This window comes from Syngnathus leptorhynchus, chromosome 15 (assembly GCF_054491065.1).
Source record: "Syngnathus leptorhynchus isolate UIUO chromosome 15, UIUO_Slep, whole genome shotgun sequence".
Classification (NCBI taxonomy): domain Eukaryota; kingdom Metazoa; phylum Chordata; class Actinopteri; order Syngnathiformes; family Syngnathidae; genus Syngnathus; species Syngnathus leptorhynchus.
The window spans coordinates 1587813-1831987 of NC_141209.1; the positions used below are offsets into that span (position 1 = coordinate 1587813).

A 244175-nucleotide genomic window follows, 5' to 3' on the forward strand; every position below is an offset into this window, starting at 1 on the left:
AGTTCAGGTACAGTATGTAAACTTTTCCAAGAAAGCAGAGACCACTGAAAGTATGTGAGCAGGTGCAATGGTGTGCATGAGTGTTTTGTTTGGCAATTGGGAGGGGGCAAAAGTAGTAGGGAAAAAAAAAAGAGACTGGCTGCGTGGGCTACTCTATGCATATTTAATATGTGAGTGGGCAGTGATGTTTCAGAGATTCTACAGAGGGAGAATGAGCGAGAACATCAGTCGAAATGCTTCTGGAGGAAGTCCCTATCTATAATATTGACACTTTTGCTTACGGTGTTACTGCTGCATGCATTTGAGAGCTTGGCTTTCTCTGGAAATGGTCTAACTTGGCAGTTTGAGTATAGGGAGACAGCGGCTCTCATATACAACACCACCACGTTTCACTCTGCAGCAGCCACCAGCTCCAGCATCAGCATCAGCATCAGCATCAGCACGCACCGTCATTATCAGGTGCAGGTCGAGGATTTTTTTTTTTTTTTTTAGGAGCTCCGCTGGTACACGGAGGAAAGAAGACATTCGGAAGTCATGCTTGTTGTAGTGCAGGGCTGGCGGTGTTGAATGAAGAAGCTTTTCCCTCCCTCCCGTCCAGACAGACGAGCTTGTCACTCGGAGGAACATGCCAGCCGGGCGGCTAATGCAGCCTCCCTGGCTGGAGGAGTAAATGGGACCGCGCGTCGTCCGAGCGAGAAAGATGGAGCGTTTTTTTCTGCTGCTTCTCAGCTCTTTGGGTGTCTCGCGGGGTTCGGCGGGTAAGTCGGAACATATGCTCATGTGCAATTGGAAAAACAACATTTTTGTGCCCGAGTGCCCTTTGACTGTGTGACGGAAGGCTTGGTGGCATGGCACGGCATGGCATGGCACGGCATCTACGTGTGCATGGGTTACGGCGCGAATGTGAACATCACTGTGCATTGCCTTTGGAACCTGTGGAGAGCGTTTGTGTGACATTTTGGGGACAACAACACGCGTGGATTTACCTCCATTGCAATGACTATCTGCCTGTAAAAACTGCGCGTGCATGTGCGCGTGTCTGTATCCAAGAGCCGTCAAATATTTCAATGTGTTCTTTAGCTGCATATTCTGCAATATTCGACACTGCTCAACTTGATATTGACCCGGTTCTGGAACATGTATTTTCACTTTCACCCCACATTGCAAAGATAGAGCGTCCTGTACTTCATTCTGAGATGGACCCCCCCCACTCCACAAAAAAAAAAGTAAAAAAAGAGTCCATGTAGCATTGATCAATTCTGGCTTTTGCACAGTGTTGCCTCATAGTCCAAAAAGGATTCGCCTCTAAAGGCCATCCAAGCACTTGGTAAAGGCATCCAATTCATCAGTATATTGCAAATGCCGTTGCACAGATAATCATTTTGAGTTTAAATTGACACTGTCAAAAGGGAATCAATCCCAACATTCCTGAAAAAAAAAAAAGAAAATCTCTTTAGGCTGTAGTTTGCAGGATTCAAAATTGCTGGGAGTGGTTTCCAGTACTCTGGTATTGAATCTCCTCATATTGTTGGGGTCATTCAGTGCATGCTGACAAATCCTTCGGGGGTTCGGTACTTCCACCTGAAAATAATCCAAACAACCAATGAAATGACATCACATCTCCAAATAGGTGAACTGGAGAACTGGCTCTCGACATTGATGAATCACATCCATTTGTTTGCTGCTTGATCAATGAAGTGATTTTTCCCGTGTTGCCTCTATACTAACCCGTATAGTAGTCCCAGGGTAACCACAAATGCTCTTCTAGTTTGGGTTACATTTGAATACTTATCCTCTGAAATTTCAATTGACCTCTTTTCAAATCGTTTGAATTTGCTCATACGTCATTCATTGTTTGGTCCTCCAATCGGAATCATATTTGAAATGATGCGGCTTTATTCTGGATTCTTTAAATAGCCGGGAAAGAGGTAAAGAGGAACACTAGAAACTTCCAGACACATTGATGCCCATGTCAAGTCTGAGTGTTAGCCTGGCAAGAGTGAGAGTGTAATATTTACACCGTCTTGACGTCTTTACTGCAACTGTGTTTATAGTGACTCATAAACAGCTGGTTGAACCCGAGGAAAGGAACGCTAATGTTTGAATTTAAAATGTAAATCGACTGCCTAACACATTCATCTCAATAGCTCCATAAATCCTCGTGAGCAATTTTCCTTGGGCTGCTCCAAAGAAAAAAGGAAAAAAAAAAAAAATCAATTAGTCATTCAACAAATTGTTGCTAAAGACTAAACAACTCAAGGCTTTCCCTCTTTGTTTTTGTAATGCTTTTAATTAGAATGGAGTCTTTTAAGAAGGGAGACAATATGTTTTTATGCTGCGGGTAGAAACATTTTGGGGGGGGGCTCGGCGTCAGTTTTCCTGCATGGTAGTTTTAACTTGCGTTTTTAGCTGGAGCTGATTTCCAATCAATCCAATAGTTTTGGTTTCTGTGCAACGCCGGTCCAAATCTTCCTGTTGGCAAGCGCGGCTTTATATGACAGTGTGTAGTCAGAGCCTTAATTAGATTCATATTGATTGATGTCCATGTTAATGTGGCCACTTATTCCTTTCTATAATCTGTGCAACCGCCCACTTCATAAACCTGTCAGCATGTAACTGGCATGAGACGAGACCCATTGTTAGCCTGGTGAGAAGAAAAAAACGGATGAGAGGAAAAGCAAAAGATTAAGATTGGAGTAATAGACCAATGAAAAGACATTGGATATCCAAAACAAATCTTTGACTTGGTCTTACAGTTTGCATTACGAAAGACATATCTAAATTATTGATGACATCTTTTTGATGCTTACACACCTCCACCGCAGGTATGTGCGTACATGTGCACACGCATGCACTCACAAGGACGAGTCCACGTGGCAAGGTCTGGAAAAGACGATCGCCCGGCCATAAAAACCTGATGGCTCTATCATGGCACATTAAATATAGATGAGGTGAGCGGCCTTCTGCACTGAATGTGTGTTAACCCTCAAGAGCCCACAAGCCTCTCGCATTCAATAACATGTTAGCGGGGAAGGAGGGAGGGAGGGGGTAGAAAGCAGCCTCATGCTGTCATAGGACAACATTTGCAATCATCAACTTGGGCTAATTTATTGCTTGTAATTTCCCTGCGGCTTATATAACATAGAGTTGATTCCCCCCCCCACACACACAATGTTTTTGTCCTGTTTTCATATTTCCACTCACTGGTCATTAAATCCTCTGCAGTACAGTTCGAAATAGGAAACTTCCAGTTTAACTTAAACCTTTTAATTTGAATTGTTGGAAGTATATATTTTTTTTTTTCAAGACGCCTGAACCCACAATCTCTAAACTAAGAAAACACGTGAACCAGTTCTATGGTCGGGCGGTGGAGGAGCAGTTTGCCTAACAATTCTGAGATTCCAGCTTCCATTTCCTGTGTGGCGTTGTCATGTTCTCCCCTTGTGTGATTTTCTCCGGCACATTCCGGTTCCAAGCTTTCCAATGCCCCTATTGAGGATAAGGTGATGAGAATGTAGCCTACATTATCAGGAGACTTCAATGTTTGCTTGATAGTGTTGTGTGGATCCATTTTTATGTTTGCACATTCAGGCCACTTCTTGTAGCTCTTTCTCTCATTTTGTTCTGCAGTCTATGTGATTTATTTGAATCATTTAAGCATCCTTTTAAAAAAAAAATATATATATATATATATAATATTATTTTTATTTTTTTTATTTTTTTACTTTACTGTCGTGCTAGTATCATCCCAGCATGACACGTGTAACCCGGCAGTTATTTTAACAACTGGAAATGATAAGACAGTTAACCATGTGACAATGACAATTTTGTATCATTTCAGGTCACAGTTGGTAAAGTTCTTTCGATCTGTTGCTCTTTGTCAACCGAGCAGATGGCAATGTGCTTAACTCCGCATTTATGCGTACGCATATTTTGATACGCTTGTGAACCGGTGTAGTGGACTGTAATGCTGAGTTGAAATGGACTTTCAGAAGTTAGCCATACACTGATGCACATCAGGAAATGTAAACACAAGAGGCTTTTGTCCGCCTCCAAATATACTTGGAACAACATGAGGCACTTTTCCTCGTAGGCTTACTCATCAGCATCCCGGGGAGCAACACACCACAGCATGACTTTGAGTAATGTTTTTCCAAGGGTAGTGGAGCTGTAACAATCAGCAATAGCTTCTCTTGGGGGGCTGATAGAAGCGCCCCGCAAGCATTTACGAGCCCCTCGCTCTCTCGACCGCTGAGTGGTTATTAAAACAAAATCAACTTTCTACCCCTGAGGGGCATCAAGTCAACTCTGAACTCTAATCAGTGGGGGCAACAGCACTCATCACATTTGCTTGATACATTTCTGTCTTTGCCGACGAAAGATCCCGATGCACAGCACGTAGTCAAGAATGGCTTTCAGGAAAAGACCTCAGTGATTATGGCTTGTTTGAGAAATGAACAAACGTGATGGAAATGCCACAATTATGTTTCAAATGGAATTTGATTTAATCCTCACACACACACACACACTATTGACGTCATAGGTCCATTTGGTATATCTGCTGAATGTATTGTGAGAAATGCTTCAAAGCTATTTGAATTGTACTTCTATGCCTTCATTCTATGGCTGATTTATGTCATCCAAGTGTGCAATTCATGTTTAACCATCCAAGTGAGGTACAGGAAGGCACTGAAGCAGAACCGGAATGGAAAGGACAGAAGAAGCAATCATCTTAATGCCTTTTGAAAAGAACCCAGTTAAAGACGCTTCATCAATCCAAAGACTGAACAATTCATCGCAGCTATGCCCTAGCACTTATTATTTCTCCAAATTAGAAAATCCGCTATTCATCTGCCTCATTATTTTGTATTTGAAATGCAACAATATTTATATGTGTCAAAGTGACAGCCAAGAAAAATCATTCAAGCAAAACAAAGCCTGCTAAAGACTCAACTTGAAGGAATAAATCCGTATCATCGCCTCTCGTGCGGTAGAAGATTTTCATGAAATAATCATAAGCTGTATTGATGTTCCCAAGGTGTGTTTGGAAAGCCTTTCTTTTTTTTTTTTGCTATTTCACACAAATGCTGTCTATTGCCATCACTTCTCTAATTGTCCCCTTTGACGCCGCTCAGCGTGAAATAGACAGCTCGCTGCCAACACGAACAAACATACTCACCAGGATATCCAACGTCACACCCATACGTATCTCACGGCCATGCAGCCATTGGCGCTCAGGGAGACTTAGAGCTGAGTGTCGTGTGGATATTTAAAGCCCATGGTCACTGGCGACACTCAACATAAGTGGATAAAAAGATGAAAGCATGAAGTGCAAGCGTGCAAGGGTGCATTTCTTTTTTGCTACCAAAACTACAAACATGTTGGCCTCTACAATAAATCTGGGAGAAATACAACATGCACATTTTCATCACTAAGAAGAAGCAGACAAATTATAACATTTGGCGTTCCCAACTCCAAATTAAACAGGTGAAGTGAATTCATGACGAACATTTGCTTGACAGTACGGAAATTCCATTCCAACTTTATGAGCAACTGTGTGTTTGTTTTATAACCAGGCATTATGTGCTACATGAAACATTTCAACTATACTAGAAGGGAATCCTTGCTGGAGCATAAAATGATTCATGTATACATAGCGAGTGATCATTGCTGACAAATTGCTGGTTTGCATTCAATAATTCCATTCAATAATGCACCACCCAAGTGAAGGATAAAATGCCTTCTCAGCAATAATGGCCATGAAATTGTGTTATTGCTCAGATGACATTTTTTTGTTTTTACCTGAAAAAAGATTTCAAACAGCTATTGTCGTCGTAAAACTTTGAGTTGAGACGTTGCAACATACAGCATTGTTATTAAGGCTTCCAGCGACAATATTCTTTGGTTTTTGGGATGAGGGACCAGCGGGTAGAGAATAAAAAAAAAGAATCAGCCGGCAGCACTACTAAATCTACAGAGTTGGCCTTTAATATTACATAAGGTCCCTGTTGGAGTCGCAGAGTCCCTGAGAGGAACCAAAGGTTAACTCGCTCTGTGTGTTTTGAGATGAGAGCACGATGAAAGAGCTGAATAATGACTTTGATTTAGCACTTTGTAAGGCCCTGTCCATCTCTGGGATTTCAGGGGCGATGACATATAAACAGGATGGCAAAAGTATCTTTAAAAATCTTTTCTCAAACGTGTTGCTGGCAAGTGTGTGTGACTAAACAAGCTCGCTCCAGCAAGCCACCCACCCGCCCGCCCATTAATTAAGGTCATTTGTTAACCTGGACTGCACTACTATATTTCATCTCTGCACTGAGCCGGCTGATGATGTTTATAAGCTAATAAAGACGGCTGAGTGACGGCTTCTCCTTGTTCCTCTTCATCTTACTCAGACCTTGAGTCCAAATATCCATCAATCCTGAAGTCATTGATAAGTGTGCTGCAATGTGGGGGTGTTATTTGGAGTCTCTTGCTGGAATTTTGTTCAAATGGATGGTTGTTTCAAAAAATGTGGCTGCTTCTGAAATATTATTGGCCGCAGCTTCCCCCCCCCCCCCAAAAAAAAAAAGTCGAGCTCCACCAGTGGGTAGAGGAAATTTAAAATCAACTCATATTAACATCTGCATTAAAAGCTTGACTTGCCCTCTCTCAAATTATTTTTTACAATGTCAAACATAAAAGGTGTAATGGTTAGCATTGTCACAATTTATGTTTGGGTGCTTCTAGCGTGAATTCCTAAATTGCCTTCATACACAAAGTAAAGCCAAGGTTAATGGGAACGCCGTTGTCTTATTAAATGATGCTATGACGACATGGAACAAACAGACCATGAATTTTGTTGTCACAGATGCCAGACACTTTATAGCACATGCATGAGTAGAATGAAAAAAATAACCTTCAATCATTTATGGATATATATATTTATGTACTATATATTTTTTTTCTTTCTTTTCTTACCCTTGAGAAGTTTTAAAGAAAGCCTTTTTTTTTTTTTTTTTTGCAGATACCTTATCCCCCCCTGTCAATGTTACCATCAAAGCAGTGAAAGCTAACTCTGCTCTGGTGACATGGGACATCCCCGAAGGAGACCCTGTCATTGGCTTTGCCATCACACAGCAGGTGATTGACGCCCACATACTACAGTACATTATCGAAATACACACCAGGTTGCGTTTCATCCCGGTTTGTATAGAAATGGCCTATTCTTGCTTCTTCACGGGAACAAGTAATGGGTTCATGAATGGGTTGATTTGACTAACAGACTGGTAGCATGATTGATTTTGCATCTGTATGTCTTCATCCAAGTGAGACTTTTGTGTTTTGTTTTTTGGGCCGACAGAAGAAAGACGTGCGTATGCTCCGATTCATCCAGGAAGTCAACACCACCACACGTTCCTGTGCATTATGGGACTTAGAGGAAGAGACAGACTACATTGTGCACGTCCAGTCCATCAGCACGTTGGGGACGAGCCCGCAGAGCGAACCTTTACGCTTCCGAACACCCAAGGAGGCCGACACTCAGGCTTCTAAGAATAAAGGTAAAGCGGCACGGATAACACCAATCAATACAAAACGCTCGCACGGCTTTTTGTTTTGTTTGTTCTCGAGCCGGTAAGATGCAGACAAAAGTCGGCCTCTTGATAATATCTTGAGTGATTTTGTCGAAACGCCGATAAAAATCAATATGCACACAAAGCGTGAAATGAAATTTCAAAACAGCACAGCCAAAGGGGAATGCATGAATTGTGTATTGACGTGCTTCTGCGGGCCACCTCGCTTGCTGGCAGGCCACCTTGCTGGCTTGCTTGCATCCAGCACCACTGCACAGTAAACCAAAATGGGAGGAGGGAGGGCATTTATCAGTTGCGGAGCAGAGGAAGCCAAAGCTGCAAGGGACGGTAAATCAATGCGCTCTTGGCTGAAGCCTTATCTATAGAATTCCTCCTCATCCTCATCTGCTGTGTGACACTCTGCAGGACTCCTCCCTGAAATTGGAAGCAGAAACTTGTTTGGCAGGGGCATCGATAGGGTGGAATACAAATGGAGGGGCATCATGGCTGAAGATTGAACATAGTTCCACTCTTGAGGCATTAACTCTGGAAGTCTTGTTTGGGGCTTGTTGTTGCAAGGGAAACACATTTTTAAAAATCAATAGCTGGACAGGGTTTTTTTTTTTTTTTCCCCTCTCGACCAAGCTTCATTTATTGTACTGCCTTACTCTCATTTATTGGACATGAATGACTTTTCGCCAACAAATAAACCAGACTTGTGTGATACCTCGACACCAATGCTAAATATTGTATCCAGACTATAACGATGTTATTGTACCTTTAAAATAAGATCACAAACCCTCTTAAATATTGATTAGCTCTAATGAGAAAGAAGCCTTGGATCCATGTGCTAATTTATTGTAGCATTCATAGTATTCTTGGAAATCAATTTTGATTTCATTTCTTTTGGACTTCTTTCTACTGTGGTTGATCACTAGCCATCCATTTTGGACCTTTGAAAGTGTTACATCTGACCAGTTGGACCAACAGAGCCTGGGTATTTTTGCGCTGATTAGTTGATGCCAATCGATCCTCACAATTTCTGAAAGCCACCGGAGCATGGGCTGCCTTACCGTTTGCCACGCTGGGGTCTCAAAATGTCACCTAGTGCATTTCATAAAAGACACCAAGGGAGCGCGCTGAACTTTATATCAAGCTTGTGACTTTGCTCAGTAATGGTAGAAAAGTGGAGGATTTGTGCTCAAGGGGAAACGGATTCAGAAAATAAGAATAACAACAGAGTCCTTGGCATGTAGTAGAATAGCATGTGACAAGTATTTTGCCTTCTAACTTCTCACAGACGAAGTGACAATGGAGGAAGTGGGCCAGACCAACCAGTTGAGGGCGGGGGAGCTCATCATCATTGTCGTGGTGCTTATCATGTGGGCAGGTGAGGATCGCGTAGAAAACCAAAGAATTGTTCACATTCCCTCAGCAATTGTGTGTGAATGTTGAAAGGTAAAAAAAAAAAAAAAGCTGAAACTAATTTCACGTCTTTGTGATGTTGCATTATCGCAATTTATTTATTTTTTTTCTAAATTATGATGCAGCCCAACCAAGCTGCACATTTTGAAAGGACCTGAAATAGGAACATATCAGGTTTGCTCTATTTTGACGTTGTTGTTCTTTGCAGGCGTGATCGCTCTCTTCTGTCGCCAGTATGACATCATCAAAGACAATGAGCCCAACAACAACAAGGACAAAGCCAAAAACTCCTCAGAGTGCAGCACTCCTGAACACCCGACGGGGGGTCTGTTGCGCAGTAAGGTATAACCCACCCGCCCCCCTCCTCCCCCGAGCTGCCTCCCCCCTCCCCCTTCGACAGCGACGGGCAGGTGAATGGTGCCGCCCGCTACAAAGATCTTTTCCACTCGACATTCATATGAGGTGTTTCTCAATGTCAAACCATTTGCCGCAAAAGTCTTTGACGTCCATAAACGTCAGTGGCACTCAACGAGCTAATGAAGACAACGTCACAGTGCGAGGTAGAAAAAAAAAGACAGATCTGTGTCCGAGCCTCTCAAAAGACATGATCAAAGTCATTCCTTTGTCGATTTATCCCGCTGCTCTTCTGTAAAGCTTCAATGGGCAGACAAATTTGCGCTCATCATCTCGACAAGAGAGGGAGAGAAGTAACAGTGCCAGATGTTCTCCATTTATTGACAATCTGTCTCACCGTAAGGACTTTTCGAGGTAACCCCTTCGAGTTCTATGGAAGAAGACCATTTTGTATCATGCAGGCATGAAACTGGTGCGTTAGTTCATCGAAATTTCAATAGTATATTCGAGAAGAGAGGAAATCGAGCATCTTCTGAAGGACCGACCGCTGAAATTGTATACTTGACCCACAGTGTCATCTGAACATCAGCTTCGGGCTAAATTGAAATCTGACTTCAATATGGCTCCATTTGTGCATGTCAAGTCGCAAACAGGCTCAAAGGTCATTTGGAGAAAAGCCTGAATCGAGCCAGCCAACCAAGCAGCCCTTCATAATAAACGCAGCACAGAGGCATCCTCACGCTCATTGTTTTATTTCGGAGAAGCCTCCAGGATCTTCAGTCCCCTATCTTCTCTCCTCCCACAGTTCTCCAAGAACAACAATCGGATGCCATCTGTCAACATCATTGAAGTGTGAGTGCGCATACTACAGACTCTGGCAAATCTGCTCGTCAGAACGCATCGCTTCCGTTTCCAAAGCTGGCTGGATTTAGGAACAACTCGGCCGGGCTGACAAGAGATCCCGCCGTGGAGTCACTGCGGGGAGACTTGAGCCGATCTGCCGTGCTTAACAAGCACCGTATGCTGGGAGAGGCACAGATTAGGGCCGAATGGTCCTGGCGGCGGACAGACAGACAGACAGACAGACAGAATGCTGACCAAGGAACCCCAAGGACCAACGTCGATAAGCAGAGCCTTTTCTTCTCTGTCTGGAAATGGGTCGCCATGCAGTATGTGGGTACTTCCCATTGTGTCTATATATTCCTTTGTGCTGTGATTTAATCCCATCCCATAGTTTGGTTACACAACGTACTGCCAGTACTGGTACATCTTCATGGAGGAAGGAGAAGAAGTGCGGGGAATAAACGTCTGGCGAGCTTGTTTCCCCCCTCAGGGAATCCAGACTGCAACTGTCTGAGTTTGGAGGAGTTTCTCAAAAGCCAGCTGCGACCACGCCATAGCAGCTCGCCGAGGATGGCTCACCGCTGAAGTCACACATTTAATAGATTGTGATTCTTTACATTCCACATCCTGAATCAGCTGTCTTTATTTATCTCCAAGGGTGGTGGATACCTGCATTCTGGGTAAAAAAAAAAAAGACAATTAAAAAAAGACTTGACCCAGTGTGCCTCATCTGAAAAATGAATTTTAAAAGAGTCTACACAGGGAAGTGGCCTTTGTAGAGACACAAGAGGAGATTCCTTAAGCAATAACAACTCAAAGCCCCGACACATGACGGGCAAGGACTTTGTGAGGTCACGTTCTGTAGAAAAAAAACCCCACAAATGTAACCTCTGGGCATGCAATGTTGAGACAAATGCACATTGTGATAAATACTCATGAGTACAACGAGCCTCTGATGTTTGGTTTCTTGTAATGGCATTGGGATGAACAGATGTCAACAAGGCATAAGGGCTTCTCATGAGTAGATTCAAATCAAAATGGCTCTTTATCCATATGTACTAATAAGTTGGATGGAAAGTAGAATTGCAGTGTTTAGCTGTGTCTCATTGTGCTTCTTTCGTTTCCGTTTTAAAGGTTAAGTTAATATGATCGTCCGTGGCAGCCTCTTTGCATTGGTTGTCTAAAAAAAAAAAAATAATCATTTAGACAACTTCTGCGTGTGGCAAAGGTCCTGTTTGACAATTACACTCAAAAAGTCAAGTCATAGTTTGCAAAATGCTATTTAAAGTTCCTCTCTTATTGTTAAGAAGCTGAATTTTTCTGAAAAAAAATTCAAATGTAAGGAAAAAGATTTGTTGGACCATAAAGCTCATTTCAGCTCACAAGTGCTTCATGATTATTGAGAATATCATTTCATTTATCAATGAAATGGCTTGTCGGCTATCTTACATAAATAGCATATTTCTGTCATTATACTCTTTTGTCAAATGTGTGCGTGTGTGTCTGTGTGTGCGTACAGTAGCTAGAAAATTACACTTGCAAGATGGGACTGAGTCATGCTTAAATATTTAATGTGTAAATACATTTAATATTACTGGAGCCTGGAATGAGTTATGAATTCTGTGTAAAAGTCTTGAAAGCCACAATTATATGAGCAAATGATATAAAGCAACAATTCAGGTCATTATTAACAGTGTAAATAGTATGGATTAAAAAACAAAAAATGGAATGGACCCTCTTTTATAATTCATGGCACCAGATCACCGGCAGCTCCCTTTTTTATGCAATTCATCAAATCTGTCCGATTACTTACAAATGCTACATTTGCTCCTTTTGTTGCCATGGAGCCAAGAGGGGGACTAAGACTTTTGCAGAGTTCTATTGGTGATTTTTTTTTTGTGTGTGTGTGTGTGTGTGTGTGTGTGATTTACTCTTCATGTCTAACTAATGATAATGGTTTGATAGCACTTATCTACTGTATGTGTTGATATGATCTATTTTGTCATTTAGCTGTTTGCTAAGAGTGAAAGAAGTCGCTTGACGCTACTTTGTGTTTACAGACAAAAACAACTGCACGTAACAATAGCAATGGTTTGGGATTCTTTATTTATTTTTTTTAAGCGTATACCCTATTTTTTTCATGTTGGAAAGAATAATAATTGACACCATTTCATTACAACACTAGTACAGTAGTTGCAGGTTTTTGCACTAACATAGTCACTCAACTAACCTATAAAGTCCATGCTATATTCAAGTCGACTCGTTCTCTTTATTGGCTGAATCAATGTTTCCCTATTCCAATTCATAGCGTCTATTTATACAAGCAGTGGCCATTTTGTAGATCAAAAGTGATTACTGTTATGTTTTTTTTTTTAATTTCCTCTCTTACCTATTAAATATTCTTACAGTAACATCAAAAGTTGATTGTGTACATTTTAAACTCAGTAGAATTGATTTGGATGAGACTGAAACCTCAAGGCAGATTTGGAATAATAATAATTAAAAAAAAGGTTAAGGTTTTCAAAGTAAAAGCATGTAGTGTGTGGTTTTCTTTTGCAAGAACTGACAGACAGAAAATATTCCCAAGATGACAAAATGTTGAGTTGAAATCAATATTTATTTGTACCGTCTAGCTAAAAATATTGTAGCATATAAATGGCATTGTGTTGAGAAATATTCATAAAATCACTTTACAAAAAAAAATCTAATAAGAACAAGGAGGTCAAGATTTGGGAGAGTTCAGCTAACATGGATGGATTGTCTTTGGCTTGAACACTTTGCATACCCATTGATCAATATCAATATTTTCCTAAACCACAATCAATGATGGTGTTGACTCAACAATCTATTTAAAGCCCCGTGATGAAAGAAAGAAAGAAAGAAAGAAAGAAAGAAAGAAAGAAAGAAAGAAAGAAAGCTCTTCTTGCACCTTGCTTTGGATTCAGCCAGTCAAACATGCTTCTTGTTTGTTTTGTGTCTGGAAACAAAAGTCACCATTGAGACAAATCAGCCTGTTTCACTTGTGAACAAAGAAGGCAAACAATGCTTTATTCATCTTAACATATTCCATTTATTGTAGTTATTGCTTAATGAGGGCTAGCACGGTTTCATGAACTAATATGCACAAAGTTACACAACTTCAATGATGAAGTCTGCTTACTTGTGTTTGCGTCAAATAAAGTATCCAATATTTTCTCCAAATGACTGACTGTTTAATACCTAACAATGTCTACTTTCAGTCTTTCTTTTCATGAGGCGTAGGGGAGAAAAGGTGCATGAAGCCAAGAAGATTGCTTGAATAATACATTTGAAACGTATTTCACCAGACCAGACCTGTCAGACTGCTCAGAGCAGCCGTCTGATAAATAAGAAAAAATGCTCCACAAGTTCTGGTCTGACAATTTTCATTTCTTGTGTGTGACCACTAGAGGGCCCCAGACTACCGGATAACAATCCATGCTCCATATAATTGCTTTTTTATTTTTATTTTTTTTCTTCCCATGCAATTGCTTATATTTATTCAGAGATTGAGGTGGACCGTGGACATGAGTAGAGGTGCGCATAAGAACTTTGATGAGAAGTGGTCGTCGTTTTATTTGGACTTATTCAGCACATGTGTCCCGCTGCATGCAAAGTATTTTGTCTCCTGCACAATGTGCATCCGCCGTTTGTGACTTTGAATCGTGTAAGTTGAACTTAACTCTTCTGTGCTTGCAAATACTTTGCTATCTAATAGAAACGACATTAGCATAGAGCTAAAGTGGTGCCATCTAGTCGAGTTTGATTTTTCAATGAACACCCGATTGACCATGTTCTTGATGCTCTCATGCAGGAGCCAAAAGTGGTCAAAAATACTTGTTCTTCCTTAATAGTCACTTTTAAGGAGACCCGCCCAATAATAAATAAATGGGCAGGATTTTTCAAAAACAAACATGAATTGAATCACCAATGAGAGCAAGTCTTAGTGCAGTGTCTGTTCAAAGCGAGCGTTCAAATCGGTGCATACTGCAAGGAAAAATTCAAAAACTCACTTTACAGCATTAAAGCTGAATCGATTGTACATCCTGAAAAGAATGCATGATAGGTAAGGACATCAACATACATTTCATGTCACGCTGCATCAATAAGTCAAAAATACAAACTGTATTTACAAGGTTGGTCGATTGTCTGGGTGGATTCTGGAAATGTATTTATTTTTTTTCATTCAACAGGCTTGGATAAAAACATGTCGAGCAAGAGCACCGCTTTCAAGCACCTTCAACCTCTGTCCAAATATGGAAAGGCAGTATTTTCTGAGAGATGTCCGAACACGTTGGCTCATCTTCAAGTCCAGCCTCTCAACGGCAAAGGGTGGACAGTGCACCGTTCTGCTCAGGATAGATGGCGTCTCCCTAAAGATGCTGATCCCAATGGAACAGATGCAAACGTGGATGACGGTTATTCGTCCATGTGCCTTACTCCATCGCTCCGGTCCCCACCGGCCTCCGGTTCAATTCGAAATTTCAACGTGGAGGTTCTAGAATCATCTGCGTGTGGAAAGGAGGAACGTGGTCCAGGTAGCAAAGAAGAGCTTGCAATACCCAGTACCAGTAAAGTCTGGAAAGATTGGAAGCAAAAGAAAAGGATGTATGTCCGCTTGGTTCACAAACATGTCAGTGAGGCTTCTAATGAGGCTCAAGGTAATGTCGGGGCCTCTTTGGAGTCGCAATGTGTTACTTTTGCAAGTTTTCATCCCGCCCATGTCTTCTCTAAAGATGCCGTCGGTGAAATGCAAGGTCTTATGGCTCGAGTGGGTTACGGGTCTTCGGAAAGACCGTGGCAACATCCCTCTGACCTCACAAGCAGGTACGGTTGTTATTCAAAGAGCGCGTAGAATTTATTGGTGACAATTGCATTGGCCTTCAGGAACTACAAGGTACGCTTAAGGAAAGGCGGAAGGAAAATATCCCTCGCTGAATGGCAGAGCAACAACTCGGGGATGCAGAGGCGATTTGAAAATGTCTTGTGATGTTTGAGCACTTTGGTTTGCGGTGTTTTTCGACTAAATGCACGTTGTGTTTAAATGTTGAAATGAGCGGAGTAAAGAAGCAACAAGAGCATTTTAATGTTTGCTGTTTTACCCTTGCTTAAACTTTATGTAATGCGTGTTTTTGTACTTACTGTGACAAATGTTGCACTTGGAATTGTGATTTTGTTTTGCACATTTTAGTGACATCTTTTTATATTGTTTAAATGTTGACTACGTAATAAAATGCAATTGAAATTGATTATTTTTTATTGTATAAAAAACATTGAATATTACAAGTGTACATAAGCAAACATACTTTATTGAGACTTAATGTAAATCTGTTAAGTTAAAGTCGTACATGAAACAAAAAGGTACAAAAATAACACTGAAGCGTGAACCCCAAAGATAAACCAATGCACCACCCATTGAATACATTCCCTCTAATCCTTTTTTTAAATTCTTTATGGTGCTGTTTAAAGGTAAGGTGGCTTTTTGGGGTTTGCAAACTGAAGGACAAAATAATAAAGCCAACAAGAATTGTCATTAGATAAATATATATGTTTTGTCATAAATCCTTGTAAATATGTAGACTTCAGTTTTCCACCTACATGTTTGTGTGATTGATTCTTAGGGTCAATTTAAGCAGCTTCCGAAAAGTGTTTGTTTATAATGTGGAGAAGAAAAGTACTGTATCCAAGGTATGAGTGAGCAGAAATAAGTTTGACTTTGAATTTCCTTACATCAAAGATGTGCTTTTAAACATGGAAACATGCACAGTGCAAAAATAGATTTTGCATTTTGGAAAAAAAAAATAGGATTGTCATTTGTTATTCTCATTACACACATACGCACAAACATTCCTCCTTTTCCTTAAAGCTCACATCGTACACAGGTAGTAAATTGAGTTTTGCCCAAAAATGAGTGTCTATTGGTGACGTTGAGTGAAACCGAAACATCTCCATCCGTAACAGTAACAATGACAGCACGCTTAGATATTGCAAACTCCTTTCTTAACAAAAAACAAAACAAAACATAGAAGCACAATACATAGCATGAATGGAGATGCAAGAGTGTTACATGAAAAGACTGCAGGTTGTTGTAGAAAAGAAAAGAAACTGCTTTCAGAATGTTATATTGCTTTGGCCTGTTGAGTGCAAAGCTTGCTCGTGTCAACTTCTGGTTGAGTAGATGCAGAAGCACCTGAGAGCTGCCAGTCTGAACATCAGAGGGGAAGGAAGCCCCTGCCAATCCATCTGGCCGGAGGCTTTTTCCCATTACAACCCCGGCGAGTCTATTTGTGCTGGGAAGTCTGCGTCTTCCTGGTCCCATTTGCCCGGGGACAGGCACTCGTCAGTGGTCAAATCCTGAGGGTTTACCCCAATGTCCAGGACCTGGGGGTTAGTGCGAGACTCAGCGAGTCTGGGAGGACACAAAAAGGACGAGATTACAATTGCATACTGAGAATGCAACGGAGGGATGTAAAGATGAACTATAGGCACATTCAAATACAAAATGGAAGAAAAAAAAAAAAAAAAAACGTGTCCACAATAAGTTAATGGCTAAAGCGTGATTCCTTAGCAGGCAGATGAGAAACAACGTACGATGAACTCTATTTTTGTCTGGCTGCACGACTTCTGAGCAGTGCGAATGGTTGATGGCATGTTGGAATGAATCTAATAACGTGCTATGAAGAAGGGCGATGAGGTGGATTCCACTCCATCCAGTAAATGACATTTTTACCTGAGCAGGACTCAAAGCTATCCAGACTGCGGCTGGAAAAGGGGGGGCAAATATCACAAGTCAGCGGTAATACTGCAAATAGCAAAAAATCGCCAATAGTATGGCCAAATAATGGCGAAAATTGTTCACTGGGTTGGATGGAAATCGCTCACAACAGCCAAAATTTTGGGCCAATCAGATCGGTGTCAGTAAGTACAGCTTTTTTATTTCATGCACTTTTACGCCCTCTAGCGGAGAAGGTGGGTAACTAAATGTTTTTCATCAACCCTAAAGCTGCAATGGAATGAATCAAATGTTAGCACATGGACGTCATCTCACTAACTCCAGTGCGATTTTTTCAACTTTCAAAAAAAGCAACTTTTGAATCACTAACATGAACCAAGTAGGCCCGAAAGCAGCCTTCAATTATGGAATAGCTCTATAATGCTGATGCCCGGAGCCTTCTCATTAAACAGAGAGTGGAGATTTATGACGTTGAGGGTGTACGTAATTACAGTGTGGAGGAAAAAAAAGAATCATCTGATAACAGAGCACAAATTGCCTCCGCTACTTGTTGGGATGAAGTGTAACACATCCCACCTTCGTGCATGCAGACTAAAATAGTCAATCAATCACACTCCCATTACTTTATAGATGGCCGCTGGAGCCATTCCAATCAATCATAAACAACAGCAGAGAAATACGAGACTGTTGGGAAAACGGCCATTTTGCCCTGCTTGATTCGACTGACCATCCCAATTTTTTGCACAAAGGCATCATGGCAGCATAAAGGGGGAAAAAAATATATGGAATATGTAGAAACTCAGAATTCATGTTTTGCTCGGGCAAAAACAAACGAACAAAAAAATATTATTGATCGGAAGAGGGCATTTGACCTTTAGTGCAAATCCATTTCAAACATAACAAAATGCGGTAATAGAAATGACCACTAGGTGGAAGTAGAACAACAACAACCAAAAACTAACTGCAAACCGGGAGTCACAATTCAAATAGTGGTTTTAAAGTCTTCAGTTTGCTTGTAGAATTTAATTAATTCACAGAATCTTTCAAAAAATATATATTTATAATAAAATAACCATTCAAATTTATTAGAATATCTAATTGCATTTGTGGTGGTTTCAAAAGAAGGAATGGAGTTGCTAAAACCGTCTACAATTCTCTCCTAACAAACTATGAACAAAAATGATAATAAATACATAAACGGAACACCTTCAGGGTATATTTTGCTTTCATTGATTTAAAAAAAAAAAAAGAAAAGTTAGTTTACCTTGAAAATGCCTCATCCAGACCATCCTCAAGCTCCTAACAGACACAGGGAAGTCATTATGTATTTCTTTATCAAGTCCAGAACATTGGTGTGTCTTACCCATACTGTGTTGTTGTTCTCAGTTGCGTGATTATGCACTGTAAAGGAATTCAAATCCGTTTGCATTGTTCCTGAGTGGACCAAGGTTACATTGGCCCCTTCTGCCAAATCTAGGAGCTTGGTTGTGGCCACCTCTGCAAAACACAAAAAGGACAATTTGACAGAATTCACAAGTGTATTCTTTTTTTTTTTTTATATATATATATATACAGCTGCATTCTGTTGCGCTTATGAAAAATCCTGTTGATGCTTCAGTCATTAAGGTTCACTTCTTCTTATTAAGTGTCTCATTGGGCTTGGCATCTGCGCATTATGTAAAAAGCGGCGTGTCAATAATAATTGTCGAGCCTAATACTTGAGCACTCTTGGAACTGACGACGTCTACCGAGAACACTTACATAAGCCATCGTACCATTGCCGCAATCTGAAAGTCACAACATACGAACGAGGTGAAGGTGACCTTCCAAAGTATTGACGGAAAGATCCCCTTTTGAAGGTATTATTGATGATTGGATCTGTAATTTGGTAAAGTGGGTGGCTGTTATTAAGTTGCCAGGAGCAGATCCTATTTCGTGGCACCAGTCTCACCGACTCGGTGACCTGCTGCGTGCGTGCACGATCAGGCAGAATGAAGGGGGGGGGGGGACATAAATATAACCTTGTAATGGTTCCAATGCTGAGCTGTCCTCAATCTGTGCCAGACAAGCAGAGAGGCATGTTCAAATGATCCCGATTGTATTTATGAGAATTGATTCTACAACAAAACTGTGTCAGGCACATCACCGAATGCCTCTTTTCCCCTTCAAGAAAAAAAAAAAAAAATTCCTATGGGCTTACATTTGCCCCCAGTCTTCCCAAATAAAGTGTCGGAACAGATTGCAGCGATCCCATTCTAGCTCGGGGCCATTTGGCTGGAAGGCCGACTACAAAGCCCGTGTCAGATGCTCCTGGACTCGCATCAAGCCGACCCCTCCCTTATCCAATGGATCAGAGAAAACGGGAGCAGTTCATATTTGATGTAAGCGATGTGACAGGAAACGCACGCACACACACACAGGCACGTTCGCCAATGGGTTTGCAGCCACAGGGCATGCCTTATCTCAGTTACAAAAAAAACAACAACACAGCTAATGATGCCTTGAGAAACGCCAAGCTCATTGAGAGGTCAATAACTTCCTCTTCACGAGGCATGAAGAGTAGAATCTTCGGCGTGAACGAGGTCAACGTCCGTTACTCCAGTGCTTTGTAAACAAACTGTACAATTCAGAATCAACGAACATCACCCATGTTCATTCACCAAAGGAGAAACAAAGACCCAAGCTGTCATGTCAACTCTGGGCCACAATGAAAGGCAACATTTGTGATTTTTGTTCCAGATGGCATGATGTTAGGTGACATGACTGACCTCCTCCTCCTCCTCCTCCTCCTCCTCCTCCTCCTCCTCCTCCTCCTCCTCCTCCTCCTCCTCCTTTCAGGCTGGTCGAGCTGTCGGACTGGGCGCCGTTGACTCCTTGGCTGTCTGAACCCGACTTGACTTGCTTCTCCTTTTCTGCGTAGGTCCAAAGAGACAGAGTGCAATTATAGAAAAGGCCAGTGGTTCTACCACACAGGAAAACTGGAACAATGGGCTGATTGTCCTTGCAAAAAAAAAAAAAAAGAAAATCGAATGTTCCACCAGTCATACATACAATAATATTCATTCATCTTCCAAAGCGCTTATGTTTGAACAAATAAGCAGGAGCAATTGGCTGATAAGATTAGCCTAATTAAGTTAACCCGCTTGAATGACGAGGCAGTGGAGTGCAAAAAATAATCACATCCAGTTCATTCAATAGCGATTGCGGCCTTTCGACGTAACAGGCAGGAAGGGCACCGAGAGACACGTCGAGAATAACAACCAATCGACTAATCGTGATCCCGACGTCATCATAATTTCTCTTCCCATTTAATTACAAATATGTACACCGTGCAAACAAAGAGCGGCGCTGCGAGTGGAGTAGTTGAGGCTTTCAAAGCAAATATGGCCGGCTTGTCAGTGTGGCCTAAGCCCGGCAAGCTTAGTGATAACATGTACCACCGCCAGTTGTGCTTTGTTGACCGCAAATTAGGCAGAAGTGGTGGCGCTGCAACAAATCTTACACCTTCATGGTGACGTGTATGTATTCAATTAATGACAATAATGTTCTGCTGAGCTATGTGGAAAAAAAAACAAGAAGCCGCGCGCTCCTTACGCAGCAATTTTGATTGTGTTCAGGGTGCCTGCGCACGCACTCCCTTTATGAAATAAATATTGTGCAATGCCACAAATCTCCTGCTCGGCTATGTTCTATACAGAAAAGAAATGGCACCTTTGCCGGATTGCGCAATATCAATAAGAAATAACGACGCTCGATAAGTTCGAGGAAAAAGCAAAGGAAAAAAAAAAATAAAAACCACTAGCGGGCGGCAGGGAGAGATGAGAGGCATTTCCACTCATCCGTCACACACTGCTCTTGTCGTGGAGGAAACCATGCATACCTTCTCTGGCAGCTTGCCAGAATTCAAATGCCACTCGGAAAGCCTGTGCCACTGTTAGGGTTACTGCTTGCGCCTGTTGGAGGGAGGGAGGGAGGGAGGGAGGGAGGAAACGCAATGAATAAAGGAAGACAAACGACAGATAAATGTACAGAGCTCCAAATCGGAGACGCGGCAAGTCTCGATGTAGCATTTTGGTGAGAACTAAATTAGTGAGGGGAAGGAAGCGGGTTGGGCTCACTTGTGTGGGAATCTCCAGGGAAGGAAGGAATGATGACAAGCTATCCTCCCCCCTTCATGTTCACCCCCCCAATTGTGATTGAATGTTTTTGCACGTTGTCAAAGAAACAAGGTCGGTTGCTATCTGGTTTTTTTTTTTTCTTCTTCTTCTTCAACAAATGTCTTAATTGCTTACCACTTTTCTTTTGGTGCAAAGGAAGGCGTGACACTCGAGTGCCTCGTTGTGTTGGCTCTGGACGATGTAGGCGAACACTTTGTCGTGCATCTTATCTGCCGTACAATAGGATATTCTGAAATTGGAGCAAAATGAAAAGATCTTTATTCCAGTGTTTGTTTTCCTCCCGGGCTGTCGGAGGAACTCGGTGTACATTTGTAAATTGATCCCAAAGTCATCGCGGTGAATCTAAAGATATGCAAATTTGAAATCAATAAGAGGTAAAAAGAAAAAAAAAAATGGCAGCAGGAATCGCAGCGAGCCGGCGTGAGATTTACTGGCAAGTGTTTGCAATGAGGGCGCTGGGAAATTGGGTGTCTAAGAGTCCGATCCATTTATTTTATTGATCACCCAACTTCCTGGAGAATATTAAAGCAGTAAAACTCGGACGGCAAGGTGGATGCACACTGCTTTATGTTTTCACATCCCGTTGAGGAGATTGCTTCATGTACTTCCTTGATTCTCCTTTTTCGAGTGAAACGTTGAAAAAAAGGACCACCGGAGCACGGAGCAGATTTAATAGAGATGGCGTAAAGCTGTGGCATTAACGTCCTGTCAGAAAAATGAAGGCTTTGCTGTCAATTACAAATAGTCTATTCCTGAATACAAATATTGAAATGGTGTCACTTGAACCACGCAGTGTAAATAAATCCAGCCGCACCAGCTTGATGGATATTAATGGTCACTTTTGACTTGTAAAAACTGAGCTATATAGCCTATCGCTGGTGCCTTTCTGATTCTCATTCAAGAAAATAATAATAATAATGATGACAAATAATAATAAATCATCTTTGTGAAGGGAAAATTCCTGATCTAGATCTCCTCACGCTGACTCATTGAAATGGAATTTGCGAAGTCATTTGGGCATGCCTGTTTAGCCGGAGGTCAACTAAAGTCATGCAGGCTGAGGCAGGCAAAAGGTTTCAATTATTAGAATGTCTGCGTCACTCGGGTGTGACGCATGTCAGTCGGTCACACCTGCGTGAAAGCTCAGACATGCAGTGGCTGAGTTGCTTCCTGGCCAGAGCCAGGTATCGCACACACACCTCTTTAGAAACCCAAAAAAACAATCCAGTGACGGCGGACTTCAGGAATGTGATGAATACTTTTGTTTTCAATCTAAGGATGAAGTCAAGCTAGGACAGTAAGGATTCAATAAGCGGGTTCGCCTAGTTGAATCATTAACATGACAGAAGCCGGAGAACTGACCTGTAAATGGAAATGTTTTCTATGAGTTGGTTGGAGGCACTGTCGTAAAGGATGATTCCACGAGGGGAGACTTTTAGTGTGACTTTCTGGAGTTTTTTTCCACTGGCTTTGGCCTGAAGGACAAAACAAAATGTATTTTGTACATTTTTCAGATGCTGTCAGACCAAACAAAGTAGGCGCCAGCATTAGCACTCAACCACAGTAAGAAACATTACCCACAAATAGAGAGAACTCATTCCCAGAAATGGCCAGCCAACTAAAATGACTCCAGACTCTTAACAAATTGCTGCAAAAGACTAGTTATGGCTAAATGCAGCCAGATTAGGTTAGGTTCGACGTAACCGCATTTTGATCCCGAATATCCCCTTCAATGATGTCGCAATAGTGGTAGTTTCGCAGCAATCCTTCTTCCTCTTCTTCATACATCATTGTCTCCCGGCACTAACTAAATTATCCCCTGAGTTGCCAGATCCAATAACATTAAGCCTTTTCTATCACGATGAGGCCAACTGAATGTCTATTTTCATATCAGTGTCAGTCAAGGAAGTCCTGACAAGCAGCCATCTGGATGAGAATTCAAAAAATGGCTCATGTTGATGAATGTTTGAGGTGTGTGTGTGTGTGTGTGTGTGTGTGGGTATCTCACAGTGGCCACTATCCTCTTGACAGCAGCCGCAGACAGCTCTTCTCCTTTAGGCTGCTCAACCATTGTGACTCCCAGGTACTTGAGCTGGAACACCATGCCCTCCAAAAGGGTCTCCCTCGTGTCGGTCCAGTTCTCCGGAAGCTCTGGAAATGGAAAAACAGACAAGGGGACACCACCTCATGTCAATTCAGCAATTATTCCCATTTTTTTTGTATTTCTTCATGGAAATCCAAACAAATGGATCATATCATTGGATTGTCAAAGTATTTTGAATTTAACGAAGGGAATGTTTAGCACGTGTTGCACAAATGAAAAGGTTCCGGACGTGCGTCGTAACACAGACATTAAGGATAAACATGAATTGATTGAATCAGACGCAGCTTGAACGATAATTGGCTATACATCACCAAACTGCTTCGATTGTGTAAGATGAGTTGCATTAAATACGCTGGCTGTCTGCCGTTTGGATTTTCTCTTCACACAATATGATCATGGCCATATCTTAACAGTGACAATCCATGCAGAAAATTGCTTTCAGATTAATTAAAAAAAAAAAAAAAAAAAAAGGTGACACCCCCTCTCTCTTTATAAAATCATCCAATTCCACTCCTTAAACATCTTCAATGAATAAAAGTCCTAATTTGGCCCCAAAAATCATAGCTGTGGTATTTTAGATATTATTTACATAAAGAAGCTGCTCAGTTTTACATATCCAAACTTATATTTAAAAAAAAAAAAAAATCTCCAACTTCTAAAAGCTGCATTTCACTTTGACATAAGAGTCTGAGGACTCCAGTGATCCCCGCATGAAGGAATAGATCAAACCTATTGACATAAAAGAAATGTTGACGACAACAAGATCCCATCTCGGAGGTATCTTAAAGCGTGATCAAACGGCTTTTTATAAAGCACGACATCCTGGAACTAAAAGGCTGGATTCTAATTTTAGATGTGTGCCGCTACTAATATTGGTCCCATTTGCATTCATGCAAACTTCAAAGGCTGGAGCTGTGCTGGGCTGGTCAGTGATGCTGCCTTGAAATAAGCCAACAAACACGTGATGAGGGGGGGGTGGGGTCGGTCATGTTTGCTCAGTGGATTGTGTTTAGGGACTAGACTTGGAAAAACACCAAGCTTTGCTCTAGCAATCATGTTAGGACACCGACCGAGCGGTTAAGATGGCAAATCAGGCCGGGTGGTCTTGTACTGGCTCGGGCGGGCTCTTTGCGGTTCTGCCAAAGGCTTGATCCTCTTTTACGAGTGGGCAGCGGCTCCAAATGGCCTCATACACGGCAAAAAAATATTGTCATCTGCAGAAGGTGCAAGAAGAAAATCCAATTCTCACTATTATTATGCTATCTTGACACCATTTGATGTGAAATTCAAGTTCCTTTTGACAATTGCAACACTGGGTGAGTCATCCTTCCGTTAAATAAGAGGTTCCACACTTATTTGTCAGACGACAACTCACTCACTGTGAAAATAATTCAACTGAACATTGTTTTTTTTTGTTTTTTTACTTCTTCTGATTTAGATTCCCCAGATACCATGAAATGATCTTTTTTTCTGCTATGAAAGTTAAACAAAGTAACCACATAGAGGAAAAAAAAAATTCGTATTAGGGCTGAAATGAGCCCTCGAGTTTGGAATTTTAAGACCTTGATGAGGGGAAAGAAAATTAACATTTCGACAGAGCGAGGCCGTTTTGGTGAGGAGAGAGGTGTGCAAAGTAAATGAAGTAGTCAGACATAAATGAAGAAAAGAAAATATAGAAAAGAAAAAAATCACTTGTGTAAATCGTGGAACATTTCTGGTCGTCTGACTACTTATTGAATCCGTGGAGCTTTCAAGCGAGCGGCTTACAGTGGCAAGTCAATTGCTCGCCAGGTAAGCCATCCCACGTCACGCTACTGACACTGTCAACTCAACATCATTGCAAGCCTGAATAAGAAGATGAGAAGAGATGTGAGCTACAATTTATTGATTACATTTTTAATCCAAAGCAAGTTAGGGAGGGAATTGGAGGCATGATTTGTGATGGACCAGGGACAACCAACATCATATTTCTCTCTTTTCATTGAAGCAAACTGTGCTGAGATGGCATCATCCTATCTCAGTCCAACAAAGCAAAAAGATATTCCAGCATTATTCCATTCAAATTAGGACAAGTGATTAATTTAGAAACCTCCGACTCACACAAAGAAACACACCCGGAGGCATAAACAGAAAAGTTTTTAATTGTGCCGCATTGTTGGCCATTATACATTCACATGCAAACAAGCGATCATTCAGGTGGAGGTCAGAGACGATGAGTATGTCATTGTTATTAGTTAAGGTGGATTTTTGAGTGTTTAGTCTGTCAACTGAGAGGTGAAAATAAATGAGGACTCAAAACGAGCCGTTTTAAGATTTAGTTGTGAAGCTTAGCAAAGCCAGCCGATATCGGTTAAGCCATCCTCCCACCCCCACTTCCATTTAAAGCATCACAGCAATAAACGCAACCACTTTAATGGCTACACTTGTGTTTAACTTGGCACATTGAAGCTGAACAAATAAATGGGTGATCTATGGATTTGTTTAAAGCATGCCGGGTTTTTTTTTTTTTTTTTTGGGGGGGAATTCACCAGCCAGCATATTGTTGCGAAAAGGGGGCTAAAAAAAACCACTGCCCATATGGCTGGACACATGGCCGAAGGAGCTTTCATTAATTATTTCCTTCTTGCCGTTCACTTTCTGATCCATGACTTCATTTTCATTGGACCGCCAACAAGTCGATAAATGCAGTCAAAATAATGGTGGTGGGGATTAAACTGATCTAGCCGCTTCAGTTGTCTTCTGGGAACGGCAAAGGAGATTTGAAGCCCATATGTGGTGCTCTAACTTGGATGTAGATGCCAGTCATGCCACCTTCGGAGCATCCATCACTCTCATCATTGAAACAAAGCATTGATTGCACTGTGTGACAGCTCCATGCCAGCATCGCCCCCACACCATGAGGAGGTGGGAGGTCATGATGAGGACACTGGAGGCAGTAATCCTGCAAAACATCATGTATGCTGACCCTAAAATGTGGTCATCTCAAAAAGGGCTAATGATAGTTAGGGCTGTTAGGACTGAATAAGACTTTCAATTCACACACACTCATTTTTGTTTTGCATAGTGCATCGCTTAGCAACAGTGGGTTGCTAGGAATGGTTTGTGCAGCTTTGCCAGAAAATACGACCACTAATTCAAGCCTGTACACCTCTGTTGTAAATCTCAGACGTGACGTGGCACACAACACCACCGGGTGGGTTTTCTTTCACACAATACCGCCGGACTGGATAAATATGATGCGATACTTGACCAGTGAGACATGAGGGATGGTCAGTGTCATTTTACACGCGCTACTTTCTCCGAGTGTCCATTAAGGAGATGCGGAGCGCTGCTGTCAAGAGTCCAAGTCAAGTTGAGAGCGTTGACTCTACACGCTTCCGACTTAAATTGGCAACTTGAGTTTGATTCTATACCGGGACCGCCACGTTGACTTTTAAGTTGCCCCCAACAAGTGTGAATGGTGGGTGACATTTAAGGTACGCGCCGGTAGAAGCTTCATCTGCTGCTAGCTTAGTGTAGCCAAATTAGCACAAGCTGGCTTCTTCTTTTACTGCACAGGATAAAAGACATCGTACTCACTTTTATGCCTGCCGCCTCCCCATGACTGTTTGGCGATGCTGGGGCTTCGTATGATCGCCCTTCCAGCGGATTTCAAAGCGTCCATGTTGCGGTGTAAAAGTGGGGCAAACCCCCCCGTCAAGCCGTGCACTGTGTCGAAACACCCTGCCTGTTTGCCCTCGTGAACTTTTCTCATGTGTTTTCGTCCTTTTTCCGCACGACAGTGGATCAACACGCTCTGCCCCCTGGGCGGTGTTACATATGCAAATTGACCTGATAAGATGCGTGACGCTCGGTTGTAGAAAAACGTGAGTAGAGCGCTTGGAGTGCTGACGCTCGCGTTCCGGAGGGGCGGTGCTTCCTAAGCAAAGAAACTCACCAAGTAAAAAACTGCTTCAAACAATTGAACTAACTATATATTGTTTCCACACTTAATTATAGGATAGTTTATATAATTATATATTAGTTTTTTGGCACAACGGCGACCTCATTATTTATGAGTTATTTTGGTGGTTATTCTGGTTCATTAAAACGACGCCTACGCTGTAATCACAATCGTGGATCAACTAAAGGTGCATTCAATTGCCCTCACAAAGTAGGACATCTCGAAATTACATAGAAAAAGATCATTTAATGCACCAAACCGCAACGACTTGTATTTGAGCAGAGCGCACATTGCAGAAGGTATTAGAAATATTTTAGAATTTATCTGATGCACCAAAATCAGCACAGTTGGGTGTTTTTTGTTGTTATTTTTTTTAGACTAGAGGGCCCGCTCCTCACATCATGACGTCATATAGTGAAGACTCACTCAGAATTTGCTGCATATCATTCCATATTGCATTTAAAGTATTTGAGCATTTAAAGTATTTGAGCATTTGGTACAAGTAAAATGTTGGCTGACAAATAACAGAAACCTAGTGAAGTATTTGCACTTAGTAACTCCCAACCACTGACATCAGAGAAGGAATCACTGTGGAGGGTGGAAAAAAAATCCAGCAAGACAGGATTTCTGAGAGGCTGACAAGCTCAGAGACAAAAGAGACACGCGCTAATAGTCCCCAGGGATGTATAGCCTACTATTGCATAACATCTCACAATCTATTCTCAAGCTCTGGTGACAGTGACTACTGGTGAAACACAACAATGGCTCCTTTTAGCACAAACGATATCAAAGACGGAATTGTTAAATGATAGGAAGTGTTCAGCTTTTGAAAGTGTCGCATTAACAACAAAGATCATATCAATAAATGTCAAATGCAAAATGTGAAAAAGGATTTTTTTTTTTTAGGTCAACGGGAATGGGCCCTTTCTACAAGCTTGCCTGGTTGCTTTTGGTCTGGTGGGTTAGGCTACTGCCACAAAATATTCTACCTTTTATGTTGTCACAGTTTGAAAAGATGATAAATGTGCTCATATATAGCCATTAATTCTCAATTCCCAAAAGCTTTTAGAGTTAGAGGAAAGATGATACACTGTAAAAGAGAATCCTATTTAAAATGATAAATATTTGCACCCCCTGCCCAGGATTTGCAAATCATTGTATTGTGTTTTTATTCATGATTTACACAATGTCGTAACCTCATTGGAGTTGAAGTTTGCAATGCATTGCTGACTTGATTTGGATGAATCGCCACAAATGAATGCAGAGTCTGCGGCAGTACATCATGCTCGTTTCATTTCAGATCCATCCACGGTGGTTGTTTGGAGCAAAAAAAGATGAGTTATGTTTTAATGCACCAATATTTATCAAATTTGACTGTAGCTGTTATGTATTTTTTTAGATGCATCCTCTTTTGTTCCAACACTTGACAGTTTTATCAGGAGCACTTGGCACGTCATTGTGCTGTGCAAGGCTTCTTTTATGTTTTGGCTTTGTATTGCCTTAATACTTCCAAGAGCATCCCATGAGTGATCAATCATAAAAGTGTCTATTATTTTATTGTATATATGTGTAAAAGATTTGCACTGGCGCTTTTCAATCTTATAGCAATGTTGGAAAGGTTTTCAAATCAACTTTTTTCACGGGAGTTACAACAGCAAGAAGAAAATAGGAAAACCTTGTTGTATATTGTGCCACCGTGTGGTTGTAACATTGTACTGCACCATACGAAGGCTCATACCCACACATTTTAAGTAAAGGGAAAAGAATTGGAGACTTTTAAGTAAAGGTAAAAAATTGGAGACCATCAATCTGCAAGAAAAAAACCCAAAAACATTTATTCCTTGTAAACCTCACAGAGCGAGAGCGCAGCCAAGGTCAGACCTCTGGATGGGGGAGAGCAGTGACTGGGCATAGAAAACAAAAAAACACTTCTATACTTTCGACAATCAGTTGACCAACAACTGTCTAGACTTTTTTTTTTTTTTCACAACACTTTTTTTTTTTTTTTCAAGAGCCAATGACAGCAATCAAGCCCCCCCACCCCCAAAATCTCCTCCATATACTGAAAAGGGAAAACCACATACACAACAATGATGGTGAAACCTTCTCAGCCATTTGCTCGCTGCAGTGAAAACAGAATGTGGAGTTAAGAAAACGGCTTTGAAAACCCAGTTGCAAATACTGTTAACATTCATGAGAAGAAATCCGATGTCGGAGTCCCTTTGCTGGCAACTACACGTCTATTCCAAACAAGTCACCACTCCTGCTACCTGTAATAACAAATAATCAATACGATTTTTGACAAATGAGTCAGCCGATGTATTTGCAATACATTCTTGAATGCACGACGACAGAAATTCAATTTGCATTCATGGCACGTAAACTGGAGCGGGAGGATTATTTAAACAGTTACTCATAAGTGCAATATTAAGATTTGGCATTTCAAATCTCTCGGTCACTGCGTGGTCCATATTCCGTCTTTCCCTTTCAAATGTGTTTTCTAGAGTGCAAAAAGTTGAGAATGATAAAGCGGACTGCTGCCGTTAATGAGCAGATCAGCTTTGTGACCAGGCCAAAACACTGAGTGGGGATTTTGGTTTCCTTTTCAATTGATAGAAACAACAGTCTGCCTTCAAGCGTTCACAACTTGGTCCAGAAAATTAATCAAATTCATCTAGAAGACAGACAACATTTGTGCCAGTTTGCAGCCTGGGATCAATATTTCGTTCTTGCCAGTTTATAAAATCTAATGATGTGCTCAAATCCTGTAATTCCATTTGAAACTCAAGGTCGGTATGGTGAGAAATGTTGAAATACAAAGAAATGTTGCAAATTTATTCTGGACCCTTGATTTCAAGTGCTTTTCTCAACATTTGAATTCGATTTGGTTTTAAATTAGGAGGAGGTGCTATTTTATTTGAGTCTGTTTACATAGCGCTTTCCCACACTTCCATCTTGAGTCAAACAAAAAGACTGGCACATCTTAAAAACATATTCCACCGACCCCCATAACAGCATAGCTCCATTGCTAACTGTTTGTGGATTAAAATAATAAATATGGATCTGTGCTAACGTTGCACTACAATTCCTCTGATCTTTCTCGCAACGTTGAGATGAAAAGAAATCTGTGGGAATATATTTTGGGGAGAATTCTGTGTCATACTCCGAAATAGAGGTGCAATTATGAATTGAAACAAGACGTACTTTTTACTCTGGAGAAAATGAACAATTTTGCCTATATTCCGACATGTTATGGACAAAACCAGTAACGGAAAAATAAACCTCTGCACTGTCAATCTGAAATGATGTCCTAATGGTTAATAAATGGATCTAAGTTAAAATGATTATTTGTCCAATTCATTTCATCGACAAAATAATCAATAGGATAATCGATTATTAAAATAATCGTTAGTTGTAGCCTTACTCCCAAATTGTAAATAATTCCCTAGGGGCCAAATTGCAGTTTTGTCATGGCCAAGAGTTGTACTAGAGAACGGAAAGCAACATCCTTGAGATGTACCCGAGATACATCTCTGAAACACTGATGGGGGGAAAAGAAAAAAAAGACTTCCTAGTTGATGTGGTGTCTGCTTTAGTTTTTTTGTTTTACCTACACGCAACGCAATATAACATCCTTCTGACCTGGCGAGGAGGGGGGGGGGGGGGGGACCCAAGAAAAACATTCTCAGCTGCAGACATGCCGAGCAGATTGAAAAGATGCTGGCCGGGGGAAACAAAACCAAAAAAAAAAAAAAAAAAAAAAAAGGAAAAATGGAGGGCGAGATAGAACGAAGCGGTCACTTTTTGAGCGGCTGGTAAACTGAGGCATTGGGGTCCAAGCCAGAGGGGCTAGTGTCCATAAACTTGGAGGAGTAGTGGGGGGCCACAGGGGTCATGCTGCTGGTGTCGGTCGTGTAGGAGATGCTGGGCATGACGGCCATCACTTCGGCTATCTTTTGCTTCAAATCTTTTATTTCTTGATCTTTCTGGAGTATCTGACCTGAAGACAGACATTGATAATCAACAGTTACGCAAACAGTTAACAAAGTGCCTTGACATGACGTTCTTGTGAAGCCAGCATTTATTAGCCTGTAAACTGTACTGAATCGATTGTGATGCTAAGTCATGCTAACTACTACTAGCACCGTCCAAAGCACAGACCTTGCACGATTTCTTGCTGTCTCTTGGCATCTCCCAATGCAGAGAAGAGGTCCAGTTTGATCCTGGTCTCCGCACTAAGGCTGTTCTCCAAGTGTTGGGTCTTGTCCTGCATGGCTGACAGCGCCGACATCAGCACTTCTGTGTCTTTTTCATTCTCCTTGTATTTATGAAGCTCCTGAAAGGTCAGAGACACGGTTCAGGTGAAGGGCGACATCATTCACTGCCGGTTTGTGGACGGCACAATTTAAGGTTGTCCAGAGTGTGTGTTTTAATGAAAATGAACCAAATATATTACCTGGACCTTCAAGTCAAGCTCTCGGATTTGGTCTTCCTTAAGCTTGTTGTCCAGGGTTAGTTTTTTGCACTCTGATTCTAATTCTGTGATCCGCCGTCGCAGTGTGTCTGTGCATTCTCCTCTGAAAAGCAGGAAGACATCATTTGACACCAACAGAATGATAGCGAACAGGTACTTTTTTTCTCCAACATGGGCTTCCGGGGAAGAACATTTCGGATGGTGAGCTTACCTGGAAGCAGCAGCTAGAGCTACTGCCCTGGCTGCCGTAGCCTCTTCGAGCTTTTTGCGCTTCTTTTCATCTGCGAGTTGTTTCTCCGCTGTGGTGCGAGCTTCCTGTTCAACTTTGAGCTTCTTCTCCAGTTGACCTACAGCCTGCTTGTCCTTTTGCTTTGCCTGGACAGCATTATGGAGCCTACAATTGCGCACACACACACACAGCCAAATAAATATGTGGCTCGAGTAGCAAGTATAGCATTTGATGGCATGCATTCTGGTCACGACCCTAGACCCAAAGCCTGACCTCATTGGGACCTTCTCAACGACTAAAGACACTCACTTGTTCTGCAGCAGCTCGTTCTCTTGACGGAGTTGACCCAACTCGGTACGTACTGAGCGCTCAGCACTGCCAAGTGAGCCAATCTGGCTGCGCAGGTCTTGTTCCATCTGCCGGCTTGCCTGCAGGTCTGCCTTCAACTTCTTAACGTCCTGCTCCAATCTGTCCCACATGAGAGCATAAGCAGACTTGCAAGCAACAGCAGTACACACCCTGTATCCATAATATTCTTTTTTTTGGATTGAGCAACTTAGAATAAGCTAGCTACTTTAAAAGGTTTGCAAACATAACCGAGCTGAGTTTGGTCCACAGCTGTCGCATGGCAACTCAAAGTATCAGCTCCCTTTTCTAGCGGATTAAGGTCTGGTGACTGGCGAGGCCATTCCGTGACCTTAATGTTTCTTTGTTTTTTTTGGTCTGTCATATAAGCAAAGCAAGCCACGACCCATTTTCTCATTTGTCATAATCAGCATTTTTCTATTCAGAGAATCCAGTTGATGCCTAAGTGCTCAACTGCAGTCTAATCTTACTCCATTACATTTTCTAAATCAATTCAGATTTGCAAAAGTCTGACCCAAACATGTGCCTACTTGTGCAGAGGAAACCATATTAGTGCTGTATCCTTCTCACCAAGCTTCTTAAAGATGATTTATTGTGCCACGTGCAGGATTCAAAAATGAAAGGAAAAAAAACTAAAACAAATAATATAGTGATTGTTTATAAATAGTGGTGGCCATGCACTTTAATGTGGCATCTTGTGGTAGTTTTTTCCACTTCAAAAAATACAAATGCTCATCTTTTGATGCTTGGGCCATAAATCTTAGGCTTTATTGCATCGTTTAGCCACTTCTTTTAGATATTTTTTTTTTGTTAGGGTTCAGTTCTATACCTCGTGTGTGTGCTTACCTAACAAGTGCCTCCGGCTTGCTCAACTGATTGTTGGGAATACAGTTGTCTGTAGGATCCCTGCTGGAGCCACTTGAGCTCCCCTTGCCCACTGATACCTTGTGCTTCTTCTCGTTCTTCCCAGTGGAAGACGAGGACGGCGTCGAGGAGGGCACGCTGCCGTTGGTGGCGCTGTGGCCACGGGGAGATGAGTTGAGCGTCGTGGCGTTGCTGTTTTTGTAGTTTTTGGAGCAGGAGGAGGAAGAGGATGAGCAGGAGGAATTATTGTCCTCTTTGAGCAGCAAGTTTTCTGTGCTGCCCAGTTCAGTGGTCAGTCTTTTGCTGTTCACATGGTTCTCCATATATTCCATCTCTTGGAGTTTAGAGTCCACTGATGATGGCAGGATGTTGTTGCTGCTGCTGCTGCTGTGCTGCTGCTTTTTAGCCTCCCCGCCACCTTTTCCCTCTTTTCCCTTTTCTCGATACTCCAACTCTGGTAGAGACGCTGAGGTCTTTTTATTGGCAGGGGTGCCGTTCTGTGTCACTGGAGGCGTGTCCACTTCAGCTATTCCTTTCGATGCTGCTGGAAGAATAACTTTGTTCATGACACATATGATATAATAACAGAGTGAGGTTTATTCGAGGTTGATTATCAAACTAATCACTCATTATTTCGATAATGAATGAATCATTTCGAGAACTTGTTTGATTTAAAAGTCCATAGCCTTGTAATTTCAGCATCTCCTAAAAATATGCTCGGCTTGCCATACTTTTCTTTGCCGCCGTTAGTTGAAGAGATCTGTTTTGGACACTGCATACAGAATGCAAAAAAGATCTAGTATGCACGATTGAGTCTTACCTTCTTCTGCTTCTCGTTCTTGCCTTTGAAGCATCTGTTGCTCTGGAGGCAGAGCCTGCTGAAGGAGCTGCATGTAAAACTCATTTTCCTTCTGCACCTCTTTCTGTTTCCGCAGGCGCATCTTATAGCTTACATAGCTCTTAAAGCCAAAGCCCAGCGTCACCACTGGATAGCCAATGCTACAAAAGGAATACAAAAATACAACTTTATGGTAACTATTTGGCAAAAAATACAAAATAAAGACACAGCAGTGGCTCACCAGTGTGCAGCAAATGGGCGACACAAGTCTACATGGAAGTTCTTCAGGTCTTTGAATCTGATGGCTGCCTCTATGTAGACGAAGAGTATCCATAGTGACACGGTGGGGAGACAGACTCCTCTCTCTGAGGATGACATTTTTTTAATAGCCATTATCTTGACATGTCAAATTTTTTTTGGGGGGGGGGGGACAAAAACAGGAGTGGGTGTTACCTGTGTGCCAGACATACTGCACCCACACATAAGTACTGGCAGCAAAGAACAGCCATTGCACCGGGATGAAGAGGAGGCAAATGAAGTCCGAAGTAAGCGCCACAAACACAAAGAATACAGAGAACGCCTGTTGAGGAGAGTGACGGCAGTTACCATACATTTCGTTATGGTTCTCTTTCGAAAATTGTTTTGAATAGCACATTTACAAAGGTTTCATAAACAGCCACTCACCAGCCCCTGGTATCGAAAAGAGTCGTACACACTCCGGAGGAAGAGCCAGAACGGCCAGAGGTACTCAAACCTGAACTCCAAAACAAAGTCAGCGAGTAGAACCAATGCCCACACCACCAGGAACTTCAGGTACAGGAAAGTGCTGCAAAGATGGAGATATTTCAGAATCCAAAGATATACTTCTGAAATAGTTGTCAATAATAACTGATATTCACCTATGTAAAGAGAGTGACCATGTTAATGATTCCTCACATGATCAACAATGATTAAACATGGTAGGATCAGATAACTGTCAATGTAAAACATTTCACTTCTATAGATCTCTGCAAGTGTTTACATTTTGAAACGTTCACAACTACATTTCTAGGAAATAAAAATGTTCCATGACTGTTGCACTATTTTTAGAACAGAGGTTCCTCGTGGTCCTGCGGGCAATAGGATCACTGGTCTAAAGCCAATTGTACCAGTTGTAGTTGGAAAGTGTACGAGATAAATGGCCATAAATTCAAATGCTTTATGATTCTGTTTCCGAAATTTGTGTGTAACCCTGTGAAAGTGATTTTAAGAAGTACTTTCTCAATATTTCAAAGCCCTGAAACGTGTGTAACTATTGCCCTTTAGCATTTGGCTCACTTCATTTAGAGAAAGTCCAAAAAGGTTGGTCCTGTCAGGTGTGGCTGTGGAGACCAAGTAGTAGTCAATTTCCACGTTGTTTTGCCACAACAATCGAGCACAATCGCGACATACTTAAACCTTTCACTTTATGTTGTCTTATTTTGCCAATAAGACCCGCGTAGTTAGTTGTACACAAACCTTCGAGTGGCCATTGAAAATACGTTAGCAAAGCTGATGAATTATCCATGGCCGACAGATGTCAACTGGTCTGAGCTGACAGTACAAATTGTCAGTTGTCGATTAAGGCTTATTCATAAAGTCAACTGCAGTTAGTATTAAACTATTAATGTGACTGTGCAAGACGGCTTTGTTATGTTATTCAAAACAGGCTTGCTGTGTGGCCTCGCGCTACATGCTAGATGCTATTTACAGCTAGCTATCAATAGCAGCTAGTTAGCTGTGTTGACGGGCTAGCTAGCAGCATTTGTATCAATATAAACATTGGGTAGCGTGCATATTCTGAAGCTATCAAAGCCGTTGTCATTTTTCACGAGTGGTCCCATTTGATGTGCTGAGGACAACACATCTGTCAGCCTCCATACACGTTACCTGCCGTATATGCCTTCGGTGATTCGATTCCGTTTTACCGGCCGTCGGAGTTTGCTGCAGTCCGCATTGCGCCGCTTCATCCTCCTCCACTTGGCTTTGGCCTTCGAGCAACCACCGTAATCTTATCCAGTTTTCTAGTGTATACGGGCAACGGGGGGGAAAAAATGAAGTGCTGTCGAATGTGTCGCTGTAATTATTTTCCCGACTGGCAACAAAGAAATAAATAAAGGAGTCTATTCGGGAACCTCCTCTTTTGCTCTTAGCGCAGGCTCACTGTGTCCTGGCCGCGCTGTATTTGACGTGTATCTGGTTGTGAATATCCAATCAATCTATTCACCGAGGCCTCTGTCGTTGACGGATACCGAGACGAGCCATTTATGTTGCGAGGCGACCTCTCGATCACTTCCCCTCTGCCATGACAAGAGAGCAGTGGCGTGTGAAATGTCTCCTCGGCCAACCAATCACGTTGTTTGTGGACAAATGAGGTATTGCTCATTGGCCAATCACATGCACGCGGAGGCGGGGGTTGTTAAGACCTTTCTTTCCCTATCATTTGGAACGTTTTATAACAATACATATTGAAGATTTGCACATTTTTCTTCATATCAATTGACAACATATTTAAGCTTTGCATATTGAGTTCCACATTTCTGTTTCGATTGTGCGTGCGTGTGTATACAAATGCATTATTTTAAAATTGTGATTACATTATTTACAATTGGGTGTTAATGTTGCTTGACTATGATTTTGTGTGTTTTTTTTTTTTTTAATCAGTCTGTGGGACACTATAACATTAAAGTTAAAAAATGTTCATATAAAATTGACACAACTTGACATGTATTATTGAGTAAAATATCTGGATACTTATTCAGGTTCTTCATCCAATATGTATGAATTCTGTCAGATTGCAATTTCAGAAGTAGGCTTTTACTTTCTGTCTTTGCTCTTGCAGTAGATGATAAAAAGCTGCACCGAGGGCTGTGTCCCTGTTTCATATCAGAAGAGTGAAGCATGCGTCTGTCGTTGCAAAGTCATCTATTATGGCTCCGAAGTACGCCCCGAGTTTGCGCTCTCGTTTGGCTCCTTTTTTGCTTTTCTTACAGATAGGCTTTATTGCTGTGTATTACTTCTACGTTGAGGTTGAAAACAATGGGAATGGGATTATATTCGGAAAGTTCTATCCAGGTGAGTAACACTTTATAAAATACACCATATACCGGTTAACAAATGGGAATGTAAAAGATTTTCTTTGTTTTTTTTGCAGTGTTCCAGGATTTAAATGTGATGGTCTTTTTAGGTTTTGGCTTCTTGAGTACATTTTTAGTACGCTATGGCTTCAGTGGTTCAGGTTTCAACCTTCTTATAGCTGTCATTGCCATCCAATGGGCACTCATACTCAATGGCTTTGAGTCCTGGTATTACAGAGGGAAGATTTGGATCGACTTGAGTAGGTACTGTATCACATTTCAAGTTGCTTGAAGTCATTAGAAACGTCACGTAACGGGTATATTTTAACATGTAGCTTGGTAGTCGCTGAGCTAAGCACAGCCTCGGTTCTCATCTCAATTGGGGCTGTGCAAGGAAAAACAAATCCTGTCCATCTAACTATCATGGCCCTGATGGAGGTATTTGGCTTTGTCCTGAATGAGAGGCTTTTGCAGACTTTGCTACCGGTAAGAAAGTTTTTGTTTCAAAGACTTGATGTTGACAATTTGAAAAAACAAAACAGCATACCGTAGTATATCATAGGTGAATCCTCCAAATAATTCAGAGCATGGTTGTTTATATCGTAGGTACAACATTTCAACTGCATCCTGGTGCTTCACATCTTTGGAGCTTTCTTTGGTCTTGTGCTGACGTGGATTCTCTATCGGAAAGAATCAGAACAGGGATTCGAAAAGGAGAAATTTGACTGCAAAACAGGATTATTCTCCATGTTAGGTGTGCGGTTGTCTTGTTTAGTTAGCATAGCCAGAATTAACACAAGACCTGTCAGAGGTTATCATCACAACTTTAAGTCTTACCATTCTGGTTCAATAGGTACTTTGTTTCTCTGGATGTTCTGGCCCAGTTTTAACTCCATCCTCATGGACCGTAATTTTCCCGAGAGGAAGTTGGGGACTGTGTGCAGCACCTACCTGGCCCTGGCTGTCAGTGCTGTAGGATCTTTTGCAGTGTCTACGCTCTCCAGCCCAAAGGGAAAAATCAACCCAGTAGGTTGAAGAGATTGTTTGGAGCGATTAGCTTCAGAAGCATCAAACTTATGTGGTCACTCTATTATTAGACCCATTTTCAGTCATGCATACTTGCGGGCGGTGTTGCTGTCGGGGTTTCCATGCCAGTGATCCGTTACCCGTGGGAGGCCATGACAATTGGGCTGGCCGCGGCTGCTTTGTCGACCGTTGGATTCCGATACCTCAAGGTACTGATCAATACATTTATGGTTTTTTTAAAAATCTATATCATACCTCCCTCGTCTTTCCAACCAGAAGCACATGCTGTTTGCCTTCGGGTGCCATGACACTTGTCGTGTTCTGAGCATACATGGACTCCCGGGCCTTCTGGGATGGCTGATCCACCTCCTCCTGCAGATTCAACAGAGTGACGATCGTACAATGTAAGACTGTTTTGTCAGAGGGGCAGATTTTCATACTCACCACTGTGCAACTGAATGGTCTTTCAAATTACAGAGCGATCCGGTTTGCTGTATTTCACATTTGTGTTCTACTCATCACCATAGCTGTAAGCCTGACCATGGGGATCATAACAGGTACAATTAAATATGAGGACAGGTAATTTTGCAGGACTGCAAAGCATGGTCATCGATCCACAATGGGAATATTCAAACAAGAAATATAAAGTAGTATCACTTAATAAATGTGTCTCTCTCTGGATACATTCAAAGGAGTACTACTAAAGTGGGACATCTGGAGACCACCCCAAGATAAAAAATGTTTTGATGATCAGACTTTCTGGAAGGTAAGAGAACAAATTTAAAAAAAAACAAAAAAGCAATATTCTCAAGAAAACTCTCATGAAAAATATTTCGCATATATGTTATAACCTCAAAAACAAAATTATGTTTTGCAGTTTGAGCATCTTGCAATTCGCAAGTAATCTGAGGAGTCTGACCCAGGAAGTGTACACAAGATTGACAAATATAAAAAAAATAAAAAATAAACAATGCAAAAGAGATTTCCTGCTCAGGATGATTCTGTTTAATTTTGCTATGGTAGCCCCTTGTACAAACGTAAGAAATGGACGCACATATTAAGTAAATCTACCAGACAGTTGTGAAAAATGTTGACCTCAATTTAGAGCCGCAAGACAAAAATCAGTTTACAATAAACCAGCATGACAAGATTCAGAGATCACTTTGTTATTTCACAAAGATGATATCTCACATGGCGAGTTTTGTCAGAATGGATATCATGGTCATTCCCTCAGTTATTTTACATATCACAAAATGTGTTCTTATCACTGCTGATGGGTTACTGTGAAAAAATAAATGACGGGAGAGCGTAAGCATACCCACACGGGGCTTAATTGGACCTTATACACAAAAGTAATAACATACCATCTTCGACACACATTTTAAAATGTTCCACAGTTCAAGACAGTCAATCTGCGGATGAGTCTATGATTTGTGCTTGGTTATGATTTAGCCTTTTAAAACAGCAACACAAATATAAATTAAAAAAAAACAAAAGTCAATCCTGAACGCTACAAAGGCTACATACAAAGTGATGAGTAGTAACCACTGAAGCATACTGTCTCAAAAATAATAAAGTAAGCAGTGTATAACAATGACAGACAGACACACTTGGAGTCGGTTATTGCCACAGATCCTCTGTACGTCCAAACTTGAACACCAGGGACCTAAAAAAAAAAAAAAAAGGAAGGAAGAGCTTGAAGTCAGTTATTTTGCAAAATACACAACAAAGTCACTTTGGCCTATTGACTCACGCAAAGAAAATGAATGCGTTCTGGAAAAAAACGGCAATTCCAGGGTAGACGATAGGATTCTCTGAGGAGAGCAAGAGAAAGATAAAAAAAAACATCAGAATTATTTCAATCACATTGACCAAATTGATCTTGTGTGTGGTTTTATTTTGCTTTGTTTTTGTCTTTTTTTAATGCGACACTGCAAACTACTAAAAGTTGCAAAACAGTTACTTACGAGGCACTACAAAACCTCCAAACAGGATCCACATAGATGCAATGAGGGATCCAAAAGACAGCATGAAGCCAATAAAGAGCCACACGCGAGAGCCTGCAAAGACAGATAAGAAAGGCTGGGTTTGTGCTTGACTGTCGTGAAAACTATCATCAAACCAATTCATGAGTACACTGAAGCATGTCATTTAGCTATGATGAAACAGCTCTACATACCTGTCTGCCCCATGCAGCCTTCACTGTAGCTGTCACCCCTGACTTGGCCATTTGACACAGCATTTATCCTACACGAAAAAACATCCATGATCCGATTTCAAAATATAAGCCTAATTAGAAAGCCAATCTTACATCAGAAAAGCCACTGTAGCAATGACTCCACATGTGTGATAAGAATGAGAAAACTCCTCATCAGCTGGATACTTGACTGCTGCATCAATGATGATCCACCAACCTGTGAAGAACTGCAATGGCACATGATCAAAACAAACATCATGAAAGGTGAGGGGAAGTACGAGCGTACAAAAATTCCATGTTAAACTAGCAGCATCGAAATGAATCGACTATTTGATTGGTTAGTCTACAGTCATGTGGACATTAATAAACATATGGACAGGATGCATAAAAAATGTGAAATACCAGAACACCAGCAGCTATAGATGCGACAGTGTTTCTTTTTTCACCCCAGTCCACATTGCAGTCGCAATCTCCGCACCGAACACCGTCCAGGAATCCCGACATGACTCTGGAGAAGGAAGCACTTCACGTCAACAAGTCACTCAATAATAAGCAAACATGTTGTACAAAACCCACGCCTAGGTTAACCGTGTACAAATCACGGGCTTACGTGAAATAAAATAAATAAATAAATAAATAAATAAAAGCGACGTTCGTTTGTAACTGCTGTATGATGATGATGCTGCTCAACTCCGGCTGGAAATAAGGACTAACTACGTGATTCGAAATTGTAAAGGAGAAATTGACCACTCTTGAACACACAAATCATAACAAATGACCAAAACATAAACTAATAGTCGGTTAGAGAATGTAAATAAACAGTATGATGTCGTAGCATTCTTTTGTTCGTCGCTTTGATACTAGCAAACATTTCCTCTAAGGTGCCTTCTCATCAAGACGTCGCTAAAAACGATCAGAAAACCTCCACGACAGCAACAATTCTACGGGGAAAAATATAAACCCGTGATAGTAAGACACACTAAAATGGTTTTTTATTGAGTAAGTACCTCTTATTGTCGATATTTGATGTGTGGACCCTTTGGATCAGGCCGACTTTGCTTCCGAGAGCTCGGTCATGCGCATGCGCAGTTCGCCCACACCGTCGAGAACACTAAGCAGCTATTGATATTGGTGCCTTCAAGGAGTGTGGGACAGAATGGAATTTGTTGCTTTGAAGCAAAAGGTTATATTTTACAATAGTTTCATTTTCTATCAACTTAAATATTATTATGACTAAGATACTATAATATTTCAGTGATCAATAAAACTAATACAACCTCAACCCTTTTAAACTGTAACCACAAAAGTGATGATTAGTTATTGTCATTACTGATTGATTAGTAGTGTGCCAGTATCCTCTCATTAAAATAATATATACTTTAGTTTGAGCGGTGGCGAGACTATATGACCCAAAAATTATTTATGTACGCTCTGATATAATCTGTTCCTTTTGGTGGATATATTTGCCAGCTTTGTGTCTGAGAAGTCATGTGAGTCACGAGAACTTCAGACAACAATCTTTATTTTTCAAGGTATTAATCAACCTTGGAATAAATTTACAGCAATGAGAATGTCAGACATAATTAAAAAAAAATGCATATTGATTATGACATGTAATTTCAGCAACAGTTGCTGAAACTATTGCTGAATGTAAGGATTATATGTGTCAAAATATGCCATTGTTACATTTAGTCACACTGGAAATGATGACAGCAATCTTTGTTTTGGACAATGATGTTAAAAAACTCCAAGCAACTGCAAGGCTACGGATATGGACAGACCGATGACTCCGAGGTATCCGATGTAGCCATAGGCACCGTACATTCTCTTAGCAGGATCTGTAATGAAACACATTCATTGACATTTGATCTATAATCATTTTGTATCTTGTAGAATATACAGGCGGCCAATGTTGAACTATGTCATGAAATTAAGATTTTATGAAACAATGGATTTTGGGTGTGTGTTTGTTATACGTAACCCTAAAACAAATAAAGGCTTGATTTCACTTTGTGTGTGGTGAATTACTATAACTTTTTAACAGTTTTTTTTTTTTAAATAAATGGACTTTTCCTCCTTATTCGAAAATGTGGACACACCAATTGTCCCGGTGGGCCTCAGGAATAAACTTTTAAGCAACTGTCAAGTCTTACCTCCGGTATAATAGCCCCAGGCATAGGAAAGCCGACTGGTCACCCAAATAGCCCCCAACACTGACGCTGATAACTGAGGGTAGGGAAACAACGACAACAACAACAAAAGATTACAATCCAGAAAATGTGCTTCGTCATTGTGACAGTGCAATTGGCTTCATTACAATCAGTTCAGAGAGCAAAGATAAGACTTCTTTCTGCCCACCCCATAAGGCTAACTCTGGTTGAGCCCATTCTGATGAATATCTTGAAAATAAAGAAAAATAATACCCACCGGATAGACGAGGGCTGCAATGGTCTGGAAAACAAGCCACTGGGGGTACACCTCAAGAGTGTTCTGATGGGCTCTCTGGATACAATTGAACACTTGGTCCTTGTCACTGTACATTGTTGGATACTGTGCAAAAGGTGAGACATGATTATTTTAGGGGGAGAATAACAAGGGAATAAAAACAAACAAACAACAACGACCAACAAATACCAACAACCATTAAATATCTAGTCTGCTGAGTAAAATAAAAAACACTACCTTCACGCCATACTTCTTCCTGGCTCCTCCAACTTTAATAGCTAGATAAGCCAGCATAATCCAACTATAAAGATAAGTAAATATGACATATCCAAAATGGGAGGGTAAAACAGTCAGAATATCCATCTGTGAACAATTTTGAGGTCCAATTACGGCTTCGGAGTAGAGTTTGACAAGCAGGTATCGCGCTCGAGCAGATAGTTCAGTCGGTCCTATCAAATATCGCGAGATGTGCCATAACCTTTGGAGCGTCAGCAAACATAACGCCCACTGTTGGAAAGATCGCGAGGCAGCCATACACGATGCTTTATCGCGAGACTTCCATCGACTAAGATTAATGGCACATTTACTTTGCAATTTGTCGAAATCGATCCCAAATATCTTATTATATTCACTTTCCTCTCATTTTTGGTTGATTTACGCAACCATATCACACCATAAATTTAGCTCGGATGTTTTTGATTTGCAGTCATTTCAGCGTAAATGTCAGTGTTGGAATATTTATAAACTTGTGCATTCTTAAGTATAAGGGCTAAAAAACATTTAATGACGTGCTGTTTATTTTGAATGACAAGGCTTTTGAACGCTTTCGCCAGGAGGTGGCGTCACGTAGGGGAATCACGTGACTGGAAATTTCCAGAAGCACAGTAAAAACTCGTTGCTTCCACTAGGTGGAATCATTCGCTTCTCTTCAGCACGTCGACGAGACTGGCCTTCTGCATTTAACAGAAACGCTATTCAACCTCCGATTTCTTCAGTTTCTTTATCAAAATCAGAATCTTTACTTTATAAAAGGCGACTATACGCTACGTTGGTTATAGTCGTTGCGGGTTTCAACTCAAGCGCACAGTTTTAACTGGTAAGTTCCTCAAAAAAGGTTTTTTTTGTTACTCTGATTTGAATTTGTCGAGGTGGTAATGGCATATTGTTTATGAATTTTTATTTTAATAATCAAATGACTGCATTTAAGTAGCCAACGCCTGTCGAGGACAAGGTAACGCGCCATGTGCTACAGCTAATGCTAGCTTGCGTAAACTGGAATTTTCCAGAACGTTTGGATTACGCAACAACGCACAAGCAGATCGGGCAGGGAAACAACAAAGCAATAAATCGCGTACCTTTGATCGATCGAATACGATTTGTTTTAGTTAACATTCTCCAAGTTTTATCTCCAGATGATTTTTTTTTAACATATTTTTGGAAAACTGACTTCATTAGGGAGAATGGCTACGTCATGAATAACAACTACGTTCATTGCAAATCCAGGAAGTGTTTAAAAAAGGTTTAACTACTCTAGTGGGCTAAGAAGACATCTTAACTAATTGCAACAGTCAAAAACATTTAAATAGTCGTCTTTTCTCTTATTCCCAGTTAGAGGGCCAGTTAGTTTATGCAAAAATCCACATTCAAAACATCTGACATTCAGTATTATGTGCAATTTAGCATGGGAAATTATTGTTTTGCCCTTCAACACTTTATTTTATTCTCCCCAGCTTCTACAAGACAATGGCCAAGGGAGAAGACGCTCACCTTGCAATGGCTCAGGTTCATCAGAGTGACGGCTCTCGTGTGATTTTTAATCAGTGCAGCCCCTCATCCTACTACTCCAGAAATAGTTATGAAAGCAGCCCTTCCCCATCTTCTGGCAGTGACAGGGGACGTCACAGATCTTCATCATCCAGCAATAGTTCCTCTCGTTCCAGGTCCCGCTCTCATCCTCGCTGCCACAGACATTCTCACTGTCGTAGCCATCGAAGACACAGCCGAGGCCACCGCCACTCGGCACGCCGGTACAGGGCGCACTCCCGATCCTATAGCCGCTCACCTTCACTAGACAGGTATCACGGGCACCGTCGAAGGTCCAGTTCCAGATCTCGCTCCAGGTCTTCATTTGCTGATGGGAGATGCAGCAAGAGTCAGGCTCGTGTTAACAGGTTTCCCAAATCACAGTCCAGATCCTATAGGAGCCCATCAAGATCTTCTGAAAGTTCAATCAGCCTGAGCTTGGAAGGTAATGTGAACAAGCAATATGAGATAAATATATCTCTAACCATATTGTACACAATGACTGTAACTTGACTTATTTTTTCTCAGATAAAAGAGAACTTCTTAAAGCTGCAAAAACCAATGCCATGAAGCTGCTGGGAGTGGAGAAACTGGAGATTCCTGATAGCGTGAAACCGATCCTGTCAGATGAGCTGGAGGAGCCGCGAAGGTTGCTGCCAGAGTTTGAGCCAAGGGTGAGATCACACCCTGAAAAGATGGCACAGGTGGGTGTCGGCCCTGCTAAACGTACCGTACACACGACCATGATTAGATTGCTTCGAGAACTGTGAATAGTGTAAGTGATAAAGCCGTGTTACCACACCAGGTCAGTTCTCCCCTTGGAGTAGCAATAACATTTGAACCAGTACATAAAGATGGATGGAAACAAAGGTATTGGTCATCATGCCCGCAGTGTGAGTGTCGATGAGGTATCAAATCTCTGAAGAAAACGTATCGCATCAGACAGAATACAATTAAATCCCATATGAAATTTCTTTTCAAATGTAAGAGTAAATAATGAGTTCTAAAAGCTCTTAATGGGCTGTGCAAAGCTATAGTTATATCATCGTCATGATTTTGAATGAGCCACCTGATTCATTTTAGCATCAGCTACACTGACAATTAGAAACAAAAGCAACCATCCAGGTGACCCGCCCCCGTAAGGCAACACTTTTCTTTGAAAGACAATCCAATCCGTACAGGACTCCTTGTTTTGTGATGTATTTCCTGTCTTGTGTGTTGACCTTTTGGAACCTTGAGGGAATGCACATACTTTCTGTATTTATTCCTGTCTTCATAGATAACATGACAGTGGTCTTCACTCATCGGCACCTGGGAATAAAAGGCTGTCATGTGACTCGGGTGACGACAATAAGTTTGCGTGAAAGGTTGATGATTCTTGTCCCGCACACACTGCGTTATGGATTCATGTAATGGAAACACATAATTAATAAGAGGAGCCATACACTGCGTGCGTTCTACAAGGCAGTACTGTTGACATGACAAATGTATCTATGGTTTGCAGTTGAAATGGGTCATCATTATTTAGCAGAATCCATCCACCACGTGCTGATGGGGCGTGTGCGTTATAGTGACAATTCCTGTCAAGGGATCTAGAACCAGATGAAGAAGTCGTCTCCATATGCCAAAGATAAGTTGGTACATGAGGCGTCTGCTCAAGAGTTGCCTGTGACAACAGTGAGAGTAAATGTGCATGTGGTTTTCTGCCCTACAAGTGCTTATGACAGACAGTATTGTCAGAAGCTAGATTTGAGTCTAGACAGTCAAAAGCCAAAAGTTCAACACGTGTTCTGCTCGCGTCTCACTAGTTGTGCTATTTATTGTCTTTATAAAACAGAGCGACGAAGCAGAGGTCACCGTCGTCAGCCCAAAGATGGCCGCAAAACCAAAAACCATCACTTTCAGCATCAATGTAAGTTCAGAGTTGCGTCCTTTTGGATGAACGCATTTTCGAATTGAAAGCTTTACAAAGTTTTTTTTTTCTTTTCCCAGAATTGTGTGGCAAGGCCGAGCTTAATGGTGCCATCTGATGCTAAGGTAACAGCCACAGTGGACAGCTATGAAAGCACTAATCCCTATGGCCACTGGGTCCCAGTCATCTCCAGTCAGTCTGCCAGGCCACGCAAACAAGTGCGCAAGAAGTCACGATAGGCTAGACCACAACCGAGAGAGGAAGGACACTGCATGTACTGTAAATAAGTTGTACATATACGCCATCATTTTTCATCATGACATTTTCTTTCAGATTTTAATTGGAAGAGGTGACGAAATCATTCAGGTGGGATTATTTCATTCCCCTAGTCCTGTACTTATGTTCTTCAAATAAAGTATTTATTCATCAAAAGAAACGGTCCTTTTTTTCCCCAACTTGCTCTCCTGTCTTAAGTGACATCCTAGCGTCCACCTGTCTTAACTGCTGTGAGAACCAGGCAAGGCTCAAGGTTAGTGTGTTTGAGGTCAGAACTCTGTGCTGGCAAGTCAAGTTCATCCACACCAGGCTTGTCATTGAAGACAGCCTAGAAATGGAAGAAGTCCAGCACACTGCTAATCTGTCATCCTGATAAACTGACCGGAAGAACACAAGTGTTCATTGAGGTGAAGACAAAATAAAGTCACATGATCACATGAATTCTGAAAGAAAATAAGGCCTTCAAGTGGTTTACAGTTACGAGGTTCTTGTCTAATGGGATTAGGATGTTATGGGTCAGATTTAGCACGAGGGTTCGGTTATAGAAAAATTCACCAGTCATGGGGATTAGAAAATAAAATGAAAAGGTGCTCAGTATTTTTTAGGAATAAAAGAAAGTGGATAACTCAATAAACCCCAGTAGAGGGCACTGTGTGCTCATGAGTAACAAGTAAGAGGAGTTGGTGGGATGGGAATGGCCTGCCATTAATCTCGCCAGTCACAAGGCTCTTCTCATGCAGCTGCTTGGGGCATAGTTGGTCAGACAGATGGGGTGAATGATAATCAAGTGAATTACACTCTTGTTGTTCCTTACCACTGTGCACCTACATCAAACACATCCATCAGTGCGCCTTCGCCCACCGACAAACCCCCGAGGTCCGATGAGTCTTGACGATAGTTAATTCTCACGCTCAAAATGTCACTATCATAAGACCGCACGCACACACACACAACCAACTTGTGTTCTCTGAATGGTTTATTTAAAAAATAAGGGTGAGAATACTCCAAACGGTATTCTTAAAAGTGTACTGCACAAACAAACACCGCGTTTGAAGGGCGACTTACACAGCAGTGCCTCTCTCCAGGTTCTGCTTGATCTCTGCTGTGTATTTGCCGTAATAGCGTTCGGCCTTCTGGTTGAACTTGGCGTTCCTCTCGTTGATATAGTCGATGTCCGCGTCGTCGTTGTAGGCCCTTCGTCGGCTATACTTGGCACGCTTTTCGATCCTGCGCGACAGGAAAGGAAGGCAGCGTGTTAGTGGTCCATTTGACCCCGATCGCCTCCTTGCGTGCGGTGTTGAACTCGAAAACCTCATTTGTATAACGTGCCAATGTGTCTCTCTCCACACTATTTGTTGAATGTCAAACATTCTCACAGTCGGGCCTTGTTACTCATTTGGGGGCAGTCGGGTGGTTTTGCACGGTAGTGTGATCAAATCGAGCATCAAAACAAGTCTCAAAGTAATTCTGCGAAAGGATAATCTGGCATCGGTCTGCGGCAATTTGAAAAGGCTCGACTTGGGTATGTGGCTAACCAAAGTAAACAGCGGCTGACGGTATGGCTAAAATAACCAAAGGTTTTCCATTTACAGCCAAAGCGTTTTGCTGTTTTATCGATAACCGTGGGTTTAGCCCGTCTGCACGTATATGTACCAAATAAAGACATGATGTCCGAAAAAGGAAAACATCTTTGCCGCCCGCCGTTCGAACGTACTTGCAAATACGACATTTCTACTTCACAATGGCGGTTCCGCGCTTTTTGTTCGTATTAACATGATTTCAGGGATTTTAAAAACCTCCCCGTTCCTCCGGCCAGCATCAGAGCAATAACCGGACTAATCTTTTGACTTACTGTTTCTCGACATCTTCCACCATGCGGTCGATGCCCTTCTCCGAGGGAACGTGGGTGCCGTGGATCAAGCTATTGGATGTGGGGTGGAAGTCCTCACCGCTGCGGGGGTAAATGCAAAAAAATTAATTAGAAATACAGAGCCATGGCAAATCAGCAATTTAGCATACATGAACGGGCTTCTCTATACGGCCTTTGTGAGCTCCGTCGTTGGGCTGAAAGACGATAGCGCGGCCCGGGGCCAAATGTGTCGGTGCATCCTTCACGCTTGCGCGTGCGGCAACATTTAAAAGGCGAGACAACCCTGCAGGCACTTCTTTGACCTTCGTGTGCTTGCCAGAGATTCACAGTCGAAATTCTTTAGATTACAGTGGAGAGTTTGGATGAAACTATCCCCGGGGCAAAAGTGAGGTCCGGTCGTTTATGTATAAGATGTACTTTTGTGCACATGTGACGGGATGAACGCTGAGACGAATAAGCCGAGCAAAATCCTCGGGATTGATTATACTTGACTAGATATGGTTATAAAAGTAGAGAAGTGCTCGCATATCATTCTCCTGTGTCTTTTCATCAGAGAAACAACAACAACAAAAAAAGCAGAATGGCCAGAGGCAATTTCCAAGTACTAATACATCAATGTATAAATTGGACATTTACTCACCATTCCTCTCGTTGCTTCTCATAGTTTTGCATGTCTGGTTTGATCTGCTTGCTGAGCCTCTGATACTGCCTAAATTGGGCCTCAGCATAACCTGAGTTTGAACATTTGGGTTACGAAATGTCGACAGTGTCGATTTTTCTCATGGCTCAATAGTGTCTTTTGAATCACTGATCGAGGAAGAAAACCATTGCAAAGATTTTAAATCGATTTAGCCCCCCCCAACCTGCAAATCCCATGTCAGGATTCTTCTTCTTTTTCTTTCTCTCCCACCGCTCTGCATCATCAGCCGTGATGTCAAGAAGTTTCACTCGGTGGTAGTCTTCCCCTTTGGCTGCACATTCCTAAAAAAAAAAAAATAATACAGACCCCAATTGAATTACTAACAACGGGGGAAAAAAAAAAGACTTGTTTAGAAGATAGATACCTTCAGTGTGGGTTGTTATGATCACACAAAACAACACTGATGATTGTTTTACTTTGACAGAGCACTACAGCAAGATCGGTTGTGAACAGCCTCAAGTAAAATATAAAAATGTGCAGTTAAACCACATCTTGTTCATTTCATGTCTACTCTTGACACCACCACAATGGATTTCTGTCCATTTCCATTATCTATTGACCTGACTGAAGTTGCACTTTTTAGGATCATGTGTCATAATACCTTTTTCTTTTCATCTTTATTAATTTCCCATTCCAGTCTGGCTTTTTTAGCCTCCCAGTTAGAGGGGAGCTTCAGCCTCTTATCCTCCTCCACGACTTCCTGGTGATTGAGCTTGCGTGCTTCATTCTGTGGAGGAGGATGCAAAACATCTTTCAGGACACTATTGTGAGTAAGAAAATGCATGTTTCTTGTGAGGTCCCTAAGAAGTGGGAGATGACAAGTTATACCAGAGAGCCGTTTTTAAATGAGCACTAAGCATGACCAATTGAGACACAATGGACTTAAATGATGAATACGCTAACACTCCTACCCGTTTAAAATGTAACTCGCGGAACTTCCGTAGTCTGTCTTCTCTCTTTGAAGACGCGATTGTTTCCGTCAGCTCCCCCTCAGTGGGTGTACTCGTCTCCTGAAGTCACATTGACAGTTAATGAATCAAAAATTATATTAAATAGTCAGCGATTCAACAGTGGATCATTTAATAACTAACGTGTCTTGAAGATTTTAAAGTTAGCTCACAAGCCGTTAGCATAACAACATCGCCACAAAGCCGTATCATTACAACGATTACCAAGTACGGACATATATCTATATCTATATATATATATAATACACACATAATTGTTATAAACGTCCATCGGCAGCAGTATGAACACAGAAATTTCACGAAATTCCATGAAAACAAGGTGGAATACAAACCTTACTAGCGGACGCCATTACCGCACTGCACACCGGAAGTACCGAAGGTGGTGAAGCGGATATTGCGCAATATTTTTTTTCAAAATGAATGTATTAAATTATTATTTAAAACATTTGTATATATAGTCCAACATTAATGGACACAACAAGAACAACAGAGGTTTGTTGTTTTCAATTAAAAAAAATAAAGCAAGCTGTAACATCCCGTCTCACAGCCGTGCCTACGGGGCGGCCATGTTGGCAGGGGCAACGTTCCCATCCGAAGCAATGATTGGACATTGAAATCAACTGATTGTCATGTGGTTTACTTTTTATGTATATGCTAAAACGTGTGATATCAATGCAGTGCATTTGATACAAAAAAAGGAAAAAAAGAAAAAACTTTTCTCCTCTGAACTTATCTTATTGTATGGTATCTAAATGAGCTCAAAAACAAACAACCAAACAAGTTCAAGTCTTCCATTAAACTATCACGCAAGTTTTAGAAAGTAACATTTATACATGCATATATCGTGTAGTAGTTTGCTTACAGTTCAATTAAAAAAAACATCTTACATGTTTACAATTATGTTTTGTGCATTATTATAATGTAATCTGAGTTATCTGTGTGACTATAAAATTGAATTAGACAATTTACTGCTTGACTAATAAAAAAAACTGCACTGAGACAAACAACACACACTACAGTGAGGCGTGGGAGGTTAACCATGCAGCCACGTGCTCAATAAAAAGTCTGTTCAGAAAAAGGAAAATATATTCTCAATCATCCTACCAATGAAATGTGTTTTTGACCATAAAAAAAGCACAAGTATCAATTATATCCATGGGCCTTTAAATATGAGTCGCCGCTGACAAAAGTAAACACTTTCAAAAGCCATTTGATCATTTTTGAGTTGCCAAATGAATGCAATCCCTATTTGATTGCATTGCACTAATAGAGCCCTTTTGCAGGATGTAATTAAATTGGGTTTATAGTCTTAGATTAAAGTGTCCTGAAGATCAGAGGCATTGTTAATGGAGTGATGCATTTTCACTGGAAACCAGATGGGAGCACAACACAGCCATCTCTTGCTACAGTAATGGAGACGCTCTGTCTATTGCTGTGAAAAACACAAAGCAACTTGATGTACAAATGCCTCTCAAATGATTTCAAAAGTGACGCAAGTTACAGCCTCTTTGATTTTCTCTTTTTTTTTTCCCCACCTGGTAACGGTCAGAAGTTTATCAGAAGCATCCCGTTGTATTTGAGTCAGTTAGTTTTGCCGAGCGTGATTTAAATTTGAAATGGTTTGAGTGCCAGGCAATATGAGGAATCGTGCAATAATGTCATTGCCACTTAGTGTTCAGTGAACTTTAGCGCAGTACGATACGGATCTCACATGTGCGAGGCGAGCCCACCCAAAACTGCTGAACAGCCACTCTTCAATATTAACTTTAGCAGTCAAGCAAATCATGCCTCAAATAGAGTAACGTTATATCTGCAAATAAATTACACTTGGGGGACACATTCATGAATAGCAAACAGACTTTATGGTGCCTCACAAGCATCCATGTTCATCAAACTGGATGTAATATTAGTTTGAATCCTGGAAACATATTATTATATATGTTAATTTTGTTACTCTTCATAAAAAGTTTACCCAGGTTGCACATGGATGTGTGGGGGATTAGGCACTGCTTACTGCACAAGCAGCTGCTTCACATCTGGAAGTTAATATAAACATCATGGCCAATAAAATCATTCCATTTCCTTAATTACTATTCCTGTCATTTCCGCACTAAATGAAAAGTTATTAATTCCAGGCCAAAGCAAACATGCTTCTCCAAGATGAGGAGCTACTCCTGAAGCGTCGCCACGCTGACTACAGCCTCTTGTCACTGGAGTGGAACCAAAAGCTGGAGCAAGTGTGCATTTATGTGAATGTGTCAACGGGAGTGTGGGAGTCCGATGGGCCTGGCCCGGCCTGGCCTGGCCTGGCCTGGCCTGGCCTGGCCTGAGGCACAGCAGACATGAATGGAACATAAAGATGGCGTCTTGTTTTCCATCTCACCCCAATGTTCCCCACTAGTGCCAACGTGATCAAGACCAGGGACAACTTGAGTTGTTTCATCTTTTTCCTTGCCCCCCTCCATCTTCCAAACTGTGGTACGGATTTTTTTTTTTTCTACACTCACTGACAATCTTAGCTTGAGCTATGGTGCTCTTATTTCCAATGAAGAATTATCATTGCAATTTGGTATATGTATTTTTGATAACGTGTGGATAACAACACAAACAGCATAAAAAAAATCCACATTGAAATGGCAAACTGAGCGAGCAGTGATGTGGCAGTATGTCACAAAAAATGAGGCTTGAACTGGGGTTCATGAACTTTGGAAAAGTTTAGTCAGTGGACACTGGTAATTGTTCAAATTCTACCATGCAAAGTGAAAATAACTGCTTCCAGAAACGCTGCCAACTTGTCAGAGTCGGAGACAAAATGGAAAAGTATCTGACAAATCTTCAATTTTTTTGTTTGACTTCTTTTTACACTTGCATGACATGACGTTCATCATGTTAAAATGATACTCCATACATTCCTCTACAATTCATAAATGTATGATGGTGACAGTTGACCCTGGAACACTTGATCACAGTTTCATCTCTTTTTCTGATGTGGAAAAAAATCATTTGAACAATTTTGACCAGCATCCTGGAAAATATCTGCTCATACTCCTTCTTCATCCGAGGTTACACTGTATTGGACTTTTTATTGGCTGTCCACCAGCGGAGTAGTTCATTCTGATAATTGCGACACACAAGTGGACACGTGGAAATGAAAATTTACATGACACAACTATGATTAAAAAATACACAATAAACTACTGATAAAATGAATGAGTTTGAACAAATGATGCTTTTAGTTTTTTTTAGGAACTGCTAATTCCATTTTGCCATTTTTTTCTTCACACGTCTGAATGTTGAGGCTGGCTGTCTTTGACCAAAATGCTATAGCAGTATTTCTAACTTCATCTCTTCCATGGTCATCAACATATTTCCATCTGGAACGGTTCTTCACAGCACATTATCAGTCATCCCGGCAGTCCAAATGCATCCTATTGATGTTGCTGTACTACATTTCCAGAGGGCATAGTATATCTATCACGCAGCTATTTGGAAAAGGATGTCTATAATGCGCCTCACACCAAACGTATCTTTGTGTCAACACAAATGACCGTGTATGTGTGATCTCGGCTCACTAATAAACTCATTTATCCCGCAGGCAAATATTATACATCATGACATTCATAATTTGGGATGGATCTTGCTTCTTGAGCTATTCACTGGCCATAAGGAGCAGTCGTTTTGGAGTGCGTCAACTCCACCTATTACGCAGAAGAAGCACGTATAGGCACTCAAATACCGCACGTTTTGTAGCCAATGCTTTTGCTCCACCACACACACACAATTAAGCCTCCAATTAAAGGCCATTATGGTTTTTCCACTAGCAGCAACCACAGAGACACCGCTAGTACATTGTGGGCACATCCATGTCTCCAGAGTTGTCATCCAATGGAATGATCTACCAACTTTATGATCATAATTACTGATCATAACAAAAGTGCAACAACAATATAAACTCAAAGGACAGCAATAAAAAGTTTGATTCTAATCAGTGGGTGGCCAAGTGGGACTATGAGAGAGAGGAACACTTGAGCAACAACAATGATGATAATAATAATAATAATAATAATAATAATAATAATAACAATAATAATAATGATAATAATACTACTAATAATAATAACTTGTAAAGTGTCCGAGACTTGCAATTGATAATAGCCTGTTTCTGCATGTCAAACCCCAAATCAACCACAAGAGGGAAACATTTCACTGAAATTCTCTGACAAAACAAAACAAAACAAAACAAAACAATACAATACAATACAATACAATACAATAAAATACAATCCGATACAATACAAAAACGATACATTTTACAGTTGATCCTCACAATTCAAAAGCTTCTTATAGTGTTCACCAGCAGCCCAAACAATTGGCGCTTTCAGTTTATATGAAAAGCACAGAGCAGTTGGAAAACACAAAAAATAGAAAAAAGAAAAGAAAAAAGGGGAAAAAACACCTTTCTCCTCATGATACGCACAAGACTTCCCTTGAGCAGGGCCCAAAAATGTCATGGTAAACAATTTGCTTCAGAATTTCTCAATTGATCAAACAATGCCCAGTTGATGAAGGTTGGTAACGGAGAAAAACCCCAGGACAAATAGCCAGCCGTGTGAGACAACAGTCTCCTACAAATTGTCCCCTATTTGACTCCCTGGGAAGGAAAAAAAAAATTGGCTTCTAAAAATTGCTTGTAGATGCAAAAAGGACATTCCATTGATCTCCAACAAAGTTCTCATCTGATCTGATGTGAACCAACAAATTGTTTCATCCAGAAAATACAGACTTCTTTCATGTGGACTACAAGGTACTGACATTCCAACCTGAAATCTGATGATGAGGAGGCCAGCGCCAAATATCTTCAACAAGTGTCAACAACAACACCACTGGCAACCCTCTCAGTGATAAATGAGACGTTTCTTTGTGGTTAGTACGCTTTTCCTTCTGAGCTATTTAAGTATTCAAAAGATCTTTTATATCCTTGAAGAAAGACATTTTGTGAGGCACAACATTTATATTTAAACGTTTTCCAGGCGGAGAGACTTGAAATACTGGCAAAATATATTTCTTGACATCACTGAAAAAAAAGGTTTGACCAAGTTCTTTGAAAAAAGGCAACATACACATTTTAAATTTTGAAAGCAGGAATAATGACTTGTGGGCTAATGAACGACACTTTCCGCTCTCATGTGATTTAATCACACACTCTTGAGTCGAGTACTGCCCAAAGAAATTTCAGACAACTGGTCCATTTATAAATCTTAAAACATTAAAGTACCTGCATAGAAAAAAAAACAAAAACATGACATTAATATTACAAATGTAGACCAGAAAAAAAATAATAAGACCAACATGGGACACAATAAGCTTGAGTATATAGAAACCAGATAGGGGTCAAGCCTAAAAGTAATATACTGAGAGAATGTGTTTAACAGAGTCCATTAAAGCCAAAAAGCCTCTGAGGGAACACTCCACCTCCAGGTTAGCAGCTCGCTCTGAGTAATGGACCAGGGTGTTTTCAGACTCTCGTAGCCCCTCACGGGGCTTGCTATGATGAAGTTAGAAAGAATGAGCCATGCCGTGCCCATCTCCTGTTGTCATATCCCATTGCAACAGAGGAGCAAGGTGAAAGAGGAGGGAGGGATCTATTGAATTCAGATCACACCTCACAATAATATTGAATCTTCTATATAAACAAACGTTTGGGGATGATTCAGGACAATCGTTTGTTTCAAAACGCCAGCAATGAAAGGAAAGTGAAAGGAAAACAAAAACAGCTACAAAAAATAACACAACTATTTAATATAGTCAGAATATGTAGTCCAAATCTCAGATTCACGTGTTACACAGTCCCCACTACATTGTCTGGACCAGTACAGTCATTTAGGATTATCCAATCAACCACAATCTTGTTCTACAGTATATGACAAAATGTGTCACGTGGGAGAACACAATTAAGATTTATACTCTGCGCACTATAAATTCTCCATAAAACCTCCTGATAATCCAAATCCAAATTAGTGATTGCTCCATGACGGTCGGATTATATTTGTACCTGTTTGGCAACAAGCAGATGAAATAACATTCACCTTCATCATTCATCGTGCTCAGTGGTGAAGCCATTTTTGGATGCTTTTTCAAGTGTGAGGCCATCACTATTATAATGCCATCATAGCTGGCTGCCAAACCATAGCGAATGATGTCACTTCCCCTCATGGTCATGGTGGTTTTGGTTTTGGCCACTAGTGCAAGCGACATTGTGTGCCCTAGTAGGAATCTACGGAGCTTCCAACTTGGCAGCCGGCCATGATCTAGCGCCCCCCCCCCCCACAGCGAGATGCACATCCTTGCAGCTGTTTTGACTTAGTGGAGTACTTTTCACAAGGCCAATCTTAGCTTTTGTTCCTCTCTGATGACAATAATACAAAAAAGTACCACTCATGCCTTCCTGCAGACTTTTGGAGTCAAGCTGCAAGGTGGAAAAGGAGTCGTGTGTGGCTTCGAGAGGGGAAACAGGTGATGAGAGAAGACGGAGAGGAACAAATGGCACAATGCCCGGCTGGGGGGGGGGCGGTCAGAATATGAAGGCTGCAAAGTTATGCAAAATAATGCTATTTTGGGGTGGACAATTTGGCTTTTGTGCTTATTTTGATAGCATTAAGCCATTAAGAACATTCACATACTTTTGAGAATGTGAAATTGCGACTCCATGTGCACTGGCAAAGCACGTTTTATAAATGATACCGCCCTTTGTTCACTTTGACCAGACTCTGTAATTTGCCATTTCATTTGACAGATTGACTGTCCGAACTGGTTCTGCATGCAATTTTGGAGGTTGGGAATTTCTCATACGACACCAAGGCAGTGGTGTTGTGTCTGTGAAGATCCACTTTGTATTATTATTTTTCCAAAAATTATACAATTTGGAGTTCAACCCCCAAAATTCTGAAGAATTCTTTCTCAAACCCCGACAGTGACAACGTCACACAAGACATTGGTAAAACTCCTAAAAAAAGGATTTCATTTCGTTTTATTTCTCTTTGACTCTATTCTGATGCCACCTCACGAGCGTACCAGTCATGGCAAATAAAAAACCAGTGGAAAGCGTCTGGGTGCAAAATGAACCCAAAAAACAAAAAGAACAAAACTGACCGAGGAAACTTACAAACATGCTGAACGTGTTTATTTGATGATGCTGGCGTCAGTTTCAGTCTACATCGTGTTTCCATTTACGTACTTTACGATAGCAGTCCATTTCCTATTCATCCCATGAGGAAAAATTCAAAACATTATGGAAATGACAACAACATGGAAGTCAATCAGCATGTGTGGGTTTCTTTTCTGGACTGTAAATACGATGGTGGTTCAAGGCTTTAGCACTGTTTCACTTTCATTTCAAACATACTGCCTCAGACTGAAATCCAAGTAAAAATGACATTCTTGTGTGACAGAAATGTCAATATCTGTCTGTGATCAAAACCAGACATTTTTGAAAGCTGACTGTATTTCATGGCGAAAGCCTTGGGCTGGAATGTCATTTTTGTCTTACGTTGCTTGGTTGCTATTATGGAGTGCCCGCTCTGCTCGCCGGTCTCCCCTAATTTACAATCCGACCGAATGGCTGTATTGGCTCAGCTGTTCCTGTTCCGAAGTTCTGGGGGCCTTGCCAGTCATCGTGGTTACTATAAAAACTAATCATTTCAATTTCCTTGTATCTTATTTCATTCATTTACTTTAATCACAGTCTATGGGAGGCGCCAATGTTTCCCCATGAGTGGCGTCTGCTAAAGGGAGCAGAAATTTGGAACTGGGGCAAAGACACCCATAGTAGCGTATTTAATGATCTCGCTGGAGTCTCCAGTGATTATAGATCATCTCGGAGGATCTACGTGGCCTTTTGATCTCCCAATCTTGCAAATGAAGTCGAGCGGAGAGACGTTGACTAATCATCTGCGGTTTTGGAAAGCTTGGAGTATGGATGGGCTCTGCTAACTAATAGAGGGTGAAAAAGCCTTGATCTTCTTTCTCTTTCCTTGGTAGAAAGAAGAAAAAAAAAAAAAAGAAGGTAGATTGCAAAAGCTGGATGGCGACCAGTCTCGGGCGTATGCCGCCTCTCGCCCAAAGGCAGCTGAAATAAGCTCCAGAACCCTCATGACGATAAACCGTATGTAAAATTGATGGATGGATTTACAAATCCACTAATGGACCATGGATTCTTCAAAAAATGAAGAAAAAAAAAAAAAGTCCCAGAACTGCTTTGTGGCATTTTCAGACCAGACAAGAGTGATGTCCTTCGTCTGCTGCATTAATTAGCAGTCATTCAGACAGGAAACCAGAGCCAGGCCTCCAGTTCACTTTCATGTCACATCCCATTTGCAAGTAGAAAGCTCATTTTTCAATATTTACTCTATCGATTCCAGACTCACAATCATCATTACTGTGAATATGTATGAGGAGGGCCATCTATAGTTAGCCGCTCTGCTTTTTTTTTTTGTCACACCACAAGCCTTTAAGCAGTAACACGTTTAAACGTAACAATAACGAACCCCAGGGAGAGCATGCAGGGTGAAAGTGTTTGATGATCTGGCAGTGCCCCCGCCGCCGCCGTGGACAAAGCAAATAATCGTTCGACACGGAGCAACAGGTAGTTTCACTTAACCTCTGCTCAGGACCGAGCGCTGACGTAACTGGAAGCACATGGCTCGCACAGCATATTAGACAAGCCGGAGATGGATTATTCCTATTGCCTGACTCAACCGTCAAATACTGCTCGTTACGTTGACTACTTGCCAGAGAGAATGCAAAACAATGACACAATTATTCCAGAGTTGCTACGCCACCTGCCTGGCACAATTTGAAAAGAATCGGTGGAGTACTTACTCACTTAGTAGGCGACATCCCTGGAAAGGAAATTAATTGTTCTCCTTGTCACAGTCTCTCTGAAATTCCCATCAGCGTTATGAATTGTCCAGACAGCACAGAACATTTACAGTATGATTCATTTTAAAACAACCAGAATTTATTACTGTGTAGAATAATTGATCAATTGAATTTTTCCTTAATTTTATTTGCCCGGCCATTTGTTGCTATGTGGGGCTGAAACATTTGTGACCCAAACCCCAATGAAAACATCGGCGTACGCCAGTCCGAGACCGCCGAGCTGTCCGAAAGGAAAACAACACGCTGACAGTGAAGAGAAAGCTGGCAGAAGCAGATCAGAAAGTCAGAAAGAGACACTAACTACATTAGGCCACATTCATTTCCTAATTAAATCACTGCTTTCTTTTGAATATAAAATAAAGTGGAATCACAATTGGGTCAGTGAAATAATTTGACTTCCAAGTTCTAATTTCAAAACAAACATTTCCATGTCACATGAATTTATTTGTTCCATATCTAGACTGACACCAGTAAAAACCAAACCACACCAAAACGAATCACGACAAAATACAACACAACAAAGAAAAATCTATTCATTTAAAAACGTCATTCTACGGTAATGTTATCGCTTATTATTTTCCACTGCTTTTGTCGACACGCTCTTTGTGTTAGTTCTATGCTCATCATCTCAATTTTTTTTCTTTTTTTTTTTACTATCACAGGCCCAATTCCATAATGGAACACACACAAAACAGAAATATTGAATTGAACACCAAGACCACTCGTGTCCCTGATTCATTGCACACATTAGAAAGAAAAAAAATGGCCTCTGCACCTAATGCAAATTCACCACTAACTGAGCCCAGTGTAGTTAATTATGCAAGTAAGTGAAAGCACTAAGAAACTCAAAGAGAAAGGTGGTGCCTCTGTGTGTTCAATACCTGCATGTGGAAATGGAGGGACTGAGGGAGAGAGCTTGCATCTTGTGGTCTGCTGTTTACTGGATGTCTGTGGCCTGTGGCTTTGTCTCACTCTCATTAGTGCGTTTGGTGTCGGCGTGCCGACCGGCCCTACAGTAAATGCTCCTTATCGCTCGGCCACTCCTGTGGGCACGGCGGCCGCAAAAACCCATGACAGGATGTAGGATGGATGAGCTGGGCCGCATTCAAGTATCTGTGAGTAAACATAGAAGGATGTATGCAGAAAGGTCACGTCCATCTCACAGACACCGCCGGCCAGGTTAAGCGCCGCTCCAAACCGAGGGCCGCTATCGGATTCCTCCACGTGGTTCGACTTAGACTGCCAAAGCGGCAAACAGATGTTGTGAGGAAAAAGCATGGCTGGATGATGCAGTAGGCTGGATCAACCACATAATGGCAAACACCTCATCGCTACCAACTAGTGCCTTGTTGATTCTTTCCGGCACGGCTCCAGACCCGAGCAGATAAATCAAGTGACTGGAAAAAGGATCAATGCTTGATGCAGATCAAAATGAATAACAGGCTGGAATTATGATTAGAAGGCTTCTTTATGTGCCTGAGCAGCGGTAAAGTCTTCCTTCTGTCACACTGATAGTGGAGCGTATAGTTCTATTGATGAGGTTTGACAGGACCACCGTTCGTTCCCATATAGCTCAGGACACTTGATATGTGCGCCCCACCCTTTGAAAAAATCAAGAATAAAGAAAAATGCAGCGCTGTCTCTCTCTCTCTCTCTCTCTCTCTCTCTCGCTCGGTCCCGAGTCTGGAGTCTCTAACGCCCTAATTTCTCTTTCCAGTCATGGAATATGATAATTTTCTTATTTGCAAGAAATATCAATTGCTCAAGGCAGACACATAATCATTGGGGAGGAAAGGAGAAGCTACCTGTGTAATGTGTTTAACAGGCTAACCCATTTAGCCGCAGGCGCTGTTTGAAAATGAGAAAGTGCTGATGGTCAAAATCAATTTTCCCTGTGTCCAAATGACTCCCTGTCCGGCTTAGAATTTCACCTAAATGGCCAAACCTTAAAACACAGATACTAATTCTATCATATTAGAGCATGGGCATACGTATAGTTCAACTTATTGCTCATGCTATTTTGGCTGTATTTATTGACGTAGAAGTGAGATTCAAGAGCCGTGGAGCACTTTCAAATCATTGAAATAGAAAATAAATAAAAAAAAAATGCAACAATTAAAACAAATAAAGTAAATCCATAAAATTAACCAAAAAAAATTAAATAAATAAAACAAATCAAATATAAAATAAAATGAAAAAATGTGAATACTGGCATGAACAAAAATGATGGACACCGCATTAAGAGTACTTTGATAAAGGATGTAGACAAGAGCCAAAGCAGTGTGTGGCCATGTATGTATATATGTATTTTTTTAAATGAATGCTTCCCCAAAGCCTGATTTGTGTGATGTCACACCAGCTGATTCAATATTATCTCTCATGTGCTATCAAGTTTAAAACACTCCAAAACAGTTCTCCGCAGTCACTCTTACTTTGTGAGCTGGCTCCTTTTAGTCCAGACAGACCTACATTTTAGCCTCCTTTATAAACTGGAAAGCCTTACGTGTTTTCATTAAAGCATGTAATTATGGTCACTTCCAGGAAACTTTTTGAATGAGCGTTAATATATAAACAGCCATTCTGCAATGAGGTAAGCTGGAAACTGAAGGATGAATTTATTTGTCACTCAGTGAGATGCCCTTCAGCTGGTGGGTAAGACAGATATAATCTTATTTTCTTGATTAGACACAAATTGTATTATGCATGCGTGATATGAAATTCACGTTTCTCAATGTGCTGTGTGTGTTAGACGCAGTTTAGGATCTCTTCTGATTTCTTCTGGTACAAATAAACCGCACGGAGACGTTTAGTCATTCGAAATTTCTTCACGATTGTTGTTGTTTTTTTTAAAGTGGTGTCACAGAAACGACATTCCTAACAGATCATTCATCCAAATAATATTACAGTTCTACAAGAGGAAGACACAAAAGCAATCAGACACAGATGCGGAGCATATGGGAGGGAGCCTTGCAGGAGGTAGCATGATAATCTGGGCCCCTCTAATCAATCATCAATCATAAAGATGCTAAACTCTATGTAGAGTGAAACCTTTTTGTTAACATTGCGCAAGGTTGCTGATAAATATTTCACAAAGTTTTGCGTCGACTGGGTTTATTGCAACCATTTGAGCCGAAAGCCGCCCGGTATTCCCGATATTGACCCTAAGGTGCTGACGGGAGGAGGTGCGGAATAAAGTGACACTAATGGAACAGTGATGACAAAACAAGGCGAGCACGGGGACCACTTTCTTGCATTTTTAATTCTTAATGCCGTCGCCTCGGGTTTCAATCCGTCTTGTGCCGAGGAGGCCGCTTGGTCACACGGATTAGGATTTCTTTGTCAGGAAATGGTCACGTGATTTACTGTCGGCGGAGAGGCGCTACAGGTGTCATCGGCGGCGAGGGAAGGATAAGATGACCCAGAAGTCGTCTGGACGCTCCGGAATCTGCTCTATTGTGACTAGAGCGGGAGATCGGAGCGTCACCCTATACTTTGAAAAGACACTTTGATGGCTATTAAATATTAATGTGGGGAATCATAGCCCAAAAGCTGTATCCACATTACACGGGCCCATGCAAATTGCCTCAATCAGTGAGCCAAATGAAATAGGATCTGATCAGGTGTATCAATAAGACAACTGTTATCTTTAACGCTATTAATATAGACAACCAGGCACAAATTACAGCCAAGGATTTTCTTCCTTTTGTTTTGGGCTCATTCTTGTCTTTGTGTTATTTTTGCCAAATTCTTCAACTGTAAAAAGCTCACAAGAACAAATCTTAGTCGAGAGCAGACTTTTGCCAAGGATGAACTGTCAAAAAAAGGAGTTTTATTTATTTATTTGCGCATACACTTATTTGTTAGCAGTCTACCTCTCAATTCATAGAAAGCAGATGGATGGATGGATGGATGTATTGTGATTCAAATGATAAAAATGTATATATTAGTACCTTTTTAGATTCTTCTAGGCTAGTTTCAAAAAGTTTCTATTCATGACTATGTAGAAAAACATTATCTACAAAAAAAGTCCAAGATGTCTGCACACGACTGAAACATCACACTGGCTGTTCTCTCCCTTGTACATAAACCTTTGCGCATTGAAACCTTTTATCTGCCAATTCTCTTGGACATAATTATTCCTGGATAATTTCATTTCTCCCTCCTTTATTTTTTTTTCTTTGACTGTCTCTGTCAGCATTTCTGTGTGGGCCTAAACTCAGTCCGGCCCAAAATACACTCACTTCTATGGCTGCTCTGAATGGGCCGGGCCTGATAGACCGCAGATGCGCAGGGCTAAAAAAAATATGAAAGAGCCCCGCTAAAGCGCCCCCCTGTTCATTCATTAATCCTCGGGGGCCCCGTCATACGAGTGTGATGCAACGCTGAACTATCTCAAACAGTAGGTGCGGTAAAACATTGGCGGCTTCTTGAGAAAACCTCATTTCATCAGTGCCTGGGGCAAATGGAAAGCGGGTTGGTTGAGGGAAACCTGTGCCAATCCAAAAGTGCCTGGAGACAAAAACCTTTCCTGATCCAGATTGAAAATGCTGCGTGGTGGGTGGTTGTCACAGAGTAATTCATTAAGTCATAAATAAAAGTGGCTCATCAACACGAGCAGTCGACTGCCCTGCAGCTACGTTGGAGTGATGATCATCATCTTGTCAAACTTTACCACCCATCAGCTCCAGAAGCCTATCAGGGAAATTGAAACAAAAGATGGGTGAGAAAGTAGGTGTTTAATTGCAGCGGCATTGTTTAATAAGAACAAGTTATTTGTCTGCATTCCTCTCCTGCTGTTTCCCCGTTTCACCTCCTGCAGGTGTGTGAGGCCCACTGAAGCTTTTTGGGCGGCTGCTCAATGTGTGGGCACAGTTTCTTAGACATTCCATTCCTCTAACATGTCAACAGGCTGTACAGGCCTGGGCCAAATCACACCGTGTTTGTATGTGTGCGGGGGAAGTGTGCCTTTTCAAATATTCCACTTTCTTGACGATTAATATACAGCAATGCTCATATATATATATATGCATGCATGCATGTGTGTATACATGCAAGTTTGTGTCACTGTGTGTTTCCGTGTAAACACAGGCAAGCAAGCCTTCCTGTGGTGCATGAAGATATTCTGGTTGAGGTTATGAGGAGGGTGGTGGAGGGGTTGATATGCTGGGGATGAATGAGGCTTTTACTTGTGACACTTATAAATAGTCCCCATGCTGGCCATGGGGCAAGACTGCTCGTATCAGCCGCATGTTTTAGGTGCAATCTGGGCAACAGAAAGATTTTTAGGAAAGAGAAATGAGAAGGTTATGTTTCCCCATTGGCGACTCAGCTACTATTAGTATGTCAGAGCTATAAAAGCAATTTATTTTTGCGGATTCAATCTGGCCATTAAGCGATTTTTGTCAGAGGGAAATGGAAGGCCGTTTGCTGTTTATCAGACTGCGAGTCTTCCACTCGGTCTTATTAATGATAGCATTACAGTAATATAGGTGTTTACGATAGGTATGGGGCTTATTTAGAATTAATAAAACATTGGCTTTCCTATGTGTTCAACATAAGTGCTTTTGTTTGTTCTGTTTGGTCTCGTGTGAGCCCAGGACCATTAACTGGAGACCGACATTTTTACCAGCGGTTTGTGAAAGTGTTCCCTGAAATTGACTGGGAATGCACTGACTGATACACAGAGTCTCACTTGTCTTTTTTTTTTTTCTTCCTCAAAGCAGAGGACAAAGCAATTCCCCAAACATATGACTAGCAAACAAGACTTAATCACATTACCTTCACAATATTAAGCACGCTGATATGAAGCAAACTCATTTTGTCAGGTGCCATTATGACTGTCAGCGTCTTCTATATGCATACAACCAACTAATGAATAACTAGTTTTGAAAACATTGTGTCATTGTTTATATATCATGTCAAGGTATCCATCAAACATAGTTTTCCTCATGTCTCGTGTTACAAACACCCGATAGAATGCAGTTCTGTCCAAACAATAACCACAAACCGTGCTAAAGGAATGTTTATAATGTTGTGGTGAGTAAGCGCATTGTCAAATTCGAGCATATCAATTTTGAAACAATATACGTACACACTGCATCAATTGTACCCATAACCTAATAAATTACAGGCAAGGTAAAGTTGGTTGAACTCTTAATGAAAAAGGGAGCTTCTGTCTCTCTAGGGTTGGTGGAACTTTTACAGTTGACAAAATCAAAATAAAAAGTCAGTTGAAAGTGTGTTTTTGTGTTTAATTCGATAATGTTCCCCTTGGGTTTCCAGGAGCTCACAGATTGGGCTTCAAAAGCAGCTATTTAAAAGTCTTGACTTAACAGGACACTCCAAACAGTCAAACCGCTTCAAACGTCAGCCAAACAAGATCCACATTGTTGAGTCTTTGCTCAAAGTAGCCAGCGCCTGAGCACGGGGCCATAAACAACTCCTAATTGCTTTAATTATCATATAATTTAAAAAAGATGCTTTACGAGCTTGATACTTATACAGTATTTACCTAGAGTCAAATGGGGGAAAAAAATCAAAATCAAAATCAAAAGCTGTGAGGGACAGGAAATCAATTTCTTCTAAAGAAAAATGAAGCCTTGTGGGGGCGGGAAAAAATGTTGACCTGTGAGTGAAACTTAATGCAATGTCCAGAAAGACTTATAGGTGGTTACTTCTGTTTTTCCAACAGCGCCAACAGAAGACGAACAGAGGAAAACGGTCGAGTGTTTCTCAACAACAGTTTCCTTCCTGCTTGGAGATACGAGTGGTGGGACGGGATAAGAGAGGAGAACTGGTCCAAATTGACAGTTTAGGAACATTTGTCAGTCCCTGTTTTCAAATGGCCAGTGTCAGAGGTGAGTAAATAAACCATCCGCGTTCCCGTTGACCCCTCATCAATTTTCCGTCTCACGACTCTAACTTGTGAGTGTTGACACGTTGAAGCCAAAACGTGCTTCTTGCTCAGATTGCACATTGACGATGAATTGGAATGAACATTTGTGCAATTCAGATGGTTGAGTACACTCCGGGTTGATTTGTGGAAGCACTTTGGTGAGCTCCGAAATGTGCCTTTCATTTGCAGCTTGGACCACATCATCATTTTCACCACTCCTCATTAGAAAGTGGGAAGAAGAGGAAAGAAGGGACAGGGGGAAAGTAAGAAATAAAGATAAATGAGACGGAGGAAATAGAGAGAGACAAAGAGCGAGGATGAATGAGTGAGTGTTTTGGAATAGGCGAACCAAATGACATGAATTTGGGCCTGCTCTCTGAAGTGGGCCTCTCCAGTCAAATGAAACGCCCATGAATCCATCCAGTGATGGATGAAGCGTTGTTCTCGCTCAACCCTGACAGATTCTGGGAAAGCATTTCGCTCGGATCTGATTCTGAAAAAGAAGCGAGCGAAAAGCCCGTATGGCGACGACCAGAAGCGAATGACTTTTGCTCTGCGACCAAATCAAAAATCAACTTGAGTCTGTCATTGGTGTTTGCTGTTTTAGCTTTCTGACAAATTGACTTTACAAAGGCTGTATCTCCTTGTTCAAGGAACACACGTGGTACCATCTTCCTTCTGTGACCTCATCAGAGTCACGGTTTAGGTGATACGATCCAGATGGTGATGAACCGGTGGTAAGTCCCTCCTTAACCTGTTATCTACACCTCTCGTCTACGTTATATCCCCCCCCCCCAGTCCTTCATCATCAGATAAGGTCCATCAATGTAGGTATCGTTTTTAATTTTCAAAACAATTGCCAGAGAATAGTCATAGACGAAATCAATCATCTGTTCATGTCTGTGATTGATTTGCATGGTGTCAGTTGTCTCCCTCAAAGCTATAACCTATAGATTATCATTAGATATCTGATTGGTGGCTCACCCCTTTGACAGACCTTTGACCTCTAATTAACACGGCTTTAGATCCTCGCCTTCTTCTATGAGTTATTAATAGAAGTCTAATCTAAGCAGCAAGGTCGAATCTCTTCGGCCGCTCACACTCTGGTATACAAATACAAACAGGCTAAGATACTCATTGATCTATGAGCACGGTGTTCATTTCAAATTCCTGTTAGGATCCATCCACCTCATTGATTTCACCATCTCCTTTGATTAGGCACTTGAGGGGAGCATTCCAGTGTTCCGATTGCCTGATCTGGAAGACTTGCCCCAGAGGACCAGTGAGAAAAATTCAGATCTGGCCCAAAAGAAATGAGCCTTAAGAGAGACTCGATCACAAATCCCCAAGATTTGTGCCACTTCAGTATTTGAACCAGACACAATCAACACTGACTCTGAATCTGTTGAAGCAGGGCTTTAAATCAAGCAGCCACGGCATCAATGCATTTAAGCCTCCGACGACTCAAATCAAAGGATTTGCGGAGAGCGCAAAGCTACAGTGCGTGTACAGCGCAACCATTTCAGACCTGGAGTACAGACACAAAGCTTGTTTGGAACCACAACACAGATCAAATGCAACAACTGGAACGGCTAGGAGACCACAGACCCTGATTCCGTGGCGGCGATTCAGAAAAAAAAAAACTCCTGCCGGCCTGCGTCAACAAAGTGACGCATCTCTGTCCTCGTTCATTTGAGAGAGCGACAGAGAGAAAACAGACTTATGTCACACTTGGACCTCAGTGTTTAATGAAGGCCTTGCTCGGGCTTGTTCTGCTCCTGCTCCGTCTTCTCCTCTGGGGGATAAAGCAGCAGTTGAAGTAGTAGCCCACCCTTGGGGTTGAAAGCTTGTATTCTATCCAAGCCTTAAAGCTGTTTTCAGTCAAAACATTGTCAGCGTGCCCAAACATGTCAGAGGAAGTTATTTGTAACAAGAGGGATAGAGAACTATCCTTTAGATCCGTCGTCAAACTCTGGAGGGAATGGTGCGGCTCACTGGTCACACATCTCTCTCGGCCAATCAGAGCGAGGCAAGGAAAAATAAATGAAACGCAGTTACTGAATGAACACCACACACTGGTGGTTTCATCATCCTGTGGGACGCCGACACTCTTTCTGGTTTTCTCACGTACTGTTTTCTTTCCTTCCTTCCTTTTTCACCACACATATAAAGCATCATTTGAGTTGGACTTTTACAGCCAATTAATGGCGTTATATATCCAGATACTCATTTTTGTCGCGGGCTGCATAGTTTCTTTTCGGAGGGCCATTATGATTGATACATTAGACGCAGTATAGGCTACACACCAAACTGATGAAGGACTAGCTTTGATAGCAGAGTACTAAAAACTGTTCAAATACTTGAAAAAAGTCTTAGAAATTGCTAGCAATATCTGTAGTTTTTAAAAGTGAAGACAATTTGCAATTTTGGTATTGACATGTGAAGTCGGGCCACATAAAATGATGTGGCGGGCCGTATCTGGCCCCGGGGCCTTGGGTTTGACACCTATGTTGTTTGCAATGAAAATGACTGCTTTGCACCATTTATCTGAATCCTCACCAATGTGTAAAAGGTTCTTTGTGCACAATACCACGTCATCCCATAAAAGTTTTTTTCAAATTTTGTTATCACCTCAAGCATTCACTTACTGGCAAAAGTCCAACTAGCGCAGCGAGTGTTAAAAGGAACTTAAATAAAAGATCAGAGGCAAGAGGGCCGAAAACATTTCAAGTCATTCATCAAAGGTGGAACAGCTGCCACAAAACGGCAGGCGTGACAAAGGCTTGGCTGGAGAAGCATCACACAAAAATGACTCACGCTTTTCCAGATTTGTCAGTTCGGTTTGATTGCATCGCCTCCTCCCTCAGCAAGAATGTCGCAGCCTTTACAACACGCAAGGTCGAGGAGATTTATTGCTCGTGAGGAATTGATGAGCACCAACGGAGTCCATTTCAAAGCATGACACGAGAAATGTTGCCACTTTGACCGATCTCTAATTCTTTTTCTATGAACACATTTGTATCAGCAAGGACGAGAAAAAAAAATGAAATCATCAACGTGGGTTTGACTTGACGTTCACATGCGTCGTTGAGTTTTGCCAGGTAGAAAATATGAAACGTCTGATGTCGAACTGTAATTAAACTAATTTAACCCAGTTAAATGTGCTGGAGCCTGTGGTTGACGGAATATAAAGAGAAGAGTCACAGCCCCATCCACAACTCCAGACATATTTTTCAACGCAAGAGTTTTGACCTAGATGTGTATACACGCACGCACTGGCGCACACACACACACGCGCTCGGTGGGTAATAGCGGCTACATGGGTGTCAGAGGGGCGCCACTGTGGTCGGCCTGGGCTGTCTGGGAGCATAAAGTGGCCTTCTCATGGTTCCGTATTTGCCTGGGTGGTCTGCTGCAGCTACTGTAGATGTGTGTGTGTGTGTGTGTATACACAAGGATGGACAGACACTCATCCTGCCTGGGTGAGATGGGCGAGTGTGTGTGGCAGTGCCCACACATGGAGGGGCATCAGTATCGTTCTTTCAGATATTGGCAAAAATGAGACACTTTTGTCAGCTAATAGGATTTCATCAGCGTCGGTCGTATCGGAAAAAAAAGCACTCGCCGTCCTCTTTTCTGTCCGTCCTCGTATCTGTCTCGCTCTCTCGTCTATTTTGGTTTTCCCAAATATTTTCGAAAGAGCCAAGGAACTGCTTTTAAATGTCTGAAAGTAACGTTGTCAGCTGAAAAGAAGCATTCAGCGGGACCAATCAAAGCGGTTGACCATGTGAAATGCTCCTCTATTTAAGAAGGAAGGAAGGCCACCTCCTACCACAGATTAAAATACACCTACCTACCTACCTACCTACCTACCTACCTACCTACCTACCTACCTACCTACCTACCTACCTACCTACCTACCTACCTACCTACCTACCTACCTACCTACCTACCTACCTACCTACCTACCTACCTACCTACCTACCTACCTACTTTTAAGCCAGTAAGTACTTGTTACTTTAATCATCAGAGGTTGTGTTGAAAAGATTTAAACCATTACCTGGGTAAAGTGTTTCCAAGGACTTTTGGTTCCCGCAACAAAATTTGTGTTTAAAAATGACCTGTGTGTATATTGCATTTTTAATTTGTCATTCATCTTAGTTTAGTCTTGAATGGACAATTTCTTTTTTGGGATATTTGATGAGAAGGGCTGACAGAAATGTTAGCATAACAATAGTTTGACTGGGTTTGCTGTTAACTGTTAACTTAACCCAGTGAAGATTTTAATTGAGCCGTTTTCCTTCTTCCTTCAACACAACGTTATGAGGCACAACATGTATTATTGATTAGCCTATTTCCAAACGGCCTTATTGAGTGCTTGAGTCAGTGCTTTGGACAAAGAAGCAGAGCACCATCAGCCGCCATCACTCACTGATGATTGCTATTAACGCTGTGTTGATAGGCAAGCAAATTGAGCTACCAAAGATGTTCCCAAAAATCTAAGTAGAGGCATTTACACCTCCCTGCATCAATATTGTGCAATTTTGTTGTTTTAAAATGGTTATTAATTCACACTTACTCACTTCAGGTTTTAGATTTGAAAAGAACTTGGATTTTGAGACTGCGTATTAACAATATTAACAAATAATACATATAATAATAAATCAAATCAATATGGATAATTCGATATTTATGTTTGGCTTTGTGAGGTAATTGGAGGCACAAATCAAGGATGAATTTTTTTCTCGTTCCCGACAAATGCCTTCAGTGGTTGTGAGTTCACATTGCATTAATTAGGGTTGTACGGTTATTGAATAAAGGTTTGAAGTGGTAGCTTGGGATGCCAGAGCCACCCCAAACATACCACTTTTGGGGGAAGAGGGAGCGGCGTACAAGATGTGGAAGCCATGTGGGTTAACCTACGCTGAATACCACTTTGTCTGTCCACAGGCGGGCACAAACATACAAACACAAGCACACAAACCATTCTCTCCTCCAAAGCAATCATCATACCCATCCTGCCCACAGCTTGAGTCGTCAGGTCCAGAGAACATACTTAGTTGTGGTTTAAGGAGCACTTACATGCACTCAGCACTCCCTGCCCAAGAATATGCAGTTTGGGGCGGGGTCATCTTTTACGAACTTCCTGTGATCATCCATCAGTCTGCTGAAAAGAAAAGCTGTGCCCGGTGGCCGCAGCGTCCGACCTCAAGAAGAGTCTAATGCAAGCAGTGACACTGTCTAGTATTCATGGGTTTCATATTTCATGGCGGTGACATATATTTGTATTTGACATACACTTGTAAAATCACGGCAAAATAAAGATGCAGAAATTTCCAGTGAACTCCAAAGATTTGATTCCCATGGGTTGGGTTCCAAAGTGTTTTCTATGGTAGTCATTTGGCTTCGCAGGTTTAGGAAAGGCATGACTGAAGATGCCGTGTTAGGGCGGGGCTCTATTTTTGTCCGGATGACGCGTGGCAGCTTTTGGGTTTCAAGTCTTCATATTATCTTTGGGAGGGACCTGACCAGCCTAGGGAGCAAGTCATGTTACCAACTTTTAGTCCATAAAAAAAAATCAAAATCAGTGATGAAGGAAGTGTCCTGCATCTTCTATTTTTTGTCTTCTTGGAACTGCACTTAACTGAAAAGGCATTTAGCAAAGTCATCCTACACACACTTCCTGGTCAACAAACTTTGCTGTGCCCGCACTTTAATGACCCCCCCACCGGTAGGCATCGTTAACTTCTCGTTATGACAAATGAGGAGGTGTTGCACATTTGAAAGGTCACTCCGCTGCTCTTTCGGCGGCACGCCACTCGCTAAAACTCAAAACACATGTTCTCATCGTCTGTAACCCCGAAAGGTGTTAACTCTCAGAGTTCACAACCTCATTTAAAGTCGTCTGCGACCGGTCCAGCTGAGTCATGCGCAACAACGACTCTTGTTGGCTCGGGCCACTTTTTGCGAGAGGGACAGCTGTTTTTCTTGACTTCAGATAAACACAACCTCTGGGTGAAGGATGACATTGATACTATGCAACCATGCGTCAGATTAGGAGGTGGGGGCATGCACAGTTAATGTGAAGCGTGGACTCAAGTCACATGTTCTTTATTTTGGTATTTTGCCATCAGGGCTTTTCCCAGGATTTGTAAGATTTTTTTTTTTCTCAACGAGACCTGACTCTGACATCAAAATAGGTTTTATTGCAGAAATCGGCAAATTCCACGCACATCCATAAAAGCCAAATATTATGATAGCTACGTCTTCAAACGTGTTAATGGTTTTAACGGTAGCAAGAAAAACTGGGCAAGTATGTTTTTAGACTCTTCATATGCAAATGAACATCCTGGTCCGTTTGAGGTGTGCCACATGATTGCCTCCGATTGTGTAAAAAAAAAAAAGAGCAGCTAATTTCCTCGGTTGATGACGCCGTGGAAGATTCTGCGAATACCATATATTTGTTTGATCCACAATTGTATAAACGCCGTAGAAGCCTACACGCTTTCTCAAATTGGTCAAAACAAATCCCGTGATTAGTTTGGAGTTCACTTTTTCAACCATTTTTGATCACTTTCCGTGCCCCCGAAGCAGAAAATAAAAACATCCCATGCTTACACGGCGGCATGCTTACACATTAATCAACATTCCACAGACTGTGGTGGAAACTGAATTTGGGATTTGGAAAAAAAAAAAAAAAAAGCTTCTCTGTGTGCTTTTGTCAGCCAAGAAGGAATGCATGTAAAGCAGTGTACACCACTGGAGGGCACTGCTCTGTCTCAGTTTACACAGGGCGCTCTTTGTTGTTATTGCTTTTACTACACACACACACACACACACACACACACACACACACACACACACACACACACACACACACACGGGAAGCTTAGCAGGGGCAAAGTTAGGTCACCTTGTTTGTGTATCATATCATACATCAGGGGTTATGCAAGCATCAAACTTATTTGATAACCTGATGAGGTTACACAAAATTTGTACCAAGCGTAATAATGACTGAGTTGATTGCTTTTTTTTTTAATTGTCAGGTTTCTTTTGTTTGTATTGTTTTTTTCTGACTTTTTGTGCACACAATCACAACAATTAGTATCTAAGAATGTGTTGGTCTAATATAACTTTGTTGGACCTCATTCTTGAGACACACAATAAGATAGAAATGAGGTCAAAATGATTCATGCATATAGTGTGCGCAGCATCGATATAAGCAGTATTTACCTTAAAGAACGTGAATGGCAGCGTGAAATACTTGAATTTGCTAAGAGGAAAAAATAACAACATACAAATGCCACACAGCATGAAGCTTCCTCCTGCAACCATGTTTTTCTACTTCCCTTTTTCCCTTCCTTGGGCAATCTGAAGGAGGTTTGTCTACGTTGGAATGCTACTGGTTTTCACATAAAATAGTCTGGCATCAACACCTTGGCATATGGGCCTCCAAGCTAAAATCTGTCATATATTTGCTCTACACCCTTCCTAGAACACTATCTGTCTTTTTTTTTTTTTTTTAAACTGATGATGAGAAAGAATGAAAAGAATATCATAATAAGAAGAATATCATAAAAAAGAAGATATATCCCAAAAAAAAAGAAAATCATAAGAGGAATGCATGAGCAATTCCACAATTATAGCCTTGTTGACGTTCTCCATGACTGACAACCTTCAATCAAAGGATTTGACAAAGTGATGCTTCATGATGTGCAGTGCGGGAAGTGACGCCTGCAGAAGCTCGGGCTTTATTGGCGGTGGGCAGACATTCAAGTTTTTCTTTGACGCTCCTCCCTGCAAGCGGCTTTTATGGGCCTGTTTACTAGCATGAGCTTCCAGAGATCTTTATCCAGCGTGCCTTTGATTTGCCATCCCACATCCCATATGCAGCAGCATAGACACAGGCCTTTCAAGATGCACAAATAGAAATCTGGCAGTCATTTCACAGTCACTTTTTTGCCCCCCCCCCCCCCCCCCCAACCCCTTCATTTTACTCCTTTATACTTCTCGCTTGGTCTCAACATTCTCAGATATAATTACTGAAGCGCTTTGCAGATGTTCCTATTCACTTCTCCAAGATCTTTGTAGAAAATGTGATATTGTACCCGCAAAGGACTGCAAGTAGTCCAACTCAAAACAATTTCTGACAACTCAAAATGCCACCCCTGAATATTAAATATTAAGCACAAAATAAATCAACAACACAGAATAAACAAAACAATACCTGTTATGTCGTGGAGTTGGTAATATGCTTGCAATATCTCAAAGTTATTTTTCATTACATACGCTAAAAATCATGGAAATTGACGCACATGATTTGCTTTCACGGGCCACAAAATAATGATGTGATGGACCATATGGGCCCCCCGAGCCTTGGCTTTGACACCGGCGTTTTGGATAACACAATACGAGCTAGTGTGAGTGGGCATATTGAAATGAGAAAAATGTGGCCATTTTGGGGATGTGAGGGCAGGAGGTTGCGCGTGAGGAAGCCGAGCTTAGCGAGCCTCCATAACGGTTTCCGAGAGACAACTCTCTTAACTGAAAGTCCCAAGCCCTCAGTTGCGAAACCCCCATTGTGGTTTCCTTCCTCACCTCCTTGGCCCCTCGACACGAATGCCGACAGCCTCCCTTATAGCGTTGCCCTCTGAATCGCCTTCCCCCCATCCCTTCTTGATTTGAATCTTTTTTTTGTGGTTTAAAAGCGATGATGCTTATTCAGATCTGACTATGGCACTCGATTTTACTTCATGGGAGGAGATGCGGTTTCTTCAGTGAATGGAGCCATGAAGGTCTTCCAGTGTAACCATGATTAACTTTTGTGGTTAGGGTAGTGGAACACCCCCGAAGTTTTACTAGAGCTTCTCCTTGACGTTACCATGGGTGTTGATTTTCCGCACAAGCTGGTATCGTCACAAATGACTTCTAACGAGGTCAATTCTACCTCTTTTAAGTTCAAATCACCTCGCCTCACTTTTTACCACTTCATTCACTGATCAGTAGACTATCCGTCCCCCAAAGTGTTTTATTCAAGTTCCAATCACGTGAAACTTCAAAAATGTCGTAATTGGTCATAGCATAAAGAATGACGCAAAATATTCTTGCCATTGCCTACCATGACAGATTTCCTGTTTTATTTTCCAATATGCAGAAATAAATAAATGAACTGCAATAGTAAATGGAAGAAAACGGCAGACAAATGGAACACTTTAATAAGAGCTGAGACGTTGCCATGTCCAAATATAAGTCCAATTTACATGTACCACACAAAAGACTGCCAACGGTCGTGATCAAGACATTACATAAGACTTGTGTGGCGGTGGGCTAGGAGGTCTGGCTGGGATCCAGTGGCTTTCTGGGGCACTGGCTCCTCTCTGTACATTATCCAGGATATTAAAGGAAATGCAGGCTGCCACAGACTCCACTACTGTGGTTTGCCATCAGCTCAAGTAAATGTGTGTGTTCCAATGGCACGCTCTCTGACATTAGGAGTGTGTGTCTTTATACGTGCAGCGGGGAGTGAGGAGGTGACGACTTTGGACACCGTGTTCCCTACTGCGAACATCTGCTCGCCATAATCATTTTCATAAAACTCACTCATTTGTCGTCATAGCGCCGGAGGATGCGCTTCCATGTGTCCAAAGATTATTATCATTAGCGTGGCTTAAGTCTTCGCAATCTTTTCATTGCAAGAGACACAAAGATGATATATAGCAGAAAAGTTGATTCGAAGCGCACAGTGAGCGAAGAAAGAAGGAGAAGATTCTTCCTCTTGGAATTGGATCAAAAAAAACTTCCCACTTCATGATTTGTTTTACAACGAATACCACCCAGTGTGTGTGTGAGCAACTTAAATATGTGTATTTAATAGCTGAATATGCATGCGGGTGTCTGTGGGATTTTCACTTAATGTAGTTAAGCTGTGAAATACCCCAAAGTCTTTGGCCGGCTTCCATACACACTTTTTCCCCTCCCGCACTCAGCAAAACATTTATCAGAAGCGAACAGGGGCAGCACGCATGTCGTGAGCCTCTGTGGAGCCACAAACAAATCAAGCAAGACTCTCCATCAAATGAATCCCCCTCACTTGACTGGTGGTTACATAAAGGTTACGCTGGCTGTGCAAGAGCATATTTCAGTCGGAATGATTCAATACACCCGTACATGAGAATGGAAGATAAACCATCAAAATTCGGTGTAGGGGTAGGACTGTCAAACATTTCAAACATCTTCATCAATCATCTGTGAGGGCTTTTATTTGTGACTGGAAGGAAACCAGTTGGTATGGAAAGCTGAAAAAAAAAAAAGTGACTTTCCCGCTCCCCGTAGCACAAGGGGTCAGTTGCATAGGGAGTAGCCAACCTGCTTTGTTGGAGGTCAAAGTAAAACACGCAAACAGACGGAGCTTGAGAGTAAGCCTTCTGCTTTGTGGTGGAGACTACAGCTGGAGACACACTCTGTGGACTTGACCTTCACCTCTGGACCTGACCATGGCTTTGGAGCACAGGAAGAAGGCTGTAGGGTTAGGGTTCCATCTTTACACTGTCCCTTGTGGAAGACAAAGGGGCTTTTAGGGCCCTGACCAGGATGCAGTCAGTGTCACGGGGTGAGGACTTCTCTCCATCTCATCTCAGATACTGTCCAATTAGATGACTTCAAGGAGGAGTCCCCACTGATGTTTGATGGCTTTTTCCCAACTGTGTAACATATGCGATGGGAATACAAAATCTAAAACAAGGCTCAAAAGTATTTGAATATTTGACATGATCAATCCAATAATGACAAACCAAATCTGTGCAAAGGTCTGGTTTCTTAGGATGCCCACTAGACCCGAATATTTAAGGACACATTGGGATTGCTTTGACATCCCAGAGGCAGGTGAAGTAGACTTCTACATTTGATAACACTTATTGTGTTCAGTGTGACAGCAGCGATTGGAGTTTATCCCAGTTGAATTTGGGAGACGGCCTAGTCCTCCAACCGCTTGCCAGACAATCACAGAACAATTGCAAAGAGAGGAACTGATCCCGTGCCAGCTGTATGAAAGTAATCTGTATGACACCCATAGTGTCATCCAGTGTAGCATCACTCCGAACGCTAACCTCCATCACCTTATTGCATTTGCGCCCCTTGTTATTTCTCATCGTCACCTATTTGTTCCTTCTCTAGCGCCCGATATTGACATCATGAAGCCAGTATGGAGATTGAGAGGCATCTGACAACAAGGCAGCTGGTTCTTCTTTTGCTTTAATCGCTCCCAGAAAGCCAAGCAAAGTTTGATTTGTTTTTTTACAAACTGGCTCTTATTTTTTTACATCAGCAACACAAATCCCCCCTCCCGCCGCCCCCATCCACTTTTGATGAAATTTGCACCATATGCTTTTGAAGGGAAGTCAAGCCATTGGCGGGTGAGCTTGTCTTAAACTCTCCTTCTCCATGTGTATGGTTTGATCAGGCCCCAAACCTGATGGGGGCAAGCTCCCAAATCCTAGGACAGTATTATGTTCCCAAAATTGCCTGACTGGAGATAATGAAGGCCTATGATTTTTTTTTTTTTTTTTTTGCAGAACTGCTCACATCCAGAGAGACAGGGACTTGAACGAGGACGTGCTCGCTGGACCGTTACTACCAAATCAAGTTTCAGGAGTAGAACTGGGCAGATATGGGGCATCAAAGGAATGACATAATCACCTCCAGTTTGATGTCTGTCCTTCTACACTTTCCAATCCTCTAGCAGACGCAAGCAATAAGGTATAAAGTGAAGGCTTTAAAGAGTTTTATTTCACCTTGAATTACCACAAGCGTCGTGTCGTGTAATCCATATTGAAAGCCTTCTGGGAAGAGTTTGGGCAAACGAGGGGAAAGGAAAGGAAGGAGGAAAGACGGAACTGATTGCTAAAATGGATGCTATGTTACCACCGTATCTTTGTCCCGATGAAACCCTTCTCTCCTTCCGAAGCCGCGCCAATCAATGCCCTTATCAACTGTCTGATCACGCTGACTGGCCAAATTAGCTCCTGGCCATTCACAGAGTGATGCATCCTTTGTGTAATCAGGGAGAAATCAACATCAGAGAGAGAAGAGTGCGCTCTGGAAAAAATTGTGAATCGAATAGTTAAGTAGACAAATGGCCACCGATGAAGAACAGGATAAAACTTGGGCTACGCAACAAACTGATGAATAAATCAGACACAAAACGGTTCAAATATTTTGAAAAAGATGAATGGTTATAAAAATTGCTAGCAATGTCTGATGGCAAAATTGAACCAGCATTGACACTTGAAGTCGATGCACAATTTGCGAGCCACATAAAATGATGTGACGGGCCGTATCTGGCCCCCAGCCGTGAGTTTGACACCTATGCTTTAGAACGTTAATATTGTGATCCCTACCTTCTTCTTCTGCTCCTTTTCATCAGTGGCAAAAGAATCTGGTTCTGGTCTAAGCGATCATGGACATCTGTGTGGATTTAATGGCTGGAAAATAAAGGCTTATGTCTTTTCTTGAGCTTACAGTGGCAAGAATTTCTTGGCTGGAGTCCTTGACAAGGTATTAAGTGGTATTACTGGCCCCAAGAGACAATCCGGCCTTTAATTACTGTTTAGTAGTGGCAGCACCAGTAAGCTGTTCAAAATAATCAATTATAATATAACATTGGATGATTGTATTAAGAGGCCATTTCGTTGTGTTAAAACATGCCTGGATTTATTTATAAATAGTTAAATACTTAGATGACAATAGTCTACTTTTTATTCATGTGAAAGTGAGCAGATGGAGATCATTAAAGAAGAGCAAATGACATTTTGTTAGGGGATGAGTGTTTTGAGTAAGCTTGCATGCAGACACAAAGCATCTTTGACATGCTGCCGCACGCCTATCAGCCGGCCGTCACTATTGATTTATTAATGCTAGAGAATGCTGCTGCGCTAATTGAATTGAGATCCAGGAAGTCAGTTAATGTAGCTGACAGCGATACAGGAATTTAATCTCCCCGGTGCACAGAATTATGACTCTTTCCTATATGTGTGCTGTCAGAGGGATGGATAAAGGAGTAAATCAATCTGCTTGCACCAGACAGTTTCTGACAACCCGGTTCTGTTTCAAACGATAATAACAGTTCAAGCTCTTTAATTGGCTCATTTTTCTTTTTCTTCAGAAATATTCACTCGTAGATTCAGCATAGCAGAAAACACATCTGTAAAAAAAAGCAATGTGCTCATGTACTACACATTTGATATGGTGTAAAAAAAAAAAAATTAGAATAAAATTTGCTACATGACTATACAGTACAATTAAATTTCTAGTTATGAGCTCAGCCCAACTGGTATTCATCCATTCGTCACCCTCTACCGACATCAGCAATACTTCCACCTAAGACCACCATCAGTGGGACAACAAAAACTGTCCTAAAACATCAGAACCACATTTCCAACAAAAAAGAAAATCACTTATTAATGTATATATGTATTTACACAGCTGCGGTATAGCTGCAGTTTAAAAAGTAAAGCCGTCCGTCGCCAACACTTGCGAAGAGCAAAAACACACAGTCGCCAGGCTGGCTTTCAGCGCCAAACCACTACAGTGTGCTCACCGGCAACAGCACCCAGCCCAGCCCAGCCCAGCCCAGCCCAGCTCAGCCCGCCCAAGGTGTGTGGGCCTTCTATGGAATGACCACGAACGCTAGGTGTGGAGATGTACATGCAATTGACGCAGGTAGCGTTCTTATATTGCATGGATCATAAAAACAAAACCACAAGTACATTCAAAATAAACGTATTCACTATAGACGAGTGACCGAGGAAGTTTTGAAAAGAAAAACATTTTTTTTTTTTTTTTCCAATCTGTCTGTTTCTTTTCCCAGTGTTTAATGGATACATGAACTATACACAGTACTTATTTTAGCCCCTTTAATCATGAGCTTTTATCGCATGCTCTGCCAAGACCTTCCACTCGGTTACTGGTCACGGCTGCCAAGAGAAATGAATGAAAATGTGGAGAAACCAAATATTGTGGAACCCTGGCTCACAAGTCAAAACTCATCTTCCTCTTCCTTTTGCAAATCTAAGCTATAAAAGAAACACCTTTTAGAGAGCCTGGGTATTGTATTCACAGATTATGGAGGGGGGGGGGGGGACACTTTCATCGGTTTTGGTGGTGTAAGAATTTATGAGTTGAAGGTCACCTGGCAACTTCTTCAGCAGCGTAAGATCACAATCATAGACACAACAAATGGCTGTGTCAGCATTTTAAAAAGCCACTAAAAACCAGTGGCTTGAGAACAGAAACGGCATCATCATTCATCATTTTCCAGCAGGCCTGTAAGAGAGCAAACAGAACTATTTCAACAAAGCCTTGAAAAATGGTTTTCACTTTCGGATAAATGTGAAGACCAACATCGCTTGTGTTCAAAACATGCAGGAGCGGATCAACATCCAGGCCTTGTCCTTAATGGATGAACGTCTCTGGTCAAGTCAGATCCGCAGGCTGATGCATTAGGCTTTGCAACCACTCGAGAAGTACTTAATAGTTGGAAGATGTGGGACGGCGGGGGGGGGGGGGGGGGGGGAGTGGAAGGGCGTCCTGCCCACAACACCCTGCCCCGTGCCCCTTTCAAAACCACAGCTGACCAAAAGGGCACTAGCAAATGAAACCAAAGAAACCACCGGCCAGGCAAGAGCCTCAAACACCAAGGTGGAAAAAAAAAAAAAAAAAGGAGGCAGGCCTATCGACAGTTTGGTGGTCTGCGCTGATGGAGGTATTAAAGATATTAATTGCTTTTGACATGATTTTGTTAAGCCAAGCGGAAAGGCCTGCGGCTTCCAGTGGAATTTTGAATAGACCTGACTGGGCAGAAAGACTCCATCTCCATGCTGGAAGAGAAATGTCCAATGAGAAGACTCAGTTATCATGTGGTCCAACTGCTGACACCTCTCGGGTCTCAACTAAAACCGCCTTTTAATATATAGATCGATAAACTTTTAATCTTCTCATATTTCTACATCTGCACAACAAATGGATGGATTACTAGTTTTAAAATGAGAAATAATGTAGTCTTCAATTATTGTTCAAATTACTGTCAAAAAAAAGTTATAAGTATACATTTAGCAAGGATCATGATTTGGTTTCGTGGCCCATATAACATGACATGGCGGGCCAGATCTGCCCCCCGGGCCTCACGTTTGACACCATGACTTAAACAATTACACCAGAAACCCAAAATATTACAAAAGAGAAATTGCAGATATAATTACCTTAAAACAGAGACAGGGAAAAAAATAAAGCACGTTGGAAGAGGAGAATTCTTGGAAGACGAGATGCGGTGAGAGCAACTGGCCGAATAATTATAGGCAAAAGGATCGCAGTTGCACCTACGAACCAGTCGAGTGTCAAATGGAAAGCAGGTGCACGACAAAGACAGACTCGGCTCACCAAAACCTTTGAAATATAATCAAACAGGAACAAGACAATGAACAACTGGCCAAATGACACAGTTCTTATTCAGTTCAAGTTGTTGGGAAAGTTTCTGATAGGAGTTTCACCCACTGAAGTGCGTCATCTGGGCTGCAGCCTGCGCACAGGATGGCAAAGAAAAACAGCTTGACGCATGACTTTAGCCACACACACACACGCAGTAGTGAATCACCAGAAGATTGGACCTATACTTATGGTTTGCTCCCATCGTGACACCGCGCTGAAAATGGGAGTGGATGGTGAATCCCATGCATATGGATGTCCCCGCTGGATTACCATCTGCATCTCTACGGATCAAGGAGAAGCGCCCGGTAATCCTGGCCTCTCTCCAAACTCCCGCACGCCTCAATTAGGATCAATCCTTTCCTCCTCCCTCCCTCCCTCGCATCACTCAAGAAAACAGAAAGCGTTGGCATGTGGGGCTGCTGTTTTATTGCACATCTGTATGGGTGTGTGATGTGCCTGAGGGGAGATATTACTCTTCTTTCTTCATAAGAATGATCACATTTTGAAAAAGTGGCAAAATCATTTGCAGACTTTGTTTTTGTTTGGCAAGAAACAGAGGCACATGCCAGTGACAGGGAAGAGTTTGACATGTAAACAGATAGCAAGTGAAATGTGGGGAGCGTGTAAAAAGTCAAGGAGGGATCAGTGGGCTCTTTATGTTTGAGTGCGTCTGAAAGCCGAGGCAGATCTGGTAATCTTCAAGAAAAATGTCCTCAGGAAGAAAGGAGGGGGCGGGGGGGGGGCTAGGGGTGGATTCTTTGTTTTCTTTTGGGAGGGGGGGGGTCATGAGAGTGATTAACAGGTTTCCCCTGTCAGTTTGCCGATTCACGAATGTCTGATGTATTTTTCAGGAGAGGACATTGTATACCAACATATATTACAGGTAGCGCTATCTCAGACTAGCTCACATTTTTTGGCGCTGTTGGAGAAAGTTTTGAAGGCCCACACAGCATGCCGATGGTGTTAAAAAGAAGAAAAAAAAAATTCCTTCATTTGTTACAATAACAAATAATTCCGTTTATTTATGTATTGTTTTCAATGGATTCGGCCAGATAGTGATTCACACAATTTATGGATTTAATTGTTCGCTGGGTTTTGTAATTTTCAGATGACAACACCCTCCGCCCAAAATATGTTCTGACTCACAACGGTTTATATAATTCACCCCCAACGGTGGTGAGAATTCAAACAGCTTTTTCCTTCTCCAACAATGTCCTCTGCAGCAGACAGACCCAATAGACCTGCCAAAGTGAATTTACCTAGTTAAGTGAATTACAGGGTGATAAACGATACTTTGGCAGCAAGGCAGTAAACTGCTGAGAGAAGCTAAATACTAATGTGATTTGTCGAGGAGTTTATAAGCTGTAAGTGCTGCGATGAAATGACCGGCTCCATTGGAAGATATAAACACCAGGAGAAAGTCTTTGTTTTGCAGCCTCATTGAACCATCACAGGCCAGTGGTGACGGATGGAGGGAGGAACTGCTTAGCCAGTTTGCTTGTACACACAGACATGCCACACTGTTTGCTTAATTCTATGAGCAAGAATATCAAGCGTGCTGAGGTACGGACTTCTCATGAATAAATATTTTCTGGGTCGACCTCTTCATTTCCATATGGGAGGTCTCTTATATTGGAGAAAAAAAAGTACATACTAAAAATATCTCCCTGTGCATGAACTCCAAACCAGACCTACATGGATGGACACACAATCGTTTCAATGCGCGCACATGCGGGCTTACACACACGCCCTATCACTGTGGCTCCGCTGTGGAGGCTGAAGTGGCCTTTGTGGGCTGATCTGAATATCTGTGTCGACTCTGGCAGGGCCTCAGAGCGAGCGCCTGCTCCCGCCCGCCCGCCCGCCTTCCGCCTCGGCGTAGGGCACAAGGCTGCCAGCCGGCCTGCCGACCAACCTCGCTGAACCTCTGCCAAGCTCCTGACGCCATCCTGGGTGGTCCCGCTTCATGCGGCTCTGGCAGAGCTCGGCACCGTGGGCCCCCACCCACCCACCCACCCACCTACCCCAAGAGCTCCCGCAAACAACCTCACTGTGTTTCTTTCCCAATGTGGAGCCCCACTGAGAATCAGTCAATGTTGCAAGTGATATTTTTATCATAAGGGAGGATGTGGATGTGCTGTATATTTGAGGCTTTTGGCAAAGTGAAGAAGAATGTCTGCACACAGGGGCGTTTATATTTAGTCTGCATTTCAATTTGACTTCATACATTCAAAACTGAGTCAGGATTTTACCGACGGGAGGAAAAGATGTCCTCTCGTCTTGTTTATGTTAACCCCGGGTCAAAACTGCCACTTTTGGTATCGGTCTCTCTTTCAATTTAACAACCTGCAGAGAAAAGTCGGAATAATCCAAGGAATCATCTGCAAAGCTCGGCTTGGAATCTGCTTGTCAAATTACAGAAGAAAGATTTGAGATTTTCCTTCTGCAGATATCACATCACGCAAGCAACAAGTCAAGCAAGGCAGGGGAGGGCAGGGCAGGGCGCCACTCTTATTCTGTGTCTTTCCAGGCTTTGGAGTTGGGAGTCATGTTCCCGTGGAGCTCTGGAGGTAATTGTTCCAGGATCATACACACCATATGACAACCCCTCTGTTTCTCCCCGAGATTCATGGCTGCTGTGCATGATTGCGGACAATTAAAATCATTAGAGGTCGTTAGCGGGAGCCACTTACTGCTGAGCTCGCTGTGAAGCTTGGGTGGGATTGTGAAGAAAATGGAGTTAAGAGACAGGGGGGCTGGGCAGTCCTGTTGCAGGAGTTTGTGGAGATGGTTGGGGCGTCAAAAGGGAGATGAGCACCACTCTCCTGTAATTGAATTGCCAATGCAATGGCAGTAGCCGTCTACCCCGCCCAACAAACAAACAATCTACCGCTGATGTCATCAGGACAAAAGAAAAAAAAGAAAAAATCTTCAAAGAAAAGTGCCAATATGTGTAATCATGGGGCCTTAGGGGACCCTAATGGATTAGTCCACTAACACCCTGTCAACTGTGGGGCCCACAAAGTGACTAAGATTTTCAAATGACACAACCGCTGCGTTGGAAAAGTCCTAATTGCCCCTTTTAGACATCATCAACAGAGGACTTAATAATTCTCAAATGACTCATTTCAAGGCCGATGTTTGTGGCCGTTGATTAGAGAAAGCAACAATACAAGCGCTATATATACACAAGCCATCAACGGCACGTACTTTTCCGTACAAGAGCGACTGGCTTTTGGCACGCAGATGGCGCACAGATGTGATTGGAGTCGCTCATGTACACAACAAAATATTTCAGTCATTGGTTTAATGCGCCGAGTATTTTGTCCATTAATCAATTGGTAGGATTTAAAAAAAAAAGTCATTTTCAATAACAGGACACTGTTTCAAATCGACACAAATAACTCTAAATAAGTTCAATTAAGAGGACTTCCATTGGACAGAATCTTGCTCGATCATGCAGACGTTCCAAATGAGCTCTGGCGTGAGATTTTGAACTTGAATTAAGTTGAGATCATGTTCATAAACCGGACAGCTGCTGTAGTCAATGTGTAATGTGTGTGAATCACCGGCTCGTACGGCAATGAATAATAGATGCTGTTTATGAGTGTATGTTTTCCATCTGACCCCTGGGTCTGCAACGAAAACGACGGCGGGCCTCTTAAGGGGCTGCTGAAGGTGAATCGGGAGGGGACCGGACTGAGAGACAGATGCAGCTAGGCCTCAGAGGCGAAGCTTCGTTTGGCGCTTGGGGACAGCCATCAGTGACATGTTCGATCAGGACGTACAGTGTTATGCGCAAAATAAGTCAAATTATTGATACAAGAAGTGAAATATGGAATTCCATTATCAATAAAGACACTTTCAAGTTGAAGGCTATAAAAAAAGTCTTTACGCATGCTTACGATGCACTGACAAAATCTTTTTTAGAGATGCAGAAAGTCATGTGTGACTACACTAGGAAGGCCTCCTCACCACATTGAAGACGCGCCATTTACAGTTCCTGAAAAAGGCTACAGAAGTGTTATGCTTTAAATAAAACAAATTCACCACATTCACAAGGTCCAAAACCGGTCTCATTTGGGATGACATTTGAATTCACAAAGCACCCGTTGTGCAATATTTTCAAGGTATCCTCTTCTTGAATGAAGCCTGGAGGCCTTAAGTTATTGCTCGAAATTGGGACTTGAGGGAAAAAAAATCCACCAATTCTATACGACTAATTCTGATATTGAGATAAAAATATCAGTTATTCCAACTCGTGCTCTGTATAAATAACGAAAAGTTATTTCGCTCAGGCCTCAGGTAAAGGTCGGGCGGCCTCTTTTCAATTAGTAAAGGCAGCTCGGCTGCAGACCCCAAAGACTGGCGCAGCGTCACTAACGATAAAGAGGTCAGAGACGGCGCGCTTTACAAGAGTGGTTATGGTCTGTGGGTCTCGGTCGGATTTTCACATGTGGAGAAGTTTTGATTTAAGGATCAAGAGTAGAGGAGGAAACCGAGCGTTAGTCGCAGGTTAGATCACTCGAGCTGTAAACGTCAACGGAGCCGATCGGCCTACTGTAACGTTTGCTTTCATCTTTCAATTTGGACCATTGCTTTGTTGTGCATAGTTAATTCTAAGAAAGACCCGGCCGGGGATTTGCGTAGTACCACTAGATGGCATGGTGACTCTAAACCAACTTGGAAGTAAAAAGTACACCCTCATTTGTGACTCATCAGTTTCCAACACACATTTGATGACGTTTTGCTGAGTACTTTAAAAATACAAGAACATTTAAATCGTTCCAGAGCAAAATGCTATCAACTTTTGCACCATCATGTCATCGTGATTGTGATTTCCACAGTCAGCAAGTGTCAGGAAAAACAAAAAGATCTTGCTGTACTCGCACAAAGAATGACGGATGAAAAGAAAAAAATAGCCCCTTGTAACACGAGCGTGTTGTTTATCGGCGACAGTGTGTGTCATATGTGAGCATATCTGTGTGATCACAGTTGTAGCCTTCTAAATAATTCAGTGTCGCCCCCAGTGTGAACACAAAACGGAGGGGAGCCATTAAAGGAGCCAAGAGGAGGTCATTACGGACCTTCTCCTTTTGTAGCCGCCACTTCGCTTCCCCTGAGGCAACCTCGTCTCTGAAGCGTTGGGCTCCCGCTCCCACCCGTAGCAGCAAATGGGGTTGGTTGTGGGGGGGTCAGAGGTTAGCCAAGCAAAAGCGTGACCTACAGCACTAATGCACTTGTAACACTTTAAAACACTTAAGTGAGAGTTAAACAGAACACACACTCAAGGAGGACCACACAGAGGAATTCCTTTTTTTTTTTTTTTTTCATCCCCTCCTATTCACGTCAGTGGGTTTTTTTGGCATGCGAAATTCATGCAAAAGTGATCATGTTCCCTTTATTTTCTTAATTCCCCCCTCTTTCTTGAATTTTGCGGAGGCAGCACAATGCCCCGGCGGTTTGCACGTCGGCTTCAAGTGGAGAGCTCCTCGGTTTGAATTTCCACATTTTGTGTAATTCATTCCATGGCGTTCTACTTTTTGGAGTCATTTTCATTTTCATATTATGATAAGATCTGTTGTGTGTTCAGTCCACCTAGAGACCAGCGATTGATATCAGGTTATACCAACCTGATTGGCAAATTGGGCATCAACATGACATTCTACCACATCTGAACCTTCTAAAGGGGGTCAGGCGGGGGTCATTACCCCTACTTTTGCTCAGGTCAGAAGGTCAAGCAGCCACCAGAATGACAGCTGTCATCTCAGCGATGACCAGCTTCTCTCTTCCAACCAGGAAGTGGAGGTGTGTTTGCGCTGGAGGCTGTGGAGTGTGTGGTTAAGCCGGCTGGTCAGTGGTGGGCCTAGAGTGGTCTGGCTCCAGCCACCAAGGAGCTCTCAGGCAACAGTGGCAGCCCAGAGCACTGACTGATAGCGGGCATTATCATTTGTTAAGTGCCCCCTTCGCCTCTGGTCAGGAACACTTAACACTGCCTGTGGTCAGTAAATGCTACGCGACTGCCGGTAGCAAGGTAAAATATTCATTGTCGCGGAGTGGTGGTTTTCCTCGGCAGTAACCCTAAAAGCCTGGATTGGTTTTGGTTCTTTTAAACAGAGCCCTAAAACCAGGCTGTGCAAGAGTGGCCTTTTACTGGACAATATAATGGACCTCAATAGAATCTGCCTTCCTCACCACCAAATTAATAAGAGTTTTTTTTTTTTTTTAATGAGATGCACAGTGCTCTCCTTCATCCGTTTAAAATTGAGTAGCTAAACAAAAAACATTCTTCTTCATCGGCCACCACAACTGTCCTTCAAACAAAACAGACTTCTGGGACCGAAATCGGCTTTTCAGTGGACTAAAGAAAATCTGCAAGACAGTCAAGGAAAGATCTGATATTTTTAATGAATAAAATGCTAACGTCCGTAGATGATAAATGTGATCTATTTCGCAGAAGATTGACGGATAAAACGTTTCCCTGTATTTAGTGAATGAGGCCGATTGTGAGTTTTCTTTTTAAATGTCTTGTTTTAGCGACACATTTACAAGCTTAGGAAAATAAATGACTTGTCATCTGTTTGTGCACGTGGCCTTGTTTGGACACGGACATTTTAGACACTCAAATATTCAACAAAGATACACAATATTATGGGATATGCTGAAATTGTCTTGCTTGTGAAATGAAAAACCAAACGGTGACATTTTTTGCTGTGGTCATTGGACAGTTTTGGTGGGTCTCCTAAGACACGATGAAAAATGACTGAGTCATCTGTGCTCTGAATGCATTTTATAGATTCCGCTGTTGCCATTGACACTTTTGCATCTTTGTCAGCAGGGAACTTCCCAGAAGACCCCATGGTGGCCCCACGCAAGTTAAACCACATGGCATTTACAAGTGTGCCAAAGTGGAGTTTAAAAATCTCTGCTCTGTGCCGTGGATCTTAAATCACAAAGTAGTTCAACAGACCCTCGATTTTCTTTGCTTTTAATGGGGTCGACAGAGGAGCCCTCACCTGTGGTGAGTCTGGCATTTAGCAGCCTATAAACTTCTTTCCCATTTTTCATTCCCTTCGTAGCCAGTCGCACACACAAGCACGCATGTGCATGCGCACACACACACACACACGCATGCACACACACACGCATGCACACACAGCTGTTAACAGGTGCTTGTTTCCACATGATCTGTTTCCAGTTTTGTCTTTTGTCCCCAGATGGTGCTGCTCTGTCTGACCACAGAATCCAGTTAGAAGTGCAAGTGGTTTCATCCCGAGTCGCCTCAGACTGATTTCCTGGTGTGCAGTCGTTCCCACCCTATGAAGAAATTGGTATGCAAAATATATTTCTAAAAATATTGTGGCATTGGATCATTTCTCACAGCTCTCTTAATGATCCCCCCCCTGTTTGTGAATCATTTCTGGGGTTGTGGTGTTCTTGCTGAGAGGACCCGTGGGTGCTTGGTGACATGCTTGGTCAACCCAGGCACAGCTCAGAGTACTTCTGAGGCCGAGGCGTTGGCAGGTGCGGCTTTGAGATATGGATCCACTCCGCCGCATGCTGCAAGATGTGTTTGACTCTGTTAGATTGGCATAATAAAACCGTTTCTGCTGCAAGGTAAATACACCATAGAACTGATTAATAATACGAATAGGTTTTTTTTTCCGCAAACGCAAAAAGCAGTACAAATCAAGCGGCAAGACTAGAAAAGCATCGTTATATTTCGTCAAAGTGCTGCAAAATGTTTGGATGGAGGACAATGAATTCATTTTTTTTGATAGATTGTGACAATGTCACCGACAACTTTTGTCAATATACAGCAAATTGACTTTGGTTTATGACATATCACGTGGGGAAAAACATGCCTGCCATATCTTCTTGTGAAAAGGAGAACCTAAGAGTGAAATATGAAATTTGAAGTGTGTTGCAAGATGTTCTGTCTCAGACCATGAGTCTGACGTGCACATGCAACGAGCCACATGAATCGGCACTTCAGTTGCGATTATGTCAATAAAAGTGTGAGACCTTCATACAAGGTGAGAAAAAAATTAATTGAGGCCAATCTGGGTCATTCAGCAACAGTCCCAAGATAAGTATGCTTAAAAGCGGCATCAGAGTCATGTTAGGACAATGCCATTGTTGCATCACTTCATTAGGCAGGCATCAATGAACAAATGTGTTTGGATTTAAATTTCAGATGATGTATCTTTTTATTTCAATGTTAAATATGTAATCGACTTTGGTACAGAGGCCGAGTGCTTTTCACACCTCAGGAGTGACCTTTAGTAATAGCAACGGTGTCCCGACTAGCATCATTATGACGATTACATTCCCACGCCGGCCTTGCGCTGTCTGAGGCGAGCTTTTTCTCATGAAACTACGGCGATGGCCATCAAAAAACCAATAACTTCCTCAGACTCGGCTCACTTCCGCCTTCTGTGTGTGGAGACCTGCCGTTGCTATGGCGTTTGCGTGCGAGCAACTTAGACAGTCGTCTGGGGTTTCGCGCACACTCAACAGGAAGGCGCTTGTCGCACTTTTCAACCGTTTCTCACTTCTGCCTTCTTGATTTAAGAGAGGCGGGCGGGGGAGGCGCAAAGACAACACACATTGTGAAGATCTGTTCCCAAAAGAAAAGTCGTGACGTAAATACCAATGTCAGAAAGGTGAAGCTGAAGTTTCATACGTTATTGTACAAAGTATAATTGCAACAAAAGACATTGTGAATTTACATTATTGCTTTACATTAAGCAGGTGATATTTTAATGCTCTCTCCTATTTGGTCAGCCTCCAACCAAAACAATAAAAATAAAATAAAATTAACTAAATAAATAAATTAAATATTTATTCAAAAACCCTGACTGTGTTTTTAAATGAAAACTGAGAATTGTTATATTTATATAGCAGATTCTTGTCCAAGCAAGGAATTGTGGTGCGCTGCATTTTTTTTTTTTTTTTTTTTTTTTAACATTGCGTTCAAAAGACATGAATCACCTCACTCACTCTCACTGCTGGACAACTATATTTAAAAAAAAAAAAAAAAAAACTCTCATTGAATGAGCCTTTCAGTCCAAGAAATAAAGGTGCCCAGTGGGAAGCCATCTGTAAATGTAAGCCTACTGTAAATATCCCGAGCTTCTCAGTAGCTGTTGGGAAATGCATGTCATATCCGTGCACGATGACTTTTTTCTCTGTGTATAGAGTTGTCAAGCCACAGAGAGGTAAACTACTACGCTGTCTGCCGGCCGACTGAGCTGTGCCAAGTCAAGGCTCCTCCATGCCAACGTGTGTCTTATTTCTCTCTGCTGTAGCCAACATTTCGGTCTGCATGACGCTGTTAACAAACAAAGCTGAAATACAATCTAACACACACAGACACACACACACCTTTTCCGTTCAGGAACCCCAAGAGAACTTCTGGGGATTCAATTGGAGCCTTCAACAGTGTTCTACTGCACAGGTTTCAGATTTTGTCACGAGCTGTACTTCACCAGCAGTTTGGAAAGTAGTTTCAATTTTCTTAGATCAGCAGAAATTTGAAATATACTTTACATAGCAGAACAAGCATTGAATAATAATGTTAAGTAAAGTTACATGGGAGTCGTTTGTGTTCTTATCTGTGAACGGAGAGGACACCCTGTGAGGAAGGGATGCACCAACTAACGGGGAGGGCAGGAAAGGTAGGGCAGACCGGGGGTAGAGCTCCTGATGTGTGCTCAGATTAGATTGGCGACTTCAGTAGAAACCTTCAAACTGCGGGGTAACACTTATTTTTATTTAAGTTGCAGGCCTGTTTTACCGCCGCTTTTCCTCTTTGTCCCTTTCATTGTGCCTGCTCATCTTTAAAAACAAAAATCACGACTAGTCATTATAAAAACTTGTTAAATATGAAATTATTGTTTATTATTATATTTTGTTATTATTGATTTATTTTTATTATCATTTTCTACATACATATATATATATATTTTTCAATTTATAATGATGAGAAACTGAAGTACTCGGGTCATCCTATATTTGTGTAGGATTGCAGTGATGTTAGATTTCATTTCTATTCTTTCATACATAGTAACAAATATGTCGACAATCACGCTGATAGGTTTAAGGGTTCAGTGGGAAAGTGTGTGTGTGTGGGGGTGGGTTTGCTCAAACCACCTCTTTTACACGCAAATTACCAAGCAACTTTTTGTTGCGGTTACTTCTTTTGAATCTCAGGTTCCCAGTACCAAAGTGAGAAAGGTCAAAATCATGCACACGCTACTAGAAGTGCCGGTTTGCGTACGTCTTGTCTGTGACATAGGCAATACTTGGGTTTGTGAGTGGGTGGCCTCTCCCCATTTAGCAGAAGCTAACCAAAGATTCTTGTTCGTGAGCGGTAGTTAATCAACCACTGTGGGAAAGTATGTGGTAGCATGTTGTTTGTGAACGTAACATGACAAATATGTGCACAGAAAAAAATAATTCATTCTTTTTGGTTGATTTTTGGGGGTGTTTTGGAGACACAATCATGTGTGAATAATAAATCAGAGTTAGAAAATATTCAAGCGCACAAATAGCAAAGAGAAATAAGGAATAAAAAGAGACGGTTCCTTCTGGGTTGTCTGCACGGCAAGTAAGACCACAACCACAAAGCCCCAGCATGTCTGCATGCACCTGGCTACAGTCGCTCCGTCCCAGTCAGCGTGCATGAGCAACAGATGTACTTTCTCCACAGAATGGCATAATTGAATTTTTTTTGTAATGTCTCAATCACAAAAATGTCATATTTAAAACAGTTTTGCCATTTGTTAAACAAGGTCTCGAGTAGAGGCACCTGTGGCTAAAGACAAAATGTGGCAGCGTTTACTTTCTAGACCTGCATTTTACACACATTACACATTTCTAATGGATGTAAAAACAAATCAAGAAAAAAAAACTGTATAGGGTGTTGAAAGCCCATTGCCCATTGCATAAGAAACAATCTGCAACATTTGACACGTTGGTGTAAGTAAAAAAATATATATATATATTTCTTTTTTAGCAATAATCTGCAAAAATGTGAAAATAATTCGCTGGCCCTTGAATATTAATCCAAATGATTGAATGCAAATGACCACAAGCCAGTTCAAAAATGGCATTTCAGCTACAATTATGAAGCAAATCATAAATGTCTCAGAAGTTCCCGATATCTATCAGAGGGTCATTAAGGAAACAATAAAGCGAGTCGTTTAGTGCAGTATAATCTGGTTTTCATCCAGTGGATCTGGGATGCATTACAGGCTGGGGGAGGGAGAGACCGCCCTGCCCTGCCCTGCCCTGCCCTGCCCGCCCTGAGTCGCCTTCATTAGGAACAGCAAACGCTGCCGACCCCTTAGATGAGGCATGCAGTGGCACACACACACACACCACCATATGGAACGCAAGATGAACTGTGAGGCCGACAAGATGGCTGTGTGTTTTTGAGACAAAGCTGTCAAGAGAGCCCTGCGTCACCAACAACACCTCATAAAGCATCCTAATAGACATGGCGCGTATTTGTCAGACAAAGAGAAATGAACACGAGGCGGCACGAGGGGAGTGCTAAAAAAGAAAAGTGGAGGACTAGGCTGCTTGCGATCATGTTACTAAGAGACTCTACACGTTTTGTACATATGCCCGCCTTTACATTGTGACAGACGTACGCTTCGATATTTCCTGCCCCCTCCCCCTTTTCTTGCCAGGTACCGAAACATGAAAGCAGGTCACTGCTACACATGCAGAAAAAGGCACGCACGTGTAGGATGGCAGAGTTATGACGAGGTATGGTTTTAATGTTGGCCCCGTTTCCCAAATAGAACATTGGCAGGAGGAGCAACTAGCCATCATTCATTTTCTGTGTTGATTTGACCAAATCCAGTCCATGTTTCACCAATAGAACTCCAATAAAATAATATGTTGAAGTAGAAAGTATATAAATAATAATAAATAATGGATGTAAATAGGATGTTTGAGTGGTTCCATAAGTAATATAGTTAACTTGGGAAGAATAAACACGGTCTCATGCTCACAAAGTCGATGTTAACCGCTGTGCATCTGCAGTAGAGGAACATCCTGCCTGCCTCAGACAAGCAAGCTGGTCCGCCACAACCAAAAGCCACGTCTGAGCCACAGGAAGTACGTACCAGAACGCCGAGTATCGTGCGCATGCACAGGTACTGAAAGTGCACCTGCAACTCTGCAAACATCCACTGCAATTGCAAAAGTCCCATGTTCTTTCAGCAATCGGAAGGAAAAGAGGGAAATAAAGTCTCGCAGCATTTTTGCCGACTTTTTTCCGACGATACGCTGAGGTCACCGGGATCAGCCTGGTTTGTGGCATAACCATGGGCTGCTCTCTTCTCTTCTGGTTTGGTTTGTGTGGTGTGTGTGTGTGTGTGTGTGTGTGTGTGTGTGTGTGTGTGTGTGTGTGTGTGTGTGTGCTTCATGGGGGCATTTGGGGTGACATAGGTCTCGGCTTTATGGGTGCTTTTATGTGAAGCTGCCGCGCTTTACCCTCCGACTACTTTCTTGCAATGATGTGGTACCTCAAAGCAGTGTGAATTTACTACTTTGGTGAAAACAAGTGGTTCAGAAAACACACAAACACAGCCCTCACACAATATATGGAAGTACGGTGAAGTAGTCGTAAATATATTCGAAATATGAAAGAGTAAATAGAAATGAAAAAAAATCAAAAACAAATAAAAATATAGAAAATAATCTAAAATATAAATAGATATAAAATATTTACATATATATATTCATGCTTTGTATGTACCTTGGCAGATGAATGGTTGATAATGGATGGATGAGTGGATGGAAGGCAGGCAGGCAGGTAGAGTTTGCAAGCAAGGGTAGCAGGCCAAGTTAGCAGGCAAGGTTCCAAGGAAATCAACAATCCAGTGAAGGTAACTCTGTTTTCCCGAGTCCGGTATTGGGCTGAAATTTAAACTGTCAAGTCGTTTTCAAAGCAGCGTTCTAATGATTTCTTAATGGTTTCGAAAGGGCTTGTAAAGTGCTGTGTGACCACCAGGTCCTTCGAACAATTCTGCAGCAGGTGTGACTCATGAGGTTAAAGGTTATCATGTTAGGTACTTCAAAATAAGAGTCAAAATAAGTTGAAAGAATTACAAGTATCAATAGAAAATTGGATTTTCAGTTTTATTCTTGATTTTGTATGATTTGTATTTTTTTTTTAAAGAAGTTTTTAAAATATTTCATTATTTCAGTCAGTCCTAATAAATCCATACTATACCTCAATATGCCTGCTGAGAGTTGAGCACTGTGACCAAAAAAACATGTATTCTCTTTTGCGTTTCTCCAGGAAAACATGATCTCTTTCATAGCCATAAATTATTGAATTATTTTGTACTGCAACTCATTGCCAGTAGCAGGAAAAGTTCTGAACAGGGGGGGAAAAAAAATGGATATCCAGTATTTGCTTTGGCAGCGCTATAAAATAACAGGAAAAGCTTGAGTGAAGCAGTTGCTGTAAGCTTCTTTTACCTGCTGCAAATTGTCAGTTGCACGTGTGACAACTTTGTGCGAGTGGACTGGAGTTACTTTTCAGTGCAGTGCTTGTGTTCTCCTCACCGTTGTGCCAGCTGACAGCGAGCGGCCTGTGACAAAACGCAACAACCCCCGTCTTCCCCTCCTCTCCGTGTGGTTAGCACAGTCTCCATGTCTGCTGGAGCCAATAAATAAATAATGGGCCTGGTGATCACTTCCAACCGTGATACTGCATGCTAAAACCGCCGCATCTGGGAGTGCCTGGCTCGGAACAAAAAGCAGTAGGCGTGCGTGTACTGTACGTGTTCTGATGCAACGGTGGTAGAACTCAGACGCTGCACTTGTTGGAAATTTGCAATACTCCCCAGACGCTTGATTACGATTGATTATGTTAAATTATTCCTTCTGTAACAGCGTCCACCAAAACGGAATAGCAAATATAATCTCTGGGTGTGCAGCATTTCTAATCCGGTTTTTGCATTGAATCGTGTAAAATTGTGCATAATAATAATAATAATAATAATAATAATAACTGTCTGGTGATATCAATTAAAAGTAATTATTTATTTTCAAGTGGCAAGGCAACTAACTTAAGACAAATAATATTTTCTTTTTATGAGGAGCACCGACCTGAAATTTGCCATGATTCAAAGAAATCAGCAAATTTACCGGTGCACAAAATTTTCGAAGCAAAATGGCAACATTTAGGAGCAGTCTGGAGTAAGGGTATAATTGCCCAATTGCTTTGTCGGCGTTGGAACACTTTCATGGTGATTTAAATTATATGGAGGTGCTCTGAGGAGAAACACCCCTGCTTATGAGAATAGACTCCGGGTATTTCAATCAATGGAGGCAAAGGTCCAGTATGAGGTGCGACTAACATTTGAGCCATTGAACCTGTCGGTGCTCCCTAAAATGGGCTCCCAAGGCCTAAGCCTGAGGCGGGAAGGGCCACAGTGTTTGATTCAATGACGGCCACTCCATTATAAAAGGCTGCCGAAGTCCCACGCTGCATTCCACGTTTATGGGGAACATATGGGGAAGCCTGCAATTTTTAGACCACAAAATAAGCCCCTTTGCAGCTGGACGCACGACCGCACCGGGTCCTTTTTGAGTCGCGAGCCACACCCGAGAGGCGTAGGACCACTGACAGTGATTAAACCACCACAGTTTTCTCAGCAAAACAGGAGTTATATTGAGCTTAAATACAGGGGCTTGATAAACAAGGCTTGGGCAGAGGGAAAAAAAAAGAATTGAGTGCAAGACAGCCACAATGATCTTCAGACTATTTTCCCCCTCACAGTCATGGGCAGTGCAAAGCCATGAGATTTCATTTCAAAACATGAAGCAGATGTTTACCTAGACAAAGAAGAAAAACACACCAGACGGAGGGAGAGAAAAAGGCCTTGACTGGAGTGCTTTCTTCAACTTGGGGCCACATTACAAATGGTGCCAACTCATTCTTGCGCAAAGCTGCGGGATGGTCCCGCGTTCGTTCATTCAAGTGGAAAGCCATATTGGATATTTTCTTACCGCAACATTCTTTCAAATGTGATAAACAGCTGAAAGAATAACAAACAGAGTGTATTTTTACCTGCCGCTCGCACAATGCATGTGGCATACATTATTTTAAATGTGGCCTGTAAAAACCAACCATCCAATGACTGAGTTCCTGAGGTTCAACCTTTTCTAAACAAGCGCAGATGAGGCCACGTCTCGGACTCGTACCCTGACTGAACCGGATCTTAGGTGTAGAACGCATCGAGGCCTCTTGGTTATCAATTTGCGACATCCGAATTTTTGGGCCGGACTGGAGAAGGTCAGAAGGTCTGGCGAGCTTTCATTGGCCGAGCGCGACAGCAAAAGACGCTGAGCTGTAATCTGTCGCTCGGTTGGCAGGCCCGAGCCGAGGCCACGTCGGGATGCGAGAGAGGTGTCGGAAGAGGAAGTCTCGCTGTTTGTGAGGTTAAGTCGCGGGCCTACAGTGGCCGTGTGGACGCACTGATAAAAGCCCTCGGGGCCACAAGCGCGGCCTCAGGATTCGGCCACACTTGCCGACACGCCGTGTCATTTAGCCTGCGTTGCCGCCTAACTCCACGCCAACTGCTCATTTAAGGGGCAGTGCGGGCTACCGGGGAAAGCTCCCTGACACACACACACACACACACACACACTCGTTCAGAACATGGTACTGTATATACACATACAAACACACGCTGTGGTCCGTGCTGCAGTCGTGTCCGGCAATTAGCAAAACACACCGTGGGCTGGCATCTGTACACAAGTCAGTGTAAAAAACAAACCATGGGAAGTAAAGTGGGTCACATGAGTGACCAGACGGTGGTTTGGTTATGTTCTCCCATCGCCAGACGTGGTCATTGTGTCGCTGGGAGACACCAGACAGAGGAAGTGAGGATACCACACGTTTGCAAAGGCCAGTGATTTGTGCTTGCATTCACATTAACGGACACACACATGCACACACACGCTGCGCCATGGCTGATGTCACCAAGCTCACTTGATTGGCATCAGTGTATTCATGATACATCATTGTCAATCATATGAATAATATACTAGCTAATTTGGGGGATTGATAGCTGGCACACACGATTCATGTTATCATTTTGAAAGTTTTTAAATGCAATTTTATTGACCGCATATAATTGTGTCTAAATTTTGTATTTTCCAATTATAATAATACGTATGTGCACACATAGGAATGTAATGAAATAAGATAAAATTAATCAACCCCCCCCCCCCCCACCTATGATAATAATCAAATGAAGAAAATAAAAAAATAAAAAAAGACAACAACACAATGGTAAAAATAGATTGCTTGTGTGTAACAAGCCTTGCCTGCCTATTAAAGACTTTGCTTCGCCAGACTCATTGGACCTGGAAACTCGGCATTAACACGTGTGGTCATTTGAGACAAAGGAAAGCCACATCTGCCAACCCCAAGTAGATTCAAATGAAAATGGTGGCTTGTATAGTTGATAGATTAAATGGTTCTCAGAAGTGATTCGGAAGTGCCTGTGTTTGACTCAAAGGAAAACACCAATTAGAAACACAATTCAAAGAATATCGTGCAGTCGGCAACTTCCTCCTTGCTGATTGGAACCAAGTGAGGGTTTGTCAATCTGGTCCCGACCAATCAGCTTCGTCAATCGCGTTTGTCTTGCCCAAATGTTTCTCATTATCAGCTATTTGCATTTAAGTTTCCTGTTTGGTTTTTCCTAGTTTGCTCGGTCACGTTCACTCGAGGCTCGGTAAGGCAGCGTTCAGTACCCAATTGCTTGGCAGCAAGGCAAGTGTGCGGTCAAAAAGTAGTCCATTCCAAAGAGATGATCAAAGTTAAAGAAAGTCCAAATGAACCTGAGTGAGGCAAATGGACAGACTGGTAGATTTGATGAGATGGGAAGAAGCAGATCTCCAACAGTTGTTCAATTGCCATCAATTACCTGCGAATGAAATTTCCTGGTCAATGAGAATATCCACAAGAATCAATATTCAAGACTTGATATTTATAACTGCTGAATGATCAGTTCCATAAGACTTTAGAGCAGATCTGCAGGTCCTTGGGATTTCCGTACCTAGTTCCTGCAAGCACCATGTTTTTATTCGGAGTCTCAGCGCCATTGCATCTGTGTCTTCTAATTTGACAAGATTAGATTACGATACTATCAAGTGGTAAGTGAGGGTGGAGGTTTTTCAGGCCCCAAACCACCTCTTGTCACAAAAACCTATGTGACGTCAGTCAGACAAACGTCAAAGTCATACAAGAGCTAAATTGAGTCCATTTCCTTTCTCATTTGCTTTTGCCGCGCAGTTGACCTAAAACATTTTAACCTTGGCTCGACTTCTGATCATGGTGCTCTGTCGAAACCACAGCGGCGGAGTCCAACGCTTGGTTTGAAAAGAAAAAAAAAAAAAATAGAATGTTTCCAAAAACTTGATGAAAAGTGAGAGTGCAAGAATGATGGAAAGTACGAAGTGAAACATAAAAACCGTTACCAACCAAAAGATGATAGGAAAGGAAACGAGTGAGGGAAGGAGGGGAGGGAGAGGCCCCGTGACCTCACGTCACATGTGACACGGGCTCCACCACTCACAGAGAGGGAGAGTTTGTGCCTGTGTGTGGAGGATGGCGAGAAGGATGCAGATGCATTGTGGCTTTTAGCTTTTTACTAGCACTGACGCCTTTGTCAAGGTTCCAACGTCGGGCGAGACAAACGAGGAGCACGCTACCGGGCTACCTTGCTAACCTCAGACTCCGCAGCCTGTTGCGTCAGACGCAACCACAAACCGAAGCCCTCCCGCGCCTTGAGGTCACTTTGGAGGCCTCCGTCATCATCTCCAGCTCAGGTGAGGCCACCTGAACACTTTGGGTCAAATTGCTTCAGTTGCTGTTTCTTTTACTTTGTAACTTCACATCTCTGACCTCCATCTTCATCTTAACCGGTGCCGCTGCTGTGTGCTGGTTTGTGGCTTTTGAGATTCCTGCGGCGGTCACAAAAATCCTCGCTCGCAAACGGGCAAGTAGCCCAAAGACTGCTGTCCTCTCGGGCTCACCGCCGGCCGTTTCTTCCCAAAGGTCGGTGGAGGCCAAGTGTTCCTCTGTCATGGCATCCAACAGCATCTTTGACTCCTTCTCCAACTACAGCAGCAGTCTGCTCAGAGGTGAGTGTTGATCCGCCCCTGGTGTCTGTAAACCCCCTCCCCTAAAACCCCCTCCCCTGCAAGGATTGTTCTCTTCCTGCTCTGAATGTTCCATTTCTATTTTTCTTCTTTCTATGAATATATGCAACACGGTACTTTAAAGTCTCTGGATGGGTTGGCTGTATTTAGTTGCGGCAGCCGCAGATCTCCTCTTCTTCCTGGCTTCCTTGTGTTTTACTGTAGGCTTGATGGAGTAGCACCATTATGGTGTTCTCACCACAGACTCTCAGTGAGAATACAAGCTCCATGCGATTAGGCTTTTTACCGGACAGAGCAATACAATAAAAGAGAGAGTGAAAGAAAAAAAAAAAAAAACAATACCAAGCTGATTTACTTCCAGGAGGTACTTTTGGTCTGTGTGGTGAGGTGAGTGCACTAGCCTTAATGAATAAAGCATTTGTTGTCATGGTAATTCCAATCTCATAGCTTTTGACTGGGAGTAGAAAACTATTTTTTTTTTTTTTTTTTAGACAAAGTGATTGTAAGCTTTTTGAAAGCATCATCGAGTGGCTGGAGGCATCCCAATTAAGGCCTCGCTGCAGTGTTAATGACAGACAGCCAAAATGATACCAGGGTGTATTTTAAAATCTGTAGAGCTTCACAAGGTCTGTAAATCAGAAAACAATACATCTGCGGCTCACATGAGACCCATCTTGGTTGTCTCGGTGAAACCACAGTAACAATGGATTATGTTCCAATGTTCATTTAAGCTTCGACAAAATCTTGTATAAATTTCTCATGACAAGTTCCCTGCCTTTTTTTTCACTCTTTCTGAGTGACTCTTATTGTTTTCCACCCAACAATCTATCAGGATGTTCAAACTTTCAAAAAAATGTGCTCTGGTGGCGCCACTTTTTTGATTTACAGACGGCCCAAATGGGATATGAGACAGTTTGTACAGTGTATGCAAAACTCGAATCGCCATTTCAAATCATTAGTGTAAATTCAATATCCTTTTCCAATTTACAATGTCAGTCGTCTGAAAGTGAACCGTGTGAGAACAAAGGCCAAGAGTGATTAAATCGTCCAGCTCAATCTGAAACGATTTCAAATGAGGGCGCCCTCATGTAACGGGAATACTCTGGTGGTTTGCAGTGCAATTTGGCCAAAACCTTTTTTTTCCAGACTTAAATCGAACTGAAATTAAGAGGAACCCTTGACTTTAATAAGGTGCAACGTGCAGTTTATGGAAATAAAGCCGTCATCGTCCGATAAGGCATCAGGAGATGTATGGAACATTTCTCGGATTTAGACACGGGAAGCCTATTTCAACTAAAATGGTGGCCAACTCTTGCACATCTCGCAGAGCAAACATGATGGGCAACATCAGATGCGCTTTGCGTGAGAAGGTAAAGGACACCTCACCTCAGAAACCTCAAGCCTTTGCTAAAACTCGCGCATTAACCGGCACACATGCGACATATGACACATGCGCATCGAGGCGCTCACAAGCCAGACATTGCAGCTGTGGAATTTAACTCCTGATGTGCCGCGAGACAAAATGACCAATGCTATGAGAAGATGGAGAGATTTGCGCAAACGAGCCACTAATCTCATTGGGTCTTCCGATGATGCTGCTGCTGCAGCTTGTTGATCGTAACCACAATGAGGCTACACTTGTTATTGTGCAGCTTACACACCATTTGCACACACAACTCCATCCATTCGGTAAGAGTAGAGCAGAAATCCAAGCTCGATTCCCAACAAGTGTTTATAGCCGGGAAAAAAAGATCATGAAGGTCCCCAAAATAGAGGGCCTCGTAGCTTGGATATATTTGTATACAATAGACAGACAGTATGAATCCGTAGGACTTCCTTCTAACATGAAATATATATTTTAAAATATATATTTGCTGTTGCATTCAATAAAGCATCTTTTTTTTATTTGTAATTTGAAATGCAAATGTGGTTGATTTGGAGGTGTTTTCAGTTACAAGTAAAAAACCTGATCAAGTTTTTCTCAGGATTTCCCCTTCACTGTCATTTTTGCAAGATTTATTTCACATTTTGTTTATGCGGGAGTTCACTGTTTAGTATTACACTCATGAGAGCCCGCTCCCTTTGTAGCAGGAAAAAAAAGGCCTAGGTTTACTAGAGTGGGATTTGCTTTTATGCCTTTGTCTTATTGCACTGCATGTATGGAAGTCAGTACTTAAGAGTGAGAAATGCGTATTCTGGTTTTTTTGGGGGTTTTTTTGTTGAACCTGAGTAGACATATAGAGTGGAATAAAAGATGAGTTTAAATGCATGTCAATCACTGGCAGTGGATAAATTGCAAATCAAATAAAACACTGGCACTTTGAAACTGTACTAGCAGTTTTCCAAATGACAGAGCTGGCAAATGGCAAAAAACGTAATAACAATTTGATTGAGATTATTTCTTTGACATAAATAAATGGGCTTGATTGGAGCCTCTTGAAAGTCTTGCTGAGTGTGAGGCCCCCGCGAGATGCCAAGCTGAGCAAGCTGTAACTAGATATTAACAGTTTCAATATTTGAAAGTGAAAGCAAATAATAGAAAACTCATGTCAGCTACAGAGAAGTCCAATTCTGTCTCCAATTTAGCCGGGTATAATATCTATTTATAAAAACTCTGAAGGCATATTGGATTGAAGAAACATTCTGGACTTGATTATGTCTGTAAACGTTTTGGAGGTACTTATTTACTTTCTGGTCTGTCTCGCCGTTTTCACTGTCTGTCAACACAACTTTATGGGGAACACTTTTAGGGTTAGCTAGTAAGATGGCCTCGTGTAGCCAGTACAGAGGGGCGCTCTGATTATGTGGTTGACTAATGTTAAAGCCGGCCTGCCCACCTCCACCCTTCTACACTTTTGGCTCAAACCACCACGCCGAGCCTCGAGTGGGTCAAGGTTCGAGTCGTGTTAAGTGTAGTAGTAAATACAATTTTCTGGTGGTCTGCAAAATGTCTCCATGCCAATCTGATAAGATTTAATTTGTCTCTGTGTGAGAAGAATGTGCTTTTGTAAAGTTGAGTCATATTTTTATGACTCGGCATGCATTGCTGTTATTATTGTCGCTGTTATTAGTAGGATTTGCCATAAGTTATCAAGTGTAAAAAATATATGTCGTTAAAATCTTTATTAATTGGCCATTATGTTCATTGAATTGCTTTTACGTATATTTATTCTTTACATTAATAATAACAATAAAAACAGATTTGTACAGTACCTTTCAAGGAAGTCCGTTGCTTAATAAAGTGCTTTCGGCACTATGTTGGCGGAGGGAGTTGCAGCAGGACATTGTTTTGGAATGTGTCACTAACTGGAATAAATTCTGGTTAAAAAATGTATAGAGCCTAAATTTGACATGTATTACAAAATTCCCATGAGTGGATGTTGAAGAGAAATTTCAATGTATGTATAGCCATATTAACTAGCAGTTTAGTTCTTTACATATTCTAATTTATTATTATATGATAGGTGATATATTATCACAATACATTATTATTTTATTTCTACATTTGACCTGATCTGTTTTTAAACTCATCAGTTGTATCATTTGCCCCAAAGTAAACTGGAGCCGTTCAAAGACACTATGGAAGGGGTTCCCTGTCACAAGTGTCCCCTTCCTTGTCTACTCCAATGTCTGTCTAGCGGTGTGAGGTCATATATTGTATGTGCTCATCTCTTGGTCACATCAGTCACAAGCACCTTAACGCTATAGATCCTCATAAACAACAAATATTCTTCCACCCACATGTGAATTGAGCGCCTGGTTTCCTTTCCTCATGCTGAGCCAGGGAAACACATGTCAGCACGATGACTGTGACGTTCTTGCCCTGTCTGACCAAAGCGTAATGGCTAGTCGGGACAAACATATGGTCTGCTCATGTGTCAGCCCGTCGGCATTACCCACACAGTGCAAACAAAACATCTGAGGTGTTTGAAGGACTTCCCTCTTGATCTTACAAATGTGTGTCTTCAGTTTGGATATGAAATATTGTACTTAACTCACAGAAACATGACAGCGATCAGTGGACACTGCCAACCTGATGTCATATGTCTTGTCACCGTGGGACGGTTGGAAACAAAATTTCGATCTCTTTGTGTGTCTTGGCATGTGAAGAAATTGACAATAAAGCAGACTTTGACTTGAGAAAGAGGTTTTGTGTGACGGAGACTGACGGACTCTTTAATCAGCGTGATGACATAAGAGCGGGCCAGTGGTTCAGTCAGCGCAGAGTTTGATCAAGCTAATCACCAGGCAGCCAGACTCCACGCTACTGATTGGATTTACAAACGCGCCTTGTCATCGTCGTGTCATTAGCTTGTCGTTAGCTGTGGCCGCCTTGACGTGGAACAGCAGAGAGCGAGGCCTAAACACTGCAATCAGAGGATTAGTGAGTAGTCAATGTGGATGCCTCTGAGTCAAAGAGGGAAAGTCCTGCCCTCACCATGTTGGAGCTCCATGTGGCCTGGGTGCTAACGCTACACCGGGAACGCCACGGCTGATTAGCACCAGAGATGATGAGAGGAAACATTTAGTCACTTCGGACACACGGGTGGTTTACCGGAATCCAATGGAGTCGGCCGAGTCCACGGCTATTGCAGTTTTATAAGGAGGTCTTCCATTGGGTGGGTGCAGGCCTGGGAACCGAGCCCAGACTTGTAAGTTTAACTGGTGCATGCTGGGCTGTCGCTCTTTGTTCTCATGGCAGAAAAAAAAACTCTTTGACATGTGGAGATGGTTCATTTTCCTTATTAGATTTCATATAGAAGTCAATTGGAATAACTGACAATCATTATTTGCTGCCAAATCTTCATTTTGCGAAGCATGACAGTATCATGTGTTTAAGTCTGCTCTAGAGCTCTTCGACATGCAGGCTGAGAGACGCCACGCCACGCCACGCCTTTGTTTCCTTACAATTAAAAGCCCAGGAGGCCTGCCAAGTACTTTCCAAGAGTTGTCTTGGGTCTGTAGCGAAAAGTGGCACGGACGTTTGTCAGGAAACCAGCGCCGAGTTTGCTGCTGGAAGCTGGACGGATTCTGCGGTGAGTCAGATGGCGCTCGGGAAGCAGAAGTCCTCTGAAGAGGGAAATGAATGCAAATTCAACATTTGGGGCGCCCTTTGAAGTCCTTTTGGACTTCAATGAGTGTGACAGAACCTGGAATGACCGTGTAAGAGTCATGTAAAAAGTTGAAAGGGATAAACAGTGATGACGGTAAAATGCTGGAAATACGCTCGTAACAGTACACAATTGTGCCTTTCCAAAATATTATGACAGGTATTCAATTCATCGTAATTGTGGTTGAGGTTTACGAACTGCACAATGGAGACGTCTTGCTGGTTTGGCTAAACCGGAGAACTGAGCATTATCATCTTTTAAGTGACAGTCTTTTGTAGCTTCCAGATCAATCAAAGGAGCATTTAATCAGCTCTTGTGGATTTTAAGGAGGCAGGTGGACCTTCACATCACTTGGTGCCAGTCTCCAAAACATGATGCTTACTCTCAAAGTGGAGCAGTCAAATACTATCTCAAATGCCCAAAGGAAATGCAATACAAAGCTACGGACATTCTCTCCATTGACCAAATACCAAATCCCTTTTCATTCATCCATCTTCCTTTCACTTCTCACTCTCTCTTATCTTTACTTTTAAAGTTTTTCCTCCAGCAAAAAGAAGAGAGCCAAGCACAAAGGGGCATTGTCTGCTGGTCCAAATGTGGTTTGCAGACTCATTTTTAATGCCTTGGTGGTTGCAGGAAGCCAAGCATGCTTCCTAATATTTGGCTCACATGCGATTTCATTCGAGGAAAGACTGAGCTATGACAGCCTTGTCTTTGTGCCCCCCCCTTCCCTCCTTCCCCTTTCTAGTGGCATAACTACATTTGTGTGGAATCTCCAGTGTTATAGGAGAGAGTCGAGGCAGGCTTGGTTGCCAGTCAAATGTGTTTGGGTTGTCAGACTGAATGGCTTCCAGCACTGCGATCTGTCTCCTCTCCTCGTCAGTGAAAGCTGTTTGATCTGACAGAAAGACTCCATTAGAGACAGGAAAGTTCAACTGCTTGGAGGTTGGATGCCTACAGCAGCCCAGAGAGGAAAAGCTTTGCACACGCAGTCTGGTTGCAATCTTGGTGTCTATGACGGTGTGTCTATAAATGTCTCCGAGCATTACTGATCAGTAGGCTAGGTGCGTGTGTGTTGATAAAGGTTACCGTTTATTTCCATACTTTATGGACAAATTGCCAAGACACTCTTTGTAATTGATGAACTATGACATTTTTGGACGATTGCTTTTATGTGTGTTATTTAAGGCCCATTTGTCTTTCAGCGTGACTCGGGAGTTAGCTTACTCGTTCAAGCGTTGCTAGCTTGAGGGGTTATGACTCCGAATTTACTTCCATGGTGATGTAATGAGCAGTTGTCCCAAAACTTTGCGATAATACCTTTGTTATTTCCTGAGGTACCTTCATGTTTTGTGGTCAACCAGTATCATAGTCTCACCGCCACCACTGAACCCAACCGTCAATTCGGGTCAGCGACGCCCTAAAATTTAAAAACACGTGTCGATGGCTTGATGAATACATGTAATTGTTTAGCTTGACATTCTCGCTGCATGTATTCCATTTCATGTGGCTTCAACTTCCACTAATCATGACGAACTTTGACAAATATGACTCAGTCCTCCAAGGGGGGAAAAAAAATGAGTGATACTTGCGTAAGACGTGGCACGTTAAAAATAATCGCTTGTTGGCTTGCGTCATAGCTCGTTACTTTTATTTGGGGCTCAAAAAAAGTTCCATACTATCCTTTCATTAATGTAGATATGAAATTGTGTTCAAATGTGCAAAATAGTGAATTTTTAATCAGCACCACGAACCCTCTGATTGTAAAATAGCCCCTGGCATATAGTTGCTGTTTTCAAGCGATTAGGCAAGTGTGAAGGGCCATTTAAACATCCGTCCCCTGATCTTTGTGTGGGAGCTGGCACCAGTTAAACTGTCATTGGCAGAAGCTGTATTTTTTTTTTTACTGAAGGTAAACGCAACATGGCAGTACCGCAGGTGTCTGGTCGAGTACACCCACCAATCCCCCGGTTTGTCACAATAAAACAGTGACTTGTCTCTGTTAGTGTCTCTGGCTTGCGGCCATCCTGAGAAATGGACTCCAAAATTTTCATTGGACACATTCGGCAGAGTCAGAGTGAGTCAGGATCCTGTGTGGCGTGAGTGTGTTTATGTGTAGGGGGGGGGGTGCTGTCACTTTGGCAACGCAACTGCACATATTGCAGCGATTACCACAGCGGAAAAATGTTTTTCTGCAACATGCAATTACTACAGATTACAGATTGCCGTCCTTGCATCAGAAGCTCTCGCCAGCAAAGGAGAAACACTTTGTGTGTGTGCGTGTGTTTTGTCACACACAAATTCACAGACAGACAAAGAGACAAAGAAAGATGAGAAATGATTATAGCTTTCATGAAAAACCACAGAAGAAAAAAAAATGCGGGACTTGATGTATTTATGGTAGTCATTTGAATGTAAAAGTTATATGGACTCTCAGAGTGTAAATAAAGATCCCGTGGAGAAAAAAAAAAAGGTCCTTCACAAGATAAATGGGCTTATTTTCATTTCAAAACATTTCTTAACTCAAATAAATGTTGGACTTACTGTAATGTTTAGTTCTAGGTTACAAAACCAGTAGTGATAGCAAATAAAACAATATAGATGGAAAAGCAGTGGCCACACTAAGGTGGGGCCTTATTTACAAAACCCACCAGATCAAAAGTACTCCTATAATAGCACGGGGGTTCTTTTGGTGAGCTGCTACTTTTAGTGGCTTTCCAAAGAATAAACAGGCACAGGAACCACATCACACACTGCTAACTGTCATCATTGGGTGAGTGGAGTACCCGATGGATGATGTGAGGGTGGAGCCACCGTGACAACGGGCTTTATAGAGAAAGAATATATGAGAAGGGGCAAGCGGCCTTGGTCTATCATGAGGGCAGATCGTGGCTTTTTATTTGGAGGCTTAATTGTACATAAAACAACACCAAACTACACCTGCAGGCATTTGTGTTTACAACTAGTCAGCATTATTGTAAATATTTCCGAAACTTGTTCAATGCTTTTCTTTCAGAAATAGGATTTGGGAAAATTGGAGTCAGTATGCGAACAAAATCACATTTGACAAAACACAGCAATGATGTCATCGCTAAATGGCCATTTAGAAGTGAGGCACCATCCCTTGATCACTGTCTCCCGCAAGTACAATATATTAGTACCAGTGAGTGGTTTGTTTGTGTTACATATTTAATAATACCAATATGTCGTCATCATATCATTGTATTTATTTACTGGAAAAAAAACTATTTTGCTTTAGTTTTGAGTGTGTGAGTGTAACAGCATTGATCGCATTGTAATATATGCTGTAATATTGTAAAATTACAGAGTCGAGCAGTCACCCGATAACATGTTGGACATTTTGGCACATTTCAAAACGAAGCCCTTAAAAATCAATTTACATTGACGATTGAAATATAAACATAGGTGGAGTCGTCCCCCAACAGCCATTATTTTGCTCAATTGATTCAGGAGGCTTTAATAAGCCCTTGGCTCCACTCTGCACCTTTTATAGAACGTAAGCAGAGTATTAAAGATGCATGAGGCCGATGGGCTGGCTGTCTACTCCGGTGTTTTTGTCTCATCCCAAATCATCCTTGTCCAAAATGTAGAAAGTGGAAATGGCTTTGGTGAATTCCATCATCTAATCACAGACGCTCTTCTCCACTATATGGAGCAGAAGAAAAAAAAAAAGAAAATTCAATCCAATAGCACACAACGAGGTGAAACGAGTAAACAAGTTGAACGTTCCAGGGCCACCGCAGAATTCATCATTCATACAAAAAAATACCCAAAGCCCAGAAATGGTCCTCATTTAATCCAGAGGAATAAAACTCCATTTCATAGTTGTCCATTCACAGCGCTCGTATTTCCACCGAGCACAAATCTCGAGAAGAAATTTAAGCAGACACTTTTGGGAAGGAATGTATTCGGTGGGTTGAGGGCCAAAGCCTTCCCTGTAATTTGTGAATGTACAGAAATGTGTGATGGCCGCAGATTCTCTAAAGATAGAATCTTTGTCTTAGGTCATCGCCCAACCTCAAACTAGGTCTAATTGGCTCCACAGCCCCCTTTGCAAATGAATAGCTAGCCATCCAAAAGGCTTATGTCTCGCGGCTCTGAAAATAGCCCAAAAGTTGACCTAGGTTAATAGATTCTATCAAGCTAGAAAAAAAAAATGAATATGAAACTGGGAGAGGATTCACATAGCTGAGGTTTCGCCCATCTTCAAAGTGACTTTTAAGTGGTTCTGAGGCAGAGTGGGTGGCAGATAGATGCATGAACCCAAATCATTCCAGTCGCCTAGTCAAACCGTGTTCATCTTTGCATTACAAACTTTGGAAGAAAAAAAAAAAAAAAGTTTCACTCATGTTTAGCATTTCTGGACTTAGACAAAGACAGTTTTTTAAAGGAACATTCAATAGTCTGGTCAGACGTACAAGTGTAAAAAGAAGCTAACCTTACTTCAAATATTCTCCAACAAACATAACTTTGGTGGGCACTGATTTGTTTACTGTTCTGGTCACAGGAGTGTAAACGAAATGATTAACTCATCTTTTTTAAGACAATAAAACACTGCATGATGAAGCTGGACAAATGTATTGCGATACGCACGAGCACTCGCATGCACGGTGGGGGCCTATCGGAGGTGAGTTTGAGGTTTTGCATGTCCTCCAGCAGTTCTGTCTTGATTTCAAGCCTAAATCATTAAAAAGCGTTCAGGATCCGCGGCGAGCTCCGTTCATGCGGCTGAAACTGTAGAAAGTGAATGGTGAAATGCAGAGGTCCAAATGTGACAGGGCACATTAAGGCTGAGCATTGAACTGCTGTGCATGTGTGGTCACCGTTTTAAGAATGAACCACCTCAATGACAAAAATATATCACAAGTATTATCGATTGAAGTCTTATTATAAATAGAGGCTGTGTGGTCGTATCATGTTGGGGGGGGCGGGGGGTTATTGGCTCATCTGTAAGAGCTTGGGCTTCGCAAAGACGGGTTGGAGTCCTGCTGAGAACCAAACAATAGCAGCCATTGTTGAAGAGCCGCTACTTTGCAAGATGACTGCTTTCGAGGTGCAAGGCACTGAATCAACTTTCAGCTTCGTGTGTGTGTGTGTCCGCTTTTTGGTGTGCTGGGCAACAAAAATATACAGTCATGGGTCAATTGAATTTGGGGGTTCAAATTAATATGATAAATATATGAAATAACAGGGGTGATGTTGTGAGTGGGAAGACTTGGACATTTTTACTTTAATTTAAAGGAATCAATATTGTAAATTCAAACATTTAAGCAAGCATAATTCTGCTTTGATGAATTCTACACGGTGCTGCTTGAGTTCAAACAAGTTCAAATCTAATGTACGTGTCAAAGTGAGACTTCATTTGAAGGTTTCTTTATATTTTGATGTATTTGTCCGTGCATGGCTCTGACTATGGGTAAAATAGAGAAATTGAGGCCAATCCCTTGAAGACGACAATAGCACTGAAGTTATCAACTAGATTTAAAAAAAAAAAAGAAAAACCCGCAAGGTTCAAAATGTTAAAAATAATTAAAACGGTTTCATTTGTATTCTCTTAATTGAAGTGATTGCAAAAATGTGTGCTTAATTCCTTTTAGCACTGTTTTTATTCCTGTCACTCCATCCTATAACGCATTATATTTGTTAACTCCCAGATTCCGTTGCTAAATGATCCAATAAACGATTGTAATAAATAACAAAACGCAGATATAGCTCATTGCACGCCTGCTTCCATATCGTTAGGCGTGCACAAAATAATCACAAATAATCTCAATCTAAATTTTAACATATTTATGGCTCTATAATATGCTGTGATCGAACGAATATGTAGAGAATTCAAGATGATTTAATTCTGGAAGTGTCGGGGCTTTATTCTAATAGATTACACAAACATTTACAATATTTAGATTTTTCTAAACCAATCGACAAATGACAGTTACATTTATTTGGATGAGTGGTTATTAGGGTATGGTCTGATCTATTTTAAAGAAGAGATGAAAAGTGTCCTCTCCACGCAAACGCCGTTTGAAATTAAAGGCAAATACGCCAACTAGTGTGTGCAAGCAGAACCACACGTAGGTTGGCCGGCTGGGATCTCCAATAAAGCCATTCTGAGCCATTCAATATGTTTGCCCAATGTAATGCTTCAGATTCAATTATTTCAGTCTTTTTTATTATTATTTAAAAAAAAATATTTGCATTAAAAAGTGCAGACGAGAAGCATTGATGTTCTCAATGGGGAAAAAGAGACACATTTGCTTTCTTTCTTTTTTATGACTCATTGACAGTTCAGAAGCAAATATATCAAAGATGTTTTGCTTTTGCGTGTTAAAAATGTCATTTTTGTCAGCCTGTGAAATCATTTTTTATATGTTAAACTTAAGTCACAAATCATTTACGGATGCAGCCTAAGTGAATTTTAAACCTAATGCTTTTCATTTCATCAAAATAAAAAATAAAAAAGGCGCTCCGGTCATTTGGCGTGTATCCTACTTTTAAAAGGTAGAGACAGAAAAGAAAGAGATGGCTTAATAATTGAGTTTGAGGCGGCTTGAAGAAGTAGCAGCGGCGGCGGCGGAGACTGATTGGTCTGCTGAAAGCCCAACCCAGAAGATTCATTGGTGGAAAGCATCTCCACACTCCCGACCACTCAAAGACTAAAATGATTCGGGTAAAATAATCCGCAGCACTCTTGAGCTCTCCATTCAGCCTCGCGATCGTTTTCGCACGTCCTTAATCTTCTCCCCGGTGGATAACTTGGAGTGAAACATCTTTGCGGGCACGCGGCAGCCCCTTGATTGGGGTGTTTTTTTGGTTTTGGGTGGACGAGGACCCGGATAAAGTTTTACGCACGTTTTACGCGCGGGAGGACACTTATTCTACAGTTTCACTTTGGCTGTAGCTGTTTTATTGGAGCATTGCAAGATTTGAAGTGACTTTTCTCAACTTTTATTTGACATCTTTTGCTCTCATTGACACAAAAAAAACTCTATCAGCTGGACTCTTTCTTTTTTTTTTCCCCCCCAACCAACCAAGTCTGGATTTCTTCGTCCAAAACAGTTTTCATGAACTTGGTATTTACGCATTTCACGAGTGTCATAGGACTTTGTCAATGATTCACCACCATCTGATCTAGCGCTCAATCATCCCTTTTTCAAATCTGTGGTTGAGCGCTTTCCTCTGCGTCGGTTGCGCCGTCGCCTCCATCCGCCGCCGCCGCAGCAGTCAAGAAAGAAGCCAGCATCAGACTTTGAAAAGCTGTGCAAAGTTGTGCACCGACACCCCTCCCGTCAGCTTGACACTGACCCGAGCTGTTGTTGTGATGCATATTCCCGTAGAGCCGCCCACCACCAGACGGTTCACGCCGCCTTCCGTGTCCTTCACCTGTAGTAAACTCGCAGACGGCAACGGGGCCATGGCCACCCCTGGCCCGCTCAGGGCGAGAACCGACACCAGGAACGTGGTGGACGTCCTGGCGGACCACGCGGGCGAGCTGGTCCGCACCGACAGTCCCAACTTTCTCTGCTCAGTCCTGCCGTCTCACTGGAGGTGCAACAAGACTCTGCCCGTGGCTTTCAAGGCAAGATGCATGACGCAATTGAACAAATTCAAGTGTGACAAAATGTGCACATTTTTAAAGACAGAAAGAGACCAGCTGCTTCTGTTCAATTTTTTTTTTATATTAAAAAGCAGTATTGGGAAAATGAACACAAAACATGAAATGTCGCCTAAGAAAGAAACAAAATTGCCATACGTTCGCAATTCTAATAATAAAACAGCCTCATTGAAACACAATGAATTATAACAGATCTTTTGGGAGAATTTCCTATTTTGATACATATTAATGGGGAAAATATTTGCAAAGGGATGCGGTTTTTGTATGCATGATTTGAGGCTGCAAGCGGTGACGGCGCATGCACCCGCTTTTTTTCCTCTTTGCGCATCCAGGTTGTGGCCCTTGGCGATGTCCCTGACGGCACTCTGGTCACGGTCATGGCCGGGAACGACGAGAACTACTCGGCCGAGCTGAGGAACGCCTCCGCCGTGATGAAGAACCAAGTGGCCCGCTTTAACGACCTGCGCTTCGTTGGGAGGAGCGGACGAGGTGAGCACGCAAATGCAAAGAATTGGATTGACCAAATATATCAAATAGAAAAAGAAAACAGGGGAAAAAAAGTCGACTTTAATAAGTCAGCTATTTTTCCTTGATGATGCGTGTTGCTTTTTTTAAAGATTAAAAATTCCAAATATGGAATAATTTATTTAAGGTGTAGCGCGTTCCCGCAGTCGGTTTATCCTGCATGAGGGTGCGCACAGAGTTTCTGAATGCGTGGGGTGTCCATTTGGTGCTGTGCCGAGAGATGGATGAATTTGGTGCAAGTTAATTTTCGCAGGCCTCCTTTGTGTCATTGTCAATGCGAGAGCTTGCATTGCATTGTTCCTGAAACAAAAAAATAAATAAAAATAAATAAATAAATAGCACAATCCAGGGCAGTGACTAAATCTAATTTATATATCATGAGTTAGACAGACATTTTTTCTATAATAACATATCCAAGAATAAAATAGATTATATATATATATATATATATATATATATATATATATATATATATATATATATATATATATATATATATATATATATATATATATATATATATTAGATTAGATATATTTTTTCAATCTCTTTAGAAGTATTTCGAGCCTTTTTATTGTGTATTTTATTCTGAAGTTGACAACAATGAAAGCAGCCTATTGTCTTTAAATTATAAGGTAGCCCGCGCACACATCTGATTTAGGCAGTAAATTAACACCATGGTTTTCCCCCTTCCTCCCACACAGTCTCTTTTTAACACGAGATGTCTCTCTCATGTCTGCATGGGACGAGACCCCCCTCTTCACCCCTCCGCAGACTTGGATGCAGATGGGAGTAAGATCCCTCATTGTTGAACAATAAACCATCACTGTGAGCATTTTCAGGCAATCTGGAGCACATTCTCTCAATAATCCAAATCATATAACCACTGTCAGGCCCTCAACTGAGGTGGTCCACAAGTTCCCCCCCATTTATTATTTTTCAATCCCGAAGGCCACAGTGACACCAAAGCTGCCGACGTTTAGAGGTTGCATGAAACAATAAAGTGTTGAAAAACAATGCCTTGCTGTTTTGCAGGGAAAAGCTTCACTCTGACCATCACTGTTTTCACCGGACCGCCTCAAGTGGCCACTTATCACCGCGCCATCAAGGTCACTGTGGATGGGCCACGTGAACCACGCAGTGAGTACAAACACACACACACACACACACACACATTGCTGTGGTATTGTCACCAATAGGGAGAGCTACATACAATACAGTCAGTTGATTGGTCATCAGAGAATCAGCAAAAAAAGAGGCAGGCACAGACTAAAACTAGACCATAGCAGTCGAAAAAAAATGGATTTACACATTTTAGATTTTATCTGAATTTATGAACATCAAGAAATGCATTTATGTGTTTTTTTTTCTTTTTCTTATTTCATTCAGTTATTGTTTTCCCCACACAATTCTGATATCGTGCTAAGAGACCTCGTTCTCGTTCATCAAGTTCTTGACTTTTTGTATTCAGGGGAGGGTGAAGTTGCTCCATTGTTACTCAAAAGAGATTGCACAGATTTGCTCAATAATCCAACATGCAAATCACTCGAGTGGTTTTTGCGCAGGCCTTCATGGCACGAATGAGACCAAACAATAACGTCCTCTCCTTCTTAGATTCCTCATATTTGTTGGCTTCACTAAAGAGTTACATAACCTCCAAATGCTAATTTCTTTGCTGACTCTGCTATTGTCATCCTATAAACACACCCCATAATTGAGTTTTACGGTCTGCGGCATGTTGCGCTCATTTCTACCTACCGCTTGGTGGAAAGGTGACTTTTTCTTTACTTTCCGGTGCTCCACCAGTCACACACTCTAAGTAAATTGCTTGAGTCAGGCCCCCCCCCTCACCCCCAGGTTGTCTGCAGCTATGCGCACATGCAATGCGTGCCATTTTTCATGAGCTCAAGGTGGGATAGATAGGATGGCTTGGATTTCATAACCATTCCAACAGAGAGATCCAGTTTTTAATGGTTCTAGCGTGCGGGGTTTCCAAACGGCTAGATAGCTGAGGCTTGTGCTCATGTCTGTGATATTTGGGACAGCGGGGGGATTTAGTTCAGTCAAAACAGAGCACGGCAAGAGAGGTATCAAGTGCCACATGGGGGTAGAGGGGCGCATGGCAGAGGGGCACTCAACGACATGCCCCCCCCCCCCCCCCCCCGCAAGTTTGCACGCTATTTGCAGCAGCGAGAGAACAGATAATAATAAACCGAGTATATGCATTTGGATATTTTCAATCTGATTGTGTGTGTGTGTGTATCTGCAAGCATCTCCGCTTGAAATAACCGTGCACACGTCTCCCATCTGTCTGTCAAAATGTTACAGCTCGAGCTGAGGCGTCAGAGTGGCCGTGCTTCTTTTACACCGGCCCATTTCGAAAAGGTGACGGTGTTTAATATAGGGCAGGACCGATTTAGGTCCCTGCCAAAGCTGATGCATGCTAGCTCGCTCAGTGTAGTATAGTAAAAGATGTTTTGGTAGGATACAAGAGTTGTATTCAAACGTAAAGAAGATATTTACAAGTGTATATTACAACCATAAAAAATGAAAGCTGTCTGATGATAACAAAATGAGGAAAATGACCAAAATGGTTTTGAAATGCCATTTTAGAAGCAGAAAAGAAAAATACAAGTTCAATTAAGGGGTCTCTTATTATATACAAAAAAAGAAATACTTTGAAAGAATATACTGTAATATTAGTCGTGTCAGGCCAGCACATAACACAAACATTCCAAAAAATTTTAGGGCCGCAAACAAAAATCAGATTACTTTCTGACCGCAAGGCACCTCTTAACATCGTTTGTGCAACTTTTACATGCAAGGAAGGGAGAGAGGCGCTTTTGTCAACCCATAAAAATAATAGCAGTTTGACCCCCAGGGATAGTCGTGCGCTTCGGTGCTGCTTCCCTCCAACTTTTCCTGCGTTCACCCGTTAAGTCAATGCAATGTTACAATGTCATTTCACAATATAATATCTAATCTTAAGGAGAAAGCGAGTGCACAGTAATTTTCAACACGTTGTGACTTATGTGCCCCAAGTTAAATGTTCAGCCAAGTATTTTTGTCTCCCTCACTGCCGATTTCCTCATCACACATCCGGCATGCGTCACCCTCCCCTCGCTCAAACTATCTGTCGTATTATTATCAAACTTCTGCTGAGGCCACACTGGAAGAATAACTGTCGCAACTGAAAGCTCGTCCTCTTTTACTTCTCAGAAGTGCGTTTGACAAAAAAAAAAAAATGTTGGTTGTTGTTGCTATCAGTTCCTTTACACCATACCCCCCCCCTCCCCTCCCCCCTGCATGGTTCCTCTCACCAATGAATCCTCCAACTATATTTTTGGGTGCTCTTCTCAATGGCGTACTTATGCATGAGATCAGCCCTGCCTATGCACTTATGGGTTCGCTGGTGTTGTTTGTATTTCTGTATCTGGAGCGCTCGAGGCTGTCAGATGAATCAGAACCTTCATGAAGTCATTGAGTTTGATTTTGAAATGGCCCTCCGTATTTTCAGCGACTGACATCACTTTTTAAAATAACTACAAATGTGGACGCTCACAGGACACTTGATTCAATATTACATGGGAGGTTCATGTCACGTTCGGGTTTTGTTATTTTTGCGAGGCACAAACTGATTTTAGTTTATTGTTAAATTAATATATGACAGTTCAATTTAAGGAAGTTTCTTCCTTTAAAGCTGTTGAGTTGAACAGATAAAATATGTGAGGCATAGCATGCAATGACGCTGATATAATTCTGAATACACAGCAAGTCCGTCTTTCTACTCCTGGAGTTGTAGGTAGCCGCACACACCCAGTCAAATAAATACAGGCAACAAAACACCACTGAATGTGTGTTTGTGTGTGACTATTTGCATTTGGCACACATACTGTACAAAGTATGCAAATAGACACACAATGACATTTGCTTCTTTTTTCTATGATATTCCATAAAGTCAACAAAAGACTCGATGGTTGTTGTTGCCCCCGTGTGTGTCTAGGTGTGTGTATGTGTGCACCTGCCAGGTGCTTACATCGCTTTAAGTAAGTCGGCGCCCCTCCCGTGGGCCACGCCCCTGCTCCACAAATCACATGAAAGGTTCGGCATCGGTGCGAATTGCTCTCTCAAAGGCAACTTTGATGTTTGAAAATGGAGATGGGTGTCTTTGAAAGACAGGCCTGCGGGTGTATCAGTGCCAGGGGAGGGAGGGAGGGAGGGAGGGAGGGAGGGAGGGTTGGGAGGGAGAAAGGGAGGGCGTGTGCAGGGTGCTTTCCTGACTGCTAATGCTATGACTGGATGAGCTACTGTATGACCAGGAGACACACTACCGGCTTTGCTATGTCTAGGTAGCACAAAGATGAGAAACTAATTATTATTATTATTATTATTATTATTATTATTATTATTATTATTACTCATCCAGCAGTTGTCAACTCGCTTGCTAAAATCTGCACCAAAACGTAAAATTTGCATGTGTAGTAAATAATTTTGCAAACAAATGTTACAGTTTTTATTCAAAAATCATCCGTCTAATTTTTTTTAATTGGCCATAACGGCTCTCTGAGGGAAACCGTAACTACAAAGTGGGCCATGCTAAAAATAAAAAAGTTTGACACCCCTTACCTAAGCAGTTACCTCAACAGAGAACACTTATTTGTCTATTAGCAGCACATGGACGTTGCAACACAGAGTTTCTATTCCCAAAAAGAGGAAAAAAAGATCGTTAAAGAGTGTCTAATATGTGCTCTTTAAGCCAGCTGATGTCTGTGAAAGCCACAATAGCCTCAGGCTCAAGTGCTTTCTTTTTTTCCTCTCAGACTAAAATTTCCACCCTATATTTGCTGACGCCAGATAGAACACCCAGACACACTATGAATTACCAAATTATTTACAGAGGCCTCAAACAACACCATGAATTCATTCAGATCATGCGAGTAATGCCGCCAAGGAAGACGTTTGTTAGAGAATGACTGAGACATGCCGCCAACGCCGCCGCCGCCGCCGCTCGCCTCCCTCCGTCTCCCCTCGAGCCGCTCAATGTACCAGCCAAGCGTCTTTCCTGTTTACTTACCTACGAGGGGGAAGTAAAATGCTCGCTCTGTGCGTCCGCGCTCTTCCATATTTACTCGGACCCACACAGGAGGGACCCATTACAAGCTTTCAGGCATAATTCAATAAAAGTTCCGATCTGCATTTAGAAAAATAAATGGCCCGTGAGTGAGGGAATATTTTCTCCTCGGCTGCATTATGACAATAAACCGTTTGCCGAGGCATCGGGCACAGGGGTGAAGTGGAGTGTGTGGATGTGTGTGTGTACTGGCACCTGCTGCTTACTGGAAAGGACTTTTTGTATCACGACCATGTGGTTTGGGCCTTTATATCTTCAGGCTTTATTGGTTAGAAACAGTGAGCAAATAATAGGTGAAGCGGGCTCTTTTTTTTTGTCCTTCCAGAACTTCAGAAGATTGTAAACACAGAGAGGGGGAAGCCTTGCCATGTAAAAGCATACAGATGAAGACAGGCCCAACTCTAGCGCCAGTGTGAAAATGACACATTGTTTTTGCGAGTTTGCACAGTGGAAAAAAAATGCACCCGTTTTATATTTCACACTTGACTTTGACTCAAAAGTCATATGTGTTATGGGCCGGGAAGCCGTTTGACACGTCTACCGGCGATGTATGTGACAGCAACGGTAGCTCTTTTCCTTTCCCACAGCGTGGCGTGGTGAGGCCCCGCCTTCTCACCTAACACTTAGATGCACACAAGTTCCTATTTGAAGCGTTGCAATATCACCGGTTGCTTTCATAGAATGTGTCACGAGCAAGCAAAAAAAAAAAATCCTCTTCTATCCATCTTTAGTGTCACAAACATGCACGCACACAAAGTTGCGGCACAAAAGCAAGCTGATTGCTCCGAAGCATGCTACGGGCCCTATTGTGTGGCTGGGGAATCCGAGCGCATTTGGCACCCCTTTGCTTCTCTTGGCTTGCCTCGACTTGCCTCCCTGTAGGCCTGCCCTTGTGTGTGGCACGGCCTCCGACGCACACGCACACACATTTAGCAGACACACGCAATGAGCGTTATCATCTTATCAGAAAAGGAAGGCTGCTCTCTCTCTGCTCAAGCACTCTCATGTAGCAACTTCCGTTGACGGGAGGGGGATTTTTCACACTGCCGCTCGTCCCCCCCGAGACCAATGCTGCATCTGCCTGAGGGACCCGAGCGCTGTGGAGATAGCGATGAAAACAGACAGCAGAATGTTTGAGGAGATAAAAGTTGGCCTTGTTGCAAACATCCTGCACACACACCTTTAATTATGATAAATATGCCTGCTATTCTCTTTCAAAACGTTTTATGTAAATGAGGCTTCCAGTTGTGTAACGTCTGCGTGCGGCGAGCACGGGACTCATTTAGGCCCAGACGAGACAGCCACAATCGCCGACCGAGGGTAAAAACCACATCCTTCAGGGTCAGCCTCAAAACAAGAACTTGGATTCGCCCCGGTCGAGATACCTAAATGTGTGATTGGTGGCCGTGGGAGCATGGAGTTGCGGTGATCCACACTGAGCAAGTTCCAAAAAATAAATAAAAAGGGAAGTTGAAGAAAAAGAGGCGGAAAGACAGGCCGGGTAGCAACAGGAGGAAGAGAAAGACAGGTGTGCATGACTTTACTCAACAGATGTTGAAACCTTGTTGAAACGGAAGTTTGCTCACACGCTTCAACTGTTGCTCCATTTGAACAAACTATGGATCACGTTCCACAGCTGAGACTTTTTCAACGTATGGCACAGCGGCCGCTCGGACGTCTCGTGCAAATCACGTTGAACGTCTCCAAAATGGCCCCTCGCTGACTTTCCAGTGAGTCACACATAGTTTTCATTTCGATGTGTGATTCACTTCAATTGTAGCCTGTTATCCAGAGCCTATCAAGTCCATTTATATAGCAAATACAAATATTTACACTTCAGATATACTGGGTGCAAACTTGGCTTTGGGCCAAAGCACGTTTTGCCCTTTTGCTGTCCGGATAGGGTTTCACTTTGCCCCTGTAAAAGCAGCAAGTAAAAAGGAGCTTGTGTTTAATGCGGATAGGAACACGTTTCTCGATTCGGGATGAAGGAAGGAAGTTAGGTCATCGTAGTCGCTCGTTCGGCTGTCGTGCGACGAGCGGGCGCATTGAGCAAATATTGTCTCCGTGTTGGGCAGATACAGGCTTTTGTGGAGGGAAAGTTGGCCGCAACTCAATCAGGTTTGCTGTTAATACGTCGTGTGGTAACCCGCTCTGGTGAAAAAAACAACTTTTCGCAGCTCCACCACAAAATGCAGTACGGCCTAGAAATGAGAAAGGAAGTCGTTTTGCAGTGGAGATAAAACACACACCCATTCCTCCTCGGTACATTATTAATACCAGACATTTTATATCAAGCATTTTATTTGTTCTTCATAGGCTTCCATAATGCTTTCAGATGATTCCGAAAGGAGGCTAGTAAATGGACAGCGTCCATTTCTGCTTGGCCGCCGCTGTTTAGGCCTCATGTGTGCACTGGCCCCTGTCTCCCAGCTCTATCTTGTGGTTATGATATCATTGCAAGAAAAACAGGGCATTCTCTCCTAAGTGCACACTGACACATAAAATATTCATCCCACCACAAAAACCCCTCTGAAATGGGGCTGCAGTGAATCTCCTGCACCCCCGTACGGCCCTCGCAGAGTAGATGTCAAACGTTGGCGGTCGCTCCGGACCCGCTGCTACAACTGGGGTCAACAAGCCAAAGACACAGAATTAACCTGAACGTGGAGGTTAACTGGGAGATGTGGGTGGGGAGCATACAGCAGGGGCGTCAAAGTCATTTTTGTCGCGGGCCGCATCGTGGTCATAGTTTTCTTCGGAGGCCCGTATACGATTATTATATACAATACAGGTTTTCTATGTTTTTGTCTATTTTCTATAAGTGAAGACACTTTGGAATTTTAGTACTGACGCATGAAGTTGAAGCACGATTTCACGGGCCACATAAAATCATTCGACGGGACGTATCTGGCCCCCCGGGCCTTGGGTTTGACACCGATGTCATACATGATTGATCAGGCCAGTGAAATATCCGGTATCTTACAAATATTTATGAAATCTCATAAGATGACACCATGATTCAGAAGAAACTTGGAACTGATCAAGTCAGCTCATTTGGACAAGCAAACATTGGAGAAGGTGAGGAAGAGCGCTTAATGCTTCCTCCTGCTTGATTAGAGGTGTTAACAGCATCTGTGGCCCCAGTGTTAATGATCTCCTGGCGTCATTCTAATGAAGCCTCGGCTCTCTCTCCCCAAAATAGCCCTCTCACCCGACTATAACCTTCCTCTGGAAGTGTGTGTGCGTGCGTGCTTTGCGGCCAGCTTGAATGATCACTAAAGAGGCGCACTATTCCTCTTGCAGCCTTCGAAAAACGGCCCAATTATTATTTTTCCCCCCGCCCGACGAAGCAGTGATCGGCGGGACGTATACTTTCCCTGACCTGATCCTTTTGAGGTGGTGTAAATCTCTTAATAACTACACAAGGACACATATAGGGGGCTGGCTATATTTGGAGGCTTTCCTCCCCTGGCAGCCCCCAGACCAGACAGTAGCCTCAGTGTGGGTGACTGACTGTGTGTGTGTGTGTGTGTGTGTGTGTGTGTGTGTGTGTGTGTGTGTGTGTGTGTGTGTGTGTGTGTGTGTGTGTGTGTGTGTGTGTGTGTGTGTGTGTATGTGTGTGTGTGAGAGGGGGAAAGAGAAGGAGGGGGATCGGACTTTCATTCCTTCTCTCTATTGCAGTTTAAAACAGAATTGGACCGTACGTGAATAAAAGAAACTATCTGGATCAAACATGCACTCTACAAAATAAGCCAATTTGGATCAAAAAAGGTCTGAGGCTAATTTATTGATTTTATTTATTTATTAATACGTTTTTAAATATATATATAATATACCGTTTGCTAATTTAATTAACATTTTTTTCATTATTCATTACAAAACAAGCTTTTTTTTTTATGTGGGTTTTTTTTCACCCTCTCGACTGTGAGCCAGATGCACTAAGCATTATCTCACCATGTCTTCCTCATCTGAATTTCTTTGAATCATAATCCTTATCTCTTCATCATAGCAAAACTTTTTTGGGCAATATCATGCTTCCGTCTTTGCTGTTTGGGGAAGGCCCTTTTTTTGTGCCGCCGTGCACAAAGCAAGGCATCGGCTGGATGCTTTTGGTGTGGAACAACTTGATGGGGCTCACAATGTTCGTTTCGATAAATGAACCAAAAATAATGACAAACATTTCCAGGGGATCGGAAGCTGCTCTAGCTGCAAAGACAAGACCATCAGAGTGTGCGTTCCCGGGGTATGAATGGCACAGGCTGGCCTGGTGGGTGGAATAACATCCCAAAAAACAAACACAACTGCTGTGTCTGCTCAGACAGATGAGTCATTAGTGTGTCTTTCATTTTCTCACACACACACACACACACACACACACACACACACACACACACACACACACACGCACGCACGCACTCTTTGTTGGAGCTGATGTTGCAAAGATGCTCGGCATGTACTTCAGATATCAACACAACAGTGTTTGTGTGTCTTCTCGGAGGCTTGAGATTTCTATATTGTCGGGATGGATGGATGGATGCATGGATGGACGGAGGGGATGCGGTGGGCACAACCAAATGGACAGAGCGGTAAACGAGAGGAAACTTTACCCATGGGTCAGCCTCCAAGTGAAGATATATTGCCCATGGGTCAGGGGAGAGAAAGGACGGGCAAAATCCATATTGGTCCGTCTGCCTTGCCCCCTTTATATAGTGATAAAATATTCAAATCCAGCCATTACTTCACATTAGGGTAGTCTGCAGAGATGCCAATGAGAAAACCACAGAATGTATACATGCCGCTCGCTTCACACACACACAGTTTTGGCGCGTTACATTAAAATCTCTTCCTCCCATTAGAGGGAGTAAGCCTCATCCGGACTCGGACATTTAAGGTGTGTCCAGATAAATGTAAAGTGTGTGTGTGTGTGTGTGTGTGTGTGTGTGTGTGTGTGTGTGTGTGTGTGTGTGTGTGTGTGTGTGTGTGTGTGTGTGTGTGTGTGTAAGCGGACATGTGAGTGTCCACATAAAAGCCACGATGAGAGTTTTTCTTTTTTTTTTTTTTCATTGCTAACAATAAAAGACAAAGTGATGATGAAGGCCGCTAAATGTGAGCTCATGTTCTCATTAAAGACAAACTAGTGATGACAGCATTTCACTCCATCCGGGACTTTCCCGATGACTAAGTGCTGTGTCGGTCCAAACTGGATTTGTGTTTGTTCAATATTTCTTCGTCTGGCGATTCATGGAAAATAACATTTGTCATGGAATCATTTTTTTACCGGTGTTATCTGTGGATGACACGCTAGCAGGTGCAGTTTGGGTATGTCTGGCCCGTGCATTTCAAGGGCAATAATATTTTGCACTCGGAGGTTGAAAACAGGATTTTGTCGGCCCCTTGTATAATGTGACTGACTTTGAAATAAAGTGGGAAAGCGGTCCAAATCATTGCTAAGCTCATATTACTTGTTGATATAACAAGAGCCTTTTTTTGATTTTTTTTTTTTGTCTAAATGCGATCGGTAGAATAACATTTGATTACCGTTGCTTATTTTCAGGGCACAGAGTGAAGATGGAAGACTCTCAGAAGCAATTTTCAGACAGGCTTTCAGAGATCGAGCGCTACCAGCGAACCATGCGAATAGGTCCGGTGAACAATAATCCTCGGCCCCTTCCGCAGAGCCACCTCAGCACCACACCAGGTGAGCACACGTTCAGTCGCTCGGATCTTTTTATCAGCAAAAGGGAAGTCCGTGTCGGCTTTGTCTCCACACGTCCAAGGCCCCACAGCGTGCAGTTTTTTGCGGCCAGGTGCCGCCAGCCCCAAACTTGGCGTGGGTGTAGAACTTGGCCTCTGCACTCCACACACGACAGCCTCAGGAATGTAGCAGCTGCCCGCTACCTTGGCAATCACGTCACTCTCAGACTGGCTGAATACTGGAAGGGGGTGTCGTGGACTTGGACTCAGACTTAGGTGGTGTGATGTGTGCATACACTGTCAACCCGCTGCGTGGGTGAAGATGACTCTCTGTCATATGTCAGAAGACTTTTGAACAAGATTCCACGTCTGGACTCACGCAGACTAAACACACACACACACACACATGCCGTTTGCTGCCCTCCTCTTCCCGCCCACTCTTTAGTTCTCATGACGGCTAATGAATCTCATTACCTTGGTATCAGCATGTTGCTGCGTTGGGGGGGGGGGGGCTTGTTTGTGAGCTCGGGACCATGCGTGGGTGCAGGATTATCAGTGTGTATCGCAGCCATTCACCACTGTTTGGCCTTGGGCTCAGCTTACCCAGCACTGAGTCACCAGAATGGACCTAGACCGTAGGTTCTACGGGATCTAGCAGCTGACTAAGGATAACACAGGGACTTTTATACAGCTCCCACATGTCCCCGACTTATTGTTGATTGTAAATCAGATCCTTTTGCACAGCCTGTACTGTACAGAAAAGATGCAAACAGACAGCAACTTGTTATCGTGAAAATACGATTTGATACACTTCACACAAGCACCAGAGTATGACATTTAACCTAGGGACATAAAAAAATATATATATATATTTTATTGACACAGACCTGGAGGACTGACAGTAATAAAATAATTTAAACTGATGTTTAAATGTAACCTATGGGAAAAATACTTGCATTGTATTGCATAATGTTTTATGTATTTTTCTCTTAAATTCCATTTATGCATTTAGATTCAATGTTATACTTTGGCACTTACTTAATGTGTCCATTATTGCAATTTGTACAAGTGGATTTTTTTTTTTTTTTACAATGACAAGTTCCTGGCTGTAATAATATTAATAATAATAATAATTCCCTTTTCTACTGACTGATGAGTGAAAGAACTCCAAAATATGATCTGAAAACTCCCTCATGACGTGATAGAAAGTGCTCAAGGTCTGGTACACAGGAGCGACTGACACTTATTTTTGCCTCGCGCGTAATTAGTTGGGGAATTAGCGCATAAGTCTTGTTGAGAGGCTTGCGAGCGTCGCGATGTTGCAACTGACACATGAGCTGTATATACACTTTGAGCAGACAACTCGTTATCATCATTAGAGCCTGCTAGGGTGGGTAACGTCTTTGGCGTTGCCAATGGCTGCAGGCCATTTACGAGAGGCGTGTGTGATTAAGACGAAGAAAGGGATCGGCTGGAAAACCCACACGCCTTAATATGTGGTATTAATGCCATGAAGGCATACCAGAGGGCGAGTGCTGTAAAATAATAAATTCACAGACTCCGCGGCCTCCCACCTTGTCTACCAGCACTTTCACACTGCCTTTGTGGTAGTTTGCGGTAGTTAACAAATACCACCACCAGAACTCGCCCAAACTTCATTAAGATGATTTAAAATCATGGCAACAAAATGGCTTTTAATGTAAATAGGTGTTGGTGGACAATGCGTCTCCGGTGTGAAACTTCACACTTTGGCTGCGGCCACTGGCATGACGCTTCTCAAGTGGGTTTGGTCCAAATCAGCAACCTGTCTCGCGTTGTAAAAAGATGGGTTGAACGTGACAGAGGTCTTACGTGAAGGAACCGTGCACAGGCAGCAGTTTTACAAGTTCAAACATAAAGACGAATGTTTTCATCAAACCCACGAAATAAGGCGTTTACATATAAACAGACGAAACTGTTGTCATTAGCTGATGCAGTACTTTTAAACTTGCTCGCCTTAATGATTTTTGTCATGTGTGTATATCTCACACTGGATTCACGCACACACAAAATGCCCCACAGGCCCGCTGGAAGGAAAAAAAAAAAATAGACATACATACACAGTTTGATGTCAGTGATGCAAATTCTTCACAAGAGTCCCAGACAGACGGGGTAATTAAGAGATCATTACCTGTGCATGCAGTAACAGGATTCCTGCACTTTGGCAGACGTTGTTGCCCTCACTGCTTGTTTTTGTTCTTTTGTGGTTACAGGTAAGCCTGCTAGACATGTCGCTCATTCCCAGCAAACTACGATGGGAGCGTATTTGCGTGTGCGGTTTGAAATCCGGGGTTTGACTCGTGCAGTCAAGCAGATCTGACGCGCAAGAGATGGAAATTGTTATTCTAAATTGTCTGCGGGTGGCAATTTGCTGTCTCCCTGTGATAGGAAATATGTTAATCCTTGAGTAAATATGTGACTGTCACCTCGCCATTTGATGTATGCACTTGCGTCACATAATTGAGGTGAAGGTTTAAAAAGGTTTTGAAATCATAATGTGTCAAAGGCGAGGCCCGGGGGCCCAGATACGGCCCGTCACATCATTTTATGTGGCCCGCAAAGACAAATTGTGCATCGACTTCATGACACCCCTGACTTAAGCAGAAACAATAGTTATAAAATGTGATTTTCATCATATTGAAAATGATTCCAGTTTTGCCCCTCATGCTAAAACCACCCGCTTTTGGCACGGCCTCAAACGATCACTCAAGAGTTTTATAAACACGTTTTTACAAGAGGAAGCAAAGCTGAAGTAGAGTATCAGATACGTTCTGCCATCAAGTCACTTGATAAAATCAGCCACGGAACGAGACACAAATGATCAACCTCAATTTGTTTATGTACTCAACCTTGACGGCCCAAATTCTTTTGCACTCGCCCCATTAATGAGACTTGGGGCACATTCCCGGACTTCCTCCATCTGTTGCAGCTGTGCCTTCTTGTTCTGTAAGGCCGAGCTGGACTGGGTCGCAGGAAATCTTGTTTGATGGAGAAGCAGCCTAGTCCACAGTGACCACAGTGTTTACTCCACATAAACAAGTCGACTGGCCCCCCCAGCTTGGAGGTGGCGCTCTACTAGCATCACAGCCAAGAGCACGGGAGTAATTCCCACATCCAGAGTGACATGATCAGCCAATTAGGTGCATAAGCGAGACAGGAAATTTTCACCGTCAGCCATCTACGGCGTGGACTTAAAAGTGTGGCCGAAGATTGGTGCCAAACCTCAGCAGGAAGTCGGGCCCTTTGAGGCCAACGCAACCAAACTAGTCCTTAAAACACGACACTATTTATACAATATGTCAATGGCCGCCATGAGGTTTATTTGTTATGGTGCCTGTAAGCTTCTCTTGTGGTTAGCTTTTCTTTTTGACCCTGAAACCAATACTTTGAAATGAAAATATTTCAAGAAAAACAAGTTCGATGTGTATGAGAAAAAAAAAAAAAAAGAAAAAAAAGGAGAAGTGAAAGCTAGTTGTACTTCACCGGCCACTATTGTTTGTATAAGTTATAATTTCACATCAGGCTTAGGCCGAGTTTCTGCAATTATAGAAACTCCACGCGTGCCCATGAACAGTCTCTATTGAGTCTGGGGGGAGAGAGAGAGAGAGAGGAAGTGCGAGGGGGCCGCGGGTTGACAAGAACTCTAAAAGAACTTGCAAATTTTCAGCCCATGTGTTTGTTTTTGCTCACGTTCTAAGTGAGGGCTCAAAAGACATATCAAATGTCCAACGTAGCCCAGCCAAGGCCATGTTCCTCACGTCTCGAGCACGCTCTCTATTCTCTCTCTTCTGGTTGGCGTCTTTCGTTCTCGCTGGCTCACGCGCTCGCATTCTCTCGCTGTTGCGACGCCTAAGGCCTAAGTGAAACAGGAAACCGGCACAAGGACCCGCTTTGACTGTTTCTCAATGACACGCTTCATTTCGTCAAAAAGCGTTGCATCGCCCGAACCGAGTCATGAGGACGGACGGCCGCCATTTTGGCTCTTCCTGGCCATTGCACGTAAACTTCAAAAAGTGTTTATTTATGTCCTCAATACTACATAGGAGAAGCCGGCTATTAGCAATCGAGCCGCCTCGTTCCCATTCACAGCCCCCCAGCCTCGCCCCCCCACCCAGCTCCACCCAGGGGTGGGCCTTTTTTATTAACAGGGGTAATCTGTGCGTCTGGTATTGATGTTGTCTGCTGGCCAATCAAAATATTTGAAGGAAATGTTTATTTTCTTGAGCAAATCACACCAGCTGCTTGCAAGGCAGTCTGAATAAGGCCATTTATATGTAAGAATTTGCCATTGTGAGCCATAGTGCAGGACCTCTCGGGGACTGAGTGCTGATTTGGTCCTTTGCAGAGGAAGTGAAGGGGAAGCGTGGATCTTACACATGCCGAGCCCACTGCGGCTATAGGTGAACATCATTATGAACCATTTTCCTTTAGAGCATAGGTGTCAAACTCAAGGCTCGAGGGGGGGGGGGGGGCAGATACGGCCCACCCCATCATTCAAAGACAAATTGTGCATCGTTAAAATTGCAAATTGTCTTCATTGCACCAAATAGAAGTAGCCGTTTTTTATGACCATTCATATTGTAACAGATTTTACTGGTCTCTTGTTTTCAAAAGTTGTTATTCATCCGTCCAAGCGAACTTGAGTCAAGTGCATCATTTCAGACCAAACGCAAACAGAGCCTGTTTATGTCAGCCCTTTTGCGGTGTGGCCGCTGAGTGCGAAGTAGGGTCCCACGCGTTGGGCCAGCCGATCCTCCACCTGCTTCTTGACAGCTTTACTGGCTGCGTTGCTGTTCCTGCTGCCTTTCACAAGTCTCCACTGCCCCATCATTGTCTGGTCTGCAAGACCCCAAAATATCTGCCAAGCAGCCATCAGGCATGTTTTCTCCAAGGCTGCTTCTCACTGTGGTGAGAAAATCAGCCGTCACTGCCTACTGCTCAGTCAGCAGAGGCCAGCCTGTGACAGGAAGACACATCTTCACATGCCAAGACAGTTTGACGGGTCTGTCATGATTTTTTTCCAGGGGGGGGGCTAGATTTATTTATATTGCTCAGGTGCTGACTTCCTCACCCTGCACATTCACCACCTACACATCCTTCTGCATGCCAAAATAAACTTACTGTATGGCATGTAATGTTGGTGCAAATTGTGTTTTTCAGCAGCCCTGTGGCAAGATCAGATAGACACCCCTTCTCTGAAGACATGCAAGGTGGAGGAGGACCTCAGACCATGGCCAGGTAAGACCTTGCCAAGCCCTGAAATGGCTAAGACTTTTTTCCATTTTGCTCACAAGAAAGATGGCTTTTCCAGACTTCATGTGAATTGAAATAACGTCATGTATTTTGTCGGTTGTACATATAAGCACACGCTCGTGTGGTTCATTTGTTAGTCACGAGGTGAAAGCCAACTACTATATTTTCCCGACTATAAGCCGCTATCTGAACCCTGCGGCTTATAGTCCGATGCGGCTTCTCTATGGATTTTTCATGATGTTTATGAAAATGATGGAAATTAAATGTATAGGTTATATATGAAAATCCGGGATTTTTCCCCGAATTTTAGCTGATGTGGCTTATAGTCCAGAAATGACGGTAAATTGTGCGGTAAATAGTAGTAAGGTGACTTCAGGCTAGTTGTGGATAGGGAGAAACAGGTCTGTTTGCAGGGCCCAGGGGCAGCGCCTATCAAAGCAGAGATTTTAAAATAAATTTGTATTCTGTCTGACTGTTAAAATAGGCCAAGGAATAATGGTAAATTACAGTGGAGACAGTGGTTCCAAGGCGGGCACGACACAGGGTGTGCCATTCTGACAATTTTGGAGTCTGTTGCATTTTGCCCGTAGGCCTCTCAAACAGCCCGGAACATTCCTAGGACGCCACCACCCTGCTTAACTTTCTTCATCTTCATTTTTCCCTCCCACTCCTTTCTTTCATTTGTTTCTTGGCAATTTGGGTTGTCTCAGTTGTCAAACAGCCCTCTTATTCTCCCATTTGTCCCCGACCTACCACAAAGCAGCACGCCACACAACGTGCGCTGAGTCATCGATACGAGCGCACGCAAAGGCGACGATTACAATGATTTGTACGTTGACCCATTGACATTGATCTCCCTTTGATCCATTTCGAACTAACAAACATTGTCACCGATTGAAAATGACTTTATGCCTTTGCTTTTTTTTGGAAACCAGAAAAGCATAAGCAAGAATGTTTCCGCCTCCGTGAAACATGTAAAGTTGAAAATCATTTGCATTCAACGTGATTCATTGACCACGACTTGAATAAACAATTGGAGATGTCTCTCCTGTTGGTTACACTGTGCCATTCACACCCAGTTATCAACCTTCATTTTACAGCACATGCGTTTCTAGTTACCTAAACCAGTTATTCAAAGTGAACCTGTTCACTTCAGACGGAAGCTTGAGCAAACTTTAATATAACCTCAGTGTCATCGTAAGTCATTGAAAGTATGAGGAAAAAGATGATTCCCCGTTCAGCCCATTTTGTTTCCCTTTGCTAATTTGCCTGAGGCAACATTGCTTGTTTGCTGGCCATCACAGTTTGCATCCAGCTTATGTCAACATTTCACAGGTGAGCACCTGGATTTGCATCCCCCCTTTAATAATCACCTCCTGCGTGGACAAAGACAGTTGTGCCGAGACACCGCCCTTGTGTTAACAAGAACCCAAATCCCGTCCCCCTATAAGCAAATGAGTCAAAGCTCCAATCCGATCTGGGACTAGTGGTCTTTTTCAAGCAAAGCAAAAATGAGACGAAGGACTCCACCCCAGAATGAAATAAGTGTGTGGCGCTACGCTTCAGAGGGAGAGGAGCAACGGAACACTGTGTTCTTGTAAAAAAAAAAAACGTTCTGGTTCCCCGCTACTCGCTTTGTAGCCTGTGAACATCACAGACTTTAGACTGTGCCAAGTGAGCCCTCTGGGGTCCATCTCCTCTCCTGTCCTTGCAAACACATTTCAGATGAGCCTAATGGAGATCATGTGTGGTTTGGGGATGCAGAGGTTACAAGCAGCTACTACTAGTCTCGCTTTTTCCTCTGCCAACCATACACCACACTTACCACAGCCGCAACAGCCGAGCCTGTACTTAGGATGGATAGATGGGTGGGGGCAGGAAAGTATGCGGCGAGAGAAAACAGACAATCTTTTTGCTTCTCATTTACTCAACAGTTTATGTAACCCTTTCCTCTAGAGGGAGCTACTGTACCGCTGAGCGTTTTGGGTGGTAGCGAGCTCCGCTTGGCCTCCGGCCAAGAGCTTTGAGACTGCACAAGCCCATTAAGATGTTGTGATACGTGTCCAGTCGAGTTTCCCCTGAAAGAACACAGGAGTCAGATCCCCACCGCAGTTTAGCCAACACGTTTCCCCCAACTCCAATCAAGCGCGAGGTGGGCCGCAACGCCGCCACGGGCCGCCACGGGCCGCCGGGACCCCTCCCCTCTCTGCGGCGCTGCACCCTGAGACCTAAAAATAGCACAGACTCAAGAAGATGAAGAGAGACAGACAGAGAGAAAGAGACAGACAGAGTTCTTTCGGGAGTCCGGTAGGAATTAGTGCGCCGACTGGGCTTCGCCCGAATCCGCAGCAGCTGAAGGCTCCAATTTTCCTTGCGTGAAATTAGATATCAACTCCAGCGCCTGGTAGACTCTGGAAAAAGAAACAGCCCCCACACACACACACACACACACCGCCACCCCTCGACACCCCCAAAAAGAAGCCCAAAAAAAGCACACAGCAGGACCAGTGGAAAGTGCAAAGAAATATATATTTTTTTGAAGTTGAAAATGGACCCCAGTTCCCCAGACATAGGGAAAAGACATTTGAACAAGACTGTGGCACGCAAATTTGGCATTTTCCCCCCTCAGGGCTGTTGCATGCAACTGCTTGCTTCACTGATACAAGATCCCTTTTTTTTTTTTCTTCTGCCATCCAAAACCATATTTTACACTTGCAGTCATGTGGGGACGTCGGACACATAAAAGCGGCTAAACAAATGGACTCGGTCGAGCGTACGTGTGTTGTGTTTGTGTACGTGTGTGTAAGCAGCAGGTGTCAGTAGGTATGAGGAAGTTTCTATGATGAACGTCAACTGGATTGAGGGCGTTTACGGTTATGGCTTATGGCCATATTGCCTCCGTCCAAAATGTGTCACTGTTGGGCAGCATGACAAGGGAACTTACTCGACAAGTCAGGCAGAGCCACGTGCTTGCTTCTATAGAAGTTGAGATGATATCAGAAGGCCAAACAACGCCTTCAGATATGCTTCTTTGTCACATTGCAGTTTTGGAAATGTTCTGAGGGTTATGGCAGGACACCTCCTTTGACGATGAGACGCATTCATTGATATGATATTGCCAAGATGCTTTCTTTGTTCTGGGCTTTTTTTTTTTCTTCCCCTTTTGCCTTTATTGTCTTCACGTCTGCCTCTTGGGTACGATTTATGATGAGTTACACAACAAAGTTTTCTTGTTTATACAAAAGCGCCCATCGCGGGGCTGACAAAGGTTCTTTTCATTGTGCGGACAAAGATAGCATGCCTTGTGTTTTTAGAAGAGGGTTAGGTGGGTTGCTTAGCTTCCTTCATCTTTATGAGACTGTGGGAAGATGAAGACGATTGCCAAGAACACATCATTCATTCCGTTCCTGTATAAATTTTGCCCACACGAAATCTTTAGATAATAGTTAACTCGTTCACTGCCAATATCTATAACCGTCAATGGCACTGAACGAGTGAGAAAATGCTACGCAAACAGCTCCTTTTCTAAAGCCATGTCCATGTTTGTGCAAACAGGGACAACGGATCTCTTCCAGCAGAGGACCACATTCCCGTCTCCGCTGACCGACCCCCGCTTCTCAGACCCCCGAATTCATTACCCGGGGGCTTTCCCTTACTCCAGCAACACTTCCAGCACCGGCATCAGCGGCCTCAGCATGTCGGCTCCGTCTCGATACCACACCTACCTGCCTCCGCCTTACTCAAACAACCAGAGCCAGAACTTCCAATCCAACTCCTACTTGTACTACGGCACAGGATCTGGGTCCTACCAGTTCTCCATGGTGGCAAACGCCGGGGGCGAACGCTCCCCCACCCGTCTCCTCTCCTGCTCGGGGGCCTCGGGCCCCGGCGGAGCCAACAGCCTGATGAACCCGGGCCTGAACAACCAGAGCGACGGCGTGGAGGCCGACGGCAGCCACAGCAATTCCCCCACGGCCATGAGCGCCTCGGGCCGTCTGGATGAATCCGTCTGGAGGCCCTATTGACTTGAAGGGTAGAAAAGTGAAGATGAACAAAATCCTGAACACTGAGAAAAAAAAGCCCCCCCCCCCCCCAAAAAAAAGAAAAAGATACATGATGCATGTTTGTCTTTTATTTCCATAGCACTCGCTTATCAAGACTTTCTGCATTGGACCGCTGACGTATTTTGTAAACTCTGCGTGAATTTTTGCACTGTGCTAACATATGTACCCTTTAAGCCTATCAAAAGCCATATGAGCTGAGAGAAGCCATATAGTGGACAGACTCTTCAGGCTGAGTCAGCCCTCATGGGTGGAGGAGAGCAACCAGACTGAATGTTTGCCCCGCGAGTGACTCAGACATCCCTCCAAGGCTTGGCTGCACTGCTGTAGCAATCAGTCTTTCTAAGCTTCCATTTGGAACGATGCAAAACTCCCGGTTGCATCCTGAGCATCTTTGTATGCACAATTGCTCCTAATTTATTATCCAAATGGACACCTCGGTGATGCTGTATGCAGGTCGGCTCGGGCACAATGGACATCCTCTGCTGTGACGTCGTCATTGAATCAAGTTGGAGCAAAAATGATGGACAATGTTTGGAGGCATGTACAGAGGAGAGTTTGATTTTTTTGATTAGTTTTTTTTAGTCTGTGCAGGAATAAGCCTTTGCCTATTATTCAGGCATTTTTTTCCATGAAAGAAAAAAAGTCTGGTGTTTTGCAACTGGATGACACGGTTTACTTTTTGATATTTATTTGAGCCAAATTGTAAGGAAATGTGCGCGTATACCCCTCTTCCTTAAAGCATTTCTCTTCGTCGTTCCTCTTTTTATATCTATATATTTTTTACAGTATATGCATATCATGTTTTGTCGTTAACTATATACATTTGGAATTCGTGTAATATATTGCAACTAAATTATGAAAAAAAAAAAAGACGAAGCTTTAATGTTATTATTTCGTTTTCCAATGTAGCTTTGATGCACTAAAAATCTTTCTTTTTTTTCGACGAACCACGCCCAACAGACTTTGTTAGTGAGATGGATCGCTCAAGCCTTTTTATCCTTTCAATTTCCCAAATTAGAATTTTATCTTTCCTGCGCTTAATAAGCCATCTGCCTAATTTTTGCACTATTCCAATAATACCCCCCCCCCCCCATCCTATTCATTTTTGTGTGTGTATTTGTGTACATATTTGCTGGTGGCATACATGCACAGCTCCTAATGTAACTTCCATGTACATAGTGGCATCATAGCGAGCTAGCTAGAAGAGCTAGCTAGAGGGGTGGGGGGGTCACAGCGGTATCTTCTTACCGACACCAGCGGCAATTATGCCAAAGAAGAAAGCTGTTAACTGCTCACAAGCCTTTTGTTCCGAGTAATCTGTAAGAACTTTGAAGTTCTTCTCGCCCTCAATGTTGCTTTTGGACTAATTTACTGATCAGTGGTGCCAGAGGCTCTGGCACTATTTCATACGCCCACACAGGATCATCTTCTGTGTATCAGGTATCGAGCTAAAAGAAGCTCTTCCATAAAATGACTGTAGTGGGTCAAAAAATGAAGTAGTAAGACCTTGTTCCGCCACCAAGAGCGTCATTCGAAAAAGTTAGCCCATCTGACTTTGGGTACTTGCTGGAAATCATTCACGGCCTTATTCCTTTGACTCATTCCTGTCTCCTTGTGCTGAAGAGAAAAAGCACCTTCCCGACTCCCTTTTTTAATGTGGTTGAAGACTTTTATTGTAGAAAACAATCATGCAGCTACAGGAAACCAAAAAAAATGGGGGGGATGTGTGTAAAAAATAGTAAATGACGGCTAAATGTGTGGTAAGTCTTGTCATCTTTAATGTAAAACTAGGAAACCAAATTGTACCAGTGAATTGTATTTTAATGTATATCGGATTAAAAGCCACGTTTGTTTGTTTCTTTTTAAAAGAATTCCCTTTTTTTTTTTTCAATGTACCAAAAACCTTAAGTTGCTTTCTCTGTTTTTATGCTCAAAGCATGTACATCTGATGTTAATTTAAAGAATTCCTGTATGTATTAATATCATTCATGTTTCCATATGAGTGCTTGTAAAGTTTGCAGATAATGTAGTTTTTAATAACTGTAATTAAAACTAATGTGTTACAATTTCTTTTTCAGACCATCTTAATTGATATAGAAAATTCATATATATATATATATATATCTATATATATATATATAGATATATATATATATCTATATATATATATGGTTGGTTTTTTTCTGGAATATTATGACAAGTGATTACGGTCCACCGCCCACTTCGAGGAAAATCCCACCCAAGTTCATTTTTTGGATCAGTCTTAATGGACACATTCTTCAGTATTATTTTCATAGCTCTTAAAACAATACCAAGCAGCAATAGGTAAAATATTGAAACTTAATGCTGCCATGTCTGGATTGTGAGGCCTCATATAATTGAAGACAGGAAGGTGTTTGAAGGAAAAATGTTCAACATGATGACAGGGGGTAGAATTCTCGTGCAGAAACAGATACCAGAACGTTGGCTGAGCATAAACCAAAACATCATTAAGGTTAATCGAGCACAATTTCATGCCAGCACATTGGAACTCAAACTAATTATATTGCATTTATTCACACACGCATAAGGTGACATTACATTCATGGCCGACACCTCCATATCAAACGGCATTTCCAGCAAACCTCTTTAATTACCAGCCCGCCTCGTTACGATCAGTGAGACGGGCAATTAAGCACAATTTCAAAGGCGTTCTAAAATGCCTTTACAGTCAACACAGTGGCACCAAAGGCAAAAAAGAAAAGCACAAACAGCCAATCCAATTCCACCCTGGCGGCTTCAGAGAAGTAATAAATCATCACAGGTAGTTGGAATTATACTGCGCACAGACTGGGAGCGATACTCTCTCAAATATCTACGAGACATTTTATATTTCATACAGAGCAGTGACTTGATTTCTAAAATAGATGTTTTATTTTGGGTGTAAAGTTTTATAACTGTGTCAATTTTAGAATGATTGAATGAAACAACGTGCTAGTCGTGTTTCCTGTATCGCCTCGCCCATGTGTGTGTGTGTGTGTGTGTACCAGATACATTGAGATGCTTTGAGTGTGCGAATTAAACAGAGTATCCAGGCTAGCTAGGAACATCTTGATGCTTTGTTGTTTTGCCAACAATGCCTCTATAGGCCTGAGACAACACACACACACACACACACACTTGTACTCTCACGCACAGATAGTCCACTGCTGACAGATCTCCCAGTACCTCCTGACAGTTCACTTCCCATTGACAGTCCTTTTCAAAGCTTCCGACGAGACACCCTGTGGCATGAGCGACCATATACCCCCTCCCCAAAACGCTGCTCAGCAAGCACAAAGCGAAGTTGATAAGCTTTCAATTAGACGGGGCTCAGGGGGATTTTCCAGCTGTCGTTGGATGTTCTGTGAGAGCGGGCTGTCTCGTCCACATGTGGGGAGCAGAGGAGAGCGCTCATCTGGAGGTATCAACTTCTTTTTATAGCCCTTCTCTGATCTCGCTTATGCTGTTCTTCCGAAAATTCTAACTGCCCAGGAAGCATGGATAAAAAAATTTTTTTTTAAATGGACTCCTGTCTGGAAGAGGTAGGAATCAAAAAGCTGAATGAAAAACATCCAAAATGGATTGCGTTTGTACCTGCTTCTGAAATTGCCTACTGATCTCTCTGACCCCAAACAAAGCCATGAGAAGAAGCGGGTTACAACCGGATCCGTCTATTTTCTAACCAGACTGGTGGTGGGAACAGAGGCTGCAGTCCAAAACCCAAATTCCCACAGCTTGATGGTGAAACGCAGGGGCAAGGGGCTGAGAAACCACCAGAGCTGTGATGCAAGCGTTCTCACACTGACGCCTGCTACGCGGGAAATGGAAGAGAGAAACAAGTATGGGTTCTCCAAGTGGGGATCCCAGCCAAGGTAGTTTCTCATCAATGCTGGGTCTACAGAGACCCAGACCGCTCTGTGTGACAATGCAGCGGGCAAAGCAGAGTTCCCACAGTGGAGCTCCTCTCCATGGAGTTTGGACTCATTGGACCCAGAGGATCGCTGAAAAAGGGGCACTTACTCAAACACATATTCAGGTCAATTCTGAGGGTTGCTACAAATATTTTAGCAATCGTTTTTGAAAAAAAACAATCTGTGAAGATAGAACTCCACACGGGAAGGTGCATTCAGTTTCCTTCTGCATAATAATTACAGCAATTAATAGACACGTGTGAGGTCAATTTGGTAGCTGGCATGGTTTTAGCGATTTGTTTGACCCACATGCAGAAACCAAGTCGAGTAGGGTTGACTTGATCATTGCTAGCGGCACCACCGTAGAGGAGATCTCATAGGTAGGCACGTGGGCGCTGGCAGGATGCTCCTTAAAAACCTTCCCCGAAGCAGCCTGATCAGCCACACCTGTGGGGATCAACCACACCTGTGGGGTTCAACCACACCTGTGAGCTGCCCTGCTCACGGCTGCCCCCTGTGGAAAGGAGAAAAAAAACAATAGCATGCTTTTTTTTTAAATAAAAATAAATATGCTGACTCGTCTGTCTTGTCATTGATTTCTTGGAAGGCGGTCAGTCAAAACCAGAAGAGCCTTAATAGAACTCCACAGACCACACTATGGTGGACCAGAGGCTAAGACCTCCAAGGACAACAATGACTAAAGCCACACAAACAAAAAAAAAATGTCTGAATACATTTAAGCTGGTCTTGGTGCTAAATGACCACAAGTGTCTCCACCCAATTAGCCTTTAATTCAATGAATTAGTTTGGGTCAACCGCAACTCGATAGAGCGAAAGAACTTGTCGTGTTATTGCATTTGTGCTAACTGGACTTAAAGTGAACACTTTGGATTTGCAATGAACCAAAATATGGTTTGACTAAAAGAGTGGGTCAGTTTCCCAGAAACAACGTGAGTTGTTTCCCATGCACGTTCATGAGAAATGACACGATATTTTTTTTCTCTCTCTCTCTCTTTGCTCTTTTCTCACACAGAAAATCAGAATAACGATCTGTACATGTGCACGCTGCTTCCTCTATAAAACAGGAAATTAGCATCCACACGCACTGAGCACATCGCCACGCGCTGCCAGGCTTTTATTTTTTCAGTGAAATGATGAGGATTATTAAATCCCAGTGGAGCAGGTCTCGGCTCACTTCCTGCTCGGGCCGGGGGAACACGCAAAGTTGTTGTTCACATCAAGCAATCTTCCTATCGATCTATCTCCCTCGTTTTTTAAGTCTGTTTTAAGAGTGAGTGGCCATCGCCTTGCATTGTTATTTTTTTCTTATTGTTCCAATTTTTGGAATGGGGCTCCAAATCACCGGAGCATCCAAAGTGCTAAAAAGTGATCACTGTGATTCTCTCACCAGAAGGACTTGTGCAAGTGTGTGTGTCAGTGTTCACACCCCCGTGTCTGGCCATGGCTGGCCACGGGCCCCCAACAAACCAGTTCCCATGGTTCCACAATATTCACTACCTCAGGGGACACCTCCCACTCACTGGTTTGTTTTCAACCTTAATGGGAGATCATTTTACACGTCTTTATCGTGAGTGTGTGTGTGTGAGACATAAAGTTTGTGAGTATATGTATTTTGTGCATTGTGCATGCACCTGCACGGACAAAAGCAAAGTATTAGTGGTGTGTGTCTGTGTTGTGTGTGTGTGCACCTGCAGGCATGTGTGTCAATACTTTATCATGGGTTTTCATATGCAGGGGTATACAAGTGTTCTGAAATGTGTGAGAAATATTTTGGAGTGGGAGGGTCAGTTCATCATAAATATCATCCCAAACAAGTCCGTAAATCACTAAGGATTGTTTTAGTGGCTTGAATTTGTGCAGGCATCATTTTTATATATTTGAAATCAATTGGGTTTTTTTGCAAAGACACTTTTTATCTCATGTTAGACACAAGGAGCCAACTGTGTGTGTTTGCGCGTCTCCAAGTCTGTCAGGATTCTTGGCTTGTAGACAGCAGACACCTTCAGTTCTTTCCTCTTTATTTCCACCCAATAGGCATGGAGGACGATAAAGGAGAAACATTTGTTGTCCTACAGGGAACATTTAGATTTGGGAATAATTGCTTTTAAGCGCTGATATCTTACAGACAGATCGGTCACGGAACAAAGAAGGCTTGTGGGGGGACGGAAAATGAAGAAGCTACATTCAAGGCCTGCTAATGAAGGGGGTTTCCTGAGAGATGACAGCGAGGAGGCGGATCAGAGGATGACATGGGAGAGGTAATGGAGGGAGAATATATCACATCACTTTTTTGTGATTAAAGATGACCTCAGCTTGAGACATGACGCTCCCACCGCAGATATTTTTATTTTTAATCATACTTTCTCCTTCATGCAGGTCTTTTAGACATTTCAAATATTCATTCAACTGTTCAGTTTGTCCCCAATGTTGAATTTCTATATATTATAATGTAGAAGGATTTTTTTGTAAATTACCTAAATATTGATTCCCCCCCCCCCCCCCCCCCCCAGAGAAGTGCTATTCCACTTTACTGCAGTCATTCCGTGTTATGCCAAACGGTGGCCCTGCAGTTTTCTTTTTGCGGTCTCTGGAAATGCCCCCACTTTTCCGGCCTTGCTCCAATTTTCTTTAAATACAACAGTAATTGGTTTGATTTCCTACCTCCGGCCTGGTGGCCAGGGGGGGTTACGAGGAGGGCCAGGCAAAAGGGGAACAGCAGCAGGCACGCTTGGGTGGTAATATAGTTTGGAATTGAGTGCCAGCTCCACTATTGCCTCTTTAGATGCTGTTTATAGCCAGATCCTGGAAGCCCATCAATGGAAACGTTCATAAATCTGCAGTGTGAAGTGTGCCAAGAGACCCACAAAAAAAAAAAAAAACACAATAGTGGGTCTGGGGTGACAAAAAAAAGAAATAACATTTAGTGTGTCATTAACCTGCCTTGAGTCTTGAGAAAGCAAATATATTTTTAAATACATTCCACAATTATTTTGAAGCCTTATAAAAAGATTCTGGTATTGATTTTAGGACAAAATATTAAAACCCGTCATCATCAAAAGAGCTATTTGGAGGGATTTAAGAGAAAGAGGAGGGGGGGTGTATGCATGAGTAATCAAAAAGTAAATATTAGGTCGTGTCCAAAGTCATTGTTCCGAGCTTCTAGTATTTCCTGCTCTGCCTTCAAATGAGAGCAAGCATCCAAAAGAGGCCGCCTGAGATATGTGCACTATTTGTCCCGGAGTGGCGCTGATATATGTCCAGATGGCAGTGGTGAAGTAAGAATACTGGAAAATCTCAGCAAGCACATACACCAGGCCAAAAGAATTGCCACTGGACTGTGGAGGGAACCTTTCCAGTGGAGTCATTGCACAATTAAAGGCACTGGTGATCTTAACACGACACACCCCTCCTGAGTCCTGATTGCACACGGGAGAAATTGGATCTAGATGTTGAAAAGTTGCAGTCTGGACTACGAGAGGTGTTGATTTTTTACAGTGGCGACCTAGAGAAGACTGAAGGGGGTGGTGGTGCGGGGGGTGTGCGAGTCCAAGGCCAGTGCAGCTTTTTACTGTCCAGTGGGTAGACAGTGGAGGACTTTGACTCGTTATGATGTCTGGAAAATAAAACAGACCTTTTTCCAACTAAAGCATGATTCTGAGGTATGTGGTCCAACCACAAAAGAAATGGACCCAGGAGGCTTCCGTAAGGCTCGTGTACGAGTGCAAAGCGCACGTAGCGACTTCTAAAAATGGAAGGACACACACACACACACACACACACACACACACACACACACACACACACACACACATGATGTGCGGCTTTCCCGGCAAGCGACAGTCCTCTCGGTGGAAAAATTTGGTAACCGGTGCATTTAAGACCAGGACGCTGATGGATTGCAGAGACATTACAGCATTAAAGACAGGCAGAGCATTGGGAAATGTAGTGATGAGACACAAGGCTTTATTTTTTTTTTAAAGTGATGACAATTTGTAATTTTAGTCATGACAAAAAGTCCATTTGTCTCTGTGGACCACGTAAAATGATGTGGAGGGCCGTATCTGACCTCCTGGGCCTTGGGTTTGACACCTATGCTCTAAAGGAAATGGGTTCATAAGATTGAAATATATATTTGTGTGTTTTTTGTGCCACCCCAGTCACATACAGTAGATCCAAGTGGCCGTTGTGGATATCATATGCCAGCGTGTGCACGCCGTGAAAGCCAGACCAACCCAATAATTATAGTGATCTGAAACAGTGAAAACCACAGTTGCCTTTCCATGCAAAAAAAAAAAAAAAGAAAGAAAGGCACAACCTTTATAAAAACAAGATGGTTTTGAAAGTAGAAGCAGGCGTCAGCTCAAAAACAAAAAGACTCCTGAGTTCAAAAACAACCAACCATCTTTACACAGCAACCTTATTGGAAAAGCAGGAGTATTTCTTTTTTTTTTTTGATGCCACACAACGACATTGTCAAAACAATCCTGTCGTACTTTTTGCATGCTGGGCCAGTCACTGTAAAGAAACATGAAACAAGTGGTGTGCTGTAACGTATGTGACATGCATATCTTGTTTTCACAGACAAGTTAGACAACCTTTCAATTCTCAGTATTTCCCCAACCAATTTTGCATTTTTAATTACTTTACAGTATAAACAAAAATGCCTTTGAGTAATGGCGCCAGGGTAAAACATTTAGTAAACACATCCGGGTACATTTGCAATTTTAATGGAGATATACCTGCCATACAAAAAGACTCTCCTAAAAGTCATCTTTAGGAGATCAAAAACAAATCTTGCAGCCTGATACCTTATTATGATTAAACCAATAGAGCCTAAAGGAAGTCTAAAAGCAGATCTTAGCGATTGCAAATTATGAACACAAGACAAATAGCAAGGAGAGGGAACCTGCACCTGCACAATACGGAACAATAAACACATATGGCACTAATTGATTGCCTCTTATCACATTTATTTTGATGCTACTAAAGGGATGAACCTGACACAAAATATTGGCATTGAAACAGAGCTGGAAAGTCAGTAGGGGACATTTGAGAGTAATCTGTTGTCGGTTCAATTAGAGTCGTGGTGGGGAGGAGTCAAGTAGGGAGTTTCTGCTTTGCGTGGATGGATGGACGGATGGGTGGATGGATGGCCTTGGCAGTGGCTGGCAGAAAAATAAAGCTTGAAAATGGAAGGCAGAGGCAAAACTTCAAAGGCTCATCATGGAAGTTTCAAAAAAGAAACCTGCTCGTTCAGTTTAACACTAAGTGTTGTGAATACAGAACATACTTCTTCACTCTTGAGGCTTCCTGAATTTTCACGCAATGCCAATTTTACAAGGCACACATTTGTCATTCTTAGCATACCAGACAGATATTCGCCCACTGAAGTTACAACCTGCCAGGTAAATAAAGTGGTGGGCCGGGCGTGGCGTGGCTGCTGACACAAGCAAGTCTTTTATGTCAAACAGTTTTCCCATCACAGACAAAATAAAACAGGCAGCTATTGTATCCTCATAAAGAGACTAAACATCCCGACAAAGGCCCCTCGGAGGCCCGAAGAAGCTGACGTAACAAACACACAGTTGACACAGGACTTAAAGAGATGCCCCTTTTTTTGTGTGTGTGAGACTTTGAAGCTTTACCACCCACATGTCTTTTTTATCCAAACACACACACACACACACACACACACGCACCCTTTGCACACAAACATCCCTGTGCTTGCTTCCCCGTGAAAAAGTGCTGACAGTGGAAAAGAAATGGAGGCAAAAGTTGCAGGAAGATTCTGTGGCTTATTCTGCCCTCTTGTGGTTGACGATGTGAACTGCAACGACGCGAAATCCTCACTCGTTTTTTTTTTTTACCAGGCAGTAGTTAACCGCAGCTCTGCCACAGGGTGGACCCACATGGGGTGAGTGGCCAGTCAGGAATGGGGGGCAAAGCAGCTTTTGTGTGCAGCCCAAGGGGGTCTACCACAGAGCCCTATCTCCCTACCACAGTAGCCACCGAGCCCCAGAGAGGAAAAAGCCACCCCACCACATTTTAATGAGGGCTCAAATAAACAACGTGAGCCCACAAAAGCCACCCTGACTGGTTGACTGGAGGCCGATATCGGCCCAGGGTAGATAAACTGGCCTTTTACTTGCTGCTTTGGGAGTCAGTCGATACGCTACCCACAACCATACAATGGCGATTCACACGACAGACGGGAAAATACGCTTTCATCAAATCAATATTAATAATCAACCAAAATAAGTTAGCATATTAATATTCAAATTTTGAAGACTTGTGAATTTGATGTATAAAATTGACACATGGGCCCACAACTTCACCGTCTTATTTTTCACTTTGAATTCATTAAAAGGAGATTATTTTTGTATTCTGGCAACTGGAATCTGAAAGGACAAATGAATGTTTCTTTTTTAAAACACACCCACACAAAAGCAAACCTATAAAACACACAAGCCATTTATTCCAGCCTTTCCACCAGATGCTGAAATTCTGACATTAACAGCATTTGAAACCATTTTAAAAGCTTAAATATATAAGAATATTCTTGGGTTACATGCTTTCCACCAATGTGCCACTCTGAATTACTTTAAGCACCATGATGTGTCATGAGGAGCTATCAAAGGCTTATTTATGACTTCTATATGCCCAGCAGACAAAACCACTCTGTTGCAGCCCCCCCCAAAAAAAGACATTAAGATTGATGGGTTAATGACAGCTACTATGATTTGAAGGCATTTGGAAAGAAAAATACACCTATGCTGGAGTTTCAGCATGGCCTTAGCACTCCGCTAACCAGCTGCAGATGAAGACTTTGGAACACAGATGCCAATGTAACCTCTGATTGAAGGCCAACTTTTCAGAAGGGCCACGTAAAGGACACGGTGAGCATTATGTTGCAAAACACACTTGGGCTATGAAGGTACCAACATCGGAGTACGTCAAATTGACTTCAACATTCTTTCTCTCTGACTGGCACATCAATAAGTTATCACAGGATTTGATTTTTTTTTTTTTTTTAAATGGTGATGTTAATGCTTAAGTTAAAAAAAAAAAAAATACATGAAGAGGAATTTTATTTTGTTGTAACTTGTTTAAACAGCTTCCTGCTATATTCAATTGGATCACTGCAGATAAATATAAAAAATATACTTTGTTCCAGCCATGAGCAACTCCTTTGGGCTTCCACAGACTAAACCAAATGCGAGGCAATATTACACTGCCACATGGCATGTCAAATGCAAAGAATAGTTTTTCACACATTGTAGGCCTGCAACCTAGCTGGGATAACAGTGTGTACCCTTGGGTGAGATATTCCACAAGTGTAAATATTTAGCCAGCTGTATAAATGGCTGTTGTGTTAAAAAAAAAAAAAAAAAAACCTGTTAAGTGAGAAAGCCATCTTAGTTGTGGGGAAGGAAAAAAAATAAAATAAAATCAATGCCAAACAAAAAAAAAAAAGTGCCACTGTCGTTACGGGTGTCACACCAACACACCATGAGCGAATATGAATGAATGAGTGTGTGTGGTGTTTCATCTTCTTTTTGAAAACACACACCCACACAGATTATTTGTGTGTGTTTCTGTCAAGGTGAAGGTGAATTTATCTTATTGTTCTCTCCAGTGACGGGAAAGCACAGACTTGGCTTGAAATTTGACACTTCAACCATCTGGAGAGCATCCAACAACTTCACACCTTCTTTGTGTCAAATGACAGAAAAGACATGTTTAGGCTCTATTTTATAAAAGTCTCGCATTGTGTCTCACGTGTGCGATAAAAATACACTCCGTGGCACACATCAAACACTGCCAATAACAAGTTTTATTTAAAGTTGGTGCTTGGAAAAAAAATAAAATTATAACACAACAGAGCACAACTTTGTGTTCATCTTGGTGCAAGGGAAAACACGCATTGAATTAAAATGATGCGGTAAAGATGACAAGTAAGGCAAAGAGATGAAAGCTCATCAAAAATTGAAATCTGAGCGGGCGGGCGGCAAATGGCCCGGTTCTTCCAACCGTGTCAATGCTATGTATAAAATTTACACATTGAAATTCGAGTGATCAAACAAATATTTACAATTCCTTGAAGCAAAATTCTATCCTAACAAAAAAAAAAAAAAAAAAGTGAAAACTGTTGGTCAAAATAATATTTTGCTTTTTCGGCACTACACGCTAAAGCACTTGTTGAGCTACTCTGATCATTAATTAATACATTCACTAGTTTGAGATTAACCAACAAACTGAAGATTGATTTTCATGCTATTCGGCCAGGTTCTTTTCAAATCGTCAACCATTGACACCAGTGAGTAAAAGTCGGTGTCTTTACAATCGGTTTTCTACTTTCCCCGACCAGAATAATGTGCCCTTTTTTTTCCTGCAACTGGAGCTGAACGCGCTAGCTAGCTTTTTTGGCGTTGCTGTTTCAGTGCACATTTTCCTCGACATGGCAATGTGGTGAATCATACAAGGCATGAGTGCGCTACATATAAATTAGATGAAACTGCTAGACCTCAAGTTTTTACTTTGTTGAGAAGATTCCCCAGTAGAGCTACAAAAAATGTGTTTGGTTACTGGCTGCCTTTACCTGGAATAACATAAACTGATTTAGCAGATCAAGTAGATGAACACAGGTTTTGGATTAGTTTTGGTCAAAAAAAAAAAAAAAACACTGAAAGACTAAACATTGTTCACAAGCCAAAAGACGCTTCTTAAGAGTTCACCAATTTTGCTACTCTTGTTCATGGCCTTGCCTCTGCATGCAGAGAGAAGGTCACTTTAAAAGGTCACTTATTAGAACGTGAAGGTGATCCGGACTTTTGGACTGGCTGCGTTGCCGTGGTAGCGCCTCACAATTAATTCATCAGCAAACGGAAAAACAAAACAAAAAATCATTCAAGTTTGCTCAACGAACTCGTGACATACGATGAACCGGGAAAGGGGGGAACAACGATATGTAGTAGTTTTCATTCTCGTGTGTGTTTGCACTCCAGTCCGTGTGCTGTGTGGGCGTGTGGAGATACGGGGCTTCGAGACAAGCGAGCTTATTTGACCAGCCTCTTGGCTACATCTGCGTATGCGATTTCGATTTCCATGTCACTCGGGCAGGTGTTGGTGAACTCTTCACGCGTGTAAGCGTTGTTCAGGTATTTCCAGATGGCCGTCATCTCTTTGGGGATGTCAAAACCTCTGTATTTCTTGGCCACCACCTATGAGAAAGAGTTTTGCATCAGAACATCTCAATCCATTTTCTATTTGAATCAAAGTGAACGCTGAATGCAATCGGCACCTTGACAATATGCAGCTTCGGCAGCAAATTGCAGTCGGCCAGGGTCATTTCTTCTCCGTCCAAGAATTTGCGGGTGGAAACCTTGACGTCCTCGATGCTGTTGTGATCAATCTCATCGGGCAAAGGTGAGCGGAGATATTCGTCCAGCTTCTGCAGGGTCTTCAGTAGCCCGCGTTCCAGAGCTACACAGAACCACAATTCGTTTGGACGTTTCAATTCGTGTTCAGTCAGAGGACAGACCTCCCCGGTTAAGACGTATTGCAACTAACCACAAGGGGGCAGTATTTCATCAAAATGCAAACCTGTTATGAATGTTAAATTACTTCTGTTCAATTTAGTCTGTGCACAGACAACATGGAAACATGGTTACTGTGCATATTTTGACCTCAGTCAATTTGAAGTCATGTTAGAAAATATACAAATACTATATTTAGAGCATTGTTCAATATATATACTACGGGGCCACTTATCAATGAAGCATAGCGTTGAGAACCACACTGTTTACACTGGCTGGCTCAATATTTTCCCAGGGCGGTGAATAGCCGAACAGAAAATGCCAGAGGTTCGTGACATTTGATAGGAAACAGCATTATTAAAACAATATTTTACTCAGCAGAATACATATTTTAATAACTTTATCGCCATTATCTTATTGACAAATTTGCTCTGAAAATTCCTGTGTGGATGAATATGTGAACACGAGTTTGGATTGTTTTGCTTCCGGCGTGACCTAGCAGGTGAAGAGTTTGAGGACATGAGGAGGAAGCAGAGCAGGTGTTATTGTGTTATGCCTGTAAGACACCAATCACATCAGAGCATGTTGCTGAGCAACCGCAAAAGACTGGATCATTTCTGTCTGTCTTTTTTAGCCCATCATGTGTGTAACCATATTTTCTAAAAATACTTTGCCGATAACATTTGTATGTATGATAGGGGATTCCTGGAATCCTACCTTCATTTGCATCTGGTTTGGAGTTCTTAATGAAGGCTGAAAACTTGGCAAAGATGTCCATACCAGCTGTGTTTGACTCAGGGTGTCTCGCCCCGAGTTTGACATACCTGCAAATAATACATAGTTGGTAACAAGTATTTGCCAATAACGTCAGTCACGGCCACAGCAGGCATCGAGGTGATAAAATGCTCACTTGGGCGGGCAGAGGATGTCCTCAAGGAACTCCTCGATCTTGTTGACGTCTGTTTTGACCTCGCCGTTGAAGGTGACGAAGGGAGGATGCGTACCTGGGGCAAGGTTCTGCAAATCTGCAGGCTTCCTGCGTGACACAGAGGAAAGATTGAACGTGAGCAAACTAGACTAAACTAGCTGCTTTACTAATGTAAGCCTGACATTCAGATTCTATGTAAAGCAAAATAAATACAAAATAATCTCACGAGCAATTCATTAGGAAGGCATGTTTTTCACTGTGTTTATGTCCTGCCTATCTTCCATTTGCATTTCAAACCAGATGCCCTTGTTGGCAGATTACACGGACACGCAAACAAAATGCCGAATGGTTAGTGTGTACGCAGATGCTTTCTTCTCTTCAGCCTTCGATAACTAACGTGCTAGATTTTCATAGATCCTTCAAAAATGAGAACAGAAAGTCAACTCGAGCTATCAGGCTAAAAAGTTCAAAGAGTTGGGCAAGATTTGGGACAAGGCATCCGTGGCTCCAAAAACAGGAAATAACATCAAGCCTTTGGCACGCAAACGGGAAGTGGCACCCTTGGGCCAATGCTATCACTGAGCAGGGAATAAAAAGCAGCAGGGATTTCGTTACTCGTATACATATTAAAAGGTCAGGAATATATCCATTTGCACCTTTTAGGAGTGAAAATTAAATACAATAAAAAAAAAATCAGTTGTCAGCAGCTGCAACGTGAACATTATTTGAGACAAACCTGAATGTGAGTAATATGCAGTAAGAAGTTTGTCAATAGAGAACAGATGTCCAATTGACCATGGCTGAAAATAGTCTAGCATTTGGATGCTGTGGCTTGGCAAGAAGAAACAAAGTGGAGTTTTAGATGAATCATAGAGAGAGAGAGGGGGGGGGGGGGGGGAACACAGTGGGTTTGGTAAAGACTCTCTGCTTCTGGAACTTTCTCTTTTTATCATGCATAGTTTCATCTCTGTGATGATAAATAACACAGCGTCCAGCAAAATGGGCAGGATGTGTCTGGAGTAGCCTCAAACAAGCAAATCTTCTTCTGCCTGGGAAAGGGTCATGGGAAAAGTAAATAAACAGTGGGGGAGACAGTGAACGTGCACTCGGGGCTGGATCAAAGCGTTACAAAGCTACTGAAGAAATAGCCACATGAAGTTGATGAAGAGAATGGACGCACCTCTTGAGGTCCACGGTGGTGACGTTGAAGACGACGCCTTTGAGCCACAGGATCATAAACAGTCGTTGGGAGAAGGGACAGTTTCCAATGCTCTCGCCATCGCTTCCCGCCTACAGGAAATACACATTTCAATCAGTGATGTATCTTTTTTTTTTTTTTTATTTGACCGTCATGCAAACATTAGAGTCTCAAGAATAAAACAAAATAAAACCTAAATTCACTTGTTGATATTGTACTCGGTCAGAGAGCCCTTCTTTTACACATGACGGGTCGAGTGGAGGAAAGAAAACAGAAAAGACCAAAAGCGCCGACTGCCTTCTCTTACGCTTGATCACACTTTGCCTCCATTTATCTGGAGAAGGACTGACTCTCCAGAGTAAGAGGAAACCTCTGAAGTGACTCAGACAAGCTGGCTTCTTGTTTCCTCTCGTTGGAGACTTGGCAAACAAAAGGGAACGAGTGCTCGCTCAATGCAAGTGCTGTGGACGCACTTCATCGAGAACAAGATTCACTGCCGTCAAAAACTACATGAACAAAAACGGTCAAAAGCCGACGCTGAATGGAAAATATGGTGTCGGCTCCTTTCTGGTGGGAACAGGCTGGCCGCTGTTGTCCTCTGTGTAACAAGCAGTGGGATGACACGCTTTCATCTGCTGGTTTCCATTGTACGCCGCCCCCCCTCACCACAGACACACACACACAACATCCCACCCAGTCCAATTCAATATCAGAAAGGCTTGAATCGCTCAATTTATGTTCTGCAAACTAATGAATGAAATGGAAATCAGTTGCGCTTATATTACATGAAGGTTCTAAATCAATTTTCCAAACAGGGCCACCAAGGGTGCAAATGCAGCACGGCGACGGTTACCATGACAATATCAGACACGACGTGTGAAGGGCAAGTTGAAAAGTAAACAATGACCTCAGTCTTTTAGACGAGAGGCAATTTTTTTATTTCCTGTATGTCATCACATTCACCCAAGACTTCCTTGATCCAAAATGTCCAAGAGCAGCTGACAATGACAGCGGCCTCTCCAGATTCTTTCTCTAAACCACAGCTGTGGCACTGCCTGAAAGAGTGCAAAGTCCCTTTCAAAGAGCATTAATGCAGATAAAGAGGCAAATTATAGGAAATGGGAAGGCATTAGCCATGATAAGTTGTGGTCTTGGGCAGAACTAAGAACTCTGACTGAGTTCATCCCTTTCTCCTTATCCTGGGCCCCCTCTGTCGTGTATGTGTGTGGTGGTGGGTGGGGGGTTGCTATTGGAGGAGAGAAGGGAGAAACTATGCCAGAAATGTCCCGTTCATTCTGTCAAAGAAGACGCCTTGTTTATGTGATGATATTAAATGTCACAGTACTATCCGATAGAATTGGTTAAATAAACAGTACTAGGTCCAACCCCCTGTAAAAAACAAAAACAAAACATGGTTTCTTAGAATATCTATTCTTCAGCAAGAACTCTTGTACATAAGCATGGCATTTAGAGAAAGAGCTCCTCCAGAATATTCTAGACAGAAACAACACAAAGCGCTTTTTGTTTTTGGTTTCGGGCACGTCCCCTGTTAGCAACTGGCAGCCCCGCTGGCCCTGTTGAGAGGGAGGCTTAGTTCACAACTTCACATCCCAATAAAAAATAAAAATGGGAGCCAAGATATTTTTGGGACGCCCTTATAAAGTTTATAGTCCCTAAAGAAAAACTATTGCAGACAGTTGCATCATCCTTCACAAAGCTTTCACCGTCTTGTGTATAAAAGTTTGAGGTAACAATTACTAAAAGACTCACCATCTCAGGGCCCTAAATACACACTGGATTGTTTACCTAATGTGAAAAAAATGCATCCAGCTGCCGAGTGAATGGAGGATGTGAGTCATGCTCAAGCCACCTCATCGCTAGCAATGCTGTGTGAGCCTATTTGGAGCTGATTTTATCTCCATTAGACATCCCCCCCTTTAGGACATACTTTTCTTAAGGGCCTGTGTGAGAAACTGTACCTTTAATTTAAAAAAATATGAAGTACATCAAATATAATGACATTATCAAATCAAATATTTTGTATCCCTAGAACAAAGTTGCAGCGGTCAGGGACAATGATTCATTTTCAGCCCAGTCACAGCCTAATTTTAGTAACTTGGCGACCCGCGCTCGCCCCTCCCCAGCACACTTTATATTCTAAAATTGGGTGGACCGCTCAACAGGGGTTCAGGCCATATTTTGACCGAATAAGGAGCTCAAGATGATACAATCTAGCCGCTTTCCTCTTTGAGCTGTGCGACACACAGCAGAGATGTTCATTTGGGCCGGCCGGCCGGGTGCAGCTATGGCAACCGCATTGCAACACCTCCCTCCCTCTATTTACTGGACTGCCCATGCATAAGCTCTGGGACACAGAAGTTTAAGAAAGAAACCAGAAGGAAAATAGGAGAAAATATACCAAATTTTCTACATTTCACAATCCAACCCCAAAAGAGTAGAGATGATGTAGTTGGGAATAGGGAAGTAGACCAGACCAAATTTCACATGATACATTTGACAGCACACACAAAAATTGAGTTTGGGATGACTAATAAATCCCACAGACAGACAAAACCAGCGAGGAGTAAAAATAAAAAAAGTCCCATCCTTCTGGATCATGGCAGCGGCACAATCCCATGACACAGCTGTGACTCATGTTTACATCACTCAATGGAAAGCTCTCAACTTCTCGTCAGACACAGGACTACTGTGCTGTTGCTACTGCCGCACAAAAGGGAACTAAAGATCAGCGACATGTTGGAATCTTCCTTCCTTTTCCATCTTTTGCATCCTCCTCACCAACAACAAGTGTGACTCGCAATAAAGATGAAATAAAAGAATAAATACCAATAAAACATGGAGGGGGTCAACATGGGGTTTTTCCTTTCTATTCATGAACAATATTAGCATACAGCACTGTCAACGTTTGTGCTACATTAAACTTGTAGTCCACTTGGAAGAATATGGCACGTGAAACACAAGCAGAGTGGATTGCGTTACAAACGATCCAGTTACATGTCGTATACGTTGGCCTCACAAACATGAAAGAAATACTTGAATGCGGGTTGAACCAAATTGTTTACGATCAGAATCAAACCCCGACAACAAAGCGAGCTTGCAATCTATTTTTTTTTTTGTAGCTTGTTTCCCGCCATTGTGTTTCAGGATCAGCCTGTTTTCTTGAAAAGTGCAAAAATGGTGGAAAATGGTTCCTTGCAATAAAATGTTTTCCAGGAAGCTGGTCAATGGGCAAAAAAGTGCACACCACACAGGTGAGTCATAAACCATTCATCTTTGCTCCCGCACAACATCGCTTTAGTGCTTGAGAATGACAAACAATGGCATTGATTTTTCTAGTTCAAAGAAGGAAAACCAAAATCCATTTCTTGGCTGTTTGGAACACCTTCCAAGAAATAGAAGAATGGCGTGTGTAGAGAAATAACAGGCCATAATTGAAAAGTTTATGATTTGGACTTGCCAAAGGTTAGGGTTGCAATCTGACAGCAACAATATACAATCCAAGATCGTAAAAATTCTCTTGACACAGAAGGGCCGGTCACATTTTATGACACATTAGTCCAATAGAGCCCAGCCCAGTATTACACATATGAGAGAAGGTGCACAGTCCAAGCAACGAAGGTCAGAAGGAAAGAACTGTTTACATTATCAGTAAACCTTCCAGGCCCGTGTATGGATGACCTTATCTCACCTGCAGACTGTGACATTAAATGCCCCGAGTAAGAATTGATCTGGATGAATGTGAATATCCACAAGCACACTGTGACTATGTTTACATTCCATTCCATCAATGCTGTGCTGCATTTCGCACAATCAAATTTCTTGAGAAATGCAAGTTACTTTGATGGCTATTATTTTTGTAAACCGAAACTAAGACACCTTGTTCAGTAAAATGCGGTCTTATGTCAAAATCGAAACAGTTGCATGTCAAGTCAAGTTGCAGGGACAGTTGCAAAAGTTGTTAACGATTAAACTGAATAGAACAGATTTTTCTTCATAGTTTTTCGTCCACACCGACTGCAGCACCACTCAGTCGATTTAACACACATTCTTCTTCACAAAGCACTCGCAGCTTCTTGTGTACCAAACCCCCCTTTCTCGCATTTTCCCGCTCTGCATTAAAAAAAAAATAAAAGCCATATAGCAGTCTGATGCATTACAGCAAATAAAAAATAAAAAATCTTAAATCCAATTTTCAGAGATGAGAGATATACCAACACGGCCATGAAAACACTACAAGTAACATAGCCATATTATTGACAAAGACATTATCATTGTAATGCACAAGGAGAATAAACAATAGTGGCAATTTAAAAAGGGGTTTGCAACAAACGTTGGAGAGCTACATCCGCCCCATCTGTGTCAGTGCAGGGGTTACGTTATGTTCGAGAATGGAGCTCCGCTGGCTGGCTGGCTGGCTGGCTGGAAGACTCCGCTAAGCAGACAATAGGCAATGAAGTAAAGCGCGAAAGGGAACCGTTAACGCTACCCCGAATGGGCCGCCAGCACGTGGCAATAAAGCTAACACTGGGGGAAATTAACTGTTCGTAAATGTCCCGTGGTTTAATCAGACAGCCAAAAAAAAGAACTTTTTCGACGCAGATCTTACCTTGACAAACAGCTCGATAATCGGCTCGTTGTCTCCCTTAACGCCGTTTTGCGGTACCGACAGTGACATGGCGACCGCTACTTTCTTTTAACTTCAGCTGGAAGGAAAGGCGACTTTTCCTCTATTGTCTACCACGCCCAACTAAAATCGGTGCTCTTCCCCCTTTCCCGCACTGAGGTCCACGTCCACGCTGCGCTTCGTCTGGCCAGAAAGAGCCCGGTAGCGGGTGCTGGAGGTACAAAAGCTCACACGACAGTCCGGTCCGTCCGTCCGCCCGCCAAGCGATCCCGTTCGATTTGAGAGGGGTTGGAGTGACGTCACTGGAGGGTGATGCTTACCCCGTTAAGCAAAGTAACTGAGTGATCGTGCAGTAACTGGATTTTATTTTTTTCCAAACCGAGACGCTACCGACAACGGTAAAATACGAACATGTGGGAGGGAATGATTGAGAGGGGGAGTAAATATCCCCCGTGAAAGCAGCAAATGGACTGTGGTGGGTTCGCCCCGGATGTCCTGATGTGGATATTATCAAGTGTTTGTCCGATCTTTAATGAGCCATGCCGAATATTTTACATTAGAAATATCTAACGGCACACCACCCCAAAAAAAAGGTCTGTGTGTGTATATACTATATTGAAACAATCTCGCAATTCATTTTTAGTATATCCCTGACAATGGTAGATTTCATTTGTAACATTAAGAAAAGAAGAAAACATTCTATCAAAAAGTTTTAATTGTGAAAGGCTGACAATACAGATTGGGGGGTACTAAATACAAAACAAAGCAGTCCCACACAGCTTAGCTTGTTTCAAGGGTGTCCAAAGGGGGGAAAAAATGAAGTTGGATAAATTACAGCATCCTCAACAAGTCACCTAAACCAGCTGGTAAATCAAAATGTGCAATGCTGAGGCCCCAAATTTTTTTTTTTTTTTTTTTTTTTTTTTAAACAGCAGAGACCCTGCTTCAAATTTGAAGGTTAATAGGACCATGTACAAGTATGTGCAGGTTTTCCTTTATATGCCACAGCCAGTGGTTCATGCAAACCAGAAACAATCACTGCACATGCAATCACTTCATAAAATGAGTCTACTTTTGGTTATGGGAAGGGGTGGAAAGAAAAAGAAAGGAAAAAAAAAAAAAAAAAAAACAATCTATAAATCAACCCCCAATTTACATGTTCCCACGCTAATCGATTTGGTAGTTATGGACAACACAAGCGTTTTAACAGTTTAGCTGGTAGGCTGACAACTCACACTCAAAAGCAATGCCTCAAACCTGAAAAACAAAATAACGCAACAGTTTGTACATTCTAAGTTGAATCAGTTTTATCACAAACATCAAGGTTAATGTGAAAAGGAAAAGGATGCCCCTAGAGATTTAGGACATCTGTGATGGAGACACCTGCGCCTTTCTCATAGAGCGTAGGGCCTTCTCTCGCAGATGTTTCTCCAGGTCATCCAACGTGTCCTCCACTTCACTCTCTGATTCCTGAAAAAGAACAATCGCTGGTTATTTTGACGAAAAGAGGGAGAGACGCTCATGTCAGTCATACAACAATACATCTCCTACGTCGATGTTCTAGTGGCGTTTACTGAAAAGCCATCAGAAACCCTCCGCGGCTAAAGATGACAAACAGACATAACCTTTCTTGATTCACCATCTTCATCCCCACCCTGGTTCTGCTGCGTCTCTCCACTACCGGCGTTGACACTCCTCTCCTTCTTGTGCTTCTTGTGCTTCTTGTGCTTCTTGTCTTTCTTATGCTTCTTTTCCTTCTTCTTCTTCTTTTTCTTGGCACTGCCATCGACGTCGGAATTCTGCAATGCGACACGTGACAAAGCAATTGTAGATTAAGAAACTCAGATTTTTGTTCTGTTCAATATTGCGCAGTACCTTGCTAGGTGATCGGCTACCGGATCCACTGCTTGCCTTTTTGGCTAGCGGGGGGGACGCACTTGCGGATCGAGACGGTGAGGGAGAGCCAGATGTGGGGGCTGGGTGTTTCACAGCAGCTTGTTGAGGAGAAAGGGATCGAGACCTGGATGAAACTCTCCTGAAAGGCTGAGGGCTCACTGAAAGTCTGTCAAAGCAACAACAAAGACATGACATCAACAAAATGGACAGAGCTTGCACTATTTGCTATTTTGTTTGTCCATTGTTAGTACCAGTATTACAAAAAATAAAAAATAAGGTTCAAGTAGTGTCCTATTTACCGCTGATTGTTGCGTGGCTCTGGGGTGCGTGAGACTCTTCGGATAGGTTTTTCACTATGTAATGGAGAGTGTTTCCGCTGGTTGGAAGATTCAAAATGTCTGGCAGGACTGATAGAATCTCTGTTAATGCGACTGCGATTTGCAGGGGGGGACTGAGAGCGGCGATTTGCTGCTGCTGCTGCTGCAGCGGGGGATCGGGCATCACGACTTAGGCGGACAGAAGAGGGCTTGGGGCTTCTTCTGTGTCTCGGCGGGGACGTCGAGGAGGGAGGTGTGCGCCTCCGCTGCATGGGAGAACTTCGGCGTTTGGGAGATCTAGAAGGACGGCGTTTGTGCCCTGGTGAACCACGTCTAGCAGGAGAGATAGATAATTTCCTCTTCTGAGGAGGTACGGGGCTGTAGCGACGCTGGATAGGAGGCGAATAACGCCTGTTGGATGGAGACGATCGTCTGCGGGGCATTGGGGAAGGAGACCTGCAAAGCACCAAAGACATTGAAATAGACTTTTTTTTTTTTTTTTTCTCTCCATACTTCAACATTGTTACAGTATAGATGTCTATATAGTGTTTGAGAACAATACTCCACACCGACTGACTTTGTATCATGAACATGGCCAATACCTTCGTCTTGGTGAAGGGGATCTGCGACGCCTTACAGGAGTAAGGGAACGGCGTCTGCGAGGACCAGGAGATGGTGAACGTCTTTTTCTGAAAGTGACCCAAAAGTCAAATGAACGTTCCTTCATGAACAAAAAAAATGATCTGCACGTGTCTTGCCTAGGAGAGGCCTCTCTCTGTAGCCTCCTTGGGGAGGGAGAATGGCTACGCCTCCTCTTAACGTCACCATTTCTGGCAACTGGTCCTCCTTTCGGTCTCTTGGACGCGTCCTCGTCTGAAGAGGAAGATCCTGAATCTGAAACCAAAATGGTATTTTACGGCAAACGAGGACTGGCTGAATGAAATTCATCATACCTGAAGATGACTCCTGATTCTGTCTACGATATTGTCGTCTCTGCTGCACAGAATCCGCAGTTGCACCTTTGTCGTTTTTATCCTCATCTGAAACAAAGATTGTCAAATGTCCCATGAGTGACAAGTCACCTTGACTTTGACTTTTTTGGTCTACAAATTGTGGTTGCAATAAAGAGTCATTCTAATCCCATAATTTTCTAACAGGAAATGAAGACGTGTTGACATTTTAATAGGTGTGACAATTTAACCATAATTCCATCAAAATTGAAGAGATCTAAAGTACTATTTCTAATATAGAAACATAGCAAGGTGAAGACCTTACCAGATGATCTGGCAGGAGATGCTGACCCTCTGCCCCTCATGACACGTGGAGATGGTGATCGCCTGTCTTTCCTGGGAGGGCTAACGGAGGCATCAGGAAAGTGGGGCTGTTTTCGTGGTGGCGAGTTGGATATTCTTTTTATTACTTTCTTAGGTGAGCGGGAGGGAGAAGAGCTGCTGCCAGAGGATGAAGCTGAGCGAGATCGTCTCCTGTGGGACACGTATGACATAATTAGACCCGCTAGTGACATTACCCGTCCATATAAAACTCTAAAGCGGAGAGTTTTGAAGATTTTGACTTCACAAGGTCTGTAATCCTAACCTGCGAACAGGAGAACGTCGGGGTCTGTTTCTGGAGCTGGGAGGGGCCCGTCTGGGTGGGCTTCTTCGACGAGGTGACATTCTCCTTCTGGGACTTTGTCTTCTGCGTGGAGAGTAAGATCTGAAAGAGGTTAGAGGATAATTAGGGTTAACTATGACAGGTTTTGAAGACCATTCAACTTCAAAATTACATTGAGAAAATAACCTTGAACGGGACCGCCGTTTGCGATGGCGAGAATGAGAACGGGAACGGCGCTGAGGTCTTTCCTTCCTACTGTCCTTCTCCCTTTCCCTGGATTTTGGCCTCTCCTCAATCTTCGCTTTCTCAGGTGGAAGCTCCTTCTCTTCAGTCACTGAGTCTGCTTTTGGCATCTCAACAACAGTCTCACTAGAGAAATGAGGGGTGTGCTTTATTTTATTTATTACTGTAATGTCAAAATATATTGTCAAAAGTATTAATTGTGACTTTTAGTTACAATGTTGATGCAAAGAGAATACTGTAACAAAATCTCGGAGCTACTCAACGCGTACCTGGTGGAAGACGGTTCTTGGAGAACTGGTTCTGGCATGGCTCTTCCTGTCGTGTCAGGCTCTATTGGCTGCTCCACAGGTTTCGTGGAAAGCTGCATCAAGGGTGGTGGAGGTGAACTCCCACCAGGTAGCGGCGCTTTACGTCTTGGGGAGCGTGAAGGGCTATGTTTCCTTTCGCGCCTCAATGGAGACCTGCGGCGTGGCGATGGGGACCTAGTCTTGCGTCTGGAAATAAGATGACAAATGAGTAGGATCCAACCTTAACTATGCTACATTGAAGAGGGGACGGGCCTTACCTTCTCGGGCTCTTTGACTGAGCCCTTTCTCTTGCATCTTTTTTGTCCTCCTCTAACTTCTTCAGAGAAGCAAGCTTCTCCTGTTCAATCTGCATGAGATGACAAAACCGTTGGCACCACTAACCATTGAGCAAGTTTTTATTTGTGCCATCAAAAATGCAAGGTTTCAAAACTAGATTGTATTCCACAAAAAAAAATGAGACACTTGTCATATTTGGTCTAATCAGGGATAATCTCACCTGTCTCTGCTTAATCTCTTCTTTCTTCTGTTCCAAAAACGCAGTTGGGATGCCAGCAATGTTCTCCTGGGCACTCAGCAACAAGGGCCAAAGGTCTCTCATGAACTCTCTGGCATTTTTCCCATTCAGGAAACCCGTCAAGTTAATCTGCATCATCTTGCTATCCGGGTGCTACAAAACACAAAGCAGGGGAGAGAGAGAGAGAGAGAAAGAGAGGGAGACAGAAACATAACGGTATTGAAATAATGGAAGAAAAACACATAATTAAGAGGTAGGATCTCTCAATTGGAGTGCCTACCTTTCATTTCCCAAAAATATACCTGTGATTGATGGTAACTGTAAAATAACGTATTCATACTTAAATTTATAAACGAAAAAAAAAAACTGAGTGCACTACTGGACTCTGAAAATAAATTTCATTTGAACTCCAATTCAAAGCTGAGAATATGCTCGCTGAGGGGAGAAATCTAACTGATCAAAACTCGCATGCAATATTTCTATCAAATTCGAATTGCTGCTCCTAAATATACATGTATACACAGAGTGCACACAAAACAAATGATCTTGTTTAAGAGATTGAAGTATACACAGAGTATATACAAAATAAATCATCTTCTGTTTGAGAGATTTAAGTGATATGATTATCCCTTCTCATCCCATATTCCCCTGTACAGTCTCCCCACAGTCTACAACTTCAGGTTTTTAAAAAAACAGCCACAATACAGAGTGCATCAAAACCCAAAACTTTTAAGTACAGTTCCGGTGTCTTCAGTGAGTCCCGTGGGATCAGTGGGCATGGAGCTCCCTTGGCTTGCTTCCGCCTCACTACTGCTTGAGACTCAACCACCTTGAGCTTAATGTTATATCATTTATCTAAATTGCAAGAGACGAACAAGCAATAATGAGTACAGAGCAACACAAAAATAAAAGGTGTTATTCAACAATATCAATTCAATAATTGATCTTACCACGGTCTATTTGCAGTACCATTAAACTTAGCATATCTAGCCAGAGCAACCATATGTACACATGAATGTATAGTTAACCGTATTTGAATGAAAATAGAAACTAGCTACAGACCTTCACCAAAATGAAAGAATATTAATGTTAATGCAGCTTCTCTCCTCTAATGGGCAGTGTGACAAATAAATTGATGAGCTTCACTATTTTCAATTTTAAGCTGTAGCCACTACATAGGATGAGGACAAGGCACAATGAATCTGTAGATTACAGTATTGCGAGTGGATAATTCAAGACTAAAAAGTCATGATCTTTAGATAATAACAACCGGGTGGATCAAGTGTGATGGACATAAATGAGCTCACTAAAGATGGGGGATGTTTTGTTCCAATTTCCATTGGCTCAAGTGCAGGAATCATTCGGTACCTCTTGGGTTGGGTATACAGGACAGTATGTTATTAGACACACCCATCTGTATCACTACCAGGACAAGAATGGCTATTACTCAAATAGAAATTGGTTGAAATCCTTCTACCGTTGTGCTAAATGTGCAACTGCCCCCTTTGAACCTACAATTTCAACTGTAATTTAAGGGATCTGGATAATTGAATGATCTGAATAATCCTACAGGGAATATAATAATGGCATCTTTTTTTTTCAGGTGTGTCTATCACTGGCATAGTAATGATCCCTATATATAACTCACCTCAAAACACACACTGCATCATGAAGGGAGAGATGGGCTCAGTGACTTTGGGCTCAGGAGAGAGCTAATTAGGTGTTGGTGCTATACTTCAGATGCAAGGTATAACATCCATATTGGTTCAGGCCTTTTAAATCATAAATCACATCATAATTAGACGTATGCTGAATAAAGTCACTTTGTTTACACAACAGCAAAACATGATTCATCACACCAACTGCTAATTTAACCACTCACATTTGACAAGTTCCCTTCTTTAATGAGAAAGCACTTCCCTCAAATATACAGTTTTGTGTTTAAGAGACCAAAATTAAAAGCATTACCTTATCATCAAGCTGGTTAAATATGAACTCTATGACGACATCATCTTCGAATCCCAAAATCTCTGTCACCCGTTGAGTAATCCATGGCTTTATGACTTCGAGGTTGACTTTGGTCATATCCACCTGAAAGCAGCATCAGCAAAATGACAATCGCATCATCCAAAACAAATTTGATTTTTTTGTTAGCAACAAAAAGACATACAAACGTAGCTTTAATATATATATATACCTTCTTGTCCAGACATTCTGCAAATTTCAGCTGCTTTAACAGTTTCTTGTGTTTGTTGCTGAACCGGTTGTCTTGCTCCGCACTGGTGCCCTGGAGGAAAAAAATTTGCATCTTTAGCAAATTAGCAAGTTTCAGCCTCTAGTGGAAAGGGGGTTTACACACTTTGAAAAAGAACAGCTTCAGCAAGCACTATAATCTGTGTAAAAACTTCATTCAAGTATTTCTTGGTGGCTGTATTTCCCTTAAATTGTTACTTTAACAAGATTTTATGCATCTATGACAGTAATGTTGTTTAAAAGTCACGGTGTTTGACATTATCTGAATTACAAGTGATTTTAGTCAAGTACAATTTGGGGTAGATCTACTCACTTCTGCTAAACCCACATGGAAGGCCTTGCTAAATTGTCATTTATCGGGATATATTTGAAGAAAAATATCCCCAAATTCCCCATCATAAAGTTTATTCTCACATCCACAGTACCAGTTGGACGATGATCGAAGGGTCAAGTGATCGCGATCGGGTTAATTTACTGAGATTAAACAAATGACATTGATAGCCATGATGCTAGCGTTAGCTAAATCAACGACTGGATTATTTTATTCTGGAAATTGAAGACAACGCATCTGGTGACAGTAAAAAGCATATTTAACATGGACACTGTTAAAAGTGTGTCATCGGTTTGGTTTAGACATGATTGCTACTTGTATATTGTCTGTTGAGTCCGACATTTGCGTTGCTGCAACGCGCTCATGGAGACCGAACGATGCACCACCCGGGCGCCATCTTTATTAGCTAAAGCTAGTCGCTCTCATGTAACCGACTATCAAAGTTAAATGTAATTTTCACTCGTGTCACGTGAATTGAAGTCTCAAAGGATAACAGAGCAATACATTAGAATATTACACGATTAGGGTCGGTTGCTTAACCCTGTTCGAATAGTTTAAACGAATATAGAGCAAATCACAATGTTCACGCACCAGTTGATAGACAGTACCCAAAACTACAACGTAACTCAATCGCAGCCGGCCCAGTATGTAAATGGACAACGCTAGCTAGGAATATATCACGACAAAATTAAAATCTGGTTTTAAATGTGATTCAATTTAAAAAAAAAAAAATAATCTTACGCGGAAGAACCCCGCGTCCATCGTTGAAGAAAGTAGACGTTGGAACAGAAGACCGTTGAGTGAAGTCGTGTGATACTATGATGTTTCGTATTCAGCCTCGTGAAGAATGCGATCCTGCAGGAGGCTACATGAATTACACCTGCTGCTGTAGAAGCCTGCCTAGACAAGACAAGCCGTCGATTTGCCAAATTTTCCCCTTTAATCTCATGACATAAACAATACGTGTGCAGTTTTTAACGTATTTTGTCGAGAAATTCTCGTTATATCATACAACTTCATTTTAGATACGGATCGTAATAAAAAAAATATTGACGTCACTTGTGCGCATGTGCGTTGGCTGACCCCGCCCTCTTCCTGTCCGTTCATCCCCCGCGCAAGTGCCTGCTCGGAATGGCGGCTCTTTTGGAATCACTACTGGCAAGGAAAGTGGACCTTAGTAAGGTCTTGGACTGGCTGAAGAATATCCAGGTGGGTCGGAAATACTCTCGAACCTTTTCGGTGACTCGCTCGACTCGGGTTCGGTGTCGTGCCATTCGTGTAATTGGTTGACATGAGCACATTGCGGATTGTAAACAAAACTTTTAGCTCGACACGCTAAACAGCGTTAACTCGGAATAATAAGGATACATTAGTTGCTGCTGAGAAAAAGTTATTAAAAGTGTCTGCATTCCCTTTCTTATATTGATGTTGTAATTTAGATGGTTAATGCTGCCAAACAAACATTAGCCGGAGCGTAGTTAGCTTGGTCCAAATGGCCATTTTGATATATTTTTTCAAGTTTATTTCTTGGGGTTCCAAACCCTTTGTTTTCGTTGAAGAACCTTATTGGAGAGTTTCTTCTTTTTTTTCAAGAATTTTTGGGGGATGTTTTCTTCCTGATGCATTTATCAAAATAGGAGTCAATGATATTCAGATTTTTGTTGTTCATTTAAAGGTTTATTTTTTTTTTCGTGTTAGCAGGATAGCAACAGTCTGACCTTCAGCAACCCGGAGTCCACCGTCAGCAAGCAAGAATTCATCCCCTTCCTGCTTAACTTTCTACGAGATCAGAGCAGCCAGGCCCTCACCCATGGCCCCTCCACCCCCGCCAAGACCCCCAGGCCAACCGCCTCGTCACAAGGCCCCGCCGAGAGGAGGGCCGGCAGGTCGACGGGCGGCGGCTGTCGCAGCGGCAGCCGGATGCAGCTATTCTCGCCTGTGGCGTCCTCGGGCTCCGAGTCGGGCTTGAGTCACGTCAGCAGCCCTTCCTTTTCCACCGGTTGGAGTCCGGCGTCCAAGCCCTCGGGTTCGGAGCGGAGGCCGAGCCAGAGGATCAGTCTTGGGGACTATGTGATGTCTTCCCCGGAACTCCAGAAGGGTCGCAGGAGGACCGGGAATGGCGCGGGGAGGCACGCGGGAGGAGGGCGAGCGGCGCATCACGCCGACGACAACGGAAGGAGAACCGGTAGAGGAGGAGCCTTGGGCGGGGCCAGCGAGCAGGTTTCTCCTCCGTCTGCAGGTCATCTTAATTTCAACAACTTGGAGGAATTCCCACCCGTCGGCTTGTCACCTGTTACCCCTACGTGAGTCAATTTGACTCTCCTCTGCTTTCCAAAGTATTTGGCCTTTAGATTTGCTACAATTTGTCCTGCAGGGGAAGCAAACCATCCAGAAGAATCAACCCAACGCCAGTAAGCGGCGAGCGGTCACACTCCAAACCAAAGACGTGCTTCACCTCCACGCCCTTCACGGAAGCTCCCAGCCCGGCGGAGACGGAGGGCCCCGACAAGTGGGTGACAGCGGCCAGCCCCCACAGCCTGATGGAGGAGAGGGAGCTGCTCAAGAGAGAAAAGTAAGCGCATGGTCCACAAGATCACGCCGACCTTTTTAGGATCTTTTCTGACACAGGTTCCAATTGAAGTGTACTTAATTTTACGACCGGCGGACGCCATTCTTTCGTCCTGTCTACAGGTGTAAACGAGCCCAGCAGACCTGCTCTCCTCCGCCGGCCTCAGAGGACCCCCACACGCCCACCAATTCCGGGGTCGGAATACTCGACTCCAAGGTGGCGCCCGAGCAGCAGGCGCCCTGTCCCGACCCGTCCAACATCACGCTGACCTCGGAGCTGGACGTGCTGGCGGAGCTGTACTGCGCCTGCATATCCGGTACGAGAACCTCAATGGGGTGCCAGAAAAGTGAGGAAAGAGTGCAAAAGAATATCTTCTGGGATTTTGTATTTTTCAGAAAACCAGGTGCCAAACGTTTTTCTGGAGCTCTTCTTTGTGATGCAGCTGCTCACGTCTCAATCTCCTTGCCCTCCTGACGACGGCGAGGAAGAGGAGGAGCGCTTGCGTCCGCTCGACACGAGTGAGTAATTGACAATTCTGCTTATACCGAACAAATCCCACTCTTGTGACGACTGCCTTTTCGTAGATGTGCTGGAGAGACGCTACCTTAAGAACGTGCACAACTGTGTCTACTTTGCGGTGAAGGTGCTGGAGAATCAACATCAGTGAGTTTTCATCTTTGTACAGTCGCCCGTCGTACTTTTTTCCCGACTCTCGTTTTGTTTCGCAGGTTGTTGGCTCACCTGGACAAGTGCACGTTACGTCTTCTGGCCGAGAACGAGAGAGTGGCGTCGTTCTCGCCGCTCCTCGGGGATCGATTGACTCGGGCCCAGGACGGACGTACGGCCAAGGTAGCGCAAAGCAATCCAGTCGTTCGTGGCATGAAGTCGTTGAAATGACGAGAGATGAATTTTTAAGCTGGATGTCTTGTAGCTCTCTCCCTCCGTTTCCACCTTCATCCACTCGGTGCCCTTCCAGCCCGCCACCGACAATCGCTCCAACTTCGGCAGTGACAAGGCCTTCCACACCTTCAAAAAGCAAAGGTAACTACGAGATTGGAGATGGATTCGCTTATACGGCTGAAATGCAACTTCTGTCATTTCAGGGATATTTTTTACGAGGTGCTGCGAGAATGGGAGGACTTCCACAAGGAGCCCGGCTGGAACTTCGACGTCAACCTCGGCAGTCGCATCAGGCAGGGCAAAGTTTTTTTTATTGTGACTTTACTTTGGTGCCGTTTTAACTCATCTTACCGTCATTTATTTTATTTTTTTGTCAGAGGAATGATGAGTCAGCTGACCGCCGCTGGAAACCACTCGCACTTTTCTCGTCTCTTCCTCAAGCAGCTCATTCAGGTCGGTCCGCACATTTCGACCTCATTCCCTCGACCTGAATCCACTCCCAAGTTCTTCTATCGTGCGTAGATGTGTAAGGGACCTCGCGCCAACGGCGACGCCGACCTGCTCGGCATGCTGGGAGCCGACGGCCTGGGCCGCCTGAAACGTCTTGAGGAGCGTCTCATCCAGCCTCACGGCATCGGCGGCCCCTGCCCACCGCCGTCCTTTCCCGGCCACCAGGAATTCTTTCGGGACTTTTTGCAAGCGGCCAGTTGGTGAGGGGCTGTCGAGTCACAAATATATAAAGACATTTTTCTCTTTTCTATAAATGTGACCTTGATCAACTTGCTATCAGCTGTCAGCTGAACCAGCACCTGCAGGACAGCTTGTGTCAGCAGCTCCTCCAGCTGGACGAAGTCTCCATCTTGACTCCCGTCGGAGAACAAGAGGAGGACGGTGAAGAGGCGGCTGGCGACGGGGACCTGGAGCAGCAGGTACGCAGATGGCGGCGAATGAAAAGTGCGTGCCGCCTAAGCTGACAGAGCGCCACCGACTTCCCATCAGGACGAGAAACAGCGCTTCGCCTCGGTGCTTCTCCTCGCTCGTCTCCTGGCCAAGTTCTTGGGCTTCATCTCCTTCTTACCGTACCGGACGACTGAGAAGCCCTCCAGGGAGATCCAGGAGGCGGCGGTCGCACTGCGGAGCAAGGTAAAAAGAAATTTCAAATGTTTTTTTGCCTCCCTTTGTTCCACTCTGCCTGCATGTGCTACCTGAACAGAGCATTCCTGTGCTGGACCTGTGCGGCGTGCTGAGGAACAGCGTGAGGCGCAGGCGCACCGTCTTGACTGTGCCTTGGCTGGTGGAGTTCCTCTCCATGCTGGATTTCTCCGGGCCACTGCTGCCCACCTACAGGGTGGTCCTGGGCACGCTGTGTCTCCTCTACAGGTAGCAAAGGGATACCAAGCCACTTGATGAGGAACACTTGCGATGGGCTCTGTTTTTGTATGCACCGAAAGGAAAATGATTCCGGGCAGATGCAGCGAGACGTATTACCTGAACAGGCTGCTGATTGTGTCTGTGCTGGGGTGGCTCTTCCAGGTGGGCGGCTTCCCGTACGCTTTGAAGGAGCGTTGCAACACCGCCGCTCACACTCGACATACCTTCTTGCCTTTACCAGATCCCGGTCATCCCAGAGGAGCTGTTCTTCACCAGCGACTTCACCAAGGTGGCCGAGCTGGAGGAGAGCGACGCCGATGCCGCCGGACTCGTAGGTCCTTTCAAATGCCCGGCAGACATTTTGGAATGGATGCATGGATGATGTCAGAGGTTTAATTGTATGTTTGTGGTGTCTCCATACAGGACTGCATCCCGCTGGTGGACCAGCAGCTCCTCTACACATGCTGTCCCTTTCTCGGTAAGTGTTGTTCACATTTGATGGCGCGGTGTGCGATTGAGCCCACCTTTTTCTTTCGCTGTCCGACAGACGAGTTCCGCAAGCTCCTGGCAGCCTTCGTGTCGGGAAGCAGCGCCAAGGGCGGCGGCATCGTCCGCAAGATCACGCCGACGTCGGCCGAGCCTCGAGACGTGGCAGGCGGCGGCACCCGGTCGCAGCAGAAACTGCAGGCGGACCTGGAGCAGGCGTTCTTCCATAACCAGCCACCGTCCCTGCGTCGCACGGTGGAGTTTGTGGCCGAGCGGGTCGGCTCCAACGCTGTCAAGCACATGAAGTGCGTATAAGAGCGTCTCAGTTACGAGAAGCTGGGCCTGGACCGTGCATAGTGAACATTCAGGACAGAAAGAAAAATAAAAAGCAAATTGGCAAGGATTTGCTGCTCACAGGGCGACGTTAGTGAGCGAGTTGGTGGAAAGAGGGGATAAGATGCTCCGAGACGGCCTGGAAGCACCCAAAGCCGACCCGTCCAAACTCAATGAGTCCATCTGCGCGCAGCTCTGTGATGCGGGACTGGAGGCTCTCAGCAGAGCCACCAGGTGCCACAACACATTTATTTATTTATTCCCCTTTTCATCATGTCATCCTTTTTTTTTGTTTTATGGATCTCCATCTTTAATTATGTGCAGATTTTGCTGTGAAAAGAGTCCAGAAGCCATTCGCATTTTGCTCCCTGATGAGACCTCCCCTGCTGTAAGTCACATTTTGTTTGTGACTTGAAAAAACGACAACGGTATTTTGTTTGTATTTGATTGTGACTTTTCCAAACTTTGTCTTAAGGTGCTGTCCACCTCTGAAAACATCACCATCCACCTGGCTACAGAAAAAGCCTGCAGCTGGCTCTCCGCTAACATAACCGGTACGTTTCGTCTCCGCCGCGCCTTCCTATCTGCGCTATCAACGTCAGTAAGAGTCGGCCTCCCCTTCCTCTATTCAGCGCTCATCCGCCGAGAATGGAAATGCAGGTACGAGCGCCTCATCAAAACTCTGACTGTCGATTCGGCCGACGAGTCGGGCCCACCGCTTACCCCCAAGAGGACGCGAGGGGGCGCCAGAGTCACGTCCTGCCCTCCCTATTGCACCCACGCTGCCTCGCTGCCTTCTGACATACTTATCGCCATCAAGGTAAGACAAGAACGGTTTTGAGTTATGAGCGTGGTCACGCAACAATTAAACTCTGCCGTGAAGGTTATTTGATGACTAACTGGTGCCAGCTTCACAACTTGATTGACAGGACCTGCTGAGCGTGGCCGTAGGACCCAGGATGGACGAAGAGCTGCCGACCGGCTCGCAACTCCAAAAGCTCTTTCGGAAAGTGCGAGACACGCTGGGCTGCAAAAAGGTGCAAGAACGCTGAAAGTGTTCTTCTCGGTCACTTTTATTTTAACACCTCTTTATAAATCCGTTTGTGTTCAGTTCTTAACAGCCGTGTCGGAGCAGATGCTGCTCAACGCCACCGTTCTGCTGGCTTGCAAATTGGGTAAGCAAATGGTGAACCAAAAAGAAAAAAAAAAAAAGAGACTAAATCCCCTCGTGTGTGTGTCCAGTGTCTGCAGAGCTTCCTTTGGCTCCTCCGTCAGGTGGCGCCGAGTCGGAGCCTTCTGTCAAAGCGCTGCTGGAGCAGCTGAGCGAGCTTTGGGAGCAAGACGACTGTCGCGGTGCCCCCCTCCACCTGCTCTTCACCCCGCTGACCATCACCGCCGTGCTGGAGGCCAGCAACAACGAGGTTCATCACAACATCCATTTAAAAATGGCTTTGTCCTTTTCTTCGTGCATCCTTCCTCAGTTTGAGTATTCAGAAAAACAGTTTACAAATCCGATTTTTTTTTTATTTTGTTCTTATTTAGTGGAACGACTACTTGTATGTGGTGAGGAGGCTGGTGGATCGAGGCCTGCTGTCTGACGAGGAACTCGTATCTCACTGGACCAAACTGTCGAAGCAGAGCCTTCCAGCCGTGAGTGTTTATCACCTTTTCCAAAATCCATCATCTTCATAATCATGAATCGATTCTTACAATTCAGGAGCTGAAGGAGAAGTTTGGAGACAGCAGCGCCTCCTGTCAAGTCGACCTGCTGCAACTCTCTAAACAGACGTTAGAGGGCGCCACATAACCAAAGAAAAACAGGCATTGTCCTGTAACTTGTCAAATAGAAAGTTTTATATATATCTATACGAAAAAACATTTATCAAAGTAGCACTTTTAACATGCGAGTCCTTACATAAATGCACGGCTGTGTTTCCTCACTGTCTCCCTGTTATGATGCTGCTTGTTTTGTTTATTTTCAAAGAAAATGTCAATATTTTGTCACTGAATTGACATGTGGATAATTATAATAAAAAAACTCATGTTTACATAACATCATTGTATTTCTGTATGAAAGAGGACATCATGGGAAAGGTAGACCTAGCTCTACGGTAAGCAGAGCTGCAGCGTTATAAAATATCTTTGAAAGTTTTGGCGCTTGCCGATAGAGGGGAACATTTTCCTACAGTGTTGCCTTTTTTTTTGCTCAGCCGCGGTCCCGCCCATTCTTGACTTTGGGAGCCCAGCAGGAAGTTCCGTAGTTTGGCTTCTCAGTTTGAAAGTGTGCGTCTAGCGGAGATGGTTTGATGAGCGGCTCTCACGCGTTTGCATCAATCGCTGTTGTTTGGGAAAGCCATGTCCCGAGTCCCACGATGGAGACACCCTGTTGAATCCAACACCGGGTGCGTTTGTGAGCTGTTGACACCGATCGGTGGAGCGCTGCGGTCGGCATGGCCAACGTCAAAGTGGCGGTTCGAGTCCGACCGCTCAACGCCAGGTAGAGTCTCCTAACTTTCTTTAGGTATAAATACTGCAACACGCTTCTTTTTTTGATGGAAGCTTAGAATTTTACTTATTTCCAACGTGCACTTTTTCCTGTCATGCAACATGTTTTGTTTATTGTGAAGTGGCGCTGTCAATGAAACAAGATGATTATTTTGTACTAAACAAAATAGTACAGTACCTGTCCTAATATTCGTCTTAATTTCAGAATTTTAAAATCATATTTATTTTGTAAATTAATGAAGTAATAATGCTTTTGAAGTGTCACTCTATTGTTTTTGCAAATCAAATGTTCTGACATTTTGACACATTCGACGTTTTTAGATATTCACTTCAAATTGTTGTAAACTGGATGAACAATCAACTTTTATATATTTGACAAAACAACAAAGGCCATTGAAGGTCCAAACAATGTTTTCTTTCACACACGTTTCCTGCTGTTTGGCACCACAAAATGACTTGTCATCTGTCATGCAAATGAGACTCACTGTCCCCCTTTTCTTGGATGCATTTCAATACATTTTTTTTCACTCAGAGAACCAACAAAATGGCCACATCACTGACAGAAACTGGTAAAGTCACTGAAAGGCATAGTGGAGTTGGACATTTGCATTTAAAAGTTTACAGAAGGTCAAATGAAGTTCACCATTCACTAGTCGCTTATCTGAAATATTGGGGTCGCAAATGTTGGCAACACTGGTTCTGCTCCACAGGCATGTTGTTAGTGCAATTCTCAAACAGTCCAAATATCTGTAAGAAATATGCAATGAATGTTCAAAATATGACTTTTCTCAAAAGTACTGGTCAAAATGTGAGGTCAATAAATGCACACACACCTCCAGTCTTACTCTCAACTGAACTGAGCGTGTTGCCTTGCGTAGTACTCGGGTTGCATCAGATGTGCACACTTGGAGAGATGACCTTATTATTATTTTTTTGTGTGTGTGTGTGTGCTGGTTCTGCTCATCCAAAGACCCAGATGCTGGCCTGGATGAAGTCCAGCCCTCTCGCTGTCAAGCTGGCCCTGCTGGATGTTACGTTCTTGTTTTGATTTGAATCTCATCAGGAGCTCTCACAGCACAGAGCTGACCTGCAACATACAAGCGTCTGACTAACACTCAAATTGTTTTTTTTGGGGAAGGATTGGATTAAAACATAGCATAGAGCTCCCCAGATACAACCCCCCCCCCAGTTAATACTGAGAGAAAGTTGGGAGTTTCTTTTCCTCTGCCCAAAAACAACAAATATTAGTGCCGTACTGATGAGCTCAGAGGAGCTTGTCTCAATGTCATAGTGGGCACACCAGAAAGAGCAGGAGCAGGTCAACGGCCATTGAACAAATGCATTGTGACAAAAAAAAGTAACACATTTGTTCATTTAACCCAAAATCATAATCACAGTCTTGATGTCACCACAATACAGGGAAAGTGGAGATGGAGGGAGGCTGGCAGTCCAGGTGGAGGACAAGTTTGTGAGGATCCAAAATGTCAAGGTTGGTATTTACATTATTTTTCTAATTCTTTTATTTGAGTATTACCTGCGAGGGCAAAATATTAGATAACGATAACTATGCGCTGTTACGTGAACGTCTCTCCGATGGTGTCCATCAAAACGGTTCTTGTTTTAAGTAAGCCTTCTTGCTTTTCTTGCCAAGCATTTGCGATCCTCCAAACACAAGATAAGAAGCTCCGTTCCGTTTTGACTTGAGACTTTTATTCCTAGCCGCTGAGTCTCGGCATGTGGGAATCATTACTTCGTTGGCGACGTCGTCTCGTAATGTGACACCGACCCGCCGTGTCACGTGACCCGTGCTTAGGCGTCCCATTGGCCGGCGCGCTTTACGTGAGATCCGTGTTTACGTTTGAGGAAAAGTCTTGCGGTCAGGGGAGGAGGAGATGTGTTACAAATGTGACGGGGCCGAGATAAACCACATCAGGCGGGTCTCGAGGGAAGCATTACTTGCGGAAAGTCACATGAAACATGATGGCAAAATGATCACAGTGAGCACCAAGTTACTTCAAGGATCTCTGAGATTTGTTCATGCCAGTCACAAGCGAACCTGAGCCAAAAATAGAATGGTGAAAATCTTGAACACATTGTGTTTGGAATCCACAACAAGTCATTTGCCACGCCGAACTTTCCATTGCTCATCATTGTTGGTTCCCCGACAGTAAGCAGAAAGGTGTCAAGTGCACTGAGGCGGGTCGGGTCGCGCACCAAGCGGCGCTAATGACCCAAAACTGCTTGCTCACAACTTTCCACCTCAAACGTGATTTATTTATTCATTTGTAAGATATGAACCACTTTGTGTTCTACAGCTGGAGCCACGCGCCGACCACGGCGTGGATTCCCGGGAGAAGCTCCTGGAGTTCGGCTTCGACTACTGCTACTGGTCGGTGCGGCCCGATGACCCCCGCTGTGCGTCGCAGGAGGAGGTCAGCAAAACAAAAACTGATCTGTTAGCCGCCATGCCTCCCTCAAATTGCCTAATTGACATTTTGTGGGTTTTTTTTTTTTTTTGGTGGGGGGGGTGCCTGTTTCACATCACAACTGACTTTGTATTTGGAAAAAGATGTCCGCCTGACTTTGCATTCCGTCGTTGACCCACGGTGGGCGAAAAGGACACTGTGGGTCAGCAGCGGGAATGCCGGAGAGAGTGTTTTCTGAAACGCTCTTGTTTGAGCTGACGCAAACCCTCGTGAATTTTAACTCCTGCCTTTCCAGGCCGTGCGAGCGTTTCCCGCCACGCCCGACCGACGACCCCCTCGGGATAGTTGAGCGCGGCTTGCCGGACTCGTTTACAGCAGACCCGAGCGGGGGGTGCAGATGTGGTTGACATAAAAAAGAAAAAACAAACTTTTCTATCTGGTTGTGAGGGAGGAGAAATGCCCGCTGCTAAGGAGCGGAATCTTTCAAGCGAGCCAGCGACAAAACTGTGCTCTGACCACTCCGCATTTTACACCAAAGGAAGCACTCCAGAAATAGACGAGAGGAAAGGAAAAAGATCACCACACTGCTCCCAGCCTTTTTTTTTTTTTTTTGTCTGTGTTAGTTTTTTTATTTGGAGGCTAATGAAACTAACACACACACACACGTATTGTTCTTTGACGCTTGTAAACAGAAATGGGAAAGATTATGAGTTTGCACTCAGGGGGGAAATACGTCATCCCCGTTGGAGTTTGGCTCCAACTTTTTTTTTTTTTTTCTTCCCCCCCTCTTCCATCCTCCGCCTCCTTGGATTTGATTCTCCCAGTTTGTAGGTCTGTGTGTCAGTGGAAGAATAGTTGCTCTGTTTACAAGAATCCATCTCACACGCACAGTGCAGAAATGTAGGCCATATTGACAAATAGATGATTAGCGTGGAATTTCTATGGAGGTATCTACAAGCGAGTCATTAATCCAGCTGCCGTATTTTGATCTTGTTTGTGAGATGGAAAGTTTGTGTTCAGGCGACTTCTAGGTGGGCATAACAATCGGGCACTCTGTCATCACAATTTGTCTTTGTGTTGGAAAAATGAACGCCTCTCCCTAAAAACAAACCTTTTGAAAAATGGCCTCAAACAAAAAAAAATCATGGTTAGACGGTGGCATTAATGTAATAAAAAAAGATTTTGCAAATGACTAAAAATATAAATCTCACACCTGCTTTTTTTTTTTTCAAGCTTTACTATCATCTGCGCATCACGCATTTAATGGAACGCACACAGTCCGAGCGCACGTCCTCCCTCCCCTTCAGCCCCGAGCTAATTTGACCTACAAATTCGGTCCCCCGGCGTGACAGACGAGAGCATTGTTCCAACGGAGTTCCACATATTTCTCCCTCTCTAGAAATCTCTTCTCTCTCTCTCCGGATCACACACATGGGTAACATTTTCGACTTGAGCTCAGTGAGGCCAGCTGTTGCGTTTAAAGGGAACCACTCGCAGAGCGTGGGACGCCAACTGAGAATTTTTTTTTTTTTATACCCTCTGCAGCTGTTTAAAATTGTTTGCGAGAAAAGCGGCCGGCTCGCTCCTCGCAGTAAGCTCGTGTTTTTAAACTGCTACTTGTTGTGCAGTTTGGTGCCACGAAAAAAAGGCACCAGAAGGAAATCTGGGTTTCGCTTTTCCTGTCTCATTGTTTTCTCCAAAGGCAAGCTCCTTCCCGTCCCCATGTCGGCACTTTCATTAGTACCTCAAAATCCCTCGGACTGCAGTTGTTTGTGCCAACCCCTCCTTTCTAAAAGTTACCGGCTGTCTGCTTTCAAATAGAAATGCTCAGGCGAGTGAGCTTCCTGATTCTTTCTGACCCCCGGACTTGCGGCGGTCCCTGTGGAGTGATTTTTAAAAAGGTCAACTTCAACAAGGCCTGTAGCGTTAACGCTTCTTTTGAGAAGCATAAACTAGCTAGCTGGTGGTCGCAAATGCTTTTATTCAGCAAGAGTTGCGTAACAAAAATCACACTTCCATCGTGAAAAGGGGAGGCCTGCTGAGAAGTGGATCTCCAGAAGTGCTCGGTCAGTGGATGGTCCCGCTCCTAAACGCGCCAATTCACACGCTCCTTCAAAGAACGTCGCTTAAGGGGGCTTTGGCGAGGCCTTTCAAGCAAGTCCAACTTAAACCCATCCCTGTCGTTTTGTAAGCTTGCCGACTCGGACTCTCCCGGTCCGGACTTTGTTGAAAATACGCCCGTCTTTGATCTTTGCTAGCAACGTTGAGAACATTCCCCCGCACTTGCTCCGGTGTGTACTTAGTCGATGAGACTTTACGGTCCAGACCCCGGGAGGCGGGGGGGGGGGACCCCCTCGCTGATCCAGCACTGTGTTATGCTTCGGAGGTAGAATGAGAGATCAGGTTGCCCCCCCCCCTCTCCAAAACACACACACCCATTCCAAACATATGTTACCTTTGGATGGATCGCTCCAGTTAGCAGATTACACCAGTCCCTGACCTTGTCTTGTTTCCTGTCACTCAGGTGTTCCAGGACTTGGGTGTGTCGGTGCTGGCCGGCGCTTCCGAGGGCTACAACGTGTGTCTGTTTGCTTACGGCCAGACGGGTTCCGGCAAGACGTACACCATGATGGGCACGCCGGTGAGCCAAATACCTCGCCATGACCCAAATGCTGAACAGGTTTTTTTTGATTGTTCCTATTTTTTTGTCACCAGGACTCTGCAGGTTTGACACCTCGGATCTGTCAGGTACGTTAGTGGATTACAATGTTCTTTACTTTGTGACTTTAACATCACTAATTTGCCATCTAAGGGCCTGTTGCGGTCTGAGGCGCCGCTTCCCGACGGGCAGAACTCGAGCAGAGTGGAGATCAGGTATTGCTTCATTTGTGTCGTCTCGTTTTACTCGAAATCCAAACGCAACAGCTGGCCCGCAATGCTTCGAGGCAAACCGAATCTGACAAAACAAGTTGTTCCTGTTCTCAAATGTGTTTGCGCACCTTGGCGCTTATTTGTTGTGGCTAACTCGTGTTCCAGTAAATTTGAAATTTATTAAATGATTTTTTTGTTTTTTTTGTTGGCTGTACAGTTTTCTGGAAATCTATAACGAGCGAGTACGAGACCTGCTGGCGAGCGGCGAGCAGAAGAAGAGAACCTCCTTACGAGTCCGGGAACATCCTGAGAAGGGGCCCTACGTGCAAGGTGGCCGTCTTTCTTGGTTAATTTGATACTTTTTGGGCATTTGAATCGAAGCCCTCCCCCTCCATCCTCACCACACACATCCACTCATTCATTGTCTGCAGCCAAAGCAATCCCAGGTGACCACAGGAAGTGAACTCATTTCCTGTGAGCTCCTTGAACGCACCACGTGCTGCATTTGGAGTCACCAGAGCTCATCTGTTGCACACGTGTGTGTGTGTTTGAGACTCATGACAGTGGCATCTTAAAAATCTTCTCAATTATTGGCTGACGTCATGCCTCCACTTAACATGAATAAATGTCTTTAGAAATACAATATGACAGATTTTTTTTTTTTTTCCAGAGCTGTCTCAGCATGTGGTGTCAGACTGCCAGCAGGCCATGGAGCTTCTGGAGGCGGGCGTGGCCAACCGCATCACGGCGGCGACGCACAACCACGACGCCAGCAGCCGCTCGCACGCCATCTTCACCATCCAGTACACTCAGGTCTGGCGGCTACTGTGAATGCGTGGAAATGTCAAGAGAATCTCATTGTTGACGTTCACAGGCCACGCTTGAGAACAACCGACCTTCGGAAACAGTCAGCAAGATCAACTTGGTGGACCTGGCTGGGAGGTGAGAGCCAAAGCTGACAATACTGCTCTCTTATGGCTGAAAACATAAATACAGCCATACTCTACACTGGATTAAAATCTATACCATTTTACAAAATGATTAAAAATACAAATCCATTCATAATATGTTGCTCATAATATATAATATAAATATATATAATGATTCCTGTTTTATTTTTTTGTAAAAACTTTTTGTGTGCCTCTAGCGAGAGAGCAGATCCCAATTACTGCCGAGACCGACTGACCGAAGGCTCCAACATCAATAAGTCGCTGGTCACGCTGGGCATCGTCATTTCCGCCCTGGGTTAGTGATCTCATCATTATCGATTCCCCAGCACCACCCCAAACGTTCACGGTCCCGCTTGTTCCTCAGCCCAGAACTCGCAGATGTCCAGCAGCTGCCAGAGCATCAATAGCGTGGCGTCGGAGGGCGACGCCAGCACGTCGGGCAGCCACGGCAGCTTCCTGTCTGGGGGAGGAAGCGGCGGCAGGAGGCACTGCTTCATCCCTTACAGGGACTCTGTCCTCACCTGGTTGCTGAAGGACAGCCTGGGGGGCAATTCCAAGACCATCATGATTGCAAGTGAGTCCAGCATGTGGGGAAAGAAGTTTCAAGTTTCACAACTGAAGCTCTTTTTTTTGTTCCTTGCAGCCATCTCCCCCTCCGCCAGCTGCTACAGCGAGAGCCTCAGCACCCTGCGCTACGCCGCCCACGCCCGGAATATCATCAACAAGCCTCGGGTCAACGAGGTCACTAACCTGATATCACAGAGGTTCCACTCAATCCATTAAAATGGAAACAAACTCCAAAGAGTGGTTTAACATTTGTGCAGGACGCCAACGTGCGGCTCATCCGGGAACTGAGGGAGGAAATCGACAGGCTCAAGAGCATGCTGCTCACCTATGGAACGGTAAGGCACATCGTGATTTGTCGTCGTCGTTGTTGTTTTGGTTGATTTCCTCTCTCGCCTCGCCAGCAGCGAGATCCCAGCCCGTCCCTGAGTGACGAGAGGGACGGGACGCTTTCGGACATGGTGCTGCAAAACGAGATGAAGGTAAACGCCTGTCTGGGGAGGGGCAATTTTGTCAGCCGAATATTTATCGCCAGTGTTCCTCCTTGGCGTTCCTCAGGTGGAGCAGCTGACCAAGGACTGGTCGGAGAGTTGGCGGGACAAGCGGGAACTGCTGGAGCGCTACAGCGTGGACATCAACCGGGACCGAGCCGGCTTCCTCATCAACTCGCCGCGCCCGCACCTGCTGGCCCTGGATGGGGACGTCCTCAGCACCGGCGTGGTCTTCTACCACCTCATGGTGAGGCGGGCTATGTGTGTGCTGGACCGTTGGATAAGCAGCTGCTTAGTTGGCCTCCGCCTTTGCTCGGCTCTTTGTCAGCATTTCGCTTTTTCAAGCTGTCCTGACTAATATCTTTTCTCCTTTTCTTTGCTAGATTCTTCTTCTTCTCTTGCTATTTCTCTGTTCTGCTACAGTAAGAAAAGGTAATTGACTTGTCTGCTTCTGCCCACCACCCGTCTCGAAAAGAGGCTCGGACTCAGAGTTGGATGTTGACAAGCTGGCGTCTCAGGCTCGTCAAGCCCGTCTTTTAATCTGCCTTTAAATGAGAAAAAAAAATAAAACAAAAAGATGCGCTCATGTACTCAATTGCACCCGTTTTCATTCCAGGAAGGAGTTACCCGGATCGGACCCCAAGACCACTTGGAAGAACCGCAAATAGGTATGAAAACACATCACTCAGATTTTACCTGTGCACTGTTTACAAAATATTATTATTTTAATTTGATTTCATTTGATTAGTTTTGTCAGGCAGTGCCAGCTGTGAGATCCAAAACGACGGCGGCGTGGTCACGCTGAGGCCTCTGCCGGGTTGCGTCTGCCTCCTCAACGGCAGGGAAATCACCGAGCCCAGCAGGCTGGCGCAAGGTCAGGAAAATGACTGCTTGCTTTTGACCTGTTCCAGAATGTTCCGAAAAGACTTTTCTCATTTGTGTGAGCAGGAATGGTGATCACCTTAGGAGGGCTTCATAAATTTCGCTTCAACCACCCGGCGGAGGCGGCCGTCCTACGGGAGCGCAGACGCAGAGTACGTGCAGCTCGGCTCAAATGTATCACTTGTTGCCGGGGGTGCCGAACGTTTTGCTTTCTCTGCCCTCAGGCAAGTGAGGGCACCTACACTGACCTTGGCCCTCAGACGCCAGACCACAGGTACACACTCTAAAAGTCCAATCGGACCAGTCTCTCGGTCTGACTCGTGTCTTTATCTGCAGCAAAACAAACGGAGAGCCGTCTGCGTCGCGTTTGTCCCCCGGCGAGGAGTCGACTGCCAGGCGCCGTTTGCAGGAGCAGCAGTGCTTCGTGGAGGACTTGCGCCAGGAGATCAGTTCTGAGCAGAGGCGGGCCGAGAGCGAGCTGGAGAGGGAGCGGGTCCAGCTTCGACAGCAGCATAGCGAAGGTAAGCAAAATTGAAAGCTGCGAGTAGCCAAAGGGCCAAAATGGCTGCTTCGGACTGAATTGGCCCACTTTGATTCCATGCGTAGTTTATTTCTTTTTCAAACACTCTGAAAATCCTTGAAATGAAAGTGTGAAAGGATGAACTGTGATTCAAAAGTAAGCCGTGATTTGTTAAACCAACAGTCCAGGAGTGGATCCTCCAGGAGAAGCGTCACCTGCTAGCCGTCGAGCAAAGAATCACGCAGGACCTTGGGGTTCAAACGGACTCCCAGCCCGACCCACTTCTGAAGTACCTCAACAGATACGTGTTGGACGAGCAGGAGGTTCAGCGAGACAAATGTCCATCGCTGGTTGTCAGGGCCAAGAAAAAAGCAGTCCAGGAGGAGCTCCTGAAGCATCACTCCCTGCGTCGCGCCGAGAGCCGCCTTCGCCGCAAGAAGCTGCAGTTCCAGCTGGAGAGAATCGCCCGCAAGAGGCGTCTGCTAGAAGCAAAGAAAGAATTGCAGCAACTGGAAAAGGCTCTGCTCGCTGGACAGGAAAGCCCCGAGGAGGGGTCTCCACCAAGATTCATTTCCCCGAGATCTTCCTTCTCTGCTGATCTTGTGTCCCGACTGTACCCACAGCAGCCTTCGATCTTCAAGTAAGCATCTGCAATCTCCACAAAAGATTTTCTGAACTCATAAATGTTTCTGTTCCCACAACAGGCACTTCCTGAAGAGAAATCAATCCACAGAACTGACCTCAAAGTCCACATCTCCTGCTTGCGTTGGCAGCAGGAAGTGGCTCTCAGACGAGTGCCTTCCCCGGGAAAGGACCCAGAGTTGCTCCGACGCGCTTCCCTCCGGACTAAATCAGTCCTGCCAAGACAGACGAAGATCTTCTGAAAACATCGCGCCGAATTCCAAGATGGAGGAAGGTTCTCTGGATCAACAGCGTCGGCGGTGCTTTGAACGAAAACCCCTGCTGCCACAAAGAGAACTTTCTTTTAAGAACAGATCAGAGCAGAATCCGGCAGCTGTGCCCAAGTTACCACTTTGTATCCCCACACAACCACCTGGCAAAGAAAATGTAGCGTCCAAAACAAACGTACCAGCAAGTCCTTGCATGGATCTAAAAAGACAATCACAGTCTGGTGTCACCAGGAAAGCCTTCTCTAATTTCGTGCAACCACCGTTGGATTCCAACGACCCCGACGGTGTAGAAAAGATGGCCAGTCGGTTGCTTGGCATCCATGAAGATTGTGACTTGGTGAGTAGAAGTCCGAGTAAAACAGCCATCTTGTGTGATGAGCTCGAACAAAACCTTCCGTTTGAGGCTTCGAGACGATGGCACAGCACGCAGGCTCTGATGAGCAAGACGGGCCAATGGGTGGAAAGGCAGCAACGTGAATGGAAAGTAGTCGGGGAACGGCACGAAGCTGCCTCCGACTCCGACAGCATCTTCTCCCTCGATTCTTTAGCCTCGGCTCTTGTGCTGAAGAGTGCGCAAATGGCGCAGAGCGAAGCAGACAGCGAAGACAGTGAAATGTCCAAAGACTCCTTAGCGGTGGAGAAAAGTTCTGCTGTGACCAGCTCTTGCCGAAAAGTGGTTCCCACGTACTCTTTGGTTGCTGATCACCCGTGCGGCAACAGGATGATGACGGATGGTCTAGAATGGGGCAGCCGTCCAGATCCTAATGTTCTCCCTGCAGTGATGCACTGGAGCAAACAAGATTTCCACAAATCAACATCTAAAATTGTAATAGGAGAAAATTTCAAAGAGGCACAAAAAAGTCTACCTGGTTCTGCCCTGGCGAGGTTGTCCGAAAACTTGCCGCCACTTACGGACGCTTGCTCCTCCCATGAGCTGGCAGGCGGTACAGTGACCCACCGAAATTCTCCGTCTTTTCAAAAAGAAAGCAACCAAAATTTCAGTTCAGTCGATGTGAGCCTCTCAGACAGCCCAAGTCCATCTGAAGTTGATAGCTTAACATCAGCCCCCCAAGCGAAGGACCAACCAACCGAGACTCGGATATCAAAGGAAGAGAAAAACCAGTCAGACGGCGAGCCTGAAAGTTTCATTGCAGATCCTGAATCATCAGATCAGAATGCCACCAAAGATATAGATGCGAGGTATTTTGCCTTGCAACCTGAAGCAGCTTGTAAAAATTCCAGGAAGCGAAACCAAGAGTTGCAGGAGGCTTTTGAGGGGAGCCTGAAAATTCCAAAAAGAAGCCCTTCACCTCTGGGCAACCAGGGAGATAAATGTTCTGATAACAATGAAAAGAAAAACTCTGATCTGGGAATCTCCAACTTTGGATTTGAATCCGCTGGTGTTTCTGATCCAACACTGAAGAAGCCTATGGAAGCGAGTGACCCCTATGAGGGCGACATCAAAGTAGATCATGTTGCAATAAAACAAGTGGTTGCCAATACAAAGGAGGCGGGCTGTCAAAGTGGTCACCCCGCAAGAATGTATCGCTGTCAGTCTGAGGCCATCTGCAGCGCCATCGACTTGAGAATCTCAGAAGTGGTCCAAGAGCATTTAAAGCGCTCATTGATTGGCAGCGGCGGAAACCGGAGCAGCTGGAATCCCAGCAACTCGAATCCGAGACTTGTCTCTGATTTTGTTAATCAGAGAATCAGTCAACCAATTAAACCAACGTACGTTGACAAGAGCAATCAGGTGACCAAGCACGGAGAAGCTCCTGAAATAAAAACGGTTGCTTCGTTGACAAAACTTGACAAGAGGCCAGCTGGTCACCAAGTGTCAGGCGGCCGCACCAATGGAACCAACGATGCGATTCAATTGAGCAACAGAATTGACGTCAATGCACCATCGCTAAAGGAAGCTCGCAAGTTCTCTTCTGATGGATGTGACGTCTCTGATGCCACACAAGGAAATGAACCTTCGGTCAAAGGGCAAGATCCGCTCGGCAGTCTGAGCTCGAAAGACCGTTCTCAGGCTCGTGTGGCCAACACCACCAATGAATGTCAAGGTTGTTCGTGCAAGTTTGGCAGAACTTCCGTCAAACCTGAAGGACCTTGTCTGAGTCACTCTGAAGTCCCAGAGAGGTTTTCGGCATTAAGGGGTGAGAAGATGAGTGGCTGCGGATCGGAAATGGCGGCCGTTGGCACACAATCTCGATTATCTCTGCTGAGTAAAAAGTCCAAAAGGTTCAGGAGGACCAAAATACAAGCTACCCCTTTCTCTTCCTTGCAGACATCATCATCGGATGAAGACCAAACCTCCAACAAACGGGCATCTCCTCAACTACGACTTGAGAGTGAAGGCAAAACGGATGCCGACATTTCCAAAGTGAATCCCAAAATGGATCTGATCAAAGATGTTTTGGTTTGCAGAAAAAGATTCTCGTTACCTCCGCAATCGACGTCACAGAGTACCAAAGACCTGCTGGATGCGGTCAAGTCTCAGGAATCCCTCATGCGTTTTGTCTCCAGCGACATCAACCCATTTGTTCACCAGTGGCGGGACAGCGATCGCTCACGCTGCAAGAACCCCGCCTTCGGCAGTGCTGCTGATCTGTCCCGCAAATCTTCCCTTTTGAACGTGGCTGACAAACCCCTTCCGAGGTGCTGTAGCGTTGACAACGGCCTAAACGGGCAGAACCCACCCTTCACTTCCCATTTGAGCACCTACGCTGCCCATAAAAGGCTCTCCAGCACGCTGAGCAGCGTCGAGCCGGCGGTTACCAACATCTCATCCGGCGGGTTGGTCTACTCGTCTGATCCAGAGTCCAGTCCGAGCGCCGACCAAAGAACCACAACTGCAGAAAAAGTAGAAGGCATTCAGACTGAGTCGGTCGCCCCACAAAGGAGGGAGCGTCACAAAAGAAGCCACACGGACGTTCCCAAGACCCAGGTTCAAATGAACGAGTTCCTGACATGGACCAGTATGGAGAGCATGTCCGTCCACATCTCCAAACTGATCCACAGCACCTCTGACCTGCTGGAAGATGTCCAGGGATTGAGGACGGGTCGCAGGTTGAGCGGGTCAAGCCCTCGATTGATCCCCAACGTCAGCGTCAACTGCTCGACTCAAACCGCCTCGAATGTCGGCATTCAGACGAGACCTTTGACACTGACAAACACAGAGAGGCACCAAAGATCTACATCCCATGAGATCAACGTGACATTGAGACTGATTGGCGCTGAGGTGATTTCACCCAACAAAGACTCGGGTGACAGCGAAGACAGGACATCGAATGTCTTCCTACCTGAGACTGCCACTTCAAAAACACAACCTGTCGGATGCCAAGGCCAAATAAGATCAGCCCCCGTAAAGAAAAACTTGCCTGAGATGTCGCAGCATCATACCGCCGCCTCCAAAAACAGCTACAGACCAAGCAAACACCAAGAAAACCAAATCCCTTGGCTGAGCAACTCGCCAAAGCCTGCAACGACATTCACAGATCGGGCGTTGTCTCCCATTGTCACTGTGGATGTCCGGCAACAGTCAAAGTCTGGGGGAAGACATCAGCATGGACGCGTGGACAAGAAAAGCTTGACTGAGGCTTCTTGCAGGTCATCAGGACCTGATTGTGGCTTTTGCTTCAGTAAATCGCCAGAGAAGGTCTGTGAAGTGAGTGCTCCAAGCCTTAAAGACTCTGAGGATTGCTTTCAAAACTCACCAGTGGACCGAAGAAATACAAACACCCATCCTCAGCCCAAATGGAATTCTTCTCCCTGGTCAGACCTGCAGAACTACGCCACTACCTCAGCAAAGACAACCAATGTTCTTGTCACCCAATCCAAAGGTACAGAATCCACCAAACCAACCCAGCAAAGACCTCAAGGCGTCGTCCCTTTTAGCGGCGATAGCTGCAGTCCATCTTCCACCGCGTCCCTGACGCCCAGCGAGTGCAGCACTGACATCCTGCTGAACACTAAACCCATCACCAGAGTGGACCCTGAGACATTACCCGAGAACCTGCCCTTGCACAATAAGTTCACCAACTGGTCCGGCATCAACCCTCAGCGCTCCACGTTTACAGACACCGGCGAGAGCTGCGCTTCCAACTCTGAACGAAGGTTAAGAGAGATCGAGCGTCTGCGTCAGGAAAGGGAACACGTGATGGCTTCCGTCGGCCTCGGGGCCAGCTCCACGCCGCTGACGGTGGAGCTCGCAGAGGCCAAGCTGCACTACGGCCTCGGAGAGACGGACGCCCTGCTCAAGATGCTGTCTCCGAGGTCCACGGAAGATCTCCGAATGAATTCGCCAACGTCCACCTTTGGAAAACAGCAGCTCCACAATAGGTAAGTGTTCTGCTTGTAATGGACTGACAGTGTTGTCATCTTTGGAACAAGGATCTGGACGTTCTGGAGTACCTCCAGTGCTTGATTTGGCAGTAGGTTGGTCCAAATGGATGAATCATATCTACTAAAAGCTTGGACTGTGTAACCATCTTACAGACTGCCCCTACCCCACTGACTGACCATACTTCATACTTTTTGGTTTGACCTGAGGGATCAGAAAAAAGCTCAGTTTTGACCTTATTTGACTTTTCTTCTCTTTCTAGACATCGTTTGAGCATCGAAAGTTTTCAGGAAAAGACGGAGGACTATTCTCAAACAAATCGTCGGGCCCGTAGCCTGAGCCCTGGCAGGCATCGTCCCCCGACCACGCCCGGCCCACAACTGAAGCCAGAGAACAGCAGGTACGATTTCGCCGTCTCATCCTATCTCAAACCTGCTTTTCCATTGCACCTAACTCTACCGCTTATGGGCAGAATACGAGAGCTGGCGGGTGGCGACAGCGCACAACCGTCGGACATCGGGCAGCTGCTGCGCGATTATGGCCGCGCTCGACAGGAAGCCATGAGCGAAATCGCCAAGGCGAGGGAGCGACTGCGCCTAAATACCGAGAAAGAGAAGAGAAGGATTCAAGAGCGGCTTTTATCTCCGGAGTCCAAGGTACAGTCTAATCCAGGGGTGGGCTGTAAAGAACCTGAGGCTCATTTTTTAATTTGGACCACTGATCTTTTGGGGATGGCAGGATGATCCGAGGCATGGAAGCAGGATCAGCAACAGTACCTTGTGCACCGGATCCAGCCTGAGCCTGTCATCTGGACCCACGTCGGGGTACAACAGCGGCAATCCTCTGCAACATGGTCACAGACTAACTCCTGGACATGTAGGACATTCCCGACGCGATGCAAAAACTCCAGTAAAGTCCAAGACTTGACCAAAACTGTGACTACTTCTGTTTTTTTAGACCACCACGTTCCCGGAGGAAGGGGAGAAAGTCTCCTCACAAAGAAGCTTCATTTCCGCTCAGGGCAAGTCACAATTTGACCAAATATATCCTGTACAAATGGGGTGACTGTCCATTTTCTGTATTAGACGCCCGTCTTGAGCCCCCGATGACATCACACAGGCAAGCGGCTGTCATGGCCGACCTCGCTGACGCGGTGGACACGTGATTGGCCATCCAAGACTTCATTTTGCACCTGACATTTTTTTTTATTTAATTGAGTTTTTTAATTTTTTTTTTACACAACGTGAGCACTATTTCTTTCCTCCGAGCAGCTTTATTTTTCTATGTATGAAGATTGTTGTTGTTTATTTTTTGCTTTCTACAATCGTTATACTAGTTTACCCAAAGATACTGCATGTTATGGTTATCATGTTTTTTTCCACCCTGGAACAAATGATTTCTATTTCCATTGTTATGATGGGGGCGGGGGGGTCATGGTGTGTCTTTTTTTAATCTGGAATTTCAATAGGGCAAAAATAATAATGGATATTGCTTCACTTTTAATGGTTTCCTTGAGGGGGGAAAATTATGACTTGACTGTTTGACCCTGGAGCAAACCTTTTGTATTCCCAATTTGATATTTGGACTCATTCTAAGGAAAAACAATGTGGACAGTTTGACCCTGTGACAAGGGAAAACCAAAGACAAGTAAACAAAGCACAATGAAGCAACACAGTGACTGGCATTTTTTGCTGTTTTTTTTATTATTTTTTTTTATTTTATTGCTGTCATTTGTTTTTGTTCTGTGGTGTTGAAACTTATTTATGTTTTGAATGGTAAAAGTGTGTTTTTATAAGCATAAACATTGCAATTTTTGCAGGGTTATTTTATATATTACCTAAGTTTGTCATGTTTCCATCTTTTGAGCAAACTTCACATTTAAAATATTGAATGTATTGTTTTATTGTTATGTCCTTAAGCCCTTGAGCCCTTGCTTTGAAAGGCGCTCAATAAATGTCGCTAATTATGAAATTAAATTGCGCCTCGTACTGATCTTTTTTTCACTTTGAGTGGGTGCGAGGGGGGGCTGGCTACAGCCTCGCACCCGCAACACAAGACGTGCAACTTTTGTTGTTGCAGCCCCGTGTCGGGAATGTATGGTCCCTCCCCACTGAAGGCGCACACTCGTTATTTTTAACCCCACAGGGCGGGTCAGTGGGCCGGCTGCCTCTCGGGAATGAGCTTGACGCGCAGTCCCCCACTACCCTCCCTTTTTTCCCCCCGATTCCCCCCCTTTCCTGGTACCCTCCAGGCAGGAGCAACCCCAAGTGGGACCCCGATGCGTCCATGGGACCGTAAAGTGACCACCGGCTGGAACGAGAGACGCCACCTGGAAGGATTTCCTCCCAAAAAGTGAGTGCAAAATGAAAAACGGTATATTTCTCTACGGATGTCCGAAGCTCCCGAAAAACACCTGTTGGGACGTCAAGCAGCGAACAGCACAGCACCCAGCCCAAATCAATAATTGTCCGACTTGGATTGTTTTCAACTCTTTTTGAAGTGATTTTTGACGTTTACCAGGCGTCATTTTCCCGCAGCCGACCACGAGTGACTTTTTACGCACGACGACGCGCGCGTAAAAAGCCAACGCGTCCTCGTGCATCAAAGTGACTCCTGTGTAAACGTCAACCAAAGTCATTTTCAGCTTGTTGTTTATGTTGTAAATGTGCGCACTGGATCGTTTTGGTCAACAAATGGGTGTCTAATGTGAGTATAAACAACTGTTAATCAGCTTAAAACAAACTTGCTCTATAAATGCCATTTTTTGCCCAGAGCAGAGAACGCGTATGGAACTAAATGTAGAACAATTTGAGTTTTACCCTCACCAAAAATTAAGTTAAACACTGTTTATAGATCCTGCAACATGGCGTTTTTGTAGTCCCCAAATTTGAATGTAATGTATAACCAAGCAGCTATTTTCAGACTTGAAATAACTGAAAAGTGTTCCTTATTTGTGAGTTATCGGTGAGTTTTGTATTGCTAACAAATCATTTCCAAAACACATCAATCCAAAGCAGAGCAAGCCAAGAAATGCTGGAGTTCCCTCTTTATTCCCCTTAAAAGGAAATTCGTGTGGACCAGCCAGCACTTTATAATGTAAACAGACTCCAGGAATAGTTTGTAGACTTATTTCTTAAAGCAAGGCCTCAGAGGTTGCCCCTTTTTATTAGCTTGTATTCAAAGCTAGCGGTGAGTAGAAGACGATGCTGGCTAAATGTTATGTCTGGCTTGTCCACTGCCACCCTCCTCTTCCTCCCTTCGTCCAGTTGCTGCAGTTGGGGCTGCAGAATGCAAACGACCTCACCCCCATCGTCTCTTATTTCGTCCCCCCGCAGTCGTAACTAGTACGCTCACCAAAGTGGTTTTGCGGTCATTGTGTTATTGCATTGTTTTTAAGGGAATTGGCGTTTTGTGCTCCCTCCTACGAGCTCCAGTTCAGAGGGCAGCAGCAGCAGCAGCATTTTGGGACCAACAGTGCAAGATTTCCAAGGAAGGCTAGCAAGTGGACAGTTCAGGGCCGTTTGTCCATTTGTGCTCGTGTGCGTGGGGCCGATAAGCCCCGCCCCCTGACCCCCGCCACCTCCGTGTTTGATAAGGTCCCTCTGTGAATGTGCGATAGTGAGCGGTATACTGAGGGAAACCTGAAGGACGCGTCATTGAAACGCCATCCGTTGGGGCCCCCCGGCCACCCTATAAAAAAAAAAAAGCTCAGTGCAAGGTTACTTGTACAGTGAACCCGCACTGTTTATTTGCACGGGTTAAAAAGAAAAAAAGTTCAGCGCAAGGTTACTTGTACAGTGAACCCTCATTGTTTATTTACACGGGTTACAAAACTCCCAAAATGTTTAAAATGTTGATTTTTAAAATTAAAAATATTTAAAACTCCAATATACATTTTTAACAATTTTTGATGAAGTCAATAGATGAATAAATCAGTATGCAAATAATGATTTTTAGAATGATAATTTAATAATAAGATTTTTTCTGCATTTGCGAGAAGCGTTCATGTCGCATGCCGGCAACGGTTGGACGACATCATTCATGGTGGTGTGTGACTCCACCACTCCCCTTAACACACACACACGTGATAAGGGAGCCATGGCGTCGCCTGATAAACCGCCATTCCGCGCTAAGAATGAACACACTGTCAGAGGGGGGGCGGGGTCAAAATGACAAAATGGATGCTAAAGGACATCTATTGTTGACATCCCTTTTCCAACAAGTCAATTCTTTCTGAAAGCGTATCAGAAAACACCTGTTTGAATTTAAAGATATTGATGGGAAAAAAAATGTCATCAGTTCAGAAATGTGATGGTTGTCATTGTTTTTCTTTGTTGCAGACCACAACCAGGAACAGAAGCTACTTTTTCTTGTTTTTTTTTTGCTTAACCTTTTGAACGAGAGGACCCGAGGACGTCTCGGCGTACCCCTGCTCCCCACCCACCCCCTTCCTGTCATCCGCTAAAAGCTCCACCATGACTTCCACCACGGACTTTGACAATGCGGAGATCACGCAGCAGTACAGTCGCATCAACACTCGCTTCGATCTCCCCGACGAGGAGCTGGACAACGACAACAGCTCGGCCAGACTCTTTGAGCGCTCGCGGATCAAAGCCCTTGCAGGTGGGTTTGTTTTCTGTCTGTCTGTCTGTCTGTCTGTCTGTGGTGCTACACTGTTTTTTTTTCCCCAACCCACTCGCTGAAATTTTTGACAAGTTTTAGTCAAGCACTAAGGTCTTGGGTTAGGTCACCTGACTGGGGTCCCCCTCCCATCTCAGCTCAGCCAGCCGCATTCCCGGAATGATTCCCGCCTTGACGGATGCGCGCAGCTGTAGGCTCGCCAGCTCGCAGCTCTTTGGAATTTTCCGCCTTAAGCCTCGACCACCACGAAGCACCTGTGCCGCTTTTTAAAAATAGACGCGTTTCCGGCGTAGTAAAGGACGTACTTGTGGGAGGACTGTCAGAAGATTCATTGTTGGAAAAATTGGGATATTAGACAATTTGTATTTTCAAAGATTCTCTGACATATAATAGATATCCTCGTTGTGAATGATTCATTAAGAAGGGGCGGGGCTTCACCGAACGTAAAATAAGGAAACCAAGGCAGATGCAAATGAGAAATGAGGTCTTGTGCCGCCTGAGAGCGGCAGCATCATCACGCAAGTTACAAAGATGAGGAGGAGGGAGGAAAGGAGGAGTCGCCACTAGGAAAGGAAGGCAGAAAGCCAGCAGGCGGAAGAGAGGCGAGACGCCGTCCCGTTCCTCTACTTCAGAGTTTATTGGTGGGCGGCGGGGCGAAGATGAGCAGCCCGTGCTTGCTGCGGGCGGCGCCCATCAGTCAGCCCCGACTCCGGGACGTGAGGATCAGCCTGAAGGCCTCCTCCAAGATCCAGGACGGCAAGGATGCGAGCGGCCGCCGCTACCCGCCGGCCGAGGGCGACGCCCCCGTCCGCAGCCGGAGCACCCCGCCCGTGCACCGGGCCACCAGGAGGGCACCCCGGGGCCGGGTCAAGCCGCAGGAGCATCACCCGGAGAGGAACGGCGCCATCCTCCTGCAGGTGCCGCTCACCCTCCCGGGGCTCACCGCCGTCCCCACGCCGCCCGCCTCCCGTCAGCGCCCTGTCCACCCGTCCCCCTCCTCATCCTCGTCGTCCTCCTTGTCCGGCCGGAGCATGAAACGGGCGCGCTGGCTCAGCTCCAGCGCATCCAACATCTACTTTAACTCCATCCTGGACGGACGTTTCCGGCAGCTGCAAGGTAGTGCGGGGTCACAGGGGCGGCTTGAGGGGGGGGGACCTGGGCCTCCCTCTGGCCACCCGACCGAGGGGGGGATCGCCCTTCCTCTTTGCATGAATTAGCCAGTCAAACACACGGAATATATTTATTGAGAATGAACAAGAGCGATGGATTACAAAAAAAACAGTACAGATACCTGAAAATAAACTTAAGTTGCCTGCTATTAGCTAGTAATGTATTCATCCAAAGGCCGCTGTGGCTTTGCCACACTTGTACACCAACTTCAATAATTCATAGCAGCAACTTCTAAAGAGGTTTGGGATGCCCCACCCCCCCCTCAGCCCACTTTCAAAAGCACAATTAAGGTTTTAGTGTGTTTTGGCTTTTCTTTTCTTTTTTTTTTTGCCACTTATAGTTTGATTTTAAGACTTTGTGTTTTGGGCCGTCGGTTTGACACGGTGGCGATCGATCTGGAACTAAGGTCCGCTTCGGGCTCCTAGGGTTGGATTCAGCCCAGCAGAAATCATTTCGAAGTCTATCAAGAAGCGCTGAGTGTGGGGAAAAACGAGGTAACGAGGCGTCGTACACACGGTACAGCCGAGTACAGGCGAGTACAGGGAAAATCCATCAGCATGAATAAGTCATGTGTGGCCTTTCGCTCAGAGTGCGCGAGAGAACGTGAGGAAAGAAAGACTTGTCAAACACGTCGCTCTTTAGTCAGTCTTGTAACGATACGCCCGGCAAAATGATAAGCAGGGGGCGGAGTCAACTGGAATGATGATGCTGATGATGGAGATTCAATCCAAAGATTTCATATCTTAATGCTTTTGAAGATGTTATGCTGCGAACGTCTAAAGCCGTCCCGTAAATAATTTAGCCTCGTTTAATGTTATTTTGATTCAAAGGGACACATGATTATTTTATCCCTATTTTGATGACTAGGAACCATAGGGCCACAATTTAACGGGTTCAACTGAACCCCTCCAACGTAATTGCTAATTGTGTATCATCAGGAAAGTTTCTTGAACAAATGGTTTTTGTAACATTCAAAACTTGAAATAATTAAGTTATTTCTCGATTTTTTTTAAATCCTCAGAATTTTGACTCTCTTATAGGAAAATAACGTAAAAAATTACATATGTGTTTTCATTAAATTATGACAGCTTTTATTGATATAGATTTTTTTTCTCTTGAACAAACTTATACTGACATTATTATTGGACTTTTATTCAACCAAATTGTGATGATTTTTCTCAATGAAGCAATTTTGTTGCTGTCCATATTTCAGTGGTGACATTTCCATCAAGTTTTTCCCCTTGCTTGTAGTCTTAAGTGGCGTTTTGGCAGTTTGACCAAAGAAGCGCATTATCAGTTGCACACGGCAAGCTTTGTGACTTCGCCCATAAATGATTCACACGTCAAAGTCAGCTGAGATGGAGGGAGGAGCAAAAAAAAAAAAAAAAAAAAACTACAAAATGAGAACAAGATGCATTGACTTGAGGAGACGACGGTGCAATAAGGAGCGTCGGTTAAATAAATGATGCCGTCTCGCTGCACGCAGGACAAGTCAAGCGGAAAACTGTCACGCCGATTAAAAACCAGGCAAATTAGACGCCGGTGACGTCACGTTTAGCTAGTATAAAACAGTCCAAAGTTTGGAATCGCCGTGCTGGTGGTAAAAGCCACAGCAATTGGAGGCTGAATTTGCTAACGCGTGCAAAAAAACGTGCATTAGCGCGTGCGCACTCGCTGACTTTGCCTTTTAAACAAGCGCGCAGCAGACATGGTGGAAAGACCTAATGAAATCACCCAGCAAATGGGATCCTCATGATTGATTTAGGGGCCCGTCTGCAGAGATTCAACCAGCTTGTTTTCCCTCCACGCATGCAAACATCAACATGGAAAAAAAAAAAAAAATCCATCTAATTTTCATCAAAATTAAAAAAAGAAATTAAACCTGAATCTGAAATCTGACCCAGATTTTTGTATTTTTTTTTTCAGACGAGCGCGAGGCGGTCCAGAAGAAGACGTTCACCAAGTGGGTCAACTCCATCCTGTCGCGAGTCAACTGTCGCATCTCCGACCTCTACTTGGACCTCCGTGATGGACGCATGCTCATTAAACTTTTGGAGGTCTTGTCCGGAGAACGATTGGTAAGACAACAAATTTTTGTTTTGGGGAATATCAAATATTCTCAATCATGTCAAATACTGCTCCATTTTGACATTTTGAAAAATACTTTGCATGTTTTTTTCACGGGCCTCAGCCCAAGCCAACCAAGGGTAGGATGCGCATCCACTGTTTGGAGAATGTGGACAAGGCGCTGCAGTTCCTCAAGGAGCAGCGCGTCCACTTGGAGAATATGGGCTCGCACGACATCGTCGACGGTAACCACCGTCTCATCCTCGGCCTCATCTGGACCATCATCCTCCGCTTCCAGGTTTGTTTGTGGCTTTTGCGCTTTCAATTCTTCTGTGAGCCAAGGCGCGGCAAACATCAGAACACGTCTTTCGCCTTCTCGGAAGGGGTATTTATTTTTAATTTGTGAGCGACACTGTTATTTTTAGTTCAAACAATACGGCGCTCTGCATTATTCAGTCTTTGGTGAAAAGAGGAAAAAAGTCCATATTTGACTTTTAAACTTCAGAGAGCTAAATTTAGCCACCTCTGAGGATTTATTTGTCATGTGACTGCTCCAATCATCCTCCACACTGGGGACATTCAAGAGTAATGAAAAAAATCTTATTGTATGTATCTTAGTAAATCATGTTATTGATCGTCACCCCGATCAGATCCAAGACATTATTGTGGAGACGGGCCAGGCCGACCAGAAGGAGACGCGCTCGGCCAAGGACGCTCTTCTTCTATGGTGCCAGATGAAGACAGCAGGGTCAGTAACTCGGTTAGCTTAGCATAGCTTAGCTTTCACGTCAGTGTGAATTATTATTATTATTATTATTTTTTTGCAGTTACTCCAGTGTGAACATCACAAACTTCACCACGAGTTGGAAAGACGGCATGGCCTTCAACGCTCTCATACACAAACATCGGTAAGACAAGATTTCCAAACGTTATTTTATATTTTTCATCCATCCATCATCATCATTCTTTCTCTGAAAACACAAACCCCATTGTCCATACCTCCCAGACCAGATCTGGTGGACTTCAACCAGCTGAAGAGGTCCAACCCAACGCACAACCTCCAGAGTGCTTTCAACGTGGCCGAGAAGCACCTGGGCGTCACCAAGCTCCTGGACCCGGAGGACGTGTTCACCGAGAACCCGGACGAGAAGTCCATCATCACATATGTGGTGGCCTTTTACCACTACTTCTCCAAGATGAAGCAGCTGGCCGTGGAGGGCAAGCGGGTGGGCAAAGTCCTGGACCATGCCATCGCCACCGAGAAGATGGTGAACAAGTACGAAACCTTGGCGTCGGAGCTGCTGGCTTGGATCGAGCAGACCATCCTGGTGCTCAACAACCGCAAGCTGGCCAACTCGCTGTCGGGCGTCCAGCAGCAACTGCAGGCCTTCAACACCTACAGAACGGTGGAGAAGCCGCCCAAGTGAGTAGACGTGCGCCGATTGCAACGCTTCCTCAATGATTTGTAGATTTAATGGCAGAAACGCCCAACAGGTTTCAGGAGAAAGGCAATCTGGAAGTGCTGCTCTTTACTATCCAAAGCCGCATGAGGGCCAACAACCAGAGGGTCTACACGCCCACAGAGGGAGCGCTGGTCGCCGACATCAACAGGGTGAGGTGTCCGCCACGTGACTATGACAGAGGAATTGGTAAACGTCGAGTCATTCTTGGTGCTGGGGGGGTCCTCAGGCCTGGGAGCGACTGGAGCGGGCCGAGCATGAGCGCGAGCGGGTCCTGAGGGATGAGCTGATTCGCCAGGAGAAGCTGGAGCAGATGGCCAGACGATTTGACCGCAAGGCAGCCATGAGGGAGACGTGGCTTCTGGAGAACCAGCGATTGGTCGCGCAGGTACGCCAGTACTGTCACTTCCTGTCCATTATGGACCAGCCAGTCGAGAATCGCTGATTGAGAAAGCGCCGCGGTCTCCAGGACAACTTTGGCTACGACCTGCCGGCGGTGGAGGCGGCCAAGAAGAAGCATGACGCCATCGAGACGGACATCGCCGCCTACGAGGAGCGTGTCCAGGCCCTGGTGAACATCTCCGGGGAGTTGGAGGCCGAACGCTACCACGACGCCAAGCGGGTGGACGCCCGCAAGGACAATGTCCTGCGCCTGTGGGACTACCTGCAGGAGCTGCTCAAGGCCCGCAGGGGGCGACTGGATAAGAACCTGATGCTGCAGAAGATCTTCCAGGAGATGCTCTACATCATCAGTTGGATGGATGACATGAAGGTAAAAGCACCGACTCAGTGTAAGAAAAAAAATCGGAACGGATGGCTTTGTTAACGTCTCCTTGCTCAGGTCCGGCTGCTGTCTTCTGATATTGGGAAACATTTGTTGGAAGTGGAAGACTTGTTACAGAAACACGCTTTGCTAGAGAAAGACGTCGCCTTGCAAGCCGACCGAGTCCAGAACGCCAGCGCTGCCGCTCTCAAGTTCGCCAATGGAGAAAGTAAGTCTGACTGGAACTTTCAAAGCTAGTCAAGGAAGTCAACGTCTTTCTGCCTCCTCCTCATCTCCCAGGTTACAAGCCGTGCGATCCCCAGGTAATCCGAGACCGGGTGGAGCATTTGGAACTGTGCTATCAGGAACTGCTGGACCTGGCCGCCCAGCGCCGGGCCCAGTTGACGCAGTCACGTCGCTTCTGGAGCTTCTTGTGGGAGGCGGCGGAGCTGGAGAGCTGGATCAAGGAGAAGGAGAATATTTTCTCCTCACTGGACTACGGCAAGGACCTGACCAGCGTGCTAGTTCTCCAGAGCAAGCACAGTGCCTTCGAGGACGAGCTGGGTGCTCGCCGAGCCAACCTGCACAAGGTAAAAAAGGATTTTTTTAAAGTTTAAGATTAATTCGATAACATTTTTGTCTTGAGTCTTGCCTTTGTTTCTGTTCCAGCTTCTGACCGAAGGCGACGAGATGATCCAGGAGAACCACTTTGGTACGCCGGTAATCCGAGAGCGCACGGATAGCGTGGAGGGGCAGTGGCGGCAGCTGGAGGATCTGGCCGCCTTCCGTAAACAGAACCTACAGGACACGCAGCGGTTCTTCCAGTTCCAAGGGGACGCCGATGAACTGATGGCCTGGCTGCTGGACGCCAAGCGGCAGATGAGCAGCGACGACGTCGGTCACGACGAGTACACCACCCAACGGCTCGTGCGGCGCCACGACGACCTGTGCAACGAGACCGCCAAGACGGCCGTCACCGTGGACGCCCTATCCAAGCAGGCCAACGGATTACCCGAGGAGCTGCTGAACACACCCGACATCCAGCGCCGCCTCAAAGACATCAAGGACCTCTTCATGGAGCTCATGTCTCTGGCCGACGTCAGGCAGAAGAAGCTGGATGACGCCATGGCACTCTACACCATCTTCAGCGAGACAGACGCCTGTGAGCTCTGGATGGGCCAGAAGGAGACTTGGCTGGTGGATTTGGGGGTGCCTGACAAGCTGGAAGACCTGGAAGTGGTCCAGAATAGGTACACAGACATCATGTCATTCTGATTCTAATATTTAATGTCAAAGGTTAGATAAGTGTATGATTATTTGGATCCAAATTTAGCTGTGTCTTTTTCTTGCCTCCAGGTTGAGCATTTTGGCTCAGGATATGGCCAACGTTCAGTCGAGAGTGGATGACGTCAACAAGGCGGTGAAACAGCTGGAGGACAGCAGACACCCTCGCATAAAAGACGTCAAGGAATGCCAGACCAGACTCAACAAAAGGTGATTTCTTTTCTTCCAAGTAGTTGGTGAAGGAACTCCGAAACTAAAATCTCTCTATTGGATTATTGTTTCAGGTGGGACGCCTTCAAGGCCATGGTGGAGGATAAGAAGAGGAATGTGGACTCCACGGTCAGCCTGAACAACTACGGACTGGAGTGCGATGAGACCGCAGCTTGGATCCGTGACAAGACGCGTGTGATCGAGTCCACACAGGACCTGGGCAACGACCTGGCCGCTATCATGACCATCCAGAGGAAGCTATACGGCATGCAACGCGACTTGACTGCCATCGAAAACAAGCTCCAGCTCCTGGAGGCCGAGGCCAACCGGCTGGCGGCGGAGAATCCGGAGAATGCGCCGGGCATCTTGGCCCGCCGGGCCCAACTGGACCCGGCCTGGGACGAGCTCCAAAAGACCCTGAAGGACCTGGAGGAGTCGTTGGGTGAAGTCAGCAAGCTGCAGTCATTCCTGCAGGACCTGGACGACTTCCAGTCGTGGCTCTTCAGGGCTCAGAAGGCCGTGGCCTCCGAGGAGATGCCCGCCTCGCTGCCCGAGGCCGAAGAGCAGTTGAGCCTCCACGACGCCGTGCGCGACGACATCGACGGCCACGTAGAGGACATCTGCGCCATCAGGGATACTGGCGCACAGGTCACGCTCGGCCTGGAGGATGACCCGCAGTATCGAGAGCTGGTGCAGACGCTCGGCGGTCTGGACCGAGGCTGGTACGAGCTCCAGAAGATGTGGGACCGACGCAAGAACTTCCTGGACCAGTGCCTGGGCTTCCAGCAGTTCCTCAGGGATAGCAAGGCGGTTGAGGCCATCCTCAACAACCAGGTGAGACCCCTGGTTGCTACCTCCACTGAGCAACAAAAGATGGCTGAGAGATTTTGTCTCCTTAGCCGTTTGTTGGCTAGAAAGTAGTGGTGGGAAAACAATGCTTCAAATTGGCTTCATGAACCAGTTGTATTTTTTGACTCAGCTCTGATGGCATTTCTGATTCAGATTTTTTTTTTTCTTCAGGAGTACACGTTGGCCCACGTGGACAAGCCCGACACTCTGGACGGCGCCGAGCAAGCCCTGAAGAAACACGAGGACTTTTTGAGCACCATGGAGGCCAACGAAGAAAAAATTGATGGCGCTCTCCAGGTGGGCCGACAGCTGGTGGACGGTGGCAACTTGTATGCGGGGAAAGTGCAGGACAAAATGGACTCCATCGGTGACAGGTGCGTGGTTGCCTCCTCCACCAGGTTTGCGTTTTCTCTTTCCAATAAGAACTTTGTAAAACTCGCGAGGCATATTTTCCCTCAAATTCACCTTTGAGAAACATTTCCCGACTTGATCGTCCTACAGAGCCCCACGAGATGCTCCCCCCCATTAACTCCCACAATACATTTGAGCAGGCAGGTTCCAGCGCTAATGGATATCGATTCACTTTAAAGCGAGAGTAGACCCTCTGATGGCCTTTTTGCATTACTGTGTTTTTCTGAAACTCGAGCTGCCCTGCAGGAAAAAAAAGACAGTTTTTTTTGTTTGAAATTCAGGCACAACAAAAATCAAGCGAGAGCCCAGGAGGTGTCAGAGAAGTTGCGAGACAACCGTGATTTGCAGCACTTTTTGCAGAACACTCAGGATGTGAGTTCAGCCTTTGCCGTCGGCTCGGTGTAGCATTTAGCGTCCGCTCATGCGAGTCCGTCTCTGTCAAATCCCAGCTGACCGTGTGGATCAATGAGAAGATGCTGACCGCTCAGGACACGTCTTATGACGAGGCCCGCAACCTGCATAGCAAGTGGCTGAAGCACCAGGCCTTCATGGCCGAGTTGGCCTCCAACAAGGACTGGCTGGACAAAGTGGACCAGGTACTTAACCCACTAATGAGATCCAGTAGAACTGGATCATCTAAGGTTTTGATACACATCCAGTTTTTGTTAGCCTAGCCTGCTTAGCATGTTGATATTTGTGCTCTCCAATCCACTCCACAGGAGGGCCAGGAGCTGATGACTTCTAAGCCCGAGTTGGAGCCAGTCGTGCGGGAACGCCTGGCCGCCCTCCACCAGCTGTGGGAGATGTTGGAGTCCACCACGGAGGAGAAAGCCCGACTGCTGTTCGACGCCAACCGCTCTGAGCTGTTGGACCAGAGTCTGGCGGACATCAAGAAGTGGCTGGGTGAGCTGCAGCAGCAGCTCCAGAGTGGGGCCAGCGATGACGGCAGTGCTGGCCAAGATGTCAAAGACCTGACCAACGCCAACATCTTGCTCAAGAAACATCAGGTGGAACTCTTACAAGGCGAACAATTCTCGGGGCCACTTTTTGGGAGGAGTGATAGCTTAGTGTTAGCGAATCTTGTCGTGTAAGCTCACAGGTTTTTTTTTCAGGTGATGGAGAACCAAGTGCGGGATCGCGCCCGGGAGCTGGACGAGCTCCAAGAGGCGCTCAGGACGCATGGCGGCGGTGGTGGAGGTGATGAACAGCAGCAGCCCGGGCAACCTGAGCTGGAAGTGGAGCAGCAGAACCTGCAGGTCCAGTTCCAGCAGCTTATCGCCCCCTTGGCCCAGCGCAGGGGCAAACTGGAGGCGGCCAAGGCCGTGCATCAGTTCTACAGAGACTTGGCGGACGAGCTGGTGAGTCTTGCAATATTTTTCTTTTCTTTTTTTTTTAAATTTTTTTTTAACTCTTTTTTTTTGTCCAGCTGTGGATTGACGAGAGAATGCCGCTGGCGCTGTTGGAAGATCACGGCAACGACCTGCAAACGGTGCAGATGCTGCTCAAGAGGAACCAGGTAACCAGATTGTACACAGCACAAACCCCCGTTCAAATGCCAGCTTTTGTAATATGAGCAAAAACAATAATGTGAAAGTCCAATTTGAATTCAAGACTGAGCAAAACTTGCGCAGACCCTGCAGAAGGAGATTGAGGGCCACCAGCCCCGCGTGGACGAGGTGCTGGAGCGAGGACGCGGGATGGCGGCGGCGGGCGAGGACGGCGGCCCCGAAGCCGAGCGGCTGGCCGAGCAACTTGCCCAGCTGGAGGAGGCTTGGCCGCAGCTGCGTGAGCAGATGACGCTACGCAAGGACAGGTTGGACGCCTCACATCGAGCGCAGCAGTTCTACAACGACGCTGACGAGGCCCAAGCCTGGATCGGCGAACAAGAGCTCTACATGATCGCCGAGGAAAAGCCAAAGGTGCGGCCATAGCCTGGCACCGTTCGATTTCAGCCCGACCCAACTTGCGTTTGGGGTTCACCACCTTTGGTCCTCAGGACGAGCAGAGCGCCATGTTGAGTCTCAAGCGTCACAACATCGTCAAGCAGGCCGTGGACGACTACGCCGACTCCATCCGCAGTCTGTCCGAGCGAGCTCAGAACATGTTGGCGGAGGACCATCCCGACGGGTTTGCCACTTATTCCACAAAAGGGACCCAATGTGCCTCGAATCAAACTTTAAGTGGTTTTGATTTTCTTGCGACGCAGCGAGAAGATCATCCGACGTCAGGGCCAGGTGGACAAGCAGTACGCCGGTCTGAGCGAGCTGGCTGAGGAGCGGCGCAGGAAGCTGGAGCACACCTACCACCATTTCCTGCTCAGCCGTGAGGTGGACGACCTGGAGCAGTGGATCTCGGAGCGCGACGTGGCCGCGTCCTCACAGGAGATGGGGCAGGACCTGGACCACGTCACGGTATTGTCGCCTCTTAAAGTTTTAAACCCTACCTAAAAATAGTCTGATATTTACAAAATGACTTTGTCCCAGCTGTTGAGGGACAAGTTCCGCGAGTTCGCACGCGAGACGGGTGCGCAGGGTCAGAAGCGCGTGGACGCTGTCAACCGCACCATTGACGAGCTGATCGAAGCAGGCCACGGCGAGGCCATCGCCATGGCCGAGTGGAAGGATACCATCAACGAGAGCTGGGCCGACCTCCTGGAGCTCATCGACACACGCGCTCAGCTGCTCAGCGCCTCCTACGAGCTGCTCAAGTAAGCCAGATCCACAGCAGAAATTTTGTGGGACGCTGTACCTTTCCGCTTTGGTCTTCAGGTACTTTGTGGACGGCAAGGAGCTGGTGGTCCAGATCGGCGAGAAACAGAAAGAGCTACCCGAAGACGTGGGCGACGACTTCAGCAAAGCAGAGTCCTTCCACAGGATGCACGCCGCCTTTGAACGTGACTTGACCTCCCTGGGGAAGCAGGTAAGGGCGACCTTTGCTTGAATCATAAATCGAAATATTTACGCTATCTACTGCAGTGTTTAGATTTTTTTTTTTATATTAATAATTTTCATAATTTTCACTTTTTTTTTTTTATCCGTGTCCCTTCAAGGTGGAGCAAGTTCAGGAGACGGCGGGGCAGCTGCGCGCTCAGTACGCGGGCGAGCGTGCCGACGCTATTCAGGCGCAGGAACGTGAGGTTGTGGAGGCCTGGCGGGCTTTGCTGGACGCCTGCGACGGGCGCCGCAAGCAGCTGCTGGACACGGCCCACAAGTTCCGCTTCTACGCCATGGTCCGTGACCTCACCGCCTGGATGGAGAGCGTCATCAAGCAGATCGACACCCAGGAGAAGCCGCGGTGAGCGGTCGCCTCGAATTTACAAAAACAACACTTAGCTCCACTTTTTCAGTCAAATATAAGTTTGCCCAACAGGGACGTGTCATCAGTGGAGTTTCTCCAGAAGTACCACCAGGGCATCCGCTCCGAGATCGAGGCGCGGGGGGCCAAGTTCACAGAATGCATGGACCTAGGCACGGCTCTGCTGGCGCGCAAGCACAGAGACTCTGCCGAGGTTGGAATCCAGTGACGGGAAATCTTTGGAGGGATTCGCCGGAATTTCTTTTCAATCACTGATTTCAAACCATTTTTCTTGTAAAGATTCAAGAGAAGATGGCGCAGCTGGGGGACAAACGTCAGGAGATGATGTTCAAGTGGGACGACCGCTGGGACTGGCTACGACTTTGTGAGTGCAAAAAAAAAATCTAATTGAAGAAAAAAAAAAGGATGTAAGCGTCATTTGGAGTGTGTTTATGTGTGTGTGTAGTGTTGGAGGTGTGCCAGTTTGCGCGTGACGCCTCGGTGGCCGAGGCCTGGCTGGTGGCTCAGGAGCCGTATGTGAGCAGCAGGGATGTCGGCCAGTCGGTGGACGAGGTGGAGAAGCTGCTTAAGCGCCACGAAGCCTTTGAGAAGTCCACCGCCGCCTGGGAGGAACGCTTCTCTGCCCTGGAACGCCTCACCACCGTACGGCCGGCCCGGCGTCTCGTCTTGGCGGCGGGGCCAAATCACCAAAGTTGTCTTCTGTTGCCCAGTTGGAGTTGTTGGAGCTTAGGAAGCAGCAGCAAGAGATGGAGCAGTTCCTGCAAGAGCAGCAGCGCTACGAGCAAGAGAGCAGGTACACCCCTAAAAAAGTCATACTGTTTATTTTAGTATTTTACAATCCATATTTGATTGATTTTTTTAACGTCAAAGTATTTCATGTAAAAGACACCACATCTGAGCCAAGATGCTTTAAAACGTTCTTCCGCTCAGGAGAGAAGACACAGGATTTGCTGAGTCGTCGCAACTCTTCACAGTGGAGGAAGAAACGCTGGTGAGTCTGTGTGTGCATAGTTTTTCCCCATTAAAAAAAAAAAAAAAAAAAGGAGACAAATAAGTGATGGCGGCATGGTGTATCTCCTCCAGTCCGGCGTGGCTGAGCCTAGCTCGGGGTTCCCTGAAGGGACGGCGCCCACGGAATCCCAAATGAGGGAGAGCGGCTCTCTGGAGCTGGAGGCATCCATTTCGGCAGTGGGCGAGGAGACTGAGCGGGCGGCCACCTTGCCCGCCAAGACGGTGCTGCTGGAAGGCGCGCTGGGTCGCAAGCAGGGCGCGGGAGGATCTGGGAAGAAGGTATCCAGTAGGTAAGAACCAGACCTGTAGAGATTTCATTGTTCCCTTTTTTTGGAATAATTTTTATGTGGCTGATTTGTACATTCCGCAGGTCGTGGAACAACTTGTACTGCGTTCTGAAGCCCGGTCAGCTGGCAGCCTACAAAGACGCCAAAAGCTTCAGCCAGGGCGCCACCTTTCACGGCGAGGAAGCGCTGGCCTTGACCAACGCCAGCTGGGAGCTGCTCGCCAACTATAAGAAGAAGAAGCACGTGGGCAAACTATGGTGAGGCGCACTCCAGCTCGTGTGGAAAGACATCAACGTCACCTGTTTTCCTCTTTCACAGTCTTGAAGACGGCAGTGAGTATTTGTTCCATTGTAAAGACGAGGTGAGTTTGTTGAGTTTAATTCTTGAGTTTAAAAGGATAAAAGAATATATTTGTGGAGAAAAAGTGACAAAAACAAGGAAAGACATTTGTATTGGCGTTTCAGGAGGAGCTTCAGCATTGGAGCCAGGCCATGGCGAGAGCCATTCCATCGCCCACGGACAAGGGGGGGGCCTCGGGGGCCACCAGCCATAGCCTGCCCCCGCCGGCCTCCTCCTCCTCGGCCTCACCTGGACCCATTGCAAAGAAAGACAAGGAGAAGAAGTTCGGCCGCTTTGCAAAAAAGAAGTGATAAGATTTGGGAGGGGCGTCAGTACGCACTATTGCGTCCACTCAGTCAAGAACGCGCTTGATTGTTGTTTTATGTACATCAACATAGGTTCATTTGCCTGTATTTAAGCCAACACAGTTTAGGGGTCAGGGCTAGGGATATAGATATATATTATAGATATAGATAAATAAAATTCTTCTCTTTTTTTTTTTAATGAAAGCACAGGAAGGGTCTTTTTACACTCAACCAAAGAACGACTTGTATTTTTGCTCTAGCCGCATGTTTGAAGGTTGCCACGTATGACAATAAAAAAGTTTTTGTGCCTCACACAATGGTTGTGAACAAAGGATACTGTGCACATGAATCTGGAATTTTTTTGCTCACATTTCTCAAAAATAAATGACAGTATTACAACTTTTGTCTCAAAAGGATTTTGTTCTTAAGAGATGACAACTTGTTTTGACTTGTAATGAAGTGGCCTGTTATGTACACTTGAAAATGGCGGTGTACCTAATGGAGTGTCCGAGTGACGTCACAGATCCAACAGCCAATCAGAAAGTGGGGGGTTGTTTGGGTGTGGCACTTTTCACTTTCATTTAAATTTTGACCATGATTTTTCCCTAATGAAGTGGCCTGTGATTAGGTACACCTGAAAATGGCGGTGTACCTAATAGAGTGTCCGTGTGACGTCACAGATCAACCAGCCAATCAGAAAGTGGGGGGTTGTTTGGGTGTGGCACTTTTCACTTTCACTTAAACTTTTTCCCTAATGAAGTGATTAGGTACACCTGTGTCCGTGTGACGTCACAGATCAACCAGCCAATCAGAAAGTGGGGGGTTGTTTGGGTGTGGCACTTTTCACTTTCATTTAAATTTTGACCATGATTTTTCCCTAATGAAGTGGCCTGTGATTAGGTACACCTGAAAATGGCGGTGTACCTAATAGAGTGTCCGTGTGACGTCACAGATCAACCAGCCAATCAGAAAGTGGGGGGTTGTTTGGGTGTGGCACTTTTCACTTTCCATTAAACTTTTTCCCTAATGAAGTGATTAGGTACACCTGTGTCCGTGTGACGTCACAGATCAACCAGCCAATCAGAAAGTGGGGGGTTGTTTGGGTGTGGCACTTTTCACTTTCATTTAAATTTTGACCATGATTTTTCCCTAATGAAGTGGCCTGTGATTAGGTACACCTGAAAATGGCGGTGTACCTAATAGAGTGTCCGTGTGACGTCACAGATCAACCAGCCAATCAGAAAGTGGGGGGTTGTTTGGGTGTGGCACTTTTCACTTTCACTTAAACTTTTTCCCTAATGAAGTGATTAGGTACACCTGTGTCCGTGTGACGTCACAGATCAACCAGCCAATCAGAAAGTGGGGGGTTGTTTGGGTGTGGCACTTTTCACTTTCATTTAAATTTTGACCATGATTTTTCCCTAATGAAGTGGCCTGTGATTAGGTACACCTGAAAATGGCGGTGTACCTAATAGAGTGTCCGTGTGACGTCACAGATCAACCAGCCAATCAGAAAGTGGGGGGTTGTTTGGGTGTGGCACTTTTCACTTTCCATTAAACTTTTTCCCTAATGAAGTGATTAGGTACACCTGTGTCCGTGTGACGTCACAGATCAACCAGCCAATCAGAAAGTGGGGGGTTGTTTGGGTGTGGCACTTTTCACTTTCATTTAAATTTTGACCATGATTTTTCCCTAATGAAGTGGCCTGTGATTAGGTACACCTGAAAATGGCGGTGTACCTAATAGAGTGTCCGTGTGACGTCACAGATCAACCAGCCAATCAGAAAGTGGGGGGTTGTTTGGGTGTGGCACTTTTCACTTTCCATTAAACTTTTTCCCTAATGAAGTGATTAGGTACACCTGTGTCCGTGTGACGTCACAGATCAACCAGCCAATCAGAAAGTGGGGGGTTGTTTGGGTGTGGCACTTTTCACTTTCATTTAAATTTTGACCATGATTTTTCCCTAATGAAGTGGCCTGTGATTAGGTACACCTGAAAATGGCGGTGTACCTAATAGAGTGTCCGTGTGACGTCACAGATCAACCAGCCAATCAGAAAGTGGGGGGTTGTTTGGGTGTGGCACTTTTCACTTTCCATTAAACTTTTTCCCTAATGAAGTGATTAGGTACACCTGTGTCCGTGTGACGTCACAGATCAACCAGCCAATCAGAAAGTGGGGGGTTGTTTGGGTGTGGCACTTTTCACTTTCATTTAAATTTTGACCATGATTTTTCCCTAATGAAGTGGCCTGTGATTAGGTACACCTGAAAATGGCGGTGTACCTAATAGAGTGTCCGTGTGACGTCACAGATCAACCAGCCAATCAGAAAGTGGGGGGTGTGGCACTTTCACTTAAGCTTTTTCCCGAATGATTCCTTCTGATTGGCTGTGGCCGCCCTCACCCCCACTTTCTGATTGGCTGGTTAATCTGTGACGTCACTCGGACACTCTATTAGGTACACCGCCATTTTCAGGTGTACCTAATCACAGGCCACTTCATTAGGGAAAAATCATGGTCAAAATTTAAATGAAAGTGAAAAGTGCCACACCCAAACAACCCCCCACTTTCTGATTGGCTGGTTGATCTGTGACGTCACACGGACACAGGTGTACCTAATCACTTCATTAGGGAAAAAGTTTAAGTGAAAGTGAAAAGTGCCACACCCAAACAACCCCCCACTTTCTGATTGGCTGGTTGATCTGTGACGTCACACGGACACTCTATTAGGTACACCGCCATTTTCAGGTGTACCTAATCACAGGCCACTTCATTAGGGAAAAATCATGGTCAAAATTTAAATGAAAGTGAAAAGTGCCACACCCAAACAACCCCCCACTTTCTGATTGGCTGGTTGATCTGTGACGTCACACGGACACAGGTGTACCTAATCACTTCATTAGGGAAAAAGTTTAATGGAAAGTGAAAAGTGCCACACCCAAACAACCCCCCACTTTCTGATTGGCTGGTTGATCTGTGACGTCACACGGACACTCTATTAGGTACACCGCCATTTTCAGGTGTACCTAATCACAGGCCACTTCATTAGGGAAAAATCATGGTCAAAATTTAAATGAAAGTGAAAAGTGCCACACCCAAACAACCCCCCACTTTCTGATTGGCTGGTTGATCTGTGACGTCACACGGACACAGGTGTACCTAATCACTTCATTAGGGAAAAAGTTTAAGTGAAAGTGAAAAGTGCCACACCCAAACAACCCCCCACTTTCTGATTGGCTGGTTGATCTGTGACGTCACACGGACACTCTATTAGGTACACCGCCATTTTCAGGTGTACCTAATCACAGGCCACTTCATTAGGGAAAAATCATGGTCAAAAGTTAACAAAAAGTGAAAATTGCCACACCCAAACAACCCCCCACTTTCTGATTGGCTGTTGGATCTGTGACGTCACTTGGACACTCTATTAGGTACACCGCCATTTTCAGGTGTACCTAATCACAGGCCACTTCATTAGGGAAAAATCATGGTCAAAAGTTAACAAAAAGTGAAAAGTGCCACACCCAAACAACCCCCCACTTTCTGATTGGCTGGTTGATCTGTGACGTCACACGGACACTCTATTAGGTACACCGCCATTTTCAGGTGTACCTAATCACAGGCCACTTCATTAGGGAAAAATCATGGTCAAAATTTAAATGAAAGTGAAAAGTGCCACACCCAAACAACCCCCCACTTTCTGATTGGCTGGTTGATCTGTGACGTCACACGGACACAGGTGTACCTAATCACTTCATTAGGGAAAAAGTTTAATGGAAAGTGAAAAGTGCCACACCCAAACAACCCCCCACTTTCTGATTGGCTGGTTGATCTGTGACGTCACACGGACACTCTATTAGGTACACCGCCATTTTCAGGCGTACCTAATCACAGGCCACTTCATTAGGGAAAAATCATGGTCAAAATTTAAATGAAAGTGAAAAGTGCCACACCCAAACAACCCCCCACTTTCTGATTGGCTGGTTGATCTGTGACGTCACACGGACACAGGTGTACCTCATCATTAGGGAAAAAGTTTAAGTGAAAGTGAAAAGTGCCACACCCGCCCTCACCCCCACTTTCTGATTGGCTGGTTAATCTGTGATGTCACTCGGACACTCTATTAGGTACACCGCCATTTTCAGGTGTACCTAATCACAGGCCACTTCATAAGGGAAATCTTACTTTTTTTTCCCTTGTAACATGATTTTTATTTTGGGCAAGTTTGTTAATGTTCACAACAATAAAAACAATATTTGGATTTGATATGGCTTCTTTGTCACGTGAGAGAACAAACAATTTAATAAACAAGAGACAGTTTTTTTTGTAGCTTTATTACTGAGTACAAACAATTCGACAAAGTTTCTCAACAAAGTTTTATTTATTTTTTTGTAGCCGAGCGAACATATTTACACGGGGAGCGGCCGCGTACTGATCACAAGACCTGAATGCTAGCAGGTTGATTGCTAGCAAGAATTATGTACATGACAATCCACGCAGAAATCCCGTCGACGGGGCGTTAGCTTGTCGATCCGCCGCGTGAAGCACATTAAATAGATAAAAAATGAGAGGATTTCATTCACAGCTCTGCTTGAAAGAATTAAATAGATGAATCGTGGAAGTTATACACATACAATAATAATTACACGGAGGGCCATTTTGTGTGTGTGTGTGTGTGGTGGAAATCAGTCCACAGGTAGATGATGCAGAGCGATGTTGAGAATGGAGACGTGGCCATTGTGAAAAGCGGTCATTACACTTTCTAAAGCAAAAGTAGGTGACCGATCCCGTATACATTTCTGATTTGGCGCTCCGTAGAGCGAGCTGCTGCCTAGTTGATGAGCTTGGTGGCTCTCTGGTTGGCTTCGTCAATGCGCACTTTGTTCATGTCCGCCTGGAAGCAATCAAAACAATGTCGGTGAGTGCCGCTCATGAAAAACGAGTCGGATTTTGAGCGTCACCTTATCAGTGATCCGGTCGATCTGTTTGTTGTGCTTGTCGATTTCGGTTCCCATGTCTATCGCCATAGATTTCAGGTTGCCGATGAGGCCGCCGACGGCGTTTAGGTTGTCCTCCATCTCGTCCTCGCGGGCGTCATCGGTTATCCTGCAATGGCGTTCAAGTCGTACATGACATTTACATTTTCCAACAAGAAACATATGACCTCATCTCACCCCCCACATCCTGCAAGAAAAAGGACAAAAGCTGGAAGGAAGACCGACCTCTTGATGTAGGGTCCAGTCGGCGGCGGCGCGCTGACTTGGCCGGCCTGACCGTTGTGAACGCCGGCGGGTTGCTTGATCACCACTTTGGAACCGTCACCGTTGCTTTCGTTGTCGAGTCCGCCGCCGATGCCCCACGTGCGCTTGTATCGGGAGTCGTTCTCGATGGAACTCACCCTAGGAAGTGGGGGCATAGCTTCACAACCGGCGAGGGTAAAGCACACGCAGGACAAAACCCTTCCCCTACCTCATCTTTTGGTAATCGTCAAAGAATCCTTGGCTTGAATGCGAGGGTGTTTTGGGAAGAGCGGTTGTCATTGTTACGAGTGTCACGTATGCAAAAAGCCTCACCAAACTTTTGCGCTACTCTTTAGCTCAATGCAGTTTCATACACAATTCTCAAATCAACTGCTTTAATATTTGTGTGATGAGACGGATTGCTTCAAATCTAACAGACACTTTTTCTTTAAACAACGGTTAATGTGTCATGATTACGTTTGTCAGCAGAGGCAGCGTACCTGTTGCACGGACAGATGCAAAGTCCGCAGCATTTGGAGAGGTCCGTCAGGTTCTTCTCGGCTAGCCGCATGTCCTGGTTGATCTGGTCCATGCCGTCCTCCACACGATTCATCTGCTCTGAAAAACCGAGTGGGCCGCTTGCCGTCAACCGCCATCGTGGCCAAAATTTGAACGGCGGGGGAGTCAAGCATCATACACACCTCCTTGCTGGTCCAACATCACCATGGTTTTGATGCCGGTTTCTTTGCTCTGCAAACAGCAAAAAGCAGGACAGGACGTCAGAAGCTTCATTCAATTCCGTTTGCTTGGTCAGGGAAGCGACCGGGCCACTTGTCTCACCTCCTCGGCCATTTGCAGCATCCTGCGTGTGCTCTCCAGCGACTGCAGACATCAAATGCATACATTTCATTTTGGATTCTTAATTCATATTCCCAAAGGAACCCAACGTCTCTTCCCTAAGGTAACAAAAGTGTGAGGAATAGAAAACAAGGTGCATGCAAAGAACCTGGAATGTGGTTGCTCCTATTTGAAGCAAACTATGAGTTCAAAATGACTTGGGGAATTATGCTACAAGACAACAACAAAAAGAGTGAGTTCACTGGTTTCTGACCTCCATTGAGCAGAAGGCGACAGGATGTCTGCCAAGCAGGCGTAGGCACAAGGAAGGAAGAGACAGAACAAGAAGACATCATCTAGCACACGCACAACTTGCAAACAGGAGAAGTCTCGTTCGACTATGCCCCCGACAATCCAGTTTGTCAGTGGGCCATTTTTTTTTTTTTTTTTTTACAAATGCCGAATGGTGACCCAAGGCAGCTTGGCAGGATCGTTGCGAATATTCATCGGGGCTTTCGGTGTCGGCAATTTGCAGAGAGTCCGTATATCCTGCTCGCGATGCCTTCCTTACCTCATCCGTCACTTGGTTGGCCCTGGCGGCAATCTGCTCCACCGTCATGTTGTCCATGTTACTGTCCAGTTTGGACGCTCCACCCTTGGCGCTGAGCTCGATAGTCTGCGGCCTGAGACGGGACACAAAGAGAGCTGAAGGAATAAACAAATTCTAGGTCACATTTTTTCTTCTCTTATCGCGCTCACTATGTACTAGAGCGCTAGATTTTTGGCTTACGCTCACACTGCTCGGAATTTTAGTACGAGAAATGGCTTTAATTGATTTTGCTTTAAGTGCTCGGCTGCTAGAGGAAAGCCAACTTGCAACTTCCTCCCACATGTGCACGTTTGCGATGTCACAACAAGGCCCTTTTCATGTCTTTTGCTTTTTGCCCGGCTGGCTCTCAATGCGCGTTTCCTCCGTGATCGGCTGGCTTCGTTCTTTCATGGCTTTAAGTCAACGTTTAACTTGTCTCGTGAGGGATTTACGGCGTCGCTGTGGTTTAGGAGCAGAGAAAATGCAATCCAGGCGGATTGTGACCGTTAAAAGCCGTTTGCAGAGGTCTAAAAGTAATCAAACCACATCGGCAAGCCCCGACTTGCTCTTTTGAGAGGATGTTGCCAAGTGTTCAAAGTCACTGGTTATGTAGTCCCCCCTCGCCTTCCCCCCTCAAATCAATGCGACAGTTGGCACACAAACAAGAAAAACTCTACAAGGCCATAGGGGAGCGAGGAAACTGTGGAGGAATTCTGCTTCCTTCGCTTCCTTTGCCAACATTTCCCTCGGAGTCAAAACTGCAACGACTGCACTTTGAATGGAAAAAGCAAAACGGAAAAGGGAGCATCTGCTTGTTGAGAGGATTTGTTTTTATTTAAAGAGCTGCTTCTTTTCACATTATTATTAAATTTAAGAGTTAGTTGCATTATTATTTATTTTTTAAAACCCAACATTTGTACAAAAAAAAACAATTTCAATTGGCCCGCATGACTCTCTGAACAAACAATGCAAACAAGGCTCATGTCCTCCAAGTTCTGGTTCTTCTACCCAAACCTGTTCCTCCAGATCTTAGTGCGCTACACAATGACGTCTTCAGTGTTTTCTACCCACGCAAAATTTCACCGAATTCAGGGCAATAAGTACTTTTTTTTTCTCTCAGGCGCCATTGATGTAAATAGTTTGGGAATACTTTAAAAGTTTAACTACACAGGAAAAAATAAACTATAATTCATGTATGGGGGGTGGTTAAGGGAAACAAGATAGAAGTGTTCAAGTTACGGTTATTTATTTAATTTAAAAGACCGGAGGTGCCGATTAAATCATTTATTGATCTAGCAAGGGAAAAAAAACTTGATACAGGTGACGTTAGCGTGAATGACGGGCATGAACGTGATCAAACAAATACGACATAAGAGGTAAACAGGTTCAAACCCAAACATTCAAATCATCGTATGGACTGTTTTAAAAAGACACAAAAAAAGTACCTTACATTGTACTTGTAGAGTGGCCGTCGACAACCGGCTTGGATACGAGGAAAGTCGCCCCACGGAGGGAACCTGGAGGAGCTAGTCGGCTAAAGCTAGTTCCGCTTTTCCCTCACGCCGCCACCCAAATAAACAACGCCGGCGGACGGGGCGAAAAGCCGATAAAGTCACCGGAGGGCGGTCGATACTTACAGTGAAACCCTCCCCGCGTCGAGGTTTTTGAGCCGGCAACTCCTCCTGGAGTCAGGTATGTGAACTTTGCGAAAGCGCTAACTTTCGGGATTCCTTCACTATGCTTGACTTCTTCCTCCTCGGCCACGCGCACGTACGCTCGTATGCAACGCGCGCGCGAGTTGCCAAGAGGTGGTACCTCCACGGAGCGTCGGAAATTTCTCGATTTTAAAGACGATCGCTTTAATGATGGTGCTTTATTTTTACACTCACTTTAAATAATGAACAGTAATTTTAATCAGGATGTTAGGTTCCATGTCCAAACTTCCAATCTCTAGAATCAAAACTTCTCCAGAGAACAGAAGCGTTACCGTTTTCTTCCACACGAGGGCAGCATCTTCCCTTCAACTACACTTCCTTTTAGGCCACGTCGATGTAGTTTTTTTTAAGGGGGGGGGGGGGGTCCTCTTGCGCCGAATCAACTATAATGAGTCATATTGACCCAATAAAAAATAGTCAAATTTACCCAAGAAAAAGTAGTAACATCATAGTGTGTGAAGTAATGCCCTTAATATTTGGTACTGTTAGTAATTGAGGTAAAAAAAAAAAAAATGAACATCATTGCAACCGCAGAGTCGAATCACAAACTCAAATTCATGAATTTGTGACATGCTTTAGCATCACTTCACATCTAATGTTGTATGTTTTGCACCATTCTATCCATTCAGTGTTAAAAGGTGCAGCGCTCTGCCTTGCCATGTATCTTTTATAGAGTCTACATAACATGCATTATTCAGCAATAACACGCGGCCCCATCTGGACCCACGCGCGCGCGTGTGTGTTCTTACTCAACTTTTTCCTGACGTTTTATCATCTCACGCCATATTCGACAGTGCTTGAATAGCAACGAATTCCCTCTAAGGTATACAATGTATGGATGTGTGGCTGCAGATGGCACGTTCAAGATCAAGCTCTTTCATCACGCTCTTTGCTCATTAACAAGGAAGGGAGCGCTGCCCTAATTCCATAATTCCGGGGGAAAAAAAGGAAATGAAAGGAGAAGAGGAAGAAGGAATTAGTCTATTGTCTTGAAACGACAGCGAGGAAACAAACAGGGGAGTAAAAATGTTCAAAAAAAAGAACTGAAGATACGTTGCCATCTGTATTTGCTGGCGTTCCTTCCTTGGCTGCCGCCCAAAGTGACGCTTTCCTGGCCAAAACTCTCCTCCTGCCAATTATTGTTCCACATGCAAATCCAATTAAAAAGGAGTGGGAGGGGAGCGGGGGTAAAATAATGAAATGATGAATTGGACGGAGAACGGCAGCGTGTTTACCTTACGCACGGTAATAAGAAATGATGAGTTTCCATTATCATCCTAGGAAGCGCATCTGTTCATTTGTAAGCCCACTTCCGGTTGGAACGCAGCCAACTTTGTCCATCATGTGGAAAAACAAGCTCAAATGACCATGGGCAATTTTCAATGAAGCATTCATTTAGCAAAGTGCAACAGGCTTGTTTCCATTGCCAAAATGACTTGCGTGTTGCAATTGTTGGCTAAATTGCCAAACACAGCATCCTTCCAAACCTAAAATAGGCGCCCAATCAATAACCAGACAAGCACAACAGAAAGACGGCACCGGTAGAATAAAAGACACGTCTTTTTTCATTTTTATTGTTTGTTTGTTTGTTGGTTTGTTTTAATCTTCCACAGGCTACTCTCATTCTCACCCTCCCACCACTGCATTCCACGCAGGAATCCTTAACAGTGATTTTTTTTAAATGCTACAAAAATAAGAGGAAACCGGGAAGGAGGTGCTTCCCCTTGTTTGTGTGTGCGTGCCTCGTATGGTGTGCTTTTCTACATCTGATGCCCAACTCACAAGAAATTAGTGGGAAATTGCAACAGGAAAGTTGCCTTGTCTTGAATCACAGTCCGTCAAAATAGCCGGCATGAACTTGTCAGAAAAATGCCACCGTTTTAAAATAAGAGGTTATATCCATAAAATTACCATGTCAAAAATGTCAGTTTTCTACTAATTGGATTTTGTAGGAAATCCTACTAAAGTCTTGTGAGGACAGGCTGACGTGTTTATCTGCATGTGTGTGTGTGTGTGTGTGTGTGTGTGTGTGTGTGTGTGTGTTCACAGTGCTTTGCTCTTCCATGTTTCCTTCACAGCAACAACCTCCCCGCCCCAATCTTTTGACATTAAACCACGAAGGCTACCCAAGAGGACTGCATGTGTGTGAGAAGTGTGTACATATGTGTGTATGTGTGTTTGTGGAGCTAGCACACACGCCACAGTCCACTTCAACCAGGTTTCAGGAGCCGAGACCGGGATAAGCGTCAACGTCCGTTGCGGTCCGGTTGAGTCTCTCGAATGATTTAGTTTGTTTTCATCAAGTGGGTCCGTCGGATCTGCCATTCTGGATACTCCTTGAACCACCGCGTGGACGGCGTGAAGAGAGAGAATCCTCTTAGAAAGTCTCGGGAGGACCGAGAGTGGCGGTAGAGTGCTTCCGGTTCCCCCCCATGAAAAAATAGAGCATCGATACAAACAAGATTGTTCTGAGGGTTTCACAGTGGTCATGCAACTTGCGTGTCGCCACCTCTTTTCTTCATCCCCTGACCCGAACCGCCATTTAAAAAAAAAACAACAACACCTCCCGGTCCCGAGAACCTGTTCTCCTCCTGGTCCTCACCGTTCTGAGAGAAGTGAGCGCAGTCGTAACGAAACACATACACAAAGAGGTGGGTGACCGGTGGTACATTCATACGGGGGTAAAGTCATGGTTCCGGAAGTCACCCGACCCGTTGGACTAAGACAAGTGCAGACTGCGCCCGTGCTGAGAGCAGGCGGTGATAAATGCTTTCGTTTAGAAACAACACACAAGACAAGAAGACGTCCCAGCTGAAAATATACACCAGACCTCGCCGGGCCCACCCACGGGTTTACTTAAAGTCGTCACCGTGTGCTCACGTGATCCCGTTCTGTTTAGTCGACGGCAACAATTGGATTAGCTTGTACAAAAAAAAAAATGCGGGCATGGCTACTTGCGCTTCAGGCTTTGGGAGTACAAAAACTGTTTTGTGCATCCGGGCCGACCTGGATGGATGACAAGTTGAATCGTATCCACGGCTACATCTACCTGGTCGATCGTCACATCCAAAGAAGATCCTGATACGAGTGAGAGGACATTTCCCAGAGTGCAACAAATCTGGTCCACCCTGCAGACTCGCCAGGCCCGCGGAGGGGGCGGGGACGGGGGGCTGGCAGTGGTGGTGGCTGGTGGTCGCATTGTAGACAAGTGGGGGTGGGAGGGGGTGGTGGATGGGGCGAGCAGGGGTCAAAGGGCTTCCCTGAGGGGGGGGGGGGGGGGGTGGAGTTTCAAGGGTGGGACAGCCAGCCCTGTCCTGCCCAGCCCTGCCTGGCATCCCGAGGCAGGAGCTCCAGGAAGAGGGTGAGTTGGGGGTCGGGGGGGTGTCATTGCCAGGAGAAGAGTCCCAGCAGCAGCCAGGCTAGAGCGGCTAGCGGGACCGCCGAGTCTGCGCTCCGGCTCGGACCGCCATCGGTCAGGAAGGGCTCCGGGGAATCGTATCCCGAGCCATCTGAAACACACAAACCAGAGGAGACAAAATATCCGAACCCACCAACAACGGAAAGACAAAACAGCAAATCGGCAAGGCTTTCCTCAAATACGTTTTCGAATTGACTCCATCACGCTGTTGCAATATGAACGACCAGATCAGGATTTAAACCGGTTCCAAACCCAACTCGAGCATATGGCTTAGTCAAATCATCGGGAGCCGGTGGGAAAAGGCAAAGACGACTCTGGCTGCAAGTGGAGAGGCAAAGCAGAGTGACAACAGAGGCGGGAGGAGGCGACGGCAGCCCAGCTCTGCGGGGGGTTTAACCAACCTAATTACAGTTTAATCACAGAGACTCGCCAAATCTGGAGCAGAGAGCTGACACACACACACACACAAGTCACTTGGAAATGCACCGTGTCGCTACTTGCCACGCGAGACGGGTCGCAATGACGGACACATATCACTCCAGAATCCAAGCAACGGAATTGATGTCCTTTCAGTAATTTGGAAGGAAGGAAAACCATCCAAAGCCTGGAAAGCTGGCACACACACATATGTCCTCCCCCCTTTTCCTCCCACTGACATCTTCAAAGTGTGTCACCATCAAGGGAGGCGAGTTACCAGGCAGGTTGGAGGCTGCACATCCAGCTCGCACTGGTAGACTTTCAAAATAAGAGTTGCGTAACAGCTTCCTGCCACATGACCTACATTCACCGCATTTCTCCGTCGGGGTAGATTACAGAATCAAAGACAAGACTGAAGACACAAAGGGGGAGTTCTACAATCAATTGCGCTTTTGCTTACTAATATGATTGCAGACAAATTGAAAGCACTCAGCATGGTTCCTCACAGTTCCTTGTCTGGTTTCTCCCCAAATCAGAGCATCGACTTTGAACCGAGCCATTCGATCGGAACCTTTCATCTAACAGCGCTGGTCAGTCTGGATCTTTTGTGTTTGGGTGTGCGCGGTGACTCACCAGGAGGTCTGACATACACCTTCAGCTTGAGACACGCTCGGCCCACGTGGTTCGGATGAGGAGATGCTGCAAAGAGATCCAAAGCAGGGGTTACTTCAAGAGATAGATATCGGAATCCTCAAAATGGCCGATCATTTTATTTCCATGTAAAATGGCATAGAGAGAGAAAATGTTAGAGACCTGGAATTGGTCCAAAATGGCTACTTCAAACCAAAATGGCTGACTTCCTGTTCTTGAGACTTTTTGGTGGGTCTTTTTATGATTTAAATGTCAAAACGATTTGATGTCAATCGGTGAAACCTTTTTTGTTTTAAACAATCAGACATTAGATTGGACTTGTAAAAAAAAAAAAGCTCGGTTATTTAATATTATTTATCTGGCAGATTGAAAACGACGTTATTGCAAACAATCAATTCCCGCTACAAATGACTGATGACATAAATAAACTCGGCCGTTCCACCATTTGACACGCCGCCTCATTAAGTTAAACCGTACGTGAAGAGTAAATCATCACTCGCTCATTTGTCTTCATTGAACGCTTGCGCAGTCATTAGAGAAGACTTTAATGATGACGCTCATGAAGATTAAACACAGCGAGGCATCAACATGAATTCAGCGCTACCTGAAGAATGAAGATGGAAAATCTGTCACTAAGGCGGTCTGGGTTATTTTATACGTGCGTGGGTTGAGCTGAAATGCTTTTTTTCAACTTTACAGAAAGTAAATAGCCTGCTGCCATCTAGTGGCCGACAATGCAATTACACCCCAAATGCAAAAGAAAATAAATGAAGTGTGACTGCAAACTCTGGTTACCGTCAATTACTGATTCTGGATTATTGTTCACCGATGATTATGACATGACCGGTATGGCCTCAGCCCTTTTCTACTTTTGTTGCGTTTTGCCCATTTCTTATCAGCGCTCCCTCCCGCTGCTTCCTTTTCCCAGCACATCCACAATGGCGACGTGTCCTGAAAGCCCATTGAGAGTCACTCAGGCTCATCAGAGGGCAGCTGGGAGAACAGAGGTGGGGAGGGGCCCTTCCAACCTGTCAACATGTCAGCCGCATGACTGTGTGCGCGCACACGCAAACCATCCAGGCACCAGGTCATGAATCACAAAGAAAAAAAAATCAATGTGTTTTTTTTATCAGAACATACATCGCACACACAGGAATAAAGACCTGTGCATGTGTGTATATGTGTGTGTCAGAGAGCAAAGTGCATGTCTGCTTGTCAAGATGATGGACACGGCCTTTCACGCACTCACAATCACTTGACAACTGACCCGGCAACTCCCCCCACTACTACTGCACACACTTCTGCAAAGACTTTTTTTTTTTAAGGAATATGCCCAAACCCCTGGGGGATCTGTGGTAATACAATCCCCAAGTTGGCGACTATACAACCCCAGGGGGCCCACCGGGCCAATTGGAAACAAAAGAGTGTGTGTGCATGTGTGGAGTGGGAAAAGCGCAACTCAGGCATCAGGTGGTTTATCTTTGCAACATTTGGCATTCATTCAAATATGTAAAATTTGGATTTTCATATCATTAACATTTAATTTTACGTTGCAGTATTTATTCCATATTTATTTATGATTTTTGAAACATGATTGTTATTATCTTGACAATTTGATGCAATTAAAAATCGTACTTATTTTTTCCTTTTTTTGCTTTCATTTTTTGGGAGTATTTTCCATTGTTTCCAATTTACCAGTATTTTCACGGAATATGTTTTTTTTTTGTTTCTATGTATTTATCTATGTATAAATTAATTTTTTTACTCCCGGCAGGCCAGGCATCTTTGAAGCATTGTTCAAGTGTTGTTCACTCCATCAAAAAAGCTTTCAAAGTGATTACCCCCGCCTTGCTTTTTTTTTTTTTATTGTTGCATATTACCAATTGACAACGTGAATGACAGGGGAGGGAGGCGATGGGGTGAGCAGGACCCCCATCTGTGACACCAACACCTCCGTTGTTAAAGCGCATCAACTGCGATAATAAGAAAATGATTACAAAGTGAGCTGAGGGTGGAAAAGCAGCCAGAAAAAGAAAGATGGCAGCCGTGTTTACGTCTTGTGCGTGCAGAGTTGCTCGCGTTGATTGCATATTTACATAATGTTTACAAATGCATGCAGAGCGGCGGCGGGCGTGCGTAGCAAACACACTCGCACCCACACACTCGCATTTTTCAAGTGTGGAGCAGCCAATATGACATGTCAGGGGAGGCAAAGAGTCACTAAAAATAAACAAATTAGGATTCAATCAAATCATTTGCAACTTTAGTTTTCTGGTTTGTGCTTTGAAGGGCCTACCCTTTAAATAAATAAATTAAAAAAATGCTAATAATTGCACATACACACACACACACACACACACACACAAGCTGGGCACGTACAGATGTAGTAGTACTCATGTCCGGGCCTGAACTCGAAGCCCAGCGAGAAGGGCGTGAAGAGCTGGAACTTCTCGGAGAACCTGAGCGGGCCGTCGGCGCCGCTGGGCCGGTTGCACTCCCAGCGCTTGAAGCCGCGCAGTCGGTGCTGGCAGCTAGCGTAGCCCTCGTGGTTGACCATGAAGAGGATGTAGCGTTCCATCCGTCCGTGGCTAGGCGGGCCCTCGTAGTACGGGCAGTAGATGTCCAGGTAGTCGTTGATGTTCACCGCCACCCGGTACTCCCCGTGCCAGAACCTGAAATTGAAAGTTGTTTTCAATTGTACTGTATTGATCCATTTCCCATGGGAGAAAACAAATAAAAAAATTCAAACAAATTCCCATGAAAGTGCATTTGAGGCTTTTTTTAGCCGTTTCCATGATAACGCCATCCCAGATATACACCCGTCAGCTGGAGGTCACGTCAATAAACACTTTCAAACAAACTAAATAAAAAAAGGCTCAGTGCAGCCGGTGGAGGCTTTTGATTAGAAAAAGAAGAAAATCAATGACGATCCCTCGCGGCAAAGGTTTCTTCGGTTCAGGTGTAATAAAGCGATGCTTCATTAGAGACGATTCGCATGCGGAATGGAAGCAGGTGAGCCGAGGTTGACAAATCAAGGTCATGTTGAGTGCAGAAATAAAGAGATTCAAAAAGGAATAAATGAAAGGAGCCAGGTCCGAGTCGATCATTTAAAAAAAAAACAACGTAAAGTTAAAAAAAAAAAAAGGCCAGGAGTTGGCAACCCTGAGTCTCTTTCGGATTCGCTCACCGAACACGGACACTCATCAACGTGGCGAGCTCAGGCAATTCGATTGTCACAAGCATTTGTCGCCTTAAATGTACGACAAAAGATAAATGATCTAAATTTAGAAATTGAAGCGACCTTTGTCTACAAGGTCAAAAAAGACAATATTCTGCTTGGCGCCATCTCTGCGCCTTGCACGACATTCTTGGGTGCAAACCCAAGATCAAGTCGTCAGCCAAACAAGTGCACCGCTGAAGGTTCTTCTTAAATAAATTCACATTTTTCCCTCTCTCTTTCTCTCTCTCTCCTTAACAGTCATTGATCGTCGGCGATGGAGACATTTCAGGTCCGGCTATTGGGCTTTGGGACGAATTATCCTTCTCAAGAAACGACGGCGGTGGCTCTCCCGCAGGGCCAACGGTGGAAGCGAGTTGGATGTGAAATGAGCGCCTTCACGCCTCGCCGGGCGCAAGGAGGAACGCGGCAACGGATCATTTGGAGGCATTGATCCGGCCGCCGGGAGCTGGGCTCAATCCTCTCGGCTCTCCCAATCAAATGCCATTAAACGCACTTTAGGGGGAAATCTACGAGGAAGGAGAAGCCGGCCGGTGGCAAAATAGAAGAAGCGGCGGGATAATGAGATTGCGTGGAATGTGAGAAGGAAGCAGATGGGATAAAGCTCGCTAGTGCCGAGGCCTCTGGTTTCCCCCTCTGGTTCATTTCAATTTGTGCTGGTGTCCATCGCGCCCGTTGATTGTGATGCACGCCAGTCTGCGGCCACTTAAGCGCTCGCCGCAGTGGATCGCCATATGAAGACGTACGAGCGCCGGCTGTACTTTCAAGTCGTTTGGAATAAAATACGGCCAATTTGGCTGCTAAACGTGAGAATTGAAGAATCGCCAAAGGACACTTTACATGGTGCAATGATCATAAGAAGAAGAAAAGGAAAGGAAGCATTAGCCCCTAAAAGCAGATTTAATTGCCATAATCAATCAATCAAACTGATAATTCAAATTAAAGTCCCTCATAATACAATTTAGTTGACAGAATTAAAATCATGATATAAAGCACTCCAAAAAGGATTTTTTTCGCTGTAAAAAAAAACAAACATGCCTTCATAAGAATAAAACTTAAAGTCCCCTGCACCCAGCTAAAAAATAGTTTCTCATCATAAAAATGTCTGCTTCTACTACTAAAATGCTGACAATGTAGCCTAAGTGCAAAAGTGCTTCATGCCCGTTCAAAACGGAATCCGCAAAAACGACACGAGAATGCACTCACACCCGCTCGTGTGTCATTAGCATGACCTTCTTTTTAACATGTAAAAGTGTTTAACGCTTCCAATTTTTTCAGCCGCTTGCATATATTTAGTAGCGAGTGAGAACAGTCAGTGAGCGCTTGGCGGTAGGTAGAAGCGAAACTAGCCGTCTGCTTCTTCACTTCTTGTCAAACTTAAATGCATGAGCTTCAAATGAACCAAATTGATCACTGGAGATCCCAAACCAACAAATGCCAACCAAAAAGTCGACATCAAGAAATAGGTACTAGCACGTTTGTGTGTATGTGCATGCAACATCATCTCAGCATGACTGTGATCAAAGGCTCTCGCTTGAAGAACTGGATGTTTATCACACCTGCCTGGAAACACACACACACACACACACACACACACACACACACACACACACACACACACACACACACACACACACACACACACACACTCATGACACTAAATATTAGCGAGTGAGCTCCCGCTATTTGCAGAGGTTAGCTACCGAGAGCCGCCGGGAATAACAACAATTTTAAAAGACTGAGAGGTTTAAGCTTAACCCTTTGCCGAGCTAGAATTCCGAAACAGTTGAAATTCAAACGAAATGGCGTATGAGCTGTGAAATATACTGCACCAATTTGGGAACACTAATGGCAGCTAGGAAGGCCTGCACAGTAACGCATCTTCCTAACAATGAACAGGTAGAAAGAAACTCAAAGTTGTGACTCCAAATATTGAAAAGTTTACTTTTTGAACAGCCCCTGTAAGAAGAAGAAGAAAAAAAACAAACTTTTTTTAAACTCAAGGAAAACTCAAGTGTGGATAGAATTATTTTAGGTTTTGGAACATCTTATATTTGTTCTTCAGCTGACAGGGGTGAAAAAAAAAAAGTTGGCAAAGTTGGACATTTGAGTTGCACCTCTGCAAGCATAAAACTTCTGCCGGGAGCGACCGGCTCAGCATTTGCCGTACTGACAGTAATGAGCATCACTCTCGCTCCCACAAAACGTCGCCGATGTAGTTGCCGATCCCGTGGCGGCACAAGCTCGCCTATTTACACTTTTTTGGAAGAAAATGCAAATGTTCATCTCGTTAGTGTTTTTTGGCGAGAAGAAGAGAAGCCGCAGGCTGTTTTTTTGCCAATGTGTGTTAGTGTTACGTTGCCGCCGCCGCCCGTCACTCGCCGTGTCAATTAACTGCAACGCTTTCATCTGGTCTCCCGTCGCTCCTCGACATCATTTACTCGTTAATGGTCTTTCTTCCTACTCGCTTACTCGCTCGTCGTCATTTCACACTGTCGCTTCCACTATGTGACTTGTCATCAGCTTCGTTGTCCTAAACCTTGTTTGATTTTAGCGCACTTTCAGGTCCTTAGTTTTAATATGTCTTTTTTTTGACTGCATAAATGGTTAGTATGAAATGACCCTTCCCTTTCAGTTTGTTTTCAAAATTAGCAGAAGGTATTTGTTTCTTTCTTTATTCATCCTGTGTGTCGCGCTGCCATTTTACACCAACTTGAATATATTTTAAACCCAAATGAAAACCTGCTGAGTGGCATTTTAGTTGGTTTCATCAAAGCAAATTTAACGGCTTCAATGGCCGCCAGTCAAACACGCCCTTCCAATCAAACATCAGACACTCAACAAGAGCGGAATTAACATAACAAAGCACATCAGGGACAATTTTCATTCCCGATGGCGGCAACTGTCACCCGATGGGTGGGCGGTGGCGAAACTCCGCCCATCAGCAGGTAAATACTCAACCGACGGATGGCCATTCAAAGAAAACAGACAAGAGCGGCGGAGACACCCAACGTCTGCGGGAGTAGTCGTGGCAAAGACGAAGTGATGGGAATTTGTCAAAAAAGAAAACAACATCCCCGTCAGCAACCCCGCAGACATGTCGTCTTTCCGCGCAGTCGGTGTGAAACAACCCCGTTTACTTTTCATCCCTGCAGCTTGAAGTATTTATTTGGGATTTTACCAAGACATCGTTCTGGCTGTCAATCAACACGCGTTGGCTGAGAATCTAAATCCTAAAAAAATATGAGTCTGCATCAATCAAACTCGTCAATTGTAAGTTGATGTCAGCAGTCAAGTGCCGATATAAACACTTGCAAGCAATCACGCATTCAAACCGCAAATTGAAGGTCAGCGACATTTCTTATTTTTTTCCCCCATCTCCACTCCCTGACTATTAAATCCATTTGAGAAGCGACAATTTCCTGTAAACAAGCTCGAGACAGGCTGATAAAGCTAAAATGTTGTCATGGCAACTTCGCTAGGCCAGGATCTGAAATCATGAAAGGAGAATTTGCTTTAAAAGCCTCCGTTATTTTAGAAATATGAAGCAGGGGTACAATGTTAGCATGTTAGCATCCACATTCATTTATATTATTTGCAGCATATGCAATGCTTGAATAACATTAACATTTTCCAAATTCTGCCTTCCTCGTCTTCCTCTTCAAGTAATCCAAATCCGCCCCTGATCTGCCTAAATTCCAACATCAGCCTCCCTCCCTCCCTCACCCAAACACGCCATTCCTCCCCAATCCGCGAATACATTACAGCCTTTACAATGCCAGCCACCAAAATTAGCTTTTTTTCCCCCTTTTTTTTTACAATTCCCGCTTTCACATTCGCCTCGTCTCCCTTCCTGTCGTCGTCTTCTACTTCCTCCTTCCACTTTATTGTCTCGCCCTCCATCTGCCATCGCTCTGTGAGCATTAATCAGCGTGTTCAAGCACCGTGACCAAAACAAGTCTACACACACACACACACACACACACACACACACACACACACACACACACACACACACACACACACACACACACACACACACACACACACACACACACACACACACACACACACAAACACACGCTAACAGACACTTACTCGAGCTTAAACATCCATCCATCACGCTCTCGACACACACACCAGTGCATTTTTGGGAAATCCAATCATTTGCAAGGTATTTAGGGCAATCATAAATAAAAAAAAAATAGGTTGTGACTCACATTTTTGCTATTATTGAATCTATACTGTGTGGATGTTGATAGAAGTGCAGCTACAAGGGCCCCCTGTGAACTTGTGTTCAGGGACATTTTTTTTTTTTCTAGGCAGTGAGTGCGTTTGTGTGCAATGAAAGGAAGGGCTAGAGGCTTCACTTGTGTGTATTTGTGTGCGTGCGTGTCACTGCGTGCGTGTGTGCCTTTCTTCTCGTGCCGCCCGAGAGCAGGCCTATTTGTAGGGTCAAGGTTTGGCCACTGGTGGGGGAAGAAAAAAAAAAAAAGCTGTGTTCCGTTTTAAAGGGAGATGAAAAACCCAAACTCACAAAAGAAGACAATTTTCCACTCGTCTTTTGCACTTTGACCCTCGGCTCTGCCGTGAAGCCTCACCCACTGAAATTTGCTAGGACGTGTTGCACCACGTAGTTCAGCGCCAAGATAACATTCAATGCTATTATTAGCATTTATTGCACATAGCCATTGGAGTAAATGTAAATTTTAGATTCAAAGTGGATTGGAGACTTTGAAGAGTTCAACATCTTCTCATCTCAGCGACTTTTCCTATTAAAGCGAGAAGCGCCTCCTCCAAGGGCGTTAATTGGAATCGGCGCGGGCGCCTTAATTTGGAAGCGCGGCCCCGTAACTGCGGTCAGCGCTGAGACTAATGGCCGTTCCGCTCAGAGGAGTGACGACGGCCCGGAGAGTGCCGGTCGACCCGCACTTGTTTGCCGACAATTCCTGTGGGTGGGTGGGGGCACTATGATGATGGCGTCTAATAGATGAGTGGGCATGGGGGTGCGCTGCTGCCTGAATTATTCACTCCAGCCAAACTGTTGCTCGGGGTTCCATTCATTTTTAATGGCGTCTTTTGATGTTGATTAATTAAGCGCTGCTTGCTTGGCTTTTTTTTTATAGGCGCACATGTGCATTCAAACAACCCTACTACACGTGCATCGCTAACCATGTCACTATTTTTTCTTGTATCGCCAAGAAAAATGTCGGTAGAATGTCAAAGGCGATCGGGAACCAATGTTTGGACACTAATATTCCCGCACGGACATTTGTAGCGATTCTTTTCGGCAACTATTAATGGAGATGAAGATGCCTTGACTTGGTGGTCACACTAACATAGAAAGACAAGAACACATCAACACACGTGGAGACAGACACACCCTGAAGCTCCCTTGACACTCTTCTAAAAGTATTATGATGTGTTAAAAGCGGTATTTGGAGACAGTTTGGATGATGATGAGGGGGGAAGTAGAAAGCGGGGGGTCGATGGGGGGGGGGGGGGGGGGGGAATGCCTCTGAGCAACCACACGGCGGATTAGTAGGTGTGTATGTGTGCGCGTGTGTGTAAAAATGACAACTGTATTGTTTGAAGCGGCACTGTACGATACGGTTTGTGGAGGGGGGGGGGGGGGGTAATGCTAATTAGGTGTTGATGCGAGTGCTAGGATTGTCTCTTTCATGTGTTCTCGGCCAATCAAGAGACAGGAGACGACTTTCCAATCGTCATCCCAAAGGTTTATAAATAGAGTTTGAGCCACTTTCCTCGAGGAATGGAAGTTACGAGGGCGAGCCCTTTTTTTTTAAACAGATGAAAAATGCAAAATGGCATTGTTCTAATAATGGAGGACCTCACTTGTCCATTGGTGTGTGTGTGTTCTTGTCTATATATTTTAGTGTGGCACCACCCTTGACATCCCACCTTTATTGCGTGGCGCAAAGAGGTGGGGGCTTTTATTCCAGCGCAGTCTATAAATATCTGTTCCAAAAGCTTCCTTGTGTCATGTCGCATTGATCCGAGCGTGACGCTCGGAGCCCTCGCATTTCTGCCGGGGGGCTTTCACGGGCACGAACAAAGTGCGGAACAAACCAAAAAAATAGGAAACGCACTCAACTTGTGCGCCAGGCTGATTTATATACAGTCCACTCCTGTCTTATTTCAGGGATATTTTTAAACAATGTTTTAGTTACGTGACTGGCATTTTTTTTTTCCTGGAGTTCTAATCCCACAGAGAGTCCGAAGAAACTTTTCTTTTGCTACCTGGGCTTTCAGTGACTTAAATTCCCATTTAAGAATGCCAATGAAAATGCTTTTTAGCATTAAAAAAAAACTTTTTTGTCCTAGTCTGGGATTAGTGTGATGCCGGGGCAGATGCGGTGCACTCGACCCCCCCCCCACTTTCCACATCTCCTGGTGGGATAAAATGTACTTTTCATTATTTATTCATTGTGTTATCATGTCAGGCACAAGTTTTGAGCTGCTGAAATCACAGTGAGGGTCCTCATCAGGATGAGGCTTCACGGGAAGGAAACAGGGGGACGCAAACACACACACACAAACGCTCACACACAAGTGCAACATCTTGGTGCAACACCGTCACAACTGCTCAACGTCTGGAACCAATTATGAATATGCGTAAAATGAATATGCATAATGACAATAACCCGCCTGAACTCAGCAAGGGAAAAAGCTTAGAGAGCAGACTGTGTTCGTGTGTGTGTGTGTGTGTGTATACACACGTTCTGCTTCGTCTTTAATCTGCATATCGGGGCAGTGGTGGGAATCTTGCACACCATGCTAAATCGATGCACTCCCCCTGCTGCATTAGTATGCGTGCATGTGTGTGTGTGTTTTGTGTGTGTGTGTGAGTATGCAGTTGAGATACAAAAAAAGAGAGCCAGAGAGGTTACATAAGTATAAAAGAGACATTCTTAAGTGGTTTTGACCTTGGCTCATCCTCCAGGGACCCCCAACAAAGACTAGTCACTAAATAAATAAACTTTATTTCAGCATGTAGCTTTCCACCCTACGTATGTGTCTGCATGTGTGTGTGTGTGTGTGTGTGTGTTTGTATAGTATAGATTAGGATCCTCAAAGAGAAAAGCAAAGGGAGTCTCTGGGATTATTTTGGCCCCCTTCCTCCACTCATCCCTGCTCACTCCATTTCCATCTTTTTTCTATTTTCTCCAGCGCCCTCCGCTCCCCCCTCCTGCCAATCTTCCCGCTAACCTCCTTTGTTCCTAAGTGTGGCCCGCATTGCTCCACTTTGCCCCCCCCCCCCCACCTAGCGCCATCCAAATCCAGTCCATCTCTGCCTTCATCTCGCATTCCCTTTCCGCCTCGCTCCTTTGCTCCGTCCTCATCTCTGATTCCGAGTGACCGGCGCTCCCGCCCTCGGGCTGCATCAGACTTTCATCGGAGCCCCCCCCACCCCCAGCTCGTTCTCCATCTCCTTGCTGCTGCTGCGGGAGGCACGGCAGCGCTTTCCCAGAGCAAGGCCTTGTGTAAACAGTAGCCACAACGTTGGTTTAGCGTGCACGAGTAGCACCTTGACAGTAACAATAGTGATCCTTCGCTATGTAAACAGTAACCCCCCCAATGATTTGATTGCCCAAATTCATGCTTCAAACTCTAAAATTATCCAACTGTTAATTAACCCCCCAAATTGATATTCAATACGCAACAAAATATACTGCCATCTAGTGGTTGACAGTGAAATTACAGACCATATTAACAATAGTTGTACTAAAAATGAAAACGTTAACTGTGCAAAGAATTTTGCAAAATTGCCAAACTGTGAACCTGTAAGCCACGATGGAGGGCGATTTACGCAATCAATCAATCAATCAATCAATCAATCAATCAATCAATCAATCAATCAATCAATCAATCAATCAATCAATCGATCAATCAACTCATATTTCATTTTGGAGCTCAGGGACGATTATTAACATCGCTGGAGGTGAAATTTGACAAAACAAAACAAGAAAAGAGGTCAGGATTTGTGCCTGTAGCCACCTCACGGGACAGCAAAAGCGCGCCGGCTGGCTTTCTTCTTCTTCTATCGCGTCCGCCCAAGATGACACGCTTCCTGCCGTTTGATTGGCCGACAAAGCAGGTCCTTTGATCGGCGCTCCCCCCGGGCCGGCCCCGTCGCGCTCCAGGACGACCTTCAAGAAAAGTTTACCGAACCCAGCTTTGATTCTGCCCCCCAACCCCCCCTTTTCACTTTCTCCATGATAATGACTGCAGCTGACTTCCCTCACCAGGAAATCATACGCCGCCCTTTTATTACAATTCGGTCTCAATCAGGAGCAATCAAATCCGAGTCGAGCCATCAGGGACGCGTTGTCCTTCCAGACCGACCGCACAGCACGATGCCGCCTTCGCAGAACTATTCGCCGCACAACATTGTGGAGCAACCACCTGGTCGGCCTACTCGAGTGCCAATCATGGGAAACGCTGAGGTCGGCCGATTAGAATCAGTAACACGACATTACAAGCATTTTTGTGGAGGGGGGGGGGGGGGCTGGAATGAACAATGTTTTTCTTTTTAATATCGAAAGACGGCATCTAAAAGTTTCTAGTTAACCGACGCTAACTCAAATCCTCAGCTTCTCCCGATTTGTTGTTTTTTGGAAGTGGCTTTTCATTCGCCCCCCCCTGATGTTTTCCAACACGAGCCCCCCTCCTCGTTAACCTCAGCCTCATTTACCTCAGCCCCTTATTAGCAGCCTTCATGGACGCTAATAGCCGACTTCCCTCCGCCGTGTTCAATGTCAAAATGCTGTAACCTCGGGGAAATTGGAGTCGCCGCCATGCACGTGTTTTTGTTTTTTTTCGTGCCTTCCGCTGTGCATCAATTACCCATCTGTGAGCGATTTTTCGTGCAGGTGGAGCTTTGTCTGCGTCGGTACCCAAGTGGAGCGTGAGGCTGCACACGGCCCGCCAATCTTCTCGTGCGGGGCGCCGGCACGCATCAGAGCGTTACGGAATACCCGCCGTGCATAAATAAGTGCTGCTAACAGTTAGCATCTGTGTGTCATCATGTTTGCATCGTTTTGCATCTGACAAGAAAGGAGAAGAAGAAGTCGTCAAGATTTAGCCCCCATGTTGGGAATTTTTGACCTGAGGTATGTGCATCTGATAAACAAGGAAAAATTTGCTCTATCCACAAAGCAAATCCCTCAAGGCGGATAGCCGGACATAGGAAGCATGGTGTTCTTGTTGTCTTTCTCGCTGACTGCCGACCCCTCTAGGTGCAACCGATACGCTTTTCTTCCTCTAAACCGGCGGCCCCTCCCTCTCTCATCTTGTCTCGGTGCCAACACTTGTGAATGGAGGAATGGATGGGAAGAATGGGGGGGGGGGGGGCTAACAAAGCAACACATACAGGACTGATCGCTGGAATATTCTCTCTCAGATATCCTCTTTTCTTTTTTTCTTTCCTTCCACCAGAACGCAAAATCGAGAGCTGACCTACATGGCTTTAAAGATGAGAGGCGACAGGCCATTTGCAAGTGCCACAATGGGAGACGTCCAATCAGAGAACACCACTCGTCATGTAAAAAAAAAAAAAAAAAAGTCAAAAACAAGAAGGGAATGACGCAATTTTCCCCAAAAGGCTGGCTGATGCTTCCAAGTAAGAAAAACAGATTGTACTTGTATTGGCGCAAACACTTTTGTTGTCATGTCAAAGTTTGTTTTCAACTGGAAAAAAAGTCGTTTGGCTGGAAAGGTAAAATTAAAATGGGGAGAAATGGGACAGGATGAAGGAAAAGGAGAATAAATCGGAGACACGGTCGCTAATACGGCGGAAGAGCAGCGTTAGGATTAAGGCCCTGTGATTGGGGGTCTGGCCGCGGGCGGGGGTAAATTGCCCAAACAAAGGACCTCACAGAATGAGGAGTGCTGTTGGGCATCCTCAGAGGGGAAGCTTCATGGACATGTGCATTAGTTGCTCTTTTTTTTTTTTTTTGGATTAGTCCAGCCTTTAAGTCTTTGTGTCCCGCCGCACCTTCTCAATCATCTTTCCTTATCTGTCGACGGCATCTCGTCATGTTTTATTTATCCCGGGCACGCACCGCGGCCGGAATACAAAGACGCAAGTGCGCAAACGTCGTGTTTGCGCTCTCACGAGCGTTCCAAACGTGTCTTCCTCGGCGCATCCCCGGGTGCCCAACTCGACATCAAAACACATTCCGCAGTCATTCATCTTTTCCACACCTTTTTTTTTCTCCCTAGGGTTTTTGTTTGGAGTGAGGCCCGCTCAAAATGGCATTCCAGAAACTGAAATTGACAAATGGCGGTCAGATCATTTTCCCTTGCTCTTCCATGAAAACATTGAATATTCATTCGTTTGAAATACCGAACATTTTGTTATTTGCCTCTTGAATGCGTTTCAATGGGCATCAATTATACGCAGATTTGCAACCATTCATGAGCCGGTCCGATCCGTACTGGGATGTTTGCGGATCTCATTGGCACCTCCCGGCCACCTAATTCTGGCCTCGGCGGGCTCGTGATGCAAGGCGAGCGCATCCGTGAACACCTCAACGTCCCCCAAAGACGTCCACAGGGGCCCAAATTCCTCCCTCATCACGAGGAGTCCCCGCCAAACCCGGCCCCGCCAGCGTCCTCCAATCCGGCGCTCCTTTCACCATTCTGACGGCCAATCAGATTAGGCGTGGAGAGGAAATTGGAGAGGCTCGTCTGACCCTCTCTCCCGCTTTCATGTTCCTTTTTCACCCGGGCCGAGAGAAACAAACACGGGTGACAAGAAAGGGTTGCCCCGGGAGACGGAGTCCCGGGTGAAAGAAGGATGCTGGCAGCGAAGAGGGCCCCTGACCCATCTTTTGGCAAGGGACGGCCCTCTCAGGCGCCCTCGCTTGCTCTGAAAGGAGCAGCAGGGCAATACCAGGCAAAGCATTCTGGGTGATCCCTGGACCCCTGCACGTGCCGCAAAAAAAAAAAAAAAAGATGGCCGCGCACGTGACGCTGTCTGGAGCGTGGGATCTCTTCTCTTGCCCTTAAAATCCCACCCGCAGTCGTTACGGTTTGGCCAATATTTTGGAAGAAATTTAAGAGAACTTGGAAGGGTCTTAAGATAGAGCCAAAGCGGGACACCAGTTCTTATAAGTAAACACAACACCCTCGGTAATGGAATGGATTGTTGCTGAGAAAAACGAGACCCCTACCGAGGTTGTCAAATGAGAAATCAACAAGTAGATCCGATTCAACTGCGGTACAAGTAGATTTGCTCATAAATCGATAGAGCGTCGTTTAATTAAGAACTCAAATCTTCAGTATCCTGTTCACTGTACTGACCAACTCCTTTCCGACTTCTTCCACGGCTTAAAAAACGGTCAGGTGAGAAATCGATAAGTACTGAAATGTTTTTTAGGATCAAGAGTGTATTTTGTAAATTGCACAAAACGACAACATTGGCTGTTGGTGACCCAACAAATTCTCACTCTGCGCGCTCCTCCTCCGAGGGTTAGACATTTGTCAAGTGAGAGATCAATAAGTGTGGTATTAAAATGTTCTGGTGGATCGATAGAGCATCTTCTTTCACGACTAAAAATATCCCCATCGGCCATCGGGTAACTGGACTCTCACACAGTTTGTGTATTCAACAACGCCACCGAGACCTCTGCCAAGGCTTCAACATTTGTCAACTGACCAATCAATAAGTACGTTCCCAATATATTCTCACGGATCGAAGGAACGTCTCCGTTAATAACTCAAAACCACGCCGGCGGTCGTTAACCCAACACGCGTTGACCCGAAACGAGTTTGTGTACGGGAACCTCTGCCAACGTTTGTCAAATGGGACGTCGATAAGCACGCCGCTAAAATGTTCTCGCCGATTGATGGAGTGTCTTCGCTAATGACTCAAAACGACATTAGCGGCCCTTGTTAGCTAAAACCAGTTTGTGTAGTCATCCGGACCTCTGCCGAGAAATCCACCTTGTTTGAGCCTCAGCTGGAAGAGTTTGGACTCCTTCAACCCGACCCCCCCGCCCCTCACACCCACGAGACCTTATTTTCCTTAGCAGTCGGCAACATAATGGACATGCAACACTAAATGCCTCTGCGCCACGCTCGGATAATAACGCACTTCGGGACCATTTGTTGGGTGGTGGTGGTGGTGGTGGGGGGGGGTGACGGCCATTAGTGCTCAAGACGCAGATGGCAAATGACTGGCTTGCTTACCAACTTGAGCAACATTTATCTTGCTTATGTGCACGAGTGTGTGCGGAGGTTGCAAAGACATTCTTTTTTTTTTTTCCTTTCGCATCCAAACTGATGTGATATCGACATACGGCGAAGCGCACTTGATCTTGACTCTGATGGATTGCGTGCGAGTGCAATTAGAAGCCATTGATTTCCACGCAGCAGCGAGCTACATTAAATTAAAGCCTAAAAGCCGGCCAGTCCCTTTTAAAAAGTCTCCGTATGGAATATTACGCTGCTGCCCGGTTACATTTGACGATTTATTTGTTCAAAGTAATTCAACGGTGATTTTTTTTTTTGTGAAAGTTTCTTCTATTTCAGGGCTTCCTTTTTGTCCCTTGCCTGGTCAATATATTTCATATAAACCGGAAAATGAACAAAGAATGAATGAAGAAAAAAGTTTTATTAAAGTTTTCTTTCACACAATATCTTAGATTGTAATTGTAAATTGTAAACAAATGGCCAGTTTGTCAGTTTTTTTACTTAAAATTAAATGAAATTAGAATACAGTTAATTAAGTTTTAAAAAACAGTAGAAAAAAGTGAACTCAATTTCACTCAAAATTCTTGTTTTTGCAGAAAACAAATTCATGCAATTATGCAGACAAAGAATTTCCACAACTTCTGAATATTACTCTGTAATCTGCAGTAGTATGAGGATAAATAATATATGGCTGTGAGTACTGTTATATTGTCTGTCTCCCTGTGTTGCTGCATCTCTCTTGCTACTTGTGACCTATATCTCCAGCACCCAGTCTATGGCGTTTTAGCCTTAATCTAGCAGACTAAAAGGCAAACCTGTGGTTTATTTCAGTCCTCAACCTTTTTAGCATCTTGAGCGTACGTTCACTCCGCCAAACTGCTGCTTGCCGCCATCTTAAAGCAAAGAAGATAGAGGAAGAGGAGGAAGGTGGCGGGGTTGAACGCCTTTCTATCCTTGCTCTAAGACTCTCATTAGCTGTATTGATTTAAGGCTTTCCAGCTCTTTAGCAGTCAAGCGCTGCTGGTGCATTGCATTACACACACACACACACACACACACACATGAAGGCACATCTCCAAAGCGCTTCCAAACTAGCATGTCTTGCGTAACTTATTTTGCACACCATAAATAGCGCGGTGGCGGCAAATGCATTTTTTATGGCGCGCGGAAGCTGTCGACGTGGGTCAACCGACGTACATACAATCCGCTGGCTTATTGCAGCCTATCTAATATGAATGAGAACTTGCTCTGTATGCTATAGACATACATATGCATACAAAAATGCATTCCACTTATCAATGCAGAATCTATAATGCAGCCGTGACCACAAAATAAAAAAAAATAAAAAAGGCCTAACCTTTGGTAGACACAAGTTAGCCAGTTCATACTAACGGCGCACGCTAATAAAGCTTTTTTACGACGGCGCTGCAGCTTATTATTTCTAAATTCCAGTTATTTCCTGCGGGAAGAATTTCAGAATGCTGACAAAATGAAAATGGATTCTCCTCCTGAAATTTATGACCTGAGAGGTTTCACTTTTTGTCCACACACACACACACACGCATAACAACAGCTGAAGAAGAAAGGATATCGACGAATAAGCAACAGCATTTGTTAACTGCACCACCTCATTATATGCCTCTTTCACTCCCTAAAGCAAAACACACACACACACACACACACAAGTTCTACACAACTCTATCTTCTAAAAGAATTGGACACTGCCGAAGACTGATTCCTCCGGCTGCCTAGGCCGTGTGCGAACGTGTGTATTGTGTATTGATTTAACTTAAAGCGTAGCTAATGAGGCTCAAAGTGACAGCCAAGCCAAGTGCTCACACAATCTTTTGGCACAACCTTGCATTTTGCTTTTCCTGAAGAAAAAATGAAACATTTTAAGAAATGACCTCCTTTTTCTACACCGACATCCCCCCCGAGCTCTTGGATCGCTTCAAAAAAATTGCAAAGGAAATTTAAATAACAGCAATTAAATGGGTCAATTTTAGCAGCATGCTAAGTGGAAGGTTAATATTAATTCTAATGTAGAGTAGAAACTAAAAAGGGGCGAGACAGAGTCTATTGGAATGAAATGCGGGTTTTTAATTGGACCATCTCAACTAACTTGCCCTCTAATAAAGTGCTGCAGAAGGAAACGTGGAGTGATAACAAAGTGTCAGTGTCTGAGGTGGTTGACAGCTGTCGTGGCAGAAGACTCTGACTCAAAAGGTCTAGAGGAACACAGGAGACCTCCCAGCGGAGTGAGGCAAGGATTGCGCCCCCCCCCCCCATTGCTTCCATTCATCTGTGAGCACATCGCCACCCCCAAATCAACACTCCTCTCGGCGAGAGGTTTGATGGAGAGGCGTCGACGGGAGAGTTCGCGTGAAGACTTGATCAGGCCTTTGAGCTGGCTAACCTTGCTGCATTGCGGAGAAGCACCAACACTTTTTTTAAAAATGTCGAAAATGTGGCAAATATATGTGAGGTGAGATTCGAGTCAACTGCATATCAACTACATGTCCCACAAAGCATTTGGACTCTCGGAATCAGACTACACAGGGGACGCGAAAGGGAATCCACAGGGAGCAAGATTATGATGAAAACAGCAGGGGTCCTCAAATTGAACCTTGTGGAACACCACACGACAGTGAAGCAAAGCGTGACTCAGAACAACAAACGCTATCTTGGCGGGGTTTATTAAAAGCAGCGAGCTCAGGTTTCCTCTTTAATTTAAAACGCCGGCCGGCCGGCCCGCCTCCCCCGTGTCTCACAGATGAAGTTAGCTGACTACAAGCATATCCAAGGAAGTAAAACGGGGCGAGTGGATAAAGTGCGGCATGTAAGGAAGGCTGCACTCTTCTTCTGACGTGGACTCGCATGAACTGACTGCTCTTGATGTTCACTCACCCATTGGAAGCAAGTGAGCCTGGCGTAACCCCCCCCGCCTCCCTCTTCATCCTTTTGTCCCTGCATGTTCTCTTCTCGGCTCATGCCTTTAGCCTTTCCCTCCTCCTAGCGTACTTCTTAAGACGAGCGCTAGCCTGCTTTTAGTGCCATTTGTCCTTTTTATAGCGTTACACGTCCCCTGCATTATACTGCCCGCTGCACATATGACTACCATTTCACATTAAGGGGACATGTAGTCGCGTAGAAAGCATCACGCCACTCACTTTTAAGTCTCGTGCTTTGGATTAGTCCATTCAGTTGATCTTTTTTTTTTTTCTTGTAACCTAATTTGAAAATTCTGCCCTTGACGACAGTGTCAATTCGCGACGTGATATTTGATGGGTGCGACCGTCAAATCTGATTTAATCGTTTGGTACACGTGTGCGATAAGTTGCCTTTCCTCTTCAAAGATTCATCCCCCCCCAAAAAATCATTTCCTGTTCTAGGGTTATCATCACACTTTTTCGCTTCGTGGCCTTCTGTGACAGAAGACAAACAAAATAAAATCGCTGGCTGGCCTGCTTTGAGAGTTTGGTAAGCGTGTCACACAAGGGGCTGAAAGCAAGTCAACGCATGACGCTGGCTTGGTTGAAGCCACCAGCAACGTCATCAAACATATACGGCGACCACGCCTATACATGACTCATGTAAACACACGCATGCACATACACGCAAAGACAACCTGTTCTTTCCGCTTCGCTACTTTTGCCGAGGTTTGTCTCTCTGGCCTGACGAGCCACGCTGGGGCGCGCATGCACACACACACACACACACACACACACACACACACACACACACACACACACACACACACACACACACACAGTGTACTGGCAGAGGGGTCCATGAATTATACATCCTCTCTGTCTCTCTGCATTAGGCGAGGAGAAGAGGCGATGGGCGCGAAGGAGCTCAGAGGAGGAGGAGGAGGAGGACGAGGAGCATCAGATAATGCAATCCTGACATATCACATGTTATTGCAAGCAGGGGGGGGGGGCAGAGTGATGAGTTGTCCATCATCTCAACACCAGTGAGTGTGTGTATTGGAAGCAGGAATGGAACCCAGCAACATCTTGCCGCGATGCATTTTGGTTCGCAGTTCAAAGAGTTTGCATCTCCGAGAGAGAGAGAGGGACGAGAGCAAACAGTTCAAGGTGCGACAAGGTGCTATGGGAGTGGGCGGGATGAGCTGTCCGTCACTGTCACTGAAACAAGCCGCATGTAACTTTACAGTGGAACCTTCCAGGTGGAACACACTGTGCTCCTCGGGGATGCACATCCACCTACCCAATTTTCACCACATATGAAATAATGTGAAGTGACGTTTCCGTGTGATGTAATATGTACGTTTTTATGGTAAAGTGTGATGGTAGGGAAGTAAAGGAAAGAGAAATGTGTGTTGCGTGGTAAAATTACAAACACCCTCCAAATGAAAATGCAAAGTAAACTTAAGAAGCTTTGTGATTTTCTCCACTTGAGATGAGAGGCGCCGTGTATCATTTTGTTGGATCTGGGCCGACAAAGCGAGTCGCTATTTTGCACGAATGTTTCATCAGCTCCTTGAAATTGACACATAAAGACACTTTAGGAGACAAACGGCAGTTCTAAAAATCAACGGCTGGATCGAGCACAAGCGCACGCAAACTGAAATGCATCCGAAAGGTTTTGAACAATTATTTTTTTTGCCTAGACACGGCCAAGAAAAGACAGCAAGTCGGCTATTTTTTGATAAAGTGGACATCTCTTTTCAGGGTTCCGACATTTTTTTAGAAAATGGAGCCATTGACTCTTGCTTCACGAAGCAATAAGACGTTTGATTATCATGTCTATCAAGAGTCGAACCAAAAAAAAAAAAAAAAAGAACCAGAAAGTCTTGTGCTATTAAGATTAACGTGACATGAATGAGTAAAATCCCCAGAGAGTAAAAATAGGCAGATGAATTTTCACTGATAAAATGAAATGCCTGAAGAAAAAAAAGTCTTTGCTGCTGAACATTTACATGTAATTAAAAAAATAAAATAAAAAAAAGGCAGCTTTTGGCCACCAGTGTGACTGCGGGGCAAGCGAGAAGGCCCGTCCCGTCACGGATTTGATCTGCGGTGCATGTTGCCCACAGCTATTGGAATTGGATTATTCCAGAACTTTCCTGGTTGGCGAGAAATATGTGAGATTTGCTTTCTCGGCGGGCAAATAATTGGGAGGGGTCCTTAAGTCGCTTTATTTGGACGGTGGACTGTTTGGTCACGTGACTGAGCGGATAGCGTGGAATTTCACACTATACTTGACGCCGGTACTGAAAAATATTATTGATGTCATCGATTAATCGACTTGGATTCAACTGACGTCACAAAATTGAGTGCAAAAAAACTTTTGTCGCCCTGTTGCGTTGAAGGCAATTGTTACTGTAGTAGAAATTGAATTTCATTTATTTTGACCACATTTGTAGTTATATCAAAGACGATTCTCATGCATAGTTTTGATCTCATGATGACGTACAAAAGCCATAATTCACCTTCACGCCACATACGCAAGAAGAAAGGAAATGAAAGTGGCGGTCGTCTGGAACGCGCATGAACAGGCTGCAGGGGGGCGAGCCGGATTGGGGTTTTTTTTTATTTATTTTTTTTTGCTTTCCAGCTACATCGTTCCTGGCGACTCGTCCGCGTTGATGGAATTAATGAGCTCTCTGGAGCTGCAGATCTTCAAGGCCCACAAGTGCCGACCACATCAAAACCAAAATAAAAAAAATAAAAAAAAGATAAGAAGGTGCAAGAGTGGAGAGAAAAGACATGATGAGGAAGATGCAAAGAGGCGTGAAGTAACATTTGGGGCAACATCCATATATTCATCTATTATGACTTTGGAACTTATATTAAGTGCACTAATTTTAGTCTATAATGATGAGAATGTAAATTTTATTCTATGGAGGAAAAAAAAGTTCCCCGGGGCCTTATAGGCACTGTGATGTCATTTTCAGTCAACAACAAGTGGCAGGACAAGACAAAATGGCCGCCGCCTTTTGAGATGGCTCAAAACGAGCAGGGTGAATTTTTCTGCTTCATTCATATTCCAAAAACGCAATTTGAATCACAATACTGTGCTTAGACTCGCGGGGCTGCCTCGATTAGATTGTCAAGAACATTTTTGACTCGACTTGCAGTCCTCACTCACTGGAGTCAAGTGCGTAACGCAGCTCATGAGCGTGTTTGGATTTGACCCATTTTACACTAACAAAAACACCCGGAACGCTTTTGTCAGCAAACACACACACACACATACACAAACACGTGGGCATGCTTGCAGGAAACACTCGTTCCTCTCCCGACTCGGAAAAGATAGGAAGCGCGGCCCGTTTGAAGTTGATCAAACGACGAGTATGCAGCAGAGCTCCCGACGACGCTCGGAGCCCCCCCGTCGATTCCGCAGTCGATCCCGTCACGGCGAGAACCACCTGCGAGTCTCACGGCGCTTTCCATCCCGATTGTGTTTCGGGAGCACGCATTGGTCGACGACCTCATTTAGGAGACCACCATATGAAAAATATGTGAGAAGAAATGATACCTAACTAACCCAAAATAAGGTGAATTTGCCAATATCCAACCATCCGAACGTCGACTACGCAGGAGTTCACCCAAGTGGATCTTCACTTGGGTGACGTCTCAATCTCATCAGCAAAGAATCTCATTTTCTATTTCCAATGGAAGCTGCCAAAAAACTAATAATGTGCTCACATCTTCCCTCTTTGCCTTCTCCGCAGGGAGATGGTGAGGCAGGGAGAATCTTTAATGGAGCGGAGCCCCCCCCCCTCCATCCCCTTCGCTCATCCACACACACACACTTCTCTCGTGGCCTTCTCAATCATGTGAAAATGTGTAATCACATTGTATTTAATGTCATTTTAGCGGAGCTATGAAAGCTGTCATCGATCACTACGCACGGATCACTGCGAAGTCGACTTTTTGCTGCTTTTAGTTATAAAATTACTTGGTGAAAATCTGACCAAATTTTGCCAAATACTGGGCAGTCATAATATACTGTAGAAATAATATCAAATATATTCAATAGAAAAAGCCATATTAAATGCCCCTTCTCAAAACACTACTTCTAATAAATGCCTGGTACAATCCATCCATGTCAAGCTAAATGGATGATTTTTGATTTAGGTCCCAGATGACATTTTTCTAAAAGAGCTAATATTAGCCGATTAATCGTATCCTTGCAAAGTACAATACTGTGGAGTGTTATTTTTCTTATTAAAAAAAAAAAATCCACATTTGGGGTTGTTTTTTGAGGTGTGTTGGAACAGATTAATGACATTTCCATTCAGTTGAATGGACAAAGTTGATTTGGGTGCATGTGAGTTGAGCGTGTCAAACAAATGAAAATGCCAAGATACAACCACGTCATCATTTAGCTGTGAATCATTTCAGAATGCCAACTTGTTGGCGGCCGGCGTGATCGGCGAGCATCACAAGCGTCGCTCTGTTCTCACATCAACATTTTAATCAGCCCCATTAATCCGCGCTCTGTTTTCATTACGCTTATCGGCGTCATCTCCATAAACATCAGCGTCGTCATTACAGCCTCGTCAAATGTTGCGGGAGAGAAAGGATTAGGATGCGGGCGGGCGAGCGAGCGAGCAAAGAGAGAGAATGTGGCAAGTTAACCTCGATTTTCATCAAAGGGAACGTGCCGTGCGCTGCGTCAGGAAGGACACGCGGGAATACTGACGACGTTCTGAGAATGTTCGCCCCTCCGTCAGTTTTAAATATATATATTTTTTTTTTGAACGCCCCGCCCCGCAACAACATTTCATCAATTATTCAAATGAACGCAAATAACAACAACTCAAGGCCGGATTTAGCTCGTACGCCAACGTGACCCGACAGAATTCGACATGAAAGGGAAAAAAAAAAAGTTTGTTTCAGGATGCAAAGATTTTTCACAGTGAAGCAAGGACATATTTTGTTTTATTTATCGCCACATCCTTGTTTGTTTGTCAAGGCAAGACCGGTGTCTGTGCAAGGCAAAAAATTAAATATAACAAAGACAAGAGACAAGAAAAATTAATAACCAGATTCTGAGATAGCGCCTCATTTTCTTAGCTTTGACAATGGCGTCGCTTGCATTTCAAAACAAACAAAATTGGGCCTGACTTTGGGGATTTGTTGTACCGACTTTAATACGATATGCGCATGTTAATAACGCCGCTAACAATGAAACAACGGCTGCTATGACTGATAGTCCTTAAAAAAAAAAAAAAAAAAAAAGCCTTCAAGTGGCATTTAGATTAAATTTGGGATTAAAGCGGAGGTGAGATGAATACACCGGCCGGAGGGGGGGACCAGAAGGTTACGATAAGGCACAACATATGTTGATCCCGCCTCATTAGCCACATTAGCATATGAGAAAAATGAGTTTTATGGCGCTCCTTTTCCGGATCACACTGATCTTGCCAAATAGCGGCTACAATTGTTGATTCACATCATTTGAGCCACATTTCAAACACTTTCCAATTTCTCACTCCAGACGGTTCCTGTCTGTGTCCAGCCCTCGTACCTGTTCTCGGACGACCCCCCGCCGGGCCCGCCGGGCCGTGCGCTTTTAAGCGCTTTCTCGCCGCGGTAATCTTCCTTTCATTTCCAGACATTTCCGCTCGGTTTGGCTGCAATTTATGTGAACTTTCGTGCGATGGGCGCTAATCCTTCGAATCCAGCTCGCATTTGTCTTGCGCAATCCAATTCGGTGACGAGCGAGTTTGTAACACACCCTAAAATACGCAAAAAGAAAAGCTGAGTCAGCGAAGACAAATTTGTGGCCCTTTCGCGTTTCTCCACCCGTTCGAAGAGTTCCAACTTTAGCGCTGACGTGCTTTCCTTCGCCCATGTTACCACTTCTGACATACTTTCTTCACAACAATTACTTTTCTATTCTCCAAGGCTATTATGTGTTTTTCCATGAATTGCTGAGAATGGGTTGAACAGAAAAGGACAAATTGTAAATAGGGAGCTGCAAATAGGTCAGAGGTCAGCATTTGAAAACACCTGCTACTCTTTGCAGTTGACTAAACAAACCATTGTGTGCGTGTGCGCATACGAATCTCAAGGAGATCGGGCGCATCCCGGAGAACGACGGGGCGCTCGTCCTCAAAGACGGTCGAGATGAAGCGCGAGCGGGGAACAAAGACGGACGGGGGGGTGAGGTGGAGTGGGGTGGGGCGCCTTTTTGAAGGAGAAAGAGGGGGATTAGACGAGATGCTGCTTCTGGACCAATGAGCTGGCCCATGTGTGTGTGTGTCAAAGTAGCCATTTTTGTGAGCACATTAGCTCCTCAGGCTGAACAAAGCCCCATAACCTGTAAGCTTCTTTTTTGTATATGGGCCAATGTGTGTGTGTGTGTGTGTGTGTGTGTGTGTGTGTGTGTGTGTGTGTGTGTGTGTGTGTGTGTGTGTGTGTGTGTGTGTGTGTGTGTGTGTGTGTGTGTGTGTGTGTATATAGAAGTAAGAAAATGCAACCTGAATGGACAACGTGTGTGGATGTTTGTGTGGGTGTGTGACCTACATCTTGCAGCCTCCAGTCAGTATGTACGAGTGTTTCACTCCGGCATCTTTCTATACGGCACAGCTGTGCATTGAGATGATGATGATGATGATTATGTCATATGCATATGACATCATAGCGGCAAAATGCATGGATGGGATTGTGTGAATGACTGAAAGCCTCCTGAGTGTTTTGAATTGGATTATTTGAGCAGATCTTAAAATTATGGAGAGCTCCCTCACGCCCCCTCCCATCCTGGCCCCTCATTATAATCATAATAGAATATTTATTTACTTCTTTGTGTTTAAAAAATAGCATATCAATGGTTTAGCCATTTTGTTAACCTGTAATTTTTTTACTCCTTACAATTTTATTTTTCTTCTGCCTTCTAAAATCTTGCATAAAAAGAGCAATCTCTGTGATTTTCAATAGGGCAAATGTGTAGTGTGTGTGTGTGTGTGTAAAATAAATGTGTGAAATAATTTTCCAATCACAATAATTGATCCTTTATACTTTGTTTTGATCAAATTTTGGATAAAAAAAAAACAGCATTCCCACTCATGTTCAACAGGACAAATGTGTCAGTTTTGACATAACTTTGCCATTTTGCACACTTTGCACACTGCAGGCAAATTGTATTACTAAAAGTCCCTTGTAATATATTTTTAAACTATTTTATTTTCGTAATACACAATAGAAGCAGCGGCGTCCCCACCCCAATTCCAGCAAATTTGCCCAATATGAAGTATTCCACCGGCTTGAAAGGACCACGTGCATTTCCGTAACACAAGCATCGCACAGCAACAAGAACGCGAGTGACATCCAGCACGCCGAGATGCGAAGGGGAAAAAGAAAAACAAAAATCCATAGTGGCTTTCGCATATATAAATAGCCGTGTGGGTAATGCACCATCAATGTCCTGAATGGACACAGAGCAAACAAGGAGGAAGCCAGTGAAGCCAGCGTCACAGTCCTGATTCATTGCAATGCATTTTTGATATGCCCCCCCCCCTACCTTACCCCCCCCCCCCCCTCGTCCTCCCTCCCACCCGACGGAATAACATCTCCCCCGGCAACCATGCATATAGCTTCAACATAGCCGCTGATGTTTGCGTTATGTGCACGCGCATTCGTGTGTGAGAAAGGGAAAAAAAGGAGAGGAAAGTGAAGAGAGAGGAAAAGGAGAGAGAAAGAAAGGAAGAAAATGTTCTCCCCTGGCCTGTTAAATATTTGAGATGGCTTCAGTGGAGAAGTGATGTAGTCACAGACGCAAGTGCAAGCTAAAAAAAAACAACAACCCATGAGAGGCTCATTGTTGCTTGATTTCTACATTTTTCTGATCAAACTCACATTTATTTTTCCTCAAATCAAGTTCTAATACAGACTGAGTCATATTTTTTAGGTAAGTTTAGCCCGGGTTGTTAGTGGAAGGTATTTAATTGATTTTCCTCCCAACTTAACATGAAAGTCAAGCTCATCCATCAAAATGCCACTCGAATGGTACCACCTGTCACTAGGCAGAGTTCACGGGGTTCGATGGCAACTGCCTCAATGGTTGGTGAAAAATAAGCCACGCCCAGTGGCATCGCTGTTCACATCGCAACTGCAGGTGACAGTAGGAATGCATGCATATTTTTCATTTACACTAGCCACGACTTGTCGTTTTGGTTCCGCCTAAGTAGTTGATGACAATTACTTGGAAAAGAGAGAGAAAATAATTTTGTACACTGAGCCACATGTTGCTTCACCAAGAGATAAAGCCATCAGGTGAAGAAAGACATCGGCATTGGGACTATAAAGGCATGTGAAATTACGAAATTGTTTGGAAAAGAATTATCACCAAATGTGATGATTTGAATTGTCCGATACCTTGCCTCAAGTGTGCATTATGAACTACAAAAAAAAAAAAAATCTATTTCAGTCTTATTACAACAGGTCTATTTTTTTACTCCCTACTTTTTTAAAAATACAATTTTACTTTCACATGCCACAGTCGAGCAAATTATGAGCCGTGGTCGACTTGGACAGAAATGAAGTGTTGATTGATCCTAATTAGCATCAAATTTTTTATTTTATTTTAATTACAGTCAAATTTCTAAAAAAACAAAAATCCTTTCAATTTCCCCTCTTGGCTTGAAAAAAAACACAAGAACTTTGGCCTACCCCGATGTTAACAGTATGCGCCCAAAATTCCGAATTGAGGCTCCTTCTAATTAGCGGTAATTAAGCAGGCGCATGCGCACAAGCTGCCAACGGTGCACTCACTTGGGGTTGGAGCTGTTCCAGTAGACGGAGTGCCTGTCAAAGATGATCTTCTCCTCGGCCCACACGCACATCCACGAGAGCGCGGCCAGGATCAGCACCTCCATCGCTCCGCACTTGACTGGCATGGTGAAGGTTCGCTCTCTCTTCTGGAGGCTTTTTTTTTTTCTTCCCCCACCCTCGTCTTGTCTTCTCGCTCTGTCGTCTTGGCTGCTGCTTGAATCCTCAGCGACGACTCCTCAAGTCATCCTGGAAAGTTAAAAGAGTCTCGCTGAAGAAAGTGGAAAGCGCTGCAGGAGTGCGCGGTGCTCGTGGGGTACTCACACGGGGCTCTTGTGTTGGTCTTGCCGAGGAGTGGCTTCGTCTGCGTTATCTTCCCAAACTTTTCTCCCAGCATCACGCGTTAAAAGAGGCGGGGAGCGAATTGGTTTGCTCCAGCACAGCAGCAACGCCGGCGGCGTTCAGGTGCACGCTGCAAAGAGCATGCTGCGATACATCCAGCCAATCTGCGTCCCAACTCCTTGCATCCTCGCTGCCCACGCACGTACAATCCACCGCGTCCAAAAAAGGCTCCCCGCACCGCGCAGCCTTCCACCTCTCCCTCTCCGCGTGTGTGAGAGGCTCTCGCTCTCACACCACCAGCAGCACAACATCCACGCCTCCCCCTTTCCTCTTACTTATTTGTCTTCGACGGAAGCAAGGCATGAGTCTGCGTCACGCCCCCAGACGGCTGACTGGCGTTACTGCACGCAGGGGTATTTCAAATTTGTTGGACTTTGACTGGGGAAACCAGAGGTGTACCTAAAGATGTGTCCATAGAGCAAGAAATAGCCGTCCAATGCTCCGGCGCCACTCGCCGTTACCGAAGGCGTTTTTAAGACGCACCGTAAAGTTCAGCCTATTTGAAAGCTGAGGCGAAGATGGATGGCAAGCGAGAGCGGTGGCGCCTGACGCATGGATGGAGCGCGGCCCGCACTGTCCAAATAGGGGTCCAAAAAGGGCGGCGCATGCAGCCGGGTGTAAAAACACGCGGCGCCATAAAAGCACCAGACACTGAGAGAGCAAGGGGGTGGACGAGGAGGGGGGGGGGAGTCACCCAAACACCTCGTCGCCAGTCAGGTGATATACGGCCCTGCTTAAAACTCTCCATCACTTTTATGGGTCATTCTACAATTGGAGGACAATCAAGACAACAACGAAATAAAAAATAATTTACGATATGCCACATAGCATACCCAAAAAGATGATTTCAAATGGACTTGATCTGCCGTATTTGATTTGCAGGTTTGTTATCAAATGGGGCTAGTGCTAAGGAGAATGTGGTGGATGTGAAGATCATAAAAAGCAAAAATGATGCTCCTTTTGTGTCTACTTTGTGTCCTACTTCTTGAAAAGTAGCCTAGGATTTTTTATTTTTTTTGGGGTGGGGATAACGGCGCGCGCGCGCACACATCGCAGAAGCGTAACCCAAATACAGGCGCATGTCGTCCGCCCGCAGGGATGAATTATTCAACATCTGTCTGAGAGGCCTGCATATGTAAACAGGTGGACAGTCTCCTGGTTGGCTGCTCTGCTTATTTTTTTATTTTTTTTTGTGGAAGGAAAAGGGTGGATACTCCCCCCCCCCATGTCTCTCTAAGAGATGAGTAGAGCCACAAAAAAAGTCGCATGTCTTATTGAAAAGAGCAAAGTCAGATATTTTTGTTTTAAGTAGCCATTTGAAAATTCTTTTAAATTTGTCAGACTTATTTAGTCCTGTTCCGACCAAACGCAGCAATGCATGGCTTCAACAACTCCAGTCCAGTTGTGGCACGCAGCCGCCGTGAAGCAAAAAGGCGGTTTTGCTCTTCTGCTGTCACGCTGACATTGAGTCGAAATCACATAAGCTGCGCAGCCTAAACACTATTTGAGGGGATTCGGATGTGAAGGGATGACTGCTTTAACTGTGACCCGTAGAGTTACGGTCTCCTTCAAAAAAAAAAAAAAAGCCGGCTGGAATGTAAAGTACTGTCTTCCGCTAGTGTACCACCATGGAACATTTGAGACAGCCAGCCCCTTCTTCTTGCTGGGATTCATCAAGTTCCAAATGGCAAAAATGGGCCATTCGTTATTTCGAATGAGGCCGAGCAGAGAAAAGGCAGCTGGAGTGAGTATGCGCGTCGCGTGGCGAGTTTCTGCGTGATTAGAACGAGACGCATATTGATGTCAATAAGTGGTGCCAGATGTCAAAAGCCCCCCACATGGATTCCATTTTCAAAGCCCGGTGACGTCGACCTTCATATTAAAAGTTAAGCGTTTGCAAAAATACTCCTTCAGATGAGCCAGTGGAAGATGAATGGATTGGAGCAAGTTTGGAATTGGGGTTTGATTTGGAAAAAGCAAAGCTCTAGTATGTTTGGATGATCTGGCTTTGAAATTCGCCTTCTGCCCAATTATGCAATCTCTTTGCATTTTAATTTATTCAGCGGAGGCTCGGGCGCTCTTGGCTGCTGGGGCGGAGCAAAATGCAGAGACGCCACATGTGAACATAAATCCAAAGACGACAACTATAGATTCCAGTTATGAAGGGGGTGCACACTTATGCAATCAGTCTCAGAGGATTTGCAATGATGGAAAACATACCGCATCCTTCAAAGGCTGCATTCTCATGCAAGGTAGAGCAGCAACAAACTTTTCTGAGGACCACACTCTCTTTTGTCCTCATCTGACGATGGTGAAGAAGCGAGGTTAATCCCCGTCGCCGCTCCGTCAGTGAGTCGGGACAAAAAGGAAGGTAGAGGGGGGCCTAATACCACAAAGCCAGGAGGAGACACTTGAGATTAAGTGTCACACCCTTGACATTGGGAAAGAGCTGGCAGGTAATGTCAACGCTGTGAGCCCAAGCAGGGAGCATCACTGCCCCCTGGTGGACAACAGTTGGAATGCAGTTTCTGGCAGCATGGA

The 244175-nt window shown here is 44.1% G+C and overlaps 17 protein-coding genes and 1 long non-coding RNA gene across 31 annotated transcripts; 8 read left to right on the forward strand and 10 right to left on the reverse strand.

Moving 5' to 3' along the window:
• Window positions 1-700: 700 nt before the first annotated feature.
• fndc5a (fibronectin type III domain containing 5a) lies at window positions 701-10425 on the forward strand. The gene is made up of 6 exons (XM_085932118.1): window positions 701-758; window positions 7010-7125; window positions 7346-7544; window positions 8857-8946; window positions 9190-9323; window positions 10141-10425. The coding sequence occupies exons 1-6, from the start codon at window positions 701-703 to the stop codon at window positions 10189-10191; spliced, it is 648 nt and encodes a 215-aa protein (XP_085788244.1). The 3' UTR covers window positions 10192-10425.
• Window positions 10426-13972: 3547 nt separating this feature from the next.
• On the forward strand, window positions 13973-15486 carry s100pbp (S100P binding protein). Its single transcript, XM_085932277.1, has 4 exons — window positions 13973-14262; window positions 14390-14857; window positions 14933-15023; window positions 15084-15486. The coding sequence occupies exons 1-4, from the start codon at window positions 14256-14258 to the stop codon at window positions 15184-15186; spliced, it is 669 nt and encodes a 222-aa protein (XP_085788403.1). The 5' UTR covers window positions 13973-14255; the 3' UTR covers window positions 15187-15486.
• On the reverse strand, window positions 15436-27031 carry ldlrap1b (low density lipoprotein receptor adaptor protein 1b). 2 transcript variants are annotated; one of them, XM_085932276.1, is made up of 9 exons: window positions 26791-27031; window positions 23116-23258; window positions 22470-22582; window positions 21222-21336; window positions 20810-20882; window positions 19743-19841; window positions 18293-18426; window positions 18194-18228; window positions 15436-16605 (listed from the first exon to the last, which is right to left on the reverse strand). In XM_085932276.1, exons 1-9 carry the CDS (start codon window positions 26963-26965, stop codon window positions 16461-16463), a joined length of 1032 nt encoding a protein of 343 aa, XP_085788402.1. In that variant the 5' UTR covers window positions 26966-27031; the 3' UTR covers window positions 15436-16460. The 2 variants fall into 2 exon arrangements, with proteins under 2 accessions (XP_085788402.1, XP_085788401.1); XM_085932275.1 differs by having other exon boundaries at window positions 19740-19841.
• Window positions 27032-28964: 1933 nt separating this feature from the next.
• maco1b (macoilin 1b) lies at window positions 28965-37517 on the reverse strand. 2 transcript variants are annotated; one of them, XM_085931630.1, is made up of 11 exons: window positions 35834-37517; window positions 34610-34751; window positions 34379-34505; window positions 34167-34290; window positions 33908-34086; window positions 33070-33631; window positions 32167-32325; window positions 31840-32022; window positions 31611-31731; window positions 31316-31490; window positions 28965-31154 (listed from the first exon to the last, which is right to left on the reverse strand). In XM_085931630.1, the coding sequence occupies exons 1-11, from the start codon at window positions 35911-35913 to the stop codon at window positions 30952-30954; spliced, it is 2055 nt and encodes a 684-aa protein (XP_085787756.1). In that variant the 5' UTR covers window positions 35914-37517; the 3' UTR covers window positions 28965-30951. The 2 variants fall into 2 exon arrangements, with proteins under 2 accessions (XP_085787756.1, XP_085787757.1); XM_085931631.1 differs by having other exon boundaries at window positions 33070-33628; window positions 35834-36781.
• rhd (Rh blood group, D antigen) lies at window positions 36677-39008 on the forward strand. The gene is made up of 10 exons (XM_085931633.1): window positions 36677-37018; window positions 37098-37284; window positions 37356-37506; window positions 37627-37774; window positions 37874-38046; window positions 38118-38255; window positions 38323-38450; window positions 38524-38603; window positions 38739-38812; window positions 38924-39008. The coding sequence occupies exons 1-10, from the start codon at window positions 36874-36876 to the stop codon at window positions 38948-38950; spliced, it is 1251 nt and encodes a 416-aa protein (XP_085787759.1). The 5' UTR covers window positions 36677-36873; the 3' UTR covers window positions 38951-39008.
• Window positions 39009-39036: 28 nt separating this feature from the next.
• tmem50a (transmembrane protein 50A) lies at window positions 39037-41389 on the reverse strand. The gene is made up of 7 exons (XM_085931632.1): window positions 41251-41389; window positions 40646-40751; window positions 40358-40470; window positions 40226-40293; window positions 40014-40106; window positions 39800-39860; window positions 39037-39712 (listed from the first exon to the last, which is right to left on the reverse strand). The coding sequence occupies exons 2-7, from the start codon at window positions 40745-40747 to the stop codon at window positions 39667-39669; spliced, it is 483 nt and encodes a 160-aa protein (XP_085787758.1). The 5' UTR covers window positions 40748-40751; window positions 41251-41389; the 3' UTR covers window positions 39037-39666.
• A 359-nt stretch (window positions 41390-41748) lies between these two features.
• Window positions 41749-43401, reverse strand: mgst3b (microsomal glutathione S-transferase 3b). Its single transcript, XM_085932241.1, has 4 exons — window positions 42926-43401; window positions 42671-42793; window positions 42397-42469; window positions 41749-42081 (listed from the first exon to the last, which is right to left on the reverse strand). Exons 1-4 carry the CDS (start codon window positions 43220-43222, stop codon window positions 41981-41983), a joined length of 594 nt encoding a protein of 197 aa, XP_085788367.1. The 5' UTR covers window positions 43223-43401; the 3' UTR covers window positions 41749-41980.
• Window positions 43402-43586: 185 nt separating this feature from the next.
• Window positions 43587-46839, forward strand: rsrp1 (arginine/serine-rich protein 1). Its single transcript, XM_085932240.1, has 5 exons — window positions 43587-43784; window positions 44419-44936; window positions 45020-45195; window positions 46329-46403; window positions 46484-46839. Exons 2-5 carry the CDS (start codon window positions 44432-44434, stop codon window positions 46640-46642), a joined length of 915 nt encoding a protein of 304 aa, XP_085788366.1. The 5' UTR covers window positions 43587-43784; window positions 44419-44431; the 3' UTR covers window positions 46643-46839.
• A 798-nt stretch (window positions 46840-47637) lies between these two features.
• On the reverse strand, window positions 47638-50660 carry syf2 (SYF2 pre-mRNA-splicing factor). Its single transcript, XM_085932771.1, has 7 exons — window positions 50550-50660; window positions 50161-50259; window positions 49851-49976; window positions 49413-49530; window positions 49190-49280; window positions 48532-48630; window positions 47638-47906 (listed from the first exon to the last, which is right to left on the reverse strand). Exons 1-7 carry the CDS (start codon window positions 50565-50567, stop codon window positions 47741-47743), a joined length of 717 nt encoding a protein of 238 aa, XP_085788897.1. The 5' UTR covers window positions 50568-50660; the 3' UTR covers window positions 47638-47740.
• A 37046-nt stretch (window positions 50661-87706) lies between these two features.
• Window positions 87707-94569, reverse strand: LOC147044941 (uncharacterized). Its single transcript, XR_015068357.1, has 3 exons — window positions 94305-94569; window positions 88911-89089; window positions 87707-88846 (listed from the first exon to the last, which is right to left on the reverse strand). It is a non-coding gene; the product is annotated as an uncharacterized LOC147044941 (long non-coding RNA).
• A 4952-nt stretch (window positions 94570-99521) lies between these two features.
• runx3 (RUNX family transcription factor 3) lies at window positions 99522-135240 on the forward strand. Of its 2 annotated transcripts, none has more exons than XM_085931614.1 (7): window positions 99522-99715; window positions 112203-112444; window positions 112813-112969; window positions 114041-114145; window positions 123694-123837; window positions 129033-129110; window positions 132681-135240. In XM_085931614.1, exons 1-7 carry the CDS (start codon window positions 99658-99660, stop codon window positions 133148-133150), a joined length of 1254 nt encoding a protein of 417 aa, XP_085787740.1. In that variant the 5' UTR covers window positions 99522-99657; the 3' UTR covers window positions 133151-135240. The 2 variants fall into 2 exon arrangements, with proteins under 2 accessions (XP_085787740.1, XP_085787741.1); XM_085931615.1 differs by having other exon boundaries at window positions 129036-129110.
• Window positions 135241-144956: 9716 nt separating this feature from the next.
• clic4 (CLIC family member 4) lies at window positions 144957-153998 on the reverse strand. The gene is made up of 6 exons (XM_085931343.1): window positions 153432-153998; window positions 148787-148896; window positions 147589-147714; window positions 147396-147502; window positions 146444-146625; window positions 144957-146363 (listed from the first exon to the last, which is right to left on the reverse strand). Exons 1-6 carry the CDS (start codon window positions 153498-153500, stop codon window positions 146199-146201), a joined length of 759 nt encoding a protein of 252 aa, XP_085787469.1. The 5' UTR covers window positions 153501-153998; the 3' UTR covers window positions 144957-146198.
• Window positions 153999-154536: 538 nt separating this feature from the next.
• srrm1 (serine/arginine repetitive matrix 1) lies at window positions 154537-161828 on the reverse strand. 5 transcript variants are annotated; one of them, XM_085931339.1, is made up of 16 exons: window positions 161667-161828; window positions 160539-160628; window positions 160310-160432; window positions 158324-158494; window positions 158085-158173; window positions 157789-158013; window positions 157463-157645; window positions 157259-157378; window positions 156938-157146; window positions 156616-156702; window positions 156421-156556; window positions 156265-156351; window positions 155645-156118; window positions 155325-155511; window positions 155104-155248; window positions 154537-154919 (listed from the first exon to the last, which is right to left on the reverse strand). In XM_085931339.1, the coding sequence occupies exons 1-16, from the start codon at window positions 161685-161687 to the stop codon at window positions 154906-154908; spliced, it is 2361 nt and encodes a 786-aa protein (XP_085787465.1). In that variant the 5' UTR covers window positions 161688-161828; the 3' UTR covers window positions 154537-154905. The 5 variants fall into 5 exon arrangements, with proteins under 5 accessions (XP_085787465.1, XP_085787464.1, XP_085787463.1 ...); XM_085931338.1 differs by having other exon boundaries at window positions 155089-155248; XM_085931337.1 differs by having other exon boundaries at window positions 155075-155248.
• Window positions 161829-161856: 28 nt separating this feature from the next.
• On the forward strand, window positions 161857-168620 carry cdan1 (codanin 1). Of its 3 annotated transcripts, none has more exons than XM_085931335.1 (27): window positions 161858-162134; window positions 162624-163228; window positions 163300-163497; window positions 163617-163810; window positions 163890-164012; window positions 164079-164157; window positions 164223-164343; window positions 164426-164535; window positions 164598-164687; window positions 164772-164847; window positions 164917-165104; window positions 165185-165323; window positions 165394-165537; window positions 165608-165774; window positions 165846-165927; window positions 166007-166096; window positions 166189-166243; window positions 166313-166556; window positions 166669-166818; window positions 166909-166972; window positions 167060-167138; window positions 167217-167404; window positions 167514-167621; window positions 167696-167759; window positions 167827-168005; window positions 168127-168234; window positions 168302-168620. In XM_085931335.1, exons 1-27 carry the CDS (start codon window positions 162057-162059, stop codon window positions 168389-168391), a joined length of 3813 nt encoding a protein of 1270 aa, XP_085787461.1. In that variant the 5' UTR covers window positions 161858-162056; the 3' UTR covers window positions 168392-168620. The 3 variants fall into 3 exon arrangements, 2 of the variants coding, with proteins under 2 accessions (XP_085787461.1, XP_085787462.1); XM_085931336.1 differs by having other exon boundaries at window positions 161859-162134; window positions 162627-163228; XR_015068292.1 differs by lacking the exons at window positions 167827-168005; window positions 168127-168234; window positions 168302-168620 and having other exon boundaries at window positions 161857-162134; window positions 167494-167621; window positions 167696-167744.
• A 189-nt stretch (window positions 168621-168809) lies between these two features.
• stard9 (StAR-related lipid transfer (START) domain containing 9) lies at window positions 168810-185007 on the forward strand. Of its 2 annotated transcripts, none has more exons than XM_085931418.1 (27): window positions 168810-169081; window positions 170509-170578; window positions 171405-171521; window positions 174040-174156; window positions 174231-174263; window positions 174328-174389; window positions 174604-174716; window positions 175057-175199; window positions 175261-175328; window positions 175534-175631; window positions 175701-175910; window positions 175980-176077; window positions 176161-176238; window positions 176305-176382; window positions 176459-176638; window positions 177008-177059; window positions 177140-177265; window positions 177340-177425; window positions 177498-177547; window positions 177610-177794; window positions 177977-178433; window positions 178498-183048; window positions 183312-183449; window positions 183522-183705; window positions 183788-183925; window positions 184007-184070; window positions 184135-185007. In XM_085931418.1, exons 1-27 carry the CDS (start codon window positions 169035-169037, stop codon window positions 184212-184214), a joined length of 7623 nt encoding a protein of 2540 aa, XP_085787544.1. In that variant the 5' UTR covers window positions 168810-169034; the 3' UTR covers window positions 184215-185007. The 2 variants fall into 2 exon arrangements, with proteins under 2 accessions (XP_085787544.1, XP_085787545.1); XM_085931419.1 differs by having other exon boundaries at window positions 176308-176382.
• A 145-nt stretch (window positions 185008-185152) lies between these two features.
• sptb (spectrin, beta, erythrocytic) lies at window positions 185153-201560 on the forward strand. 2 transcript variants are annotated; one of them, XM_085931420.1, is made up of 36 exons: window positions 185153-185401; window positions 187390-187672; window positions 190787-190938; window positions 191052-191225; window positions 191578-191675; window positions 191755-191835; window positions 191934-192350; window positions 192422-192539; window positions 192617-192775; window positions 192857-193159; window positions 193229-193379; window positions 193451-193740; window positions 193820-194400; window positions 194507-194644; window positions 194719-195478; window positions 195665-195867; window positions 196186-196276; window positions 196354-196500; window positions 196624-196911; window positions 197017-197262; window positions 197331-197420; window positions 197536-197823; window positions 197901-198031; window positions 198111-198315; window positions 198388-198611; window positions 198673-198823; window positions 198954-199198; window positions 199274-199412; window positions 199499-199583; window positions 199665-199861; window positions 199930-200012; window positions 200150-200210; window positions 200303-200520; window positions 200601-200774; window positions 200836-200878; window positions 200982-201560. In XM_085931420.1, the coding sequence occupies exons 2-36, from the start codon at window positions 187525-187527 to the stop codon at window positions 201165-201167; spliced, it is 7065 nt and encodes a 2354-aa protein (XP_085787546.1). In that variant the 5' UTR covers window positions 185153-185401; window positions 187390-187524; the 3' UTR covers window positions 201168-201560. The 2 variants fall into 2 exon arrangements, with proteins under 2 accessions (XP_085787546.1, XP_085787547.1); XM_085931421.1 differs by lacking the exons at window positions 185153-185401; window positions 187390-187672 and adding an exon at window positions 188347-188806.
• Window positions 201561-205523: 3963 nt separating this feature from the next.
• On the reverse strand, window positions 205524-209632 carry snap23.1 (synaptosome associated protein 23.1). 3 transcript variants are annotated; one of them, XM_085932410.1, is made up of 8 exons: window positions 209465-209632; window positions 207810-207921; window positions 207242-207283; window positions 207103-207151; window positions 206902-207019; window positions 206384-206560; window positions 206123-206267; window positions 205524-206055 (listed from the first exon to the last, which is right to left on the reverse strand). In XM_085932410.1, exons 2-8 carry the CDS (start codon window positions 207864-207866, stop codon window positions 205993-205995), a joined length of 651 nt encoding a protein of 216 aa, XP_085788536.1. In that variant the 5' UTR covers window positions 207867-207921; window positions 209465-209632; the 3' UTR covers window positions 205524-205992. The 3 variants fall into 3 exon arrangements, with proteins under 3 accessions (XP_085788536.1, XP_085788535.1, XP_085788537.1); XM_085932409.1 differs by lacking the exon at window positions 209465-209632 and adding an exon at window positions 209278-209441; XM_085932411.1 differs by lacking the exon at window positions 209465-209632 and adding an exon at window positions 209273-209429.
• A 1337-nt stretch (window positions 209633-210969) lies between these two features.
• Window positions 210970-242170, reverse strand: efna2a (ephrin-A2a). The gene is made up of 5 exons (XM_085931123.1): window positions 241557-242170; window positions 241236-241481; window positions 216408-216700; window positions 214011-214076; window positions 210970-213051 (listed from the first exon to the last, which is right to left on the reverse strand). The coding sequence occupies exons 2-5, from the start codon at window positions 241358-241360 to the stop codon at window positions 212927-212929; spliced, it is 609 nt and encodes a 202-aa protein (XP_085787249.1). The 5' UTR covers window positions 241361-241481; window positions 241557-242170; the 3' UTR covers window positions 210970-212926.
• Between the last annotated feature and the right edge of the window lie 2005 nt (window positions 242171-244175).

Excerpts from the sequence above, each read along its gene's own strand:
- fndc5a (XM_085932118.1), top strand. The coding sequence starts at position 701 with ATGGAGCGTTTTTTTCTGCTGCTTCTCAGCTCTTTGGGTGTCTCGCGG. Across the intron at positions 7,126-7,345 it reads GCTTTGCCATCACACAGCAG|AAGAAAGACGTGCGTATGCT; the intron begins GTGATTGACGCC and ends TTGGGCCGACAG. Across the intron at positions 8,947-9,189 it reads GGTGCTTATCATGTGGGCAG|GCGTGATCGCTCTCTTCTGT; the intron begins GTGAGGATCGCG and ends TGTTCTTTGCAG.
- s100pbp (XM_085932277.1), top strand. Across the intron at positions 14,858-14,932 it reads GGCTTCTAATGAGGCTCAAG|ATGCCGTCGGTGAAATGCAA; the intron begins GTAATGTCGGGG and ends TCTTCTCTAAAG. Across the intron at positions 15,024-15,083 it reads CCCTCTGACCTCACAAGCAG|GAACTACAAGGTACGCTTAA; the intron begins GTACGGTTGTTA and ends ATTGGCCTTCAG.
- ldlrap1b (XM_085932275.1), bottom strand. The coding sequence starts at position 26,965 with ATGAGAAAAGTTCACGAGGGCAAACAGGCAGGGTGTTTCGACACAGTG. Across the intron at positions 19,842-20,809 it reads CTGGCAAGCTGCCAGAGAAG|AAAAGGAGAAGCAAGTCAAG; the intron begins GTATGCATGGTT and ends GGACCTACGCAG. Across the intron at positions 18,427-19,739 it reads AGGAGGAGGAGGAGGAGGAG|AGGTGGCCACAACCAAGCTC; the intron begins GAGGAGGAGGAG and ends TGTGTTTTGCAG.
- maco1b (XM_085931630.1), bottom strand. The coding sequence starts at position 35,913 with ATGAAGCGGCGCAATGCGGACTGCAGCAAACTCCGACGGCCGGTAAAA. Across the intron at positions 34,291-34,378 it reads GCAGTATGTCTGGCACACAG|AGAGAGGAGTCTGTCTCCCC; the intron begins GTAACACCCACT and ends TGTCATCCTCAG. Across the intron at positions 32,023-32,166 it reads AACGAGCTGCTGCAGAACAA|GCTCCATAATGCTGTCCAGG; the intron begins GTGAGTGTCTTT and ends GCGCAATTGTAG.
- rhd (XM_085931633.1), top strand. The coding sequence starts at position 36,874 with ATGGCTCCGAAGTACGCCCCGAGTTTGCGCTCTCGTTTGGCTCCTTTT. Across the intron at positions 38,604-38,738 it reads GACCATGGGGATCATAACAG|GAGTACTACTAAAGTGGGAC; the intron begins GTACAATTAAAT and ends ATACATTCAAAG. Across the intron at positions 38,813-38,923 it reads ATGATCAGACTTTCTGGAAG|TTTGAGCATCTTGCAATTCG; the intron begins GTAAGAGAACAA and ends TATGTTTTGCAG.
- tmem50a (XM_085931632.1), bottom strand. The coding sequence starts at position 40,747 with ATGTCGGGATTCCTGGACGGTGTTCGGTGCGGAGATTGCGACTGCAAT. Across the intron at positions 40,471-40,645 it reads CTATAGCTGCTGGTGTTCTG|TTCTTCACAGGTTGGTGGAT; the intron begins GTATTTCACATT and ends GTGCCATTGCAG. Across the intron at positions 39,861-40,013 it reads TGGAGGTTTTGTAGTGCCTC|AGAATCCTATCGTCTACCCT; the intron begins GTAAGTAACTGT and ends TGCTCTCCTCAG.
- mgst3b (XM_085932241.1), bottom strand. The coding sequence starts at position 43,222 with ATGGCTGCCTCGCGATCTTTCCAACAGTGGGCGTTATGTTTGCTGACG. Across the intron at positions 42,794-42,925 it reads GGAAGAAGTATGGCGTGAAG|TATCCAACAATGTACAGTGA; the intron begins GTAGTGTTTTTT and ends CCTTTTGCACAG. Across the intron at positions 42,082-42,396 it reads CTGGGGCTATTATACCGGAG|ATCCTGCTAAGAGAATGTAC; the intron begins GTAAGACTTGAC and ends GTTTCATTACAG.
- rsrp1 (XM_085932240.1), top strand. The coding sequence starts at position 44,432 with ATGGCCAAGGGAGAAGACGCTCACCTTGCAATGGCTCAGGTTCATCAG. Across the intron at positions 45,196-46,328 it reads ACCCTGAAAAGATGGCACAG|AGCGACGAAGCAGAGGTCAC; the intron begins GTGGGTGTCGGC and ends TTTATAAAACAG. Across the intron at positions 46,404-46,483 it reads CCATCACTTTCAGCATCAAT|AATTGTGTGGCAAGGCCGAG; the intron begins GTAAGTTCAGAG and ends TTCTTTTCCCAG.
- syf2 (XM_085932771.1), bottom strand. Across the intron at positions 49,531-49,850 it reads ATAAAGATGAAAAGAAAAAG|GAATGTGCAGCCAAAGGGGA; the intron begins GTATTATGACAC and ends TTTTTTTTTTAG. Across the intron at positions 48,631-49,189 it reads GAGAAGCAACGAGAGGAATG|CGGTGAGGACTTCCACCCCA; the intron begins GTGAGTAAATGT and ends TTACCCCCGCAG.
- runx3 (XM_085931614.1), top strand. The coding sequence starts at position 99,658 with ATGGCATCCAACAGCATCTTTGACTCCTTCTCCAACTACAGCAGCAGT. Across the intron at positions 114,146-123,693 it reads TGGGCCACGTGAACCACGCA|GGCACAGAGTGAAGATGGAA; the intron begins GTGAGTACAAAC and ends GCTTATTTTCAG. Across the intron at positions 129,111-132,680 it reads GGACCTCAGACCATGGCCAG|GGACAACGGATCTCTTCCAG; the intron begins GTAAGACCTTGC and ends TTGTGCAAACAG.
- clic4 (XM_085931343.1), bottom strand. The coding sequence starts at position 153,500 with ATGTCACTGTCGGTACCGCAAAACGGCGTTAAGGGAGACAACGAGCCG. Across the intron at positions 148,897-153,431 it reads TTATCGAGCTGTTTGTCAAG|GCGGGAAGCGATGGCGAGAG; the intron begins GTAAGATCTGCG and ends TATTTCCTGTAG. Across the intron at positions 147,503-147,588 it reads GACATCCTCTGCCCGCCCAA|GTATGTCAAACTCGGGGCGA; the intron begins GTGAGCATTTTA and ends TATTATTTGCAG.
- srrm1 (XM_085931337.1), bottom strand. The coding sequence starts at position 161,687 with ATGGACGCGGGGTTCTTCCGC. Across the intron at positions 156,352-156,420 it reads CAGAGAGAGGCCTCTCCTAG|AAAAAGACGTTCACCATCTC; the intron begins GCAAGACACGTG and ends GGTCACTTTCAG. Across the intron at positions 155,512-155,644 it reads GAGCCACGCAACAATCAGCG|ACTTTCAGTGAGCCCTCAGC; the intron begins GTAAATAGGACA and ends TTGCTTTGACAG.
- cdan1 (XM_085931335.1), top strand. The coding sequence starts at position 162,057 with ATGGCGGCTCTTTTGGAATCACTACTGGCAAGGAAAGTGGACCTTAGT. Across the intron at positions 166,973-167,059 it reads CTGATGAGACCTCCCCTGCT|GTGCTGTCCACCTCTGAAAA; the intron begins GTAAGTCACATT and ends CTTTGTCTTAAG. Across the intron at positions 168,006-168,126 it reads TGGAGGCCAGCAACAACGAG|TGGAACGACTACTTGTATGT; the intron begins GTTCATCACAAC and ends GTTCTTATTTAG.
- stard9 (XM_085931418.1), top strand. The coding sequence starts at position 169,035 with ATGGCCAACGTCAAAGTGGCGGTTCGAGTCCGACCGCTCAACGCCAG. Across the intron at positions 170,579-171,404 it reads TGAGGATCCAAAATGTCAAG|CTGGAGCCACGCGCCGACCA; the intron begins GTTGGTATTTAC and ends TGTGTTCTACAG. Across the intron at positions 175,329-175,533 it reads TTGGTGGACCTGGCTGGGAG|CGAGAGAGCAGATCCCAATT; the intron begins GTGAGAGCCAAA and ends GTGTGCCTCTAG.
- sptb (XM_085931421.1), top strand. The coding sequence starts at position 188,350 with ATGAGCAGCCCGTGCTTGCTGCGGGCGGCGCCCATCAGTCAGCCCCGA. Across the intron at positions 193,380-193,450 it reads CAAGTTCGCCAATGGAGAAA|GTTACAAGCCGTGCGATCCC; the intron begins GTAAGTCTGACT and ends CTCATCTCCCAG. Across the intron at positions 200,013-200,149 it reads CGCTACGAGCAAGAGAGCAG|GAGAGAAGACACAGGATTTG; the intron begins GTACACCCCTAA and ends TCTTCCGCTCAG.
- snap23.1 (XM_085932409.1), bottom strand. Across the intron at positions 207,284-207,809 it reads CCAACCAAGTGACGGATGAG|TCGCTGGAGAGCACACGCAG; the intron begins GTAAGGAAGGCA and ends TGATGTCTGCAG. Across the intron at positions 206,056-206,122 it reads TCGACCGGATCACTGATAAG|GCGGACATGAACAAAGTGCG; the intron begins GTGACGCTCAAA and ends GATTGCTTCCAG.
- efna2a (XM_085931123.1), bottom strand. The coding sequence starts at position 241,360 with ATGCCAGTCAAGTGCGGAGCGATGGAGGTGCTGATCCTGGCCGCGCTC. Across the intron at positions 216,701-241,235 it reads TGGAACAGCTCCAACCCCAA|GTTCTGGCACGGGGAGTACC; the intron begins GTGAGTGCACCG and ends TTTCAATTTCAG. Across the intron at positions 214,077-216,407 it reads ACATGAGTACTACTACATCT|CATCTCCTCATCCGAACCAC; the intron begins GTACGTGCCCAG and ends ATCTCTTTGCAG.